Genomic DNA, 242,576 nt, shown 5'->3' with positions numbered 1-242,576 from the left:
AGGCAACAGGCACAAACTGAAACACAGACAATTCCATCTGAACATGAGGAAATACTTTTTCACTGTGAGGGTGACAGAGCACTGGAACAGGTTGCCCAGGAGATTGTGGAGTCTCCTTCTCTGGAGATATTCAGAACACGCCTGGATGCAGTTCTGTGCAATGTGCTCTATGTGACCCTGCTTGAGCAGGGGGGTTGGACTGGATGATCTCCAGAGGTCCCTTCCAACCTCAGCAATTCTGTGATTCTGCGAAGCATAAGATGGGGCATCAGAGCCTTGTGAAATGGGGTTTTGTTGTGTGTAAATCTGTTGTAGAATGTAATACTTGAGGGACCTTGGCCTTTGTCTTGTCTCGCTCAGGTTTTGAGGGGACCAAGATGCTCTAGCTATTCATCTGAGTTTGTTTCAGAACTCCCAAGTTTCATCCTCACAAGCCTTTGGATTTGATGAGCCAAAGCAATTAGTCACCTTTTCAGCTTTGTACAGATCCCCTCCTGTCATGAAAGGAGTAATGCACTTCACTCGTAAGAGGGAAGCAGCACTGCATTTATTTCAGTAAGACAGCAACTTAACAAAGTTCAGTCATAAATAAGAACGATTTAACAAGGTTCGATTGGCAAGGTTCACTCAGTTATTTACTGCATGAAGGACAGGGTCAGATGCATGTGCAACGGGGACCCTCCCGTTGAGTCACGAGGTTCAGACTGGACCCCCTTGATTTCTAAACTCCTTCGGACAGGAGCCTTGGTGCGTCTGGATCCGATCCTAGTCTCAGGCTTGGTCAATGGTTTGTGTCTAAGGGATTATGTGCGCAGTTAGTCAGAGATATAACTCAGCAAAGTTTTGTGAAGTTCGCAAAAGTTCAGCATGCTATTAATCACTTACCGAGGATCTGTCGCGGGTAAGGAATCTCTCAACCTCGAGGAGTAACCTTGAGAGGCGTCCCTGCTCAAGGGGAGGTTCTGCAGTGCAGCCTGCTGCCGTGCAGGAGAGCTCMRTGGGCTCTGGGCTGCCCCCTGTTTATGGGGGGGAGATGATTGACTCATAGTCATATTTGCATGCTAGACGGGCCTTAGTTGGTGCATGCTCAACCAGCCCCTACATACGTGCTGTTTACAGGGAGGTCGGGTTGAGGGGGAGAGAGCACATCAGTGCGGGGGAAGGAGCACACCATCACGCCTCCCCACACAGTATTTGGGGAAACTGCATCGAGTAAGAAAGGTGTGGCATAGTGCAGACCAGGCCAGGGGAGGACCCACTGCAGTGGGAGATACATACACATCATTATTCTTTTCTGCACTGAAGAAATTCCATTTCTCTCAGGAGTGTTGTAATACAGGTGGTACATATGGTGAAGCAGAGGTCTGGATCTTTGAGTGGGGCTTGCTTAAGGAAAATTTTTGGCACTGTCACCTTAATGGGGCTGTACATCCAAACAGTTGGAGGTGAGCCATAAAGTAAGCTAGCATTGCTATGTATGTTTTCATACATATCTGCCTAGCTACTTTTGGTGTGTTTGTCAAAATATTTTGGGTCTGATTGTAGTAATGAGGACAAGGGAATGATATGTATGGGAACCATAGTAAAGTTTTTTTTTTAGGCCTTCTGCTTTTAAATCTCCTTACTAGAGTAATTCTTTGGTTGGAAGGAGATAGGTGTTGCAAAAATGCATGCTTTGAATATTCTAATAAAGCATGTGGAAGGGGATTCCTTTTAGCCAGATTATTTCTGAGATGGCTTGCAAATCTTTTTACTTTTGCTTCATCTAGAGGGGACAGGTAGCTTGAACCAAAGTGGAGTATTTGCTACAGTGCTCCTCTGGCAGGCAGTGGAGTTTGAAAGAAAGAGAGGCAGTCAATTGGACTGAGGCTGTTTTATTATTTTTAGATGGGAGGGAAGGAAGAATTGCATGAAAGTTGTTTTTGTTTGTCTTTCTCTTTTAGAACTGCAGTCTGGGTGGTTTTTTTTGTTGTTGTTCTTTTTGTTCTTTTTGTTTGTTTGTTTTTGGGGCCTGCCAACATTTACTGTGTGGAAACACCTTGCACTGAAAGCCAGGGGATATGTGACCAAAGCAGTAAAAGAAGCTTATAATTTTGACTGGTATTTCCATATTTGAGCTTAAGGTATGTGTTCTACCAGCCAAAACCATTGTCTATTTTTAAAAGTGTTTACTCATGAATGTTTTGTGGGAGCTTTACTGACCAGCAGAACAGGAGGACGTTGTTTTGTTATTGACTGTCTGCCTGACAGTGCTGTGGGTTGTGAATGCAGGTGTATTATGGGTGGATGGCTGATACTGAAAAGCGTATGTGGTTGTTGAGCAGTTCCTGAAAGCCACACTGTTGGCATTAGCTTATTTTCACAGGGCTGTCTAGGAAGTGGTAGTCAGGAGAGAGGTGTTTAATTTGATGGGCTCCAAAGCTATTGCTGATGAAGAGATCCACAAATAGAGGTAAGAAAAGAACATAAAATGTTCCTTTAAAACCAGGTAAGACACATGCAGAACCTTGGTGTGTTCCAATAAGCTCTTCAGGTAGGGAAGGAAAAAGTCTGCATCTGCAGCCACCTTTCCCTGTGTGTTTGGCATTAGTATCCTCTCCAGTGTGAGTGCTGCTTGCCTACTGCTGTATTGTAAAACACTGAAAATCTATGGGTGAAGGAGAACAGTAAGCAAACTACATCTAGCTCTTTTCCAGGGATGCAGGATGGAAAGAGGTGAAGGTTGTTGCAGTGCAGTCTGTGATATACAACTCTGTGCTCTGGCACTGGATGTTCAGATGGTGACTGGCAAAAGTGCAGAAGTTCTCCTCATGGTTCAGAGAGAAGGGGAGGCTTTGACCCTGTGTGCAGCTTGAGAGCAACCTCTGCTGAATGGTGTCGAAGCAACAATGACTCTCTGGGCTCTTTTTCTGATTTAAGGCAAATTTGTTGAGTTCCTACAAGCAGCATGGAGAGTATCCTTGGACAAGGATGGTTTAAGGAGAAGGGTCTAAGGACAGCTGAAATATATAATTAACACCCAGGTATGGCATATTTTGCTTTTCTAACTTTGGTAGTCAGGGACTAAACATTTTTTGAGTACATCCAGCCTGGCAAGAGGTCTGTGCAGCCCTCACCAAGCACATGTACACCTCCTTGTTCCAGTGTGAGGGACTATCTCCAATTTGGATTTGGGTTTCTCCTTCACTACATTCTGGACTCTCTTGAAGTGAAGTCAGGAAAAATTCTACAACCCAAATTATAAGGTGATTTTTCTTCAGTCTAACCAATTCTTTTAAATGTCAGCTATTGAAGGAAGATCCTTTATCAACTCTACTCTTAGCACCATCAGATTTCCTTTTCCTCTTTAAATGTGGAAACAATGCGAGTGAATGCAGTTAAAAAGAAGCTGTTATACCAGCTCATACTGAAATTTGTGGATGCCTGGGAAGGTATTCCCCAGCAGTCAGTAAATGATGGTTTGAGTCCTCTACTTTGACTGTCCCAAAGTCAGCTCAAAAATACTGGAGAGGCCTCTGCAGAAAATGAAATATTTTGTGGGATTAAAAAATTTATCTCAGATGCCCACCTGGCACAATTCTATAGAGGGGAAATTTCATGAGAATGAACTATGTAGAAGTTCTTGTTTGGAAGAGTAAATGTCTTGTTCTACCACATGTGTGTTTCCACCAGAATTAATAGGAGTCTTATACCCATGGAGAGGAAACTACATAGGAAATGTATTTTGTTTACTCATCTGAGGAATGAAAGGCTTTTTCAGAGTCTCTGTAACCTAATTCCGTTAGTGTGTTCATGCTGAAATTACTGCCTTGATAAGGGGAACAGATTTTTGAGCATCACCTCCAGTATCTTTCTGAAAAGAAGGATAAAATGGTATTCTCTAGCCAAGGCCTGAAATCATTCCTTTTGCATCCTATAAGACACTTAGTTTCTGATAAGAAAGACAGACATTTCCACTGGAGTCCTCAGCCTAAATATTTGAAGAACTGAATACAAGGGCATGAGCTCATTTTCTTGACTGAACTGGTTGACCCACCGGCATTACGTCCGCACCAGGGTCCTTCCACAGCACAAGACTTGCTACAATACTTCCACAGCCAGAATACTCCCTTCCGGCCAGAAAACTGATCTTTCCTCTTGCCCTTTGTTCCATTTCTTGTGATAAATGGTTTCCCTCTATTCAGTTATTTAGTAACTCAAGCTCAAACTTTGGTCCTTAGAGACACTCCTTCCAACTTAGAGAAATGCTTTCTTTGGTCAGGAGTGATTGGTTAGGAGAGGCAGAGAGATCTCATTTCTAAGATATTGTCAGTATTGGTTTCTCTGCTATTAAATGAAAGTGTCAAAACTACTTCTTAAGGTGGATCCAGTCCCAGTACTAGAGCTTATTATTTTTGTTTCACCTGGGCAATGTTATGTTTCACCCTCTGTTACACAGAGGTTTCTGGGCTGCTGTGAAAATACCTTCCTTCACGCTTTTACTATGAGCAGCTTTTTGGGAAGCAGGTGACCTTGTGGTAATCATGCTGGGATTTGATGATTGAGATCTGTTGGTCATGTAGTTGTACTGTTACAGTTCAAACAGGGAGAAACTGTTACTGTAGGAGTATTCTAGTACATGCTGAAAATGTATCCTGTGATGTTGATATGGTTATGAAATATGCCCTGGGGATTAAGGAGAGTTAGTGCTGTTATTCGTAGGCCCTACAGGAGATGAATTGTTTCCTTATCATGCATGACCTCTTAAAAATGTAGAAAATCTTTGCCTATATGTGGAATCCCAACATGAAGAGAATATTCTAAGAGCCAACAGACTCGTTCCTGTCTAAAGAACCTTTTCCTCTTGGAAACAAAAGAACATTCCTTAAAACTACTTCCCTGCATTGACTCCCCTCTCTAGACTTGTATTGCTTGATCTGAACTGTTTAATTCTGTGGAGGTTATTCCATTGGAGCTTTGTGTTATTAATAGCCAATAGCAGCGTAAACCTAGCACTCAACATTTCCTGGGCAGTAGCCACACTTCTTACAGACTGCATTTGACTGATGATGGGGTATGGAAAGAACAAGCACTAGGGAAGAGGTTGCTCTCAAGAGCATCTCAGTGGTGTGAGCTCAGTGTTTGCATTATCCATCTGCTGTTTTATCTTCTTTTCAGGGATATGGAGATAGAGCCACTTCTCCATACTGTTTTTGTTGTTGTAAGTATTGCCAGGCACTCCTGTGATGTAGTGGACCCTTTGCTTGTAGTATACATGACTATGAGAAAAGTGAAACATGAGGATTTGGTACGGTCTTTCCATCTCATTTATTGGTCCTGCAACCAAAAGTTATGATTTAGTGGTAGACTGGCAGCTTGCATGCAATTTATTGGGTTGCATATAATGTATTTCTGTTCGGATTTGCCATCCAGTCTAAATACATAGTAAGTTTTGATTTTTTCAGTGCTCCTGACATCTTGCAGTTTCCACTGATTTTGCTGGGAGATAGGTGCAAAGTGCCATGTGAAAAATCAAGACTGCTTTGTTCTTCAGAAGGGTTTCTAGGCAGAGGGGGAATCAAATGATGCTGCAACTTTTTGTCAGTGGAAAGACTGTGATACAGATTGGTTGTGTCTTCCCTACAGCAAATAGAAATTGGAAATAACAGCAATTTCAGTCTTCCTTACGGTACCTACCTGGCCATGTCAGCAGAGAAGCCAAGACCTGAACATATTGTAATGTGTTGTCTTTGCTTGTATGTATTCCATCCATAAATGTAATATTTAAGATGCAAGAAAAGCTACTGAATGAGGTAAGTACTTAAAAAAAAAAAAATCCTAAAGGGTGAGATGGAACAAACTGAAGCAGGTGATGAGTTGGATAAATATGAAATAATACAGTGCTGTACAGAACTAGAGGCAACAAGCAGTGATACTGGTACGTGCACTGCAAAGTCATGTGTTACTGGATATAGTAAAATGTTTGCAGCCCTAAAGAGGATAAAGAAGATGCTCCTTCTCTAAGTGAGGTAGAGTTCTCTTCTAGTTGTATACAATGGGCCTTCTTTTCAAATAACATCTAAGGACTGTGTACCCAAGTCAAGTTGGCTGTTTAGAAGCTGTGGTTTTTCTTCTAGTGTGCAGCTGTGGTGCTATGGGAATTTTTTCCTGCAATCTGGTTTTCTTTGGACTGTACTTTCTTTGTCAAAAAGATGCAAGTAGCTTGGGCTCAGAAGCTGAAAGAACTTGCCATGTATTTGGGCAGGCTACTGACTTGTTGTAGGTACTTAGGAGCCCAGAGATGACTGTACAAATATCCACTGTGTGCAGCTTCTCTGCAGTTTTCTTTGGATATCAGATCATGCATGTAAGCAAATGGCCCATCCTTCGGGAAGAAGAGGGTGTTGATCAGTTAGAGCTCTAGGAAATCTTCCCTAAATATATTTCAGTACTTAAAATTTTCTTAATCATGAACAGTAAAGAGTCTTGATGCAGACATGGCCTCTTGCTGTGAAAATAGGGAAGAACTTACAATTGGCAAGCTGGATAAAGCAGTACAATAAAGTTGGTAGCAATTGGCATGACATGCACAGGCACCACACACTCATGTACTGTATGCTGTAGACCACACAGTCTGAGGATATGCATCACTTTTTAGGGAAAACCATCAATTTGGGTATTCTAGGGCTTTCCCGCCGTCCCCCCAGTCCTTTTACAGTACTCTGTGCAACATACTGCTGTTGGCAAAAAGCATACGCTGACCATACAGGCACAGTGGCTGTTTCTAGGTAACAGTTTCTCTTCAGACCCTCATAGTCAGTACCTGTCTCACTCAGAGCATCGGCTCTTTGGAACTTGATCTAGACATAGATGAGGCATTGTTCACCATAATGTCATAAAACACTTAGCAGCCCCAAAACCCAGAGCAGCGAATCATGGCTCTGTAATCAGCTTTCAGTGTTGGTGTGTAATCTCCTCCTGTAAATACTAGAGCAGCCAGAAGATATATTTTATCTGGATACCACTTAAAAATACACACAGAAAACAACCCAAAATCCTCAGGCAGAACTCTTTCCAACTATCCATTCTTCATGAAGACACGTTAGGTTAAAAGTTCAACATTTTCACCAAGTTGCTGGCTTGGAGTCCAAACCTACTTGCGTAATGTTGAGGTTTCAGGGCATTGAACCTAGATTATCCCTTGTCAGAATGTTGAAGAAAAATAAAAAAGCTGGAATAAAATACTGTATGTGACCTCTTCTTAATTTTGTTTTCTAAAGTTAATTTATTGTTGGTGCCAAATTGCCAACCCTAGAATCTGAGTAACTTAAAAAATAGGTATATAAAATTAGTGACATTTTGAACCTGTCTGTGCCATGACCTAGAGGAAACCCTCTCTAAGATGGAAGGAGGATCAAAATCCCAGGACCTGTTCCTTCTGTGATGCTTCTACTGCTTGTCTTCCATTTACTTAATTACTAACGGGGTCTTTTAATTATCATCTCTATCAATGGCTTTTCAGTGTATGGAACTGAACAGAGAACCACCATCCTTATTATTTCCAGGCCTGCAATGACCTATAGAAATATGTTCTACTCTGGCTGGGGCACTAAATAGGAAAGCAGTGGAGTTGCAAGCTTGAACCTGGCTTTCCCAGGTGGCATTGCTTAAGACCAGTTTTGAAGAGATTCTGTATGGTCTAGGAAAAACATATAAAAGTCCAAGTGTTGTCTGTGTTGGGTTTTTCCCCGGTTCTACCCATTTGTTATAAAGACAGAGTTGTTCTTTCTGACAGGAGAACTTGAGGAAAATTTTACCCATGTGAGTAAATGATTTGTCTGCCAATAGTGAAGAATGCACTGATACACCTATATCTGTGATTAGTTACCGGTGACTATAATCAAGGCAAATTCTCAGTCAACTCAACCTTTCCTGTCTAGTACTGACCCTGAACCCCATTTTAGAATGGAAGTCAGTTTTTGTATGCTGTCATGACATTGTACCAGGGATGAAACATTCTTCTGCTAATTGTCTGAAAAAGAAAACAGCAATTCACACGGAAATGAGCTGGAGTTTGAGAAGATGTAATTGGAGCATTACCATTTGTTTGTTTTTCTTGGAGCATGCTGACAGTTCTTACAGATTATTTCTCTCTCAGCAGAGGCACTCTAATGCCCTCAGCTGCTTATTTTGTCTGGAAAATTCATGCACCCAGGATAATGATGACAACAACAGCGACTTTTTGACTCCCAAATCCCCCTGGCAAAATAGTTACATCATGTCTGGAAATAATTGGGCAATGACAGAATGGAAAAATTGCAATGACTCAAACAAGACAGGGATGCTCTTAGTAATGGGGCTTTGTGCGTTCATTCTTCTGAAGGTGGTGGTTATTAGCGCTACTGGGAAGCTCTGAATTGACAGCCCTTGTAACTAAATCTCACTCTTCTCAATAGAAATACTACAGAGATTTCAACCCCCTAGCCCAAGCTTTTATGGTAGTCTGCCCTTCCAGTATTCCCTGTCTTTGGTGTAGAGGAAAGAGTGGGCTAGTTAGTTCTCCAGACCATTTTGTCCTTGGCTTCTTTCTTGAGGTGATCAAAAAGATTCGGTTCTGCAGTGTGGTTGTCTTCTGTTCCTTGGGAGCTAGTCTTATGGTTAGGATGGACATTACTGATTAGGGACAGTTTCAAACCAGTGACATTTAAAGGTATTTTATGTCCTGCAATTCAGGGCCTTAAAATTACAGTATTGTCTCAGGACAGTCCTAAAACCAACATTCTGAGCACCTGATCGTTTTCAAGAGTCAAATCGCCTGGGGATTGTGGAGAGTGTTGCAAAAGACTGCCAGCTTGAGGGTATTCTCAGTTATGGTTGGGCCATGGGGTGGCATCTGTGGGGCCTGTGGCTTTCTTTTCCCATGTTTGTTTTTGTGTAGCAGATTCCCCATAGGCTCTCACAGTCACAGTGATTTGGAGAAAAACAGTGACATAACAACCCAACCCATCTAGCAAAGTTAATGCTGTGGTTGGGAAAACCATCATTTCATAAAGCATAGGCTTATCCACCTCAAACTATTATATTAACTATCTTTAGACTGAACTTGCAGACATTGCTAAATGCTGCCCCTACAAGCAGCATCATTACTGGGGTGTGAATCGTGGTGTCCTGGCCAGATTCCAGTTGGTTGATTACATTCTGCTGACCTACTGTTTTTGTTATTATTTGTGCAATATCATAAATCTACATGGTACTGTACAATAATTTATTTGCGTTAAATATATAACTAAGGCCCTACCCTGGAGAACTTAAAACCTCAGTGCTGCAGCTGGGACAATAGACTATAATACAACAAAAACAAAACATACACAGAGCGTGGTGCAGTCTTTACAGATTGCGTCGTGCAGTAGGTCCCTTTTCAGAAGTTCTTTTTTTTTTAACATTTCTTTAAAAAAGAGGAGTTTTGGAGTTTGCGATGCTTGAAGTGGGTACTGGAAGCCATTCCAAGCCTAAGAATTATCATGAAAAAAGGCAAGAAAAACAAAGGAAGGATGAAAAAAATGGAGAACAAAAACAAAGCTGATGGAAAAGAAAGAGCGAGAGAACTAAGGGTCGAACTGAAAAGTGTTGCTCTTCTGTGTCTGAAGGAGCTATCTTTTTTTTCTTTGTAGAAGGGAATATGGCAATTTTCAGTGAGATATAGAAATTGAACAAATTTGGTCCATGATAAGAGAGACAGGAAAATTAATCTTGGTAATAAGACCTTTTGATATGAGTAGAAAGTGAAGGGTATTTGTAGATGTTACTGAAACTGCAGGGCTGTGATGCTAGAAGACTGAGCAGTGGTGATGACGGGAGGAGGGCAAGGAAGGGAGGATTGTGAACTCCATACTACTGTACTCAAACCTAAAAGGTTGCTTATATTTGGAGGTATGCAATCCCATTGAATCCACAACCTGTAAGTAACAGGATGGTTTGACCCATTGAGTGTAAGGTGTTGGCAAGCTTGCATAAGTGTGTAGTTGATCATTTGGAATGGGAACCTGTGTTATAATAAGCACAAAACAAAAGGTACTTCTGCCTCCAAAGCTGCTGTTTAGTCTGACATCTGTGCCTCGTATCCAAATGTGCTGTATGCTTAGATGCTGAGGTGATGAAGGACATGTTAAAAATGCTGTGAATTTTACTTATTTTATCTGTAGTTTAAGATGCAGTGGTCACATCACCATTCACAAATATTACGGATGTGTAGATTTACTTGTATCTAAATGAGAGCAGGATAGAGCCTATTAAGCTTAGGACTCAGCTTTTTATATCTAAGAGGACAGACTAGTTGTGACCCTGCAAATTGTTGTGTGGAGTCAGAGTTACAATACATTAATAAATTTGTGAAAATAGAATAACTTCTCAGCAGGTAAAAGAATGAATAAATTGCTCAGTCAGCTCAGGCGCAGGACTTATTAATCTGTGCTTGACTGAAAGGAGAAAAAAAGATGTAAAGAAAAAAATGATCGCTAGCTGGGTTTCTGGCTTTAACTACTGGCTTTAACTACTTCACTGTTCTTTCCTTTTTGTGTTTTGATTCTAGATTTGACTGTGTTCTTTTTGAATTGTTTTTCTATGATCACAGTTTGTGTAGATGTATGGTTCAGGAGGAACATGAAGAACCTGCTTGTGTCTTTTTTCCCATCTGCTGATGAAGACAGAGAAAGAGCTCCAAAATAATCTTTCAGAAGGGAAAAGGCCTCTTATAAATCTTTGTAGCTCTTTTGTGTGGGTGAATTAGTTTCAAGCAAGAGGTAAAACACTATTGGATTTCTGGGCATTAACAGACTGACATTAGTGATCATTAATCATCCAGCACATCCTGAGCATCCTTAAATAATTAAAAATAAATCGATTTTTGACAGACACATTGCACTAGGTAGGTTCAAGGATATAGTTAAAGACAGTTTTCAAATAGTGCTTGCCTCTTCCCCAGTCCCAGGCCATATTTCCTATGCAAAAAAAAAAAAAAAAGTACTATAAATATATGATTGTAGCAGGAGGCAAGCTGCAGGTGTGCGGGGTGCTTTGAAATTCTCAATTAAGTTTTATTGGGATACTGTGGCAGAAAAATGGTGAAAAACAACATGGGGACTTGTGCCATGAAGCAACCTGACAGGTGTGCAGAGCAGAATGGAGCTGAGGGCCTGGGCTGCTTTGTGGTGTTCTTATTCTACCTTGAAATTCCTATCTCTGTTCTGATGTGTTGTGGGAGAGAAAAACAATGAATCAGCTTTAAAATGTGCAGCATGTTGAGTGCCAAACTCTCCTCTCTGATGGAACCATTAACTGTAGGCTGTGACTCCCAGAACTAAAGGGCTGTTGCTACATGAGGCCCCATTTGCTTTCTAGGGTTTTCTTTCCTGTGATCCATTGCTCCATACTGTTTGGGTCTGRTGCTTTCTGTTCAACACAGTGGCAGGTGTGCTTTTCAGGAAGTACTGCTGGCCTTCCTGAAAGAATGGCTTTAACTCAATGGATTTTAAAGTGTTGGTTATTTTGTTATTATTTCATGCTGTGGAAACAAGGAAGCTCCTTAGCATAGTGAAAAATCCACATCAAAAGGGTTGGGTTACTACTCCAGATGTGACAAAGGGATTGCTTGCCTGCCCTTCCCCCCTATGCTGCAATTGTGTAATATTGCATCTGACATCTGTCACATTACGTATGGCATATATGAAAAGCTCCCATGGTAACTGGAACGTGCCGTGATGCTCACAGTTTCACCATCTGTGCACTGGAGAAGCAACATGGTCTGATGCAACAGGGGACTGATCGAAGGATTAGGAGAACAGAGCTGTTCAGCTTTACCCAGTGTGTTTATTTCCATTATTTCAAGCATGGTGCTTATTCTCTCCACCATTTCACCATCCTGCAAGTGAAGGTGAAGGTAGCTATTCTAATCCCATGAAATTCTGATGGTTTATTGGTTAACAGTTGAATAAATAGAGATTCCATTTGAATTTGGAGAGAGAGGGGTGGCTTCTGTTCCAAGATAGTCTGAATTCAGGTATCTTTCAAGTTTTGCATTGCCTCAGATTTATATGTGTTCCATCCTGCCATAGAGAAGGATGAAGATTTACCAGGAAAACTGAAGTAATTTTATTTTACTTATTTATTTATTTTTGTCTGCTCTTCTGCTATAATCAACCAGTGTGGATGGTGATTCTGCATCAGATGTATGGTCCCATACTTCTCATCTAGATCAGAGCATTGGCTGCACCCACTGAAGTTTTATGCCTCTTGAGGATTAGTGGAGGTTCAATTCTGGAAGTGAATGCAGTGTTTTCCATGAGTGCTTTCTCATGCTGAAAACTGGTATTGCAGGACTGCACATGTTTAGTTAGCCCGTAGAGTCCTCTTTCTTCAATTTTCCCAAAGGTGATGGATTCAAAAGTAATTTTCTCTATTTTACTTATAGTTGTGCCCTGACTGTTCACTGCACTGAGGGACAGGACAGTGAGATAAAAACTGTGATAACTGGCCACTTATGCAGGAGAGCTTCTGACACAGTTGTTTCACATGTCTTACTCTTTGTGGAATGCTGCCCATTTTTGTATGGAAAAATATAATTTCTGAGAAGAGAATGAAGAGAGAGAGAGCCTGAAGAAAGGATTTAGAACTTGCAATTGAAAGAGGATCCTTGTGTGCAGTTAAACTGGATCCTATCACATGTGACTAAACTTTCTGATAAGACTTGAAGAAATTGCCTTAGGTTAATTATGTTTGGTCACTGGGCCAAGTGGTTTAGAAATGAACACGTACTCACTGTCAGAGGAAGAGGACATTGTTATAATTAGATCTTGGGCAAAGTTCCAGACTCAGACTCCTGACCTGAGCTGAACCATAGATGGGGCTGGGAAGCAGGAGAGGGTTAGCTATGAGGAGAGGGTGTGCAGTTAGCTGTTGAATTGACAGCAAGTTGTTTGTGCTGTGCAAGAGGGTAAGACGGTGCAGCCAAGAAGAGCTGTGGGAGGGAGTTATGTGTAATGGTAGGATTCCTCTGGAGAGATTTCCCATTGATCCTCACTGGAGCTGTTTAGAAGTGGATAACTGTTTTGTGGGGTTTTTTTGTTTTGTTTTGTTTTGTTTGTTTTTTTTGTTTTTTTTTTACAATTGCCTTACCTGTAAGAAGTTGAAAGGCAACAGTTCTTTCATTAGAAAAAAAAAATTACTTTTGTTGTTACTTTCATAAGTTTTTAAAACAATTTTTTACGATATCTATATTATCAGTTTCCACTTCAGAAAAATGAAAGATGTTCATTTCAGCATTTTATCTCTGTTGCATTTTTCCCCCCTTTAGAAGCACTTTCCCAAATTTGATTCTTGAGAGAGAAACTTTTTTTTAACCATTTCCACCACCAAAGATCAAGGAGATGTAATTATTTCTTAAATAACATTAACAGTGTAACTTAAATAAAAAGGCAGTGCTCCCACTCAGAAATATCACTCATTCATTCACTGATTCAATTCTAAAATACCTGTGCCGGATTCTTCTCTGTCAGTCCTCAATTGTTTGTATTTTAAATCCATCTAGACACCTCTCCTATCTACAATTATAGTGTTGCAACATTACAGAAATGCCATTTTACCCCTCTGTGTCAGTATAGATTTGCTGCGTGTCACTTAGAGGTGGACCTGGAAAATGACAGTGTTAGAGTATGGGTTGTGCAATGGAACAATGCATTGTAAAAGGTCTTACAGTGTAAGGTTTCTGCTCATTTGAGCTCTGCATGCTTTTTCAGAATAATAAAAACTCAGTAACTTTGTTGAGTGGCTTAAGTATGGATCCTCAGCAGATGGTGCCTGTATCGTAAAAACACCAGGGGAATAAGCACTAGCTGATCCTTTTTTTCATCATTATGGGTAAAGAAGGCCTGGAGACTGACTGACTTCTCATGTCTTGGGTGAATCTGCTTAAGATGAAAGTTGAATGATGAAATGTCAGTACMTGGCAGCCTGTGCTGCCCTGACCAGGGCAGTGCCTGCTCTGTAGAAAATGTTGGCCTTCATATCCAGCCATGTGGTACTTCTCATTTCCTGGTAGGATGCCTTTTTTTGACAAAATGCTAACTGAAGTCTTGTCCCAAGCTCATAATGGAAGATGTTATGGTCCTATCACTTTGGTATCTCAACCAATTTTTCCACGTATGATTCAATCTCTGTGCCCCGGACATTCCTGTCCTTTGATGGTTAGTGAGGAAGTCTCTAGATAGCAGGCCAGAATCTGGTTGCAACTGAATTGATGCAAATGTAGTTTATACTGGATTTAAATCAAATTTGGTTCATTGATTTGGGTTCCTTCCAAGATGATGTTATGTCAGAATAATGAGTTCTAACCTTATCCGTGGCCAACTTGTCATAACGGACGTTGCACTTGGAGTAGTCCCTGAGAAGATGGTCTCCAGCAGACAAGGTCAACTTCTTCTGAGGTTCTCTTGTGAAATCTTTTAAGAACTCACACCCTTAAATCTGCTCCAGGGAGAAGAAACAGAAGTTTGCATGTACATTATTGTGCTTTATCTGAGGGCATTTTGGTTTTTCTAGCTAGACCAGTGTCAGAGACTAGGTTCCAGGGTTAAGTTGGCCTTTGGTATCTCCTAGTTAGAATCCAATGTTCTTACAAATGTCCTTCTGAAGCCAGCATCAACCTGCCCTACTGAGTCCTGCTGAGATATACCGCCCTTGCAGAGCTGGCACGGAGAGCAAAGGAAAGTAGGCATGCCAGAAGAGCAGTGCATGGTACCAGCTCACCTGGGTTTGTTCTTTTCCTTCCAGCTGCATGAGTTGCCCCTGATGACTTCCAATGCAAAAGGAGAGGTGCTAGGTACATTAACCCCAGCCGCAAAGTAGGGCAGGTGATTCCTGCCAAACACATAGTGCAACAAGGAGATTGGATGTTGTTGGGTTTTTGTTTGTTTGTTTGTCTTTGTTTGTTTTGTTGTTGGTGGTTTTGTGTTTTTTTTTTTTTTAAGCAAGCATGCTCAGATTCCTACACAAAATGTCCCTGGAGAGCTTCTGGCTGGATGCAGTACAATGAGTCCCACTATGCAACTGCTGTCACAAAGGTGCTTTTCTCACTTAGGCTCTATGACAGCTTAAAGCAGCCTTGTTCTGGCAAGCAAACAGGTCAAAACTTTGTGGGGCAGGTTAGGGCGAAGTTGCAGCAGGCAGTCTGATGACAAAGCTCAGCTGTGTTGCTGCTGATACAGCATCCAGCATCCTGTGACTACCTTCACCTGCTGTCTCCCTCACTGCTCCCCTGCCTTGTGGCCAGGGAGCTTGGCTTCACAACAGGCTTTAATTATTTAGTCTCTAAGGATATGGCTTATTCTGCAGATTAAGTGAAAAAATGAAGCCCTTAAAAAATATAACACAAATAAGCCCCTGAGCTGTCAAACAATAAGTCCCTTAAAAGGGCAAAATATGCAGCTCTCTGTGGACTGCACAGATCCCTCCTTTCAAACTGCTGGCAGGAGACTTCCTGTTTGGATGGGCTGTTCACAAACGGTGTTGTGTGGTGAAATCAGTCACTTTCCAGCTCCTCCTTTGGGCCTTCTCTTGCCTGCCTTTACACTCCTCATACCAAGCCCTTCAAGCCTGGGTCCTGTCAAGACTGGATCTGGCAGCTTAAGTGTAAATCTGAAAGCATGCGTTAGCACAGTGCAGTTTCTCCCCTGGATTCATAAAACAGCCCAAACTAGTTATGTGTGTTTGAAAATGTGATAGCCTACTGAGCTAGTCTGGCCATTAAGGGGTAAGTTGGTGCTGGAGGTCTGACTCCAGAGTGGTGAAAATTTGATTTCCACTTAGTTGTTTCATCATTGGTTTTATTGTGATCAAATGGGATGTCTTTGGGGAATTCTTCCTTTTTTTTCTGGGTAAGTTCTCCAGTATATGCTTTTTGCTTCTGATACTTTGTTTCTTGTTGTAGTGAGAGAAGAGGAAATATTAGTGTTCAGTGGTAGCATTTGATCCTGACTACTGAGTGTTACCGATAAATCTAGCTGCTGAGAAATCCCACACTGCATTTGTAAAGCCTTTCAAGAAACTCTGGGAGGAGTGATGCTATATTAGCATGTTCTTATATGGCAATATTATGTTAAAGCTCAGCTACCTTGTTCAGCTTGAGTGTTTATTTTGCTCCTTCGTATCTCAAATCTTTCTGTCCTCCTCTTGTCTTTATATGAGTGATAACCATTGTAACTGCAAAGAGCTGTACAGATCCAGTGGAGTCTTGTTTATCTTTTATTTTCTTTCTTTCTTTTTTTTTTTTCTGCAGAACATGATCAGAAGATAACATCGTACACCATGACCATGGCTCCGCGAAAGAGGAATCGTCATGTGTTGGGGTTCCTTTGTTGTTTTGGAGGTACTGACCTCCCCGAAATCAATCTTAAAGACAATAACCCCCTCCAATTCCTTGAGTTCTCTGTCCCAATCCCACCAGCAGAGGAGCTCAATGCCAGATTCTCTGAACTTGTGGTAAGTTTCTCCTGGCATGTTGATATGTTTTAGGGGTTGAATGAACTCCTCCATTCAAAGAAGGAGGTCAATTTCTGGTTAGCAACTTTAGGATAAAATCTGCTATGTAATGTTGTACAGTGGAAAATCTTGGGGTTTGCCTGTATGTAAAATAAGGACTATACTGTTCTGTTGATCAGTAATGTTCTGCTGGTGAGATATAAGAATCAAGTGATCATGCTAATTATATTTCATCTGTCAATTGCCTTTGAACCATGAAATGGTGCTGTTGCAGTAACGAGTGTAAGCAGGAAAAGGAGGAGTTATTTCAGATGAACTTTGTTGCTTGTTTTTTCAGTAAATGTTGTGGATTAGCAGTAACAGGCAGTTACTATTCATGTTTGGCATTAAATGGCTTCACTGTCTTTGCCCTCATGTTTTGGCATGTATGCAAAACACTGAGAGAGGTTTCAAGACTGTACTGGTTTTGGAGTCTGCACCATAAAGGTGATGCCCATGTGGTGCAGTTCATTAGGTATCTCATTGTCTCTCTGTGGTTGGGGTTTATGTAAAATGAGGTGTCTGTGAGTGTACATATGCCTGAGATTGTGCTACTGAGATGAGGAATAGCAAAGAGAATATTGGATGTTTTAATTTGGGGTTTGCCAGCAATCTTCCAGTCGGTCCTTGTCCACTGATAAGGCTTTGCAGTGCTGTAGTGATAAAAATAACTATATAACTTGGGTTTACAGGTGGAGGTGAGCATAGGGACAGCTACAGTATGCCAGATCAATGGTCTGGCCATCTAGCCCAGGCTCCTATTTCAAACAGTGATTAAAAGAGCAGATTCCTGAGGATGAATATAAGAGACGAGCTTAGATGAGATAAGCTTTGGGTCCTTCCCCAAATATTCTCGCTCCTTCTAAAAGTTTTCAGCTCAAGGATTTCCTCAGCCAAAGTTGCTCTCTGAGTACTCAGTAGCTAGTATGGATTTATCTTCCATTAACTCCTTTCATCTGCCCTAGAACCTGTGAAAAGTTTTAGGGTTTGCAGTATCCTGTGGCGGGGATGTGAGAAGAATTCAGTAGGACTTGCAGCTGTTTCAGGAAGAATAGGGGGTGCAGAAGAAGAAAGAGATCTTACTCTCTTCTGACTGACTAGCGGATGGCAAATCTCTTCTTAGGGATGTGGCTTACAAAATCCTGGTCTGTATTTAAGTTCATTTGCCTCCTATATGAAACCAATTTGATTCCTTTTGGAAAGTGCAGCTGACTGACTCCAGGGAATTCTGCTTGGTGACAGGTATTACTCTTGGGTATGAATGTAATCTGTAATCTGCTCCACTATCAGTTTATTTCTGGATGCTGCATAAGTATTGTTTTTTACATGTGAAGTAGTAATGGCTGTATAAAAGTTCAGCTTTCTCCAATACCAAGATCTGCTGAAACATTAAATCCGGCTTTCTTGAGAATGTCACCAACATGCTTTGCTGCTGAACTTGGCTTGCTAAAACTTGAACCTGCTCACCCTTGGGTCATATGGAAAGAACTGTTTTTATTTGCCATTGGGCTTTGCTTACTGAGAAGAGGATCAGTTTCTGTGAGGAGTTTGAGAGTTTGTGATGGTATTTAGGGTGCTTTTAACTTTTTGGTTTATGCCTGGCAAATGTCGCTGTTCCATGTGCTTGTGGCAAAATAGTTCACAGCTGCCCTGTGGAAGTCTATTAAACAGTATGATTTATAAAGTTTTCAGCGCAAAATTTAATGACAAGTGTACATGATGATCTGCAGAAATTTTTGGCCCCAAAAGTTTCTGAGTTGTTGGTCTATGCTATAACTTATTAAATGTGCTGACAGCCTGTAACTGGCATATATATTTCAAACAAATGAAGCCATTGAAATAAAAATAGATCAAATTCATGTTCATATATTTAATGATAGTACCCTAGCCATCATTACATAAGAAGTGTGCTGGAAGAGAAACTTGCTATTTTTCAGAAGGTTAATGATGTATATCACACATAAAGCACTCAGATAGAATGGTGATACATGTCCATAGGAGTTCCTGTATAAGTAAGTAACATGACAATAGTAAAGTCTTTGAGTGGGAGAACCTGGGATAGAAACTAGGCTGGCAGAATGCAGAATTTGCCCAGAAGGGCTGGTTTGTCCACAGTTCCAGATTAATGCATGTTCTATGAGACACTAAAATAAAACAGGCTACATTTGTATTGACAGCTCAGATGAGATTTTTAATTGGATTAGAAAGATTCAGTCTGTAAATGCATGAATGTAAATCAGTGACCTGGAAGTGCCTGAGAGGGCTCTGTACTGTGTACTAGCTTCCCCGCTGATTATCCGTTAGGGTCTAGTCGGGATGCATTTGTACTATATAAAAAACAGATTTGAGTGTAAAGCCTTTCGACCCAAATCTCCAAGTGAAATGATGACACCAACATCATCTGAGATCTGTGATGAGAAAAGCATTTGCATTAGCTCCCTGGAGCAGGCCCAGAGGGTATAGCCTCATCTTGCCATCTGCTCTGCAAAGGGTATAATGAAACATAGTGCTGTGTATGAATGCATTTTTAAAAGCCCTACTTTCCCCTTGTTGCAGTTAAAATCTGGGGCATTGTCCCACATAGGAGTTAATAACAAGAAAAGCTAAGCCTAGCTGTTCTGGAAAAGCCTCCCTTGTGATGAGTTTTCCAGTCTGGTAAATATCTAGGATGTTTCCACCTGCCTTTCTGAGGAAAATGGACATTTTGAGGGTCAGCAGAACATCTCTTGTTCTTGTGGTCTTTAAATTAGTAGCATGAAAAGTGATTTTGGAGGTGTCCATTTTGCAAAAGCAGGAGATTGAGGAACTAAGAATGTGTTGGGATCCTTTATTTGTGTTGGAGTTGTAAGACCCTTCCCAGCTTGTAAAGCTGCAGGTGCAGACTCCAGACTGAGGCACGTATATTTGTATAGGGTGCTTTGTGTGGGAGATGGACCCAGATGAACCAACCAAGAACGGTAGTTGCCTGACTGGACTCTGACCAAGGCAGTGTTTGTCAAAGGACAAGTTGATGCTGATCTCAGCTGAAATGTCTGCTCTGAAGACAACCCAACCAGACAACCTTTTCTAGTATGGATTCCAAGCATTTCTGTTCCTTGAAGCTGGATGTTACGGTTGAGGCCTTGTCTCCTCAATTAGAAAATGGAAACAGAAAGGCTTACTCCTGGTATGGGCTAATTCAATCTTGTTTTATTTTGGTGGGAACACATGCAGAGAGCAGGTTTGAGTAAAGACTATGCCTCAGGGTGTTTGGCTCTGATTTTATTTGGGCTAAGGCAGGAGGCGAGGCCATATTAGCTCTCAAGCTATCCACTGGTAGTGATTGACTTGGAGCTAATGCAGTAACAATGTGGCTAAGTCTTTGTCATAAGTGTAGATGTACAAAAAACAAAGCAAACAAATGCTTGCGAGTCCAAGGTTTGCCCCTTTCAAGTGAAAGAGGGAAGGAATACCTGGCTTCTGAGTCTCTCTTTCAGTAGACAGGCAAGGAAAGAAGCCCTACACAGTAGGAAGACTGTGTGGAGTGGCCCTCTGCCTCATAAATGGTAAAACTGGCCCTACATGACCATCATGGCCATTCTAGCCAGCTACCCTTCTTCTTTTCCTCAGTCTCTCTTCCCAGCTGGCACTGTGTATACTACCATGCAGTAAAGTGCTGCTGCAGTCGGTGGTCTAGTCAGTGGGTGCCAACCTGGTTTTGTGCCAAAAATGACTGTGCTAAGCACATGTGTTTTTCTTTGCACAGATTTATTGACTGAACAGGAACTGCAGAAGACTCTGGAAGAACTATTGCAAGGCCAGGGGAAATAATTTTTTTCATGAAAGAGCTTCTCCAAGTCCTTATTCAAATTTGTTAGAAGTGGTGTGTTCTTGCCACAGTGGATTCAGATTCTTTTGTTCAATATCTGAAGTTTTGAGATCTTCTTGCTCATGAACATGGTGGGCAGCTTGACACTAAATATGTCACCATCTAGATCTCTCTTACACCAGCAACCTGATCTCAAATGGGAACTCAGACCATGCTAAGAAGGGTAACTGTAAATGCTGAAAATTCAGAGAAAACAGAAAAATGTAAGGAATGCTAGTACAGACCAAAAAGAAGCGTGAAGAGCATGTGCTGCTTCTGTTTCTCTTTGTTTCTTTTGTTAGTGGCTCTGTCAGGATGGATATGGTATTTGAGAAGATAGAATTCAACATCATCTATTTTAGGATGGAAAGTCCGTGAGAAGAAGTGAATTTGTCTATTGAGTTGCCTTTTTCAGAGTTGATTATATTATTACAGTCTGTAAGCTTGACTCATAATATCCTTATCTGAGTTACCTACACCACATTAGATTCTTACACTGAGAAAGACTTGAGAAATGCTTACCCTTATCCCCTCTTAGTCTTGGCTAGCTTTGAAGCATTCCTGTATTTAGCTCAGCTAGGACATTGACTGAATTCTCCTGTCTTGGTTTGTTTCTCTTGCACTGCATTTGAATCTGGTGGGGCTTGGTTTATGTGTTTGTTTGTTTTCTCTGGGTCCCAAAATAATTGGGTTTGTTGACTTTATAAATTCACGAGAGCTCTTTATCCATATTACTATTTACAAGTCTTCCAGGCTTTTCAGAACTAAAATTTAGACCTTGTATCACCAACAGTACCCCTTAAGTTACATTAATAACAATAAAGGAAAAACATAAATAATTTTGAACTCCCTATATTTAAAAACTTCACAATTACCCAATATTTCTTGTGGCCTGCCTTTCTGCTGCTTCTCATCCATTGAAATGGCAACATCATATGAGATCCCATCATTCTTTACTTGTTGAAAGAGGTAGGTTGTTGCTTGGGTGAGGCAACATTCTCTTTCTGCATGCATGTGTGCATGCGTGTCTGTGAAGAGATCTAGTTTTCTGACCGTGTTGAGAAACTCCAGCTTTTGTTGTCTCTGCATTAGAGAAGATGCTCACTGATCCTACTACTATGTGGTCCTGAACAGTGAGACCACTGGAAATGAATTGTCCTGTGTAGCATTGCTTGTGTGCAATGAAATGAAGATGAAACCAAGTGCTGAATCAAGGTCTCTGTCCTTCCTTTGGGATCAAGCACCTTCAGTGCTTCCAGCCTATGCTGGGAACCATGATTGAAACCTTAACTTTGGTTTCTGTCTGCAGCTCTCTGTGACAATAACCACAAGAACGTGGAACTATGTCCCTTTCTGTCATCACCCTAAATTCAACTAATCCCTTGTCTTGTTACCTCTCATCCCAAAACACTTAGTAATGGTTTCTGTGGCATCGGAACTGGCCTAGTTTCTGAATTAAAGATGAGCTACCCGGAGATCTAGCTGAAAGGAGCAGCTATGCATTCAGCCAAAGCAGTGGCTATGGCAATAAAAAGAAGAGGAAAAAATGAGTATCATGTTGATTCCTTCTCCTCCAGGCTCCTTGGAACAAGAGCAGTGTGGAGGAGCTCCTATGCAGACACACGGTGGGGATTTTCAACAGTTTGTGATTCATGAAGGGGAAAAACACAAGGAGGAGACATGGTATGAAAGTCCAAGTACCAGAGACAGCAACTTGGGGACCTCTCAATGTCCAGAGAATTTCTGTAATTCTGACTAAACCTTTTAAGCCATGTGCCACTTGAGGAAGGGGAAGACCTAGAGCAAGATCCCTGTTACTTTACCTCACCTGAGGCTCTTGACTTTTTTTAAACTGTCCCCTCCCACCACATGCCTCCCACTTCATTTTTGCCACTCTTTAGCTAATCCCCTCCTAAGAAATCAATGTCTTCATCTTGTCCCGAAAGAAAACTTTGGAATTAGTCTTATGTTTGCTGCCATCACACTGTTTGCTGCACTGTCTTGATATCTTAACCCACCAGACTGCTAGTTGCCAGCACTTTAGTGGCAGAATGCTAAAGAATGTGAAATGAGTTGATCGGTCTCCTCTCAGTGCATGAGAGGCCATCAGCACAATTGGCATCCTCGCTAGTTGTCTCAGGACAGAGACAAAGAAACAGTGGAGCTACAGGGGCCAAATATCCATTAGCATTGGATGAAGCATTCAGTAACAGGAGGTTTGGAAGAAAAACTCCATTCTGTGCTTACTCTGGGACATTTGTCCACATCTGTTCCTTTTGTACCTTCATAGAGAGTAAAATTCACTAAGTATAATCTCTCTTCCCAGAGGAGAGAAAGAGTACAGGGGAGAAGAAAAAATAAGTAAATCTGTGTTGAAAGAGATTATGGTACAGCACAGAATGATCTGAATTCTTTTATTTATTTTGTCAGAAAGCAAAACAATTTCTGAGCAAGGCACCAATATGACACATACTGGATAAAACACCTTCATCAGGAGCCAGAGGGAGATGAGATCCAAACCTAAATAACTGTAGTAGCAGTTCCCACTGCAAACAGCTGGCTTGGAAGTAGCAAGTTTCCTTCATGCTTAGCTCTCCCGTGCAGGCCATTTAATGTAATAGATACAACATAAACCTCAGATGAAAACTAGGCTTCACCACATTGCATAAGTACTCCCATATATCACTAGTCCTGCTCAAGCTTGCCAAGTCTGGCTGTGGCAGTGTTCATGAGGCCTTTCTTTGGCTCTGCAACCTGAAAGAGTATTTATTAGGTAAAAGGAAAGAGAGTTGCCACCATTATGGACTTTCTTGTGACTATCAACTGCCTTAGACAGTAGTCTATGTACATAGGTGTGAGAGGACATCAGCTCTGTTTCTCTGTTTGGTGACAGGCCTGGAGGCCAAAGACCTCAGTTGTTCCCCAGAAGTGTTACAAGGGGGCTGGGGAAAGATATGCAGAGATCTCGGTTCTGCCTCTCAGGTGCTTCATTTCAATAGCTTGTTTAGTCCTTAGTTTCTCTCTGAAAATTCGTGACTTTGAAATACAAGCCGTCACCTTAAGCCCCCAAACTCATCTCTTGTGTACTGATAACAGTATTTAATCACATTTAGATTCAGATATGTTGCCAAGATTTAAGTATTTCAGTTTCAAATTATCAGTCTTTTGAGTCATTCTATCCTCTTCCTGGATTCTTTTCAATACAGGGATTTAATTTCTGTGTCACTTCCCTGGCATGGATATATAAAAATCAGAGTTTCAGACTGCACCTCTGGCAGGCCTGTGGCTTTGAATTGTTGATCTGTACAAATTTCTCTGCAATCTTATTTTGAAAGTGCCTCTCTGTGCTGTTTTGCGCCTAAAATGTGGTTCTTCCATTCCGTGTCCCTCCTCTCTGTAGTTTTCTATACTGAATGATTGTTCCTAATCAGTCAGGAAGATTGTGTGGTGCCAAATGCAGGCAAGATCTGTCCCTCATTTTGATTTGCGTGCGATGAGCTCTCATTCCAGCAAACCAAGAGACTTTGCTGGCCTCAGCCCAGTGGAGACTCCCTATCCCAGTTATTGCTTTCTTTCTTGCACTTAATGAGAATGTGCCAGTGGAAACTGTAAGAAAATACTAATGATGAGACTAAGTTGGATTTTTCAGACACTAGACAGGACCAGTGGCTCATATCTGGGAAGCAGGCTTAACGTCACCATCTGACTAGAAGGCACTGTGTTCAAAGGCAGAAATCAGCAAACCTTTGAGAGAGCAGATTGCTTTTGTAGCTGAGAGGAGCCAGGCCACAGAAACTTTCCTTTCTCTTGGGTTATTTTGTAGTTGCCTGATTAATGTTTTTCATGCATCCACATGCACTTGTCTTGTATTATAATCATGGCAAAAGCACTGAGTGGTTTAAGATTTCTGAAGCAATTAGAAGAGTAAAGCTAGAGAGGCAAAAGCTATTCATGATATCACAGTTTCTCTGGTTATGCACAAATGTTCCTTCATGTCCCACACAATTCTTTAGTCCAAGATTGTACATATCTAGGATAACTTTTTAGACACTCTGCTCTTCAAAGAAAGATTTTTTTGTAATGTCAGGTGTTAGGCTTTACTCATGCCCCATGCGCAGGACACATGTGCAGGTCCCAAGTTCTAATGCACACAGCACTACAAGCAGCTTTCTAGAGCTACTCAAGTCCTGATGTGTGAGATATATTGCATTTGTGGCAGAAACAAGTCTAGCCTTATGTGACAGACACACACCTACATACAGAGTCATGTGGTAGGGACAGGCTTATGGCACTGCAAGCAGCACCTGTTTCTCTCTCTAAGCTCCCTTCCAGTAGGTGCAGCTGGTTGGCAGCTTACAACTCGCTGACCAACTATGTGGGAGAAGTAGCAGTTGCCCTGCTGCAGGTGTGTGAGACCCAGATGCTGTGAGGGAAGCATGAGATGGGAGCCATAAGAACAGTTCTTACACTCTATGCCTGAGAATCAATAGGGTTGTAGAAACAAATGCAAATACAGACCTGGGCTTTTGTGCTAGATTGTGATGTGAGGAAGCTGGAGGTGTTACCAAAGTACCTGTGTAGTTACAAGGTTTTTGTTCACAGATATCAGATTGTGCAGGGATACGTTGCTTTGCAGAGTTTTTTGCTTTACTGTGAGACTTGCGGAGAGATCCTTAAGTGGTATAAAGTTGTTCAATTCCCTTGAAGACAGTGGTAGAATTATATCATTTTACATTACCTGAAATTTGGCCTGCCTGATATTTTATAGTCTGTGGTGATTGTCAGCTGCTGATTATCCCAACTAGAGTGTACCAGCTGCTTTGCTGGAAAGTTGGGGAGGCCGTGGTGGTGGTGAAAATGTTTTAAGGAAATGTTTGAATGGGTTCTGGGTATGATTTGCTTGCAATAGACAGAAAATACCTGAGACTCACTTACTTGACTACCTGTTTGTAATGGGATATCCCTGATGTATTGCAGAAACGCATGTAGTCAATCTATGCTGTAAGGAGAGCAGTACTGGATATTGGAAGACAGCAGCTATGTAGCTGAGAATGCAAAAAGAGGGTAAAGAACAGGCCTTTGGCATGAGAGAACGGATGTGCTAAGCAGTCAGTATAATGTCCTCTCTACTGAATGTGTGGAAGCTGTTGTGAGATTCTATCTTCTAAGCTATTGTTAGGGTGGACATGTTTATTGTTCAGAAATCTTGTGTTCACGTGTTTCTAATACCTTATTAGTTAATTTGATAACACTATCATGTTTTGGCACAGCTGCAAGTGCAAGTTAGGCAGTGTTACGTGAACAGAAAAAAAATAATGTAAAGCTTTGTTGTGACCTTTTACTTGGTAAGGAGACATTTGTATATGAATAACTTTGTGTTTCATTAGGGCTGTAACAACAAGCAGGAGCTTTCTGGATTGAATATGAAGGCTGATGAAGTGATAACACACCTGAGATGATATTGACAATGGGAGTCATACTTGCTAGCTGGAAAGATCTAACTAATTTATCTTTATTTCTACTTTCTTCATCTCTTTCAGCTCCACTTGTGTGGGTACAAAGTAGACAATTTCCCAGCTTCTTTCTAGGTATGAATGGGTATTCTCATTCAGTTCTTACCACTTTGATGCCTGCTGACTAACAGTAGCTAGCTTTGCCCACTCTAGTGGAAATACAGGGATATCCTTTCAGTCTGCCCCTTCGAAATAGCTTCTCTGAGCATGATTCCTGACCTTCTGTTTCTCTCTATCTTTTCTTTAGTTCTCTTTTATTATTTAGTGTCATAGGTTGCTCAAAACAGTATTAGACATCTTACAAATCCAGTAAGATGTTATCCCTCATACTCTGTAGAGGATATTTGAATTCTAACTTTGATCTGCTGAGGAGGGGTGGGAGAACTTCTGTGGACCATGTCAGAAAGGTCATTTGGCATAAGAAGGGGACACTTGGTGATGCATCTGGGAGAAATGGCAGAGGAAGGTACTAGGTCATGGATGGAGCATGATGGCTGGATTATAACCAGGCAGGAGATTGTGATAAGGAGGGACAAAGTTTTTCAAAGCAGTGAAGGAGAAGATGAAACGAATGGAACAGCTGTGGTGCTGAAGAGACAGCAGGAAGTGGTGCAAGGAGGCAGCTGGCATGGGACAAACCACAGGCCAAGAAGGTGATCTTAGGGCTGCACTTTTGGGGCGTGAGGTTGCATGTTGATGAGGGGAGACTGAATGGCAGGTGTATGTTTCTGAGATGTCATAGGAGATATGATTTGATGTTTGGCCTGATTTGGGCAAGAAAGGGGGAGAGGATCCCTGTGGTGATGAAGCCCTATAGAATTTATTACAAAACTGGTGTAGAATGTTTGTAAATGACTATGGGAAGAAATTTAAAGGACAAAATGGAGCACTGGATGAATTTAAGCAGGTTAGTCATTATTGTAAAAGTAACAGCTTAAGCTGGGACAGCAGTGAAATTTTCCACTGACAGGGAGAAATTGCAAGAGGAAAGGCTGCAAGCATGTTGGAGGGGAAGGAATTAACCCTACTGAGATGACGTATAGCTGGGGTTTAGGAGAAACTCTTAACAAAATAAGATAATTGAATCAATAAGTGGATGACAATTGGGAAGGATCATCTGTGTAATGTATTAACTTCAGTTAGTTTCTGTATCTGCTCATCTAACAACGATTTATATCAGATATAATCATTGTTCAGGCGGTATATAGTATAGCCTGAAGGAGGGCAGGGGGAAAGGGTGTATAGTTGTGTCATGCCTCTGTGTCTTTCTGTAGATGAAATGCGTCTTCAAACATGCTTAAGGTTGCTTACTGCTCAGGGGACCTGTTAAGGTAACCTGGGATGGCTCTTTTGTTGTTGGAGGGAAATGGCCACCTTTGCTTGTCATGTGCCTGATCAGCAGGACTTGGAAATCTGGGAACACAGGGTGCCACAGATGGGGCTGAGTGGATGGAGTAGCACCTTTTTAGAGTACTGCGTTTTTAGGTCTACGGTTGTCTGACACCTTCCTCTGCACTGGTGAGGGGGGACTTTTCGTGTCACCAGATGCAGGAAATGAGTGGCCCTTCTGCTCAGCCCTTCAGAACCGGAGGGAGAATGTGTGGAAGGCAGGTGTTGGAAGGGGCTTCTTCTGTCACTTGTTGCACTGGGCTGCCTCCCTAGCTGCTCTGCCTTTGACATGTTTTGTTTGGAGGAAGTACAGACAGATGCTTTCCACCTGGCACTGAAACACCACTCACCCAGAGCTTTGAATGCTAGGTACTTCTTTTTCTTTAAACAGACAAGTCTTTAAACTTGGTGGGAGGAAAACATATTTTAAGAGCACTGCTTTTTTTCCACAGTCCTTTTCCTAGCTCCCTCTGCAAGCTTTTACAGCTTATTTCATGCATTTGTGAGTTTATTTCCCCAATATGAAACAGGCAATAATAATATTTATTCTACCAGCTTTGGTACAGAATTGCAGTCAGATTGAAAAGGTGCTGAAAGAATGCAGTATGTGTGGGTCATAGGCAGCACAGGAGTCTTCCAGTGGCAAAATTTACTGTATCTTATCTACAGTCGTGGGAGCAAATCCCCCCTACTCTCTCCTGTCATAGACATTGTCTTGTCCTTAGCTACTTCATTTTTAAGAAGAATCCCCTACAGAGACTCTGCAGTCTTCCTGGACAGAATTCTTTCTTTTTTTATGTGGATACGGTGTATGTGGATACAGTATGCAAAAGTGCCCTAGTCAGCATCTGTATATTCTATATGCTTCTGTATTAAGAACACTTAAGGACATCTCTTCATTTTGCAGTTTCCCATCATTTGTTGACCACATACAAGGGGATGCTGCCCAGACTAATAACACAAGCACCTTTTGGAAAGAGTTTAGCAGTGTGCACATCAATGTTATACAGTGGTTTACTAGGTGGAGGTTTGACGAATAACTTCTCCAAAGGAAATTGCAAGGGGAAAGCAGATTGCAGTTACCCAATTTGCATGCTGGCCAGGGAGATCCCTGAGTCATGGAAAATCCATTGGGATTGCTTTAGCGGCTGTGCTTCAGCATTACATCTTGCACACAGAGCAACAGCTGGATGAGTTTGTTCATTAAAGTTGTTGGCTCCTACATTAATGAGCGAGAGAACTTTTGGATTACAAATACTTAACTAGTTAATAACAACAAATTGTAATTGCATTTAGGAGATGTATTGAATATGCAAGGCAAATACTCATCCTTCTTTTATTCCTTTTCCTATATTTTGTGAATGTTTCTGATAATTGCTTTCTTAGGAGTATTTAGAAAAAGCATCTTTGGCTGGTGTTTTCTTAACACCAGTGATGTCAGTGCAGTAGTTGAGATTCTGATTATGAGAATACTTGAGCAATGAGACATGATAGGGTGTGAGTAAATAACCACATATACTGTAATGCCTTCACTTTAGTGTTTGACTGTGGAAATACTCAGTTTGTGTGAGTGAAGAATATTGTGAAATTGCCCTCCACTTCATCCCAGAGGAGATAAAAGAAGCCTCATAGGTGGATGTTCTTATAGCCAGTCTGGATCAATTAGTAGTAAATACAGTTCTTCAACATTTGTTGAAGTAGAAGTTAACAATTAGCAGAAAGGGACCAATAGACTGATAAGTCTATTCTATTTCTGGAGTCTGTGCTATAGACTGTAGAATGAGTCTGTGTTATAGACTATCTAGTCAAGAAGTTTAGTCTCTGTTATGTCAATAACAATTTAAAGCAGGGAAATTGAGTTAGGGATTGATATTTTGCACTGGTATAAATTCAGAGTAACTCCACCCAGTTTAATTGGGTTAGTGAGACATTCTGATCTCTAGTTTACACTACTAAATCTGGAGTAATTATTCTGAGAGCAAGAGAACTAAAGCCATCCTCTGATTTCATTTTTAGCTATATAAATCTGAGCTAATGCCACAAATTGTGTTGATTTATTGGAGTTCCTTTGGGTTTACCCATGCATATAAGAGCTGAGTTTGGGCCTGTGTGTCTGAGTTCCACGAGCAAAGCTTGATAAGACATTAGTTTCACTCATGAAATTCTTAATTGACCTCTCAGCTCCTCCTGCCCTTTTACATAATATTTTATCAGAGAATTAAAGGTCAGCCAAGCTCTGGCTTACGCATGTTTTTCTCCATAGGGGCATATGGTAAATAGGAGGCACACAAGAGAATAAAGTTGGGAGGAGAGGAGTAGGTGGCACCAACGCCCCTGGAAATTCAGCCTGCCTTTGGCATAGGGCCATAGCAGCAGTGATTCTTTCCCTGTGCCTTTCCCAGCCTGTGTTTTGTGGGTTGAGCCAGCAGGACTGTGTTTGGGCAGGAAGCGATCAGAGAGGTGTGTGCCTGTGTGCTTTGGCACAGTGCGAGCTGTGAATTGCTCCAGCGTAGGAACCTCCTCTGAACTCATCAGTATTAAAACAGAAGAGAAGAGACTTTGTAGGGAGGGAGGGAGAGGGTGGGGAAGCTGGAAAGGTAGCAGTTTAGACGGCAGTTTCCTAATAACCTTTCCCACACCTACCTTCCTGTATGGGATCTCATCTAAAGGACTTTGGCATGAAAAACAAACCCTGGCCCAGGGAGGGGAAAAGGGGAGGGCAGAGGGAAATGGGGGGAGGAGAAGGACGGGAAATGAGGGGTGGAGAACGGGCACTGTGCTGAGACAGCAGATCTTATTGTTATTTAGTGTTATATATGGTGATGCTAGAAGCTCTGTTTGAGATGTCTGATACACTGTGTATAACCAAAATGTGGAGATAAATGTGGAACTTGCCCCAGAGGACTTGCAACCTGTCAGAGTGAAAAGATGCAACAAACAGAGGTTTAATGGCTTTAGTTCTGTTTAGTGTTTTCATTTAATGACTGGATGGTGGAATACTGAGTACACTTATTAACTTTGCAGATGGCACTAAGCTGTAAAGACTGTGAATACGTTAAGACAAGCTTAGAAGAAAATGGAGAAATTGTGTGAGAAAAACAGAATGAGATTCAATGGGGACAGACAAAATGCGCTCCTTTTAGGAGCGAGTCTGAAAATACAAGATGAAAGCAGCCAGGTAGGTATACTTCTATAGAAAAGGAACTGGGGTTTATAGTGGATCACGAGCAAACATGAGTCATGCTGCTTAAAAAAAATAATAAAAAAAAGAATTAAAAAAGAAAAAAGCATGGGATTTTTAACCAGGAATGCAGTCTGGAAGATGCATGAAGTAGTTTTTGCATTCAGCATTGGTAAAGTCTCAGCTGGAACAGTGTGTCCACTTTTGAACAGCACACTTCCGGATTCTCTCCAGTCAAAGTACATCTTTCTTGAAGTCAGTTACAAGAAGAATGAGAGGTCCAGAGGACGTGACCTCTAAGAAAGACTGAAAGAGCTCGGCTTGTTTAGCCTCAAGAAAGAAGACTGAGGAGGAACATTACAACAGTCTTTAATAGGCTTGAAAACTGTTATCAAGAGGAAGGAAAAATCTGCTCTCCGTGTCTGTGGTTGATCGGGCTGGAAGTAATAGGCTTAAATTGCAGCAGCAGGGATTTGGATTAGACATGAGCCTGACTATTCCGTTTTCATCCCCATCCCTCTCGTTGAGCTCATTCCTGCAGCCCATCTTCATAACAGAAAAAGCAGTGATGGCAGTCAGCTTTTCACATTACTGCCCTCATATGTTGTCCACCTAAGAGGAATACCCACAAAGCCTCCCTCTTGTTTTACCTATATTATAGCCCTGTATATATGAAAATGTATATCTGAATCGTGATCTCTCTCTCTAAACACCTGTGTGTATATTGTTGCATAAATAGATACTGGTTTTCCTCATTCTTTCTCTCTCTGTTTGCCCTAGCAGGTTGTTGTGTTAGGCATGCAGTTTCCCTGTGAAGGGCAAAAGAAGGAACAGCAGACAGCTGATTCTAGTGACCTGTTGAAAGGGGACTCCCAGGTTAGGCCTTGTTGATTGTATGTGCTTGGATGCCATCAAGCCACACAGACCTTTGAGAATCAGGAGTGAGACAGGATTTAGCTCTTCTCCAGGAAGCAAACAAGAAATTACCAACGATTAAGGAGAAAGTAAGAAAACAGTACAGTGCAGTATTGGGGGGGGGGGGAAGTTGGTTAATTGGCTTTTGGTAAGAGAATTTTCTTTGCAAAAATTCAGTGTCCTTGATAGATTAAATTCTTACTCTGATGCTGAGCCTTAAGAGTGAATAACTGCTATGACAACAGGGTAGAAGAGAAACACCTCAACCCATTTGCCTTCCAGTACATTGACTTCAGATGTTTTCTGCCTTGTACTATCATGACTGAGAATCAAGAGATTCAGACCTCTAATATTGCTGGTGTTCTAAAGCCACACTTGCTGAAAAAGCAGGAAGGAAAAAGAGTGCAATGGGAATCACAACCTTTTGTTTGTCTGTTTTTCTGCTTTACAGTGAAATCAATGGCTGTAGCTGAAGTGTAGACACTGCTTCCTATGCGAGCGGGGTGTGTGAGCAACTCATGTGAGCACAGTGGTTTCATCATGCACAATTGTACTGATAGGACGTTGCTGGTGTGGGCAGATGTTATATGTGTTGTGTGTGTTATGTACATGGAACTAACACGTGCTTGTGTGTGTAATGTGCAAGTGGCATACGTAGCTGCACTGTATGTGCATACTATTATGTGCATACAAAGGCATGGAAACCCAGCTATGTTTTCCAGTGATCTGCCTAATTCTTATCAATTAGGATATTAATCGAAATGTTACTGTCCACCTCACATGGTCTGTTATTTCCTTGTACTTTACAAAAACTGCTTTTAATTGCAAAGGTTAAGATGGGGTGGAAGAGTTTGTGGGGGAGGAGTTTGTTTTTTCTTTTTCTTCATGGGTTATCAGAGGATTAGGGACATGTAACAGGTGCCCAGGTGGGAACTTTTAACTAATCTGCTGTTTTTGCAGATGTGGTGTCTGTATGGGTGGTAGTGCTGTTGCCTGTTGAGAGAGCACCTGCCTTCAGTGATTGCTGAGGCTACCGCCATGCTCTTGTGCCAGGCACTGCCCTGAGGAGGTGGGGATGGGAACAGGTGGTTGGCTAGAGAAGTGGGCTCCACTTCACTTGGTGCCTGCATCAGTTACACTCCAATGTTTCTAGTTGCATTTTAGGCAAAGCCTTTGTAATGTTTCTCTTGCTGGGGAGCTTCCCCGAGTAGTGTTCCTTTTGCACTGCTGTTTGCTCCAGTTTGTGCATGGGTATAGGCAATTTGTGTAGTCAAAATAACCTCATTCACTGAGAGCTCAGACAGACAGGCTTTTGGAAAGCCTTATCAACCTCCTCAGTATTTGAAACGTGGTATCTTCCAGCTGGCTGCTCCTTGTGTATCAGCCTGGAGAGCTGGACTGAACAAAGCAATAGAGGGAAGACTCTAGGGGATCAATCCTAAACATGCCCTATTTAATCACTGTGTCCACCTCCAGGGGACAGTATATCTCCTCTACTTCAAGGACTAATATGCTGTTTGCAAAGAGATTGCAATGTGAAGAAGACTGATTTTTTTTTAATTATTATTTTTTTATTCACCTGCTGTGGTTGTCTCTGAAATGGCTTTTAGGACAGCTGCCTTTGGACCCTGTGATGAGACTCTTCTGTCTTTGTCCATCCCTTCCTGCCTCCCTCCCTGGTGGGCAGAGGCATAGCTAGGACGTGAGCCATCAGCGTAACCTATTTGTTATTTGCCAAGAGGGCCTGGCACAGGCAACATGAACTGAAAAATTAAGGTTACTGGGTCTGTTGTTAATGCAAAAGGGTAGCTTTCAAGCAACAGAAATCATATGTTAGCAATGCGGCTCACTCAGTTCACTTGTTAACACTATAACAGTTATGCTGGATTGGATCCTGTATTGCAAAGGCTTGTAGCATGCTGCTGACAACCTACTCCCTGATCTCTTTCCACTGCTTCCCCTTCTTCTACAGTCCCAGAGATGTCAGAGCTGAGCTGTTTATCTCAGGTCAGCTTGAGCTGCACTTCAGCATTGATTAATCCACCATCAACTATTCCCTCAAAGTGACTGCACAGAGAACATGAACCTTCTCTGGGGCCTGCCGGAGGATGCTGGATGGGATCCCGTTATGTGTCACAATCACTGTTTACCTTGTACAAAATCAAATAAATTCATCCAGAACACAAGGCTACTTTATGGGATCACAGCCCTACTGTGCCACTTGGGATCATCAGTGGAACTGGAATATTTATTGGCCCTTCTTTTAGGGACGTGGTGACATACATTTATATAAATGACCTTGTGGATCTTGGGGCAACAGGACATGTATTATACTTCATTTTGGAACCTGGGTGAATTTGGTGCTGTTAACAGACTGAGAGACGATGATTGAGGTGGGTAAGGGAGAGTGTATTTGTGCATGACATGAAGAAGAGGTGAAGGGCAGTGAGGAAGAAGATGGGGGGGAGGAGAAGGTATGTGTGTGCAAGAGAGGAAGAAAGGTTGGGAGTGTGAACAGGAAGCAGGGTATGGGTGGTGCATTTAACTGAAATTCATATAGTGCAAGGTCATAACATAAAAACAAACAATCTTCTGGAACCTGAATTCTTGAGGTGAGTATGCAAGAAAGTTATTCAGATAGGAAGCCTCCAAATCATGGAGGTTCTAGGGTGTCTAAAAGCATCTTAATATTATTCCTGCTCTCTGAGCTGTCTTCCTTATTTGATGAATAGTGAAGAACCATTAAGGATAATGCTGGTGTGATTGAGCAAAAGAAAATTTTTGAAGCTGAGCAAAAAATATTTGTAAATACTAACGCTCTCTGCATCTTGAAGGGGACATGAATTCACCTGCTTCACAGAATCAGCCAGTCTTTTGACGCAGAGAGTTGGGAGTTGATTGACTCTCTAGACAGTTTGTTCTGTAGCTTTGTACTGGCAGGGTTTGTGCACTGCCCTCTGAAGCTTTTGATACTGGTCATAGGTCAGATGAACTGCTGGTCTCATCTAGTCTGATGGTTCTTAAGTTTCTATTTTGAGTTTAACAATACAGAGTAAAGTTTAACTTTTCTATGGAGCTTTGCCAGTTTATGCCATCTGAGAATTTAGTTCCCATGGTGCTTGTTGATGTTGAGGCCTGGCTGTCCTTTTGCCTGAGTACCAATCTGCTTCTAAAGAACCAGGAAGTGCAGCAGAACTGTAGTCAGACTGGCAAAATAGGCAGTTCTGTGAACAGCAGAACTAATGAAGCCTCTCTTCCTGTGGATTGTGTCTCATGGTTGGATTCTCTGATGTAAAATTGATTTCACACCATAGCTATTCCCTCTGGGGACAGTAGAAGTATCTCATTCTTTTATGTTCCTTAGGAAACAAAGATAAGGAAATGCTGACAATTGTTTTTGGTAGAGAATAATTCTATGCATGTGTTTGCAGGCAGAAATAAACTTTTGCAAAAAAATGAGAATATGCTTTTAGATATCATGAACTTCTCCCAGTCATAAAAGGACCTGTTAAATGTGAAACACAGGCCTGGGATGGAGGCTCGTAGGAAGGATGTGCTTTCAAGAGCACTGTAAGTGAGAGAGACTATGACTTACAGATCAAAAAAAAAAAGGGGGGGGGAGAAAAGCAAGTATAACTTCATCATCCATAGCTGCAATTGTAAGAACTTGATGAAACAAGACAGGTACCCAGCTAAACATAAGAAAATAAACAAAATCTCATCTCCCTCCTGCCAAAATATGTATTAAGCCCATACTAATGAAATTATTGCCTGTGATGAACAAAGCATACCATGTCAGAATTCTGTGCCACATCAGGCTGGAAATGCCACACATGATTCATTAAACTTTTATGATTTTAATAAGTTTGAATGCAGATTTTGAGATTGGAGCAAATTAGAGCTCAGCATTTCAGTCTCACAGGAAGTTCTTTTAGTCTGAAAAAAGTTTTCATTCCAAATCAGATGAGTGCTAGGAATTTCTAAATTCCTCCTAGAAAGGAAATTCCAAATATGTTTCCATTTGGATAATTTAAAAAAAATTTTTTTTCTGAAGGTTGGGTTTTTTTGTTGTTGTTTTGGGGKTTTTTTTTGTTTTTTACAGAAGGACTTTTACAGGAGTGGCTTTCTGCCCTTAAGTCACTAGAAGACTCCCTGGGCTGACCAGGCTGTCAGCCTATGGAATTGGGAATGAGAAAGTCCTGAAATTGAGGGAGCTTCCCAGGAAGGTCCAGATGGACCTGGAAAACCTTGTTTGAGCTGTGAATCTCAGGTGTCCTGGTCTCCAGGTGAAGGAGCAGCTATCCGGTGACCCTTTGCTGCCTTTCCACAGGTGTCTTAATGGCAGAGATGCGATGCAAGTCTCAGCACAGTTGTTAGGAGGCATTAAAGATTCTCCRGTAGAACCAGTCTCCTCTACGTATTGCTTATTCTCTATATTAATTTCATTTCACATCATTAAGAAAAGTGCTGCCCAGTCTAAGTGAGAAATGTCATTCTGTTGAGCTCATTCTGGACTCTGAGTGATATCATCATCAAACCAATGGCTACCACCCATCAAATCCAGCTTTCACACTTTGATGAATGTTCCCAAAAACAAGGGATATAATGTGGTTTTAAATCCCTCAAAATACTGTTTTATGTTTCCTGCCTATTCCTCCTTCTCATTCCCTTTCTTTCTCTCTGTCTATCCTTTCCTTGAGTTGTAGCCGTTTTGAATGGAGGCCATCTTCCCCTTTGGCCTGAGAAGTGGACTGGAAATATTTGAGCCTCAAATCCAGCTCCAGTACATTTTAAATGTTTTATCATCGAAATTCAATCTGTGTCAGTAAAAAATGCCCACATGAAAGTGAAATTAACTGAATGTATCCCTCTCTCAGTAAATAAAATAAAAAAGGAAATAGATAATGGGAAGAAATATAAGGAGTATTAACTGGATGTACTTTACATCTCCCTGAAGCCAGCCTGGCAAATGTATTTTCAATCTATGTTTCATGAGAACACTTGCAACTTGAAGTACTTTTAAGAGCCAGGAAGCTTAGCTCCATTGTGCAGGATCATGCTGGCATGAATTGCTGGAACCAAGCCGTCCACCCAAGGCATATAAGAGGAACTGCTACATTTCTGTTGGGAAATTGGCTCAGGTGATGGAGGAGGGCTTTTTCCCCCCTTTGTTCTGACAAAACCTCTTTTCTTGCCTTTTATGCTTGCTCCCTCGGCTTTCAGTCACGTGGGCTTCCTTAACCTGGCTCTAACCCGAGTCTTGATGATTCCATCCGAGGTTGTAGTTCTTCCCCTTTCCTGCCAATCTTTGCATTCCTTCCTCCTTCAATAGGTGGTGGCTGTCCCTGAGCTCACTCTACGGCCTGAAAATCTACATTTGGACAGATCTGTCTCTGTTGTCAGGTCAGAATGACCTATTCATGGAGCAAATCACCCTTCTGAATTTTTTTCAGCACTTTGCTGTGGTTGTTCCTGCTACTCTCCAAAGCATCAAGTTTTCTTTTGTGCCTTCTGTTCAGATTCCAAGTCAGAAAAGGGAAATGGTCCACCTGATCCAGGATCTTATTTCTGAGCTAGATCCAGTCATTTCCTCTGCAGTCATGGAGGTCCATTGTTTTTCCACTTTGGAAGGGGGTTGGGAATTGGAAAGGTAAGAGAATTTGGAGAACTCCTAGAAGAAGGATTCATGTCTTGTGTGTTTTGTAGCAATTTCTGGTTCTTCATAGAGCAGGATATGTGTAAATGGTGTAAGTAGAGGGGGGGGGCAGGTAAGCCTCTTCAGTTCCTCTCACTCCTTTCTTCCTCTCAGTGAAGGAGCACACCTGCTGAAGAGTACCTACATAGTTTGGGGAAGGCTGTCAAAGAGCTTGAATACGGCTTTGCATTCTGGAAAAGGTGTCTCGTTCCCTGTGCCATATTCCTGCTCACAACCTTACCATCTGACCTGGGGGCTGGAGCCCAGCATTTTGCCCCCTAATGAAGAAAAACACTAGCTGCTTCAAAAGGAAGGGTAATGAATCCTCCCAGTCCTTATGTGCTGTTTTTCAGTTGGGTTTGTTTGGGTCTGCTTTCATGTTACACCTGGAAGCCTGAGCAGTGTTCCTGTTAATGTGTTACTTGAGCTATATGTAATGACTTATAATACTCTTCTGGCTTAGTCCTCCTGAGTCATGGCAAAGTGAGGTTCGGATGCACTTTGTTCCCACTAGATCTTCCATCCCTGCAAGCTGCCTTTCCAGGCATCTGTTCTGAAAAGAACGTCATGCTATCAGCATGCAAAATTATGTGCTCGGGAGTTGCATGTTCTTATTGTCCCATTGAAGGCAGAGTGCGCTTTATGTCCCTGATATCAACAGTGTGTACAGAAGGATTCAGCAATGTCTAGAAGTTGCTAAGCAGCAGCACCCTGCCCTCCAGGTGCCTTTAGTCAATGGGAGTGGTTTCTTGATAAAATGATTATCTTGTGCTGTATCGGTTGAGATTTTCATCATTCAGTGTTGTACACAGAAATCTGGAGAGCTGGTCTGGTGGGCAAAGCTGCTGTGAAAACTAAGCAGAAATAATTACCTTTCAGCTTGCTGCTGTAGTTAAATTCAGCTTCCAAGAAGAGCTCTTGCTGCTTATCTGATCTGACACCAGGCTTCAGAAAGAGCAGTACACATTAGAAGAGCAAGTTATTTGCTCTGTATAAAAATGAAAGCTAAAATCATTTGGCAATTCAATAAAACAACAATAATTTTTTTTTCCTAAGGCCTTAGCTGAGCCTGGCCAGCTCATTTCAGATGTGTATTCTGGCCCCTGTGGCTCTTCTTCCAAACCTGGCATTTTTGATTCCCTGTCCGCCCCTCCTTTCCCTCCCACATGCTTGACCTCCAACAGCATTCCTTCGCTTGTCTGAAAACCTTACATGTCGTTTCTCTCTCCCTCACCCCCCAAGAATGTGATCCTGGCCTGAGCTTTCTAATTGTGTGTAGCAAGGATAAAACTCCTTGCCTCACTTGGCTGCCCCCTTGTTTGGAAACTCACCCTAAACGTTTCCACATGGTTTGCACTCTTTTTGCAAAGCTAAAGGGTTTTTTTTTTTCCTTTAAACTTTTTCTTGTTTTAAAAAAAAATCCTCCGGCTTTTTCTACCTTGGGCTGCTGGCACTGACCTTGCCTTGTTACTGTTTGCATTTCTTTTGTACCTTTCTACAGCTGAAACCTCTGTGGGCTTTTAAATCTGTCAGCAGCTGCTACCAGGCTCAGTGTGCAATTTAGCTCACTGTTTTCACAAGTTTCCCAGCCCTGAAAGCTTTCCAAATGAGGCATTGTTGGGCTGAGTTAAAGAGGTATTGTCTCTGCTTGGGTTAGGTTAGTGTGGGTGCCAGAATCTGCCTGTGCAGCTTTGTTAGTGCTACAATGTCATCTTGATATTGGACTCCTGGACACTTCCCTCTACAAACACTTTTAAATATATTGTGGGGGTCAAAAGTGCCAAAACTGATTAATTGAAACATCATTTGAAGCTTGTCTTTATATTGCACAGACTCATTTAGACATCTTCATCTGTCCCTGGTCATGCAGGCCTGAATGATCTGAAGATCATTCTTATTTGTTTAAATCCCATTAGCACCTGAAATTGCTAGCTGTGATTGAGCCTCATTGTGTTGTGTTGCATAAACGCACAGGGAGTAGCAGTCCCTGCCTTGATGATTTTATAGACACATTGTAAAGGAGAGGGTGTATTGTTACCAGCCTTTAAAGAGAAGAGAAACTAAGGCTGGGGGAATTCAGTAGTGTATGCAGAGGGAGCTTGTGACAGATTTGGGATTCGGTTCCAGATTCCAGCATTAACCTTCATTTTACTGATGGAAGATTGGCAAGCCACTGGGAGAGTATCTTGTGCTGAACCTACTTTTCTTAGCAGAGCCTGAATTTGTTGGTCTGTTCAAGCTGATGGGGAACTGGTTGTATGGAGAGTGGTCCTTTACTTCTGAAAAGCCAGTTGTCTTTTGCTGGGGACTATGTGGTTCAGAGGGCAAGTGTCAGGGGAACAGAAACTTTTCAACCTGTAGGTTGTGTTTGGCATTACTGCCACTAGAAAACTGTCTCATGCCCTTGTTTAAAAGATTTGGTGATTTCACTGTTCTCTTTCTAGAAGATCATCAGCCCTGGGAAGAAACAAATCATTATTGTGTCCATTAGTCTCTGCTCAGAACTAGAAGAAAGTGTCATGCATTTTAAATGTATTGATAATGTTAGCTGGGAGATTGGGCTGGTGCTGCAGGCCAGAAAAAAAGGTGTATTGACTTTTTAGACTTTCCCTAAGAAACACAAGGAGCATCTGTGTTATGTAAGCTAGTACTTTAAGTCTTTTCACTTCACTCCTTTCACAACATGTAATTGTTGCCCAAACTGTGATCTTTCCCATCCCTGTGAGGATACTAATCCATAGTAAGGAAAGTTTGGCACTGCAGTTGTTCAGGCTTTCCCTCTTTATAGGTTCTGCTCTGATAGGGAGTACTTGCAGCAACAAGACAAAAGTTATGAAACCAAATTCATGGTCGAAGAGGTGGGGGAAAATGCGGAACTTTGGAAGGGGCAGTCTTTGGGAGGCACTAAGTCTTTTGATTGAAGGCTAGTCAACATGCCTCATCCAGATTCCTCCCAATGTATGAGAAGTTATCAGTGCAGCTGTTGACTGTTTTGTTTTTTCTTTTTCACAATCTCCAGGATGAATTGGATCTCACAGATAAGAACAGAGAAGCTATGTTTGCACTCCCTCCAGAGAAGAAATGGCAGATTTACTGCAGCAAAAAGAAGGTACTACCATTGTCCTGATTAAAGTAGCTAATCAATAAATTCTGTGTGCATGTAAGTAATTACTGACATCTAGGTTTGAACTATGTGTTTATCCACTGTTTTTTCAAGAACATGATAGAGTGATGTGAGGATTTATATTGGCATGGATATGGCACAAATTTCTCACAAGTAGTGTATGCACGAATGATTTGTGAGGAGCATGTTAACAAGTGAAAGTCATATGTTGTCCCATTTTGAATCTTCCACTTGTTTTTTTCTTTGAGCTAGAAGAAAAGCTATCATTGAAATATTTTAAAGAATATTTTAAAAATTTTATTGCCTCTCTTGCATGAAGCTGTCTGTTGATCACTTAGAAAATCCGTTGCTGAAATTTTTCAGGTTGTCTTCAAATATCTGTAGTGTGCATAATAATAATGATGTTTTAAAACCTGGTTGTTCAAGACCTTCCAGAGCTAATAGGAAATGTTTTGTATTGCACTGGAAAGTGAGGAATACCTGCTCATATCAATTTCTATGTGATCCTTCTTCATTCAAAGTCCTCAAATTTCTGACAAACCAGTGAGATGGTCAGTACATTAGAGGCTGATATTTCACTCTGGGTATCTTGTCCCTAGAAGAATGATGGCCAAGAGAATTGACAAGCTGTGTCACTGTTGTGAAACATGAAGAAGAGGTATTCCTGCAGGAGTGCTGTGGCAGAAAATTTTGCTGCTGTAGGAAGGAAACAGTAGGAAATAAAGATAGCCCTGACAGCATGTATTCATTAACAATAAATGTTAGAGGAAAAAGAGGTGTGGCAAAGAGAAGGTTTAGACTTCCATACTAAAGATGGCAGATTGAAACCTAGTTGTTGATCCTTCTGGGGTCATTGTATTTGCTGCTGTTCACATACTTGCTCTGCGAGTAAGTCAAGATCTTTGATGTCTGAGACTGCCAACCTGGCTTAGCTTTTTTGCAGTGCAATTAAAGAGAGCCTCAGTCAAACCAATCAGGATGGTGTTTTGTGTGTAGGTTGCTTGTGGTTGATATGCATCACACAGAGAAGTTAATAGCAACAAATAAGTTACAATACCTCAGAGCTAGCGGTAATCCAGGAAGTGCATAAGACTATTCTAGGCTCAGTTATGTTCAGTGCTTTCTTCTTCCTGCTGGTACATAGAGCTTGCACATGAAGGGAAGGTGCAGGCTGCTGTGATTAATGTCTGCTTTACATATTTGCTGGCAGGCTCAGCTGGCTTTTTCAGCTCTAGTGGGAGAGGATCTATTTGTAGCCGTCTTAGAGAACCACACATTCCATCTCCTGGACCAGTCAGCTTTGGCAGGAGGCTTCAGACTTTAATGTATTTAATATGTTGGTTGGATTCACTACATTACACTTTTTTTAAGGCAGTGGATTTGATATAAGAATCCTGAAGACCTCCAGAGTTAAAGGAGCTATACACTGGAAAATCTTTTTAATGCATGTATAGTGCAACCTCGGTTAGCTGAACTCCAGCTATCCAAAATGATGTGCTAACTGGATCAGGATACTGTTGCCAGATGTCTATTCATTACATTGCAGATACTTTCAATTACTTGAAACCTTAACTGTCTGATATTATTCATTGTTTCCCTTCACAGGCAGTCAGATGATTGGTGCTGACACATCTCTCTCTCCCTAGCTGACTGCCTAATCCACCTATTGTCATTGTTTTACAGTGACAGAAAAGTGTGTTGCAGGCTGCCTTGTAGAGAAAAACTCTCTCTTCCCTGAAAAGTTTGTATTCTAATTTTAGCCACAGAGGGCCCGATTCTTTGCTTAAAAGAACTCTGTCAGCTATCCAGGATAAGCGCTTCAAGACCTCTGTCTTGCTAGGTGCTAATTTCTCCAAGTTTTCTGGAACGTGAGGGCTCTACATACCCCCCTGAGGAAAAGCCTTGTTAGGCTCCAGGTAAAAACACTATCAACTAGAAGGTCAAGAAGTACGGGTTGAGGGAACTGTTTACGTCCATTAATCTAAGATGCTTTTTCTAGTCTAAAACTAGTGGAAGGTCACAGCTCTCAGATTTGCTCTAAAGGTGGCAAGACTAGTGAATTGTCTTAACTAAACAAATGTGACTTGCAAGAATGAAGATCGTATGTTGCTGTTGGCAGACTGTTCATTTATTATTTTGACAGTTAGGCTTCAGACATAATCTTTTATGGCACTTATTCCTAACATCCTAGAAGAAGGTTGCTGTTGTATCATAAAATTCATTCCACCTGTTTCTGATATCAAACCATTCTAAAGAAATGGGGAAAGACATGTGAGTGCATGTATTTGAAGTTGCATGCCAGGAACATAGCTCACCAAATCAAAGTTCCGTGGGGCTCAAAGAAAATTGGATTGAAATTAGTGATTGTGCATGATATCTACAGAGGCATGTTGCTATTGTATCGTATAGCCAAGCTTGCTTTGGTAACTTTTGGCCATTCTAGTTTTGCATCTGAAACCACTAGTACTAAAAACAAATTCTCCACAATTTGGTCTAAAGGTGTAGCTGCTTCAGCTAGTAGCTGTAGTGAACTCTTCACTCTCATTTGTGGAGTAGCTGTTTGTGAGGAATAAAGGCTGCTCTATTGGAAAATGTTAATATGTTCTCTCTGTCTCAGCTATTCCTTTACCTTGCCATTAAAAATCCATGCAGATTGTATTATAAGAGGTGCAGGTGTCTTCATTTGCATCAGAAGGATCATTAATCAGTCCCTACTGCTGGCACCCTGACCCTCTATCTAAAATACCAGTCCTATGTGTTCTAGATTGCCTCTTTCTCTTTAGTATGAACTTCCCTTGATACCATACTGGAACATCAAGGTTAGAAGTAAAGCCTTATATAGACAGAATGCAAGTGATGACATCCTCACCCAGCTCATGTACCTGAATTTGGTTTTGTTTAGGATAATCTTCATGTTTCACTATCAGTTGAAACTCAGATTTATATAAAACGTATACTCCGCTTCTATAATTCCTGTAAAATTCCCTCTCAATTTCCTGAGAGTTACATGTTTTGCAGGAATTAAATCAAACACTAGACCGTGCATTCAGATGTATTTATTTTTAAATAAAAACTTATTTTTAAATAAAAGCTTTCTGATGCTGAGGTTTAGAAAAATACTGTTACTGAATACTATTTTAACAGGAGCCAGTACTAAGGTGCATAATCTTTTTACATATTGGTGAAATAATTCCATAGAAAGAAAAAGTTGTCAGCTTAATTATTTGGCCTGTTAAATGAGCTCATATTAGGAATCCAAAACAGGTGGAAAATGCAGGTATTGCACTGCCTCAGCACATGTTGCTTTGGATGCAGTCTGCATTTCAAATAATGAGGCCTCATTGTGCAGGCAATAGCTTATTACCTTCTGGACAATCTGACTAGCTCTTAGAATTATTACTATTGGAAAGCAAGTCAAGTTGTTTTCTTTTTATGGCCTTTGCCTGCCTCCTGAGACTAATTTGTAAGCCTTCAGTTGAGCGGATTTCGTTAGAAAGCAAGCATATTTTGCAAAGTTAGACAAGTTAGGTTTTTTGGACTTCTGTGTTTCTTTGAGAAAGAATTGGTAGCAAATCTCTTTCCAAAGTACAATCAAACTGGACTAGCTGTATCATGCAGCTCCTCTCCAAACACAGAAGAACAAACAGTGAAAAGCTCAATCCTAATAACTGAGTATGTTGAAATCTCCTAAATATTCTGGGGTTATTTTATACTGTTCTGATCATAGTTGTACTCTAGAATAGCTGTTTTGAGTCATTTGTGCTTTTCCTACTTAAGAGAGATAATACAAAATCGAGTAGTGAAGCAATAATCAGCACCCTACAACTTTACAGAAAGGGACATTTATGGTACTTGAAAGAAGACTGTGTGCTTATAGTTCTCAAACGGGTAACGTTTGTTGTTGTTATTGTTGTTGTTGTTGTTACGGGGAAGAGATCTAGAGAAAGACTACTCTCCAGCAGCAAAGCAGACTTAAAAAAAATTCTGAGGAGAATTTCTCTGAAACATATGCTGTACCAGCTAATGTACAGAAAAAGGAATTTCTGTATGATTCCATCACCTGCAATTATTTTTTAATATCTATCAATTACATTTTTCATCTACCTAATGGATAAAAATCTAGTAAACTGAATTTGGGTTTAAAAGTCAGGAAACTCCTTGGTTCTAAAATTCTTTGATCTAAATTGCTTTATAAATTCAAAGACCTTCTGATTATTATGTTTGTATGTAAACACATTTCTCTGTATCTGAAAGAAACTTTATAAATAGTAGGAAAGCTAGGAAACCTCATGGCAATGTCCTGGGCATGCCATCCTCTCTCACCCTTTTCCTGCATGATATACACATGCCTTGGCCTCATGCCACATACTTTTTTTTTTTGGTGGGGGGGGAGGATCAAATCTCAGATATTTTCAGTTTAAGAACCATTTGTTCTTTTGCATTGCTGCACCTGTCTTTCTTCTAAGGTTTTCTTGTAGAAATGGATTTGCAGTGAGGTCACCATACCTGGGAGGGCTCACTGCAAGGAGCAGGAGTAATCGAGTGGAAGGCACTTCCATGCCTTATGCAAACACTGAGGAGTCTAAGTCCTGTAGGACTGAGGCTGGGGTTGCTGCTGACACCAGGGAGGCTGTAGTCTGGGTGCAGTGTGTCCCAGGTGCAGTCCTGAAGAAGCTTTACCCCTCTCCCACCAACTGCTGCATCATCTGATGCACGGTTCCTGTTTTCTCATGTAAGGGCTGTATCTAGTCCTATGTTAGGCTTCCAGATGCCTTTAGGAATTCTAGCCTTAGTTAGGCTTTAACTTTTAACAGTTTTACTGCAGGCTTTTTATAATATTTGCAGCTCAGTTTCACAAACTCCCACTTTGGTCCCATGCTGGCTGTCTAACGTTAATGAAGATAATGTCTATGTGTCAGGTTTTTTTTCTTTCTTTGAGAGTTTCTCTTTGAACTTTGCCCTTGTGGTTTGCATTGTCAGCAAAATGTCACTATAAAAAAGTATAGCTTGATATTGTGCAGCTGTATATAGAGCAAGATACTTCTGTCTTCCACCCCCATGCCCAGGCCTGCCTTCATATTCCTGCAGAGCTGTAAGCAAAATCTCCAATCTAACACCAGCCCAGACTATGTTACTGCTATAAGCCCTGTTTGAAACCCAGCCACAGTTCCAGCTTCCAGAGAGAGCATTTCACCCTAGACTGTGGATGAATCCTCCCATTAAATCTGTAAATATATATAAATACAAAAATTAATCCATATGTATGTATGTATGTATATACATACACACACACACACACGTATATACATATACACACACATATATATCTCCTGAAGGAATCTGAGCTGCTTTTGCAGCTTCGATATAATTACTTTAGCCTCCTGAGGACATAGCAGAAGAGGGATGCAAGTATCAGACCTGGAGTCCTCCTGGCCGCTGGAGGAAACTTTTCAAAGTGAGTGAAAGTTCCTGCACACAGTGTTTGTTTTTGGGTTGCTCTATGCAGTGTTTGCCCTGTAAAGTGTAGTTGCAGCTTGGGTATGATATAGAGAGACATTTATTAGCTAAATGTGAATTGGCAGGGTTTTTTTTTTCCAATCCTGAGGTCACTTCTCTGTTTTTAAGGCTCCATATGGAAGCTGTAAGTCAGAGCAGGAGGATGAATTGCATCTATTGTTTTTAGGTATGAGCTCTGCCATTCTTGTTGTAGGAGAAAGTGTTCATTTCCTCAGGTTCCTACTTTAAATTATGTCTCTGCCATGGAGATATTCAGCAGAAGATAGATACTCCCTAAAGAAGAGAGAAACTGGATCTTCATCTGGTCTCATTTAACGATATAATATGCCAGATGAAGATCACACCATTGTGTTGTCTGAGTGTGGGTTTTTGGTTTTGTATTGTCTGATCTGAGCTGTGAAAGCCCTTTGGAGTTCATCCTTTCTGTATGAAGAGTGCCAAGCAGTGGTTGGCTCATAATAAATGAAGTGGGTGGTTTGAAGTTGTATTGTTTTCAATTTTATCTTCTTGCAAGATGTTTTTCCCTTTGAAATACTCTTAGAATCTGTTATTGATATGGAATCTTACACTGTTCTGGTTATGGATTTATCATTGTAAGGAGCTTTTAACCTGTCCCTTATAAGTTCCCTTCTTCAGAGTTGTTATTCCACACTCTGTATGGTAGCAGCAGACATGAACACACAAGATAATTTGCTGCAGTATTTGAGAATCCATTTATAAGGAATCCCAGTTTCAGGAGGCTTGGATGTGACTTCATGAGGGTTTTTCTCCCAGCTTGGAATGAGGTGCTTAGGGGGAGTGCTCCTACTCTCTCTTCCTCTGAGAAGACTGAAAGAACACAAAAGAGCCCTCACAGCACACATGGTAGCCTAAAAACGGGAGCAGTTGGTAGATAGCAGGAGACTAGAGAAGCTGTGTAGGGCTGGGAGAGCTTAGAGGAAGTGTTTTGGTGGCTAAGTGATATCTGATGTGCACAGGGCAAAGCTTGCCTAGTACATCTAAGCTAGAGAATTAGACTTTATCTGAAGTCTTTAGTGCTTCGGATGACTGTTTCTGTTCCTGCTGATGCTTTAAAGTTTGCGGTGGTCAACATGTTCAGTCAGCATTTTGATTTAACTCAGTATTCAAAATTTGCCTGGACAAGGCCCTCAACAGTCTGTTCTAACTTTCTATTTAGCCCTGCAGGTCCCTTCCACCCTGAATTGTGATTCTATGAATGGACTGTAAACCAAACTAGGAGAGCAGCTATATGGCCCTATAAAGAAAGGGGGCAACAGTAAGGCTCTGTGCAACCCACTGTCTCCTGTGTTGTTGCTTTGAGACCAGCTCCTTGAAATAAGTCATAGCAGAAGCTGTTATTTGGTCCCCTCCCGGTGCCTGGGATTCATGTTCACTCGTGGTCTGAGTGACTGCATCACTTCCTTAGCTCAGGAGACTGGCTGGTGAGACAGTCTGAAATGTGGCATTTCTCAGATGAATTCTCTGAAAATAGATTTGCCTTCAGTTGAAAATAGACTTGCTTTCAGTTAGCCTATTGCTCAGTGGAAATCTCAAGATACTGGTAACTCACAGTGGGAGGATGTTGCCCTTTGCAAACCGCTGCATTCTTTCAGCTGGATGTTTGGAAAATGCCAGCAATTGTGGAGTTAACTTGCTTTTTTCCCACCAACGTCTGTTCCTTTTTTTTTCTTTTTTTTTTTTTTTAACAGAATGACATCATGCTCAGATGTTTGGGATGATTTGTTAGCTTGATCCTGTCATTGGGTCATTCCAGTATCTCTAGCCTAGGTATTGAAGACAGGCACATGGCTTCAGATGTTACTCTGTTATAAATAAAAGTAGCTTTTAGACCAGTAAATTCAGAGACTCTGGCCTATGACAAACACAAGATATAATGGGAACCAACAAAATGCAGCAAGAGTGTCACTAATGCAGCAAATGCACACATTTCCTGATGAGTGGTGTACTTGGGTCTTTTCAATCTGAAAGAGCTGTTTGAATGGTGGCACCTGTTAATGTGTGCTGAAGTCTGAAAGAGTAGCCCCCAAATTTGGGCAACATGGTTAGCACAGTGTAAAATAAAGCATAAAACAGTATCTGTTTCCCTCTGTATCTTTTAGTGTAGGGAAGGTGTTATGGCTGCAAGACTAACCTTTGAGATTCACATAAGAAACCATCTTATTCCCTTATACAACCACATAATGGATTTGGGCTTTTTTTCTCATCTCACATCAGTATTAAATTTGTTGAAGTTGACCCTGTTGTTCCGCACATAGATCAGCACGTGAGAAGAAAATTTGGCCATTTTGTATGGTTTATCATTAAGTTCCTGCAATTGAACCTTGATTCTTTTCCTTGGTATTTTTCCTTCTATAACAAGTACTCCAAAGTAGTTACTTTGACATATGACATAAAAGGCTTGATGATGTGAGAGACTTTTCTTAAAAATACTTTTTTTTTCTCAGAAGTACTCTTGCAGCAGTTTAAAGGATGAACTTGGTGTCAAGGAGAAAAGGAAGAACCAATTAAAACTGTGTGCAGAATTTAGCTGATATACCATTATTCCAGCATGGAATGGTGATGCCTAAAAAACCATGTTGTAGCAGATGTTAGAAGAGATAAGGAGTTATTCCAAATCATTCTTTTTGCTGTTTTTTTTTTTTCCCATGCTGCCATGCTAACAGTTATAGACTCATTTATTTATCATGGGAAAAGAGGTTATTTTGGGTCAGGGCCTTGAAATTATATATTTATTTATTTATAATCAGGAAAAGTGTTTCCCCTCCCCCCCATGGGAACAGCATGGAATATTTTTAGTTTCTTCCTCCTTTCCCTCTTTCTCTTTGAAATTGCCAACAAGAAAGGTTAGCTGTTGCCTAGAAAATGCCTCCCCAACTCTTTGGTTCCAACTGCTGAAGTAATAAATTCCATAAACTTGCCATGATGTTTGTTATAGTGATTCTGAGTATGTAGGTTTTGGGTGTCCAGCTTGAAGTTTCTGCCTTTTTCAGGTGTGCTGCTACTGCTCCATTTGAAGTTAGTACTTAACAATTCTCAAAAATCAAGCCCAGAATGCTCTGGAGTTTATGCAGTGATATTTGGAAAATTCTCATCATAATGCCTATACTGTGTTTCTCATTTGGCTTGCATTCTGTGGGAGTCCAGGAGAGTTCAGTGGGAGCAGATTTGTCCCTCCAGGAGAGAAAAAAAAAAACAACAAAAAAACATTTATCCAGCTGTCACCCTACGAAGATGGTGTATTTTACTGTACTTAAAAACAAAAATGAGGGTGAGCAATCTGATTCTGCTGTATGGGAAGTACATGTAAATGCTGATTGTGTGGTTTAGTTGCTGCCACTAGATTATGTTCTGTCCTTGTCTGTCCTCTTGTAAAACTTCTGGGTCTCCGCAATCCAAGTATGAGTCAGTCCTCTTGATGATATGCAGTAATAATATACTGCATGCTTTGTACAATGCAGTTCTTACCATTCAGATTAGTCTCAGGTGGACAAGCAAGAGCAAAGAATATGTAAGTAACTAGCATGTTTCTCTGGTATGTGAGAAGCAGATTTGGTACAGACGAGGGCTCACTCTCCTCTGCATTCTGACTTTCACTGAGTGTTCAAATTAGCAACTTAAAAGCCATCTGCCTCTCCATCTGAATGTGTTCCCCTATCCAACATCTCTCAACTTGCCCAGGGCTTCAGACAGTTTGGCTGAGGTTTATAGGAGGGAGATAAATAAAAAATATGTAGCAACTCTCACCATCCAGCCATCATCTCTCTTAGTAGGGGGCCCAGAGCAGAAGAATAGAACTAGAGAAAGAAGGAGTATCAGTGGAAAAACAGATAGTGGACATGTCCGCCACGTCCACAGTGTGTGGACAGTGAAGAGAAACCTCTTAGACTTTGGCATTAACAAATCGTGTGTGCTTCCAGAGGATGTGTCCTAGGTAGCTGTGCTAGCTCTAGGTAGGTGTATCCTAGGCAGTTCCAGATGTCTTTGAGCAGAGTTAGTGAAGTTTCGTTCCCGTCATCAAGCGAGAGGTAGACTAATCTCCTTGAACATTAGGTGACTTTTCATTTCATTTTAGGAAAGATTGTAAGTGGTTGCTTGCTGGAGGAAAGCCGGATAGAAAGATAAACTTCCAATGCAGACATGTGGCAGATGGGAGGTCCACTTATGCAGTCTGGCCTCCTTCTGTGGCTTTTCACTAAGCTGCCAAAAGAATGCCAAGAGAATGAGAAAGGGAACTGAAGGAGATTTCTTTCTCACAGTCCAAGTGACATAAATACCAGCAGGGTAGGTGTATAGTTGAAAACAGGGCTGTTGGAATGCGAACAAGGTAAGCTGAAAGCAGTAAGCTGGAGGGGAGAGGAAAAAATCCAGATCTGTATCCACAGCATGTTGGCTGTAAGACAGTGTAGTCATCTAAACAGGGGCATTGCTAGAATAGAAACAACAATAGTTTGACATAGCACAGAGTCAAAGTGGTGGGGCAAAACAGATCTTGGATGTTAATGAAACAATAAAATGTTTCTCATTGTTGCCATTACTTAGGGTTTGTTGGGATGGTGGCAGGTTGTTGTCTTCATCTGCTGCAGAATACTGATACCAGCCGTCAACTTTGCTGCAGGTTTGGGTGGACTGGGCTGTGGTCCAGGAGGACAATGTCAGTCCCTAGCCTAGCTCTTCCTGTCCCTGGAGAGCAGGCTGTGTACAGGAAAAATTTCATGTCTTCTCCTGAAGACCCTGTGTGAAGAATGAACGTAAATTGATTTCCTGACTATTAGGGTCCTCCACAATGGACACTTCCCTTCACTTCCAAAATAAGTAGATGGAATGGGGTGAGGGAAGCTAGGCTCCTAAGAATTCCTTCATTGGATTTCCAGGGAACTCATGAATTACTTTATTTGGCAGTTATTATGCAGTCAAGTGTATAATTTAAATATCAGTTGACTTATTTGGGACTTGTGAAAAGTAGAGCATATAAGAGGTTTTAAACATGAATACAAAGTTCAGCTAATAGGAAAGAAAGATCTTTAGGCAGCAATATAGTCGGGAGACTGTATCCAACAAGAGGCCAAGTTCCATGACAAAGGTGAAACTTTCAGTGGGGGAACGATGTGAAATACTGGTAGACTTCAACTTGGCAAGCAAGCTTTGTCCTGAGGGCTGAAGGAGCTGGATAACTCAGTGTGGCCTCAGCTGTATATTTAAGCAGACCAGTAAACACAGGGAGAAGTCCGCTTGTTCACTACACTATACCTGTAGATCAATGCCTTGTGATGGTGGGGTCCCCATCCTATAGCACAACTAAATATGTTTGCACAGGGACAAGCACACTTGCACGCTCTGTAAATAATGAGAGGAGGTTGATGCAGTCAGTCCTGCCAGCAAGTTTACATCTGTCTGCATTGATGAGGATGATAAAGAGCCAACAGAAGAGGAAGGAGAATGGAACATAAGGGAGTTCTTAAAACTAAAAATGTACTGTGCAGCCTTGCTATAATTTAAAGTTCCTTAGAACAGGATTCTCTCCAGTAATCTATAGAAAACCTCGTGCCAGACACAGTTATTGTAAAACTTAATCTTGTTTTAAACACTGCAATTATACAGTTTATTTAAATCAGTGTTTGAGATTTCTGAACTTGCTGGGTTTCAAAAAAAAAAAAAATTAACCCTTACCTTCGGCTCATAAGAATGCACCAACAAGCTTTTTGCCTGCCAGGTGTGGCATTCCTGTCCATTTTCAGCGTGGAAGTCTGTCTGTGTGTGTGTCTGTGTGTGCACGCATGCATGAGTGTGCAGAGGAGCTGGCATGTTTTCTGGAAGAAGAGAAGAATCATGATCTTCCTCTCCATTAGACTGATACCAATTAGAACTAACGAATTTCATGTTATTTTGAGTGTTATGTCAGTGCTAGATGAGGTCAGAAATGGCACATCGTATATTTAACTTTAAGACCTCTAGAGTGTCTGCATCTCTGGGTACTTGTGAAGGGGAAAACATGATGGATATAATAAACAGTTCAAAATAAAGCATGGTTTTAACTTTATTGGAAAGTTTCCGGCATATGGTAGGATAAACCATCTTTTAAAAATGGCTGGTAATCCATTTTAATTTCTGAAGACCAGTGAATTTAGCATCATTGAAGGTTATTTCAGTATTATGAAGAGGGAATCTTTATCCTTCATAAATGAATCCTGTTTTCACTTTTATGCTTTTAGAATCTATCATACCTTGTGGCAGTGAGTTCCACAATTGATATGACATTCTGTAGTATGAATAATAATATGAGAGCTTTGATTCTTCCTTTGAGAGACTGGTTAGTAACCAGCATCAGAGGTCATTACTAGGCCAGTCGTGTTACTGGCAGCAGGGGAGAGATCAGGCTAAATGAAAAAAGAAAAAGAAAAACAAACAAACAAACAAACAAAACCCCATAGTCTATTAGGTAAAATATGCCTGCGTCATAATCCAGTGAACTGGAAACATGTATGGTGGTAACTGACCTTTATGAGAGGGAATTAGGCCTACTCAGTTGCATGCTCCATCTGGTAATAAATGAATATTCCCTTCTAATAAGTTATACAGTCGACTGCTTTTGTGGCAGAAGGATTATTATCTGCACGTCAATAGTTTAATTCCAGGGAGGGAAGTAATGTTTATTTTTCTCACTCTGGATAAATTGTGCTTAAAAGGCTTGGATATAACTCCCTTTCCAAAACCCTGAGAGTATTTGCGTAAATGCTAGTCATAGAGTCTGAGAAACAGAGCAGTGACTGCATCTTTCTAATGAACGGCTCAGTCCTGTGGTCTGTCCTGTTTCAAAATCAGCATCTCTTGGGACCTGGTTGGCTTTCTGGAGGTGTAAGCTGTCTGAAAAGTTTGGATGTATTGTAGCTCTGCTTCTGAATTAGTATTTCATCCCACAGCAGATCAAACAAGTTTGGGGCCTTTAATGAAAGTCCTTTTCATTTATGCAACTTCATCTGCTCTGAGCTGAGATATAGCCAATAGGATGAAGAGTGTTTTAATGGAAAAGGTAAATGTTTCTTTGAAAACTGGACTTCTCCTTAAAGTGAACTTCAGGAGAATTCAGAAAGTCAGTCATGGAAAAACGAGGGAATGGTGATTTGGATGAGAGTGCAGGTTGTACGATTTCAGTGTGGGTTGATTCTTGACTGTGTTGCAGACTTCCTGTGTGACAGGGAGCTGTGTAATTGTCTGCATCCCCTTTTGCCTGTCTCTGCTGATCTCACTGAAAGAGGAGCCGAAAAAACTAATTCATGGATTTGTTTAAGGACTTTTGTCACTTTAGAGTGCAAGGTATTACTGAATTGTAGCATATTCAGCATTAGTAACAGATGTTGCATCAAGCTGAGTCTTTTTAAAAAGCATCTGAAGGGAGCAGAGTCGATGTGGTAAATAAAAAAAATAAGTCATAGCCTTCTTCTGCCCCCAAAGCAAACAAAAACCCCACCTTGTTTATAGTGGCTGGAATGCTCATGTGGAGAGCAAGGTTCATGTCTCTGTCTTTGAACCAGATGGAATGTGGACTTGAGTCTCAATCCTGCACATTTCAGATGAAAGGTTTACCAGCTAAACTGTTGTTCTGAAGAGTGTGGGAGGTCTTCATCCAGAAACAGAGACTCTTTTTCCAGCAAAGCTTTCACCTTAACTGATGTAAGTCATGTTAAAAGTTAAAGTTTCAGTGAACTGGCATTTTCCAAAAAACATTGCTTCACTGGAAAATCACCCCTTATTTATAATAAGGATCCCAATTCCCATTCCATTTTAATAGGAGTTATGAACAGCTAGCTACAGGGACTTACCCATTATGCCAAATAACACATTCCACCTTTTTCTTAAAATGTGTTAGTTTCTTGTAATGACTTGAGCCACATGATTTATATTTTCCATACTGTATGTGATAATGTTGACCCTTTACACTATGTAAAATAACCCATCTTTCAACCCTGTGAGATACTAGAATGATGCATGCAGATTGATAGAGGAGGCACCATGTGAACTTTAAGGTGAGTTTTGCAGACAAAATCAGTTCTTTGTGACCCAAGTATAAATTTGAACATGCAGTCTCCTGACATGATATAGCGATCAAGCTGGAATAGGAATTTATATTTCAGTAGCCTTATTTCATATTCTTCATCTGTCTTTGCATGCTGTTTTCACTAATGTACAGAGCAACTCAAGACTTAGAATGGTTTTCCTTGCCCACAAAAGATTTTAACCCCACATTTTGTGGCATCAAATATGTGACTCATCCGCCTTCCATTCTGAACAGTGCAAAATAGTAAGGTCAGCTGTCTGTAGTTCTGAAGAGATGACTTTGAAAAGGAAACATGTTTCCAGTGAATAGATGTCATCCTTATAGTACCCACCATTGTCATACAGCGTCCATAACATACAGTGTATTTTTAATGCATCTGTTCAAGAGGGAAATGTTATTTTAGTTTGCATGTTAGAAGGCTCCATGAGTCATCAGCCCTGATCCTTTATCACAACAGTGTGTGCAGGTAGTGGCAAAGTCCATGTAATGGTTGGACACCCAGGGATGCCAAGCACCTGCTGGTCCCGAGGAGATGGGTTTTGTTAACACCCCATAAAAACAGCCCAAAAGAAATGATGGTGGAAATATGAGAGCTCTGGATTTGGTGTCAGATTAGTGTCTGTTCCTAACCTGTTTCTAACTCTGCCAGTGATTTCCTGGATCGGTTTTATTTGTCATGTTGCCACATCTCTCCCTTTTACCAAATGCAAGAGGCCTTGTAAAGTTATAAATTTCATGGATACATTTGTTAATGTTTTATCATGCTCAGATTTTAAGGACATGTTCTAGAAGACTGCTTGACATTGTTTGGGTTCCATTTGGTGTACTGTAAGATACCAATGTGTCATCACTGGAAATTGAAACACGGTGCTTTACCACAAAAGAGCTTCAGTGCAGGCAGTTACTTTTCAGGCTTCCCCTGTGCTCAACCTGTCTTGAAAGAAACAGCCATCAGATACACAGGGTCTTTCATTTTCATGGTCCACTCAGCTGTGAATATCTAGCATTTCTGAATGGCTTCCTTAACTCCAGTGCTTAGTGGTACTTTGTAGAAAGTTTCTTGACAAAGAGAATGATCTGTAATTTCTGATTCTGTCTGTGAAGATGGCARTCTTCGTACCGCAAATGTTCGTCCCACTGGAATAGCAGCCACTGAGGGTCTCCGTTCTTTAGACAACAGCTTGCGCAGTGGGTCAAGTCTCCCAGCATTCTGTAAAAGATTTTCAGGATCAGCTAAGCAGTGCACACAATACTTTGTTTTATTTCATTTCTTTTTGATTGTTTCAAATGGTCCAAATATATGCTGTACTCCATCAAGTCCTATTTTAGGTGAAGTCATAAGTCCCACTTTCCACCAAGGGATGGAGCATGTCCAAATTAGTGTCAAAGCCTATATAATACCTTGGCTATATTGCAGGCTTGTATGATATCAGGATCCTGTTTTCACAGCAGTTATATAGTTCTTACTCCAGTGAAGAATGATATGGCTCCTTATAAAATCCGCAAGCTGACGTCTGTTTTTTAATGTAATATTTACACTATTCAAGGAGCTAAAAGAAGGATTTGCTTTAATACACTCCTTCAGCTGATGTTTTGCTTCATACAGATGGGTAATTGTTTCCAGCTCTTGCTGCCTTTGTGGCTTTGGATATTAGGACCTCTCTCTCTCTCTCTCTCTTTTTTTTTTTTTTTTTTCCTTCCCTTCTCTGTCTCCTGGGGCAAGAAAATGTTTTGGTCATCATCATCAAGTTGCCTTGCAGTGTTCTCTGGGGGTTTTCTTTGAGAATCAAATCCTGAAGACCTTAAAAAAAAAAAAAAAAAACCTACCCAGTCACCACCCCACAAAAACCAAAACGAGAATTGCATTGCATTTTTGGCTGATCTTCCCCACTCTGAGAGGAAACATGGTACAACAATTTCTTGCCGTGGGGAACACTCACATAATTTGGGCAACGAAATGTTTTCTCCAATGGCTCTGATGCTACTGCTCCACAGAGTGAAAGAAATTCTAGTGCAAGTTTGTGTCTTCTGTAAAAATGTTGACCAGGTGACTGGCTATAAATAACATTATGTCACCTAGTGTTTAGAGGGGTTTCAATAAAAATCTATGTTTTCATCCAGAGTAAAAGTAGCTTTTGCAAGAATTGTTTTTCTGGGACTTCATAATCAAAATAAAGTGTAATGTTTTAAGTACATAATCATATTTGGTCCAGTGAAGCATAGCAAGCCCTGAGCGCCATAAAATTCTAGTCTGAACAGGGAGTGTGGAGAGACATTGAAATTAGATGGACTTTCTTGCTTATATGTTGGATCATTTGCATCTGGGGCAAAAGAGCTTCAGAAAGTGAGGTTGCATAGAGGAACATCAGATAAAACTTTTTTAACTTCACCAGTATCCAGATTCAGTCTGGCTTTTATTCAGAAAATAAGTTTACACTTGCTCTTTTTCACTGAAACCAATTTTCTCCCAATCCTAGTTAAAAACAAAAACAAAACACAACCTTTGTGAGCTCAGAGTTCAGACCAATTTATAGTAGATGGAGAATGGTAAAAAGCAAGGTATACCATGGGCCTAGTCTCATTTGCCAAGCTAACCCAATATATGGATATACTCTAGGGGTTCAGAGTCATCTCGGCCTTGGTTCTGACTGTGAAATTTCTAATGGTTTGGGTTCAGTGGAGGTCCTGATGCTTAACATATCTATCCTGATGCTCTTTGGCTTGCATGTCTAAACTAGACATCTAGAAAAATTAATTATGGTATTCCAGCATTTATGCTTTTTTTCCTGAAGAATTTTAGAGAGAAGGAATATTGTAGTTTATTTTGGGATATGAAGAATGGATACAGGCAGTCCTTGATTTGTCTGTATTTGTTTCTTTACTTGGAGTTCAGAATGCCAGCAAAAGAGGTGTAGGGAACATATGTATTCCATGTTCTGACAATCTTCCAGTCCCTTGTACTCTGCAAACAATTATACCTATTACTTGCACTTTTATAATTCTGTGCAGGGAAAACTTTCAGAGGGCATATTGGCACACTTTGTACTTCAGATTGGTGGCTTAACCTGGTTCACCTTTAAAATCAGGTTTCTATGTTCTCTGCAGAATGACTTTTATTTTACTATCTCTGGATTAGCTCCCCCTCTCTGTTGTCCTCTTTGGGGTTGATAAGATTATCTTCTAAATATAATGCTGCATTTCTTGATTAATTTTTCCCTCAGCAAGGTCATATTTTGACTTTTGCATAAGAGGTTAAGGTCTGCTGAATGCAATGCAGTAGTCAGTGTTGTCATTGCTGCTATGTATTCTACAGGGAAGACAGGCATTGAAAGGTAGTGTATCAATAACATGTGATGTGGCAGTTCTGACTGGCTRTTGGTAGGGAGTTGTGTATTTCTGGCATATGCTGATTGGCGTGTATTTGGGTCCAGCAGATTGCTGCAGATTGCGGCCAGGAAAGGGGAAAAAAGGAAAAGCAGCAGAACTTCTCACTTTGTTTGAGAAAGGTCACCTTGTTTTTAATTGTACCATTTATTGCCATGAGGTGGTGGGTGCATAGCAACTCTGGATAAAATTGGTATCTCTTACCACTTTGACAGCCTCCTAAGACTACAGCAGTAGTCTTAAAAAAGAGAGTTGTGAACTGCCTAGGATGTGTCTGTACTGCAGTCCTTTGCTGGGCAGGGACAGAGCTGTTCTATTTGGTTGTTATCATGGATGGAGATACTCCTTTAGTTCACATGTTAAAAGTCCAGGTGAATGAGGAGAGAGAAAGGAAATATCTAAATCCTAGTCCTGCTTTTGTGTTTAATTCTAAATATGAAGATTTCAATTTGTATGGAATTGTTGCTATGTGAGTTGGGATGTAGCCTGAAAAGAATTTGACACATAGCAACATGTTTTCTGAATGTGGTTCAGCAGGGACCATGTAGAGCTATTTCTCATATACCAAACAGTTTTGGAGTGACTGAGGCACTCTTACAGAATAACATGTTCAATATTGTTCTGTGTAGCTTCCACAGAATAGCTTTTCTAGTGTGAGTAAACATTCATACACAGACAGCATTGGTTAGATCCATACAGTATTCATCCATCTTTGGACACCCTTGGGATGTCAGGTGATTCAGTCTCTTATCATATACTAAGAGTAACTTCAACTGAGTCTTAGTATGAGTTACTTTTACCTTATAATAGGAGATTAGGATCCTAGAAACTGATCTTTATTTTGTCAGTGACTGTTATGTCTATCTATAAATAAATAGACCAGCTGAGGAACCAGAAAGAATTGGTTCCTGAGTAGGTAGGTCTTTTGTTGAAAGTTGAGCTTGGTTGAGCTTAGTCTAGTGATGAAGCTTTCAGATGAACAATTTGGGAGGTAGGGATGGAAGGATTAATACAGCTCTTTCTGTAATTGATGGGATGCTGTTCTGTTCCTTTGGATGTTTTGAGGTTGTGCTTAAGTTTTGTGGTTTATTACGTCACAAAAGAGGCAGCCTTTTCACTTCTTTTCAGATTCCTTGAATCAGTGCTTTTCTCCATTGCGGATGTTGAGCCCTTTGTTGGTGAATCCCACCATCTCTTGAGCACTAGTGAGGCAAGATAATTTCTAAGATCAATCAGTATAAAACTATAAAATGTAAACCTGTTATCTGTAAATGGGCTCTCCTTCTGCTTGGGAATGTAGTCATGTAGTCACTGTGTTGAAGGGGCTGAGGTTTGCCACTCAAAACACCAAAGGTAACTCTGTCTCCATCTAATTTTATAATGCTGAAGGGGGTTCTTTTTCTCTCTGACACACTGTGGTGACAGCGCTAGCATTACACTTTTAGAAATATTTGTAATAAATGCCACAAGTCTATGTGTATTATACAAAAATATGTGGAGGAGATAATGCAATAAAGAATAATGCAGTGAAGAATCCCAGATGGTTCCACAGAGGCACTTCATCCTGTAAGGCTTCCTGTGTAACCTTGTTTAACTTTTTGTTTCAGGAACAAGAGGATCCTAATAAGCTTGCTACCAGCTGGCCAGATTACTACATTGACCGTATCAACTCCATGGCAGCAGTAAGTTACCTCTCCTGCACAGCAGGGAAGATTTTCTACCATAGAGAACTGTTTTTTTAGGAAGAAGTCCCTGAAGGAGAGGAATGTTAGGCCAAGTGTTTGACTCATTTAAAATTCGCCTTGCGAAAGAGGAGGTATATGTGTATTAAGAAAGCCCTATTCTAGTAGAATAATGGATTAGATAACACCATAGGCATTTTCCATTTTTTATTTCTGTGATTCAGAACATTGAAGGCAATCAAATTAGGTTCTGGAGTGAAAACTCAGAGCTGGAGTAATGAGATTTGATGCCGTCGCTATGTTTTGGATTTTAAAAGTCATCAATTGTTCTGTACTATGATCGTGTATACTCACTTGCTGTCCCTCCCTCCTTCCCGCTGTTCTCTTTTTGAATCGTATTTAAAGAGAATTCTGAAAAACTTCTAAAATGATTTACGTGCTGACTGCAAAGCCTATCACAGAATGTGGACCTGATCCTTAGATCTCTGTTCTTGGCACAGAACCTGAAAAGAAGGGACAAAAATGGCTTTGTGCCCTTTTTGAACTCCACTAATTTTAGAACTAAATTGACTCCTGTATGATTCAAAGCAACTTTCAGCTGGCTTTAAACTGTGGCAGACCATAATGGTCTTGAAGAGACTGTCATGCTGTTGGGTGTTGGTGGAGCACAGAGGTACTTAAAATGTTACCCCTATTTTAAAAATTCTGAGAAGTGGTAATGGAAAGCTAGCTTTCAGCAAATGCACACAGTTGTGCACGTGTTATGGTAGGGCTAGCCAGTCTGATGTAGTGAGGCTTTAATGTATCTTTTTCCAGAACTGTATTTTGACTGCAGTGAGCTTCTTTGTAGACCAGTGTGCCATTTGGGCTGAGCAAAGGTGAAATAATTTGTTTCTTCAAGAGGAGTTTGTGTAGTCTGTAAGTGAGGATATATATTGTTATATGAAATTAGTGGGGGGAGGAGGGTGGGCAGGTGGACGGGCAAGTCCCCTGTTTATCCTTCAGAATAGAAGAACAAAGGGATATTTGATGAAACAGAAAAGCAGCCAGTGGAAAAGGAGGGAAGGTTTGTTTTATTGGGTGTTTTAAAATTGATTTCTATATAATCTGCATAATAACACTGATGTTAGTTTAGGAGAATAATTAAAGAAAAGGTAGGTGTTTACATAAGATAAAGATAAGATATCCACTTATATAAGAGCAGATAAACAGAGAAGCATAAGGCTTCAACACCTTAGACATCAGGCAAAAGCCAAGCAGAATTTTTAGGAAAGCTTCCTTTAATTGTCCTTGTTCAATGGCTGTGTAATGTGTATCTTCCTTTGAAACATCCAGTAGAGCTGGCCACCAGCAGAAGCCTATAGGGTCCACTAGTCTGCTTTGATATGGTAGATCTTAGGTTTTGAATTTTTGATTTTATAGACAAGTTTTGCCTCCAGTTATTTATATGCAATATCTACTAAGGATTTTTTTGGCGGTTGTGCAGGAGTAATGACAGAATTCAGTTCCTAGCATTTTAGGTAATACACCTTGCTTGTTTACTTATACTTTTATGTTTTGTTTCTGAAAACTTCTCTGCTCCTTTTATATCGTGGTTATGAGCTGAAAAATAATTTTGTAAATTATATATAATATATTATAATTATATGATTATTAATGCCTCAATGGATGCTTAATGTATCAATATTTATGTATTTCTTTTGGTGAAATATGTCTTGTTTAAAAAGAAAAACAAGATTTTGCAAGCCCTTATAACTCATTGTAAGAGGATAAAAGAAGAGCTGCTATCTGTTGTGAGTCATGAATGAGCAAAATGACCACCTTCCTTCATGCCAGATTTTCTTGGGGCAGAGTGAAGGGATAGAAAAAATATGGGCTGATTTTGAGAAAAGAGGTTGAGCTTTTGTGACTGGCATGGCACTGTACTTTGATTTACTGACTGAATACATTTGCTTTAGCAGAACCTCTAACAAAAAATAAGTAAATGAAACCTTCCAATTTCAACCACCCAAATACTGCTGGAAGGGTTTGATCCAAGGCCCCTTGAACCTACCAAAAGTTTTTCCATTGTTTTCAGTGGCTTTTGGATTAGTTTTTAAATGATTCTGATGTAAATCTGGAGTAAATATGTAAATGCCACTGTTGTAAACCTGGAGCAGTTCCGTGGAATGAGACCATATTTTAGTCTATGTTTCTAATTTTAAACACATTTTAAGAGCACCAATAAACACCAGCCCTGGTAATGTTGTTTGCATGCCTCAACACTGAATGATTAATAACCTTTTCTGTGGCTTCAAGCCTCATGATTTACTCTCATGCTTGAGGTATTAAAAAGATACTCGGTGGTTAAAATCTCTGCTTCTTATTTACCACTTAGTTGCTCTGGTTTTAGGCAGGTGAAATGTAATTGACTTGATTTCACAGGAATTGTATCAGCGGAAAACTGGAGTAACCCAGCTCCAGCACACTTTAAAAGTAATGTTCTCTTCATCATTTTTTAGACTGTTGAGATTCTTAACTTGCAAATGGTTATTTTAGATCCCCTTATAATTTCTCTCCTAAATATAGTGGTGTGGGGTTTATTTATTTATTTATTTATACTTATTCCAAGTAGACCTGGCTCATAAATGGTGAAAGAAAAACATATTTCATGTTGCTTCCTGACATTGTCTAGTCTATTTCAGTTTGCATCTCTCGGGCACTATCAGGAATTACAGTATTTTAATTAGAATTACTGCAAGAAGTATTAGAGTTGAAATGGTAGCAGTAATTACAGAAGTGTTAGTTTAAAATGCTTTAAGTCCTGTTTTTTAATAAAGCTTAATCATTGCCTCTCCTGTGAATTAACTGCATAAGAGTCTTTCTATATAGAGCTTTCACAGCTTCTTCTATATCCTTTTGCATAATTATGATATTCTGTTTTATATATGAGCTGGGCAAAAAACTTCTCCCTACCCACTTCGTAAATGAAAATGGCACCTTTATCCCACCGATATCATTAAGTATCTTCTGCGGATTTCAGCATGCCAAGGCCACTGTGCTCAAGGATCATTTTCTGAGATGTTCTGCCGTGTTACCCATCATATCTGTCTTGCATATATGCTTGAGAGCAGTGTGGTGATTTCTGACATGTTTGACATTCCCTACTTGTAACCTTAGACCACTATCTTAGGAAGCACTCTCACAGTAAACTTGAGGTCACAGATTCCTACTCCAGGTCAAAAAGCTATGCATTTTAGGCACAGTTCTGTTCCCACAATTGTTTCTGTCACTGTGACTTTATAGATTTTAATAATTTTTAGTCCCAATTCTCACAAGAGTGTATGACAGCAAAATTCAATCTTTACTAATCTGTAGTGCGCAGTTCCTTTGGAGGGAACGTCCCATCCTTCAGGTTGCCTAACTGAAAGGAAGATCAGTTGTTAGAGTGTCTTCTAGATCAGTCCCCTAAAAATAGAGATGGCTGCTAATGCTGTCTAAATTAGAAATAGGAGCCTCCAAATTTTCTTTGGATATGCAGTGCTCATAAACCCAGTCATCTGGTATCTGAATGCTATGAATAATGCTAGTGAGTTGCCTGCCAGCAGAGACCCTTCCCCTATTGAGGTCATTGTCATCTTCTGCTGATTCATCAACACACAGAACTTCTCTTCATAAAGATGCAGCAGTGGCCCTGTTGATATCACATGTAAAGAAACCTCCCTGTGCTTCTCCTCCCCTCACCACCCCATGATACTGTCTGCTTGGCAGCACAAATACACACGGCCCTCACTTTATAGGGGAGAAGGAGGAAAACTTCTGACACCACTACATTGCTTTTATGAGCTTGACTGTATTTGCACTTCCACAGAGAGACTTTCAGGTGTACAGTAGCTGCAGATCTGGCTTTTTTGGAGAGATGGCTCAGCTGAGAGCATGAGATGGGGGTCAAGAGTAATAAATACAGCATAACCAGGCCTTGTTCCTTGAGTCAGAAAGCACTTGCTCTTTGCAAAACAGCTTCCTGAAAATATATTTTTCAGCAGAATCTAGCAGGTAGAAAGCTCTGTCCCCCATCTGCATTAGGTGACATTTATGTTACTTCAAACTGTCATTTGCTGAAAAAGTTCAAATTTTTTTAATTACATTTACAATTCATAATTTATTCTTTTAGTTCAGTCTTAATATAGTTAGAGATATTGTGCACCTGAATTTAAACTGCTCTTTTCTTTGAAGAAATGTTTTAAAGGAGTATTATCCAGATAAGTCACAAGAGGTGCAAAAGAAAATAGTTCTTTGTCAAATCCCAGTTTTAATTTCACTTTATTTATTTATGGACTGGAAGTAATTTCAATAACAATAACACTTTGGTAGTTATGATTATAGATGAGATCTAAAGACAGAGCTTGGGCTATAAAGATAAATCAGAATGCCCAGGTTACCTTTTCACTATTTATTTTGTTTGTTTCTTTTTTCTTTTCATTTGTGAGAGATTGGCAAGTAAAACTAAACTGATCATATAGTCTCTTTCTGCTGCTAGTCATTTCCCTTTTTTCTGCTCACATGCAGTGTCTTTATGGTATTACATTTAGCTTCCCAGCATTTTAGGAGAATGGTTAGCCATTAAGATAAGGTGTGGGAGTTTACTGTGTGCTTTTAATTAAACTAAGATATTGCTGTTTAAACTGAGCCAAGTTTTCAAAAATCATCTCTTGGACTACCTGAAGTTTTACACATACGGTTCCACGTGAATGATTTTTGCACACATTTGTAAGCGTTTTAGAATGACAAGTCAAGTAACTAGATGTCATGCTCATGGGTGATAAACTTAGTTTGGAAAACTTTAAATATGCAAAATGTGCTTGTGTAAAAGAACCTGTAGGTCATCATGTATACTGCTTTTTAGGGACTGGGTAAGGAACTTGTGGTATTCTGCTGCTGCTTCTTAGGAGGTTTGGTTAACAGATATTAGCTAGCTGCATCCTCAGTGCAGCAGACTTTTGTCCTAGAGTGCAAGTGGTAGTTCAGGAAAGCAATTCATCAGTCAACCACATTAATGAAATCCAGCCTCAGATAATGACAGTTCCCTCCCCTCTGTCTCCCAGGGACAGTTATGTTTTCTATAACTCTTGCAGTGAAAGCTATTTCATATAATGCAAATGCATGACCAATCTGTCTTTAGAGAGAGGGCATGCTGATTTGAGTTCCTGGCCACGCACAGGAGTGAGAAATGAAGGGCTCTTGGCTGCCTGCAGCTTCAGAAAAGGAGTTTTCTATAATCACCCCCTGTTGTAAAGGCAGGATTATTTGTATTTGTTTCATTTGGAAAAGGGCCTTTTTCACTCTCAACGAAATACTGTTGAGCACCTTCCTGCCATCCATTTGCTTTCCCCCCACAATGGCTCCAAGGAGAAATTAAGCCTTTGTAGGAATGGGAGTCTTTCAAAGGAGCATTTATGGGCCAAAGGAAAGATGACCAGATGGGCTGTCACCCAAGAAAATACAAATCAAGCCCCAAATCACACCCCAGGACTCTGCCATTGAGATTCCATAATGCCTGTTCAGGATTTCTGTTTATTTTTCAAAGAGGGGGATCATATATGGCTTGGCTTAAGCATTTCAATTTATGTTTCTGGCTGTCGGGGGATGCTGGCAAAAGATAAAACATCATCAGCTCATTTTCCGTCAGTAGCACTCTGTCATTCCATTAGGGCAGGAAATAGCTAGCTCCGTTACTGAGTGAATTTGACTTTAGCATGGATCAGAGAGAGGACCCCTAGAGTTAAACACGTCTCCTTATGCCAGCTGTTCAGCATAAGACAGCAACGGCAGGTAGCCAAATGACCACCCTCAGGATCTGACATGTATTGGCACCACATGGTTTGCAAAAGCAAGCAACATGGGAACACTTCCAAGGGAAGTGAGGTATTGGTGGGGGGGTTGGGGATGGTTAAAGGAAGTTCCAGTGAGAGTAAGGTTTTCTTTGGTGCTTGCTGAATAGTAAAATAAAGACTTGAATATTTTGCTGTAGTGGGCCATAATTGTGGGTACTCAGATTCCACCACAGAGAGGTGTAGCATAGGAACCTTGACTGATATTGGTTTAATCAGAGTATTCATTTGAGAAGGAGTTCAAGTCAAGAGCCACTTTCCAAACATCACTTAGTGATATTCCCCAGAAGTCCTGCCAGTGAGAGAGGTATTTATCCTCTCTCTTCTACAATTAAAGAGGCTAAGAAGACATGGCTACAACATTCCAGTGTTGAGACTTGACTTTTTAAAATGCTGAGCATTGAAGTGACGTGCAAAGGGCATTGAAGAGTCTTGCTTTACAGCACAAGGTTGCGATAGAGCTGAGTGTAGATCTGCAGTCCTGATTTCCTGATATTTCACCTTTTTTTAATGGCATTGTCTGATTTTGAGAACATCATTTTTCTGTGTAGCCCACTCACCAAGTCTCACCCTCATGCACAGTGATTCTCAGCATCTTCAGTTCCAGCTGATTTCAAGGTCTAGTTATCTCAGGCTGCATACCAGGGAGGGAAAAAGGAGGAGGTGGATCCCAACAAGAAAAATATGTGAAAATGTAAGCCCTAGTCTCTGTGTTCCTCAGTTTACTTGTTGATAGACAGCAACAGGGATTTTATGATGCTCAAACTTTTTGTAGTAAAACGTCCCTAATTAGCAAGGGCAAAGTGTATAGGGAGAATCTGTATCTTAGACCAGGTGATATAAGTGGAGTGGGAAAGATCAGTCAAACTTCCAGGTACGTGCACTGTTTTTCAGGGTACTTGAAGGCTGTCCCTTGAAGAAAAAACTTACATGCTTTGAAACCTGACACACAAGTCTGTTTGCTTTCTTTCTTTTTTTTCTTTTTTAAACTTCCAGCAATATCAGTCAGTCTAATAAAAGATACTACCTCTCTCTACAAACTGCCTCACATATCTGTAGATCCTCACAACAGATCGCTGTTCTAAATTAGGCACTGTTTTCTGAGGGCATCCTGGCAAGTGTGATTTTTGGGGAGGTAATCTGAGAATCTTAGTTTATCCAGTGTGGCAAGGCAATATGCTGCTGCCAATGCACATTAGTAGCCTCGTCTGGATTCAGTTTTGTAGCTTAGGCACTGGTTTTGTAGCTTAGGCACTGCTTTCCTGGTGAGAGATCATCAGGCATGTCTGCATGGATAGATGGGATAGTTAGTTGTTTATGATTTCTGGCCTGTCTATTAACTTCCAAGGAGACTGAGCTTTTGTAACTGTCTCTGTTTTTCTGAACAGATGCAGACTCTGTATGCTTTTGATGAAGAAGAAACAGAAATGAAAAATAAAATAGTTGAAGACTTAAAGACAGCTCTGCGGACTCAGCCCATGAGGTAATGATGTCCATCTTTCATCACGATTCACTTCCTCCCCATGCTCAGGTGTGACATGGCAAAGAGTGGCAATGACAGAAACCTCATTGTCTCACCATACACAACACATGCCTTCTCTGATAGTTAGACAATCCACAGATAGTCTTACAATTCCTGTTCTGAACCTGTCCACCTGGGGGACACACACAAATGCTGAAGCATACAGCTTCAGGAAAATAAAGACAAAGTCTGTCGTGAGAAGCCTTTGGAAGGTTTGTGCAAACACAGGTAATGACTCTGGAGATCAGACTTTTAGACCTCATAGCCCCTTGAACCTCTCACATAATTTGATTAATTATGGGCAAAATATCAGCCTCAGCGCTGAACTTTGAATGCAGGCCTTCCCTTATCTTCAGTAATGTGAACTGTTTGATACAAAGCAGCTAATCCATCTGACATCACCTAGTTTGGCATTCTTCCTGCTTTATGTGTAACTGTGATATAGAGAAATATTAAGAAAACATTTGTTTTCTTAACAAATGTTAAGAAACACTTTATTGTCTATTGTGTCTTTGAAGGTAAGGTCATCTTTGTTTTTCTGGGAACAATGCTCTGAACAATGCAAACTAACTAGCATAGAAACCTTTTGCATTTAACACTTAAAAGAGCACCTTGCAGAAACCATAACCATAGTTTATATGATCTCAGGCAACACCTGGTCAAAAAGATTCTGGATGTCTTTATATTAAGCCCGAAGTAGGCAAATGTGTTCGCATCCACACCATGCTGAAGTCATAGCTTCAGAGGACTTCAGTAATGCCCAATCATGCATGTTTTCTGAAAGGAAGTAAAAATAAAGCATAAAATTACCTCAAATGAATTTGGGTTGCAGTTAGGTGGAGTTGAGGTGAAGGTATTTCTGGGAGTTCTTGCAGAGCTAAGTGCTGATTTTGCTCAGCTCTACCCTTCATGGTGTTTTATTAAGTTTCTTGTTGGCAGGAACATAAAATATGGGCTTGATTTAAAATCAAAGTTTGTGTTCAGTGGACTCGCACCTAGATCAATCTTAATTGTAAGGACTAGAGCACCAGACAGAAACCACTGGGGCCAGTGCTTTAAATGGATATACTTCTGTGGACGGATGTTTTTTGAAAAACTAGCAAGCGTGTGTGTGCATGCATGCATGTGTGCATGTGTATGTGTGTGTCTAGTTTCCTCAGAAGCATCAAGTATTAGTCTCCATGAAAGGTGACATGCAGTCCTTGGTTTTATTAATTGTATTTACTGCAGGGACTTGAATCTTTGTAATTCCAGCAGAATGCTACTGCTTGTCTCTCTGCACTGAGAAACTTTCACTCAAAGCTACTGAAAAGAAATGGAGCACTATAAGAAAGCACTTGGAGAAGGAGTCCTGCTTTGCAAGTGTCCTCACTTCCCTCAGTCAAGCCTCCTGTACTGTTCAAAGACAGATGTGAAGGAGAGCGAGGGTGCTCTAGGAAGCTAAAGTGCTGAAACATCTCCTTTCTGCAACCAGCAAGCAAATATAGAGAGGCCATCATCACGGTCCCTTCCTTCATGTGGGGTGGCTTAGTGAATGTTGAGGTACTGAGTGAGCACTAAGTGATAAGTGAATAAGAAAGACAAAAGGTGATTGCTGTGGTAGAAGTAAGTCTGCAGCTTGCTGATGAACCTCTGCTGAGATTTAGTTGCAATCAGACCTCATTTGTTGTAACCCAGTATCCTCTGTGGTAGGAAATTTGTAGCTGGAGCTTTATTGTAGGGGGCAGCATCTTCTCTTTGGACTTGCACATGTAAGTGTAGTTCCTCAGCTTAGTAAAATACTCTACTTCAGCAGAGCCTTCAGTATTGACTGCATGCAGCTTCTTAGTTCATGGCGAGCATGAGGTGAAGCACATCAGCTTAAACTTCAGTGTTTTGCCTTCCATTGTAAAGGTCTGTAAGAGAGCACACAGCCAGTTTCTGAAGTTGAGCTGAACCATAATGATTCACCAGGCTGTGGTAACTTTAGCATGTGGGTTGGGTGGTGCTTTTAACATGGAATTGAAGAAACAGTGACCTATATTGAGAAGAAGCCTGAGGGAAAAAATGACAGTTTGAGCCTGTCTGTCACTGTCCTAAAGCAGAGAACACAATAAAATGCAACTAGTCTTTATATTAGAATGGAAGCTAAGACAACTGCCAAACTCCCAACTCTTGCACGGGTTTTAGGCCAAAGGCCTGTACTGTTGACATATAATGTAGCAACTCACTTACATTAATGTGGAGTTGGCTTGATGCTTTTTCTGTGAAAGCAATAGCTTTCTCATATCATTGAGTATAGCCACAGCAGCAAGGCACCGCTGCTGTGTCCAGCTGAAGGATATCTTTGTGGCCACCACTGGTTGTTCTACTCTCTCATTTTCAATAGGACAGCCTGGCCCCCTTCTTGAGAGCAAGGCAAAAGAGGGAAAGAGGAGAGAGCAATGTCTTTAGCCAAAGCTTTGCAGGATTTTCCAGATTAGACCTACGTTACTTCTGCTGGGTCCCCTTGACAACAGGCTGTTGTTTCATCTGTATATAATAACCCTAACAAGCTTCAGTACAAGCATCTATGAGCTACCCCATAAAGTGTTCTCTTCTAAATCGCTGGCGATAGTTTAGGGGCTTTTTTTTTTTTAAATAGTTAAGCCAAGCCAAATTTTGAGTTAAGTCTTGTGTCTCAACTAATTTCCAGCGACTCAATTCGTTAGCTGCCAAATGGGCTGCATGCCAATGCCTGATCAGCAAGCCAATTTCTTCTTGATGGAAAGGTTGCAGTAGAGGGGCCCTCAGCTCCATCAAATTCCTCTCATAAGCAGTGCTATACCCAGGCCTTCAAAATACTAGTCTTCCTAGTATTGAATTTGGACATCAAATCCTATTTTCCTTGCTGCTTCTGTTCATCAGCCATCTGATGAAAAAAGAGAGTGAAAATCTAAATTCACATAGTGTGGACTGACTGGAATCTTGTTGTGATGACAGGGCACACGGGGATGCTGACAGCTTCCTAATAGGCACCTCTGCTTGAATGCTCTTATCCAGAGGAGTCAAAAGGAGAAGAATGCACATGTCTGGCTCTGCATTTTATTATGCTGAAGAACTGGGTCTCTTTTACTAGAAAATGGAGAGTAATGATACCAATCTGTGCCTCTATTCCAACCCACAAGTTCTAACAGCAACACAAGCTGAAGCAGACCTTCCCAAAATCATGCTCTTTTCTCCTCTGGAGAAAAGGTGATGGAAAACATGGAAGCTTCTCTGGGCAACTAGCTGGCCCACTCTGAACAAGTGCATTTTGTTCTGGTATTTAGGAGCTGCCCTGAAATAATAAAGCTAGGTTATGTCCCAGCATGCAGGCGCAAACTCAGCCTTAGAGAACAGAAAACACACATCTGCATCTAGTAAGGAAACAGATTTTCTTTCAGGTTTGTAAAAACTTACGACTATAAACAAGTGTGATGACAAACTGTTGGACAGAAGCAGTGAGAGGAGAGCTTTTCTTTTGGTATTTCAGTGCCCAAAAAATGGAGGTTCAGAAGTGCAGTGAAAGTAAAAACTAACAAGGACAGGAAAAATTAACTTTCTGGAACCACAGAAAATTCTTTCTGCTTTAATTCTTGAAGGGTAGACAAAAGGATCTTCTTCAGTCTGAATCAATTAAACTATCAGCACTAATTCCCTTTACTGTCTGCTTTTCTCCTTCTGTTTTATCCAGATTTACCTTCCATTGCTTTTGTTTGGTTTAGCCTTCTTGCATTCCAGTGCATGCTGGAGATGATCATTTATGTACCCAGCAAGCAAAACTCACTATGCTGAAATTTTCAGCAGTGTAGTAGTTGTCAGGATTATGTGTGTCCTAATTCAAAAGCTGATGTTGCAAAGTGCAACCTTAGCTGTTATTAGGGTGGGAATATCCTGCCCTCTGCACACTTCCAGCATATGATCTTTCTGTCTTTCCTGAGCCATATTATTTCTCACAGGGAGACTGTCCCCTACTATCCTTGGAATCCATCAACAGGCCATTACTTCTTAGGCTTCATCTATATTTGAATGAAAGGTTTGTTATTAAAGCTAACTAACTAACACATTTTGACTAGCACTCACTAAAACTTGAAAGGAGAAAAGGTGTCCTGCCTTTTAATGTGTGCTAAACTGATCAAGTGAGAGTCTGAGGGGAGGTTAGGCTTTAATTTGCTGTTTAGCACCTATTAAAGCATGCCCTATTTTATTTATGCTTGGGTTTTTGAATGTATTAGCCAGAATACTTTGGCAAATATGCCTAACTTTACACCTTTCAATCTAGAACAAAACCTTACTTTGCAGTATATAGGGCATATAGGATGGCAGTTGCACATGGATATACTGTGAGGAAAAAGGTAGTTAATAATGTATGAGTTGGGCTTTTCTTTGCACATATACATGTGTGTGTGTGCATGTGTGCACACAAACACACACACAGAGATATGTCCATGTTTACAGTCATAAAGATGCATAAACACCAAACACTGAGAGGATTATGACTCAGCTAAACTCCCACTTCTGTCTCTCTTCTTTACAGACATTTACACAGATGTAACCTACCCATGATCACACCAAACAGATCCTCATATTGAGAGTGTCTGTTGGCCCAGAAATTGCAGTTGCCATTTCTCCCTTTATCTCCCTTTTGCATGATTTCTGGCTTTTCCGGACAATAAGGAACTAAGTGTTTTGGAAAAGGAAGGTGAAAATCATCATTTGATTCCTGCTTGTGATGTCAGCTTAAATGGGAGGGTTCTCAGTTTTGCTTCCTATTGAGTAATGCAGCTTACTGTTTGCTCTTTGGACCAGGAAGAGTACAGGAAAATCCCAACATTGTTTTAAATTATGTCATTAATCAAGGTCTATAACACACACCACTTTCCTGTGCCTGCCTTCTTTTTGGAATGATCTCATCCAAATGGTCCTAGAGAAATTGTTCTGCCAGTGAATTTATTAAGGAATTGTACTTAATTGAGACAATGTGACTTTGGTGCCTTTCACATTTTTTCATGTGGTCATCACAGCAGGCCAAAATATATGAAAGTTATAGTGCCATGTATGTCTTGTCATAAAAGCAGGTGTTCCATCTGGAAGTAGGTTTTAGAAACCCTTTGTTCAGCTGTTTCTTTGGGGAGTTTTCTTTTGTTGCTAGAGAGCTCCATGTCTTCAGAAAGGTATCCRTCTTAAGCCTTGTCTCAGCCCTGGAACTGAGAGGAACAGCAAAATATCTGCCTTTTCTTTTTTAAAAAGATGGGTAAGGCTTGACTCTTACAAGGGATCTGGAAGAGACAGTTAGGACATAGGATGGATACATACCATTAAGCTTTGGAGGTGAGGAGGAGTAAGGAGAATTTAAACTAGTCCTTCCAGGGTAGAGCTAAATGGCAACTCAGCTCTTCAGGACCAGGCTTAGAGAAATGCTAAGAAGTCATTGGCATCACAGTGTTTGGTAACAAACTGAGTTTGTGCTTATTTTGGTTCCCAATGAATCCTTAGCGCTAGCATGCACAGCAGCAACTCTTTCCGCCATGAATGCACTTGTTTCGGTCTCCTTTGGCAGACTAGCAGCCACATACATTACAGAAACTGGACTAACTTTTAATCTTTATATAACCAGTTAAAATAACAAACTGCTTTGAGTGACTTACTAAATTCCTGGTTCATGATGTGTGATTCTGCTCTCTAGCCTGGAAGCAGAGGGGCTTTCGCTCCTATGGTTTGTTAAGGTAGACAAGATGATGTGTCCAAAGAATGTGCAGTCAAACCTGTGTGAAACTTGGCAGGTTGTCTTAGCAGAGTTTGAGTAAACCTTGTTTTCATTTTTGGTGTGCACGTGTTCCTGTGTGTGCTTGCTCTTACTCTGATATTCACTTTGAAATTCAGTTTTGAACAAAACCCAAACCTCAAAGGGAAACATAGTTGAAAGCACTGGGCTTTGCCATGTTTCTGGTCAAACTGCTGGCCCAAATAATCTGAAAGTTGGCAAATCTGTCAGTGTAGCGAGCCTAACTTTCAGGTAGGCCCTGAGCTTTCCTGTGTGGTGTAAGGTATAAACAACCAGACCACCATACATCTGACAAGACCGTATTATCCAAAAGACCTGTAAGTATGGCTCAGGTTTGTTTTGCTGGTACAGAGACATGAACAGAGAACACTGAGATGCTGGGAGTCTTTCAGTATGATGCTTCCTTTAATGATGCGTATTAGGGACATCATCTCACTTTATTATGAGCAGATAATAGAGAGACAGCACATTGGAAAGTATTCAACAGAAAGAAAGTATCCAGCAGGCTGGGTAAAAACTCAAAGATACAGACTTTTGGTAGTCTTAATTTGTTTTGGAGGTAACAGTTGTTAACAATGTTTTCATTTGTTTGCGGTTTCTTTCTACATTATGGTGCTTAGAGCACAGCCGCGGCCATATTATCGTTGCTGTGAGTTTTGGTAGACTGAAAATTTGAATAGCATTCATGTGGTCTTGCGTTCAGGCATTCTAAAGAAATGTGCCTAGCTGAACGACCTCTGTTACAGGAAGCGGGAGGTAAACAAAGTGGTCTAGAGAAATGATTTGCAGCCCTTATCATCTCTTTGAATCCCCTGGGAAACCTGAATGGAACTTTGCTGGAACCACTGGTTTGAACTGTCTTATATAACTCCAGCAACTCCTATTGACTTGTCTGGTATCACCCATCATTTCTTTTAAATCTTGGTTTTGAAGAAAACTTTAAAGTGTTCCAATAGACTTTCTCCTTTATTATTTCCATCCTCAGTTAATCTTAATCTGAAGCAAAGTAAACTTTATGTGGTTCTGTCATTAGGGTAGAATAGGATAGAAACAGAAAAGTAATGTTCCCAATACTGAAAAGAAACTTGTCCCAGTGCAGGTTTAGTCTTTGTTGTGTCATTTGGTAATTGATTAATTCTATATTTCCTTGATTTACCTCTTCCAACTAAAAAAAACCCAAACAAACGAACAAAAAAAAAAGGCAGCCAAGGCCATTCTAGAAGCTTTGTCTAAATATGTACTGAAGAAGGACATGTGCATCTTAAATGTAATATGTTTCTGTACGTGTATCATGGAATCAGAGTATGAAATCTGGACAGTGGAACTGAGGGAATACGCAAGAATCAGTTCAGTCTTGAAAATGCATTAACCACTGGGGTGGACCACAGCAGGTGTTTGGTGGTGCCTGCAACATGGAATGCAGGGACCAGATAGTAGGGTCATAAGGCGATAGAATGTAATCCTGAAACTGTGTGATACACCAGTATTAGCTAGTCTTTTTTTTTTTTTTTTTTCCCCCTTTCCAAATACTCAGGAATTATCCTGTGACCCTTCAGCTAAAAACTACTCAGTTCTTATAGCTGCAGGGTTGAACAATATGATATCTTTGAAATAATTTGCCCTTGATCTGTTTTCTTCACTTGTCTTTCAGGTTTGTGACCAGGTTTATTGAGCTGGATGGCCTGAGCTGTTTGCTGAATTTCCTGAAGAGTATGGACTATGAGACCTCAGAGAGCCGTATACACACATCCGTTATAGGGTGTATCAAGGCACTGATGAACAACTCCCAAGGACGGGCTCATGTCCTTGCTCATCCAGAGAGTATCAACATCATCTCCCAGAGCTTACGAACTGAGAACATCAAGACCAAGATTGCTGTGCTGGAGATCCTAGGGGCCGTCTGCTTGGTACCAGACGGACACAAGAAAGTCTTGCAAGCAATGCTTCACTACCAAGTCTATGCTGCAGAAAGGACAAGATTCCAGGTATAGGCAGCATACTTTGCCAAAAATATTCAGCATGATGCATCTCTTCAGAGAGTAATTTTTATAATGTGTTTATTGCAACATTGCTAGGCAGGAAAAGGGCATTTTTTTTCATTTAGGTCTGGAATGGACCACTTCCTCAGATAGGTTATCATCAAGACCTGATCACTTGCGATTAATGCTAATTTAAAATCTCATATGTTTTGCATTAAAATTGGATTTTGCTATGTTAAATGGAAGCTGCTAATCTATTCATACTTTAACTTGATGAGATTTCTGGAGTGATATTATTAGTTTTGCCCTGGAAGCTGAAGCCACAGAGTTTCAGGAGCCTCTGTCCTGATTTTGTAGTCCATTATTTGCAAGAGGTATAGATTAAATAATTGACAGTGGAGGCACTTAAATTACCACTTATTAATCACTTGTGGATCATCACCACTTATCAATTGTTGGCTCATGTATCACCCATTCAGAGCACAGAGGGGAAACTCACTTAATCGCAGAGACCTTGAGGTAGGTCAGTAGATCATTGACAGGTTTTTATTGTGGATACTGCTGGCTGCTGTTACAATATTCCTCCTCTTACTGAACTGAGCACCTTCACAAAAAGATAAAAAAGAATTTGTTGCTGTGTATAAAGCTGTAGCTTCTAAACATTGGGGTCATCTCACCAATATACCGTTCTTTCTCAGGTGAAATGATAAGGATGGTGGTTGGCTAAGAGGCCCTGAATCTGGGTTTCTGTCAGCTGTTATCTCCTGCTACCTCCACAGCTAATGCATCGGTGGATCTTGGGCTACAATGAGCTTAAGAATGTAAAAGTGAATGGGAAACAGACTGTGCTCATAAACAGTAGCTGCCAATGTTTGCCATTAGGAGCAAATGTACTGTGGGATTCAGTGACTGTGACTCTGACCTGAGACTGGGATGAAGGAAATCTTGGCTTGGTACTAACCTCTATGTGGCATTGGCAGACCCACCCCTCTGTGTGGACTTGGCCATTTGCCTCGATTGTCTGCTTAAACTCTATGTATGTCTTTGATGTGCAAGTATGACATCTTAAAATGTATGAGTCCAGAATTGTGGGCCCTTGATCTCGGTTGAAGATGCTTGAGACTATTTCAATATAGAGAATAGTAATTATTGTAAAAGTTGGAAGGTGAAGGGATTACAATGGCAGTCATAAGAATATGTCCCTGTTCTTTAGTACAGCAGTAGGACAGAAATCACTGATGCAGAAGACAGAAGCAGAAAAATCATGTACATACATGTACAGACATATGATGTGCTGTTTCATGTAGAGTGCATATTGAAGAGAGAAGGAAAACGTTTAAACACAGCTTGCTCTCTAGTAAAGAGGTGAACTGAGGAATCCTTTCTGAATCAATCTGCTATTCTTGTTTACACTGGAGGCAGGTGGAGGGTAACCTCACATGCGTGGCAAAAAGCAGTGGTAACTCACGGCCCTGGCAACACTCATGCTGCCATGTTAATTTGTTGTTCTTGTCTGACCAAGTGATTCTGCTTAATAAATCTATATGGGAGATGGATTATGATTTTACCCAAGTGTCTCCTTAGTTATGTCATCTCTCTCTGTCTCTCTCTCTCTTTTTTTTTTATTGGCTTAAAATTTACTAGATAACTGAGATAAGTCATTGCTGGGCCAGAGTGTGGTAACATGGGTCTTGCTGTATAGCTGAGCCTTTGAAGAGTCTCATATAATGATTTACAGATGCTTTTGTAAGTCTGGAGAAACTTACTAACTCTCACATTCACAAAAGAGTAGTTTACATAAATGCTTGCTTTTGTCAAAATGCTTTTCCATAGAGGAAAATATAAAAGATGAATGGATACTTCCTCTTTTTTCTTCTTAAACAGCCCCCCCCCCAAAAAAAAAAAAAACCAAAATGATTTAACAGAAGGGATGTGTTCTTGTTTGTTAGTTTTTGAAACGTGTCTAGAAGCTAGAATGGGATTTTCCACTGCACTCTTATCAGCAGCTTGAGTTTAAAGTTTTTCTCATAATTTTAAAGCAGTGGGGGTTCATTCAGAGACTCCCCCCTCATCCATCTTCACTCATCTTCTAACAGAGACACAGAGGGGTATTTTAAATGCTGATGAAATAAATATGGTCATGGTCTCCCTTACCTTTTAGTGGAAAGTTCTCTGATACTCTAGATCTTGTCAGTTAAAACAGTGTTATAAATCTTCTGTCTCTCGCCTTTCAGGTGTGAAGCTCTGTTGTCCAACACCTGTGTCTTAAAATGGTCTTGTAGCTCATTGTCAAGGAAGAAGCATCCACTGTAACTCCACCATGGGAGGCCCTTCCAAGAAAGGGATGAGCTGACAGTGCTTATTCTATGCCTTTACTGTGAACGTCAAAGATGTAGTGTACAGTGCGGTGCAGTCAAGCTAATAAAAGCCTTTTTTCTTTGTCCTGATCCTGAGATGTAATCTTTGTAACCCAGACTTTGAAAATATCTCAAGAGATCCTTTAGGTTTCAGATCTAGTTCTTCTGGGAGATGTTTCCTGTATCCTGAACAATTAGCAGCATCACTCACTATATGAACACGTCTGAACAGTTTACAGCTTGTAGCCTTAGGCTGACTCTAACTGGCCACACCTAATCACTGTTAGTTGAAAATGATCTCCCACAACTGGGAATCTGGCTGAACCACGAAACTAGAATTCTTCTTGGGCTATGAAGAATAATAAAAAAAATGAACAGAACAGCAGGAATGGGAGAAACATACTTTGAATGTGCAGAGTAGGAATGAATTCCTCTGCCTGTATGGTTCTTTATTGCAGAGTGATTGTAATGGGAAAAAAGAAAGAAAATGTGGAAACTGTAAAGGCTCTGCTCAGTGTTTCTCTAGATCTAGCTCCATAAGACAATGGCCTAACTAGCGAGACAGCACCCAAGAGGAGAATAATTTTAGATTCTCAGTTTTGGAAGCCAAACTCAGTTCTTCTGAAGTAGAAAAGGGTAGGGCTTTCTGGAAGCTGTCCTGAGCTCTGTTTTACTGGAAAGTCTGATAAAATAACTTACAGGTAAAGCTGACCTGTGACATCACCAGCACAATTGGTGGTCTTCCTTTTAGTTGCCTTCCGGACAACAGCGGTGGATAATGGTCTTCATTCATCTTATGTCTCCTTCTGTCAGTTGATTCTTCCTCAACTGTGAATGCTGGTACTTCATTTGGATTCTGTGGGTTTGGATTTATTTTCCCTTTTTGCAGATTGCAGATCTTATTCTCCCCACATCATCTACAGTGACCAGCAGTGTGTTCTTTGAGGAGTTGGGAGGTAAATGTAAAAACACTGTTCAGGAACTATTTTTTCCCCAAGACAAATTGTTTTCTTCCCCCTGCCCTTCTTGTGGAGGAATATCATGGTGGTGAAGAAAGTTTGGGTTGGGGTTGGGGGTTGAGGGGCTGTCTGTTTCCACTCCTCTTTGTTAGAACAAGGAAGCAAGGTTCAGAATTATTTACTGGCAACCATCTAAAACTTAAGCTCCTGCATAACTTGCTGCTGACAGTTTTGGACTGGAACAAGGATTATTTTCTATTTGCATGTGCTGAGATGTAGTGGAGTACTGTAGAAATCATATATTTAACATGGTACCATAATGCACTGCATGTTTTAGTTGCATGTCATAAATTACAGCTGCTCAGTGTAAGTGCAACTCTTGTTACCTGCAACAGCTAGCCTAGCTTAGTCAGAGGCACCAAGTAAATTAGTAAAGAAAGAATGCTGGGATTTTAGATACAGTTCTTACTTTGCTTGCAGTGGCTCTGTGTTGGTATAACTCCTCTGATTTGAATAGGAGACATCAAGTTTTATACTAGTTTATCTAAAATACAAATCCAAATTACAGCGAGATTCCTGAGTGATATAAACAGTTGTAACAGTTGTCCCAATTAAATTAACTAATCGCACTAGGTCGTACCAACTGAAGATTGGCTTACACTATTTCTAGTTGTGCTAAAATGCTTTGGAAAGGATGTACTTCCTTTTTACTGTGTTTTTTTTTTAATGTGAGTTAATGGAAAGTATAGGCAGAAATTTTATGAATATGAAGGACTATCTCCTTTAACTTAAAGAAATTTCACGTTTGGCTCTGAGTAGGAACCCCAATGTAAAATGTTGCTGTTTTCTAAATTGCCAACATTTCACCTACAGTGACCTTGACCTCAATTATCAGTCYAGTCCTTAACTTCAGAGAAGAGTCCCTTTACAGTTATGGAAGTTCCTCTAGAACTTGCTGCTCTTCTTTGTTGAGTCCTCAGACTTCACTCAGATGAACATCTTTGAGTACTACAGCCTCACCCTATATCTCCACTGTTCAGTTCATTCACAGGCGTATCATCTCTCTCTTGGCATTGCAACTTTTATACTGCTTCCTTTCAAGGTTCCATACTTTGTGTCCAAGTTTGTTGTGTTTACTTGTATTCCCGTTTTCCCATGTGTCTTAGCTTTTTGCCTAAGCTGATCTCTTTACCTGCTTTTATCTTTGACCCTTCTTTCATGCTGCCCTTCTGCCCTGAGTAACTTTCCCATTAATGTCCAACAGAGAGTCTGTAGTTCCTCTTTTAAGATACTCCTGAAAACCAGCCTTTTCAGAAAAGTACTCCATCTTTACTCAATATATTATTATATTATCAGTATATTATTATTATTATATATTTACTCAATATATTATTATTATATTATTATACCACAATAATATGAAGACATGCCTTAAATCTCCTTCCCGAGGCAATCTGAAAAAGCTCTGCCTTTGCTTCATCCAGTTTCTGTTTGAAATGTGCTTCTTTGCCTGAAAATTCTACTCTGCTCCTTAAAGAAGCAAGACAAAAGAAAAGTTTGGAAAATAAACCCTTAAAGCGGAAGTGGCAGAATTAATAAGATGAGGTGTCTCCTTGTTGTCCTTGCTTGTATTGTTTATTTCTTTGTATTCTTTTCTATTTGGTGTATCCATACTAGAGTCAGAATCTGTCACTGGCTTACTGTGTGGCCATGGGAGAGTCGCTTCATCTTGAGTTTCTCAGGCGCCTTTCTTGTGAAAATGGAAGTCTCTTAAGTGCTCTGAAAATCAGGAATGAAGAGCCTCCTATTTCAGCATTGTTCGTGTCTGCATTGCCGTATTTGTGATTGACATTCTTTGTGACAGGGTCATGATCTCTCTCTTCCCAATTTGTTGCCCTCCTGATTATTGTTATGCTTGCTGCTTCCCCTCCTTTCTCCTGTAGAGCAAATGCATTGTTTTGACATTGTAAAATTTTGTACTTTTTAACATGCCCTGTTTTGAGTCAAACCAATATTGCAAAGTTATGATGCTGCACTGGCCCAGAAAGGTATTTTAGGACATTCCAGTGTCCTTCCAGCCTAGCTTGCTGTCTGAGACACCTACCCAACTGGGGACCCCAATGGTAAGGAAGAATTTTCCTTTCAGTATTGAGTGAAGCCAGGTGTTAGATACTGACTGAAGGGAGCTGGTTTCACTTGCTGGCCAAAATACTAGCTGGGCTACTTTGGGCAGAGCTCTCTGGTTTTCCTCTATAACACACTAAAAGTTTTGAAGGTTGAGGGGAAGAAGTAAAGGAAGCTTGATATTGTCAGTTGAAAAGACGGAGATTAGGAGCATTCCTTCCAGAGGCCCATTGCCTGGTTTGTATTAAACGCCATCAGTACAGAGCATGATCTGTAGAGACAGATCTGATCAATTTGGAATTGTAGGAGAAGAGTTAAAAAGGAACAAATTAAAATCCTATATTCCCACTTGATTTGCTTCTCCCTCTCAAGGCTCATCCAAAGCCTTTTGAGGTTTGTTGCATATTGAATGAAACCTTACTGGATGTCAGTGATGAGGAATAATGGGATTAAGTGAGGAAAGCTTTGCTTAAATAGTAGGAAAAACCTTTATAACCATAAGATCAATTAGGCCACAAATTGATCTTGCTGCCAAGAGGTGTGGCGAAATCTCTTTCACAGGAAATGTTCAAGTGAAGACTTGAACCTCAGCCATTTGCAAAGCATTAGAGATACTGGAATTTGGCCATAGTGTGTGGGTGTAGACTCTGATCTTTAGGAATTGTGTGACCTTATAGTGTTTATTTCTAGAGCTGAACGATAGCATGAGGATGCACTGCTCTTCAATTAGCTTAGTGCAACCAAGGGGTTTTTGTTGCTCTCACCCTGAATTTTGCTTGGCCCCTCTGCATTCTGCTCCTATTACAGCCTTCTGAAATAGGGGATAGAAAACTAGTTGACATCCTTCAACCTGCCTGGATGCTGTGTCTGGAATGATGTTGCATAGGTTCCACTGTGTTCTCAAAAATCTTTGAGAATGTATGATAGAAAGGAGGCCTGTGAAGAAAAAGAAGCCAGACATTAACTAAAAGAAGAAAAACAATTCAGGCTTGGTTTTGATGTTTCTGTAGTAATGGCTACTTAAGTCATTCCAAGAAGACACAAGTGCTTTGGATTTCAGTGTCAAATATGAAGTAATAGAAAGAAATTCTCTCACTTGTTTCACTTTTGCTTATTTATCAAGTTGAACAGTTTATTTTTACTGATGAATTTAAAGAGAGTCTGTTCCTTAAATAGAGAGACTCCTTAAACCAAGTGTCATATCGTCACTGTCAGGATGCTGGACTGGATGGACCATCAGTCTTACTAAGCAGGGAATTTATTGTGTTTTTATGTAAGACTCATTCCTACTTCTAGCAAAATGGGTGAAGGGTAAGTGTTTGGCTGTAACATGGCTACTGGGAAATCATGGATTTGGTCAAAGTTCAAACGCCAGGACTAGAGGCATTCACAGGTGCCAGCTGGGCAATTTAGAAGATGCAAGAAAAAGTTTGTGGAATAAAGCTTGCAGTGGTAGGGAAGGTAAACATTATGCTCAGGTATAAGAACAGTTGTCAGTAGCGGTGTTTGGCTCAGAAGTTTTTTGTATAAAAACAAGCAAAGGATCACATGGAGCAAGGAGGATACTCTCCCTGCTTCTAGAGACATATTGCCTGCATGGTGATGTCCATTTTCTGCAGGAAACAAGATAGACCTATGAAACTGATGCCTGGTGTGGGAAAGATTTAGCTATGAATGAATGCTTTCAGTAGCCAGGGACAGAAGGCTGACTGAAGGAAAATGAACTTCCTTACTCAGCATCATAGCTTCAGAATGTTATTTAGGTGGATCTACTGGGTTGAACACTAACAAGCTATTTTTGTCTTCATTCTCCCTTTATGGCCAAGTCTTCTTTGGAAGAGTAAAAAGAATTCTGACATTTCTAGTGCATCAACAACACATATATCTGAGTGTGAGACGCATAGAATTGAACTGGCAGATCCCGAGTGGAATTTCTTACTCTTCCAGTGAGGAAAATTGTCCTTGGACTTATGAACTGATCAGAGAAGATTCACAGTCATCAACACAAAGCTAGAAGTAGAGAGTTGCTTCCATGGCTAATCAGTTTTTACATATAAACTCTTCTGTAAATATTCAGAAGGAATTGATCCTCACTGGACTGTATAAGGCACATGCTACTGACATTAATTGTCTAGTCTCTTTCTTTTTTCTCTTCTCTTCTGTCTCCCAATTTTCACAAGACTATGGTAGCATCTCGATATGTGTCATTCTGTGTAGTGTTTACACGCACTCGCACGCACGATATGCCTTGAATATATTTCTGGAGATCCAGGAGAATATAGAGATTAGACCAACAGCATGTCTGTGCTAAATATCCCCTGCCGTTTGTTTAATAGGGAGACGTAACATGGAAATTTGGACTTAACTGCACTTCCGCTTCAGCTTTGTAACTCAACTTTTTAGCTCTAAGAAGTTTGGAGCTGTATGGACAGGGGATATTCTTGTTAATTGCACATCCCTAAAAGGAGCTTGCCAAGATTAGGTAATTGCTTTATGTGGAATGGTTACAAGTGAAGGAAGGAGGAGAAACTGTACGTCCTCCAAGGCCCAGCTACAAGTTCTGTTTCCCAGACAACAGCGCAGGATTCTCTCCCCACTGTATATACAAGTGCAGTCTATCCTGCTGACATTCAAAAAATTTATGAAAATTAAATGGCACGAGTAGAAGGGTATATGTATCTGATGATGTTTTTCTGCATGTATAAATTCCCTGTCATATTCTCTGTACAGAGTTAGCTGACTGGAAAGGGCTTCATTTTGCTGCTTTCTTAGATTATGTTGGCAGAGATTTTAAAGGGCATTTGCTTTTTCTCAAATAATAGCTTACTTTTGAAAAAAGTGGTTTTTTTTTTCATTAGGATCATGTGGGCATTTTATTCACATCACTATTCTTCATTTGTTTATTGTGGCATGCCCCAGATTGCCAAGACCCTTGCTTGAAAAAAGTTACTTCTTTAAGCAACTATTTAGCAAACTGTTTGCAGATTCCATGAACAGTGTGCAAAATGGTGCAAGGAATTAAATATCCTTTAACCCAGCCTGTTGTTCTGTTTCAGACATTGTTGAACGAGCTAGACCGAAGCATGGGGCGTTATCGAGATGAAGTAAATCTCAAAACAGCCATCATGTCCTTTATCAATGCTGTTCTGAATGCTGGTGCTGGTGAGGTGAGTTGTTGCCCTGGAAATTCCATCTGAAATGTTGTTCTTCAAGTAATTTATCTGAGAAATGGCTAGCAGATTAAGTCACAAATCTTGTGTTATTGAGTGGATTATAGTTTGTAGAAAAAGGGTGAGTTGTCAGTATCAGTCCATCAGTGTCTTCCCTGTTATTGCATTCCCAGCCTCTTCCAATATAGCATAGACTATTGTATTAAGAAGCCCCTCCATATTTTTCTGTTCTACTTGCTCTCTTTCATACATATGAATATGCCTTATAATTCAGCACATTTCTCCTTTTTTACTCTCATTAACCCTATGCCACTCTGCCAGTAGGGCTGGTCAAAAAACAACTCAGGAACATGTTAAAAATATTATTGTTGGTAGTGTGGGAAGAAAGGGGACAAAGTCCCACTCCAGATTGAGGACAGAAAATCAAAAGCATGACCAGATCCCTGAACATAAAATTTGGGGTGCAGTAGTTGGAGGAAGGGAAAGAAGAAATAGTTTGCTTTGTTTTTTAATAACTGCAAAGCATTTTCCTCTTGATTTTGGCCTTTTAAAACATATTTTGGTTTACTTTCAGAAATGTTTTGACTCAAAAAACCCAAAACATTTTGATTTTAAAATGTCAAAGTGGGACACTTCAGAAATTTCAGTTTGCTTGTTGTTTTTATTCATTAATAACACTCCCTTTTGAGTCTGAACAATAGTTTAAACTGATTTAATTCATTGAAAATGTTACTTTTGGTACACTGGTATCTTTTTTTGGTTAAACCACAAAAGGCAACAAGCTCATAACAGCTCTGTCTGGCAGTGTCTGTTTGCAGCAGTCCTGTAAAGCCCTACTGAATAGGTGTCAAGTTTGCCAGAGTATATGGTAATTTTATGCCATGTATGCATAAAAACTAGGGGGAAGTCTGCAATACTGTTCATTTATAATCACGTGGAAGATCTCTAATTGCCTAGCAGGATAAACACTAACAACTTTTAGTCTTTGTGGAACAACATGGAGTGTGCTGTCCTTCTTACTGTATGCGTGGAACTTATTCTAGGCACATGAGGATTGCATTTTTAAAGCAAGCAGAGGCAAAGGCCTTAATTTTTAGTTACTTTAGCTTGGGAGGGTAGGATTATTTAGAGACATTTGGAAAAAGGGATCATGGAATGTGAATCATCCTGTGAATTGAGTGTCAGGATAGAGGATATTAAAAAGGGAAGAATCGAAGTTTTAAGCAAATCTTTTTAATTGCATTAAAAGTTTTTATAGCATTAAAAAAAAAAAAAACCTTTTGGAAGCTGTTAAGTTGTTTTTCCCCACTCCTTAAGGACAACTTGGAGTTCCGATTACACCTACGATATGAGTTTCTAATGCTGGGAATTCAACCTGTCATTGACAAGCTAAGGGGACATGAGAATGCCACATTGGACAGGTAAGACACACTTTCTGAGAATAGTCATTGATCAACAGAAAGTTCTAGGGAAACATTTGAGTTTCAGATTTAAGCACAATGCTGCCTTTCTCCCTAAGACTGACATCCTTTAAAAAACAAAAAGGAGATTTTCCTTCAAACTAAAATCAGCAGATGAAGTAGGAAACGTACATACTAGATTGGCAGTGGCTTTGACAAGGAGTTCCTGAAATGTTTTTTTTCTATCATGGAAATGGCAACCAGAGTGAGAAAGAAATGTTCTAATTATTTGTCCCTTGCAGCAAAACTGGAAAAAAAGCCTGACCTGGTAGGAGAAAGGGAAGCCAGTATTTCATTGACTACATTGAGCCTGAGTGCATGTGGTCAAAGTGCAGGTTCTGAGTTTCCAAGACTTTTTTTTGCATCAATCTTTTTTGTGATCCAGCTTGTACCACAACCTCTCAAACAGTGGCACTGGCACTGGCACAGCTATAAGAGGAGAGGGACCTGTGGTGGGCAAAGTGGTAGGAATGAGTGAACAAGAGAGGAGAATGAGGAACATCTTCAAATGGCATTGCTGCTGCACAAAATGGCAATTCAAATTGCTGTGTTAAAAGTTATTCACAAAATAAATGCTTTCTCCACTGCAGCATGTCTTCACTAGGGAACCAGGTTAATCTCACTAGCAATTCCGTATTTTGCCACGTTAACTGAAGCTGATGATGAGCTTAAATTAAACCTTTCACAAAGCTACAAGCCAAAATAAACTTGGAACAAATGACCTGAGCTATTTGACTGAGACACCTCAAGAAGCTAAACAAGCTGACGACTCATCAGGGAGCCTAGGAAAACCCATTTGCTTAACAAAATGAAGCCTTTTAAGGTGTGGGAATGCCTGTTCCTAAGCCTGCCATGGGAGCATATCTTCTGTAACTGCACTAAACTCTGTGGAGAGGGATTGACCTGCTATCGTGCTGCTCCCCTAACTACTCTATCTTCACCTTTTTCTGTAGAGCAGGGCTGATCTGCAGGGACTTGATAGATAGAAGTGTGAAGTTTGCCAAAGTATATGGTGAAAAACTGAGGATCAGGCCTATGTCTGCAGCTTTCAAGACATCAACCTTCGGGATTTTTTTTCAAATATCCAGTGTCAGGAGCTGTTGTAGGGTGACAAATTTTGCATAAACACCAGGCTAGTACCAGCTGTCTGTCATAAATAGATGCCTTACATCTTTGAGCAGGTGGAGGCATATACCTACATAGTAATGCCACAGGAAAAGACTGTGTGTAGATGTCAGACAGTTATATATGTCTACAACTTGCCACAGAGATGCAGTTGGTAGTGTCACTTTTGATCTACACCATTGTAGCCAAGAAGAGAATCTAGCTCATGGGCCATCCCTGTTCCTTTGGCCAGTAACAAGGAGCATTCAGGAGGCGCTTAAGGGCACTTGTGGATCTCACAAATCATAATGATAAGGATGATATGGAGGTTTGAGAGGATCCCAGATGCCTGGATTACATAGACTATATGCCAGGTCAAGACAGGGAAATGTGCCACGCCTTCCACCACACCATCTGCTATGCTCTGGTCTCCATGCAAGGGAAGTCCAGGTGCCATGGTCAAATGTGTCTCTCACCAGATGCCCCAGATCCCGCCAGAGGCACGCGGCTGTGCTCATCAGTAGGCAAATGTAAAGACAGCTATGAACCCTGTTGTTTAACTAAATGCATCTCTGGTCCACATTGTGAAAGAAACAAATTATTTAACATATCTGGTTAACAAGCGTGGCATGAACTTTTTAGAAATGTATTATCACTGCAGACATTGCATCCCTTTCTTATTTTATATTCATTTTTAGCAGCCATTACCTCAACACAGTGCCTTAGCATGGGGATTAAAGAGCACTTGTACCTCAGCCAGCCATTCCTTTCGGCCTGTCATTGACCCCCATGAGTTGCCTTACAGACATATTCCAACACTTCATGTGAAAAAGACTTGCCAGTTTCCAGGTCCTCTAGCTGGAAATGAGGTGTTACTTCTTCTGCTGTGGCAGGTTTACTTAAAGTCTGAATTATGCTGTGAACATTGGCGGTTTTGTTTTTGTTTTTTTTTTTTCCATTTTCTTTTAGGCACTTAGATTTTTTTGAAATGGTCAGAAATGAAGATGACCTGGAGCTTGCCAAGCGGTTTGACCTGGTAAGTTTTCTCTGGAGTGCCTGAACTTGCCAAAGATGAACCATCTGCTTTGGATCCTTTGTGCAACTTCCCCTTGTGTTCCCTGAAAGCAGTGATCGGCTTTGGCTGCTGAGAGTGGTTGGTGCTCTTGTTTTCACTGTTTCTCATTTAGCAAGTAGGGATCTGTGATGTGTGAACAATGAAAACAATGATTACAGAAACAGCTTCTGCCAAGTATCTTTGACAAAGACTCACTTCTTTTGCTTGGCTGAAAGTTCAGGAGCGGAGGAGGTTCTCAACACTGCTCTCATGTTCTCAATCCTGATGATCCAGATGCATTCTAGATTCATACATCCCCTTTACAGGACTATAGATGAAGCTTGAGCTCTTTTCTGATACTTTACCCAATAGATCCCAGGAAACTCTCCTGAAGGTTGTCACCTCAGAGGTTGTGGAGAGGATTAGTACTTTGAAAGGGGTGGAGTTTGAAGATGAGCATACAGCAAGTGCAGTTTCCACAATCTCTAGGAAGGGACTATAGGGCCCAGAAAAATTGTAATTTCCTCTTTGTCCATGATTGGCCTCTGCCACATACCAATATAGAACTTCCAGCCCTCCTCTGCTTACCTTCTGCTATTTGTGCCACCACTTCTTAGGACCCGAATGTTTTGTTTGCTCCAGAAAGCTCTTGGTGGCTTTGCATGCTTCCCGCCTGTTCATCCTTTTGGGGATCTTCTTACTGGAGTGGGGATGGCAGTGCTCATCTCAAAATCCCATGTGCCTTTTCCTCACTGGAGCTTATAATTGGACATTGCAAGAAACTCTGCAACAGTCCAGTTGCTGGAAGTCTGCCTGTCTCTGTTGATCAGACCTTTCACAGTTAGCCAGGCTTTCACTGTGCCTGGTTTTTGTCTCACTTGTTCTTTCACTGCTTCCCTCACTTCAGATCCACATTGATACAAAAAGCACCTCTCAGATGTTTGAGCTGATCAAGAAGAGACTGAAGCATACGGACGCCTATCCCTATTTGTTATCCATCCTCCAGCACTGCTTGCAGATGCCTTGTGAGTACTTCGCTGTTTTTCAGAGCCAAGGATTGGTGAAGAAATGGGGAGCTTTGGTGTATAAGAAGGGGAGACAGATACCAGGATACACATTTTCTTTGTCTTCCATTCAGATCTTGACAGTGGCTTAAGAGACTTGGTATCTGGCACTGATCTTAGCCGGCTGATTTTGTTGCAATATATAAAGCAGAAGTTTGACCTCTCTGCATTTGCAAATAAAATTAAGTAGCTGGAGGCATTCCAATTAGTCACTGACGGAGCTTTTAATAGCTTTAAATTAGAAGGTTTAAAAAAGAAAGAGCCCTTGTGCTCTAGATCAGGGAATTCCCAGAAATAGCCACCATTTTGAATGTTAACAAAATTCAGTGAGGAATCATTTCTGAGAAACAATACAGTAATGAAAGCTGTTCTGACACTGGGAAATTCCACAAGAAGTCTTTGGGCTGCTATCTCATGGCAATGCATCAGTGGAAGGCTCCCGGACACAAAATGAAAAATAACACTGGCATTTGTTTTCAAGAGAGGTGATAGGAATCTACTTGGTAACTGTCAGATAAAATAATTCTGTCATGCTTCCAGAGTGTAGCAGCCAAACAAAGGCAGAGCAAGATCACCACAGAACAATCTGCCTTAATCCTGTTAGGCATCAGGGGCTGATTTTGGTTACTTTCAGCCATACTTCAGCAGTCAAACTGAGGAACTGAGAAGGGGACATGAGGGAGATATATACTGTAGTCTGCTTTTTCAAGAGGTAGTGTGATTATGTCATCAGGCACTTGTTAGATTCAAGTACTGCCATGCACAAATTCATGCAGTTGTTTTTCTAATTGATCTCCTTGATACTGTTATTTAAGACAATACTTAGGCTTTGAGCTTTTGATATGGACCTGGAATGTATGGTGGCAGAAGGGTCAAATCCTGCTAGGCTAGGACAGAATTATACTGAAGCAATTTTAAAGAAATTGAAGGTCCAGATGATCAAACTCAGGGAGCTAAAGTGAACTTTACATTTTTCTGGCTCTTCTGTTTGCTATCTATGGGATCAGTCCCTTTTGTTCCATTTCTGTCCTTCTCTCCACACTTTTTGGTCATGTTTTTTGAATTTCCATGCCAGATGAGTTTCATTGACCCTCAGGTAACTGAGTATGCAGACAGCAAATCTGAGTCTTTTTGCAGAGCCTGGTCACAATGTTACCCAGGTACCAAAAATAAATATCAAGCCCCAGAAAATACCAAGTAACAGGCAGCACAATGAAATCACTGCAGTAGCTGGTTTAAAGTGCAAGTTAAAGCTGAACTGCCAAAAGGGTCACAGAGCCTGAATGTGCAAATTAGGCACAGATTTGCATATGCCTGTCTTGTGCTGTTTTGATATGCCAGGTGTTTGTAAATAATCTGCTAGCACAATGCGGAATTAGGTCCTGTGTTCTGTGATTTGCTACTTATGGGATTTAAGATGGGAAAAAGAAAGGAAGGAATGCCAGTCTGTTGGTAGGTGTGTGCACTTTGCCATGAAAATGGAAGATCTTATGAGTTGATCTTTTTCCATACAGATAAGAGAAATGGAGGAAACTTTCAGCAGTGGCAGCTGTTGGACAGAATACTCCAACAAATTGTTCTTCAGGATGAGCGAGGGGATGATCCAGATATAGCTCCACTGGAAAATTTCAATGTCAAAAATATCATTAAAATGTAAGCTGTATTATTGTTTGTTTCTGTTATACAAGTGTTAAAATATAATAAGTATGCAGATATTTAGCAAATAAAATATTGTGGCTGAGGAGTTTCCTGTTTTAATTACAACCCCTTGTTGTTTGTTAGTCTTCTAAAAGTTTTGTTCCAAATTACATCTTAACCAGCCTGTATTTTTCAGCAAAATCCTTGCCTCTGCCTGTTAAGTTCCATTTAGATATTAAGCTGGTTGAGGAGCAGAAAAAATATCCCTCATAATATAACCAGGCTTCCGCATGTGCCTTTCTTCTGTCAAAATGTTGATGAAAGATTTCACTGATATTTTCAAAAAATGTGGTCATCTCTACTTAGATCTCATTTCTCACTAATGAGCACATACTTTAGAAAGATTTCAAATAGTGGATAGCAGCCCCCATGTAAGGGACACAGCCTTTTACCTCTCTATAAAATGTCTACATGCTGTCACCCACAGACTTGGCCAAGGGTTCTACCATTATTTTTTCCCATAGGATGCATCATTTGAGAAGTCTAGCTACATGAGCTGGCTCTCATCTCAACTCCCCTGTTCTCAGTCCTTTTTTAGCCAAACTTTTGGATTCTGCATCCCATCCATCTGCCTCTGCAGGTAATTCATGGCCCATTACCCTTTTGAATTATCCACTGAAAAGAGCATTCTCACAGAACATAAACTTCATATAAAACCAAATTCTCTTGTATTAAAAAATCTTAGTCCCTCCTTTTATAGGCATGAGCCAAAATCAAAACTGATTTCTCATCATGGAAAAATATATTGGTGTTTATCTTTATCTCTGTCTTGATATCAAGATCTTCCTGATCTTCCATTTCTACTTTCATAGCTACTCCTCATTTTGCATATCTAATCAATCCCCAGCGTGCCCTGCATATTTTCTGTCAGCAATGGGAAATAGCTGCGCCAGTATGAGATATGAGCATTGCCTGGTAACTGATATATTACCCAATAGATAACCATCCTCTCTCCTTGTAAGAAAGAAAAATAGAACCACTAAAGTAGAATAAAGGATGGCAATCCAGCCTTCTTACAAGGGTGGGATAATTTGTAACCCGTAACAATGGTGGTTTTAGCTATGACTTCTGTCTTTAAAAATAAGTAGACTTGGCACTTTGAGGGTATTACTTGACCACAGGAAAGTGTCAGGATTTTTCCCCATGCATTTCTTTAACCCCTTTTTAGGGCTTTGAGCACAAGATATCACCTTTGGAATATTAGCTGTTGGCTACAATAGGGATCAGGGTCTGGAACCAGACTGACCACTGGTGTGATTCTGTATAAACCTGTGAAAATCCATCAGGTTGCCTTTTATTGATTGCTGTACATAGTGGCTGCTTGCCCTCTGGGCTGGATGGCTCAAAACAAGTTTAAACAATCTGATTTCATCTTTCAGGCTGGTGAACGAAAATGAAGTCAAGCAGTGGAGGGATCAGGCAGAGAAGTTCCGGAAAGGTGAGTATGCCCGCTGTGTTTGGGGAAGCAAGAGAGGAAGATCTTGATTCAGTCACAGAGAGGCAGGCAGCAGAGCTGGGCAGAACTCCCTGTCCAGTGTTTTCTTTCATGGACTAACCCTGCTTTCTTTCTTCCTGTGCGTTTTCTCGTGTCTCATGCTGATCAATTTATGTGGTTCATAGGACAGAGCTTCCCTCAATGCTCACACAAAGTGATTTCACAATCCAAGTAAACCTTAGGCACCACTGTCTCAATGTCTTGATCACTGAAGATCACTGTCAAGACAGTTAGGCTCCATTTTCATTTCCCTGTTCTCATTATATGCCCTCAGTTGAACCAACAGATTTATGTCAGTTTTACTCCAGTGTAACTTATGTCTCTTTGGGCACTGTTCATGAGCTTTGTTTCATCAACCCTATTTCCCTGTTCCTCCTAGATCATGCAGAGCTGATGAGCAGGCTAGAGAAGAAGGAACGGGAATGTGAGACAAAGACCCAGGAGAAAGATGAAATGATGAAGACACTAAACAAAATGAAGGACAAGCTGCAGAAGGAATCCTTGGAGCTGCGCCAGACCCGGGACCAGATGAATGACCTGGTAGCTCAACTTAATGAGTTCTCGGTATGAGACTGGGATTCTTCCTATCCTTGTTTAAAACCTGCTAACTAGCAAATGATGAAGAAAAACATGAGTGAAAATCTTTCTATGGCCTGTACAGAAGAGAGCCTGATGAGACAGCCACAAATGCAAATGCTTAGAAGCTTCTTAAACTTTCGGTAGAGACCATATTACTTGAGCGAGTGGTATAGAATGGATAATGCAGGAATGGGCTATCCCGTTCCTTCTCCTCAGCCCCTGCTTTGTGATATTTGAGAATTGCTGAGATACATGTGTCCTCCTCTAGCCATAATTTTTACTGCTGAGTGGGTGTGATAGGTGGCCCTGATTGTTATTCTAGTAGAATAGAGAGAAGTCTCACAGATATGAAAGTAAATTTTACTGGAGAAACAGGACCCATGTCCTGCTTCAGGAGGGTCTGCACTGCCTTGAAGCTCTGCAGAAGTGACATTTGCAGCTGCGCTGTCCTGCGTGGTGCTGCTTCTGTCCTCGTGGTGTGCCCCAGCCTTGACTCACCAGGACACAGCCCTGAGTAGCTAGACACTTCAGAAAGCAGGATTCATTCCCTCCTCCCTTCTCCCACTTTGTGTTACTGGGGCCTTAATCACAGGTATTCAATATTTCAAACCCTAAGTTTCAAAACCCAGGAGTTCAAAAGTTTACAAGATTGAATTTTTCTCTTTTTTTTTTGTACATAAGGAGAAAATAATACATTTTGGCTTCTTTTACTAGCTTTCTGTTTTTCTGAGCCATTTATGGTTCCTTTTTTCAAGCTCTTCTCCACAACTTCAAGGGCTTGAAACTTTCTCTTAAATGAAAGCTGAGATTCCTCCCTTTATTGCATGGCTTTCAGTGCAGGAGGTTTTAAAGAAAACACCAAATATTTTGAGACTTGTAATAAAATCACATCAGCTGGCAACATGGAGTTATTGTACCTTTTAAACTGTTTGCTTTCTTTTTCTATGTGCTTTTTATTTTCCAGCAAGGTGGCAGCATTTCTTTCCCACCGCCACCGCCACCCCCTCCTGGTGGCCCATTAGCTTTGTCCTCTTCTCTCATGTCAGAAAATTTGCCCCCGCTGCCACCCCCTCTGCCTTTCTCCAGCTGTCCCCCTCCTCCTGCTCCACCACCTCCTCCAGGAGGGCCTCCTCCCCCACCAGGAGCACCACCTTTCTTCAACATGGGAATGTCACCCCCTCCAACAACCACCTTCAGCAGCAGTGGCACCAGCCTGAAGAAGAAATCTATCCCACAGCCTTCACACCCACTGAAATCCTTCAACTGGGCTAAACTGAGTGAGGTAAGAAGTTGTGGTGCTCTCAGCAATTAATTTACTTGCCAAGTGTAGCCCAGTGATGACTGACACTGTGAAGTGCAAGGTGACAGAAGCCAGTGATTTAGTGGCTTTTAGTGGTCGGTAGGAGTCAGTAACTGTTTTGAGGGAGTTTCTCCAGTTCTGTAGCAGTGCAGCACATCTCCTATGTTGACCAAGGTGCAGATTAGATTGATCTGCAGTAGGTCTGGGTGTACTGTTGGTTCAGCACAGCTGCAGTGGGACTAAATGCTGTAAGCCAGAGGCAGACATCGCCAGGGCTGGTGTGCCAGAGCTGCCCTCATTTGTGCATCAAGGAAAAGGAAGGCTGGAGCCAATGTGGGCAGAACACAGTGAGAAACAGCTCCCGAACCAGTCTCCTCTACCCTGGCAGGAGCAATTGTTGAGGAGGGGATGGCGGCCTGTTTCTCCTCACCATTCATTCGTGGCCATAAGGGAAATTGCCCTCTTGCAAGGTTACTGCTCTGCCTCTTGCGAATAAAACTCCAAATTGGCAATAAAAATGGAGGATTTGAATTCTTCCTGTTGCATGCATTTTCTGTTACCTTAGTCGCCTCTCCTGCCCCTCCACTTCTCTCTCGTTCTTTTTTTTTTTTTTTTTTCTTCCATTTCTCTTTTGGTCTTAATTTTTTTAACTGATTTAGAAAGAAAAAAAGTGTCTGTGTTGAGTTTGGATGGCTGCCTAGAAACCCAGATTCTCTTTTAGACTGAAACTCACCCAGGGCCCAAGTCAGGCATTTGGAATGAGTGTCCAGGGACCTCTGGAATGCCACAAGAATTCTCTCTCCCCCTCTCTCCTTTTCTTTAAAATAAAGTGAAGTGAAATATTTGCTGCACTGTCTGTGCTTGTCTGTCAAGACCACGTGGGGGGTGTGGGAGAGAATGTAAGAACGGGGATTTATTTTCCTTTTCAGAACATGGGACTTAGTGCTCTGAAGAAAAGAAATAATAACTAATATATGTATGTATATGAATGTATATGAAAAAGATAGAGTCACAGGTGTTTCTGTTTAGTGTACAGTAACTGTAGGCTTATCCTGCCCTCTGGTTAGGAGTGAACGCAGCTGTGCTAATAAAATTGAAGGCCTGGGTGGTGAAGGGGGTAAAAGATGTTGTTTTGAGGAAGGCAAAATAGTTGAAAAAGGGGCATAAGAGGGAGGGATTTTCCTTTTTGGAGTGTTGTCAGTGACAGTGTTTTGACCTAGTAAGGTCTCTGCAAAACTGCAAAGGCTGTGGTGCAGACACTGCAAAGGTGGCTTGTCCTGTTCTTTGGGGTGCACTTTGTTATGGAATTATTTAATTTCTCTGGCTGCTGGAGGAGGCGATGTGTTTTGGCCATCTTCATCAGTGCTCCAGATTCCCTGCTTCATTCCTGGGTACATTCTTTCTGTATACATGAGTTTGAATTCTCTGAATGCAGAGTCATGGGTAGGTTGAATGGCCTTATCTTACGCTTTGTTTACATTGCAGCATTTCTGTGATGTTTATCCTGAAGCAGTCAAAGTAGCCATACACAAATTAATAAAGACTCACAATGAGCATACCAGCTGGGAAGGAGTGCGTGTGTGTGGAGTAGTCATCATACCTCTAGTTTTCAAGCGTGTGACACTGAGGCCTGGAAGTATGGTTTAGTATTGTTGCACTGTTTTGGCAGTGCTTAACTTCCAATTTACATGAATACAAGTTTTTCCCTCAAAAAATTTTTTGATTAAAAAAAAATGTATTTGACACCATGTATGTGTATTATTATTATTTTTTTTTTTAAGGACTGCACCAGTTAGCAGAGAGTTCAGGAGCATGTCTGCACCATGCACCATAGTGAGGTGCAGTGATCCAGCTCTGGGCTGCAACCAGGTCAAATAGCCCTTTTATTCATCTCTTAGATATCTCTGCATATTGTTTGGCCCATCCTTCTTAAAGCAGTTAGTGCTGGATCTCTCTTCTAAGCTTCATTAAATAAGTGTAAAGATGTTGTAAGAACTGAGCTAGCCCAAATGGGCGCAAACCACTTTCTGTCCGTGTAGCCAGCCCCAGTCAAATCAGAGAATGTTAAGAGAACCTGAGAGAAGTGTGGACGGGGTTGGGCAAGAGGGATTTGTCTGTGTTGTATTTTCTCAATAGAGAAACTAAGGCTGTTCTGCAGGACAACTCATATGACACCTTTATCCCAGTATTGGTATTGTCTTTGGAAAGAAAGGATTGATCTGTTGGGTGTTATGAGAATGATCAAATATATTCTAACTCTTAGCAGTTGACAATAACAGATTGCCCACAGTTCCCATGGGCACCACCGAGAAAGGGAAGTCGGAAAGGGCTTGACTGGAAAGTATTCGTCCTTCTAACAAGGAAACAACCAACAACCAGCTAATTTCCTCAGGGAATTACAGACTTTGTATTAGCTTTGATCTGAGCTGATGGTGAGCGGCAAAGCCATTTAGATGCATAGATTGACTTGAGTTCTGGCTAATGCCTTCCACACCACAGATCCATTCATAGGGCACTGCAGCATTGTCTGTGAATTCCATTCATACAGTACTATAGTAGCGCTGCTGCCAAGGATCTCTGTTTTTTAAGAAAAAGACATTGCAGTGTAACCACTGTAATGTCCTGGAAAGATTCCTTTCTTTGTTTCTAGACAGAAAGTGGAGTCACTCTCCCACCCTGGATTTTTCACAACACCTAAAGTCAAACAGGGACCAGATATTTATGATTAGTCCAAATGATGGTTTCAAGCACTCTGGAAGTATGGAGCCATATAATTAGCTCTTTATTAACTTCAAATGAATATATTTATATTTATCAGAGTAAATCAAGTCAATCTTCAACTGTGGTTTTTGTTATCTCATGGCTGGAGGAGATGGATCCCACTAAGAGTCAGGCAGATACTAGTAATGACTCCAGTAAATGATCTAAAAGGGTCTTGCTTTAGCCAGCCCTAAATAGACCTGTGTGAGGTAGTCTCAGAAGAAACATGTTTGTTCTACATACCCTATAGGAATAAGAAAAAAAAAAAGGCATGTGAACAGAAAATGTTCATCTTGAGACTGCATTTTTTCAGTTTCTGTTGGTGAGGATTCTGATTTCCTTTAGAAAATGATATAGAGAATTCTGGAACTTTTTTCCTAAAAGTAGCCCAAGGATCACTGCAGACAATGATGCAGGGCTGCTGCCAGAGATTTAAAATTAGTGGAATGATTTCTACAAAATCTCAGTGTGAAGCTACTCATAATAGCCTTGGTGGTGCCTAATCCTACAGTGAGATAAAACAGCTGTCTCAATTAACAAACGTGCCAGAAATGCAATTTTTGCTCAAAGTGAAGTTTTCTTAAACTAGGAAAAAGGATCTGATATCAAGAGAGAAATTTGAGAAATCCACCCTGCTCATGTATCTTTTTCAGATTGATAATGGAATGAGAGATAAATCAAATTTTAATCTGTTTCACTTTTTGATGGTTAATATTTTAAAAATATTTGGGAATAGCCTGCACCAGTATTCATATGAACCAGTATTCATAAGACACTCGTAGTTTCTATAGTTTCTCTGGACTTGCAGGACGGTGAAAGGACTTCCCAAAGTACTGTAATTTTTCACTCATACTGTGAGGTTATTATGGCATGATGGAGTTTGGTGACTTGAAGAGTATCCTTATTTATCTTGCAGGGCAAATAAATCACCTGATAGATGTAGCAGAGAACAAACTGGTGTGATTTCTAGCTCCATGAAGCGCTGCCATTCTTTAATCTTGATAGGCCTCCCAGCAAATTTAGCTTCTTTACAAAGGTGGAATGACATAATTGCAGCAGCTGCAGCGAGCAAAATGTTATATGCAACATACCAAAAACTTAGTTGGATGGAGCAAAAGCCAGGTAAACACTTAATCTGGCTAATGAGGTGTTTCCTCAAGCAGTATATACTACCATTTTGCTGGAGGACTCTGGGAAATGTAGTTCATGGGATTTATTTCTCAAAAGGGGCCAAAACTTTGCACAGCAGAGAAACCACAGAGCTTGGCAGACTTGTAGTATAAATAAATAAATAAATAGGGGGTGAAAAGTATGCTACAGATGAAATGACCTCCTTTTTTTTTAAGGGGGAAGAAAAAAGGAAAGAAGTAAAGAATTTACTTTATTTTAAAATTGTTAGTTAGGGACCATAAATATTTTCTATGGTGCTGAGGGAATCATTTATCATAGCAACCACATTATGCAAGTCTGTTTCTCTTAAAATGCTTGGTCTCTCTGGCTGATGACAAGGAACTATCAGCCAGTTAATCCTTAACTGAGTAGCAAGAGCTCAGTGTAGGAAATTGTCTGGCAGTAACACGAAAGTTTTCAAGGGCAGAGCTTAAGATAGGAATAGAAAGGACAGCCTCTTTGCAAGTGTTCTGTGTAACAAAAGTTGCTTATACCTGTGCCTGCCTTGGTTTTTCTTTGACTGAATTACCTGGTTTGTTTTTTCAGCACTAAAATTGGGCAGCTTGGGTGAAAGTTTTCTTTGTGCTGTTGCAGTGAGTGCTGGTTTGGAATTTGTCTTCTTGCTTCATGTAGCATACAAACCAGCTTATACAGAACCAGATTCTACCAGGGTCTTAAAGTGAATCCAGTTGAAACAAGAATCACTTTAACTTCTTTGGGTTGTTTTTCTGGGAAGATACTGAGGAGAGCTACTTGTTGTGCTCCCTTTACAAGTCTCAGAATTGCCTGTTCTGCCACCTCTGCAACCCAATGAGATGAGCCTGTTCAGTAACACATTCTCACTGTTCCTAACCTTCATGTGGAAATTTTGCTGACATGAGAGATTTACAGCCCAATAGGTACATCCGCAAGATTCACAGAATCACAGAATTGTTGAGGTTGGAAGTGACCTCTGGAGATCAGCTAGTCCAACTCCCCTGCTCAAGCAGGGTCACCTAGAGCACCTAGCACCTAGACCTAGAGGATCTTGTCCAGGTGGGTTTTGAACATCACCAGAGAAGAAGACTCCACAACCTCTCTGGGCAGCCTGTTCCAGTGCTCTGTCACCCTCACAATGAAGAAGTTTTTCCTCATATTCAGATGGAACTTCCAGTGTTCCAGTTTGTGCCCATTGCCTCTTGTCCTGTCGCTGGGCACCACTGAAAAGAGTCTGGCTCCATCCTCTTGACACCCTCCCTTTAGATATTTGTATACATTGATAAGATCCCCTCTCAGTCTTCTCTTCTCCAGGCYRAACAGGCCCAGCTCTCTCAGTCTTTCCTCATAGGAGAGATGCTCCAGTCCCCTAATCATCTTTGTAGCCCTCCGCTGGACTTGCTCCAGTAGTGCCATTCATATGAGTAGCTGTCACTTGAGTCACATTCAGCCTTTTTCCAAACACAGCATATAGCTTCTTGGCAGCCTCAGGGCTTTTTCCCACTAATGACACTAAAGACTCTTCCTGAAGTCATGTCCACTAGCTTTCCCCAAAATATATTCTTTATCCCAATGTTTGATGGGACAATCTGAAACAGTGAGGAACTCTGAGAAACACTCCGAAGTTTGAATACAGCCCTCAAGATTTATAACTTGAAGTTTATAAAGTCGGCCTGGAAATCGAATGAGAATGAACACGTTGCCTGGATACTTCTGGCTGAGATTGGCAGTAGAGTCCAGGGATAGAATAAAATGAAAATTAACTTTCCTGTTCCTCCTATTCCTTTGGCTGAAGTGAGCCTCCCAAACTCATTTGTTGTGTTATAGTCACAAGGTCATAATGTTTTCCTATTATGGAAAGCAGGGCCACACTGATTGTAAGGCATGTTACAATTATACTGGTGAGCCTGTTTGAGGATGGGTGCTGTTCCCATTCAGTATATGCTTTCATTGTAAACAGCACTGCAGCAATTTTAGTCAGACACCCCTCCCTCCCTGTCCTTGGGCATTCACAGGCTGCACCTGGAGGGAGGGTGTTGGTTTTCCTTCACAGTGTCTGCCCTGCCAGGAATTTCCTCCAGAACACTTCACACCTTTATTTCCCCCTCATTTCATCCTCCCATCAAGTGTTTTTCCTTGCTCCTTGAGCCTTGTGGCTTAGCACATTTCTCTCATTCCTTTGATGACTGTGTATGGGAAGTGGAGCCTGTTCCTAATTAGTTCCAATAATGAAGTGTTAACACGCTTTGCTTCATAGGTGCAAGTCAGGTACTTCAGAGGCTGGAGCCAGTTTGAGGGTTTCTTTGCCATCACTTGCTGTTCCTGGCTTTTTCTGCATCTGTGCTCTGCTGGCTCTTGATCTCCAGGGTTTGCTCAGGTCTCTTTACAATTTCTTCTGTCCATTCCTTTTCCTTTTAGTCAACACCTTTATTATTTTTCCCATTAATAAAGTACACTAAATGTACTTCATTAACTAAATGTACTGGAAGGTAGTGGTGTCAGCTCTGAAGAGCAACTTTTCCATTTCTGAATGGGTAGATTGCCCAAAGCTTGTCCCATACCACACGCACCTTAACAGTCAGTGGGAAGAAGGTATTTCTGTCATTGTGTCCTCTTTGCTGACAAGGGCAACTGTGTTGAGCAAGAGCAGGAGATCCCAAATCCTTTTCCTAGTTGAGGATGCCTGCTGATTAGCTAGTTGATGTACTGTGAGAACATAATTGGTCCAGGGTTGGTGGAGAGCAAGGTTGAAGGATAGGTCTGTATCTTCCAAGTGTGATGTTTCTTCCGGCCCTACTAGTCATCTATCTGCCAGACAGCTAGGATTTCCCAACATTCACATACTGTGTCACAAAGGTTGTGAATTTTTGCTGTTAGTGTTGATGGTGCTCTTTAATAGATCTGGGTATATTTTGTATCTGTTTGAGTTGAAAAAGGACTCGTGGACAATGGAGATCACATATTAGGAAACAATTAGACTCAGAGCCTTGGAAATTAAAAAAAAAAAAAAATCTTAAACTGCTTTCATAGGCAGGCAGAATAGAAACAACATACCCTTTGGGTTTACACCAGAACCTGGCAAAATTTGCAGGTGGTAAGACTTGTGTCTGGAGTTTGTCATGCATCAGTGCCCTTCCTAAGTTTTTTCCTCGGGATGGTAACCCTTCTTTCAGCATGACCACAATCATTGTGTTAGACAGATGGCCACTCTTGAAAGGAAACATACTGTGGGATCATGGTTATTGAGATGAGGTCTGCTAATCTTGGAATGTGACCTTTCATCAGAGGCTTGCTGTGATGAAAAATACAAAATACTCAGTATGTTTTAAAAAAAAGACCCTATTTTTTCTCCTTTGACCTTAGAAATAAAATGTACCTTCTAAAATGACAGCAGCAATGTATAGGAATGTATCAAGTGGATAGCAGAGTGTGATCTGTCCAAATGGGTTTGGATGTGCTTAGCTAGAAGTTTTTGCTATGCTGTATCTCATTAAAATATGACCTTTTCTTTCAGGAGAGGATCCATGGCACAATCTGGAATGAGATTGATGATTTAAAGGCATTCAAGGTGCTGGATCTAGAAGATTTTGAAAAGATGTTCTCAGCATATCAGAGACACCAGGTAGGGGTGGACTCTTTTCCATACCTTGTTTTCCTTGAATTTCTGAAGGAGGATGGCACACATCACAGTGACCTGGGTCCTTGCCACCCGCAGTCAGGCTGCATTGTTTGCTGCTCTGTCACTGTTCAAAAAATCACAAGACTGAAAGAGGTGGGAAGGACTTACTGGGCAGAATGTAACCTTCTGTTATCAACATACTTAATACTAATGGACAGCTGTCAGAGACAACAGCCCTCAACAGGTGATGCTCAGTTTGACCTCAGCAGCCACTGGCTTCCAAAAGCTCCTGAACTTTATGTTCATGCTTGATAACTGTCTTTCTATTTCTCCCATTCAACTAAGGACAAAGTCTATAGTTGCCTGAGTACTGAGCAAGGTGACTTAATCAGCTATCTTTTGCTTTGTCTCTTTTTTCCTAAACAGCCTCTTGACCCAAGTAGCTAGGTGACAGAAACTGTCCGAATTACAGATTATAACACAAACAACATACTTTAAAAGCAGTCATTTATTAGAATGTCTCTTTCTCCTCCTCTTTTTCTTGGAAAGCAAGTCACCTTCAATCTGTCTGTCTCCACTGAATGAGATTTAGCAGGAGAGGGACTGTACTTACACTCTCTGAACTCCCCCAGCTTTCCTTTGCATTTGAAATATGTTTGGAGAAATTCAATCTTTACCACTCTGCAGAATCAGATTATTGCTCTGGTGTTTTAGGAAAAGACTTGGATATGATTGCCATAAACAGCCATTATGATTAAACCTTATAATGATGATTACTTCATTGTTGTTATGATTAACCTACTCAGTACCTTAGAATTAATAAATGAAACCCTTGTCTTTGGACTTTTCCATCTGCTCCCTTCTTTCGCTCTCTCTCTTTCTCTCTGTCATTTTTTCCATCTAATGATTAATTTAATAAACATAATGAATAACTCTTCTGATTTACTAGCTCGGAGCTATCTAGATAAGCATCCCAACTTGAACTGTGAAGAATGTGATGTTACCCACTGCATGATGGGATTTTACTTCTCATTCTGCTCTTGCAAAGAGCTGTTGCTGTTTCAGTGCGTCCCTCTCTTTCTCTTCCTGTTGAATCTCATTCACTGAAACAAGAATTTAGTTCATAATGAGGAAGAAAGGCACATGAAACTTCACTGCTGTACAAGATTGGATTTAGGCATTGTGCCACCAGCATAGATGTAGTAGTGAGCTCTCAGTTATCATGCAAGTAGCTAGGCTCTGTCATCTGCACGCAAGAGCAGCCTTAGCAGCATCAAGGTACCATTCCAGTGCAGTGTTTTTGTGTCAACACATAGCATTTTGGGTGCAAACATTGCAGGCTTTCACACTAGAAATGACCTTCTAAAGCCTTGCCTCCTTTTGGCCTCAAAATCCAAAACCTAAGCTATCCTGATCTGCCAGGTCTCAGTTAGAAACATAATATTTATGGCTGCATTACCAACCACTGAAAAGCAGTTTGGCCTATTCAACTGTAAACTAACCTGACCCTAACCCCTTCCCATTGGAATGGAGCCATCATCTCAGAGTGACCTCTGCGGGTATCAGAACAGCCCTTTTACATCCTTATTAAAAATACTTTATGACAGTGGCTCCAGACACTAGATTATCACTTATGTAAGCTACTCTTATTTTTTTTATACTTAGGTGTATTGATGCCATTCCAGCTTTCATTTCACTTTTACACCCCTATTCTTTTTTCCTCAGATATTCCATTCTTATTATTTTAAGTGATATTTTCTTTTTCATCCATACTCACCCCAATGCAAACTGGATTCCAATCAACAAATCCTCATCAATTTTCACTTTTTCAAAGGCGAGGCAAATAAAATTGCTTTTGAATCAAAATCCTATCAGGACTTTTCCAGTTGGTTCACACTTAGTCTTTTCTTCTCTTTTATTTTTTGAAAATACTCCACTCTGGCCAAGAATGTGTTTACTCTGGGTTTGTGACTTTTAAACTTCATCCAAATGTCTTGTAAAGAAAAATGTCAAAGAAAAGCCCTGCTCTTTTGCATCTGAAATGTAGAAAGAGTGCAGATGAAGAGATTTCTTTCTTTGCTGCTATTAACATGTTCTTCATATTTTTTCCAGTTTCATTTATATTAAACAACTTCTTTTCTTTCTTCTTCTTCATTTTTTTAATGACAAAGGGTCTGTTCTCCTCTCTCAAGCCCCATGTATCTTTTTTTCGTGGTTATGAGGGGAAGCAGAATTGTTTAGTGTACAGAATGCTGGACTAAAAGTTCTCACACTTGTCTTTTGACTTTGCTACCATCTGACTGTATAATATTGACCTCTTGATGCAGTATATCTGGTGTTTTCCTGTAGTATGGAATATGTTATGAAATAGTTGATGTCTGTCACCCAGTCATGCTGTGAGGCTTGTTTAGTGGTTACTGAGTGCTTTTGAGATACTTGGCTAAAAGTTGTTCAACAGCATAATGTGCTATTGAAACAAATTGTTAGTATTAATGGTAAACTGTGCCTGTGCATCAGGAGAGGAGAACTGACCCTCAATTTTTAACCTTGGCAATTCTTTCAATAAGGCTCTGGACTAGATTTGTAAAAGTATTTAAGCATCATCCTAGTCAATGTTTCAAGACGGAGGAGATGTATGATTTGGAGACTGAGTTGTTTTCATTTCAGAAAGAAAGAGATCTAAAACTCTAATTTCCCAACACCTGCTGGCTTAAAATATGCAAAGAAATGCTGAAATACCTTTAAACCATCTGGTCCAGTATTACCTGCTAAGCATTTTATTCTCTTAGAATACAGTGTGTTTCTAAATTCAACTGCCTTGTTGAACTTGGTATCTTTTTCTCTGTGACTGATTTTGGCATGTTTCCTTCTTTGTTATTTGCGGCTGCTGCCTGCATAGGACCTGCTAACTAACCCTTCCTCCTGCAAGCAGGTGAGTATCATTGTCTGCCTCCTGATCTTCTCGCAGTGCGTGGAAGATGAATCACTTACCATGCCATTGCGGTGCCATGGGCTCCTCTCATGCCAGTCTTTCATATGCCCCTGCACCTCTGCTTTCTGGGTGGGGAAGGTGACAGAAAATGATTCCTTTAGTTGTATTAGCTCTGTGATAGGAAGGAGCAGTTCCCATTCTTTCACTTAGCTGTTTGTCTCATTCTAGTTTCTGCTGGTGTCTCTGTAGTCCCCTTTTGATGATCCTGAGCAAAAAGACCAGGAACGGAGCAGAATGCAAATGTGAACTCTTCCTTAACTATAGTAATRCTCTCTCTAGTTGAGAACAAATGGAGCTGTAAGGCAGCCTTCATTCCCACTGTTCCCATCTGTGGTGCCTCTGCTTTGCACAGGATTGAAGTCTCCAGATATGTTCACTAGCCACAAACCTCCTGATAAAGAAAAACTTTCTTCCTGTAGAAGGTTGGGAGGAAGGGTTTGTGTCAGCTAAGAAGTAGAAGGGTTAGGCTGGAGGGAAGTCTACTTCATTTAGAACTGCCAAAACCCTTAGAAAGTTCAGTGAAAGACTGAGGTGGTGGTTAAATGAAGTAGAGACATCAGACTGCCTAAACGTCTTCAAACTGGCTGCCTCTCACCTTATTCACTGTGGGAGACGCTTCTGGGAGGAGTAAGGCTCTTGAAAGGAGATTGTTCAGGTGTCAACACAAGTGTCTCTGGTGAGTCTGGAAGATAGTAGTCCTCACCATGACTGCTCAGGTAACTGCAGTTGGAAAGTCTGGTCAGAACCTCTACCACTGGGGAAAGCTAATAGATGGCTCTGGGCCATTTATTGGTTTTCATCATGATAGGACACACCATGAATCAAGTCTGTGTAGTAGAAATAGTTCCCTAAAGTATTGATAATTACTGGAACCTAGTGTGCTACAGCAGTACCAGATCATATGTTCTGCAGTTCACCAAAACTAAACTATATTTGAAACAGAGCTGCAGTATAAGGAACATGTTCCACATCTTTAGTCATCAACAGAGAATTTTTTTGATGATTTTTGAATTTGTAATTAATATATTAAATCTTCTCTTCAAAAAACAAAACAAAATGTTGTCCCACATGAAAAGTTAATAGAAATTATGGGATAGGACTTAGGGACTTTGTCTGCTAGGTTGAAAACAGCTCCAACTATTCTTGTGTGCTTGGCCTAGCTGACAAAAACTGATCACTGCTGCCCCCTCACTCCTTTTCTTCTATGTCTAAGAAAATGCAGATAGTCCATGTGCAATCTGTTTTCCTTCAACTAAACTTGCAATCTGGCTTTGGTAAAACCTGAGGCTTCATCTGCTTTTGCTTACACACGACCCAAAGTATCTATAAATATCTCTCTCCTCAGTATGAATAGAAGAGAATATATTTTTAGATTGGACTGGCCCAGTTATGACCAAGGAGTGGGCTGTGTCTGAATAGTTCAGGTATTCATCTGTATTGAAGTTTGGGGGTTGGGACTGCTGTATGGCTTTAGGGGAGGCCATCTGAACACGCATACAGAGCACAGCCAATCCCTGAAGCAATTTGTTTTTTTCCTTGGGATGGGTGCTGGGTAATGCTTACCAGGTGTGTTTGTCTGCAAGCGTTAGCTAGTGAGGTACAGTAAAGCTTCTAACCCAGAAGCAAAGCACAGACCAACCAAAAGCTTTTTGCCTCTCATTTCTCAACAGCTGTCTGTCTTCCTGTTCTTCTTCCCTCCTCCCCACAAACTGAGGAAACTCAGGAAAACTTTGACATCTCTGCATGTCAGATAATATGTTCTGGGGGTGCACTGCTCTCCATTTTTGTTAGTTACTATCTCAGAACTCGTAAACTTGCCAAATGCCCCATTTTTCCTTCCATGACCCTCCACCTTGGAAGCACTATTTGATGTATCCAGTAGCGTTACAATCTTTTTCTGCCAATCTTTTTCTGCCAATCTTTTTCTGACAGAAAAAAGATGTACTTTGGGTACATCCAGCATTACTGTAGTGTGTGTGTGTGTGTGTATGTGTCTTCAGCTGGTGCACTGTACTTGTTTATAAATGACACTTAGTTTTGGTGGTGGCTCACTGCAGCACATTTATGCATGGCTGTATAAATCCTTTGTATATCCAGGAACAACATAGGCTCATCGTAGGTAAAGGTACCAAGAAATTAAATGAGAAGTAACAGTGTGAATCTCTGGGATTTACATTTAACTGTCAAATATACGAGTGTCAAAATCTCTTGAAGTGAATGAATCAGGAGAGTAGTAAACCCTTCAAAAACTTCATATTAGCAATTAGTAACTTAAATCAGAAGCTGATGTATGTAAGTCCTGAGCTGCGGAACCTTGGGTCCTGGGAGTAAACTCTGGAAGCACCACTGGGTGCTTGCTATGGTCTTACCCCATTCCCATTGGCTGCTCTTAGAGACAGGATACTGGGGTAGATGGACCTCTTGGTCTGACCCGGTATGCTTGCTCTTAGGTCCCAAGAAAGAAGTCACATTGTTAATTTGATGGATGCATTCAAAGCTAGAGTATACTGATTCTGCCAAAATCTCTAGATATGACAATATGGATGTCATGGAAAGGCATTCTGAAGTGGTTACAGCTACAGCTAGCTGGGAAAAAACTGTCCTGTTACCAACAGAGAAAAGGGAACTGGAAACTAGAGATCTGTTATCCAGGATTATCACCTTGTGTCATCACCTCTGCTTCCCTTGAAAGAAATGTTAAAAGACACTTGAAGTAAGTACAGAAAGCCAATCTCTGGAAGTGCAGCAAGACCTGTGACTTTGGTGTGTAGGCAGGACAAGGAGACAGAGACTCCTGGATGATCTGAGTGGATCTGCAGTTATTTTCTCTCCATGTGCTGTGCCGAATTCTTCTTTCTAGAGTTTTTCCAGGTGATGAGTTTGGCAGTGGGAACTTACCGATCCCTTTGAAAAAGAGTTACTTCTCTATGATTAATGATAATAATTTGGCTTTAAAAGGGGAGCCTAGTTCAGATATAGGTGTTGACCATTTAGTAAGCTACATGTGATAAGATGAATGCCATCTTGCCCTACTATTTACGCCTTTCATATGATGTGGATTTGACATTTGACTGGTCCATGCTCCAGTGACAGCCTTAAGAGATGATAGAAGGGTTTTTCCTGAGTGGGCTGCAACCTTTCAAGAATGCCGTGTAACCGCCATAGGAAGCATCTGCTAAGCGATGTCCTGTGACATCAGTGGGCTCTACCATAATGTGCCCAGTTTTTCTGTCATGCCAGTTTTACACTCACATAACTGTTAGTGAAGTGAGTTCAACAGATCGGGATCAAGTCCAGTATTTGCAAACCAAGATGATCTTACAGGTGGTAATGAATGGCTTCTATTTGTCTAGTAATACAGGATCTGCCTATGTGTTTTCTGTCTTCCTTGTCTCCTTTTCTTGCCATGTGGGTGGATTTTCCTATCAAGTCGGGATGGCTTTTTTGTCCATTACACTCAGTGTATCGGTGTTGGGTGAGTAGATAAGGAAAAACATGATACTGATTGTTTTCCCCCCGCTTTTGAATTATATGCAGAAAGAGATGGGTTCAACAGAAGACCTTTACCTCTCCACACGAAAGGTGAAAGAGCTTTCTGTGATTGATGGCCGGAGGGCCCAGAATTGTGTCATTCTCCTTTCCAAGTAAGTGTGCAAAGCCTTAGCTCACAGTGTATGCTGTGGTTAATGTAGAGGCAAGACTTAAAAAGGTGAACATGTTCATTTTCTCGCTTAGATCTGCTGGCTAATACCTGTGCAGAGATTCAGAGATACCTCTCTTGCAGTGTCATAAAAGCACCTACCTCTGTGAAGGTTAGCTCAGTCAGTACACACATACACATATTTTGTACATTGAACAGGCAGACATGAAAACCAGGAATATCTAAAGACACTCATGATCAAAAACCTGTCAGTACTCCTAGGCAGATGAAAGCAGCTAGTTGGCAGTGCTGCCACTTCCCTCTAAGTGATGTGTTCCCCCATGCTCTGTGTATGTCATTTGGCTCTGTTCTGTCTGTTTTTCTAAATGTTCCTCTGAGCATCTCCCTGGGATAGAGCAGAGCTGAGAGTGGAGTTAATCTTTGGCATTTTCGACTATTAATGAGAAAGGTGGTAAATGTAAGAGATTCTCAAGAATTATGTCTTGTATTTATAAGTTAGGTTTTGGAAGCCAGAAGATACCTTTGCATGCTCCTGCAATCACCCTTATGTCTTCAAATGCTGTGACATCAGTGCCCTCTGCATGCTTTTCATGCCTTTCTACCAACATGAGGGCGTGGCTGGATATATGTCACTGTACAGCAGATCTGCCCAGGCACTGATCTGCCAGAGAAGGTTGCCTTTCCTGCCAGAGGAATGACAACAGCAGGGCTGGAGAGAGATACTGGGAAAGCTGTTGTGATACTGAGCAAGAAAACTGTTTCATTGATCAGCAGAAAATGCAGGTTCATATGGATATGATTGCTTGTCTGCCTTAGCAAACTAATGGTTAAAAGCAAAGCTGCAGCCAGACCACCAGGACTGGAATGAGTTCTTTCCATTGCTTAGTGAAACCCATGGAGGCTCTCATTATGCTACTTATGCGGCATTAGCCTGCATGTCAGCAGGACCCCCCGCCCCATCTAAACCAGCTATAGGGGAAGGTTTACATTTCTGTCTCTGCAGTAGTTGCCTATTGTGTGTCTTTGCTGGTGTTGGCAGCTGACTGCAGGCTGGGGCACAGGGAGGGGGGAGGTATAGGAGCAACAGGATTTTCATGCTGTTTGACAGACCTGCTAAAGTGTGTCTGAGGTTCAGATTAACTCATGTAAGCACATGGAACATTTCCTAGAGTGACAATGTAATGTGTGTGGGTGGCTGCACTGAGGAGGATCCAGGGAGGTGACCCATGTTTTGGTATGATACTACATTTTTATTTTTAAGCACCTTCTATCCCCGAAACGAGCAGTGTGGGCAGCAGCAGTACATGTCTTTCCACTGTTCACCTCTTCTGCCTTGCAAGTCTGGCTTATTCTTACCTGAGAGGAATCCTCTCTAAAAGGTGAGAGGGAGAGGACAGTCTCTGGGGTTTGTATTCCATTCTGCTGTCTTTAGCAAAATGGCCTTGAAGCATAAATTTAGCACTCCAAGGTGTACAGGATGTGCTCACTCCAGGTCTGCCACCAAGCCAGCCCACCTCAACTTGCTAGTCTGGACTCAAACCAGATATGAAAAATTGTTTCATGACTGTCAGCTTCTCCAGCGAGAAATGTCCTGATCTTATTGTTAGCACGTCTAGCATGAATGATGAATGGTCTTGGAGACTGAACTCACTGTCCCTAAGGAGCCCACAAGTTTGTATTGTGCCCTGTTAACTTTACTGTGCTATGCTATGGGAAATGCCTGTCACCAAGGCTGTCACTGGCTTAGATCATTTAATGTTTGGAATGGACAGTGTTAAGGCCCAGGATGTCAGAAACATCTTACAGCTTCACCTAGGATTGCTACTCCTCCCCAAACCTCCATCTACAGGCAACTAGAAGAGCAAAAATCTTTGGAAACTAAAATGGCACCTCTAAATTCATGCCTTGTTCTGCTCATTGTGTTTTTATAGATCTGTCATTAAAGCTAGCAATTGGGGGGATTGGCTGCAGATGATAATTGAAAGGATATTATGACCCCTTTGCAGTTTCTTTCATAACCCTGCTTCTTCCTTCTTAGCATTTGTTTTCCTTTCCTGAGGGGGAGAGACTCCCAGCCAAGTGATTCCTGGCTGCTGCCATGCCCCTGCTGCTCCTACAGTGCACCTTACACATGTATGCATGAGGGTGTGCACATACATGCAGTGAGAAGAGATTTAAAAGTGGTGACAAACAAAGAGAATTTGTGCAATTCTGAGCTGCAGCCCATCTTTCAGGTTGCCACGATATCTGCCAACAGCTGTTTCCAATTGACTCTTACTGTGCTTATATCCCTGTAGTTTATTCCCCCTTTGTTTACACTAAACTGTCGTGTCCTTTAAAGTAAAATAGCTGCATGGGTTGGGTTTTCTTTCCCTCCACTACTCGAATGTTTTTGTTTTACTAACACTGTGTTAGAAGGGGTCAGGCAGAGCTCATATTTCATATGGTCCAACAAGCCAAAACCTAACTAGAGTGAGAAATAGATGTCTTTTGCTTTCTTTCACAGAGAGACTGGAGAATGGTGGACTGAAAAGAGATGAAAATTGAATTGTTAGCTGATTTTTGCTGACAGTTAACAGATTTGTAAGCCTTCCTCCGTATTCTCATCTCTATTTTTGTAAAAGCTCTCTTTCAGCTACTTGATAGCCATATCTCTTAGTTTTCCTGCAGTGGGAGGATGTAATTGTCCTTGTTTTATGGAGTCTGATGGATCCAGAACCCAGCTCTGTCCCATAGCCCAACTGTAAAACGTTCAAACGGGCTTGAGATCAGTTAATCTCACAGTATTTCCAGCAGGCCATAATTCAACTAGGACATGGAACCATCTCTCTGTGGTGAGTCCAGGCTTCCACCAGTCTCAAGTTTGGCTTTCTTAATGGTGTTTCCAACATGTACTTATTTTTGTCACATCGGAAAATTGCTATCCCTCATGACTTTCCTGATGTCTTCAGTTTCCAGCAGGCTGAAGATTTACTGTCAGACTTATATGGTCTGGAAGAGCTTTTCCAGATCCCTGTGCTTCCCTGCTTTCACCTCTCAGCTGGAAATTTCTCTGATCTCTCTCACCAGTATGGCTTCTCTCTTGGTCCATTACTTAAGTAATGGGTAGTATTTTTGCTGCTCTAGTATTTTTGTTGTACCATATCTTTACACTATCTCGAGCCCAAGATATGTACCTCTTGTCTTGCTCTGTGAATTGCTCTGGAGAGGTAGTGTTATTCAGAAGGCTGAACACATACTTGTGGCACTTTCTTGAGCAAGTCACTTTGCTAAGATCCTGGCAAAATCATTATGTCAGAGTTGTTCTGAGATGTGTTTGTTACTGCTGTGGCCCAGCTGGTCAGCAGTAACCCTCTCAAGAACTGGAAAGTGAGTGCTGGCAAAATGTTATAAAAACAGTACTAGCAGAAGGCAGAATTTGACTACACAAAAAGAGTTTTAAATGTGAATATGACAGTGGTTAGATACTGAGAATCAGGCTTAGCAGGCGTCTTTATCAGTGTTTGTGACTTCAGGCATCTATCAATAAGGGAGAAGGGAGTAGTGCAGCATTTTCAACTAAGATGCAAAAGGGCATTTTCTCACATAACTCTGCCACCTCGGTGCTGCTAAACCGTTTCAGTCCAGACCTTTAGGGTACAAGCTATTCAGCCAATACCAATCTCTCTGTGCTGCTTCTGCCTGACCCCAAATCCCTGTGTGCCTTTCTGTCACATGGTGATACAGTGTTCACCTTTATTTGAAGGTAGATTCCAAGTAGTATGCTAACTAGGGATACAGATCATATCTTGATACAGAAACAATTCACTGGGGTTGGCAGTTCAGTTCTTCAGTGTGCTGTCTTGAAAAACACCAGGCAATAAGCGCTGCCTCCTGGTTTCCTGGAGGGATTTTCTTTTTTTCCCCCCTGTAAGTTAAGGCCAATGATAGTTGTCTTTACCTGCTATTTAGAGTATGATAAACCCCAGGTTTAAACTGAACATATTAGCCAGTGCTGTCCTGTCTTAGATCACAATAAGCAACTTGTAAATGGGACTGAGCCCTATATGCAATAAAGGACAAAGCATTGCCTCATCAGCTTGGAACTGTAATTTGGGGGTTCCCAAATTTGGTCCTGCTTTGCTCTGCTTGGCTTGGGAAGTTGGCCATTCTCAGATCCTCCTTGATGGGACAGTGTGAGCATTTGGATGCAGAGTAGCTTGGTCACTTGTAAGCTTTCTCTGAAGGAGTAAAAGAAAAGCCTGTTTCTTTATGCATTTGGCAGAATACTTTCATAATGAAGTGGTGGGGTTTTGCCCAGCATGTTGATATAGTGGGGCAAGACATACCTGGTAAAATGTTCCAGCTATTTTCATCAAAGGTTAGGGCATTGTCTCTCTTCTCCACTGACAAGATAAGCAGCTGAGATAAGAGAATGTGAAGAGAGTGACTGTATTTTTGTCTTGTGGGTGAATTTGCAGTTAGACCAGCTTGACATTCTTGAACACTTCTAAGAGTTTAGAGAGATCTCCTTTTCCTGCCTTTATGGGGTAGCAACAGTGAGTATTCCTAAAATGTAGTTATTTAATGTCTGCCTGCAGCTTGGCAGTTGTTGTACAGAACTTTAGGAGAGTTCAGGAATTAGAGAAGGTTTATGTCCAGTCGCTGAGTTTGGGAGTGAATTGGCTGGGAGCCTGTGAAGATGGAGAAATCTGCAGTCAATAAAAGCTAAGATTTGAATGAGCCATGGAAACTAGCCTTATGATGCAGCTAAGTGTGGATGAGAAGTGTGTGTGTGCGCGTGCGCGCACACGTGTGTGTGTGGGGGGGGGGCATGCGCACATGTGAGGGAAGGGTGAAGGCTATTTCCCTGCTTCTCTTTCTCCAAACAGTCAATGTCTCACTGTCACAGCTACTACCTCTAGCATCTTTTGGAAGTGGTTCAGTTCACTTTGAAAAGGAAAATGGTCTTGATAGATGATAATCAGTTCCCTTCTCCAAGGTAAAAGGAAGAAGGGGAATCTGATCCCTTTCGTAAGAGAGATTAATGTAGCTATGTTTGAATTCAGGGTTCTCTGGTAGCATGCAACCACACTTTCTCAAAAGCTAAGCAAGATCCAGGGAACAAGTCCATGAAGTGACTCACTTTTTCTGTTACAAAAGGAGATGGTTAATGAGTGATGAGTTTTCTGTGTTGATCCATGAGAGGGGGGTTGAAGGGGGAAGGTGCTGTGACTTAAATCAATGGCTATCTTTAAGGAGGAAAAATGAGTGAGCACTGGATGTCTGTAAAGGAAGTTGATGCAAAACTGCAACATGTCTCCCAGGCATTTTCAGAGTCAGGCTACTGGCTTCCTCCAAGAGGACGAAACAATAAAGCACTTGATGTCTGCAAGTGAAGCTGGTGTTAAATCAGCCGAGGTGTCCTGGGGAGATTAGTGAAGAATTACTCTGCAGAGTCAATAGAGATTATTTATGAAGCCAGAGGGGATAGAGGGAGGCAGGGTAAGTACCCCATCAGAAGTTATTTGATAGTTGTTGAGCTTCAGCATTGCTTGAAGATGACTCAAGCAGTTGGGCTTCCGTAGACTGCCAACAGATGTATGGGTAAGGGGAGAAGGAGGGAGTATTTTCAGTAAAGGTCCTTTTTCCCCCACATCTGACCAGTGTCAAGCTGCTGCAAAAAAAAACCACTGTCAATATCTGTGCTATGAATGAATGTGCTGCAGTTGAGGAAAGGGCACTGTGTTTTCTTCTGGTCACGTTTACTTCCTGAGTTCTGATGCCAGGATCCGTAATTTGGGGAAGTGTGAAGCAGAGTACAGCTTGAATTGTATGCTGTCCTGAACTGGATTGTCTCTGGCAGCGGGAGAAAGAGTGCGTAGATCTGCATAACTTGTAAGAAAGTCAATGCAATCTTTCTAGTAGATACTGAGATGAAATTTCTGTAGTGTCAGTTTTGAGGCCATAATTCCACTTTAATTTGCTGTCTGTCTCATACCAGCTTTAGGCTCTGGGAGATGCCTCTATTCAGTTCTAAATGGAAAGATTTTACCCATCTGCTTTAGTTTCGTCTTTAATCAGTTCACTGGTTTCTGTTTAAAAATAGCACATCTGTTTCACATTACCACTGGCCATCTTTAAGATCTACTGCATGCTGGGCATGAGTTTTGAAAACACAGTAAGAATCACTTGATTAACAAGTCTTTGGCCATTCATTCAGCCAGCTTTTAACTGAGAAGATCCCTGTTTTGTACTGTTGATGCTTACAACTTGTGAAACACATCCTGCCCCAGTAGAGGAACAAATTCACTTTAGAGGAATAAGCTTGACTTGCTGTAAATCGTTCTGTACTCATAATTGAATTGGTAATAGTCTAGGATGCACACCTGCAGGCACCATGACCCCATTACAGGCATGTAAGTGACTAAGTCAAACTGCCTATCTGCAGGGGGCTGGTAAGCTTTGTGCTTCTCTTTTCTGTGGGCTAAGCCATTCCAGCCAGATGTTTTTCTGCTGATGGCAGGGCACAGACTCATCCAAGAAATCAAAGCGTTTGTGTAACTATCTGTCCTCTGGACTCTTAATTATTTTTGAACAGAAGATGTTTTCAAGTGTGTTTAGTGCTGATGAATTGCACCAAACAGGAGGACCTTGGCAATCTGAAGTCCTCAGGCTCCTGGACAGAATAACAAGATTAGCAATAATGTGAGCTACCCCTTCTGTCCTGTTGACATACCTCAAATGTGTATATATGGTCCTGTTCACTGCCCCCTCCCCCTGCATCCCCAAACACACACAGAGTAACTTGCACCATCTGAAGGGATGGTCAGTGTAATAGTTGCTTGAGTTGTATGCATGGAAAAACATGAAACTCACCCTAATATTTTTATCTTCAATGAAAGTAGCAACAACAAAAAAATCATGTTCATGGGTTGGCTCATTCTGTCTCCTCTGACAGACTATAGCACCTGTGTCACAAGACATATCCCTTATGTGGAGGCTGGATTCTGGAAAATGTAAAGGTGCAGTCTAAAGGGAAAGAAAAAGACCTAACAGTTGCAAAACTGCAGGCACCAAATTGTCTGGGCATCTGTATGTGTGTCTGCTAGAAGCCAGGCCCACACCCACCAAAATGTTCTTCAGTCATCATGTAGTAACAGGGTTTGATCAGCTCAAGGTCACGCAACCATGGACTTTACAATTCATGCTTCTTAAAGGCAGAAGAAACTCTTAGTTTTTCTGACTGAGGCTGTAGAGCTCTATGCAGAAACCCATGAATTGAGTTTTGTTGTACTGAGCTTGAGTCAAACTGATGACCTAAAGTAAAAAGTTTCCAGCTTTTCATTGCAAAACTTCTAATCTTTCCATCCTGTCCAAACATGGCTCAATTATGTAGCTTTTCTGGAAATTCAGTAGCCTTATCTTAGCTGGTATCAGTTAGCCCTCCTTGTCAAAAGCAGACAAGATGACAAGCTAGCAACAGTGACTGCAATTAGTTAAAAGGTGTCATATTTAAAAGCTTTTGAATGTCTGCTGATTCATATTTTAGTTTCCAGCTGTTGGTTATATTGGGCAATATTAGAATGTTTTAAGTTTCTCAAATTTAGTAATATTTCCTGTCTGTAAAAATAAAGCTCTTACTTTTGCTTTTACGTAGTTCCAAAAATGTGATTCTATCCAAATGGCAATAGCAATGTGAAATTTCAACATGGAATTTCTTAGCACTGAAGACAAAAACTTTCTGGCTCATGCATCTGCCTGTCTCTCATTTGTATTTGCATTTTCCCTTTCTGCTGTTAATTAATTATATTGATTGTAGAAAGTCCATGGAGACTGAAGACTTCACTCTGCAAATATTTCTTTTGACACTTCCCTGCTTCAGTCCCCAAATTAAGATTTTCTTATGGATGGCCCTTTCCTTATGGTTCATTCAGTTCTCCCCTTCTCTGCTAGAATGATTAATGAGGGTGTCATGGGTTGAGGAGGGCGAGAGTGGAATTTGTCACTTGCAGGTTTATTCACTGACACCTGCACTGAGAACCAGCAAGTTCATTTCAGCTAATCTATCAAACAATCTCTTGATGATAAGAAATTTTGATTGCTTCTGGTCTGTGTTGGGTTTCCAGTGGTGACCTCGAGGTTTTTTTCATTGTTTTCCTGTTTTGTAGTAACTGATTACCCCCACTCATTGCACATTGCCATGTAACACACACAGAGAGAAGCAAGAATAGGTGGGAAGGAATGGATAATTTTAATACCTCCGATAATACTAACAAGCACTTGTTTTCAGTGGCTGGCAGGGCTAAGAGGTAATATGAAGCAAGCCATTTGCTACTTGGATATGTCTATGGTGTCAGTTCCTTTTTCAGCTGTGAGTGCTGGCAGAATGAACTTACCAAGCACAACCAGTCTTCTCAAAAAACCTCTTTTCTCAGATCCGAAATGGAAGGATCAGTGCCATTACTTGTTATCCTTGGAGATCCTGTAATATTCACAAGCAGAGGTGTAACTTGGGCCCACAGTCACTAAAAAGCCATATAGATTTGAGGGGTTTTAGCAGTAGTAAAAGAACTTCATGAAGAAGGTATGTGATATGAGGGAAGTTGAGCTATCTATCATTTTTGATCTGTGAGGAGCTGATCATTGTTAATCACTATCTATTTTTAGATGTGTGTTTGATTAATTGAGGAAAATAAAAGTCATGATCTACAAAATCTCTGCCTTGGAACTGATTAGATCATCTTGCTGAGTACTCTAGAATAGCAGCATCATATTGGAGCTTCCTGTGGCTCTTTCATGATGTTTTTAGTGCAGCTTTTCAGGCCTTCTATTGTCTGAATTGTCAGGGTCACTTAAGTTTTGCACTAATGGACCAATATTGATACTGTTGAAAGGCTGAAGCTGTCTAATGAAGAAATCAGACAGGCAATCTTGAAGATGGATGAACAAGAAGACCTGGCCAAAGATATGCTTGAGCAGGTGAGAAAGATTACAGTCAGCTATACTTTATAAATAATTTTTTTTTCCACCAAAAGCAGGTGGATGTCTGTACTCACTGTGCTAGTATGTCTGCAGATCTGAACATGGCCCTGTCATGTCAGTGGAGCTGTGCAGTGGAGCATGAGAAAAGTATTTTTCCCAGTGTGTCAAATACCTCCCTCATATAACTCTGTTTGTATCAGGTTGAATTTGATCCCTTGGGCTTTTGGATTTCGTAATAGTGTGCTTTTCCTGATGCAAAATACGCATGATTGTAATTGGTGTGGGTTTTTCTTTCATGTCCTTTCTTTTTGTGACTTTCCCATAACTTTCCCACCTCTTCTTTATACTGCTGTTTTTTTAAAATCTCCCTTGCTGTCCCCACCCAGGTTTTCCTTTGGGAAATGTCATGAACCAGGCAATGTAGGTCAATGGTTACGGTTAGAGCAGGACCTAGATTAGGACTCCTATTCTAACTAGATTGGTTAGAATGGGAGTTGGGGAATTGTTTGCTGCAGTTAGTTCACTGTGTAGCTTGTGGGGGGAAAAAGCAATTAAACCACCACTGCCCAATTTCCTCCATTTACAGAGGGTAAAAGATGATACTTTAACCAAAGATGCATATGCTAAAATTCCTTAAAAGTGGGCAAAACATTATAATTCTAAACTCCCTGACAAATGTGATTCTTTTTTTTTGTGTGCAGTCATAGTATTAATCATGTACAAAAAACTTTTTCATTTTGGAAATTTTTGGCCCACTTGTCACATTAGCTGAATGCCCATGACTGCTCTAGAAGTCGCTGCAAGCTTCTGATATTCCACACCTTTGAATATCACATTTTTGGGGGGTAGGTTAAAATACTAAAGTAGTGGTGAAAAGCAGGCAAAGTGTTTGGTATGCCTTGCAGGCAGTTTTCTTCTTGTGGTGTGGGCTGAGGCTCTATGCATGGCAATATTTATAACCAGACTGAAGGACAACTACCACCAGATATGTCAAAAATCTGTCAAAGTACGAGCTTTTAAGGTCAGCACATGAATAGCAGCCAGTGTCAGACACACATCCAGTAGTTTGGTTATTGTTTATTGTTTCTGCAGAGCAGGGCAGACCCAAGAGAGAGATAGATGAGGCTTTGTGTGTACTCTAGGATAGGCACGATGGGTACTCTCCACTGACTGGGACACATCCTGCTCTTATTTGCACCAGTCTAAACTCCAAATAATGCTGTGGGAATCGAAGTTCTTTCTGTATTTCCCCTTGGGTTAAGTTGGAGTAGCATTTAGCATTTAGAATTTAAAAATTGGAAATTCCCCCTTGGAATTAAAAATGCATCTAATGGGGTCATTGAGGGAGAATAAAGACAGAACAGCAAGGAAAGGTTTAAACAAGGTCACTTTTGTAGCCACAGCTGCATTTCTTTGAAGTTGCAGTCATGTGGCTGAATCAAAGTAATGCTTCTCTGTGGTAGCATAGAAATTTGACGTCTCTCTCTCTCTGGTGCACGCGTGCGCTCACTCGCTCTCTCTCCCCACCACACTTTGTCCCTTTCTTTCCCTCTCTTCCTTTCCCTCAATCTCTCATGGTGGTATTTGGTTTGTGTCTGCCATTCTAGCTGCTGAAGTTCGTTCCTGAAAAGAGTGATACTGACCTCTTGGAGGAGCATAAACATGAAATTGAGCGCATGGCCCGGGCAGATCGTTTCCTCTTTGAAATGAGCAGGTCTGTTTGAAACATTATGGGAAATTGCACTGGGGGCTTCTTGGAAGCATCTGCAATTGTTATTGAAAATGGATCATCTGACCCTAAGGGGAAATGTGTAAGGGATTGTGGGCCAGTGTTATATCCTTCATTTGCCAGAAGCCCACAGTGTTACAAATGTTTCAGTTCATTACACAAACTTTTTCTTGGTGATAAGCACTCTCCCTGCTGTCATTTAGGGACAGTCCCTTGTTGACAAGCAGACATCTGCCTCCTCTGTTTAACCTTGTTCACACAAAAAGGATTTCAGATCCAACTATCAGGTGTAGAATAGCCGGGGCCTGGGATTTTGTATAGATCCCTTTTTCCATCCAGCTGTCCCATCTCTTCATCATCTGCTCCTTTTCCTTGTTCCACCCTTGTTACAGCTCCTGACTGATCATGACTTAACACCTTGTTCTACAAACTGAGATGCATTTTCCTCAGCTGACATCTCCCATGAATATCATATTTTGAGAGTAACAGGAATTCTTCCAGCCACTCTTCAGTTGTGTTCAAAACATATTTGAGGTCTCCATTTTCATAACAATGTTGATTAAGAAGCATTAGATGTTGGAACTATGTCTGTAACGTCATGCATTGGTCTTGCAGGACTCAGCATCCAACAGTTAGATTGTGTAGACAACACGCTGGCCCTGTGCTTCAAAAGATGGTTCAAGTTCAGTGTTGGCTTTCCTTTCCCTTTTGTGTAGGATCGACCATTATCAGCAGCGGCTGCAAGCATTATTCTTTAAGAAGAAGTTTCCAGAGAGGCTAGCAGAGGCAAAGCCAAAAGTAGAAGGTATGGTTAAAGCCTGTGCTAGGATTTGGTTAAAGGGACAAGACATGTCAAAAGAGCCTTATCTTCAAAGAAAGTGCTGTTACAGCAGCATGCTCTGTTTGCAGAGCCAGTGAGTCCAAGACATGTCATATGCTGCAAAACAAATTCTGTCTGACACTGTTGTTACACCTGTTGGCTTAATAAAGTGAATGTCATGGTTGTTACACTGTAAATGTGACCTGACAGATGTGACAGTGTGCTATCCAATAGTGCTGAGCTGCCAAAAACATTTATGGTCTTTCTGTGCAGATCGGACATCCCTTCTCACCCTCAGTCCTTGTACCTTCCTTTCCCTTGGGGCAGATATGACAGATGCTTGAGGACAGTGGTATTCTGTAAATGTGTTACTTACAAGGAAAGAAGCATGATTTTTGTGCAGCATCCTTGGTTATTGCAGAAAGGAAGTGAGTGTGTTCTACTCTGCATTTTCAGATGAGCTTAAGCCTTCCCCCTGTTCACACTGGCTATGTTTCTAGAGTGGAGATCTAGGAGAACAGCCCAGCTTCTGGGTTCAGGAGGACATCCTACATGTTAAATGCAGTGTGCCTTCCTCCCTTCTTTCCATCTGGTCTGGGCATGTGGATAGTGGGAGGACAGTGCTTGGACAGTCTGAATTGGAACATGTGCTGGTCAGCAGCAGCATTTTAGAGTATTTCAAATCTTGGGCCCAAGTACATTCAGAAAGGCCACTGCGCAATTACCTATCCGTTTTTAATCTTTTCAAGCCATTCTTCTGGCATCCAAAGAACTTATCCGCAGCAAGCGTTTGAAGCAACTCCTGGAGGTGGTTCTGGCCTTTGGCAATTATATGAACAAGGGCCAAAGGGGAAGTGCATATGGCTTCAAAGTCTCCAGCCTGAACAAAATTGCAGACACCAAATCCAGCATAGACAGGTAGGTTGGAAGGCCCTAAATGAGTAAGTTACTGTGCTGCATCTCTTATCATGGTGATGAAAGTGAGGGTTTTTTTGTTGTTTTTTTTTTAATAACTCTGGAGAACATTTAAAATAATGTCTCACTTGGCATTTAAGTAGTGCTTTTCACTCTAAAAGATCCTGGAGCACTTAAGACCAGCTATTAACACAGCACACACATTCTGCCATTTCTTTGGATAATGCACATCTGTTGTTGGATTGTGTTTCTGCAACACTGTACAAAGATGACATAATGTAGTATTTCACAAATAAATGAATTGAAGTTGGAGGGGAAGAGGAGGCTTTCTATGGAATTTGCCCTTTATACCAATGTTTTATGGCCATGGTTTTGCAAAAAGCAGAGTACAGAAAACTCAAACCACAGTTATACATCTCCTGTAAAAAACATGGCATATATTTCTCAGACGGGAGGGTTGTAAACTAGCTCTACGTACACTGACATTGGACCACAAGGGCCAGGGCATAGCTCAGAGAAGCTGGGCTTGGTTGTTTCTAGGGCAGTTAAGGAAAATAGCTGTTGTTGGGTTGTGGTGCTTACTACTTATGGACATGGGCTGTAGGCATTCATAGTGTTACACTGCATGTTTTGCCCTGTATCCCCATGCTGGTTCTGAAAATTGATCTAGCTGTGACTAGGGAGAGAATGCCACCTTAGGGGTCCAGCAGCACTACAGATTTTTCCCTGGATATCTCCTATGCTGGTTCTTACTAACTCACACCTTCCTTGCCTTGTGAGACCTGCAGAGACCACAGTTGTGGTGAAATGACTTCAGACTGTAACAGAATAATGGCAGTAAAAAGCTATAGGAAATTCATCTCTACCTAATAGAGTTTGAACTAACAGAGCTCTGTTTTAACAAGTGATGTCCTTTCCATATTCTGAAGCTAATCCTTGTGTAGCTACTGTTGAACAGTTTTTTGCCTTAATGTTGTTTGGCTTGACTCTCCATATATTAAATGTCCTCTGCGAACTCTGTGCTCTCTCCAGGTCTCAACTCCCAGTGCCTGGTCTGTATGAAGCAGTGGCTATCTGCTGTCTTGCATGTCAGTTAGCCACGTAATACCTATCTGAAGTAGCCATTCTGGCTGGCTGTTCTCTCCACATGCGAAATTCACCATTTACCTTTAAAAATCTTCTCAAGCCTAATCCTGCATCTCTCCTGAATCTCATTTCTTTCCAGTCCTACATGAGCTGCCATTTCTTTTGTAGTAGTGGGCTTGAGTCTTTAAGTATGGCTGTGTCACTCTTAATATAGGAATCTTTCTTTGCAGTTTCTTCAGTCTTCAAAAACCTTTTCCTCTTTTTCATTAACTCTTCATTTTATTCCACATCATCTCTGACAGCACCTCACTTCTTCCTAATGACACTTTACTACTATTAATTGTTTATTCTCTAAAATGTTTGGGGACAAATTAGTATACTGTGATATGCAGTTTTCTTTTCTGTTACACCATCTATGCAAACGGAAGGAAGCATGCTGGTGCTTCCCGAATAAAGCAAGGCAGTGTGAAATATCCCTTGAGGTTTTAGGAAGGATGGCTCATAAAGGGCTAATTCATTTTAGTCTGTAATACTTTTCTTTCCGTGACAGAGCTACTAACTGCTGATCTATTGTTTGTTTTGTTCACTCAAGCACATTTCCTACCCAAATATTTTTCACTCCTCCCACCTTCCTTTTCCTTCTCACCACCATCTTCCTTCTCTCATTTCTTCCTTCTTTGTTTTAGGAACATTACACTGTTACACTACTTAATTATGATCTTTGAGAAGAATTACCCAGATATCTTAGATATTCAGTCTGAGTTGCAGCATCTTCCAGAAGCAGCAAAAGTCAAGTAAGTGCAGTGCTATTGCTTGTTCCCAATGATTTATGTTAACTTATTTGGTTGTTAGTTTTAAATTTCTGTGTCCCAAACTCATGGCCAGCCCTTCAGCTGGGGCACCTGGAATGCCTTTGCTGACATCCTTGACATTATTCTGATGTACATCAGCAGAAAATTTTAGTCCAAAATCATTTAGGTAACTAAATTGACTGCTTTACTTAGATATATCCGTATGTACTTTATTTCTGAATCAGATATTGTAACTAGGCTGGTCATTATTTGCAACTCACTCACCATACTCTGTGGTTGGTCATCTAAGTTGTGTGCTATTTTTTCTGGATAATTGAAAGTTTGTTTCTAAGCCAGAGTCAGTTAGGCACAGAGGCTATAGTAGGCCATTTTCAAGAAGATCATTCAAACTTTTGCACAAATGAGTTGTGCACAGAAATTTGGAAAGCATCATACTTTCTGCACAAATTTCAGTGATAATTTTTTCCATTTCCATAAATGTGTGTGGAAAACGAATACACAAGCTGTCCCCCCAAATACTAGCATTTTTCTTTACAAACCACTGCTCAAAAATATCTTTGCTTATTATTTGCCCAGACTTTGTTCTTTGTATGGGGCACTACTCCAGCTAATGAAAGACAAGTAAAAAATAAATACAGGTTCATACCTAAAGGCATTTATTAAGGCTCTTGTGGTGTTTTTTGAGACGTAAACTACTCCTAACCAAATACTTGGGGGAGATGCCTGCTGGCTTACAAGTAAGTACTAACTGGCTACCTAGAAGTGAAAAGTTTCATTTCATGCAAATCCTATAAAAAAGTCTTGTTTGTATATGACAAGGAGAAATCCAATACAACACTTGGGTCTAGGGAAGCATTCGTTAACATGCACAGTAGGGTTAAATGCTTAGTTATGATGTTAGCTTGCAAGGACTGCCATAAGATAGAAATGCAGTTGGAAAAAATCAGCAGTGTTTGGACTGTGAGGAAGACAAAATCACATGTAAATGTATTGCTAATGGGATTCAATAGTTAACTAATGGTTCAAGAATCACATGCAGGGCTAATCTGAGACTATCACAATGTGCGTGCTGAAGGTGTGGTCCCTGCTTATGAGTCAGTCAATTATTGTAAGCCAGCCATGTGGCATACACTCCTTGCTGGAGGGTTGGGCTCAGTTCACAGGCCTGGTATCTTAGTACTCTTGGATAGATGTTCTGAGGGTAACCCCCTGCTTCTTCCCAGGAAAATCCCAATCTTTTCTGTGACCACAGGCAGACAGGGTCTGCCTGATCTTCCATCTCATACAAAAAGCAGCACAGAGTATTAACAGACCTTCTTCCCCTCATTTCTCATCGTCTGGTGTGGCTGATGCCAGAGGCCGGAAACCAGACTTGATGGGCCAATGGTCTGTTCTGCTACAGAGTTCCTGTATTCCCCTGTAACACTGCCCCTTTTGTTTTAACTTCTACATATCTGTCTTTCATGCAGCCTGGTAGAGCTGGAGAAGGAAGTTAACAATATAAAGACCGGATTGAAAGCTGTTGAGGCTGTAAGTATCTGAAGGTTTCCAAAGCTCCATACTAAAATATCTCGCTCAGAATCAGGGGCACTATATATTCTATCTTAAGAGAAAGTGGGCTTTCCTTTCTCCTTTCCATTCTGTTCTACAATGTATTAGCCAAGAAAAAACAAATACAAGCTTCTCATGGGGCGCTCCTGCTGATGATCTTAGCAGACTTCAGCCTAACAAAAATCTTGTTTGATCTCAGCCTGGAGAGTTAAAGGACAAATGGCACGCACTGCAAAAAAAAATAAAATTCATTTTCTTTCTTACTGAGGGCTGGCTGGCTGCTGAGCAAGTGTTTCACATGGCTCTTAGAGTAGTTGTAAACAGATAATATACTATTACACACAACCCTAACCTATCCCAAGCATGCCTTGGGAAGATGAAGGAAAAGCTAGACTAGCTAAAAGTGAGGCAGCTGAGCTGTCAAACAAAGCTGCAATGGCCTTTGTTCCTGCTATTAATTAAAATGTTTTAAGCTGGGCTTGGGCTACCTTGCTCAATCTGTGTTTTGTTAGTGCAGAGCCTTCCATCTAAATAGAGAACGGTACAAATGGTTTATTGATGCAGTCTTGTGTATTGTGTATTTAACTCACAGGAGTTAAAACTGAAGTATTGGTCTAAGTGTTCCCCGGAGACATAACTTTCTATGTCAGCCATGATTCCCCTACCTGGAAGCTTCCTTTAGTCATTACCACCAACTGTACAATGGACAACTACAAAATGGGCAAAATTCAGTGGGCAGCTTGCTTCTCTAGATAACAAGAGCTAGAGCAAATGGTCTGTTTATTAGGGAAGGCCAGAGGAGAGAACAGAACTTTAGATTTAAAGCTTCCTTCAGGTGTATGGCAGAGACAATGAAATGATACATGAACTAACCTGAGTTACATACTTTTAGATAGTTCTCCCTTGCCTAGGGTCATTTTGTTTCTTTTTAAAAGAAAAAAAAAAGACATTGAACATGAGCTGCTTTGAATTCCTCAGTGAGAAGTCCCAGAGAAAATTGTCCCTTTTCATTTAAAGCCTGGGGTTTTTTTGAATTTTGCATGGACTTCTATCTCAGCAATGCTGTAGGTTGGTTAGAAAACTCATAGGAAGGATCCTGTTTTCTAAACTTCTTCTATTGGCTTTAGTGTAACTGCCATATAATTCAGTAGATATGCTGTTGGTTTAGTTTCTGGGAAAAGATTCTGGGCTTTCTGAGGCAGGACAGCACAGTGTGAGACAGTGTGTTCAGTGGCAGGAGCCAGGAATTTGGTTATGCCGTTGACTTACATGTGTGGCTTTGAAAAACTCAACCTGTTTACCTCCTCTCTGTGAAACGGTAACTATAAATACTTCCTCCCACACAAGGGCTAATGTGGGGAACAACAAAATAGTGTTTGCACAGCACTAAAGATAGTAAAGATTAAAGGCTAACGTTACTCTGTCATCTCTGTCTCTTTATGTCTCCCATCATCTGCACAGTTAAACATTTTCTGTGCTTAAGAGCTGCAAGTACAGGAACAAAATCATAAGTTCAGTTTGGTTGTGGCACATCTTGTCTATTGGATATACTGAGGTAAGGATGGTGCTGAAGAAAATCGAGAAAGGCCTTTGGAATTCAAGAGGATCATTGCTGTGTTTAGATGTTCCTTGCCTTTTCAACCAGGGTTTTATTTTTTTCAGTGTCCCTCTGTCTTCAGGGTGGAAGCTTTGTTTCGCTTGTTTTTTTTCCAATCGTATTACTTTAATGCTAGTGGAGAGATCCAGACTGGTGACACTGAATGTCTCAATGTGAGCAATACCAAGCAAAGACAACCAATAACAGCAGCTTTAATGCATACCTTCCTCCCCTATGACCCCTGCCTTAGTGCCTTGGTGCTAACCTAGAGAAGCATCTTGTATCCTAGCAGATGTTCTCTGCTGCCTTTGCTGTTCATTTTGTGGCCTCTGCACTAGGACTGCTGGCAAAGGGACTAGTTGGTAGGAATCATGGTGAGTGGTTTCTGTGAAATAATTGCCTGTCTTTCAAGGAACTAAAATAGGACCCTCCTGTCCTTCATATATAAAACAGAGAGTGATTACTTCATTTTCCTTTCACCTGGCCTGAGTTTGGTTTGGCTGTGAAGGTAGAGGAAAGGCTCTGTGTCCTATTTCTGGCCCCTGGGTCATCTGGCTGTCTCCAACAGTTCATCTATTTAGCCAGTCATCCTCCTGAGTGAAAAGAGATCTTCCAAGCCTTATTTCTGGATTGTTGGGGTAAAGGAGAAGGCAGCAATAGGAAGAGGTATTGCTGCATGGCAACACATGCATGGCAAGTGGTATTTGGGAATTAAAAGCACCTGTAAAGGGAAGGCTGACATGAAGCTCATGACTTGGAGAGGCCCAGTTTCAGTGGGGGCAGACAATTCCCCCTCTTGAAATGTGAGTACCTGCTTCTGTTTTGTTTTTTTGTGATTGGGTTGTTTGCCCTTTCGCCTTTGCAGCCAATTTTCCTTCTCTTTCCCATCCATGGCTTCCATGGGTAAGCTCTCCTGCCCATTCAATCACCATCTTCCCTCCCCACTCTTCTCCCTGCCATGGTATTTATCAGCTGGGGCTGCCAATGCCTCCCAGTCTGCTTGCTCAATTCGTGGTTTTCTGGCATGTAAAAAGTAGCACTATAGCAACAATAGAAGATCATTGTCAGGTGGAAGGGGGAGGAGGGGAAGGTGCGATTCCTGATTCCAGGCCAGTGTGTTCTCACCACAGCCTTGGCTCCACTGACTGAGAAGTTTCTTCAAGGCCCCTTAAGAATAGAAAGCTAAAAATAGTTTCACAGTCAGATGCTTTTAAAGGTACGGCTAACCCTTTGCTTTCCTGGACTCACAGCTCCTTTTTAAAAACAAGACATAGCCCTTTGTCATAACATGCATGCAGCTATTGTCTTTGTGTAGGATGCTCCCAGGACATCTAAGTAGTTCTTGGTCTTTTATGAATCAGAAAATAAACTCTGGCAGTGGAGCCCTCTCACAGAACAAGGAGACCATGACTGCCACTTGAGAAACCACTGCCACAGTCGAATCCTTTCATCTCGCTAGTGAACCAGTAGACCAGCCCACCAAGGACAGTGTTAGCTTCTGCTGTTATGCTTTTATGACTAGTATAGACCATTTCAAGAAGATGTAGAGGACTTATTCTCTGGCTTCTTTCTTGGACTGGCTAACAGTCATAGCAGTTACTTGTGTGGGATTTTTTTTAATTTGGAAGAACTATTCTTCAGGGAAGGACTGAATTTGAAATTGAAAAGCAGATAACCAAATCCTAATTTTGCTTTGAAGAACATTGCTCTCCAGTAACAATCCCAAATGCCATAGCTTTCAACAGTGCAAGTAGGATGACAGAACTATTATACTCATCTGCTTTGGGGGTGAGGATAGAGGAGCAGAGCAACTTTCAGCTAAAATTAGCTTATAAACAAGAATGGGAAGAGAGTGGCTAAAAAAATACCCATTATTCTCAGCAGCATGTGAAGTGACTTTTCCTGTACTTGCAAGGTCCAATTCAGGATTGTAACATGGAGACAATTCACTGCAAAGCAGTGTAACTGAGTAGTGCTCCCAAGATAGTAGATGATGATGTATTAGGAAAACCAGGGAAGAGGAGGATGTAACATAAAGCAGGGGGAAGCAACACTTCTTTAATTTCTACATTTCTCCAGCCACTTGCTCATTTCTTTTCCTGACACTTTTCTGCCTTGTGCTCTTTCCTTGTAATGACTACATCCTCTTTCCAATGCATGTCAGACCAGAAGATACATCAAGTCTGATTTTTGGATTGCTGATAGCCAAAGTCATTCTTTGCCTATCAGCAGTGTGGAGCACAGCCCAAGTAGTTTCTCAGCGCAGATGATTGTAAACCTACCCATTTGACTCTGTGACCTGGTATTTTGATGACCAGTAACAAAGAGCACCAAACATGCTTGTAACTGGAATTGCAGCCAGCAGAGATGCAGAAGAACAAAAACACGCACAAATATTTTTTTCCAAAGGGAACACAGGGTCAGATTGTAACTTGACCTGCTGCTGCTGTTTCATGCTGGTTTTCCTACAGAGAAAGCATGGCTTTATCGTTCCCACTGATTATGCAGCTGAGGATAAAGATGAGTCCCAGATTACCATTTCATTGTCCCCGTGAGACTGTCAACAGCACACAAGCCAAGCACAGACATGGGAGACAGCCTGTCTTACTACAACTTAATCATTTTGAGAAGCTCAGTAGTTTTTTCAGTGCCACAAGCATAGTGAAGAAAGAGAAGGGATAGCATAGGTAATTCTGGCTTTGAAGTAAAAGACTTGAGCCAGAAAGAAAGAATTTTACAGTCAGTTTTTCTTTAAGTAGCGAGCTTGATTTCTTATGGTTTTATGGATCCCATAAATTCTCTTATCACAATAGCCCCAGTTTCTAATTCTGTGACTTTTATGACACCAAAGCAAATGCTTATTGACTAGCAGGGTGATAGCAAATGCTGTATAATACCTGACTTCTTTCTGCCAGTTCTTCAGCAGGGGAAAAATTTTGACATCTCTTTGTTGCTCAGCTAGTGCTTTTCAGAGAACCTGTGGGAATTTAATTATCTCTGACATTTCAGCTTCTGTCAGACTGGAATTGGTAAGAGACATAAAAAGTCACTAGGTGAAGGGAAGGTGGAAAGACAGACAGAGAGTGAGATCACACAAGCCTTGCTTCTTAAAAATAGGACCAAAATGAATCTTGTCTAGTCATATACTCCATCATCTTCTCCCAGAGGGGACCATGCAAAATTTTTTCTCAGCTTTCCTGAACCTTGTTGCAAAGAATCTAAATACATTGGGGAGATTCAGAGCTAGGACCTAAAAAGATTATGCACATATGTACACATTTCCCCAAGAATGCAGCCCTTTGAGCCACAAAGGGAAGAGAAGATGGAGGGAAACTCACTATTAAAAATTCCAAATTCAATTGCTGCACAGTCTGAGTTGTCTATTCTTTGCCATTCTGTATAGAAAGAGAACTGCTGCATTTCACATACCTGATGCTTGGATTCTAAAGTTGCTTTAGAAATTAAATGTATTGATGGCTTTCTTGGAAGTGGTTGTTGTTCTGGGATCTAAGAAACTGTAACTAAGACCTTCCTCCGTCCCATCTTAGGCCTCCATCTCATGCGGCAAAGGCAGAACTTTTGGCTTAGTGAGAAACAGTTGTTTTCTGAATTATAATTCTGGACGAGTGCATGAGGAGTGGGAGCAGAGCACACTCTGTACTGAATTAAATAGATGGGCTTCCCCATTCCCTTTTTTTCTCAGTGAGGAATCCTTGGTACTTGCCAGTCTATATTTCTTATTTCTCTTTCAGGAACTGGATTATCAGAAGAGACGYATGCGGGAATCAGGAGACAGGTTTGTTCCTGTCATGAGCGATTTCATCACTGTGGCAAGTTTCAGCTTCTCGGAGTTAGAAGACCTTCTGAATGAGGCTAGAGACAAGGTATGGATACCTTTTGAAGTGTCTGGGGTTTCACTGACCAAATCAAAAGCGTGAATCAAAATGGAAACAGCAATTTCAGATGCTGGGACCATAGTGAAAACTACAGTAGACACTGAAAATATTTTAAGCTGAAGTTTCTGACTTTTCCTTATCTGGCTTGTCTATGAACTTAGCAGTTTAGACTATGTCTTAAGGTTAAAAGAAGATTCAGTGCTCTTGCCCACTTCTGGCTAATCTTCCTTAACAATATCAGTGTGTGGGATAGAACTGTGATGGTGATTTCTGGGCAAGGGTATCACACTGTGCTGTGGTATTGCAGGAACTGCCTTTTAAACAAGTTCTCAAAAAGAATTCCCGTGGTTATTAGCGATAGTGACCTGGTACCTTTTACCTTCCTCTGCTGACTTAATCCCACCTGTATATTCAACTGGGGACATTTGTGCTTCATTGTTCCCTTTAAAAATGAGCCTTTGGATAGTTTGGTGACCCTGAATACCTGATCTTTTCCTGTTACTCTTGTCTGTTACTCTTGTCTGTTACTGCTAGTATTTCATTGCATGGGYGGATCCCAAACATGCATGGTTTGTCAGATGTTTTAGGATCCTTCTCACACAGCAAGCACCATGTGTGTGTTACTCTTCAAGTGCTGTTGTGATTATTTTGCTTTTTTTGTACAAGTCTGGTAAGGGAGGTGCAGACAGCTAAGGAGGTGCTTTTTCTTTGCTGATGATTTGGAAGCTGGCATTAATCCCTCTGTCTCTCAACTGGATGAGGAAGAGTTTATATGAAAAGATCATAAGCATATGAAAATGTTTACAGGAGAACAAGTTCTAAAATAAACGAAATGTAATGGCAAATCTACCCTTGTTGGCTGGCATGTTGAAAGTAGTTGGCTTTATGTAGCAAATGGGTTATTTCTTTTGGATTGTATTGTTTCCACTGCTGGTGTCAGTCCCTGCAGGGAAACATAAGCAGTGTTAAGGGACCTGTTGCTTTATTAATGAAACCTCTGCCCTTGGGTTGGTAGGCCATAGATTTTGAAGGATAGGCAAAATACTGCCCGAGGATCTGGATAGTAAGACTCCTCACTCATTCAGTGACTCTGGTGTAACGTCATTCTGTGACTTGATAGCATCTTCTTGCTGTGGAGATAATGTTGGTAACATTGACTTGCTACCCCAAACACCAGAAGCCACTGGGTCTCAGTTAAAGCTAGCTAGCTTGGCAAATGCCAGCAGGGGAGTAATTTTTACTGCACTTGGAAGATAAAGCAGGGCAGTCCAACACTCATAAATGTTCCAAGGGAACGTTGTGGAGAATAATGTGCCTGTTTTTTTTCATTGTTGACATGTTGCTTGAGAATATTCAAACCACTTCCAAGATAATAATGTGTGCACCATATTGGCTTTATAATCATAAGAACAGTATTTTACATTCCGTGCCTCCGCTTCTAAGGCTATCTGAATTTACTGAGAAAAACTCTGTTTTCTATGATTTGGGGGCCTCTGTTTTATGACTGGGTAAATTTTTCAACTTAATCATAGTTAGATTTGTGTTTCTGGAAGAGGATTCACTGTGTCCTTGGCTTAGACTCCCCTGTTTTGTTTTGATATTACAGATAATGGTGGACCTTTCTTTTGGCACACTAGGACTAAATCTCAATGTGGTTTATTTACAAGGTCAGTCATGGGTTAAAATGATAAAATGATACATGTCCAGCACAGAATTGCAACTTTCCTTGACCAGGCAAAGGCAAGAAAAATGTAGATCTTTTGCTTTAAGAATAACCAGAGAATCTCCCTACAGACAGACCAATATGTCTGGAAGTTGTTGCACACTTTTTTAGACATTAGCCAACATAAAGCACTTGACAAAAAGAGATGTTTTATTTTAATGACTATAACATGCTTGGGAAACGTTTCTCTACCTTCTCCTCACACACCCCTTCTATGTTTGAACACATGCCTTTCCAGCTTCTGCTCAACCTATGGCTTTGGTTCTTCCACTGGCAATGAGCTGCTTTTGGACTCCTAAAAGGGAACTGTCTGTCCTTACCAATGCTGAGCTATTTCTCATGTTTGCCTTATATTATTTTTCCCCTTCTCTTCTTCCTCTTTTTCTTAAAAAAAAAAAAAAAAAAAAAGGAAATTTTTAACAAACCAGATGTGCTTCTCAAAACCCATAACATCTTCCATTCTCAGTGAGCTCTCTGTGTTTGTTGAATCACAAGCTTTTTTTCTTACCATGGAAACCTACTATAACTGGCCAGTTAAAGGAAGAGAGGGACACAGACATCTGATTATCGTGTTCTTTTTTGATTTCTCAAAGCAAACCAAACCAAAAAAAAAAGGTAGTGGGAGAGGGAGGGCTTTTAAAAATATCCTATTGAGCCCAGGAAGAATTGGTCTGGTTCACAGATTTATTAATAATAATGAAGCTCTAGTTTTAACAGCTGGAGCTGAATATCTTTCTAAATATAGATGTGGCTAATTGATTGCTATGAGTTAGTCAGAGCCATGTTTCCACAGCTGGGATTTAAAACAATACAAATTATCTTTTCAAACCTGGGAAGTTTTTTCTTTCTTTCTTTCTTTTTTTTTTAAGTATCTTTAGTGCTGGAAAAAAGTCATTTCAGTATTTAAGTTTTGAAAACAATCCATTACCAAACTGAAGTACTGACCCTCTCTGTAGCGGGTATATTTTACAGTTCTGTTCAGCATTTACTGTCAGGTAGACCACTCAGTCCCTGTTAATCAGCACAGTAGTGACCACTGCCAACCCACCAGTAAAAGCTTTTCTCCTGTCATTTATGCATATGGAATACAAATATCCTCTTCAGTCTTGGAAGGCAACAAACTCCTCCTTCTTGGAGATATGGCCATGGAGGAATCTCAAACTTCCTGTGCATGGTACTAATCAAAGTCCTGAGACCCACTGGGCCAAACTGGGGACAGAGGCAATTTCTGCAAGTCTGTTGGTGATGTTGTTATTTAAAGCTGGGACCTTTAATTTTACACAAAACCTAATGGGGAGCCACTCTAGGCTGATGGAGCAGGTATAAAGTACAGATTTCCCAATCAATAAACCTTAACCCAGGCTTCAACTTATCATATCTAGTAGGAAAGTAAGGGATTTGATTTTTTTGGCTTTTCTGCTTAAACAGAACCGTTTACTGTTGGTGGCCATGGGGAGGAAATGATATTTTAAATTTAAAAGGCCAGATTGCTGGATGCAAGCATCCATGTTTGCAGAGAAAACCTTGTAACTATAGTTATCTTCATGCAATAAACAGATGCTTGATTAAGAACTGATTGAAAACTTAGACTGACTCTTTAAATAGGAACCCTAGCACAGCTGGTTCCTGTTCTTTTTCTGGATTTCTCACTTTCAACACAATTTTTTAAAGGAATACATAGATTAGGTCAAGGGCAATGTTTTCTGCCATTTCCCATCAACTGGAAGAAGTGGGGGGTGGGGAAGATTGTGAAATTCTGCCCTGGAATCCTTCACCAGTTTTTACGTGACAGACGAAAAATAGACTTTTTCACAACAAAAACAGAATGAGGTTGAATTTTGTTTGTGAAAAGTCTTCCCCTGGATTTCTGTGGAGAAACAATGAAAACACTCAGGCCAAGGCAAAGTGTCCTCCCTTGGTGTGAATTTTATTTTCTCACTTGAATAAGGTGATGGTTACCTCATAGGAAGCTTTACAATATACTTAAGTGTTGACGAGTATGAACTTACATCACTATACTGCTGTATAACTGCTCTGCTTTATGTGTGTGTGGTTTATAACAAACCCGTTTGTAAAACATTTTGGATCCTCCTGAAAGAACAGCATCTACTTAGTCAGGTATTATTGACATTGCCATAATTATTGGTGTTCACACCGTTGCTCCATGAAACCAAAGATGGATTAGATTTGAAAATCGAACTTAAGCCTCCGTATAGAGAGACATGTGGTAGCACAACAGAGGTGGACAGTTTGAACAAGACTAATGAGGAGGGTAGGAAAGGTATTATTCATTCCCAGTCTTTCCCCTGACAGCTCCTCTCAAGCAGAGAATTTATATTTATCATGGGGACTGGAGATTAAAATCTGTGCATGCACTCAGTAAGCTTAGCACATACAATAACCATGTTTTGAGGAACAGCAAGGCAGTGAAGGCCAAAATCTGCTTTAAGAAAATAGTCATTGATGGTAGAATGCTATGAAGCATGCAGAAATACTGTAGTCCAAGTGCCAGTTAGAGGCTGTGCATTTCAAGCATTCATTTTTGGAGACTGGCATGTTCTGCCAGCCTCTGGGGCTAATGTAGAAGGAAAAGATCAGGAAGTCAAGATGGGGTGCATTCCAGTGGCATGACCAGACACTGCAGCCTGCCACCACAAGCAGCCACTCAGTTTATAAATTACATACCTATTGTACACTGATTTAGAAGTGCAGGTTGGTATCTAGCATATCAGAAATATTTATAGTACCTGTAACCTGGTTTTGGCTGCCAGAGTTACTGTGGAATTCATGGGAGAATCCTTTAAGAGCAATTGGTTGCAAGGAGAACTGGACCCAGCCCTGCCTGAAATCAGTAGGGCTCTTTCCATTATCTGATTTGAATCTGTCCTATGAAGAGGACAGACATTTATTTGAGCTGCCTTAGTACAGGATTGGAGTCTTTGTAACAGCAATCTCAGGATTACTTATCTGGGGAAGACTGTGCATGGCCGCATGTTGTAATTCATTTTTTCATTGGCTCCTCCCTCAATAGCAGGCAGCACAGACGGCCGGGAATTTTTATCAGGGCTATTTTTCCTCCTGCTCATACAAGCCCTCTCCCTGCTGTCTCCAGAGCCCTTCTGCCACTGTTTAACATTTCATTGGCAAGCGCAGCAGAGAGTGTGTGCGCTGCTATCCCGCTTTCCCTCTCCTTGCTGAAATGCCTTTTCAAAATAAACAACTGTCTAAACGATTTGCTTTGGCAAGAGGATGAATTCAGTGGAAAGTTTGGCAGAGGAAGGAGAGCTGGCACTGAGCTCATGGACCTGTTATATCTTGGAGCTTGGGGGCCCTTATGGTGTGGAAATGAATTTTTTAATGAAAAAAAGAGATACCATCCTGTATTACAGTGGAAAACCAGCTGAAATGCAATTTTCCATTTTGCTTTGCCTGTGTCATTTGTCCCCAAATGACTTAAGGAATAGGCAAGCTTCAGCCCTTGTTCCATGGTATTACAGCATGTCACACAATTCCTGAAAACTTTGTGCTTGTATAAAGGTTTAGCTATAGATCTCACAACAGTGCACAAAAGCAGGTATTGTTGGACAGGGAATCCGCACTGGGAGCAGTTAAGTGATTTGTACAGGGTCACACAAAACCCGTGGCAGAGACCAGAAGAGAGTGTTGGGGTTCAGATCTGCTGGGTCTGTGCCATGCTGCTCTGCCTCTTGTGTGCCGACTGAGGTAGGCAGCATGGTTAGCTCCAGGGAAACTGCCTCCAGCAGCACRGCATCCTTCATCCTAGCACCAGTACTTTGAAAAAGCACATATAAAAAAGAGAAGAAGTAATAGAAAGAGAAGTAGTAATAAAAACAGAAGAGAAAGAGAAGAAGTAATAAAAACAAAGGGGTCTGTTGGAGTTTAGATTGTGAAAGGACAACATGGCTGTCTTTACAATAGTGCATTGAATTGATGTAGTGCCTTACAGATGTGAATGACTGAATTCTTGCCATTTTCTTTATCAGATAAGTGGAGTAACATTTTCTGTTTTTTAACAAATGGAGAAAGTGAGGCTCAGGGAACATGAGTTCCCAAGCCACATCATGGGCAGAGCTGGCAGCTAAAGTTGGATCTCCTGACTTGCCTTCCTCTGCTCGGTCAGCTTTTTCTGGAGGGATTAGACAAAGAATTAAAATGCTTTCTTCAGTGAACTGAAGATTTTTCTTTTGTACTTATTTTGGTACTTTTAGCTCACTTTTAGCTTTTAGATTTTTGCTTTGCATCTTCCAGTGCTTTACAGTGAGTGATTGTGATCTGCTAAGCCAGGTACAGGGCACCAAAGTCCACTGTTCTCAGCATGGATCCTCCTTGCTGCTGCACAGAGTCCACAACACATTATATTCACGAATGCCTCTGGAAGGTTCTCGGGGTGCTGGGCCTTTCCAGCACAGCAATGCTGTTACTGCTCTTAGTGGAAGTGGGGACGCAATGGCAAAAGCACTTCTGCCTGTGTGAAAAGAGTAGCTGTTTTCAGAGGTTTCAGAGAAAAGGAGTTAACACAGAGAAGTCATCTATTGCTGTTTTCATACTCTGAACTCCCTCCATGACTTATCACTGCTGTATTGCTTCCTTCAACTCCTGCCATGTTTGGTAGCTCAAAGCAACTTGCACTTCTTCCAACACTTTTTTTTTTTTTCCAGATACTTTGGGTTTCTTTGTTTGTTTCTGGCTGAGAACACGGCCTTTTTAGAGAAAAAAGAAGCTATTGCTTCAAACTGCTTTGTGGGCCTGGCAAGGAAAGCAAAGGAGGGGAGATGCTGAATCTCTCAGGCTGTGCCAGAAGGAAGCTGCTTTCCTTGGAGGTTTCTTCCCCCTGCAGTTTACTGGGAGACATTGTTTATGCTTTACCTGGTACAGGGCCAAAGGGGTTTATAAGACCTGCTTCCAAACTCATTTTCTCCTTGGGAGCTGAGCCTGAATTGTTCTCAGTATCATTTCCATTCTGCAAGAGCACCCACCCAAGGAAAGGGAAGCTGGGTTGTGTTAGTATGAGTTGAGTCCACACAATTTGAAGACAATCCATACCTTGGATTTGTTTTAGTGAATGCGGATGTTTTTAGGGATGTTCTGCTTGTCAGTGGTGGTGCATTAAAGTGCTGGCAGAGTGTGCTAGGGCAGTTGTGCATCAGGGCACCAATGCCATCAGGAGTGTATTGCCAGTGCTGCCTGTTGTGATAGAGGTGTGTGAGTGAAGGTGTTTGGACAGTTTGTTGGATGCATACAGTTATATAGGAGTTATGGACATGTGCATATATGGTGCTGAAAGACTATATACACATGCATTTGAGTGCATTTCAGTGAGTACAGAGGGATGTTTGTGAGTGTGTGAGAGCAAAGGAGAGAGTACAAGTTCTGCAGGACTGATGTCCAAGAGCCAGGTTTTGCTGTGATTTCACCATATTCAGATCAGGACTGCCCTGTGACTGAAGTCCCGCCAGTTGGCAGTCTCCACATGCATCCTGCAGCCTCAACATTTGCCTTTTAAAATAAGAGCTATTTGTGATGTATTCACTCTCTTTTAAGTCTGCCCGGGAGCCCTGGCTGCTTTCCTTGCCCCTCTCTCATGTCATGTCTGTCCATAGTTTCCTCTCTCCCAGGCAACACCCTGACTCAGAGGACTCCAGAGAGATGGATGACATAGCAAAAGGCTCCTGAGAGGACAGACTGTAGCATTATTTCAAAAGCTCTCTACCTCCAATCCTTCTAGCAGTGGATTTGAGGAGAAAAGGAAAGAGGAAGGTGGAAGGGGAAATGATGAGCTAAAATTACCTGTTTAGTAGTTTTTTCCCCAGCTAGCTCACTGGATATACTGTCTTTCCTGCCCCTGCTGTCCCACAGTTGCAGCTGAGGTGTGATCAGACAGTTGTCCTCTGAAATCACTCCATCATCCTCAGGCACTGGACAAGTTTTTTTTGGCATCAGTAGATACTAGTGTTTTCCAGCACTGTGTTGCCCAAAGGATACCCAGGAGAGCAGATTATTTAGGGAGAGAGGCACCTGCCTTAAGGGAAAGGTGCTTGGGTTGCCAGGGAGAAGTTTTTACTCGCCACATGAATGCTCACAGAGGTTTAAATTACATGTGTGGCTACTCGTAGGCTTTCCTTGCTGCCTTACTAGACTGCCTGCCTAATTCTTGTTATGTTTTCTGCCCCCTTGACAGTATGCGAAGGCATTGAAGCACTTTGGAGAGAACGAGGGCAAGATGCAGCCAGATGAATTTTTTGGTATCTTCGACACTTTCTTACAGTCATTTGCAGAGGCCAAGCAAGATCTGGAGAATATGAGGAAGAAAAAGGAAGAGGAGGAGCGCAGGGCACGCATGGAGGCCATGGTGAGAACCCACGCACAGGAAGGGATTTCATTTCATCACCTTTGTGTGTCTCAAGAGAGAAAGATTGACAGAGCCAGTTCCAGTGCTCATGTCCTATCCTGTCTGTCTCATACCCTTCTCCCTGCCACCTCCCTTGGTCCTACTACTCACAAAAAATGATGTTTTCCTGTCAGCTGTCTTGTCAGACCTCAAGGGCATGCTGTTTGGCTCCCAAATTACCTCCTTTGGGTCTAGGTACCCAACTCTGGCCTTGCCTTTTCTGCCCTGGCACTTTGCAACATGGTGTTACCCCTGCCCAGGGTCAGACTGTCCTCCTTTCAGGCTGCAGGCTCTGCACAAAGCTCTTGGAGCCAGATTTCCCTCGGTCCTGCCAGCTGGTCAGCTTCCACTCAGCCTCTATCATCATCTGCTCTGTGCCTGTCATCTGACAGCATATAGTAACACACTGAATGCCCTGGTGCCTACTTCAACCTACACTAGCAATATTTCTCTCTGACTGGCCTTAATGCCTTGATTACTGAGGCTGCTTTTGTCCTTGACGTGGCAAGAGAGCTTGTGCGCATCATTGATTTTGCTGCTGGGAGACTGATGTGTGTATCCCCAGGGATTCATGTGAACCAGCCTCCCCCTCTAACCTCAGACTTTCCTGAAGCCTGAGAACAGCTCGGCATTCCTCTGCATCCTTCCACTCTGCCAGCACTTTAATTCCAGCAGCCACCACAGCCCCAGGCTACGCTTAAGAGAACTGCTGCTTTTAATGTTTGTTATTCCAAATGCACCCTGTTCTGCTCTAGTCAGAAGAGGAGACAGGTAAAACTCTTGGATGTCAGCAGGGTTCTTGGAACTGTTGGACAAAGAGATAAAATGCCAGGACTTAGACTCAAGTTTCATATCAGCTAGCCTAGAAAGTACAGGAGCCCACTGTTAAAGCACTGAGATGATTTGACAAACCTGATGCATCAGGGCAGGGGTTGTAGTTTGCTTATGGAAAAAGTCTTCCTGCAGCTTGGGACTAAGGCACAGAATGAGCAACCTGCCTTTCAAAAGTCTTATCTGTGCCTTGGTGTCTCCACTAATCATGTAGCTGACCAGTGTGGAAGATAACCGAATTCCCTGGTGCCACTTTAGTGAGACCAAGGGCCTCACATTGACAGATGGACCTATTTGATGATTTGTAAAATCAGTGGTTCTATTCCCTGCCCAGGCTGAGTACTTGCTGTCCACGTGACACTAACAGTGCATTTGGACTGTTTCATTACTCTTTCTGTTTATAACCAGTTTCTTTTTCCGGATTCAAGGCAATGTTCCTTCCTGTTCCCATCACTGCAAGATGCTGCCTTCATACAAACTGCAAGATGCTGCCTTCATCCAAACATGAGCTGTTTGGTGGACAGAGTTTCTGTTGATATTTTGATTTCTCATGCACTTTTCATTCTCCAATGTGTTCAGCTTGCAGCCTATGTTACGGCTGTCAGAATTTTTTTCCTTCTTCTTTTCCTCCTTTTGCCGCATTGTGACCTTTCTGCCTGTCTGAATGTAGCTACTCCTGGCCTAAGTGCAAAACTGTTTGTGTCTATAGTAGTGACTGTGGTTTGTGTAGATGCATTCAAGCTGACTTTAAACTCACTAGGTTAGGTACTGTTAGCACAGTAGCTGCTGCTGCACAGAGGTCGCTGCAAGCCTGGCCCTAGAAGCTGGATAATCACTTATGCCAGCATCATTTGCAGAGTATCACTTTGGCACAGTTACTTTGCTGACGCTAGCCTACTGCAAAATTTGTGCAAAATAGCTGCAGCATAGACATATCCCATGCTTCCTCCCTGCTCCAGGGTGGTAGTGCTTTGTGACGCAAACACAAGATACTACTCATTTCTCATTTCTCCTGCTCTCTGCTTGCCTGTGCAGAAGAGGGGAAAGCCAGCATGGCTGTCAAGTGCCATTGGCACTGGTGATGGCCTTGTATGTAAGCTCCTGATTTCTTTTTTCCTAAACCATACTGACACACCTATCTGCTCCTTGACAGTATTTCTAGTAATCTAGTGTCTCAGTTAGCTAATACTAAAGCTCTGTGTCTTTCTCCACAGCTAAAAGAGCAGAGGGAAAAAGAGAGGCGACAAAAGAAAGCAAAAGCAGGAAGTATCTCCGAGGAGAGTGGGGAGTTTGATGACCTGGTATCAGCATTAAGGTCAGGTGAAGTCTTTGACAAAGACTTATCCAAGCTCAAGCGTAACCGCAAGCGTTCGGGGAACCAGGGCTTAGAGACAAGCCGGGAGCGGGTGGTGACAAAGCTAAATTATTAATTAGAAGAGGAAGAAAAATAATCAACCAAAAGAAGATGATGAAAAAGTGCAAAACAAGGAAGATGAATGTGTGCAATGGTGCCTGGCTGACAGCTGCTCCAAAGGATTTCTTTGGCCTGTGGCTAGAGACATTACCTTTCTATGATCAGCTTTCTTCTCATCCCTTCTCTGTGCTCCTAATTTGAACCATTGTAGAAGTGCCTCTATGGAGCCAGCAGGGTTTGTGACTTGGCCATTCAGAGCTAACAGACTTGCTTCTGGGAGTTTMTTGTGTCATCAAAGGCCTTGTGGTGATGACAGAAAGTACTTGGGCCTTGTGGACTGCCTCGCAGCTGGAGAAGGATAATTTTCTATGTGCCAAAGTAAAAACTAGCTATGTTCTCCATCTTGCTGATAATAAGGAAGACATTAATTTCAAAGCAGCTCTGTAAACACACCTGTTGCTTCTTCAAGATCTAGATTGGCCTCGGGGGGGCTTGTCAAGAAGTGGTTCTTGGTGTTTCCAGTCCCCTTCCAGGATTGGATTTTACAGCAAGCCGTCAATTAGAACGTGAAAAATGCTTTTGATCTTCTGTGCTGTATAATAGTCTTGTGTGGCCTACACTGTCCAAAGTGTTAGTCAGAAGGAAGAAATCAGGTTCAGGAACAAATTGGAATTCAAGAATCATAATCAACATGACATACTTCGCTGAAGTCTTTTGGATTCTGCTTTTATAAAAGCCATTTTCTGGAATTTGTTGATGGTTGAGCCTCAAAGATAAGAAATACATCTCCTAGGAAAGGAGCTCTGGCTTGCAGTTCAGAAAAGTAAGCCACTGCCTGTTTGAGGTTAGAAATAGATGCCTGTGGAGCCTGTTGTCATTGCTGGAGGGTGGGAGGGAAGCAGCTGAACATTTCTTACCTGTTTGTGCAACATTTCTTAGTACAACCCAGTGGAAACTGGGAGTTCTCTAGCATCATCCACAGGTCACAAGTAGCGAAAAACAAATGGGGTCACTGGCTGCAAGAAATGAGATTTCTCCTCCACCTGATGCTCACTGCAATTGCTGTTGGGATGAACTGGAGTTTCCATCTAATGGGCTTCACTGCACACACCCCACTCCTATCTAGGTGAATCACATAACTCAGTAAGATATGAATGGTGTCAAAGGAGAGCCTTGGAACCCACAGCCTTTCCCATTTTGAAGGGATTTCTCAGGATGAACAAATGGAGGATCCCATATACAAAACTGAGAATTTTTGAGGAGGACACAGAACTGTATAAACTGAGCAGGCTTTGGAGATGAGTTAACTCATAGGAAAAAAAGAAATTTGTATTTAAACTACACATGTGAAGCACAGCCAAAAAAGCAAAGAACCGCAAGAAGACACCTCTTACTCCTGAACTCTGTGTACCTTCATGGCTCTAGGAAAGGGTGGGGATTATGTGGGTAGTCATGGGCTTTTTTTTAATCTTGTCTTCCTTTTTGATCATCCTCCTCAGAGAGGGAAAAGAGGAAAAGAAAGAAATGGTGATGGATTCTTCCTCCTAAGCAAGAAGAAGAGAGAACAATTGAGAGAGGGACTCACCTCTCTCACTAGAGGTGCAAACTGTGCATCAATAGTCAACAGCACAAAATGTCAGGGAATCCTAGGGAAGTGAAAAAAGCTTCATTTGTCACTTTAATCTTTTGGTTTGATTTTTCTTTGAATGTCATTCAACCTGAGGTTCTGCACTGAGTCTGCAGAACAGAACTTCCAGAACAGAACAGCATCAGTATTACACACTACCAATACTGGGGGAGCAAACTGTGGTGGTTTTCTGAACACTTTGAGAGTAAAATAATTTTGTAAACTATGGGAAAAAGCAAAATAAGTCATAATTGTTAAACTCTAATGTTTTATTGTTTACTGAGTCTCCCACCCCAGAATTTCCCTATTTACGACATTCCAGACTGCCGCGCCTCTGTATAATACTCATCGTAAAGAGCTGGTATCTTACAAGAGCTGGGTGCATTCTCCTCCCTTATTATCCCACTCCCCTTCTGGGATTAGCAATTAACAGCAATGCACACTGCAGCGGACACAAGCACCTTTTAGAAGAAAGACTATTTCATAAAGGTTTTTGAAAATTTAAGAAAAAACTCTCACTTTTTTAAGCATTTTTATTTTAAATTACAAAATGGATTTTTAAAAATGTCTCTTATAAATTATATTAACGAGCTCCTTGCTGCTCCCTGAAGTAGACATGCTATATCCCAGCCCTTTTTGTTTGTCTTGTTTTAAAGCATGCCATATAACCTATGCCATGTAAGCCGTATGAGAGGTGGTAATATGTGCCAAATTGGTATACAGTCAAATTTAGATTTAGATAATCTCTGAATTCCAAAGATGATGTTTTTAAGGATTAGAACATTGTAGTGTTTTCCCTCTGTGTTCTCCCTGGTTTTAAGACTTGCTCAGAAATTCAAGCATAGTGTCAAGGTCAGCCCTGGTGCAAGAAGATGTGACTCATGGCTCTGTCCAGCTTACGGCTGCTTGCTCCCCAGGTACTTATTTGATAAAGCAGACTGTCAGCATGGCAGTGCTGTCAGAGAAGGAACAGCTCAGGGCAAAACCCTTGAATATAAATACAGCATTCTCCCCACCTGGTCAAACCAGGTTCATGCTGTGCTTTTTGAAACTGAAGTCACTTTGCCAGGCCACAAATGTAGCAAAAGCAGAGAGAGGATATGATGTGATAAGACATCTGTTCATTTGTGTACGCAGCTCAGTGCTGATTTAGAGATCCTGTATGGTAGTACATGGTACTCCAGCCATGCTGAGAGAGTCAAAAAAAGCTGCTTTAGTTTTGCCACCTCCCTGACTCAGACACAAAGAATCGTACAACTCCTATAAATCAGCTGTGGGATACATTACTGGGACTGACAGAAAGCCTGGAGTCACGCCCCGATTCATTGCAGCTCAACTGTCTTAGCATCATAGAGCACCAGACTTCTGTTTTAGAGTGTCTGCTGGTGGCTGAAGGCTTCCTTCAGCATGCTGAACAGTCTCCCCTGACTGTTGACTACATGGTAAACATTCACTGAGAAGGTTTGGGAAAAGCTTGGTTGAACGCTGAGGCAAGTAGTGATTTCTTATAAGTGGTGACAAGTGGAGAGGCCTGTTAATATGTCTACCATATGAAGATGAGACTGGCCACACAGAAGATAAGGAAAAAGATGGCTCTGCTCTAGGGCCTGGCTTCAGATTGTTGCTGAAGCTGCATTTGTCCTTGCATCTAGTCACTTAGGTGCTGTGAGTGCAGCTGTGCTCTGTTCTTCATATGCAGTTGCAGTAGAGTCGCTAACTGCTGAAGGAGATGGGAAAATCATATTCAGCATCCTCTAGTGCTAGCAGAGCCCCAGCAGGTACAGCAGGCTGTCATGAGGCATAACACTGAGTGACCCTCTCCATCAGGCTCTGAGATCCGGAGAAGGGCAAAGGTCTGTTGTTGTCCTTACAGCTGTGTCAAGCACCAGCATTTTAAATAAAATTGCTCTCACTTTGGAAATAAGTACAGGGGGAAATGTGAGAGAGAGGTGTATAATCCAGGACTTATTCTGCTTTACTCTTCCTACAGAAATGCAGGCAATGCTAGCTTTATGACAGAGTTCCTCACACCAAGAGGGGGAAGTATTTTTTCGCTCTCCAAACCTTGTCCCCAGAGGTCTAGTCCTCCCTCACTTACCTCTGGATTTCTGCATTGTTCTTAAGAAGGTTGCATTAGGTTGACCCTAGAAAAGACTGAAAAACTTACTTCACTCCCTCACCGTCTCGCTCCCTTTGGCCTGGGTCACTCTTCTCAGTCAGTCACAACTCTCTGGAAATGCTACAAGGTGAAGTAACTTCAGGGCAGCAAGGTCATTCCCTGCCCWGTAGCACATCTGTAGTCCAGGCACCAGTTCCCTACAAGGGCAGAAGCAGGACTAGTGTTTAGAGGTGAGAGACTTCCCAATAGAGAGACAATTTGCGTGTCCTTCAGAAGCATTTCTGTAATGTGGTCACAATGTCCGAGGAAGGGAAAGGAAGTGTGAGGGGCCCTGTCGGAAGGCTGTGGGGCAGGTGTTTCTGTAACGACCAGCCCCACTGGCTGAATCTTTCCTTTTTTTTTTTTTTTTTTTTTTTTTTTTTTTTTTTTTAAGGAAAGCTCATACTTTGAGCATGGGAGAAGCTTGTGTCAGGAGTTTCCGTGAGGGGAATGGAGATCAGTTGTACAGTTGATGATGTACATGATGTATGCAGTTTTGTTTCTGGGTTGGTTGTTTTTGTTTTCTTTTTTGTTTGGGGGTTATATGTTTTTTTAAAAAAAGGTTTTAGGAATCTCTAAGGGGAACCTGTAAATCTGACACCTCTATTTATTTTGCCTTATTTTAGTTTGCTATGTTTGTATGTATACACTGCATAACAGCAAAGACTATTGAGACCATGCCAGGGCATTACACCAGCTAGACATCTGGCTTGGTTATTCTGCAGCAAGCTGAGCTAGGTGAGGGCTGCGTGTGAGCAGTGTTGGTGTGGTAAAGGAGGAAGAAAAACCTTTCCTTTGGCTTTCTTCTTATCACTCTGCCCCTAGTGATATTGGACCTGGGAAAGCAAGTGTTTTAAAGCATATGGTGAACTTACACAGATCAGTTATTTTAGAGCTTTTTTTTAAAAAAAAAAAACTTTTTATTTTCTCATCATGAATCACAGTGGGAAGATTGAAAAGTGTTAAACTGCACAGTTGTTCACTCAGGCTTCACCCTTCAACCCAAATTCTTGCCATGATCCAAAGGAGCTTGGATAGATGTACAAAAGTAATTCATGCCCTGTAACTTCTCACCAGAGTTAACATGTTGTGTGAGACAAACTGGGACAGTTCTCTCTTCTCAGAGCTATTATTCCTTCCTATTTCCAAAACCAAGAAACCAGGATTTCTTCCCCTTCCCTTTTTTCCTTCTTTCCCCCTCCCCAAGCTTCTCTTTGCACCCGGAAGTGCTGGACTGTTTTTCTTACTGAAAGTTTAGGTTCTTTAGGGTGTGCTCAGTGCTGCTGCTTGTTAGCTTTAACCAATGACTGATGCCAAAAGGACACTGAATTTACATTCACTTTCTATCCATTAACATCAACAGGATCAACAAAATCTTTCTACTGATTGGCTTTCTACTCATGGAGTTCCTAGCAGTCCCCAGGTGTTGGGCCATTGCTCCTCAGCTTCTGTCCTGAACGTGGGAGATCTCTGGTCGTCTGTCATCCAGGTAGTTAGCCCCCATTGGCCACCTTAGTTTCTGTTATCAAAGGAAGGGAGGCTGAAGAGGCCAACGTGGTTAACACAAGTTGGTCAACTGAAAACGTAGAATTTATGTGTGTGTGTGTGTGTGTATATATATATATATATTTTTTTTTTAAAGCTATCTGCTACTCTGAGTAGTAGTTTTGATAACCAGAATCCCCTGAAATTGGCTAGATTTTGCTCACTGTACTTGCTGAGAAGGATGCCATTAGTCTAGAAAGGGGTTATGGCATCACTTTTCAAGAGAGAGTCTGGACACTCAAAAGATCTTTTAAAACAAGTCCTCTCTGTTACTGGTGTTAATGTGGAATAGTTCCCGTATAGCCAGCACAGGTTGCCCTGGGTTTACACCAGCATAATTCATAGCAGCATCTGGATCAAAACTCCCCTTTGGACTGTTTTGGCTGTTTATAAGATGTTCCACAAGGCTCCTGAAGGGCATGGTGAAGGGCTGTCCACCAGTAGGAGCTCTCACCCAACTGATCTGGAAAAGCCTCCATAACAAGTCATTCAGCTCTCCTTCACACTTACCTTTAAAAAGGCTCCTTAAAAACCTTTACAGTTTTGAGAATTGTAAGGAGATGTCAGGTACCTCTACGCTTGCACTTCTCCCAAACCACCTCCATCTCCAGCCGTTCTCCTCCCTGCAAGCCTGCTCAGCTTGAAACTCACAGGTCACTTTGGGACGTGCTCCTGCCTGCCAAGCTAGAAAGTACAATGCTGCTTACCAAAGTGGGAGGTTGTGTGCTGCTGTAATGCCTTGGCGTATCCTCATTTCTTAGTCAGTTTAAGACTATAAGTGAATTAAATGTACAAATCCTGTAGTGTCCTTTTTATCCATATCTTTTTATAAGAATATACTCTAATACTAAAAAAAAAAGCAAAAAAAAAAATTAAAGATATATTGTCCCCACTGTGTCTCAGTAAATTTCTTTGTAGTTGAGTTTTCTGTGCGTTTTGCTGGAAAGTCTGAAAGGTGAGTTGGGGTCTGGGTGCATTCTTTTGCTAGGCTCTGGGTCTTTCTCTTTGATCACGAGCATCTAGCTCTTTAGATGACACAGTCACTGCAGGTTGGGTGAGAAGGTTCACAGGTTGTTCTGGGGGAGCAAGCAACAAAGTGAACACAAGCACGTCCCCACTTTGCAATGGTAGGGAACTAGCCACAGAGCCACCACATCATTACCACATCCAAGGTCATCTTTTAAAAAGACTGTGAATAAAGCAAAGAACAGCAAAGGGAACATGTGAGTTCACTTAAAAAAAAAAAAAAAAGACAAGACAGATAGTCCTGCTAGCGAAGATCTTGTTATCCACATTGAGACATACCAGTACAATAGGAGGCCAATGAAGGAAGCTCAGGTTTTAAGACGCTGGCTATACGCTTGCTTACTTACCTAAGCGGTATGCTGACAGCAAGGGAGTGACTGAAAGGGGGAGGAGAGGCCTGCTTCAAAGGAAGGAGTTAAATAAAGCCAGCTGAAAAGAAGCCAGGAAAGCCAACATCAGGGCTGAAGCCTTCAGGGACATGGGTGGAGGAGACACTGGATAGAGGACAGCAGGGCAAGTAGGAGGCGGAGAGAGGCTGGAGCTCATTGAGATGCGCTTTCAGAGTGGGTAAACCAGGGGCCAGGCCGAGGACTTCCTTGGAGCTCAAAGACATAACCTTGTTTTCATCTTAGGTGCAGCGTATGCAGTGGTTGCATTTGCACGTATATCTCCGTCTCTGCAAACAGCAACAGCTTGCTGACCAAATTCATCCTTCAACCGCAAGCCCACACGTTCATCTTCAGCTCACCCAGGGGGGCCATTTTAACCACGAGCTCCTGAGCAGCGCACGCCTAGCTTTTTGGATCGGGAGTCCTGCTAGCAGCGCCATAGGTTCGTGCAGCAGATGGCTTCCCGGGGACCCCAGCGCMGCCTCGGCTGCTGGCTCTGGCAGTGACCAGAAGCAGCCCGGGGCTCACTGCCTGCACGGGCTCAGGGCAGGCCGGCAGGCAGGCGGCGAGCCCAGCGGCGCTTGAGCCCTGACCACTTCGAATAGGCGGAGGGTGCCCTGCCTAAATTGCAGGGGCAAGATTCACCTTTCTCTTAACGCAGCGAAGGGGTTGGAGCCGCAGCAGGGAGGTAAGGGCCGCCCAGCTTGTCCGAGCAAAACTGCTGCTGGGGCTCAGCTGCCCCCGTGATGGGGGGCTGGTGGTTTTCTCTTTCTTTCCTTTCCTTTCTTCCCGTTCTTTAACCTTTGGCTTTTGTCTAAATGAAGGTGGCGCTTTTGTCTGTGCCAAGGCGGCCATGGAACCTTCCGGAAGGGAGAAGCCGTGCGGCCCTTCAGGACCTGGCTTTCGCTGCTGGGAAACAAAACCATTAAAGATTTCTGCCCCCCCCCCATCCAAAACTCTGGTTTTCGAGGCTGTTGTGCTAGATACTATTCTTTTTCTTCATTTTTCTGCAGCTAATGAACTTCCTGCTGTTGTAATCTGAGACATGGTCACTGTTTATCCCTGTTTTGGTCAGACTTTTTTGGGGAGGTGGAGTTTCTTGTCTTTTTTTTTTTTTTTTTTTTTTTTTTTTGGGGGTGTGGGTTTTTTTTTTTTTTTTTTTTTTTTTTTTTTTTTACCCCTGGTTTTAGTGTGGATTTATTAGGGGAGATGAGGGTGACAGTGCTTGTGGGGTCACATAACTCTGGTAAAATGTCATTTTGCTACATTTTTGGGGGGCCTGCTGTTCTGTCTGAGCACCAGCCTGGCAGAATGATTTGTCATCTAAGAGAGCGATGGACAGATGCATTAAGAAAGCAAAAATACCCTGTTTGCCTGTGCCTTGATGAGGGGACAAACTGGGGTAGGATGTCAGTCTGGAGCGTCTGGTTTCCATGTGTTGGTTTGTTTCTTGGCAAGGTGTCTAGCTGTTGCTTTAAAAAAAAAAAAAAAAAGTGCATTATCAAGTTGGATTAAAATAGCAGGGAGACTAACTAGAATTTAACTTGGATTTAACTTGATTTCAAACACCAAACTTCACATCAAGCCTGTGAAAGGGAACTGCTAGTCTGAATCTTTACTGATATTTGAAACTACGGTGATGACGTATGTAATGCCAGAAATTCATTCTTCATTTTCTGTGCCCTGTCCCCTAYGCGTGAGGGTGGGATGACTGTGGTGATCTGAGGCCTCTGTCCCTGCGCTCATCCAGCGGGAGCCCCAGGTCGGTGCGATTGCCCAGGAGCCAAAGTCCTCTCTGTTATGTAGAGGTTCATCAGCTTCCCAAGGCATCCACAGAGCTGCAGCAACAGCTCTTAAATGTATTTTAAACCCATTTGTGAAGGGACCTGTTTTTGTCTTAAATAGAAGGGGAAGCATCTAACCCCCTTTTTTTTTGGCTTACTTGCGTAATAGGACCCCTAGAAAGCTCTAGTCTTTAATGCCTGTTATGCTTGGGTGAAGATCCATGGGGATCTTCCACCCATGCGGTTGGGGTGCACGATGTTGTCTGTGAAGCCAGAAATGTGCTTGGCAGCCAGCCTTCCTAGAGCTGGTGTCACCTTGCTGGTCTGTGTCTCAAAGCAAATGTTTAACAATGAGATTTGAGCTTAAGCATTTGCATTTTCTTTCTTTTTTTTTTTGCTAGGCTTTTTCTGTCTGTTCCAGAAAGCTTTTTTTTTTTTCTTTTTAATCTAGAGGGTCCTGATCCTATATCAAAGTACAGTCCAAGCCTCAAAATAATCCAATAACAGAAATAGCAGTCTCCAGAGGCTGTTTTTAAGCCTCTTTGAAAGGAAACAATTAGGGTTCTTCAAAAGGGTTAACTTTTGCTTTTTAAAACAAATATTCGTCCCTGTCTCCCAGAGCTGAGCTCCCTTCTTCCTTCCTATGCTTAATTAATGAGGAGGAGCCTCCTGGCTGGAAAAAAAAAAATCCCCTTTCCAGCCAAGATCAAAGCATGAAACACAACACAAATGTAATGAGGAGTTCCAGCTCACTTGCTGCATCTCCTGCCTGCCAGGGAGCTGGATGCTGGCTGGAGCAAGACAGGGACCTCCAGCACGCTGGTGGGAGTGGGAGGTGCAGGCAGGGACACAACTTCTGCACTGATCTCTTGATGCATGGCCTAAGGAAACTGCTTGCAGGAAGGGAAGGCTCCTGAGGTCTCCCATTGCATGGGGTCACCGGGGGTGAGGGAAGGGGTGCCAGCCATCACCCAGCAGCCGGTCTGCCCAAGGGAGCTGAGTGCCTCCATTTCTGTGCTCACCCCAAGCCTTAGTGAGCTATTTCCAGCTCTGTTGCACCAGGGCTACCACAAATCCCAGCCTTTTGCAGGGCTGGCAGCCTAAAAGGTGCTTGTCCAAATATGAGTTGGCCTGGAGTCATCTGCTGGCATACGTCATCATTTGTATGTCCCACATACCAGTTTCTCCCTAGAGATACCATGTCAGGTAGTTACTAGTATCTGTAGACTCCCTTCTCTTGTTAAATGGTTGATTTTAGGCAGCAGCACAATTAAATGCTCATTTCCCTCCGAGCCAACCTTTCTTCCTGCTTGGTCTTCGACAATTTTCACTGAGTTGGAGTGAGCAAGACAGTCCCCTAACAGCTGCTGCTAATGTAAATCAAAATAGAGGTCCTGAAATGATTAGATTGTAACTGCAGGCCCAGTCTTGCTGGGGTACCTGTGGCACCTGCTCTGAAGGTATGTCTCTGGATTATAAAGCTGGGGWTATAGCATGGCATATTGGCATGGCCATGCCACCCAGGCTAGCTTGTCCTCCTGTGAGGCAGAGATAGAAATCCCTGGCAGATCACACTCCTGATAGCGGTGTGCCCTGTCGCATGACACTCGAGCTCTTGGATTTGGAGCTAGCTCAGGTATTTGCTGACAGTGCAAAGGAGAGGGAGGTGAAAGAGCGCTCCCCCTCCCCTCACCATTTCTGCTGAAAGCACAGGMGAGGATGAATGGGTTTCATACTGATCCTGATTTTTTCTTTCCTCTCCTCACCAGCTGTTTCCTCAGGTTATACCAGCCAAAGGGTCGAAGAGGGTTTGTGGGGGACTAGAGGCTCCTCTTGGGAGAGCTGCTGCATCTTTCCTACAGTGGCAGCTGTGAACCCTGCGGGTCCAGAGGAGGCTGAAATGCTGTGATTAATTCAGTGTGGGAATCAAGGAAACACTCCTCACCCACCTTGTTTTAGATGTGGGCACAATGGTGTTCAGGCAATTCCTAGCAATGCTTGTGAAAGGACAAAGGCCCGGCTAGCTAGAAGAATAACAGCCAGTAAACAATGAATAAAAAACATTGGGAAAAGGACTTGGTAATTTATCGCACCATGCAAGATGCAGAAAAAGGCTTTTGTACAGCTGCAATGTCTGTCACTGGTATCAACAGAGGTTTGGTCTGTCTTATTACAGCAAGACCTTTGCCAGTTTTCTCCCTTCACAGAGGTACAATAAAAATAGCTATTCTGAGCAGTTCCACAAAGTACTGAGGAGGTTGCTAACTGGGGGAAGCACAAGAACTCATGCACATGCTGCAGGGATCTGGGGAGCTGGGTGAAGAATAGCCCTGAATTCCCCTCCCCATGGAGCATATAGGGATATGAGCGAGTTGTGAACTACATGGTGTTGCTGCTGGTCACTGCAGAGAAAGACAGATCTGTTCTCTCCATGACACTCAGTGTAGGTTTTAGAAGATGAGGTGGAGGAAAAAAAACTGGCTATGTCAGATTTCTTGAAATGATAGGAGCTATTCTTGTGCCTGAGGGCCCTGGGAAAAAGGGGTACTTGGTATTTGTCTATTTGTAAGTAAAGCATCTGCCTTGTCAGAGTTCTGCAGGGGCAAAGCTTGTACTTTATCTTCCACTAACATATAAAGAGTGCTGTCATAGGAAGTAGCTTGGATGCCCCAAGAGAGGCTACCTTAATACTTCTTTGTGGTGTGCTAAACCTACAGCTTACACTGTCATGCTCATACTCTGCTACTGTTTTGCAATTTGTGGTTCCTGGAAAGCTAATTGTCTTTAAAGGTATCCGAGGATTGTCCATTGCCAGTGGCAGAGGAAGGAAAAAAAGAATGAAAACTTCTGTACTCGTCATCTCCACACAAGGAAGCAAATAAAATGGGAGGAAAATAAATGTGCATCTACTTAAAGCTTAAGGTATTTTTTATTTTCTTGTAGCACTGTGGTAATGCTGTTAAAAAAAAAAAAGGGGGGGGTTCCCCCCAAGAATGTTAAGCGGTCAGTAGATTCAAGAAATGAGAAACAGTGCTTTAAATCATGTCTTTGCCACTGAACATTATTGTGACTGTCAGCAGGCCTGATGTGGCCTTGGCCCTGCCTTGCAGCCTGCCTTCTGGCTGGCCTTTGGGTGTGATGAGTGCCCTCAAAATAGCCCATGCAGAATGACGGGTTGTGTCCYGGTGGAGAGGCAGGAATCAGCGTAGTGTTTGCCCACCCTTGGACTCACAGTAATGGGTTATAATGGGACCTCAGTATTATAACTGAGCCAGGGTTTCCTGAGGTAACACTGTGCACTGAGTAGGCTATTTCTATGTCCCCAGGCAAGTCAGTGGAGAGATCTACTCTTACTTTGTAGAAGGAGCTGGTTTACCCRTCCTTTCTGTTGCTATTACCCTTTGCTGCCTGCCTTGGGAGGACCTGCTGCCCTTTCTGTGGCAGTAACGGCTGCCGGAGTTTGGGCTCCTTGGGCTCCAGGTAAAGCCCCTTGCAGGGAATCAATGCCTGGTACTAACTTTCTTGCTCTGCTCTTAGCACGGCTCTGTGTGCAGGTGTTGCTCTAATGGGGTGCTGGCGTCAGCAGGCAGATCAAACAGCATGTCCTACCTTTCTCCTTGTGTAATCTGGCCCCACTTCTGCTAGTGGCTGAGCTGTTTGTCTAGGAAGCAGATGTTACACACATAATATAACATTGCTCTTCTAAAATAGTGGTAACATCTTCCCCTTTTCTGGTCCTTGGAGTGAAAGCTTCTTATTAAACAGAAAGGAGGCTATTTCCCCAGCTCGAGAGCTGTAGCTGCTTCTGGGGATATGTGGCCTTTCAGCGCAGAAGCAGCTCCATAGCTGAGGCAATATGATGTTGGGACCAGAGCTAGCTGTGGCCTCGAGGATGCTGATTTCTTGCCAGCTCCTGCAGTGTTAGTGCTGGGATGCATCAGCAATCCTGTCTTGGACTTGCACCAGGGTCAAAGGGAGTGACTCCAAATTGCAGTTTATCCCATAGCTGAGATCTTGTCCTTGTGAGGCAGCTGCCAGTTCCCTATCTGTTCCTGATTAATCCTCTCCCAGGGGGATGCTGGCCAGCGCATCCCGAGCCCAAAGTGAGATTGGAGGAGGAAGGGACTAAATCAGATACTGAAGCAGTCTTACTCTGTAATTTTTAACCCATGCTGGGACCCTAATCCAAACAGGAAGGCAGCAGGAGTTTGGACAAGGATCAGTAGTCCTAACTTAGTGCTGTGCAGAGCAATAATTATGAGCAAATGGACATAATCATAGAAATAGCCGAGCTCTGATGAGGGGCAGGCTCTTTCCTGAGAACTTCTCGCAGGAGCAGTAGCCAGCTCTCTTCCCCCTTACTCTTGCCAGCACTTTCCATCAGCTTTACAATGGGCTTTACCAGCACTGGACATCTTTTTTGCAGTCATTATAATAGGACCTGGACTCTCCCCAGTGTGTCAGCAAGCCTGTCTCCTTGTGAGGCAGGGAAGTGAGATCCTCGTCTAATAGATAGGAGAAACTGAGGAATAAAAGTCGCGGCTGCCAAAAGCAGCCTTGTTTCTTTGATAACAAATATAATCTTCTCCAGCTGCAAATCAGAAGTGAAGCGCCAACTAAGGCCTGCAAACCTGTCTCCAGGTCTCCACTGCTGAGTACTTAACATCAGGGCGGTTTGATTAGTTTCCCCCTCTGAAAATGATAATTTGGGTGAGTTACCAAGCATGACACATCAGTCTGGCCAGAACGCCCATGTCTGTGTCCTCCCAGATCACAGTCCAGGCCAGAGGTGCTGGGATCATCCTTTCCTTCTTCTCTTGGTTGCTACAAGCTCTGTGGGCTGCCAGGGACCCGTCCCTCTGCTTGTACAGCAGCTCTTGCCCGTGCACAGGAGAGCCCTCTGGGGCTGTGGGAGAGCTGGCGTGTGTGTGTGTGTGTGTGTGTATGCGTGGGGAGCTGCAGCTGCACAGGCACCCCCGACATCGCCAGAGTTTTGACCGTTTTCCCTGTTACTTTTCTGTCTGTGTCAACTGTCCCCGTCTCCTCCTTTGCTGGCTTCAGGTGTGTTTCAGACTTCTCTGCTTACTTGCTGCCCTCTGTCCTTGCCCAGCATCCCCACAAGCCTCCTGGCACAGAGCAGCAGCGAGGTTTGGGGCCGAACCCTCTGATCCTCCCCACTGCCCCTTGCACTGGTTGGCTTCTCTGAGCCACTTCAGTGGTTCCTGACCTTCATTTCTRAAGTGCATCAAATGCGCTCCCAGCCCTCATGGACACAGGGGGGTCCCAACCAGCGACAGGTCCTTTGGAGAGCTTCAAACCACATGTGCATGGAGACATTTTGTCTGAGGGATCAGGCTAAATCTAGGCCACTGTAAACCCCCTGAATAGCAGCTCCGGCACCAGCTGCTTCGATTAGCTGAGGTACTCTTTTYGAGCTGAATTACTTGCTGATGTCGATGTGGCCTCTGTGCATGTGTGTTGGGGGGAAACAGGTGTCAAAAGTGTATGATGTGGGGAAAATTCTTGCTGGTGCCATGCAACTGTGGAAGAGCACTTGTTTTTGCCCTTCCATTCTATAAACGGTTTTTGTGAAAACAGGTTTCTTAACTTAGGTTACAACAGCGAGTGCTAGATGAGTTTTGCTACTAGTGACACACGAACTGGAAGAAACTCTTGGCTAGATTAGACAGGAGATGAGGATCAGGAATGTAGCCTGTTCCTATGAATTGTGTTATAGGACTTGACTGTCCACACTAAAGCAAGCCTGTGTCAGATGTTTAGTAGGGATGTAATCCACAGCAGAGCGAGGGCTTTCCCTGTACTGCTGGAGAAGGAAGCGATTATATTTAAGCCTCATCCCACACTGTAGAAAACTGTGACATTTCTGCTTTTGGGTAAGGTACTTAGGGTCTAAGTCTGGCTTCCCTGACAGCTGCCTCTCTCCTGCCCCTCAGCTGAGGGCGTGGAAGACTTTTTTCCAAGCTCTCCTGTGAATTTGGTGAGGGTGGGGGAATATTGGGGGGCAGGGGAAGGCAGGGACACTGGGAGCCCTATTCCTGCTTCTGGKGGAAGCACAGACATGCTTGCTTGCTCCCCACTCCAGCCAGCTGGGTTTAATTTTAGAAACGCAGTGCTATCTTGGGGCATCTTTTTCCACGGAATGCAAGTCTTTAAGTAAATAAATAACAGCTTTGTCGAGGTGGAATGACGGCCCGTAACCACACTGCAAAACATGCACTGAGCGAGTCAAGCCCTGTTTCACTTGCATGTGGAACTACTTTGTACAGATACAGTGGCTGCACTGCCTCCCTTCAACCCCCTCCTGATCTGGCTGTGTGCATTGATTAAAAAGAAATAAAAACACCTTGAAATACCAGCCTTGGAGAAGAGAAGTGGAAATGAAAACACCTCCAGCTGCTGGGGTTCAGCTAAAGTTCTCTGGCGTAGGTTTGCAAAAGCTATGGTTTACCCGTGATCAGCCAAGTGTTACTGTTGATGCCTTTGCTGCATCTGGGACATCCCAGAAGGATGTACTCTCAGGCATCTTTGGGGAGGCCTGAGGGAAATAGCAGGCTATAAGGACGAATGCAAGAAACTTGTGTTTAAATACTCCTCCCAGTCTGTCTGGCCAAGAACCTCGTGCATGCAGTTGTGTTGCTTATGGCTGAATGTCCTGGGTGTGTCTTCCAAAGCTTGTTTGCTGGTTGGAAAATCCTGTTAAGATCCATCTTGCCAGGGCAAGAGCCCATCCTCACTGCTTCAGTCCAGCAGCTCCAAGATGCCTGCGTGGCATCTGCTGCAAAACCTGTTGGTAACTGTCTCCGCTGAATCAGTAAGGCAAGCTCCTCTAAAGCTCCCAGTCTGGTGAGGTCTGGGGCTGGGCAAGACTGATGGGTAACAAGCTGAAGGTACAATGGCCGTCAGCCTGATTTGAAAGGGAGAACTCTTGACTACCTCTGGTGTCAGCTGCTGATGCTCCACTGATGTTGCTGGAGCTGTGGCAGGGCTGCACCTGGTTTGCAATCATCTCTGCAACTAAGCACCACAGGCTTTGTAGATCCTGCAGTCCTCCAGCTTCTAGGCCCAGACAGCTGTATTATCCCCTTCCTCACCTGTGATCCCTGAGAGAGTTSCTGACCCCTTTCTTATTGCCAGAGGGGCATGTCCAATCTGCAGAAAAGGTAAATCGGATTCCTCTTGTTACCAGCTCCTGTGTTGGAGGTTCAGGAGCCGATCTGGGGTTCTGGCTATGTCATTGAGGATAAAGGACAACAGCTCATTTGCAGGGCCAGATGCTCACCCCATATGTGGTCTTACTGTGATGGCCTTCCTCTGATGTAGGGACTTCAGAGATGGACCTAAAATCTACAAGGTGGAACAAATGATATCAAAATTACCCAGGTGGCTGGCTACTCCCTGAGTGCATCAGGCAAACTTCCTCCCTGTGCACATTTCTGCTGCCGCTGGGACAATAGAGTGGCTGTGATGACAGGACACTGCTTGTAAGGAAATTGTCAGGAACACCCATCTTGGGTGCATTAGCAGCTGACAGCCCCACTTCTGGGTGCTTCCTCAAAGCCAAAGAGGTGGCTAGACTGTGCTTAATCACAGAGGTTTGAGTGAGCTCTGGAAATAGGCTTTGTAGAGAGCCGGCTGGAAATCAGTGTGTGGGGCTTGGGAAAAGCATCGTGTAGCATCCTCATGTCACATGCACACAGGATGTGTGAAGAGCTTTTGTTCTGACCTTTCTCTCACAAGAAGACAAGTGTGTCTTGTCCTCTTTCCTGTAGCCCTCAGCAGGAGCCTTTCTGGGCAAAAGCCATGGCAGGTTTTGTGTGTTTGTTCAGGGCTGGTTGTAGTATTTGAGTTCACTGCAGGGCTTTGGGATTGTCTAGCTGCCCCCTGGCCTTGCTAGTGGCTTCTCTTCCCTGAGGGCAGGAAGGACCTTCCACTTGACATGGCTCCACCTGCTCCTTGGCGCAGGCACTCTGCGCATGACCTGGTCGCATCGGCCCCTCTCTGTCTTAATCTCAGCCACAATCCAGTCTGCTCCTGTGCTGGTATCAAGGGTTTGGAGTTTTTTTGTTTGCTTGTTTGTGGTTGTTTTTTTTTGATAAACCCTAGTGAAGGCTCTTTCCTGAGGGGCCAGGCAAGCTCTGCCCATGTTCTCTGCAAGCCCGGGATCACGGCGGCCCTGGCAGCAGCTTCTTTTCCACCAAACCCAGTTAAGATCCAGTCGTGGCAGAACAGAGCCTTTCGAACTGCCAGCTGCAAAAGGCGAGATCTGCCTTCAAGGGCAGCAGAAATTATTCCTTTCCCTCAGCTGTACTTATTTCTTGGATTTGGGCTGAGGATGGCCCCAGGAGTTGTTCTGCAGAAGCCAAAAGAGTCACACAGAGCTAAAATATTTCCATTCAGCGTCAGACCCAGGGTGGGGAAGCACAGCTCTGCGTAGCATGGAGACTGTGGGTGGCAGCTGRGGAGGCGGGTGGAGGGAGGGAGGACGCAGTCCCACTCACTGCCTCCAGACAACAGTAATTCCAGCTTAGCTGGAACTTTGCACATGGGGAACGAGTGCTGAAATGACCCTGCTAATTAAATGGATGTTCCTTAAGGACCCAGAAAGCAGCAGTAATGGAAGGTCAGAGCTGCACAGCTGAAATCCCACTCTCCCAGGCCCACAGAAGCAGATGCTACCTACCAGGTCTTTGCCTGGTGTAAAGCTGCACAGCTCTGCTGATGTTGACGGAACTATGCCACAGCTTGCACCAGCTGGTAACAGGCCCAGGGCACTATTAATGGAACTGCTGCATATCTGATGGCATGTGCTTTTTTTCCAAGGATAATGCTAACACAGCTTTAGAGTTGCCCAGTCTTTTTGCTGTCTCCTCCTCTTCCTCTCCCCACCTCCTGTCACTTGTACATGTATTGCAGCCATGCTCCCCTTGGCACTGGAACCAGAAACTTTGCTTTTGCTGGCCTTGYGTCCTTTCAGCTGTGCATCCTGGAAGTATCATGGGTATGGAGGGGAGTGTTTGTGTTGCAATTATTTTTTAAGACTAAATCTACACAGGAATAGCTTAGTAGTACGGAGAGTTGCTTCTGGTTTTGAGTAGGCTGTCCAGAATTTGAAGATAAGCTATTGCTCTGTGTCTGCTTCTCTAACTTTTTGCCACCTGGTTCAGGAAAAGCTATTGCTGAGGCAAAGGCCTCTAATACTGCTGTTAATTGGTGTTACACTTGGAGTAATGCTTAAGCAGTAAAGAAAGCTTTGTATCAGCTCTACAGAGCTGTTGTGTTGGTGGCACCTAGGAGAGCCACAGACATTAGGCAACTTGCCTGATGGCCATGCCACTCTTGCTGGCAGATTGTGCCTGGGAAGCCAAGCAATGTTCGGTCTGTCCTGCAGCTCTTTTCAGAGCAAGGCTCAGCAGTGTCTCAGGGCATCAGGCCCTGCAGGGAATTTGTATTCTAACTGTGCTTCACCACTGTTATTTTGGGTACTCTCTGTTCCTCAAAGGAGCAAATAGGATGAGTACAAAAATAGAGATGCTAAGCTGAAAGCTTTCTAAACATGGCCCTGGCAGCACAGAGAGACAGAGGAAGGTAGAGCTAGCTGGATTTGTTCTCAGCTACTGTTGTATAAGCTTGTTGTGACCAAAATGAAAATCCGCTCTTATTATGACAGGGTGCATTCAGCCCTTCAGGCCCAACTTGTGAAAAAGGATTCAACTGCTCCACCCTGTGCCTTTCCAGAGAGTGTGCCAAACATGTCAGGGGTTTGTCTGCCATGGTCATCGCTTCACAGTGCTCCTCCGATCCACTTGCAGTTGAGACCTAAGTCAAGGCTTTAACCTGAAGTCTCGAAAAAAATGAAAACTTAGTCCATCAGCCCACCGCAAACAGCAACTCCTCCAACCATTTTTATGTTCACTGAAATGCTAAGCTTCTCTTGGAACAAGCCTCTAGTAAGTGGAGGGAAGTAAACTGTGTTTCCATTTAACTAATTAGCAGTCCTCTGTCCTGGCCAAAGCACACACAATGTTACAGCCATTTTTAAGCTGTTACACGCCTGCATAAGTGTTACTGAGCCAGCCAGCAGGAGCTGCAAACTAGCTAATTGCCAAGGAGGGGGTGGGAAGAAGGGCCAGATCCTGTTCAGTCAAATCCCATGTAAAGCTGAGTAACCTCAGCGACTTAAGTAGAATTACTGCAGGTCGTCAGTGGTTTAGAATAGCTGAAAATTTCTTTCCCTATTCTAATGTTCTGCTGGTGTTGCTTTTAGAGTCTGATTTTGAGTGATTTCTATTCTGAAGAAGGTCTCTTTTTAAGGTATTTCAAGTCATGTCTATCCCTCTATTCCCCACTTCCCTTCCCCCTGCACTTTCTGAAAGCATTAGTTTCTTTGATACAGATTTAATATCCTAAGAATATTAGTGACTAGCTCCTGCTGGCTTCACCTTTAATAGTCTGCATCCAAGTTTTTTTTTCCAGGGCAGCCTAAGGGAGTGGTAACTGGCTGCAGGATGTGGTCATGAAGGCCTGCCACAAAAGACACAGACTGAATTAGCAGTGAACAGACAATAAAACACAAAGGGAATTAGTTGGGACAAGTAAGAGTTTCCAGCAGGCAAAAGAAAAATTGTGCATATATTGTGAGGGCCACCATGCTCTGCAACACTGACTTTGCATGCCAGTTGTGTACAGTGCTGGTGGTGTCACTCATGCCCTTATGGCATCCTTCAAGGGAAGGATGTGGTAGGCTCCATGCTGTAGGCCATTTCTTTTGGTTAAATCTTCAAAATCCTAGTTCCAAGTTAGGAAGCAGCTCCTACAAAGAGGATGTACAGCTTTGCACTGTGGTCCCAGGATCAGCAGCAGTTCATGTCTGTCTGTAGGAAGAGAGACCCTGGGACAGCGCGGCCACTGTCTCAGCCCTACGGCAGAGCACTTGCTGCTTTGCCCCTGCCCTGGGGCCACTGGCTTCCTGCAGGGCTGCAGCTAGTTACAGCAAACACGTCAACCAGCTAAACTCCCTTGGATAAGAACAGGGCTTCCTAATACTAAAAGAGGTGAGATCTTTTGTAGAAGCTGAGATAGACTAAAAAGGGAATTTCCCTTGCACCTATTCGCTCTTCTGAAGGGATGGACTTGGTAGGGAAGCTTCCCTGGACACTGGTTTCAATGTATGGTCATACTGAGTAAGAGGAACTCAGCTCTCAAGGCACCAGTTCATTACATTTCTTGGCAGGACAAAGTAGTGGCAAGTTACGTGCATCCACCGATGCAGACTTGTTAACAGACAAGTGGGAGAAGCAGGGCTAAAAAGGAGAGATGACAAATTATGATGCTAAGCCTATGGGATTATTCAATTTAAGAACATCCAGGTAGAGCTGAGCTTCTCTCAGCAAAGAGGAATGTTGGGTTCCTTACAGTAAGGAGTTATCTTGACTGATATCTTGCTAATTGCTGACTAACAATTGCAACTTTTAAGATTTGTCTTGCTGCTCTTGAGTTAGAGAAACTAAAATGGTATCAAACTCTTCACAGAAACACATTGATTAAAATGTAAATGTGCCTTTGAATGAATAAAAAGGGTATTCAGAATAATGCAAAACATGCTTACTGCAATTACAACTAGTATTTATTAAAAATGTAGTGGATAAAAGCATGCCTCCAAAAATATTCAGTTCTTCAACATGTAATATTACCATTGCCCACCCAGCAACATTGAAACATATAGTGCTATCAATTCATTTCTCTTGCAATATATTCTCTTAAATTACACTTGCTTCAATATCTATAAATGTGCATAGTTTCAAGACTTGATAATGTAACATTAGCATAAAATGGCACCAAAATCTGTTTGCCCTAAGCTTCCAGATTGACAGTCTCAACCCCAGAAAGGAAGTAGTGAGTTGTAAAAATGTGCGTCAGTCATGCATGTGTGCTATAGTCCCTTGTATGATCTGAAGTCTTCTGTACAAGCTCTACACCATGACAACAAACTTCTCGAAGAATCACATGCCCCAAAGCATCATTTGATTACTACTATGTCTAGTTTCTTCTTAGTTTTGAAAACTACCTAGTGACCAGATGAAGGCAGGGAGGACAGGGTATCTGTGCGTGGTTGCAGAGGGGAGCTAAGTGCTTGTGTAAGTCAGGTAACTTAGCAGGTAGCAGGTGCTACACAGATGCTTCCTTTCCCAGGCCATTTGTTCCCATTCTGAGCTGGGGAAGCTTTCGTAGCTAACAGCGCAGCAGCTCCACAGATGGACACAGTGTCTGGTATTTGCACGGTCCAGCTGGGATTCCTGAGGCTCAAAAAAGCTGTGCTAGGTACAGTGGTAGGGAAGGCATGAGAGCACATAATGTAGCCAGAAAGAGTTTGCTGTGGCTGACTTCAGCTGAAGATGGCACCACCTCATCCTTATGTGGCATTACAGTCACTATTCAGAAGCCTCTCGCAGGAAGGMCCCTCCTGCAAAGGCCAACCTGGGAGTCATGTGTTTTTTCCATGGCAGTGATAGGAGAGCTCAAGGGTCTAGTCTTTTCTCTAGTTACTGTTTTATTGTCTCTCTCATTCATTAGGCTGAAGCCAGGTCAGGCTTCCTCCCTCTGCATAAACGAGAGGACAACTGCACCTCTGCTGCAGTAGAAATAGAGTGCTCTGTATTGTTCTCTTTTTCCACTTCAGGCAGCACAGAAGTTAAGCAGCCTCCTAGGCTGCATGGGTTAGGAAAGGAACATGGGTTAGGACTCCCAGGAGAGAGGCTCTGCAGCTGTTTGCCAGCCTTGGTGCCACCAAACCTTGGCTAATTCACTAGTAATCTCTGGTTTATGTGACACAAAGGGAATTAGGACTATAACTCTGAATATAGACATAAAAATCTTTATGGAGCTGAGCATCGCTCTAGTATCAAGCTTTTCAGACTCCTTCCCCTGATCTGCTGCCAAGCAGGCTCAGAAGTAACAGTTAGTGTGTATGCCTTATCTCACAGTAACAATAAAGAACCAAATTAATTTACCTGCAACGGGGAAAGTGCCATTTTTAGTGCCTTTTGTGGTAACAAGTGTGTAAGAATTGTAAAGCATAAGTAAATATATTTTCAGAAAAATCTATTACCTCCTCAACGTAGAGCTGTGCTTGCTTTAAATGATCAGGATGCGTGATAGTGTTGGTATGTGCTTTACTGGTGCTCAGAGTAACTTCAGCTTATTTCATGCGAAGTGACTACATGCAAAGTTTAGGACTTTTTCAATAGCCCATTTAAAGTTGTTAGAGCTGTGTCTTCAACTCTGAGTATCGAAAGGGAGCACCTTGAAATATGTGAAACTTCACAGTAGCCATAAGCAGTGGAAAACAAGTAAACCAAAGTTGAAAACTGTTTAGTCAGAATTTAAATTAATATTTCAAAGGCTCCATCATTATTAAAACAATGCTGAGTAATTAACTAATCTAGGGTAGTCAATTACCAAAGTTATTAAAAACCATAGGAACATTGCTCCTGGCACCTTAAATGTGGCTGGTTATGAGAAGCTGGCCTGTAGGATTAAAAAAGTGGAGTCTTTTGGGGCTTCGTGCGATGTATACTCTGAACTCAGGGAGAGCTGATACTAGCTTCATTGCCTGGCATAATTAAACCCTTCCGCATGCAGACACAGGGCCTCAAGTATTTGAGCACTAAAGGCAAAATCTTGGAACATACTTCTAACATTGTAAAATGTATCTTTCTGATCAGCGAAATAATTCTTCCAACACCAGAAACTTTGTTCTACATCATGCTTCACAGAGCTCTCAAGGCAGAGGGCTGGGCAGCTGCCTTTTTTTTGTTTTTGAAACCAATATGTGAATATCAGTCTTGTCCAACTTATGGACAAGAGAAGCAGTAACAATGCAAAGGGAGAGGAGCTGACCCTGACTGTTCCAAAATTATGACCTCTGGTGTATGGTAAGGTCCCTGAGCTGTTTTCTTCTCTGTCACCATCTAAATTCAACCTTCAGGAGGGGGAGGGGGAAAAGACAATTCTGAGGTCTTAATCCTTTACTTAAAAATAGTTGCCAAATAACTGTGCTTTCAGCAGTAGCTTCATTTCCAGAGCTCACAGGTGCATGGTGTGATGACAGCAGCTGTGAATACTTCACAGCAAGAAGGAAAAAAAAAAAAATCTGTGGTATAACTGAGAGTCTCTGCTCAAGCTCATGGYGAGGACACTGAATGAAACTATTGGCTGAGTGGAGAAGTCTGTTCTCTAAAAAACAGATGTAGTTAGCAGGTGGCTCCACTGTTCACCCAGTAGTAAGGTGATAGGATAAGGTAGAAGTGGAGTTACATGGTTGTTGTAGGGTACATTTGCTAAGGTCTCCAACCCCAATGCAGCTGACCAAAAACTTTTCCATAAAGAGGCTGCATGTTAGCAGTGGCCACCTGAGGAGGACTAGACGTGTCTGGGTATGAGCTAGACCCTTAAAAAGTCTCCCCTCTGCCCACCTGTCTTACTAAGCAACTTCACCTCTTCAATCACAATGTCATGAGTGACTGCTTTGCACATGTCATACACAGTCAGAGCAGCCAGGCTGGCACCTGTTAGAGCTTCCATCTCCACACCTGTCCTCCCCCAGGTCTGACAAGAGCTGCGAATCACCACTGCGTGTCTGGCCTCATCCAGGCTCAGAGACACCTCAACATGGTTGAGGGGGATGTTGTGACACAGTGGGATCAACTGGCTGGTTAGCTTTGCTCCTTGAATTCCTGCAATCTGGGCTACTGCCAGCACATCCCCTTTCTTCATCTGGTTCTGCCTCACCATCCCAAATGCTTCCTCACCCAGGYGGACCACGGCACCAGCGACAGCAGTTCTTCTGGAATCTGGTTTCCCTCCAACATCTACCATTGTGGCCCGTCCTTCCTCATCTGTGTGAGTCAAGCTATCAGAGGCACAAGGTACCTTGGTGCAAGACCCAGAATCCCTGCTGCAGAATTCAGATCCTGGACTTGTCTCTTTGGAGTGAGAGTCCACAGAAACTTGGCCAACAGGAAGAGTCTCTATCTTAAGGCACTTTGTGTCAAACCTGGAGCTCAAGTCCTTTTGGAAGACACAGCTGCCTCTGAGCTGAATTTGCAGAATTCCTGTCATCATGTGCCACTGTTGCTCTGGGTGAGATACTGGCAGGATGAGCTGTCCTGTAAGCTTATTTTTCTTAAATGTTTTTCCTGTCTGTTTGGATAAACTTCCTCTCAAATTCAGCCAATGATTAAGTGTGTGGCCCCACTGTTTTGAAGTTGGGGGATTCTGCAGGGTGTCTTGGCATTGTGGGGATGACATCAGTGTAGCCTCTGAAAAAGAAGAGAAGAGAAGATGATGATACACCTCATTAACTGGAAGAGTAAGCTACATCTGTAACGGATGAGAACCCTACCAGAGCACTGCTTGGGATGTTTTGTATTACAAGAACCTCAAGAAGCCTGCAAACATCCACTTTTCTCCTCAAGTTCTCTTCTCTCTCATTCTAACTCTCCACATTTGCTGGTTTGTTAGTACAAACCCCAGAACTTGAAACACTCATGGGAAAGTCACAGACAAGAGGCAACAACTTTCTTTCAAAAAGTATCAATACTTATTGAGAAACAACATCCAAGTAAGCTTACAGGAACACTAGTTCTGAAGAATCTCAGCATCCCATTGACATTGTCCCAGTATTAGTGTGCTTCAGAGAGCCTGGCAGGGTTAAAAGGAAGGTCTTCTCTCAACTACTCTGAACTACTCCTTTCCAAACACCTTCCTTCCAGCATATGCAGTTGCACTTTGTGCTTTCTTCTCCTTCTGCAGGGAAAGGTCATGCCAGCACTTGAGGAGAGCAGGGACAAAAGGCACCATCTGTAACTGCACTGTCCACAAGTTCACAGGGTTGCTCTGTGATGGAAGCCTCACTTATTACTGCCAGCTCTTACCATGTTAATGACAGCTGAAGTTTAATCACTGGAAAAAAAAAAAAAAAAAATCACACTCCCCTCATTGACAGATAGATTTTTAAATCCACTCAGAAGTAAGTTCCAAGCTGAGCTGACAGAGCTCCCAGCTGGCACAGAGGTAGCAAACCCTCCTGCCCTTCACCATTTAATCCCTTGGTTTTGGCATTTCCACAGGGCTTAATGCCCAGTATCAAGACAGAAGGAGCCTTTTTCACATAAAAGTKATTTGTTTTGTAAGTAAAGAGGAAGCCATATAGAGGTAAGTGTCTAAGCCCTACTTTAAGAGCCTCATTGATAAGCATTCTTCTCTTCTTCTAGAGCTCTGTTCTCATTGCTCTACTTTGAGAAACTTGGTAGTTAGTTAGGTTTTGCTCAGTAATCTCCTTTGGTAGCTTTGGTATTGGGGGTGAACTCCCTTACTCACAAATTTTCAGACTGCTCACCAGTGAATCAAAGCAGCTTCCAGGCCATTCTGCACCTTGCTGTGTCACCCCCGCTGCCCAGACCTGCAGGTGTTACCTTGGACTGTCCACATCATAACAGACAGACACACTGTGGACAGTGCATTGGTGGTGGTGGTTGTTGTTGTTGTTGTTGTTTTTAAACAAAAACAAACAAAACCCCTCTTCCCTCTTGAGTCCCAGCCTCTGCTATAACAAGAGGCTGATGTGCTTAGTATCTTTCTCAGTTATGCAGCACCCTCTGACCATCTGTTTGACAAAAGTGTGGGTTACTGAAGCTTAATCACTATAGGTTTTTATCACTGCAATAATTTACGTTCAGGCAAAGGCCCTTTCAGATCTACAGCTGATGGCCTATGCACTAAAATGAAGATTCTTGCAAGTTTAGCAGTAATGTGGTTACTCTCAGCTCTGATCCAGCACTGTCTAGAAAAAACAAGAAATGGGACTAAGTAGACATAAATGTTTGAGTGCAACATTACTCTGCTTTAGAAGAGCAAAGAAACTTGTGCTTATTCCTTCTTTCTTTCCCTCCTCCTTTATATAGCAAGGGCTAATGTGAATCTTCTTTTAAAAAGCTAAGAACTCAAAGTACTCTGTTCTTTTGCTTCCTTGATTAGCTTTGAAGTTGAAGTTAAAACCTTGCAGAGTGTTTAGCCTCTCCTGGAGACAAAGGCAGACAAGTACTTGGTTCACAGGACAGACACAAACGGGTGGGAGCTTGGAAGAGAACTACTGTTTAATTCAGTGAGCTTAAGAAATATGGGAAGTAAAAATAAAACAACAGACAGGAATGTACACAAAATAGCTCTTAAAGTATTCACCTGTCCTAACAACCTGTTTTCTTCAAGTCTCACCTAGTCATCTTTATCTTCACCCATATTGCTCATGCGTACAAAACAAATGGATAATGGTTTTCTACAGCAGTACCTATAAGGAAACAAACTATCCAAAAAATGGTATCTCGTACCCTATTACTGAGCCTGAAAGTTAATCGTGTTAGATTCCCACTAGCACAATTTCAGGCAAAAGAAGGAGGCAGGAGATGGTTAAATTAAGGAGAGACCTCCCATACTTGAACTGAACCTGTGAAGAGAACGATCTGCCAAAAATAATATTTTGATTAAAAGCAATAGGAGACATACCATATTACAATAAAGGATCGGACAACAGCAGTGCAGGGAAGAAGCTAGGTTAGGCTTATGGGACAGCAGAACAGATTAATAATTTCCATTGCAGTTTGGCTTACTGGGACTAGCAGAACAGATTAATGATTTCCATTGCATTCATTAAGTTTCATTACATGAATTCCCCCCTCCCCCTTCCCCAACTATTTGCATGCCAGCATTATTTGAATTGTGTAAGTAATTAAAAAGACTATTAGGAAATTCCCTAGTGATTCCCCACATGTCACAGTGGGCTATTCTCCCTTCATCTCCAGCTGTGGTGTCTGTACCCTTGATGCAGAGACTGCCAGCAGTTAGTGTCCAAGGAACATAGAACAGCTGGGGAAACCTGGACAGGCTGCCTCTCTTACTGTGCATCAAACCACGTTGGAGCACTTTTCCAAAGGAAGTTGGATGGATATAATCTGTGCACATCCAAACATTGTTATGAATGCTAACTTCAGCGTGTGAGGATTCTTTCAAAGGCATCTCAAAAGATGACAGTGAACTGGGACCTACAACAGGAGTTTAATATAGTTTATTTTTCACCTTTAAAAATCAGAAAAATCTTCCTTTCGTAGCAAGTGAGTACATATTTTAAACAATGGTTCCTCTTTTCCTGGAACGCAATGCAGCAGTGGCCAAACACAAAAAGCAAAAGCAAACTGAACTAGATGAGCTTGGGCCATTGAAGCCGTTCACTTTTAATCTCAACATGGAAAAAGACAGACCTTTAAGGAGGAATATAAAGTGAAAAATATTCCCCAGTAAAAACAGCAACTGTGTTAAAAGTCCTCTGAAGAATCTATTTTCCAGTAAAGAAAACAGAAAAGCACTGTTTGTGGTTTAAAAAATAGCAATTATCACATCACCTGCAGCAGAGACCTGCAAATTAGTGAATGTTACCTTTCCTTTGAGTACCTGCTTTAAAAGCTGTGTTTTAAGCTGCACAGTGACTAACCTACTCCTGAGTTTCAGTGGGAGGATGAGAGTTTGGGTTTGAAATATAATGTTCATCTCTTCTACCCTTGATGCATTTTTTTTTTTTGACATTAATAAGAAACAGTAGAACTACTTCCAACTAAGGATCTCACAGTGCTTTTACAAGCATTTCTTCAGTCTTTAAGAGAGAAGTATTTGGGAAGATAGCTATATTACGAAATAGGGAAATCTACAGAGGAGGTAAAAACACAGTGAGGGGTATGTGAGAAAATCAGTAACAGAACCCCAGCAGTGCCACATCACTCATGGACAGAGCTTCACGCAGAAAGTGGAGTTTGAAAAGACATCTTCGATAGGCCCAACAAGGAGAAAGGCTCTTGTCCATAGGGCTGGTCAGATACTATAGTTTTAATTGTTATGCAGCATTAAGAGGACATTTCAAAAGAATGAACCCCAAGTTCCAGATTCTAAAGCAGCAAGGAGGTGAAAAAAGCTTGAATTTCCATCAGATCACAGGTCCTATATAACATAAAGCATATGTAGGAATCAGAGCTGAATTTCTTGACCAAGGAATAAAAGGAAGTCCTGCATCCTCTCTGTTTATTTTGCAACTTGGTCAGTATTACAGCCCAGTTCTATTACATAAAACTCACCCCAAACTTCTCTGTTAATTATTCTCCTGTCTCTTCCTTTGGATTTAAGAAGAAAAGTTAGTGATTCCTTTGAAAAATTTAATGCACTTCTCAAAATTAGAAAAAACAAAAACAAAACCCAAAAAAGTGCTGTCCATGAGAAGATGGGATAAGTCTTGGCAGGGGCAATAATCCTTTCCTCCTTTTCCATTTCAGCATAATTTTAACCATAACCCATTTCGCTGCCTAACCGAAACCAGAACCATACACAAATCAGAATTAAAAGCCCAGCCCACTCTGCTTCCCCAAAGACATAAACCAAGCAAAATCATGGTATGTTTATTACGTACTGATTTGTCACCCACCAATCAGGATCATTGGCCGGTTTTTCATCTGGGAAATGTTAAACATGCCTAGAAATAAAATAAGGAACACATAAAAATCCTAGCTTTTTAGATTTTAAGTCATGCATCTGGTTTACATACTTAGTTTTCTGCTCTTCATAGTGCAACCTTCATGCTAGGAAAACCAAAGCTCAAGAAAAATCGGGGGAATGTGGTGGGGAGGGGAGAAATCTAGCGTGATAATATTATTTCAAAACATAGCTGCCATAGTCTGCAAGTATCCAGCTGCTATGGAACTATCACCCCGTAAAGTCTTTTCCCAGAAAGCTTTCCATAATTTGAATTACAGTCTACCTACTACAATATTCAAATAACTTGAGACTATCTTATTTCTTATCAATAGCATTTAACTGTATTAATTCTATGGATAAGCTGTTAACAGTGTTCCAGTTCAAAGAAGTCCAATCACAGAAGACCCCAAGGACAATGTTGGGATAACAAGTTGGAAGAAGAAAGAAAATGTCAGGTAAATGCTGTTGATGGCAAAACAGTTTTACTAGAGGGGGAAAACACTTCCCCCTCCACCCTTCCAAATCATAAAAAAACCCAAAACACCCAAAAGAAAAAAAAATGAATGAAATGGATTTTATAAGAAAAAAATAACACCACCACCACCCAGAAGCCCCACCAAACCTCCAGCTCAATTCTTAGCTTTAAAAAGCATTGTTTTATCTGGGTCAGAGCAATGCACTTCGAAAATGAGTCTACATGCAGACTGATGAGCTTCCTTAAATCTGTTTTATGCATAACCAAAAAAGGGCAAAAACAACTGTTAGTAATCTGGCAGAATCTGTAAAAGAACAAAAGAGCCAAAGCATATTTTTAACGTAAAAGGGACTATTCCCTGCTCTTGTAGCCAGTTCATGTACGAGAGGTCAGTATTCCCAGCTGCAGCCAGATTACCAAAAGGTGGTTAGGTTCAGATGTGACTGAAATATAGTTTATAGCTATACAAATTAAGATAAGACTAATCTAGCTTGAGGATGTAACTGCATCATCACGGACCTTGTGTCATTACCCTGTCACTTCTAGAAACATGATGATGCAGGAGTTGGACTGACAGCTCAATTTAGTTTGCTGTAAAATAAGAACTAAAACTAATTTCAAGAAAAATGGGACCCAGTACAACTCTATCAATTTCTGCCTAGCTTTACGGCTTGTTGTTGTGATCACAAGCAGTGGTATTTGCACCTCTTTGAAGATGAAAAATCAAAAGAAATCTGAAAGACTGCTAGACAGTCTGTATTCCAGCTCATGTGGAAGGTCAGGAGACTCAAAACTGGCATTCAAACTTTTTAGTAACTGTATGACTGGTCTGTCACCAACTTTCTGCCAGATAATATAGTCTTTCATCAGATGAGAAAATTCTTTCCTCAGTGAATGCAGCTTCATTCAAGAATCTTTTTCTTCTCTGCAGGAGAAGAACATTGTTTGTCCTAGTTACTGCCTCTCTTTCTCAGGTACAACAAACATACCAGCATGCTGTTTCTTTTTTCTGCCCACTGCTGCTCCGATAATTTGAACCAGCTCTTCCTCTGAGGCACCCGACCGTAGGTGATCTCTCAAGGACACTTCTGAATTTCCGAAAAGGCACACCTGCAGCCAACCCAGAGGAAATAAAAGAGGAGAAATGAGAAAGATAAGAGAGGAAATGATCCTTCTGTAATGCACAAGGCTTGGGTCAATGATTAGAACAGATGTTTCCGTGAAGTAGCAAGTTCCCATTCAGCTGCATGGATAACACCTTCTCATGACTGCACAGACACCAACAGCTTTGTCAGTCTCTGAAGGTGATAATATTACACTATCATAATGCTGATGTCCTGGCTGGTAAGCCAGCAAAGACAGTCAACCCAACTCTCCAAAGTCAGCTTTAAGGGAGAGCATACCCAGATGATTATTTGTGGTTAAGAACAGCATGTGCTGAACCCATAAAACAAACACATTCGCTTCAACACTAGTAACACTGAAGGTAACTGGCCATTGGAGAACAAGGGATAGGTGGTTTACTAGGCTACCATGTATGTAATTCAATTCYGACAGGATAAACACAGGGAGATTAGAAGGTTTATGCAGGCAAGTCAGCAGGATACTCTACTACAGGAGTTGAGTACTGCTGGTAAACTACCGTTCCCTTGCACAATCTGATGTTGTGGCAAGAAACCATGGATACATCAGAGACGTCCTACTATCGAAGCCAGTAACCGTACCCTTTCCTGGATTAAGTTTTCAGATGGTGAGCAGTTCCTGAACACATGCACACACTGATCCCAATGCAAAACTGTAACTTATTTCAAGGACTCATTTTTCATTTAGAGTGGTTGTTTTGAAGCAGAGCAGTAAAGATGCGTCTTCTGTAGCTTGTAGGAAACCCTTTTTGCTCAATAATGGTCTTGAACCAACAGTTTATACCCTATAAGCAGTGGAAGGCAAAAAGAAAAAAGGACAATTTAACAGGGAATTTAAAAAGGGAATTACCGCTCCCTTAACATCACTTACCTGTTGCTTAAGAGACTCTTCTGGGGGGTTGGGTAGTCTATTATTAGCTTTTTGAGCTCGTCAGAGACAACTCAATTATTTGAAGATGAAAATGGAACAGAAAAGTGTTCATTTCATACATGCAAATTATCAACTCCAAGATATCTAAACCCTTCCCTTATATTTGGTTGAAATGAGCTAGTAAGTTAAAAACAAACACAAAAAATGTGACAGGAAGCTAGAACAGTACCATACAGAACAGCATGGCTATGTTTCACAGTCATTGTGCTTGCCTGCACAAGCCTGATTCCTCAAAAGGGAAAATYTACTAACATAAACCCACCAAAATTAGGAAGTGAAGTTTCATCAGATTTTACTTAATTTTTCCTCCTCTAACTGAGCAGATTCCACTTTGGCAAATGTCCCTCTGCATGCAAATACTATGCAACAGAAGAATTCTTTGACAATCAACTCTCATAGCTTGGCTTCAGTTTATAGGGTAGCTGATCTCCTTTTCCTGTTCTCTTTGCAGACTTCATCATTCCCTTCCTCCTGATCAACCTTCATCATCCTTCTAACTGTACTTTTAGGGCTCCGTTGTTCAGTGTTGTACATTCAGGTCCAGTTCTGTTATTACTGTATGTCATCTTTTAAAAATGTAAATAGTTTTGAAGAGGCCTAGCCTATTGGAAAAACAATGTTTATGGAAGATTTTTTTCTTTATCTCTTTCTCCATATACATACACACACAGCTTGGGAAGTTTATGTAACCTAAGCTCATTGGGCCTTCAGGCTGCCTGGGTCATCTGACATTAGACAGCAGCACAGCTGTTGTCAATATCAGGTGACAACATATAAGCGCCAATTTTTAATTGAAAACTTTAATTTTGCCTCCAGAAACTGCCAGTTTCAACATGGCAGGAAACAGTACCCCCTCCCCCTTCTACAGCCGTTGAGCAAATGTACAGGCTGCCCTTGAAGACGACTGCAGGAAGATGTTTGGTGAAACAGGACAGTATCCTTGTAGAACACAAAAGCCAAGCCCTCACAGCTGCTTGGATCTCTTTTATGGGAAATCATCTGCTTGTCACATGTTTAAGATGATTTTGAATCAAAGATTAAAATAAATGTTTATATGTACTGGTCTTGCAACCAACATTTTACAATTCAAGTTAACTATGGTAACAAAACAGAGAAACCAAAAAAAGGTGATGTTACATCTCCCTAGCAGCCCAACAAGCTTGAACAAGAATTTGTACAGCAAGAACAGCAAGAAAACAAAAGAAAAATATGCTGGAGTGAGCTGGTAATAATTATGTGTCTTTCCATCCTACCTTACATCACAGCTACTTTTAAGGGAAGAATTTCAAAACTACTTTAGCAGTGTGAAAGCAAAAAGATTCATGTTTCACTACTAACCTTAAGGTTTCCATCTGCTGTTATCCTCAGCCGGTTGCAGGATCCACAGAAGTGCTCCGACATTGAGGTGATAAAACTGATTTGTCCTTGAAAATGTGGCACCTTATAACTCTATAGAAACACAGCGGAGAAAAAAAGGAGACACTAGAATAGCCTCTTTGTTTTAAAAGCTCAGCCTATTTCAGGCTTTTATCAAATCTGGTCTGAAAAAGATAGCTTGGGCTTCCTCTTCCCAAGGGTCTGTCACAAAATCCAAGGCCTGCCTTCTCTAGACCTGGGGTGGATCAAAAGAATGATGCGAGTAGGGTGAAAGTTTAAGTTTTGATGCATCTGCTGCTCAGTGCCTAAATGAAACGTAGCTACTCAGTTCCATTCAATTTACAATGGGTTGCTGTACCTATATTACACAAAACCCACAACGCTCCCTCTCAATTTGCCAATTTCTCAAAAGAAAACAAATTATTTGCTTTTGCTTTAGCTAATCTTTAACCACACTACTACTGAGAAGAAAATGTGTTCTGATACACTTTTATATTGTTAGTTCAYTGAATAACTGTTTCATCAGGCTTGTTCATCTGCATCAGTCATAGATGCATACACACAGACTGTCAAAAAGTTTCAAAAGCTGCAAATAAAGGATATAAACTTTCTATTCTTTATATTTGACAGATGCATCCAGTAAACACATAGTGTTTCTAGAGGTAAAGATTACAACCAGGGTTTAATAAGAGTCAAACCACATGAAGGCAGCTTGACCAAAATCACAGAATTATTATACTGAGCATTTTTCACTTTGCTTGTCAAATATAAAATGCTGAACTTGGCATACTTGGGGGATTTTGGGCAGCAGGAGGGGGAAGAATGGGAGCACATTTCACATGCTCTTTGTCTACCCTCACCTTGGCTGTGCTGGAGGCTTCACAGGGCAATTCTTCCAATTCAGGCCATCGTTGTTTAATTGTATCAAGCATTTCTTTGTAGCTCACCATCTTCTTGAAATTCCATTTATTGCCTGGAATTAACAAAATTAGCATAACTTTAGACTGTGGATTTTATTTTATTGATGAGGGAAGAACCACCTTTCCATTCTCCACAAATTTCAGTTGTCCCTATAGGTATCCCAAACCCAACTAATCCTATAACTAATCCTTCTCCAACATATCCAGGGAAGACAGATGAACTGCAAAAACCAAACCAAACCAAAMCATTTAACATAAAACCTGAGGCAATTCTACAGGAGCTCACCAAAGCTTCAAGAAACAAGCCCAAAGAGTGAAAAACACAACCACCAGATAATTTACTTATGTCCAAGGCACCCCAAACTCCATGAAGAATTTCAAACAGGACTGCTTACCATCAAAAGGCATGTACTCTATGAACCTCACATCAAGGGGCAGATCCTTTGTGAAATCCACAAAGCCCAGCAGTTCATCCTCATTGAAGCCTCGCATCACCACACAGTTTACCTGAAGGAAAAGCAGTCACCTGAAATTAGTGAGCAGAGCGTGACTTTCTTATCTCCTGCACAGGGTTTCATAGTCCTCAGGCAAGGCAAGGTAGATAGAAAAGATGATTARAGAAGTTGGCAGGTCTGATATGGTGCAGAGGATCATTTCTGTCACACTCACCTTTCAGTTTTTGCATCCAACCTAACTGAACTTTAGCCTTGCTAAACAGAGGACTAATAAAAGCAAGGTAACAAATGCATCATCTTACCCATTTAAAGTATGGCAGTTTTACTGCCTAAAATGACAACTCCACTCCCCAGTGCTACATTTTCCTGCTTCCTTGAAAGTACAGGCAGGACACCTTCTGCAACGTGATCTACTTCAGCAGATCACAGGCAAATGCCCTAAACCAGGAAGTGTTGACATAGCACTCCAGAGTCACAGGCTGAAGGATGACTAGTTAAGTCTGCCTCCAAAAAGAAGTTAAAACTGAGCTTTCTGCACTTTCCTCATAAGCTGTATTTACATTGGAGCCTTGGGTCCTCTCTGCTTTATCGAAAGAAAAAGACAGCCGTGAATTTGTTAAAGCACTGTTAGGAAGGCAGAGCTGTATATCCTAAGCATAGTGCATCATGATTCTTAAGATTTTTCAGAAAAAAATAAAATCTAGTTTTATTTCAAATGTTTCCCATAATTCTACAGTCTAAACCACTTAGACATAATTGATCTTCCAAAAACACTGGAGAAACTGCAAGGAATCACAGTTGTAGCTCAGAACTACAAACAGCTGAGTTAGGGTGAAGTTTCAATTTTACAGCTAAGCTGATCTACCTGCACTCCCAAAGGAGAACTCCCTTTGCCTCTTCCTTGCACTGACACTCATCAGATTCTGCTTTAAGTGTTTCAAGGAGATAAACCAGGAGAAAATTATTAACGTCTTTCTGCAGGGTAGTCTTCTGGCTGTTAACTCCCTTGGCCAAGTTCACAGACAGGTCAGACAAGTGGTGGCTCAATAGAGGGGGTGGGAACAGGCAAGCAGAAAGCAGGATCACGCCTGTAGCTAGGCAATCAACAGGCTTTGCTACAGTGTGAACCCATACCCTCAGCTGCACATGGAGATTATCTGAGTTTTCCCCTATTACCTACTGATGTGACCTTCAATTGACTAAAATTTTTCTTAAGTCTTACCAAGAATTATTGACAGAGGAAAAAAAAAATCCTCATGGGGTGAGTTGTACCTTTCATCACAAGTTATGGCAAAACACAACAGTTCCAGAGTAAACAAACGCTGGCTTTACCTTAACAGGATGATATCCTAGTTCTGTGGCTTTGTGGATTCCTTCCATTACCTTGTGAAAGCCTAAAATATAAGGGGAATAAAATTGTATTTTTCTTGTTTAAAAACAGAATGCAAAAGGAGGTCATTAAATACTAGACAAGAAAAAAAAGAAATAAAAACAATCTGATTCAGTAGACAGGCCATAGAGCTGCAAGTAATGAAACTTCAGTTCTATCCCTCTCCTAAAGGCTGCCAATGTGACTGAGGTCAAGTTACTAAGATCTGGCTTTTTAACTGGCATTTGCGTAGTCAAAAACATTAGGATGCTTTTCTGCAGCTTTAGGCATCCATGTATCATTAATATATGACTCTCCACTTCCCTTACTTCAGCTTTGCCTTGTGTTATGTCCTTCTTAAAGGGAGTGGCAAACATTTGTGAATTGCCTCCAGATGCAATGAAAAAAGAATACTAAATTAATGTTTATTTGATAATAATAGCATGTGTCTGTTAAAACTGCAGAATCTCACTGTTGTAAATCGAACACTTAAAATGCTGCTAAGTTAATTTAAAATGGAAAGTCGGGGGGAGGGTTTCGGAAAAAAAAAAATCCTCAGTTCTGTGCTCATCCCTAGCTACAGCTTTAGTTGGCTTCCCAAAGCCCCTTTGGTTTGAAGATCAGAGGCAGCATTTTACAGGATCTTCATCACTACTTTAAACATGTGGATTTGGCAAGCACGGGGGGGGGGGGGTGGTGGTGGTGAGAGGAAGAGCATTTAGGAAAGCAATTCAGTTGACCTTTCACCCTTGAAAAGAAATGAAATATATCAGAAACTGCAATGACTTCAAGGAATGAACTGTTCATCCTCACCCTACTTAAGTGTGGACTATACTTGTCAACTGCTTCCAGACACAGAGATATAGTTAAATTAGGGCAAATGCCTTCACCCATACATGTACCTCCTAGATTTGGAAAATTAAAAAAAGCAGCAATGCAACTTTATGATTCCAAAGGCCTTAAAAAACAAACCAAAAAAAACCCCAAAACCCCACACTCAACTCCTTTCTCATTCAAACCACGCCTTCTGTCAACTTTCAACAAAGTCAAGACCTTTCATCAAGATATTATTCCTTCCCTGCCACACTCACTGGTTGGAGAAGAAACAAGGTGATAGTAGGAAGATTGAGACAGAAAGCTACTGATCACTGGGTACAAATTTCTGGTAAGTGGATGTGCACAGCTGTTAGTCTAGTACCTGATGGGGTAGAAGAGCCATTCACAAACACAGCACTAAGTGCCCTTCCTCTTCTGCACTGTAAACTCAGGTGTGAGAGACCCAACAATACATGAAACCGAGCTCCTACTCCCACAGCTATAGCCCCAGAGTATAAGTACTTTATACATATACTAGCAAGAGGGCAACATCTTCTAGAAGTTTGTGCTGACTTTCCCTGTGTTGGTCCTATTTATATGTTTTTCTGTGTAGGTCTGTCACCCTCCTTTCCCTGTCTTTTCTCTACTGAAAACTCAAATTCTCTGGTGAAGAGATCATGCCTTTGTTAATCTGTAGGTGTATACTGCAAGCAAACTATAGCTTGCTCACTCAATATTAAGATGCACAGAATATTGTTATGCTCAAAATCAGAAAAAAGGAGAGACACAAAGCTTTCACATAACTGCTTTCTGGCTGGTAAAGAGCAGGTATTATCATGGAGGGACAGAGGGTAAGCAGAAGATGCTGTTTTACAAACAGGTCCTAATGCTAGTCTGGCTATAAAAAAAAAAAAAAAAAAAAAAAAAAAAAAAGGGGGAGGTGAAAAGCAAGGAGGGAACAGTAACTAACTATTGCAAATAACTGCCTGAGGTTGTAACTTGTCACCCTGCTCTTTCATCACCTACTTGCTTTGCAGGCACCAGGAAGATTGTAGCATCAGTGGTAGCTTTCATTTCAATTAAGCAAATTTGCAGACTGAATGTGGGAAGAGAGATAATACACTGCTGCAAGCACATCCCAGAGCCACAAAAGGGATCAGAAAGCTCAGCAACAACTCAGAAAACCTTGTGTGCAACTTCAGAAATATGACACTGACTCAAAAGGCCAGGAAACAAAAACAAACAAGCAGTAGATGGAAAACTAGGCATGTCTGAATATTCGCATGCTTGGGCTCAGCTGGCTAGAGTGGTATGAAGAAGATTACAGTTTGCAATGGATCTAAATCAATGTCCTTCCCAGTTCTGCGCCTTATTTCCTGCCACACTAGCATGAAAGTGCTGATTAGAATGACTATTCAAAAATCTCTACAAACAACAACAACAAAGCAAGCTATTTTGATAATAACAACTGTGAGCTTGTTTCCACTTAAAAGACTTTGAGGGCAGGGTAATTTTTTAAAATAAAAATTTGTTACAGAATAAATGAAAATCCATAACTGCATTTCATATTTTGAGGTTAACTTTGTTTCTGTGAAATATCTGATTATCTCACAGTCTTTATCTTATCCCCAAACATTTGGGAAGAAAAGTAGGCCTTCTGTAATCTCCATTAAAGACACACAATTCCCGGCTTTTCCTAAAATCCTAGAACTAGTCCCCAGAAGAGCAGAAAAACTGATTCCAAGCTTCTTGAGTTCTTGGTTAGCTCCATAATCAGATGCCACCTTTGCCCTCCATAGAAGTTATCAGCCTGTAGGAGTCTAGAGCTGGAATCCCTCTCACCTTAATAGAGCTATATGATGTCACCTCTGGAACTGCCACACGAGACAGGGTAGCACAGTAGGGCAGGCACTTTATTCTCTGCTCACTCCATACTTGGAAATCTTCTATTAAATAAAAAACCCTCAAAAACAATAAAAAGTATTTTTACATTATTTCAGCCCTTAAGAAGAAAAACCACACTGAATATTATTGTTTTCACCTGATCTCTATTTAAAAAAATGATTTGGAGACTTTATTCTCCTCTTTAAAAAATATCAGGAGTCACAGGAACTTTCCTCTTCATTCTCTATGCTATTTGGTCGAACAGTTTCCCTCTTTGTGGTTAAAGGCCTTTTTTGCTTTAAGAGAAACACACACAAAAAAAGAAAAACAAAAACAAAAACATTCATATAAATTCTCCAACAACTTTTAGTGAGATGTAGTATATAAGCAGCACATTCCTAACAGCTTCCAATCAGATATGCAGAGCTGTGGCCATATAAATCAGGAAGCTACAGGATCAAGTTTTTCCCTTCAGTAGCAAAGGAGTAACTTGTTTCCAGTGAATGTCACAAACTAGCAAATCTTCAGATGCAGAGAGCAGAAGGAGAGAGCATAGTCAACACCTACTTGTGATTTGATACTCCCAGATACTTCTCTGCAAGCCAGTTGTGCCATAACACAATCCATTAATGCAATAGCCTAAGCTAGAAGGGTAATGCTTGAGTCAGATTTATTTCTGACAGGGACAGATTTCTGCACCATGACTTAGAAACCCGAAGAAGTACTCCCAGAGACAAAGACGACAAGAACATCTTTCTGCACCTGTCAGCAGAACTTCGATTTGACAGTGGAGTGATTCAAACRTTGAAATTACTTCTCATCGCATCCCAGACTTCTAAATCCCTTGTTAAAGATTTAGCTGACATTGTTGCACCATCTAGTGGCTACCTGGAGGTTTTGTCTAAATCAGAAGTTCACAGACTGCCAAAGCTGCATTACTGGACAGAAATAGAACGATGCAAGATCAAATCAGTTTTAGGTTGGAAGAAAACACAAACATTTGTGTTGAACTTCATGCTGAGCTTTAGGATTCATTTAAATAAGAATCCGTAACACCAGGCACCTCCAAAGCATTTTTGAAGCTTTGAAATCACTAGCTCAATCAGAGAAGTTACAAGATTAGCACCCTTCCTCAAATGAGCTCAGGCATAGCTTCTGTTTCTTCCTTTGAAAAAAATAATGGAGATAGAGACAGGTGAGACCATTGCTGGTGTCCCACTATGACTTCCAAAAACTGCTGCTGTTGGTGACAAGAAGTTCAGTTTCTGTGGCATGTAAGTCCTCATCTGCTTTAGTGGGAATAGTGTTTAACAGTGTTAAAGAAGAGCAGCACGAGACCTGCACAAGATTTGGAAGGTCCTCTTGATTTCCATGACTAACCAGTACTCAGTCAGTCACTGGCAAATGTAAGTCACAGYGCCACAGACAGTGGTGAGCTTAGCATCCTCTGCTCCACCAGTTCTGAATAAAGGGTTTCTACATGCCTAAGGATTATAGACAGAAGGAAAGAGTCCCCTATCAAACATGCTAGTATAGATTGCTTTTCCCAGCCTCAAAAGGATAGCTATTCATTTCTCCCCCATACTGAGCATGAAAATGAAAGATACCAAACAACTCACAGCATTACTATAAGTATTAACAAAGTTGCCTTGGAACACAAGCCTATACCTTTCCTCCGGACAATGAACTCAAATTTAGCTGGGACCAAAGTATCCAGGCTAATGTTGATGGCATTCAGTCCTGCCTCCTTCAGCCTGGGCAGCAGCCTGGCTAAGTTGATCCCATTGGTTGTGACAGCAATGTTTTTCAGCCCTTCTAGCTTGTACAGTTGACCTAGGAAATGAAAAGAAAAAAAGAATACTTTAGAGGAAGGAATTCCACTGTAAGCTACACAGAAAACCCAAAAGAATGTTTGCAAAACAAAAAAAGTCATTAAAGATGTGAGGAAAACATGGCCACTTCAGAGTTTCATCCTCTTTCCAGCCGTACTGCTTTAAGAGCCATGTTTTAGCATGAATCCATTTCAAGAGATATAGAAGACAGTAGTTTGTTGCAAGCAAAAGTGGTTATGAACAACACTGAAAATACACGCTAATTTTGGTCTCCACTTATTAGAGTAAATAGCTACTTTGCTTTTGGAAGAAGGCCTCTGATTCTATGTAGCTTCTATTTCCCTTCTTTTTTCAATCTAGCTTGGCAAACTGAATTCTTTGTTCTGTAATAATAATAAGCAGCTAGCCATCACTTCTGCACCTGACACCTGAACCACCTGCATTTATATAGCAACATTAATCCTGCTGTGCTTTAGAAAAATCAGTTTTAACCCAGCAGTAGCTGCCAGCAGGACTGATTTTAACTACTGAAAGAACCACCACATATACTCCTAGTTAGACAGAGAAAGATCAACATTTCAGAGCCATACAGAGAATCTGAGGTAACAGCTTGCAGGAGACAAAAGTACTTCCACTTGTCAATGGAAATCTTTCCACCATCGACATTAGTACCCCAGCCAACTGAGGAGGGCTAATGCAGGACACTCAAAAATGGCTAACAAAAGAAAACCACGTAAGAAATCATTACTATCATGAGGTTAAAATTTAGAAAACAGCTGCCTCCTCATAAGCCAAATGCAGAAATCCTCACTATACCACCATACTAGATTTCCAGAGGGCAGGCTTCAAACCTCTGGTTATCACTACAAACAGAAAAAAGAAAACACCATAAACCACTTGCAGAAGCAGAACCACAGTAAAGTCATTCTCTCTTATTTTCCCTTCTCTATTTTTTCATAGCCTGCACCCTAATTAGTTGAGAAATATCTTAAGAACCCTTATTCTTGAGACGGCTTGAGTTACAGTACAAGTGTCTCATAGTCCCATCTTTCCTCCCTATTTTACTCCTATTCCTTCATGCTGATAATGGATTCGCTTCTGCTTTATCTCCCTTCCCAGCTGTTCTGAAGATATTCACCCCAAGCTCAGCCAAGGACTCAGGAATGGAAGAAACAGGATCACACCAGAGATGCTGAAGCTTACAAAAGCAGCAATTTGTAACATGACTTAAGAGCCCTGTAAAGATATGTGAAACCTGAGACTATAACAAAAGAAAAAGTTTTTACTAAGAGCTGAATTTTTCTAGCATTCTTCTACTCACTTCTCAAAACCCTCCCCGCAAACCAACAATAACCTTTTCGTAGAGGCTAAGCACTACTGGGCTCAAGTTTGCCAAAAACTGTTTTAACACTAGCTACCACTAGCAGCCTAGCCTTTTTGAGAGCAGGGGATACACACTGCAACCAGCAGCTGGGGGAAAGCATAGGAACACCACTGTTTTTATTGTTAAAAAAAAAAAAAGCACCAGCTGATTAGGTCAATTAGTGCAGACAGCTGCTCTGATCAATGTTTTTTCTTCCTCAGATAACAGGACAAGATACACGACAAAGCACTGGGAATCCACTAATATGGGGAACCATCTGTAACAACAGCTGGACAGAACCCAAGTATGAGAAATTGGAGATGGAGACTTAATACTAAACACCAGCAAGTTAAGGAGGACTAGTTAGTACACTCTGCATTACTTGCACAAACTAAGAAGTAGAACATTTGTAGTCCCCTGATTTTTGGCTCATTGACCTCTAAATTCAATAGAGGTTAAAAGGATTTCATAATTTTGTAACACACCTTGTCCTGTATAGAGTCCGTTTGCTTATCTTTGGTCATTGCTTTAGCAACAATCAGCACAAGTGAAGGCAACTGATAAAAACTATTAAGTAAAATAGGAAACAGAACGCATGCTGTAATTCAATAGCATGAAGGAAGAGACTAACAATCAGGCTCAAACAAGTAAACACTTTTACATTTACTTTTCCTTTAGGATCACAAGCATCCCCCTAAAGTTGCTGAGTTTCCTGCAAATACTCTTTCAACAGTTTCCTCACTTGTATTTCCCCTGCTTGAGGCTAGAAAGGAAACTTTACCTCCTCATATATGAATTAACAAGTCTACCCTGCACCACTTTGCTCCTGAAACTTGTATGTTCCTATGAAAAGGCTCCCTCCCCCCAAAAAAAGAAAAATGATTTTGTCAGTCCATTCCTGTACAAGCCTCTATCTCTCAGAAGACAATAAACAGCTATCACACAGTTAAAGTCCAGTGCTAATTTAAACTTGGAATATCCCAAAGGAGATAGATTCTATATTCCATTATCCATTATCAACTGCTTCAGAAAAGTCTCAAACATATGTTTTCAGCAGTCACCAGGACATGATTTAGCTTTCAGCAAGTGTTAGCTGCTGAGTCACAGTTTAYGTCACAGAATCACAGAATCGCTGAGGTTGGAAGGGACCTCTGGAGATCATCTAGTCCAACCCCCCTGCTCAAGCATGGTTACGTAGAACACATTGCACAGGATTGCATCCAGGCGCGTTTTGAATATCYCCAGAGAAGGAGACTCCACAACCTCTCTGGGCAACCTGTTCCAGTGCTCTGTCACCCTCACAGTGAAAAAGTTTTTCCTCATGTTCAGATGGAACTTGCTGTGTTTCAGTTTGTGCCCGTTGCCTCGCGTCCTGTCGCTGGGCACCACTGAAAAGAGTCTGGTCCCATCCTCTCGACACCCTCGAGCGCAGGCAGTGCAGGCCCTCTGCAGCAGGCCTCTGAATAAATAGACATTAATTAACCTGGTCTCTTCTACAGTACCTTCAGATTACATATGTTCATTGAGAGAAAAAAAAATGTTTGACTCAAAGTAGTAGGAAAATGTCATAGTAATAATCTCTCTATGATTAATATTCATGAACTTTATTGGTATTTCATAGACAATTTATGGGTAAGAGAAAAGTTTGCTGAAAACCAACCTGACTTAAACCTCAACCCTATTCAGCAAGTGAGGTATTGCAGCCAGCTTCTATAAACCTTCTAGAAGGAGAGATATTGCTGAGATTTGAGTCTTCCATCAGTAAGAAACATTAGAAACAAGACAATAACACAACTATGAAACCTTTAACTTTTACAGTTTAAGGTATGCTTATGGACAAGAATCATATAAATATCAGAAAGGCCATTTTAACTCAATCATTTCATGCTTATATATGTATGGACTATTGTAGTGCAGAGTTAAAAGTAAATAAATTGACATTTAAATGCCCATTTTTATGAAAACTTAAATAGCATAGTCACTGAACACTTGGCTCTACTACATCTGTACCATTACTGGATTTTCTTATTTGGTCTGGAATTATAGAGCTGATGCTGTGCTAATTAGAGAAACATTCTCCTGTATAATATTAAATAAATGAAGACCACAGTAAGCATTTACTAACCTTTTTTTTTTTTCTTCCAAATATAGTGTGCCTTCAGTCTTTCAAAAATGTTATCTCCTAACACTATTTGCTAGCTAAACTATTTTCAAACAACATCAGAGTTCACCATGCTCCTTAAAATAGCCATGAGATTGGAGTTAGGATGGAGGCACTCATTTTGGGCAAATACTAACAGTTTCCAATGAATCTCCAGAAGAAACAATTCATGCATTGCAATGTATAATTAATAGTATAGAATATTTTGCAACTCTTGCACCCCACAAAAAAAAGAAATCTAGATCACAGAGTCATGAAAACATGCGTGTGAAAACACTCTATAATGACCTGATCAGCAGGCTTGTTGAAGTCACTAAGACCTGACCAGGGTAATGACATCTTAACAATGGAAACATATTTCAAAGAGGATGCAGATATTAAACTAAACAAAGTAATCCCACAAGTGCAAGTTGGCACTAAATAAGGAATTAATAGACCAAACACTGGTAGTTATGAAATATGAGCATGTAAACCAGGTGCTATTAACTTTTCTATCCCAGATTGTTTCAGAAATCCTGAAGAACTCAAAACTTCTATTGTAAAGAATCCAAAATCCAAGCAGAGCAACTTCTTCCAGCTATGCGATCACAAATAGGCTTTTCAGAGTACAGTAAAACAGTATCCCTTTAATCCACTGCAGCTCATATTTCAGTGCAAATACTGAATACAAATATATTAATGGAATCACATTAAGAGAGAAATCAAGCAGAACTTCTGAATGTATCTTGGCTTCTTCCTACTCTAGCGAAGTTTTTTGTTTTTTTGTTTTTTTTTTAAACACCAGCTTACTGAAGGAGTCACAATTCCCATAATTCTCCTGCTCCTGAATCAACACCATTTTTGCTTCTTCAATTCTTGCCCAAGAAGCAGAAAGTACCCAATATAAAAACAGTTTTTGGCCTAAGGTTGCAGCTCATGTAAGGAATTTATTGCCAGGAAAGGTCCTCCTAGACAAGCACAGCTCTCATCTTTGGGGTACAGGATGGAATAAACATTTTTGTTGGTTGCTGTCAGTACATTGCAATGACCTCAGTCTACAAGATAAGCATTTTCTTTCCAGAAGTACTATTACAAAGTAGAAATTTTCAGAGTTTGAGATATCCAGTTCTGGAATAGTTTCTTAATGACCTTGTGCTAAGAAGATCATATATAATGATATATAGATATAAAAAAATATATACATACATACGTACGTATATTACAGCCAGGCTAATACAACTTTGGGACACAATGAGCTAATGCAACAGGACAATCATCTTAACATCCCTTGTCTTGATCCCAAGATGACTACTTTCTTGACCTCCACTAAAATAACCATTCTGAAGCTGCCAAAGTTCAGCTGCGAGCAAGAATACAAGCAGAATAATGAAAGTCCGGTGGTTCAAAAAGATCCATCTCCCTCCTTTAGCTACAAAAAACAAGCCTTTGAGAATTATATCACTACAATAAAACATACAAAACAAGCTTCTATCCTTCGCAATTACTTCAGAATCGCAGCAATGTAAGACTATTTCGCAGTGAACTGGCTACTTCGACCTATACCCTAAACATCACAGCGGACAGCATTTGGGTATAAAAAGCAATCAGCTACCACTGATAAATCAAAAAGGTACATAAACTAGGAAAGAAAATTCTGCACTGAACTGGTGATGTTATTGATTTCAATTCATTTTTATTCACTATATGCCAAGCTTAAAAAGCTTTACTAGTTTTTAAAAACACAACCTATTACTCCCCTTCTGTCTGGCAAAAGCCAGCTAAAAATAATTACATCTTTTATTACTGGAGATAGGGAATGCCTTCTTGAGAGAAACATAAGCACCAGGTTTCTTGAAAGGCACATAGTTCTCTCAATCATAAATACAAATAGCTACCATGCATGGGCAAAATGCCCTTGAGAATGGTATTCCACAGAGTTCCAAACATATGAAATTAGTACAGTTTCAGGACTCCTCATAACAAAGGTTCAAGCAGAATCCAAGACAGCTCACTCCAGCCATTCTTCTTCCAGCTCTAAGCAGGTCAGCTCTATATACTAGACTGTTCTGCTGCTTCCATTAGAAAAGACCAAAAACTCTTCTAATTCCTGAACAAAATAGACCTGGAGCAAAGAGACCAACTGTTTTCCACAGCAAAGCTCACTATATCAATAGGTAGCTACTAAATTCCTGCCTACATAGAGTTAATACATCTAAAACACCAAGTTGTTGTAACATCCATAACATACCAGACTTTGGATGGGGGGAAGAAAAGCAGCTGGCTCAAGACAAAACTGGCACAATCAATCAACACATGCCAATTAAAAGGAGATAGGGTTCAAAGAATTTGCCAGTAATTTACCTCCCATTGAAGTTATAGTTTTCAGCAATAATTGTATAAGCATGGGCATTCATGATTCTGGATTCATGACTAACCACAGATGAGCAGACGACATCTGTTATCAAAAAAATACCTCTTTTGTCCTCTAGCTTGTGAGTATCACCTGTTCCTTCCCAGTGAGGACTTGGTCACATCGATCCCTGATTTTTCACTTCAATGCTGTGTTACTGCAAGCTATTCTAGTAGATGCTGAATATAAAGACAACGTTAAGTTTAACTCTTGCAGTATGAAGCAACAGAAGTTCCATCCAAGCAGGAGAGCAGAACTGAGAGTTTTCTGGAGGGAACTATGTTACATTTCACAATACTGGGAGAAAGTACTGTCATGTTACATATAATAATTCTTCAGGTTGTTGGACTATATCAGTAGATAGTTATAAGCATTGTTCTTGGATCCATATATAGCCACTTTGAAACAGTTTGTTTGTTTGCAACTCACCCACAATATCAACCACATCGGGCCGGATGAGCGGCTCTCCTCCTGTCAGTCGGATCTTCTCTACACCCTCTTTCACAAACAGCCTGGCTAGGGTGATTATCTCCTGAGTAGTTAGTAGCTCTGATTTAGGGGTCAGCTGAACACCTTCCTCTGGCATACAGTACTGACCTGAAACAAAGAATCCAGAAATACATGCCAAGAAAGAATCAGCAACAGTCAATCTAAGACTGACAGGCAAAATGCACCAAGTGCAACTGCCTTCAATGAGAGTCAATGAGTCTGCCTTGCCGAAATGCAGATAGATCATACACCAAATTAACAAGCAATCTACCAACAATTTGCTGGCTTCCTTCATAAGAAAAACAATACTAATTTGATGAATCTCAAAATTACAATGGATCCACACTTGGGAGGAAAGGCTAATCTTCCTGCTATCTAACTTGAACTCAAAACATAGACAAACTGACCTGGCAAGCATGAGAACGTTGCCAGTCCTAAACTTTGCAGGCATAATTGTGCAAATGCACAGAACTTGCCTGGGTGTGAGCTCTCGTGCTTATCACACGTTTCAGGCAGTGGCATACAAACATTCACAAGCACCGTCACCCAAACCCCACCAATTCTGGCATGGGAACTGTCATCTCATCAGTCTCTGGCAGACCCCTCCTCTTGCTCCTGCTTCCCCACCCCACTGGCAGTTCAGCTGAAAATCAGTCTCTAAGTATTTTTATCATTACTTCCACAACACAAGAAACATAGCACAGGGCCAACACAAGAAGGACCTTAACTCAGTTCTTTGCACAACATGGTTCTATCTGCTTCTGCATAAGAGTTTAGGGCAAGAAAGAAAACAGACACTTACACCTGAGGTTGCATTTCTCGGTCAAAGAAATTCGCAAGTAGTTGTGCTGACGCCCAAAGCTGTCTGTCAAGAAAGCAGAGAAGGGAACAGCATGTTCCAGGAGGAAATGTCCTTTTCCTGAGCTTGGCAATTCCTGAGAGGAAAAAAAAAGGTGCAAAATATTTGAATAGTTATCTTCACTATCAGCTTGCTGTATAAATATTAACTTTGAACTCAACAGATAATTACTATCCCATTTTTCCACAGGAACAGTGGAACAACAACAAAAAAATCCCATGGCTTCTCTTTATGGCCCAAACTGACCACTTAATGCTTAATTTTCACACCTTACTTAATTCCACAGAACTGTACTACATATTTGCCCTTTGTATTTTAAGATATAGCCGCTTTGCCACATTTGCTTCAGACTTCTTGTGCAGAGTATGAGGCACACTTTTGTTTCAAATATGCCTCTCAGCTTCCTAGGTTCGATGATCCAAGAACCCCCATGGTCTCACTACAGCCTTCAGATAACTGAAGCTATACACGACAGTCCCTGAAGTTCAGGGCAAGAGAACTGAAAGTTGATGAAACTCTACATCTCTGCTCGTCTCCATCCCAAGTTTCATGTTCAAGATATAACATCCTGTCAATACAAGAACAGATTTCTGCCATGGACAGTATGTTTCATAATATCTGTTTCAAGACAATTTCCAGCAAGGTTTTCTTGTTCAAATCTGTACAACCAAATACTACTAGAAATCTTGTCTCAGAAAAAAACATGGCAGATATATAGGGTGCAGTGGGACTGGAACAGAAATTTACAATCCAAAACATTCCAGCTGTTCAAGCCCATATAAAAAGACTTGGAATTTTAACAGTCTCTCTATTAACTGTTATTAATCGTTTCTTAAACATGATTTCTATTTAGAATTTTTGTTTTCTTAAAACCCAGGGTAACATCTTTTTAGAGGGGCACCATTTTCAGGAAGCTCTGAATATCTGCCCTCCAGAACTTCTTAAACCACCTAAAGAACCAATTTAGGTATCAAATTAAATATCCCAAATTACTAGTTGCTATTGGAAAAGAACACAGTTAAAGTTTATACCAAGCATCTTTAAAACATCACTGAAGACAACACCGGAACACTGCTGGTTACAGCAAGGTCTAAGTGCAGGGACTTTCACTTCTGCCATTAGGTCATGGCTTTGAAGTTACCATGCTAACTCTATTTTCTGTATCTGTACGGCACAGCTGGAACCACTCAGCTACTTTTGGAAAATGTTTCAATACTTGAAGCAAAACATGCAGTAAACTGAACCAACTCTTATCACAACATCGCAGAAAAGCAAAAATTCACCAACATATAACCAGCTGGCTGATGCTTGATTTAGGCACCACATACAAACACCCACAAGCACCATCATCCAAACCCCACCAAGTCTGGTCTGTTTTCCTCTATTAAATAACAGTTAAATTAACATTTTATAGGAGACCAATTTAATAATTCTGACAGGCATCAGCTGCATCACAAAATGAAACAGAAAACAGGAGCAAAATAAATTAACTACCCCCACTGTATCCTTGTTATTTAACCATATGCAGACACTTATCAGACAGCTAAGAAAGCTGGAAGAAAGCTAAAGGATTTCTGCAAGTACAGTGAACTTCATATCCAGTGAAACAGTACATACAAAACCATTTCTGGATACAGTGGTGTTTACCAAGTTAAAAAAGTGAGGGGGGGGGGAATAAATCAGCTTCAAAATTGCACCTCCAGTCAAAATCATTCTGGCTAGTCATGATAGACTGCAGTAGATAAAGGATTAAATAAAGTTTTGACATAAATTTAAGATGTAGAATGAGGAGATGGACAAAATTACACATTAACTGATATTTACACTTACTGAGCAAAACTCACAATTTCCATCTGGAGTAAGATAGACCTGAGAGAGCTCCAGAAATACTAAAATTAGCACATACGGGATGATGCCAAGGGACTGGGCAGAAACACACACAGCTGTGACCATCATCTCCCTGGCTCTGGGTCAACACCAACAGTAGGAGTTCATCCAGCACAGTATTTAGAAATAGCTCTAGCAAGGTGTTTAGAAATAGTCAGCTACAATGTTAAATAATCCAAATATCTCTCCTCAAAACATTTTTTTATGAAAGCATTTTAAAGACAGACACATGAGGTGCAGAAAACAGAGGGAAGAAAACCTCAGCAAACAGATCAGCCAAGACAGCAAAGGGTATCTGGGGAGAGGCCCAACTTCAGCCATTAGCAGCAAAAACAATTTTGATTCCAGCTGTGCTAACACCACAGCTGCTAAGCAGGAGCAGCCTTCCTTGGCAGCATGATTTCTCCACCAGTCTCTGAACTATCTACTTCACTTCTGGATCTGAATGGCTTTGTGGTTAGATAAGTAGCTCTCTCAAAACAATCCAGGCAATGTAGGGGTTACAGAATATAAAGGAGTTAGAGTGGCCGACTTCAGCGCTCAGAAAGCATCTGTTTAACCCTGATAAAACAGCAGTACTAGTTTCAAAGTAGTCGCTTCTCTGCAGGAAGGAAGAAATCTCTTTCAGTTTGTTTTTCAACCACCACAACACTAGACTCCACAGGTCTGACCTTCCATCCTTGTACCAAAGGTGTCAATGACAACAGTTGTGAAAGCTGATCAATCCACAGCTCTGCTTGCTGCTTATACTTCCACAAATTCTTACATCTGAATCTTTTCTGACAAACGTGCACAGGCAGAACAAATCATCTATTTTTCATTCCCATCAGGAAAACACTGCCGCCTGAGTGCCTGTGGACTGTCTGTAAGCTCTGTACAGCTTTACTTTTGCTAGGGAATTAGAAGCTGGGAGCTTACTTTGTTAGAAATGCTGGTTCAGCTGGACTTATTGCAAGAATTTCTTAGACTACAAATAAGGTTTAAGTAGAAAAGCCCAGTTAAATATACAGACCTCACTTTTGCTTGTCCCCCTACTAGAAAACCCAATCCTGAACAGACTAAATCTGAAGACATTCTAAATATTGCCAACCTCAAAAATCTTAACATGAAATTATTTTTTGAAAACTACACTGCATTTTTGGCCAGTCTTGATTTCTGATCTTCTCCTTCCCATTATTTTAGACAGGTGTTCATATTTGAGAGGGAAAGCACTCTCATGTTTATTATTTTAGTCCTTCTTGTAGGAACACTCCACTTCTGTTCCAGTCCTTTTCATCCCTGTAATGCACACTTGAAAACAGGGAGGCAGGAGATTCATATCATCATTCTTAAAGCGGCATTGGTAAGGAAGCCTGGTCCTGTAGAAGGTATAAATGATTGAGAAAGAAACAGTTGTCCTTTGCTGACAGAAGGGAGGCAAGAGGGATATTTTAATGATTTTATGTAATAGATGCCAAMACTTCCTTTTCAAGGACAGTAATTTGCTTACAGTAATTTCCTATTTCCAAAATTTAGGCTCTTTTAGCTTACAATTTAAATGATTAACCCACATGCACATTGTTCTGCTTCCTTAAAAGTACAGCTGGTTGGTTAATGAAATGTTGCTTGTGCTAGAGGCACACTTATAACTAAGAAACAGAAGTACTTATGCTGCTTTTCTCTTTGATATATGCTTTGCTAGTGGATCAAAGTGTGATCTACTTATCAGTCTTAATACTCTCATTATCATCTCAAAATCTTTATGCAGTTTCAGGAAGAGAAGTTAAAAGCTTTCAAAGTCAAGAGAGAAAAAAAGTTAGAAATAGTCTCGGTATGGAAAAGGTACAATACCCAGCTACGTTAACTACTGTTTCTCTAGTAACTGAAGACAACTCCTACAGTCAACATGCTAGTCTGACCCAGACTGGACCACTTCAGACCCTGAACCCTGAAGGAGCCACCACCGATTGCAACACGGGAGACAAGAATTCTATTCCTGGCTCTGCCATCTACTTGCTGGGTGACTTTTACAGACAGGGAAGCTAAAGAGGTCTTACTTGAGGAATACTGGCCTCCATTAATTACTCTGAGGTTTACTATCAAGAAGCAGTATATAAGAACAGGCACTCAACAGGCAGCTGGTGTCAGTAAAGTTTCTTTTGGAAATAGGTTTTTCTCTCTTGCTGCAAAATTCATAGGAGTGTTTGGATTGGGGGGTGGGGGGAAGGGCAGGAATTCTCCAGAGCTTCTAGAACTTCCTTCCGTCAGCTTCTTGTATACAGAGGTGGGTTTGTCTGGAAGGAACAAGTAACTAAAGATAGAAATTCTAAGTTGTTGGTTCAGTTTCTGTCAGTTTCTGTCCAGTTTGGTGCCAGCGGGGAGGAAATAGGAGACATGCAAGAGGAGTTCAATAGTATTCAGTCTGAGCTCCAGTGGGAGTGGACCCTGTACTACCAAACCAGCCACCGCACCCAGAACTGACTCATATTTTTATCAAATTCCCCAGGGAAGGTTAAGGGTCAGAAGCGGAAACTTTCCTGGCAGCTCAGGGCAAGGATGAAGCACGCTTTCAGACGTTGTGTAGGCACGACTTTCTAAAGGAGAAGTATAGGTTGAGGTTGGACCTAAATCACTTGCCACTTGTATATGAGCTATCAGGGCAGGGAGAAAGCTGGAGTTGCCTGCTGCAGTTCCCAGACTGCAGGGAAAGGGGAGTTCAGTTGCAGTTGGAAAAGAGAGGTGGTTGTTGGTATTTTAACAGATCAATGTCCAACAGCACAACTGTTTTTCACCCAAAAGGGATGGTTTTAATCCCCAAGCCCCCACTCCCTTCTGTCCATAGTTGACAGGGGACACTTCTGCTAATAGGAGAAGTTGGCCCTGTCACTGAGTGTGCTGTATCTGATCTGTGAAAAAATAATTTCACTCTCTGGGCTGTCAATCCTGTGTTCTATACTAGTACTGAAAGAACAAGAGTTTAGGTGACTGCACCTAGCAGCTATATTTTGACAAGCCATCAGCCCTTCAGACCTGTCAATTCACCTGCAATTGCCAACAGAACTCTTCTAACAATGCAACAAAATTGGAAGCTGTCACCAGAAATATTAACAACCATCAGGAACACCACAAACTGACAGGTACTGGAAAGCCTAAGTTAAACAGAAGGGGAAGAGAATGCAGCTCTTATCTATTTATCAAGCTGAAAACAGAGTACTGCACTTGCTATAGCCCTTCTCCTTCACCTCATCCCCACTGAAACCTGTGCACTTGGAAACACTAATGTTTGCAAATAATTTTTTTGGACGGGCCTTAGGGACCCCCACAACCTACCTACTTATAACAGCATTAGAGCTGCTCCTGCTGCCAAACCCGATTGGCTCTTTCAGCTCTGGCAGCCCTGGTTGAGTCTATGCACCAGTGCTGCCCCCTCACAACAGTGTTTAATGCTGCTGTCTCAGTATCATGGAGGCAACTCAGCAAAAGCTCTCCTGCTTCATGCTGCACTTTTAATACCTTGGTCTGTAGGGAAGTGATGCCACAGTGTCCTTGTTCAGCCTGCAAATTAGTGAACCCCAGAGGCTGAAATGGGTCTAGGTAGGTTAAATGCCAGAATGAGGTCTGAGCTGAGAAGTTCAAGACAAATATTTTTCTGAGGGCTCTGTAGCTGCGGCACAATCACAGACCTTAACCAGAACGCTACAGTTCTGGTTTTCTGGCAGAGAAAGGACATGGACTTTGAGCAGCTCCCCACAAAATGGAGCTCTAGGGCAGGGAGAGCTTCCAACATGACCGGCCAAGAATAAGGTCCATATTAGACCCTTTTAGACAAATTAGGCTCTTCTCTTTATCCCTACAGCAAAGACTTAATTGATGCCGCAGAAAATTTCAGTTGATTATGTTCAAGAGTTACATGATCTACTAATGAACAGCTGGAAGAGGCTGAAATAAAACTTTATCCCAGGATGTCAAAGCCCTTTACTGGAAATGATGCATCTTGCAAGAGGGAAAAAAGGGATGCTCATTCCCTTAATGTTATTGCTCTCAAGCCTTATTACCTTAAAAGCCCTCTAATCTTCCTCCTCTGTTTCAAAATACTGTTTTTTGCCTGCAAATCTCTAGCTTACAATAAAAAGGTAAAAATGACATTTTCCTATTGTACTGGAAAATACAGTTTTGTAGTAGAAAAACTTAATCCTATATAACATTTTTTAATTCAAGAATACCATTTGGGCAGGTATCATCATGTATGCAAGATGAGAGAATGGCACCAGATTTTCCTTTGTTAACTGTGAATTAGTCAAGAAATGCTTGCACACAACCAAAAAAGCATGAAAACACTTGATGTTCTCAGAGTGCCTGTCGCTACCTGCCATTATCTATTATTTGAAAAAAGGACTCTACCCTGTGCAACATGAAAGTCATATCTCCAAGACTGACAACTGTATCTTAAATGCCAAGATCTAAAGAGATTCAAACATGTGGACCAACCAGTTCAAAAATAATCTGATCAAGTTTCATGTTTTATTTGTAAAGAATTTGTCCTTAGCTTCCCAGGTATATTTGTTTTTACCTTCAAGAGTTATCTACATTTTCACAGCCTCAGATTTGCTCAGTCCGGTTAGCTGGTCAGTAGCATTTCACATCTATAAATACATCCATTTTCACCATATATTTTGTAGAGAGAATATTATAAAGCCTTAATGGACATCAAAAACACAAACAAAAACTATTATTTTTTTCTGCTGGGGGAAGTAATTTACCGTGCATTCATAGAAAACATTATTAAGGATGAATGAAGGTGAATGAAGGATACTGAATGGGTAGTATGCATGCTGACACTCTCTCACTATCTAAAAAAAACTTTGTGAGAATATGCTAAAAAGGTCATAATGTGCTTCCCCTCACCCCACAATATCAATACAGCAGCTACATTGACCTCTTTTGATTCTAACCTAACCTAAAGACTTACAAGAGGGGCCCTGGATGCAGTCTTTTGGTTGTCTTCTGAAGCTCCTGCATTAGAGTCCTTTTATCCATAACTGCCTGAGAAATATAAGGGAGCTGCAGTCCATTTTAAAAGGGGCTGAAATACAGAACGAGAGTCTACTTCTCTCCTCTCCCCTTTCCATCCCCCACCTCAATGCAAGCTCATGAAACTAAACAGAACCCATGAACATTTTCAGATCCAATCCTGGAGACGGTCAAACAGTATTCAAAACTGTTTTGAATGTCTGGATGTTTGAATATCCACAGCCATCTGAAACAACATTTCAGTGTTCCCTGTGGCTGGAACAACACTAACTCCTCTCTACAGGTGGAGTCCCAGGCAAAATAGAGAACAGGAGCAAAGGCTACAACATTATAGTTACTAAGTTTGCACTGTCTTTGCTTTTGCATTAGTTTGCTTCTCAGACCCTGCAGGATTTCAGCAAGTGCTCCAGAGCACTCATCACAGCTACTGTGCCATACACACAAGTCACTCATCTTGTAATTTCAACCACTGTCACTCTCTCCCCTAAAGGGAGTTGGGGTGGTTCAGAGCTGGACACTGTAATCGACCTCTTTCAAATGTATTCCTGACTGCATGTTAGAACTACTCAATTTATAGGAAGTAATACAAAGTAATTCTGATCAGAATTGATTAAAAAAAATACAGTTTAGAAAAAGACAAAAGAAATTCAATAAGCTCCCTAGATAACTGTGGCAAGTAAGCATTCAATAAAGAAATGTACAAAATCTGCACATAAATAAATGGTAGTGAATGCATTCAATTTGGTGACCCAAAAACCGTCACTGGTACCTTTAGGTTATTTTCTGATTGTTAAAGCCAGCCATGCAATCACAAGTAAATCAATAAATCATGTGTCAGTTGGGATTACTCCCCATGTCATGCCCTATTTCTTTCAGGCAGTTGTAGAATCTGTGCCTTTCTGTGGAGCTTTTTCTCTTGCGTTTTGACACAAAGAGAGTGAATTCATTTGAGATACCTGAAGTTAAACTAGGAGAAGCCAGATCTGGACAACACTTGCTTATTTCATGCAAATAGATGGACAAATAGCTCACAGGGCCACTCAGAACATATCCATTAATCTCCCCAGAACTACAGTTAACTTTGACTTCAGCAGATCAAATGCCACTGTGTAATCTCTGCTTTGTCTAGCAGAGCATGCAGAACTAGTACAGTAAATGAGACTGAAATTTCACCCTTATATTTAAAACAAAATGAAGTAAGCCCATAGAATTATACATTACTCCATATTAAGTTTTGTTGCCTGCTCCCAAGATTCATACAATTAATTCATTGTTATATAAATCACTTAACCCTGTTTTCATAATCTGGGCTTGGACAAAGCAGAAGAACATTCAGTTTCAGTGGCGTCCKGCTAGATTCCAGTTAAAGTACTACTATATTACAGACAATTATTGTAGAGGAATTCTCAAATCCAAACTTCCCCCAGAAAAACCTACCAAAAGAAGCCTGGCTTGTTAAACATAGGCTGTCATGATTTCTATTTTCTTAATTTTAATTGCAAAACGCAAGTCTGGGATTTCCAATTCAGAACACTCTGATTACAGACCACTACCCACAGGGCCACCTCGAAGCCACGCCAGGCAGAGATCTGCTCTCCCACGACCTCGCACCCTAACGCTACTGAAAGGTCCCTTCGTAGGTAGGTAACTCCCGATTAAAAGACGCCTGGGTGCCCCAGTCACCACAGTGAATCGACTTTTATCCTCACTGCCACCCGCCTCGCTGCGGCCAGCCCGCTCCCGGCCCCCTGCCTGTCTCCTGGGGCAGCCAACGGACTGCGACACGCTCGGAAACCCACCAAAACCAATGTCCCCACCCCCAAAAAGCGGTGTACGGGGCAGAGCTCTCCACGATCCGGCTGAAGGCAGAGGAGGGGGGCGGTGGGCTGGGGCCCGAAGGGCAGCGGCCGCACAGCCCCGGCCCCCTCCCCGCGGGCAGCGGCTCGCAGCCGTTAACGGCCGCCCCTCCCCGCAGGCAGCGGCTCGCGGCCGTTAACGGCCGCGCCGCCCTCCCCCTGCAGCTCCGCGTTGTAACGGGACCCCTCGGCACCCCCGTCCCCGCCTCACCTGAGCCGCGGCGGAGGGAGCCCTCACCGGCGCCCCGGTGGTGCAGGCGCGGCTCGGCGGGGCCCCAAGCGCCCCCCGCAGGAGCGTGTGGGCGCCGCGCCGCCCCCACGCCGCCGCCGCCGCCGCCGCCGCCGCCATAGGGCCTCGGAGGTCCCCAGCACGCGGGGGCTGCGGGGGCGCCACTGGCCCCGCTCCGTCACACGGGCGGGGGGGCGGAGGCGGCAGCCAATGAGAGCGGCCGCAGGTGCGGCGCTGCATGCTGGGAGTTGTAGTCCGCCCCCCCGGGCGGCAGGGCGGGAACGGCAGGGCGGTGGCGCGGGGGCTGCCCGAGCGCCCGCGCGCGCCTCCCGCGGCCCTGGCGTCCCGCAGCGGCAAGGGCGCAACCTGCGCAAACGGCTTCCCGGCCGGCCCCTCGCCTCGGCCGCAGTGGGCGCCCCGGGGCCCCCGGGGAAAGGCGTCAAGGAGCGGCCGCGGCCGCTGGGTACTGCTGCAAGCCCCGGCGGGGCACCCGAAACCCGCCTTGCAGCCGCTGGAGGACGTTTCTGGTGGAAACAGTGACTCCCTCTGCGGCCTCAGTCCCGGGCCTCAAGGAAAATCTGTAAATATTGTCAAAAGACGGCACAGGAACTAAATATTCCTTTTTTGTGGGAAATACGAAAACTATTTCTGTTTCTTCTGCCTTTTGGGCTGTCCCCTGCCCTCTCAGTGCTTCCCAGGGAAGGCAGCGGCCCCTGACCTTTCCCTCTAGGCCCCTGGGACGGCGACCTCGGGACCGTCTCTCTTTGGCCAGCGTCCACGTGCTCCGGATGGTAGGTACCAGCTGCCTACTCCCTGCAGTGCTTGGACTCGCACAACCAAGTTAAACTCAGCTGATCTGAATGTGGATCTGCTGGTTCTGACAGACCCACAGGAGGGTTTGAGTGCCCAAAAGTTTGCCTTACTCCCCTTCCCCTGTCAGTTACTCCTGTAAAAGACACATGCTTCCCTAAATGACTCTTACTGCTCTTACTCTATGACCTTTTCAACTGTTGCATTGCTGTAGCTGTTAAGAGTCAAACTCACACCTTTGTATATTCATACAATTAATCCATGCTGGTTCTTTGATAACTCTTCCAGCTTAAGTCATTTTGTTACCAGATTTACCAATTACCAGACTACTGTGTCATGGGTATTCACATCTGGAACTCATGTTTGCAAAAACCAGTAATTCTCTGCTGAGATGTCGATGAGAAGTTCTGCTTTTGGTAGCGGAAGACCTAACCCTTCAGCATTTGAGCTATGAAGTACTTATTCACGTGCCAGTAGCTTGGCTTTATAATCACTTGTGTCAGCTAGTATTTCAAGACATGATTGTATGCGCGTGTATACAGATTCAGATCTGAGTCAGATTTTGCTTAAATCCTTGCTCTGCAGCAAAACATTTTCTTCTGTCCAATTCAGTCTTTAGTCTTTAGACTTTATTCAGTCTTTAGGCTGGATAGAAACTAACAGAAAGACTTCAAGGTTTAACACACCACTGCTTTCTTTCTTTTTCTTTTTCTTTTTTTTTTAAGCTGAAGCCATTTGAGAAGAAACATGATGGACTTGAAGGGCTTGTGATGTGGCTAAATAACTATTCTGAAACACTTCCCAGCAGTTTGACATCAAGGTGACAGTTATGCAGATCAAGACAATAGAGCATATAACAAAGCAAAATATTGCTTTTAATTATTATTTTCAAAGGATGCAGAAGTAAGCTGAATGGTTACATTTGTATTAGTTTTATGAAGCATCACTTTTCCCTGCAGAACATGAATAACTAGTAATTAAAGGATTTCCTGAATTTAATTGAACAGCAAGTGATGATGAAGGCTGAAATACAGAAAGGATTTTAGCTTCATATTAAACACAGTAATTGTTCAATTAAAGGAACACTTCAATTGTAAAAAAAAAGTTTAATCAAATATAAAGTATATAAAGATCAAAATTCATTACAGCCTCAGAAAGAGAAACAAATTATGACTTGCTTAAGCAGTAGTAAAAAACCCACAGACTCTCTAATATCTTTCTCCATTAAGTGTTCTTACCTTACAGTGAAGGGATTGGTTCTATAATTATTTTAGTCCCGATTTTGAAGGAATTAAAGCCTATATTAAACTCTACTTACCTCTGTAATCCTGTTGAATATGATGGGGCTGAGCATGTCAGGAAAGTTAAGAAACTGAATGCCTTTGCACAGCTGAAGCCTTATATTTCTCCAGTTTTACCAGATTATACATATGTAGGCATATTTTATTAAACCAGCATAAAATCAGCTCTTATTCCTCCAAAGGCAACTACTACTATCAGAAGTAGCTGTTGTTGGTTGACAGAAGCACTTCCCTAGGAGTAAACAAAAATGTAAAATAAATGTAATGTCATAAGAGCATCTACATAAGAGATGATGCTATTATTGGGATACAGTCATGTCATAGGTCACAAAGAGTATGTATTTTTGCACACCTGAGACAGCAGATGGAGGTTTATTTCCTTTGCTTCTCTCAGCAGCTGTCCAAAGAAGTAGTACTCGGTAAAGAATTAAAGGTTTAAGATTTGTATATTTAGGCCAAGATGCTGTGCAGTGTCATGCGCTTGCATTGTAGCCAAAGTTACATGTGATATTCTACCATGGCAAAATAATACCTATCCTCATCTACCTGCAGAGAGCACAGTCACTTTAGTGAAGCTCAAGACAATTGCCCATGGCAATTTCAGGATACACAGAATCTCTTGCCACTAGGCTTTCAGTTATCTTCCAGACATTATGCGGACTTTCACTTACCTATCTTTGGCACGGAGTAATTCTGTAGTAGCTTGAAATCTAAAGAATTCAGTTCCCCCCCCCCCCCTTCCCACTCCTGCTTTCCTTTCTGACTTACATGGAGCCTAGATTACCTGTGTCTTATTTTGCTGTTTACTTGTTTTAAGTTTTTGCTGAATTCTTACTTAACCCCTTACGGGGCTCATTCAACACTGTTGCACTTTCAAAGATTAACTGGCTTTTCAAGACCATGAACTCTGCACTGTGCCATTCATATAAATCAGTGTGCTGGCCAAAATGCATTAAATCCACATGGGAAATCAAAGGACAGAGTCCACGTACTAGTGTCCTCTGTGAACCTATTCCAGAACAATACAAAAATATAGAGTGCTGGACTATGTCTGGTGCTATGCATTATTTCAAATTAGCACTGACCAAAGTTTTGAAGATTTGTTAACGAAGAAATAATAGTAATAAAAAAGTCTCAGGCGAGAGCACAGCATGTGAGCTGTATGGGTCTGTTACAGTGAATCCTGATTGCCTCATTATCCGGACTGGGCTTCTCTTAGAGAGTTTCTCAACTCCTTTCTGAAACTTTGGGCTACATGCCTGAACAGAAACCAGGGCAAAGTGCAAGACATGATCCTGTCTTTATGTGGGGCTGGAACGTAGCCAGGGCTTCAGCTGGGAATGACTGCAGGAGTGCCTAGTCCAGGCAAAGCCTCTGTGTCCAGCTTCCTGCAAATCCAGCAGGAAATAACTGTTAGAATTTGAAAAGACACTGATTGTTCGGTCTGTTTCTTGCAAGAGCAGAACACCATCCCTCTTTGCACTTGTTACTAGTGAGCAACATAGGCAATCCTTTAAAGAAACGACTAGGATAGAGTTTCACTGTTAAACTTGAGGGCCTATATGAAATATGAATGACTGGCATAGGACGTCTCACTGTTGTTCATGAGCTTCGCAGCATTTTTCATTTCAAAGCACACCACTGCATAACCGTTCTTATCTACACTTGAGAAATCCTATGGAGCTGCCACAACAGAGACTTCTGTAGTTATAGTGTGCTTTCTTCATTAGAAAGAGGCATGACAGCCTTACTGGTGTTTCTAGCTGGCACAAAATAACATCCACAGTTCTCTAGGTCATACTGCTCCCACAGAATTAAAAAGTATGTGTCAAAAGAACACACAGAGGTGGTAGTTACAAATAGGGATTTTGTAGTGTAACCATGCCAAGTTTGCCACAGGAACAACAGCCTCTCACCCATAATGGATTTTCTAGGTAAGTGCCCTCTAATGTGTATATGTAGATTAACTCCAACAAATGCAGAGGAAGTCAGAACAAAACCAGCCACTCTAATCAAATTGGTCTGAGACTCACTGGAATGAAAGGAACCAGACTGGTTAGAAAGCAGGTGTCAACCTGTCTTCTCCTATCCCTCATCTTTTCTGTGCTGACGCAGCCCTCTCCTCCCTCATCTTATTGCGCCTCCACCTTCACTTTATTTTCTCTGATGTCTTCAGTTTTTCTGCTCACAATGATGAGAAAAGGAAAAATGTTAGTTTAGGGCTACTAAACTCATAATGATGAAAATTTTGGTATTCTCTGTTTGATTGAGAACGCAGTATCAAGAGTACAGGGACTGTAGAACACCAAGGAATCCAACTGATTCTAAATGTTACAGCTAAGTATTTTTACTTTTCAATACTTTTACATAGCTACACTACAGAAAGGGAATTAAGCAATGCATAAAAAAGAGGGTGAAATACAGTAGAAAAGGAAAATAAGGGGAAGGAGGAATAGAAAGAAAGAACAAAAAAGAAAAATGTGGAAAAAGTTTTTCTATGAGCTTGACCTTTTTGTGTAAGTGGAACCATTCCTTTCTCTGTTGGTTTCCTTCCTCTACATGAAATAACATCATCATGCCTTCAGCATGTCCCAGTCGAGGAATAGTTGCACTTTTAAGCCTCCCATTTTGTAACTAAAATCTCCATGAAGGACAACGGCTGATCTTTTGTTTACCTGAAGCAAAATTGCACAGTTCTGTTCTTTAGACAAAGTTCATGATAAACAGGGCATTTATGGCCTGACCACGACAGCTTTGCTGGTCTAACTGGATGCTTGTCATGTTTAAATCCTGAGAACTATAAACAGAATGAACATAGTGATACAGAACAACCCCACCACACAAGGGTGGCACAGACATGCCCAAAGAAAAGTTTAGACGGTCATACACTGTCTCAGCTTAACTTTGGGTAGGCTTGTAGCTTGCAGCCAGGTAGCTGCAGTTCTAGGCCTGGGGTTAATCTGTTAGCATGCTTACATTTTTTCATGTCTGACAGAATTCAAGGAGATGGCAAAAGGGAGAACCAGGTGTTAGAAAACACTTCTTTTCACCTTCCCTCAAGTGCTCTGGGCTTCCAGTGCCATTTTTCCTCTTCCCTCTCCTCCCTTGAGTAACTCCCATTCCTCCTTTCCTGTTTTAAGAAAATCCTACCTAATTTACAGAGTTGAAGTTAACTACATTTTGGAGGTACATGATGGTACATTACATATCAACACCACGGACACTTGAAGCACATGGCAATGGGTCAAGGTGATGATTCTCAGACCTGATGATACAATGATATTTTGGACATAACACAGATCATGATCTCCCTTTTTCCTGGAAGTGCAATTCCAGTTCTCAATCTTCATCTACTCTAAGAGGAAGATTTCTCCCTCCCTCACTCTAAGAAAATTACAGGACTTCAAAAGGGGAGAATTAAACTCCAAATGGCCTGATGGAGTAAAATCCAAATGGCTTTGTCCTGAAGTATTAGCAAAAAAATTCTTATGAAATATAATGGGTATCATCTCCCACATCATTTGCTTTGAAGCAAAAAAGTTCATCAGTAACAACAAAACCCCTTCTTCATATCCCATCATAACAATAATTAAGAGTGCAGTCCTTTGAGATTTTTTTTGTGCTGAAAGTGTTTGATACAGTTTGGAAATGGATTAAGTTTTGTGTGGGCTCTGAAGTATACCTATGCTGAAACTTTCACAACACTATGATAGCATTTATAGCTGGCGTCTTAATCTACCCATGAGGGGATTTCTTTTTTGCTTATTTCTTTGCTTGTTTCAGTGAAACAAGTCAACTTCCAGTCTGTTAAAGCATCCCCTCAAGGTAAGTGCAACTGTACCAAAAAGCACTCTGAGAAAGTTAATTTGTATCCAAAGAGCTTTATCAAGTTAGCAAGTTGCAAGGCAAAAAAAGGAACAAAACACAAAAATAAAAGCATTAGGGCATCTTAGTGGGCTGTTGGCATTTTTGTTTCGTAGATGTTTATATCAAAGATTGTATTTTTGCAGATACTGTAGGTCACTTCCAGATTTAGCATTTCACAGATATTTCTCTATCACTTCAGATCCCCTAGGCACTACAATTCTGTTCAGTTCTTGCAAGTCACAATAAGTAACTGTGATAAAGCAAGCTACGTCTTCACTGAATGTTTCCTTCTCTCACATTTTTGGCTATCATCTTATAAAAAAAAGACAGGAAGGAGCTGTTAACAGGTTCACTCCCTGATCTCTTCCCAGTGCTTTCCCTATTGCCAGTTTCTAAGCTATGTTTTTATACGAGAATACATGACAATGACTTGGAAAAGCTTTCTTTGAGTTTCCAGTCAGGGGATCATTACTTTATTGTGCCTTGTTTAGTCACTTAGATGAAGGAAAAATGGGCCTGAGATGCTGTGTTTATAGGAGAAGAGAATTCTGTACTCCCATTCCCTTTCAYTCCCCTTGACATCAATGATTACAAATAATCTATAAGGTTACAGAAAATCAAGCCCTTGAGAACTAGCTATCTGAACAATGACACCCACTCTAACCTCAGAGAAGCCATCAGGGCAGAGGTTTCAAAGGTTATGACAACTATGCCCACTAAATATGAGAGGTCATAGGCTTTATTTTCTGCAGTAGCTGCTCTTTTAAAGCTTTCATCCAGTGTGGTGGTAATTGCCCAGACCTTGTAACTCGCTAACCACGGAGTCTCTGAAATACTCTGTTGTGGAGATGTGAGAATGGGTTATTCATTTCACAGGAAGGGTGCATTTAGAGCCCTCTGTTGGCCTTGTATTTCCTTGTGGCTAGGGATGTGTTCATTAGGAGCCCAGCCCTGGAAATCTGATCTCTTTACCCAGTTATTTCAGGTTAAAACACTGTGGGTATAAGGTTAAAACAAATTATAAAATCAAAAGTGGAACAGGCTGGTCTAATGTAAACTCTGTGGCCTGAATGAAGATTCACTGGAGTCACTGGCCCTTGTTCACTGGAAAGCTCTTTCTATCTTGGCCAGTGGAGAGTTGCCTCRTGACAACAGCTCTGCTGTAAGCAGAAAACATGCAGCAGTTGTAAATTCTCTGACTGAGAAAAATAACTTTATCTTGATGAAATATTCCTGTTCCAAAAGACATCCAACAATGTTTGGCAGCTACGGCCTGTAAGCCTGCGTCTTGCTGTTGTGAAAGTCCTTCATCTCCATACACAGCACTCTTGTGTGCTACCCATGTGGAAGGCTGAGCCTTTTTGTTAAATGCAGCATAACAGAAAATGGAGAGAGAAAGAAGGATGAAACAAGGATATAGCAGAGAAGGGAAACTAAAATACTTATTTTAGTATTCACCTTAGATTTTGGATACAGCTGAAACTGACTCCCACAGTCAAGAAGCCTGGAGCCAAACACCCATAAAACCTTAGAGACCTGAAATTTCTATAAAGATTTTGCAACTTTTCAATTAAACTGTGTAAYTGTTCCATTAGATTCCAGAGTGCTTTAACAAGACATTGTTTTGTCCACATAATTGCAGCTGTCTCTGCAGTCCAGCATAGTAACTTGTGGAAAACAGTAATTTTACTTAAGGCAAGAAGAGAAAAGGAAAAAAAAGACTATCAGTCCAAAGGTACAGAAGGACATCTAACTGACTTACTAGATGGCATTACTGCTTTGTAGTTTCACATGTCCACTGTTGGGAGTCAACACCCAGCTGCAAAAATGCATCTTCCCCTTCCCATTATAGAGTTTTCCCCTCCACAGCCCGTCCCTGTGTTACAGTTGCAAAACCAAGTATGTAAGGAAAGAGTCCAAGTTCTGGTATCCCTCTCTGCTCAGTCTTCATTCATTACTATACACACATGCCCTTCTCCATGTTTTTTGGCCTTCTCATCTCTTCCATTCTCTTATATTCCTCTCTCAGCTTCTGCCCGCCTGTCCTACTGTCCAACTCCTTTTCTAGCCTCCTTTTTCCTAATTCCTTTCCTTTAAATTCCAACCCTCCCATCTGCCTGCTCTGCATGTGGGATGAGGGGAGTGAGAGAAGCATTTATTAGTGAGTAGAAGTAGATACTCACACCTACAGAAAAATGCTGCAGATATCACAAGGACAGCCTTTGTTAGAAAACATCAGATGTTCATATATTTTATAGGTTAGGTCCTATGATTGTCCTGAGATGTCCTGCTATTGTCATATGAACAAGTGATGTCTCTTTGAACTGTATTTTTTCCTTGTGTGTAACACTGCCTCTGGGAAAAGGTCTATCACCTCACTACCTGTAATTTCAGAAGCTGAACTTGTGACATTAATTCCAGTCTGGAAATGATTTGACTCTCCCTGTAGCTGTTTGGCTAGAATCTGACTGTACACCCATCCCAATAACAGTTCATAATTCTCTACAGCAACGAGGTCTGGTAACTAAACAAAATAACTTCCTTCCTGGTTCCTTTCTCCCCTCATTTTGTAAGGAACATTGATTTAATCAGTCTGATTAAATCCTCACATTTATTTGATTATATTAACCTAATTTATTTTGCCTTCAATCACTTATATGAACTTCATTGTATGCTTTTTTGCTTTGCTCTTTGGCAAAGCTGTGGGTGATAGGAAATAGTTCAGATCCCTTCTCCACTAATGAATTTTGAATCAGAGGTGACTTTGGGTCAAATATAAAAGCAGCGCTGTGCCTCATCTGTTGATGGTTCAGAGAAACTCCTTTTTTCTCAGTTTACAAGTCTTATCATTTAAGAAGACCTGCCTTAAAAAGCTTTTGTTACAGCAAGGTTTCCACAGAGTAACTCTGCTCTTTTCACGCTGGACACACTGTCTTTACTGCACAATGCAGTGGGGCCAGGACCCTGCTTAAGCTAATGGAGCAGATACAATCACACGGTACATTGCCTGGCTCTGCAGAGGTACCAGCTCAGATCAGGAGAAGCACAGACATAATGCCACAGTATCTGCATCCTGGCAAGGATAATTTGTGTGGGTGCAGCAAAGCACTGATGAAATTGTTGTTTCTGGAGCTACCACTTTACCGCCAGCACTGGAATCTGCACTGTGTTTGTTGTGCACTACTGTCTCAGTTTTGGAAGGAGTGATGGGATAGCTGTTACACAGACCAAATACAAGCCCTCGTTAAGGACATGAAATAAGAACCCTGCTTTATCTTTACTGCCAGTGCTTGGTTCTGCCTTCTCCCATTGTTGCAGTCTGGTAGCCGGGATCCTCCAGCCCCGGCACAGTGCAGCTGCATCATCTGCCCACTTGTTAACTGTGCCAGTGTTTCGTTTATTTAGCTCTTAGGGGTGATGAAGAAGTAATGTTACAGTGAAACTGTCACAGCACTGCGATGCAAAATCCCCTTTTCTGTCACAGAGGCAAGGTGTCCTAGTGCTTCTTTGTTCTAACAGCAAAACATGCCTGTGTCCAGAACAGGGAACAGAATGCAGGGCCAGGGAGGTGGGAAAAGAGACAGAAATGACAAAAATGAATGACACCAAATCCTGCAGGACCTAGTGAGTCCTGCGTCTCTATCTCCACCCAGCAGGAGTGACTCCACTTTCTGTAAATCATTAACTAATAGTGGGTCATGAAAAGGAAATTCTTAGCAAAGAAATGTTCTGGAAACTTCAGTGTAGTTTGTGCTGTCAAAACATTTGACTAGCACAGAAAATTATAATCTAGAACATAGCCATATTAAAGCATTCTCTTTAAGGTGATTAATATGCAAGGAAGAACAAAACCAAATTAAATCTGTTTTACTTTATTGGAACAAAACATATCGGTAATATTAAATGAAACATTATAATCTCTGTATCATTCTACTCTGTCATTTTTGGTCTGTAATCTTGAGTGCCTTTCAAGAGCGTATTTGATCTGTTCACTTCTGTATTGTCACTTTAGATGTGGTGGGTGTTTGTAGTTTCTTCCCCCCATATATTTCCTTTTTTATATTTGCAAAAAATATGCAAAATATAACAAAATAACATTAAACTTTTCCTCAGAAATTTCCCATAAAACAGTTAGACTTCAGAAAAATTTTCAGCAGAGCATGCTCCCCTTGGAAAAAGGCAATTCAGCAACCAACTCATCTGCTACTTCAGAAGGACTAAACTATTTAACAACTCATGCTATCTGTTAATACAATTGATGTTTGAGGGGGAACAGAGAGTCCTTTTTTAAAGTAGAAAATATAATCCAAGCAGTTGTTTCATCATTGGCTTCTGCCTTGCACAGTAATTCTCAATCATCTTGCACTGGTAAATGACTGTATGAGTGAACAAGGCTACAGAGTATTGAGCCCTTTGATCCAATTTTGCTCCAGCTAAAATGAAGAAAAATTTTTGTTCTTGGATTAGTAGGAAGGATATGCCCCTAGCCCTCCTAATTTATTCATGATTAGGATATTAAGTCGGTCTTGAGGAAGTTTACAAAGACTTTATTCAATTCACATGCAGACTGTGAGTCTGGAGAAGGAAAATATGCAAAAGTTAATTCTAAAACCAGATAGAATCCAACAAAGGTGAAACCAAAAAAAGAACCACCAGTATTTCAGACTTTCTTTGCTTATCTTCCCAAGAGACTCCAAGTTGCTTGTTAGAGTTTTACAATTCTATCTCACTGCCTGTTAGCACCTCTTTGTCTCCTTTTCAGATTGCTTTGACCTCCAATAATCACAAGTGTGCATATCAGTGGAGAAAGGAAAGGGGTTTGCAGGGGAAAGCTGGCTGGAAATTTTTCCTATGTAACTTAGCGGGACTGGGAAGGATTTAGAAGGTCATCAAGGTGAGTCCCTTGCTGTTGCAGATGGCCACATCACAAACTTGCACCTTTACTGTTGCTGGAAAACTGATTTAGAAGCTCAGGACTCTGATGGTCATAAACCTTCTAAGTTTTCACYTAAAAAAACCTTACTCATCAGTTTATGCGCAAGTTGGCATCTCTCTTACATACATCTTTCCCCTGCTTTGCATTCATAACTATCCCTCCTCTGACCAGATGAAAGAGAAACACCTCTTCTAGACTGCTCTTACTAGACGTGTTATTAGCCTGAATAGAGAAATAGAAAGTCTTTCTCTGCACTTGTTCTACCATAATTCATTTTGCTCTTGGGCAACTAGAGCTGTTTCTTCCTATTCTTTGGGTGCAGTGAGCCCTGTGAGTGTTGCTGCTTTTTGGCAAAGCCATTCCTGGATGCCTTCAGCTACAGAGCAATGCTACAAACTCCCAGTGCCAGTAGACATGGCACRTATGTTGATCATTTTAGCATGTGACCCAACCCTCCATTTGCACCTTTCCACTATTAAGAAAGAAGAAAATCCTTTTCTTCAACTGGCTAGCTATAGGTATATTCCAGGATACATCCTCACAGCTGCTTAAATACAAACTCTGCCTTATATAGTAAAATTAATCTTTCCTCAGTACAATCCTTCCTTGCTACTGGAAATCTCTTTCTGACATGATCCCAAGATACATTCGTCCTTTTGAAGACTGTCATATGGGTGGTAATAGAAAGCCGATGATTAACTAGTACATACAGGATCTTCTGTCATTTCATTGTTAAGGAACTAGCAATAATTTATGCTGTAAGTGCATGACTATTTGTTTTGAGCTATTTAATTTCATTGCATTTCTATTATTCTGGGCCTCATGGTAATCCAGTTCTACCTGTCTGATATTCAACACTTCCTCTGATTTGCTAATGGCTGCAAAGTGTATGCAGCAAATTTCATCAGCTTCATTAGTGAAAATAATTGATAAGAGAAATCCCAAAACATATCTTGAAGAGCTCTACTAGCCATTTCTTTCTAAACTTTCTCTTCCAGCATGATGTTCTTCATCCTTTTTAGTTTGTTACATTGTTATCGACTAATCCCCTTCTCTTCATCTTAATCATTTTTCACCTAGCACCATTTTTCATCCAGCACCATTTTTCTTAAACTAAAATTTTATATGATTTATTTTCTCTGAAAAAGTGTACATCTTACTAAAGAAGCTATTCAATTAGTCTGTACAATTTAATTTGTTAAGATCAGGATATGTTTTATTCTGTTTTCCAGGTACCTTTATACTGTTAGAGAAAATTGTGGAGGAGAGAATAAAGTCTTGCATGCAGCTGAGGTCAAACTAATAGACCTGAGGCTGCCTGAATCACGCCATCACCCATTTCTTAAATAGAAAATATAATATTCTATTCTCAGGTCACATGGAACCATTCAAGACTAGATGGCATAACTTGTTAAAGAACCCTGCCGTCAAACTTGGGTCAGTTGTTTCCATGTTGTTTCTGTTTCTATAGCTAAGCAACATTTGGCATTTATTTTAATATCCTCTGCAAACTCTGACACACACTGATGTTTTCCAACTACGTTTGTACTTATGCTTTCAGATCTCCAAAGCCTAACTTTTTTTCTGATTGAGGCTTCTCCTCTCACACCCATTTTCATTTCAGATACTCTTGTGGAAGTGAATGTTAGCTTCAGAGCTCTTTCATAAAGTTTCTTCCCCTTGAYGGGGATATAAATACCAGATGGAATTTTACCAGCCCAAATGCAACTGTGATCTAAATAAAGGCTGCCCAAACATATCGGAAACTACTATGTCATACTGCAGCAGCAGGTACAAAAAGGCAATAACAGCTATCCTTATTCCCTGAGTAAATCTATGCCTGCTTTTTTAGATTAGGAAGAAATTATATTCCTTTTCAGTATTTTACATTCCTGTGCTGCAGCAAGTTTCTCTTCTCTCTCAAAGTTCGTCCTTTTAAACTAAATAACTAAGGGACTTAATTTTAAATGAATTCACTAATGGTCAGTGAATCCAGTTATTGAATTCTTTTGCAAAACCCTCTTTAGGACTAAAACCAAATCTAAACAGCAGCAACCCTTATTCATTTAGGGATTGGTGAAAAAAATTCTCTGTTCATTGGATCAAAGAACATCTAGGACAAACTACTACTTTAGTAATTTTTTTCCTAATTTCTATATAGCTCCTCTGGGAACATGACTGCCATTTCTCACTCTAATAAATATTTAATAATTATGCTGTGCAGTAGGCAGCAAGCAGCTGCCCAATGCATGAAGCTCACACATAACAAAGTTTTATTTCATGTAGAATTTTATTAGAACCTGACTACTGGATGGGGTGGATGTGAGCCATGTAAATCTACCAGATTTTCCCTCTTCCCAGATTTTCATTTGAGGAAAGGTAGGCATCATTGGGTCAGGCTTACTGAATCAGACACTGCAAGTAAGATGGACATATAGATTACTATTCTGTGAATTCTGTTTCTGTGTTTCTTGTGAGATGACAAGTCATGTCAGAGCCACGCAGCARTCTCCAGCCATATAGCAGAAGCACATGTGTATGTGCTGGACAGTGGGGAGGAATGTGTGTGGAAATGGAGGCCTGAATACCATAAACACCTAAATACCTTTTCAGGCACCTTCATTAAACGATAAGTGTTTAAATTCCCCGTGTGATGCTAACTCCTTTCAGCATAGCTTGGCTGTAGCTCTTTGTTCAGAGAAGTATGCTAAAGTTTACTCTGAGAAGTATCATAAAGGTCCATTAAATCCAAGGACATTTCTTAATGCAAGGTTGTTTTAACTCTCCAATTCATCTCACCATGTTGTCCACAAACAACTGTGCTGGCACAAGAAGAGACTTGTATCAGAACGAACGGATACAAGACGAGCAAGAAAATTTCTTGGTGCCTTCTGAGTGTCCGTGGCTTGCTTGGTTGTAGTGCATAATGGATAGGAAGCAAAAGCGCTATGTGCAGATTCTTTGATAAGCAGCAGAAAGGAGAGTTAGGCAGAAGAACTATGAATGATGAATAATAATCCAGGAAATTATTTTGTATTTGTCCATAATCATGAAAGTTTTGCAATAGCTCTTTTTTGCCTATTAGAAGCTACTCTCACTTGTTTACTCTGGAAGTGCAAGCCAAATTACCATTAAGAAGAGTGAATTCTGTCCCAAACCTTTGCCCTGAACCTCATCCAAAACCTTCCTGAAGATCTGATAAAGTTCATGACTTACTTAAATGTTTTCTGCTCTTTTCATTTCTGGGAAACTTCAGCAGCAGGGCTGGGAGGACCAGAGCTGTCAGGATGCACTTATACGTTGGGAAGGAGAATGCAATAGCTTCATTAAGGTTTGAAAAAGACTGTGTATCTTGCAATAAATGGAACTTGGAAAGCAGGATCTAAATTTCAAAGTCAGCAGAGCTGACGAAATGCAAGGTAGAGCCACCTCTCTGTGGTTCAAACAGCTAACCTTACTATACTGCAACAGCAGCCTCTTGGTGTGCTTAATCTTTCTTAAAACTCTCTTGTTCACTGCTTGGCTAGTTGCTAATAATAGACGACCTGCTTGGGAAGAAAGGGTGTATCTTTCCTCTTGGTTGTACTAGTCTTCTTTGAGGCCTGGAGCATGAGATTTAAGGTGCTGGTATTATGATCTCTTTTCTTCCTCTTTTTTCTTCCTTCAGCTTCCAAACTAAATCTTCTGAAGCACCAAGCAGGGGATATGTGTGAAGGAGCTAGCTACATGCTGAGAAATCACAGTCCCAATTGTGCTCAAGCTTTCATTTCAAATTTTCTGCAACACCTTTGATAATGATACAGAAAGAAAAGTCCCTACTGTTTATAAGTTTCTCCAAGTATTTTTGTGCAATGGCAAAAGTGCATCCTGCATTAACAGTGCAAAGAGACAAGGAAGTTGATACGTCTAAAACACCATCTTTAAGAAAAAGAAAGCCCCTGAACAATTCTGTATGCTGTGAAGTATGTACTGTATCTTCCTTGAAGGATTTTTCTGAACTCTGCCAGAGAGGAACATTGACAAAGCAAAACATCAACTCTCTATTCTTCCACCAAATAAAATATTATTCTCTGATAAAATGATCACTCACTCCTGAAGACCTTTCCATTACCACTCAAGCATCTTCTCTGACTGTAAGTGTATCCAAGGCCACTGAGTTCATAAAAGATCCATTTTGTAAATGTCAAATTTCACTTCTTTTATGCCAGGTTTCTGGGAAATATATCAAAAGCAATTAAAGTATTAATATATCTTGGTGCATCTCCAGCCTGCTTTGTGAAATTGGCTGAATATCAGGGTATTTGATTTTTTTGATGGCTATAAAAAATGATCCAGAAAAGAAAAGGAGGGAATATTGGTTTAACTTAACAAAGAAAATAATATCTGTTTAAAGAAAATATGCAAAACACCATTTTATGTTGTTGGAATGTTTCTTTGACCCCCTATTAAAAGAACTCTTTCATTTCAGGTTTTGCTTTTTCATTTAAACTTGAAAAATACAGTTTTTTGTTTTTAAACAAACAAAATTGTCATGTTTTTGAGAAGTTGCAGAAAGAAAGAAAGCATTTGGGCAGGCTGATATTTCTTATCCCCACCTGTAAAGTTGAAACTCTTGGTCAAATTTGATCCAAAGAAACAAATGGTTTCCATCACTGCAAACCACCATGGTTTGGAATGCTTATTTGTTAACTTTTTTTTTAAATGCAGCTATAATCCCTACTCTAAACTAAATATATTTTTTCATGGTTGGCTTTAGATTTCTAATTCTTTTTTTCTATTTGGAGTGATAACACAGTTTTGTGATTTAACAAACAAATAACTTTAGCATGTTTTCCTGTTCGGAAGGAAGAAATATCAGTAAGGTGTTCGGCTCAGATGAGCAGTCTTGTAATTAGAAGTGAGCCTTAGACAGCTGAGTTCTCACGACAAAGTCAGTGGATATAACTAAGCACTCATGAGTCATCCTATAACAGATTTGTTAGATAAGCTAGTATGTGCAGAAGACCTGCAACACATTTGGGGAATCATAGGTCAGACCATAAGTAGATAAGTAGCAACTGCTTAGCCCACCTTTCTGTGCTTTGCACTAGCTAAATATATTGCAAGAGCTGAATAAAAAGATGTTTCAGAAGTGAAAAACAAGCGTTTCCAGCTAGGTGGTGCCATAGGCTTATGCAATCCCAACAAAATTTGTGATGCTTTAGGAGGACTTCCATCCTACACTTAATATGATACAAAAACAGGCTGTGATCTGAGTCAGAAACTGCTTCTGATAATCTGTTTCACTGTCTCTAATACCGCAGGAATAGTAGCCACTTCAGAATTATTTCCTGTTCTATGACACCCCTCCAAATTAAATAGAAACTACTATAAGACCCTATTATGGAGAAGCAGAATTGATGCAGTAGTGGTTATTTTCCGTGACAGAGGAAGAGACATGTTTCCTGAGAACTTTATATGAGCTCTTCATCAAATTCTTGCACACGAGTGCTACACATGAAATAAGATATGCCAAAAACACATGGCAGATCATCTTGCTCAAACTGGAGTTGAACAACATAAAATCCTGGAAAAGATTACATACACTGATGATTTTTGTTAACATTGTAGACTTTAGCTTTCYGTGTGCATGAAAGTACATGCTCTCATGACTCCTTCCTGAATACTAGGTTCAAATCTTATTCTCTACCCTTAATAGTTATCTGGTTCTACCAGTTACTTTTCCTCAACACCCTTGATTCCTCCAAAATAGGAGAAAAGGACCTAACTAGCAAGAATTTTGTCATGAAACTCCCACAGAAATTGTATGTAGCTGGGGAAAACATCATGCTATGTACATTTATAAGGTTTCTTATTCAGAGTGCTTTGGTGCTGCTCCTAGGTTCATGGGACTGTTTTAGTTGGGTCTTTTCTGTACTCCCTAACAATTTAAATTCTGAGGTCTATTTATAATTCTTACATTACCACGTAGCACAGTTTAAATGACACTGAGCACAAATGGATCATCATTACATGAATGCATTTGGTAGAGCATTGGAACTGTATGGCTCACCAGCTTGAACTTAATAACAAAATCTGAACAGAGGCAACCCTATTATTAGAAGGCAAGAGGTCAGTTGAATTAGGTGATGCAGTTCATCTCATCTAATTTTAGTCAACCAGAAGCTGGAAGGCCAGTTTTGGATGGACACCTAATTTCTCTCTGTATTTAATGAGGAAAGATTCAAGAGGGTGCCCCCAGAGGAACACTCAGTCTCTCCTCTTACAACTGTTCAATAACTCTCTCCCTTTCTACCCTGGATGAAATGTCTCTGTTCATGGTTCTTTCATTCAAAGCAATGCAGATTTTGGATTTAGATTAAATATGGCTGTGATGAGGTGCATCTCTGTCCTCCCCTGTTCCCTTGGAAACATAATGTTGGTGTAGTAGGTGGGCCCTTGCCTGTCTCTGAGTTTGTATTTCTGTTGTGTGATTTAATTAATCACATTGTTTTCAGATTAGCCAGCTTTCTGGTGACCACACCATTATTAAGACAAGCACAGCATTTTATAGATCATAGATAACAGAACAGCACTGGCTGTATGTACATTTTATACAACTCAAATTTGATTTTCTTGGCTCTTTTTTCAGATACCACATGTACCTCTCTAGAAGTCCTTTTCATTTTCTCTGTTGTTCTAGAGCTTACTATTTAGCTCATGTAGTCACATTTCCTTTGCAAGTTATGCATTAACAGACTAGGAGTGGACTTCCATCTAAATGGAAACTTCCCAGAAATTAAGTGCCAAAAGTCTTAAGGAGCTATTGAGATCAGCTGCCTTCAACTGCTGCCTGAAAATGCCACCTGTGTTTTGGGTCACAAGAAGGATCCTTAGTGTCTAAGCTTAAATCCCTGTGCATACTTCCTGGCAGAGCAGGTGGGTAACTAGACTGTGCTGAAACTCCACAACAACTCAGATGTGAGCAGGAGAGGTGCTGAAACTCATTGAGGCATGCTCTGACCACACCAGACACAATCAGAATTGAATTAAGCAGAGAACAAAATAATCAGTTTTAGGGGAGGTGGAAAGACAAGTTTTAGCCACAGTAGTTTAAACACAATAACAGAGTATTCATAAGGGCAGTGGGAGCCCTCAGTTCAAAACATTCCTCAAGGGGCCTGAAATCATTGAAGGGATTAAAATCTGGGACTTTTCCCTCATTAGAAATGTCTCATGACTGAACGTCTCAGCTAGGTTGCCCTTCCTCTGGTTTGTGTGTTTCGTTCTCCCCTTGTAACTGAGAGCTGTGTTCCTTCCTTCTTCCTCCACTTTTTCCCTTCCTCCCTACTCTTGAGTCACCACATCCCATAGAACCATATCATCAGAGGAAACATAATTTATCTTACCACAGGTAATCCATCCCTTAGTGTTCAGTGCAGTCTTTACACTTCAGTAAGTACAAGTTGTAAATCTTACAGTAAGAGGGCTGTTGTGTTTATGCCGTGCTCTTTCCTTATTTGTGCCTTGATTATATAGTTCTTTCTTATAGTGACATTTGCAGTGAAAATGTGTACAGAGCAATTGTATGGAAAATTGTTACCTACTGCTTATCTGTACTGTGCCTTGTTTATTTTTATGCCTTTACCAGTCAAAACTCCTTGAACATAAAAGAATGACTAATGCCATTAGAAACTCCATTATCCTTTTCACAAGGAACCTGAGGCAGACAGGCTGAAGACAGGAAAGAGAAAGATTTCTGTTAGTGCTTCTCCTAATCACACTTGCATGGTATGTGTAATAATCTGGTACCTTGCTGCCTCTCCTTGCTGCTATTCAGTGAAGGCCAAATCCAGTGGTTTTTACTCAGTCTTTGTAGAAGAGAGACCTGAGAACAGAGCCCTTCACATGTCACAATACCATTGGATGTAGTATCAGTGTAGCCACTGTTACTCATCAGAGGATGATGTCCTCGTGTTCAGTAGAACTGTTTCTTTTTTTTGCTATCATCATACAGCCAGCTGTTGGGTCAGATGGCTGGGTCATTGGTTATGCCTGGTCTTTTATAATGCAGTGCTTTGCACAGTCATTTGTTTGGAAGAGTAGAGCTGTCAGTACAAAGTAGGTCAGTTGAAGGTGCTCAAGAATGAATGGACTATGAGGGTTATTATGTTTTTATATATATATATTATATATACACACATGCACACACATGCACATATACATCTATAGACACACATTATAGTTGTATTTTAAGGATCAGGGGAGTTTGCTGGCTATGTGCCAAGTTAATGACTTCCTTGCTGCTCTTAGCTTGTTATTAGATGGGAGAATTTTTACTCATTTGTAGTGGAGCTGGCCAAATGCATTGAGACATTTTAACATAAGAGTAGGCAATACTCAATTCCCTGCTGCAGGGCAAATGGGTGGTATATCTGCAAGTATTAGAAAGGCTTCAGAGCTAACAGATGGATGTATAACAAGGAAGTGGGATACCCCATTGTTATAGTTAATAATCCAAACATTAATTGACAAATAGTTCCCTTAAATAAAACAAGAGCAGACCATATCACTGAATGCCAGAGATTTGTTTTCCCCACTGTAAAAGCTTCACCGTATGACATATGTAGCTAGCCTTGGTCCATCCATCATGTGGGAATACTGTACAATTTGCAACATAAACAGAATCACACCTTATCTGCTGGCAACACAGAGGCAGCTGTCAAGATGACCAAGAAACTGTTACAGAAAGGTAAACTAAGGAAAGGAAAGGAAAAAAACCCACAGGCTGCATTACTGGACTGCAGGAATACAGTAAAAATAGGCAGCATCTGGGTATGGCACGTGATGTCATGCCTGACATGTCCTCCTTTGTCTACAGCAACAAATATTTGAAGCCAGCAGTAATGGAGGGAGGGTGGAAGCAATAGGACAAGTTTAGTGGTGATGCCTGCAAGCTAATGCTGCTATGACAGAAGAACCACGTTTTTTCCGTGAAGTCCAGGACAGACAGTTGTTGGAGCAAAGATATACTGATTAACAGTATCATATAAAACACCTGAATTTGGTTCTAGATTCCATTTAATTCCTTATACATAGAGTGTTTTCCTCATCTACTGGTTGTGGGGTTGGCTAAAGCAGTGCTATAAGGGCCTGAAAAGAATGCAGTCTGTTTGTTGCTAGTTTGYAACTGAAATAATGAATAACTTTAGAGAATGGCTGGTAAGGAGTTAGACCTAGATGAATCAGTAGTGTGTTGATAGTCCTTCAAAGGACCAATAGAAGTCTACAAAAGGCAGTTCCTGTCTGAAGGAGGATGCGCAAACCAACCAAACAAATCAAATATAGCATTTAAAGCTATGTAGCCTCAACTAAAACATGCTGCTACCAATGACTGAAAGTTGCTTGCATGATAGGGTGGATAAGAAGTGATAATCATTTATAATCTGCATGGCAGTCAGTTTTCCTGCCTCCTCTAGAGTTTTTCAGGAGCAGCAGCAATTGTTCTCCTTTCTCTCTGGCACCTTCGAAAAGGCTACAAAGTTATTTCGCTTAAACAGATCTTCTGTATTTGCCCTTTCACTACAACCCTGGGTTTCTGGTGAACTGTGTGAAACCTTTTGGGAACTTCACGCACACATTTTTTGTAAATGCACACCCATATACATATATGCACATGTATATATACATATATGTGTGTGTGTGCACATACATATATATATAAATATACATGGAGGGAAATTCTGAATATATGTATATTATTCATTTCAGCTTTCTCTCCACTATCTCAGTGCAAGACCTTTCTCTACTATTGTGTGAGAGCTGACAACTTGTCCATATCTTTCCTTCTCATCAGCTAAAAAAAGTTCATCATTTCCTTGCCTGGCTTTTAATTTCCCCATCTTTCCACCCAGTTTAAATTCATAAAGCCCTTTGAGATCCCATTTACATCAAAGACACTCCACAGGATAACTCTGTATTATATTCTGTGCATTCATCAAATACTCGCCCACTCCATTTGGAACATACACTATTGAGTTTCTCTTTCCTTTCAAAACACCAGGAGTTAAAGAAAGAGAACCTGCTTTTATAGCCCAAACTTTTATGGATTTTAAACAAGACACTTCACATTATTTGGATGGTTTCTTCTGTTTATCGGGAAACTTTGCGTCATCTCGAAATGAAAACAACATCAAGCTCCAATGAATGGAGTTGGTGATAAAAATTGAAAAAGACGTAGAAATATTTCAAAAACAGTAATAAATGAAATGATGCTTTTATCCACTATCATCTGAATGACTGTGCTATAAGTCCAACATATTTTATGTGCCCAAGTCCTGATTAGAATTTGTTTTAAAGAGAAAAACATTAGTCTGTTTTTGAATACTCCTTGGTTTTGTTTTTTTCCCCTTAAGACCACATGAAAGCCATTTCCAGCATCACATTTCTGTATATGACCTTCCTTTCTGCCCCCACATGTGTATCATGTTGTGTTAAATTCCCTGGGATCTGCACACCATGGAAATGCAATAATAAGTCAATATTTAATTTATAAGTGTGGCAAATGCATATACCGTTATATTATCTCAGCTGGGCTAGTTCATTTCATTTCATCTCATTTCCTATGGAACTCTGAAGTTTTGTTTCCTGCTACCCTCCAATTTTAGCAGCTGCCTCTAATCACAGTCTCTTCTGCTGTAATTCTCCTGTGGGTACATAGGATCCCGTAATAAGCTTATCAGAAGCAGTTGTTTGTGTTCCTACTATCATTCATTTACTGATGGCATTTTGCTCTTAAACAAGGGGACTGATCAGTGTGGCTTTAGCCTCATACAGCAGTGGGAGGTTTGCAAGTTACCCTATACCACATCTTCCATCTTTGTCTTGCAGCACTTAATATTATCTGAGTCCTGGAATCTCTACTATGGTTGTCCACCATAGTAGACAGTTATGATTTGTGTTCTTCTGTTCTGTGCTAAATTTTGTAACTCTTGTTATCTGACTGAAGCAATTCATAGGCTGTTTTACCTTCCCCTCATGTAGAATAGAAAAGTTACCATATTATAGTTCTTTGCAGAAATTTGTAAGTTTGGAATATTTCCTTATTTCTTTTGTAGCCCACCTAATTTCTGTATTGTTTGCCTTCAGATAAATGTCTGACACTTAGAAAGGTACACAGTAGAGAATATTTTTCACTTCTGAGTTTTTCTAGGAATTACTATCAGCCAATTGAAAATTTCCCTGCCAGAAGGCATTCTTACCTACTGACACAACTCTAAATGGATATCTGTAGAGTCACTCACTGCATACTTAATGTAGCTGTTGTCCATCACCACACTATTCAGGCTGGCACTGACTGTATGAAGAAATTTGTCAGCCTGGTGTCCCTAATCCATGTAATTAAAAAGAAAAAATAAATTGAAGRAATGAAATAGAGAAAGTATTTTTATCTAAGTATTATTCTGGTCTGTACTAATCACTCTGTGTCTCTGTTAATTAAGTGACTCATTTTTAACACTGTGTTGTTAAACTCATGCTGCTTTATGCCCTGTGTGACCAGGATCTAGCTTGTGTTAGTCATTGAATCCTGCTGTTTAAAAGTGACTGAAATTTAACGACGTTTTCTCTTTACAATAAACACTTATTATCTTATCCAAATATGCAATAAGAAAGAACAAACTTGATTCTGATTTCGCATACCATAGAACTGTTGTCAATCAGGTGCAAATTCAAAGAAGTCAGTGCAATGACTCCTGTGCAAAACCAGCATGCAACCAGAACAAGACCCAGGATACTGACTATTAACATTTCCTCATCGGATCAGAGTCCCAGAGTATATTGCACTACTGTTTGTTGACCTCCTGGGCCAGATTCCTCTCCATTGTAACACCAGTGATGTCAGTAGGATTTAGCACAAATTGTAATGGTAGGGTAGACATGCTTATTAAGTAATATGCAGCTATTTGCAAAACTGTAAGTTAGAGACCATTGTGCAAAGTTCAAAGACAAGTTTGCAAAGGTTTCAATGTGCACATACATTTGAATCATAAAAATTCACAGAACTCATTTGCAAAAAGGAAAGAAAAAATCTCTTAGACTTGCCATTATAGGCACTGATTCAGAAAGACATTTAATGGACTTTAAGATGCAAGTTGCTTTGCTGAAACCAATGGGTTTTCCAGAGCACTTAAAATTATACACATGCTTAAGGATATTTCCATATCAGGTCTATTTCACCCACAATAAAATACAGTTTTTTTGCTTTTTGCACTGTACTCTTGAGTCTGCTTATATATAATAAATTAACAATAGCACCTTATTCAGTAAAACACTTGAAAGCATGTTCTTTCCCTGTCAATAGTGGAGTCAAGATCACAGCTAAATATTTCATGGCATATCATTCCAAAAATAAAATACAACCCTCTCCTCCCCTGAAAAAAAACCCAAACTACCATTGACAGTGCTCATCTATCCCAAAGCAAACCCAAAGACAATCTCAAAGACCACTGTCCTTTATTTGTATGCTATTTCAATGATTTAAATAAGAATTTAAGTATGTCTTGAAGTTTCTTGCATCTCTGTTGACATCTTGAGCTACATGTGTCCTTGTCTCACCTTCTACATAAGGTTGTGTAACTCATTGTAGTAGAAAAGAACCCATATGATTCATTTTAGAATGCTACATGGTGAGGGGAAGCTATAGTGGAAAGCGTCTTCCCACTTCTAGATGATTTGCTCTTTCTGAAAAGCGAACAAAACAAAAATATGACACTTACTGACCTTTCTGAAGCCACCATCAAAATAAGCTAGATTCTGCCCCTGGGGGCAACATTCCTCTGGTGAATGGGATACTTGCTGCCTGCATTTTTGTGAACATCATTCTATTGATGACTGAAATCAAGCTAGTGAACTGAGAAAACAACCACCAACTTTGACATGGTGGTGAAGTATCTTCCAAAAATAACACGGAATAAGGCAAACTGAAGCAATATTCCAAAAGAATAGAAGGCTTTTAAAATAAAGTCACATGCAAATGCACATGAATATTCAAATAAGTAAAGAAAATGCAAGCTACTATTTAAAGCAAGGAAAAAGTTAATCAAGCAAGAAAATAGTGTAATAGAGGTAAGGGAGGACTTGAGGAGAATGGTTTAGTTCCACATATGCACATCTCAAAATGGACTGTTGACTGACCTCAGGAAAGTCTGTTTGTTTCCTGCCTGCACTTGTAACAATATTGATTCTCATCTGCTTTGTAAAACAAACTCTTTGGTGAAAACTGCTGCATAAATATTCGGCAAAAAACAAGCTGAGAGTCAGATATGCACTACAACTGGAAATTCTGTGCATGTACATTAAATAATAGAATTATGAGGTTGGAAAGGAGGTTAAGAGAGAGTACACTCCAACCTCCAACTCTCAAGCAAGACCAGCAAGCTTGAAGCCATCCTCAGGTTGTTTAGCCTCTCCTTTAAGTTACTGATGAAGTGGATTCCTCACTTCTAGACAGCCTGGTCCAGTGTCTCTCTGTTTTACCTGCTAGAACACACCTCTTTATATTCAACGTAAATCTCTGCTAAAAATGAAGTCAGTATTTCTCAATTTCCCTCAGTATATATGGAGAATCTTTTATTCATTAGAAAGCTAATATCTCTGCTTACACTTTTTTATGATGAAAACAAATCCAAATCTTTGAAGATTTCTTCATAGTTGTTGTTTTCTCAGACCCAGGTTGTTCTGTTTTGCCTCCTTTAGGCCCTTCAGCACAACTACCTTATTTGTCTTAAGATCATCAGTACTTTTGTGATTACTTGTAACATTTTAGCTGAATCTCATGTTTGTTTTAAACAACAAAAGGATATGTCTCACTTCATCTGTCTGTATTAGGCAGGATTAGGAGCAGAAATGCATTGGTTTTGTAAGGAGGGAAGAAGGTAGCAGAAGAATTAGAACAAAGATGAAAAAATTTCCTATACTTAAAAGCTGCATTCCAAAATTGTGCTCTTGCCAAGAGCTGCAAGGCACATATATAGGACAACCAGATTTTAGTTTGGGTAGTTTTCCCACCCACCATCACCAAAGTAGTGGAAATGCATAAGTTGGTGCACAGTCTGACAGTGGGGTATCTACCTCTTTTTGGAGTTGTGTGATCTGATGTATGTTTAAGACTTTGGCTGTGCTATTTGCATATTTGACCTCTTAAGAGGTTTCAGTTATGTACTTGAGGAGAGAYAGTGTAAGGGTACCCCTATTTGCAGTACAGCAGATAAAACTGTTACATAAACTATATATTTATAGAAAAACAGGATTAGAACTGTCATCTCTTATCTCTAAAGTCTACAAGCCCTTACTGGCAGAACTAAAGGACAGCTCTTAACAGCAAAAGTTAAAAATGAATCTGTATGTATTCTTGGTCAGGGGCTCGCAGGTGACATCACTTGTGTTCAGAAAGATAGCATCATTCAGTAGTCATGGGGAGAAGGTCTGCTGAAGTCTGTCCATTGCATGAAGGAAAAAGGCATATTTGTTCTGGATTCTAATTGGAGTATGCCTTTTCTCCAACACCTGTCATGGAGTTTCAAAATAAACGCATTTGTGTCGTTAGGTCCTAGGTTACATTACGCTTATATGCACTGGGACTTTTACTCTCAGGCTAAGAAATAAGCAGAAGATGTTGAAAATAAGATGATATTATTAGAAGTACAATCAAGTAAGCAGACTTCCTTTTGTTGTCTGAATTATATTGATGTATCAATCCCCATATTTTATCATCTTTCATATATCAAGAGTAAGGAAGGATTGGTCTTGAGAAATGCCTGTTTATCCTGCAAGATAACAGTAATTCAAATTTCTATAGAGACTCGCATCTAGGGCTTTCAAAGAGCTTTCCAAATGTTAATCCATTAAGTATCACAGTGTAAGGCGTTCCTATGAGGTAGGTGTTTTTAATTACCTCCATTTTACAGAGCAGAAGTAAGCAAGGCGTAGAGAGATTATTGCTTTATTTGTAAGGTAACACAGCCAATCAGTGCACTACCAGGGAAGGAAACAGAGGAGTTCTGATGCTCAGCCCTGCTGCAAAGGCCTCTTCTTTTCAGTGTTTTCAATAATTTTTGTGTCTTAAAAAAAGAAAGGAAAGGAGGGAAAATTTATCGAGAGGATGAACTGGTTAGATTTTGGCATGACAGGTTATACAGTACAAGAACTGGACAGAATCTTTGCCCTGTGCATCGATGGTCTCCTGAATGTCATTAAGCCTGCAGCAAAAAGGACAGATGGAGAAGCAGCATCCATCTGATTTCCCTAGAGGATAATGTAGGAGTGCCTCACTTCTGCTGGAGCAAGGAGCAAGTAAGTTTGGAGCCAGTCCATTCACCTTTCATTGAGTACTGTTATCCTGCCAACAAGAAATGCTGGCATCCATCTAGGTTCTGCTGTGGGGGACTTATTAACGATCTTTTCTGGTACAGTTGTAAAATAACCTTATGATCTCACTCTTACAATCCCACTCTCTACATGCTGTTATGAGCAGTTCCATATATTGTAGAGGAAGCAGAAAGTATCAGAAGGCCACACATAATGCAGTTTATGCTTTTACAAGAAAACAGTTTTGATGGAGAAATGAGTGTTGATTATCCTCTCCTAAAGGATCCATTTTAGGGTTTCTTTTGTCAGATATTTGTTTTCATAACAGAAAGCTACATGCACACATGTACACAAACAAAACCCCCAGCAGAGAGCAAGAAATGACTCTAAAGAGAATCCATCTGAACATTTGTGGAGACTTTTTTTTCCTACAGTCTTTGCCCAACTTTGTTTGATGGATAAAAAGAAGCTGCTTCTTGTTTGAACTTACTGGAAATTGACTGGCAGAGTCCTCAAGCTGGAGTTACAAGGAGAGGGCAATATTGCTATATTAAGTATATGCACAAGTCTCCATTAGAGAACCCCTGAACAGAAATGGACAGTTATGTGTGGGACATATCCCTGTTTAATAATATGAGCAGCACCTTTTTTCGCTAGCTATCCTGGAGCAGGAACCCAAACCCTCTTGTCAGTTTTCATTCTAACAGGAGCATCCACCATTAAAATGCACCTCTTAATACTGTTATTCTTTATAATAACTCTGAATAATCTTACTTCTTTATAATATCTAACATTATCTTAAGTCTCTTTTTCTTCCTCAAGTAGGATTCCAGTGATCAAATCAGTATAGGCTGCATAGTTACAATCATTTTTCCTTTAGGCGTATGTCGTGATGTACCTCTCTCAAGTCTTTTAACTATTCCTACTAACCAGAATACTTTCACTCTGAAATTAATTCAAGCACTCTGGTTTCCTCTGTGCTGCAGTCTCTCTGAGGTATTTGCTATCAATAGTATCATCATTTGCCATCAACCTGGACTCTGTTGTCTCAATAAAATAGGTATATTCCATCACTCACATCTCATGCTGCTTTTTTAACATGGTGAAGAACAATCTACTGATAGTGACATTTAAATGGAATAACATTTAATAAAATTACTTGCTGAAAATGCAAATCCATGATGACTTGGGAATTCATGGACACCTTGCTGTGTATTACCCCAGATCAGAAACACATCTCTAATCTATCTGCTCCAAGAACAAATGGCCTTTGAAGAGAAGAAGTTCTACTGATTGCTAGTAATAAAGCAGCTTGGGTAATTCCGCCTATCACTACTCACTTGTACTTCAAGTTCTGCCTGCCTTTTTCAGCCCATTCATCTTTGATTTTCCTTGCCAAAGATGTGACTTAGTAGCAGAATCACCATTTAGGTTTCTTTGCTTTAGCAGTGGCAAACACCAAACAGCACAGCGTTAGTAAATGCCTGTGCAAATCATCCAGTGGCTGGCATCCAAAGTATACTAGCCTTGACTTCCTTTATACAGGAACATATGTTCTGTCATTGCATGATGCATTTGCTAAGGGGCTGCAAAAAAGTTTATGTATTAGACTATCTGCTGTCCAATGAGCATGCTGATCAGGTATTTAGCATATGCCCTCCCTGTTATGTTCAGAGTAACTCTGGCACACAAGTGCTCTTTTGGAAAATGGTACATATACACTGATCTGTAAGTCTAACTTTGGTCAGGTGAACTGCAGGCCCCTCGTTTTTGCTAGCATTACTGAATTCAAAGTAGATCTTGGCAGTAGCTGACAGCTTCCCTGCTAGTTGCCATGCATAATTTTGATGATCAGTTCAGCCCAGGTCTGCAATATATGTCAGGGGGCTGCTGAGAAAAATGGCATGCAATCATGGAACTGAAGCGTGCCATAATAGAGACACAAGAGGATTGAACTGAAATTCTGTGTACTACCATCATTCTGCCACTTTTTAACTTTGCTGCATTGCAAAGTTGCAAGCTTAATAAAATGCTTTCACTTCTTATAGTGTGTATAGATCTAATTTATAATCAAGAGGGAAGTGTACTTGTTGCTTTCCCAGCCACAGCATTTAAATCAGAGCACCTGCACTTTATCTTGTACAACAAGAGACAATGGGTAACAGTTCAAGCATGGGGAGCTCTAGACAGGCATTTGGGGGAAATGGTGGACATAGAAGTGATAATTAGTCTCCATTTATTTATTTGCCCTCCCTGCTCATCTCTATCCTGTGTTATTTCCTTGTACTAAAATGTCTTTTTCTACACATGGATTGCTATTCCTTTCATCTCAGTTTCTTTCAGACTGTTAATTTGGACCCGGGGCTCTCTTTTAGGATATATTTGTTCAGTGCTTGGCACAACAAAGCCCTGGCCTCAGCTGGGGCCTCTGGATGCTCAGATTACAACAATTGCACACAAGATGCAGGGTTTAGAAAGAAGCCCCTAGCAGCCTAGACGCCTCTAGCTTTAGGCCACACAGACAATATCTTCAAAGAAGTTCTTAATAGTCTGCAAAACCAGCACTGTCAGCCAAGCTATTTGCACGTATATGAACATGAATAAAGGCTTGAATGGTACCTGTGTGACTATGGCGGTTATACTGATCTCCTGTACTTTCATCCTCAGAAGGACAGTCCTTGTGGGAGTAAGCAGAATTTCCCTGTCAAGTACACTTCATTTAATGTGTGCCATTAATCATACAGGTAAAACTGAGGCATAATTCCATGTTTTGATTTGTACCACATTAATTGCAAGGCCAGTTCACACCTTTTACAGCCCAATTAGGCTTGGGCTGTTCTATCACAGCCTGTGAATGGATGCAGAGGGCAAATAATCAGACTTCTATGTTCTTCAAACCTATCTGGTGCCTGTCGCTGTCATTTGGTGGGGATGATGAAGGTTTGGCAGTGACACATGCAGAGCCTTTAAGAGGCTGAACTTTTGTGACTGAAGCCAGAGACTTGCTGCTGACCAGGGTTGGAACAGGTGACGCTCTTCTCTAGCACTTGGGATCATCTCCCCACTTGTTAATGCAGTCAGTTCATCCACAAATTGCTGGCATGAAGATGTAGTTTTCCCTGTGAACCACTAGATGCCCTGAGATCTCTTTGGTTCAACGTTTCTTTCAACAACCAAAACTGTTACTAGGGAAAAGCAAGCAACGTCATCTCAGCTAAGCCATGAAAACAATAGCGTCTTGGCTGGTGGGGTATATTTTCCAGATTAAAATAATATCTGCTCTATAAATGTATTCTGTTCAAATGCTGAAAGGAAAGCAGTATACATAGTAGTGAATCTATCAATATCTCTGTTGCAAGGATGAAAGATGGTTCCTCAGGGCAATGCTGATAAAAGCAGAGAAATTAATATTACAGAGATGGAAATCTCTCAGTTGTCCCAAATAATAGACAGTTCTGCAGAAATTTAGCAATTCTGGCAAAGCTATCCTCAGAAGTGCAGAGCACAATAAGAGACAGTTAATACAGTCTGAGTCAAGTTCTGGTGTTATTGCACACTGGTATAAGCTAAAGTAATGCCACTAATTTCAGTGGAGTTATTCTAGGTTTACATCAGCATAAGTGAGAGCAGAATATGACCATATGAGTACTAGACTTGTGCATGTGATCACACCTCCAGCACTCAAGGCATGGCGTCTGTTCACCCTGATACAGCAAAGCTCTTAAGTATGTGATAGCCTTTAATCCTCTGCATGGAGGCCCTTGCTGACTACAGCAGGAGTATCCTAGCACTTAAGCATATGCATAAGTGCTTTGCTTTGGCATGGCCAGAGTTTTCAGCACACAGTAGCACCAATGTGTGAAAGGGCCCTGCCTTGCAAAAGTGTGAGCTGCCTTGGTGGTTCCCATGGCTGTGCAGAGCCCAGGAGCACCCCCAGCTCCCCATCAAGGCCCAGATTCTAGTCATGTGCAGATGCACCTAAGCCTTGCTCCAAAGTGTACATCAACCTCCTGAGGCCCTGCTCATGCCTTTCTTGCCACTGCAGGAAGCAGTGTGCATGGACAGAAAGGACAGAGCTTGCCTTAACTCCCATATTCCTGATCTAGATGATCAGTGCTTAGCATGGAACATGATTGTCCTGCAGCTGTAACATCACTGAGTTATATATCTGCTACTTTGAAGCATGAATTCACCCTAGATCTACTCAATGGGCACCTTTATAAAGATTTTAGTGAGGTAAAGCTTAAACCTCAGCTACTTCTTAAGACACTTAAAAATGTTTGATATTTATTTGTTGTATGTATCTGCATCTCAGGTTACAGGGCTCTGTCTGAACTAGTGTAAAGTGACAGAACTTCTCCAACTTCCCTTGACCTGGGCACTCTGTTTAATGAGGGAAGATGCTCTTTCATAATGTGGGCACTTCTCTCCAAGCATTTCAACATTCTTCACATAGTAAGGAAGTACTGGGAGCTCTGTTTCTTAGAAAGTGGGCCTTGCAGAGATCAATTCCACTGCTCAGAGCTACTCAGGAAATTAGTAGTAGAGGTGGAAAAATAGCAGAGCTATCTGGACTCCTAGTTTTCTGCTTTGAGTGCTGCACGACCCTGCTATATTAGTGTGCTTGTGAAGGATCACCTCACTTTATTCTCTGGGTTCTCTGAAGAGCTCTCTGAAACACCTTGAGGGATCCCCACGACAGCAAAAACCCTTCTGATAAAAAAGGTAAAACTGCTCTCAACTGAACAGTTGTTCCTCTACAAATGTAATCATGTAACAGGAAGCACCTTTGTCTCTTGTTGCACAAAGGATGTGGAGACAGGCTTACACGTGCAAAACTTTAAAGCATCACCTCTCCACCTCTCTGCTTTGTTGTGGTATTTGAATGTATTTACTCTCACCTGCAGCTTCAGGGGTTTCCCTTTTCTAGGGAACGCCACAAGTAAAGCACCAGCAAGGGGTTCTCAGAATTACCTAACACAGAGAAGAAACTTAAAGAATCAGGCACAGTGTAGTTGTGTAGTCCCTATAATTAGGCTTATGTTTGTGAGTTTATACATTATACATCCATCCACCTGCATTCTTCTCAAAGTCTGACCTTTCTGAGCATAAGGGGTGAAAGCAGCACGGTGATCTGAAGACTGTTTTCTTCAGCATGACTCAGAATGTACCGTCTCTTTGAGATGTGATATATTGAAATTGGACTTGACAGAATGATTAGCTGATTTAGAAGTTGCTTTGGATGCACAGATGTTGCCTGTTTCATAAAGAGTTCTTCAGTCCTGAATTTGAATGCACTAAAAGGCTTGCTAAGTTGAGGCCTTACACTTGTCACATATAGAGACTGGATAAGCTCCATTTCCTCATACTCACTCAGAGGCTCAGACCAAGCTGTTTTCAGCCCTTCTCCCACCCCCATTTTCCTCCAGTTTGCTGTTGTGCTCCCTTCAATTTCTTTTCTTCCAAATTACTCACTCACCTCCATAGGATCTCAAGGGATCTCACATTTTCAATACTTAATCTGTTTCCTGCCCACAAGGCAGCAGCTTCATGCTTGAGTAGCAGCACCAAACAGTAGACGTCTATCTGTAAGTAGTATCATCAACAAGAACCACAAGTAGGGCCTTTGGCCCTATAAGCCTACTACCTTTTAGCTAAAGGTGCACCTCCTTTCACAACTGCTGTAGTAACATCTTAGCTCAAGCCAAGAAAAGCAAATCAAGACTCACCTATTCCTAGAACCTCTCACCCATGTAGTATTGTGGAAAAATACACTGTTCTCCACCTAAAAGCTACTTTGTAAAGACCGTTACTACTCCCAGAGGGGCATGAAGAGCAGCTAGTAGCTCTGATGAGCAGAAACCCTGTTAACTCAGGTGTTCCCTATTTGGGATTTCATTTGACCCTGAACACCTGATCCCATAGGAGCAAAAGCAAAGGGTAGCTATATCAGAGCTGGAGAGTGCTTTCTGAACTGAAATTATAGAGAAGTTAGAAACAAAAGGGAGACTTTTGCTTGATACCCTTTACTGCTAAGGAGGGAGAGTGCTGGGTTTTTGCTGCAGCTCTGTCCTTGTGAAATGAGTGGTCAGTGTTTATTGATTTTTACCTGCAGAGAAAGAGACAGAACCTCAGACCTTACAGTTTCATAGATTTTTTTAAGGCTAGAATGGATGATAATAGTTACTCAGTGTGGCTTTTTGCATTCTCAAGGCCTTAGTTTTTGCAAGATGATTCTTGCCTCATAGCACAATGACTTGTGAATGAGCAGGTAAGGGGAGACTGTCAGATTACTTTACTGAAGCTGATGTGGACAAATTGTGCAGTAAATACAGGAGAAATGATTCAGTCCATTAACCTATCTACCAGATAACCAAACTCTTCCTTTGAATCCTGCTTATGTTTTCTTGTAGTGGATTTGCCCATGTATCTCTTCTCAAAGACTGTAATGATCATCTTCAGTATCCAATTTGAATAATAGTATCAGTTCTGCTCTGGAGAGTTTTATTTAAACAGAAAGCGTCCAATAAGAAGTGTTCCCCCCCTTTGTGCAGAGTCTAGTCATAGCTGAAACCTGCACTAAGGGTTTCTCAGGAGGACCCAGCAGGAACTCACCTCTGTTTCCATATCACCAAAAAATAAAGCTATCTATGCTCTGCACTAGAGATTGCTCCTTGCAGCAGCCAGTGCTGAGTTTTGCTAGTCCAAAAAATAGTGGTGTCTGTCAGAGCTTTCTGGGGCAGAGCCTTGTCTTCAGACTGCACGTAATATAGCTGTGGAGAAATGTAGCTTTCTGAGGGCCTTGGATGATCATGACCAGTACTGAAAGCAGACTGCCTCTCTCATTTTATCAGGTATGTTGTAGTCCTCTTATCAGACTGGCCCTAGAAGCATTCGCTTCCCAGGCCCATTCAGCTATTGCTCTCCTTATTGATACTGTCACTTAATACTTGCAAKGAAGCATGCAAAATCTGTCAGTTAAAGTGCTGTATCTGTGGAAAGGGGCTGCATAACTTCTTTGGCTTAGTAGTAACAGGACTTGATAACCAGCCTTGGCCACTGAACAGCTCCGGTAACTTTTGATGGTAACATTTAATTTAACTGGTGCAAGTGTGTTTGGAAGCAGCATGATGGGGGCAGTAGTGATCTCTGTTCAGTTCCTCAGAGTTATTCAGTCTTTCCCAGCATATTTGTAAGATCAGTTGACTTTTCTCTTCCTGATTGTAGGAGCCATTGGGATAGTAGTTACTTAAAAACATTTCCTATTACTTCTTCTAGGTAAGGTAATATTTCTTTGGTGACCTAAAGATCTTGAAGATTTTCCCAGACATGATATTTAGTGCTTTAGGGTGCCTTTGGCTAGGCAAGAGAAGGTTTTTTCTCTGCCGCATCCAGCTTTTTCTCTTCTGACTAGGGTAGCATTCATCAGGCATTTGACATATACCAGGGCTGTGGCTGTCCCCTCTGTTCTTGGGAGGTGAGATAGAGAGACTGACTGAAACATGTTCAAAAGTATCTGGTGCCTTCTTTTCCAGGGCTTCTGACTAACTAAGATGAAGGGAAGCTCAGCTCTCCCCACAAGGTGCCCTGCAGGCTACAGCCCAATTTTGATCTCATGGCTCAGCATTTTCRCACCAGAGGGTATGGGATTTTGCTCCAGAGTGAAACAGTGACAAATCAGAGTAAACTATGTCATCTGCGCTCTGATTTTCTTCTCAAAGACTTCACTCAGGCTTCAGGAGAAGCATTGGTATTTAACCCATCTTAGTGTGCTCTGTTGTTTTGCCTTTCCTGATTGAGGGATCGCAATTGATCTGCACAGGCAGAAGCTTTTCTCAGCTGCAAATAGCTGCACTTATTACATGTATCCATTTTTCACTTTAGGATGCATTGGTAAGTCCACTATAAATGAATAAGAGGACAGAGCCCAAACTTTAATGTTAGCTGGGGGTCAGAGGGGAGTACCCCTTACCTGGAGGAAGTCTGGAGTAGGCAATGTTCTGATGCAGCTGTAACTTCCACAATAACATATGTTGAATAAATCATCCTGTCTGTTTTCTTTGCCTGTTCCTTAGCCAGGCATAGCAAAGTCCTCATCCCTTTTGGATGACAAAAGCACAGAGGAGAGCACAATGCCATCTTTCTGTTGTTGGGAAAGAGGGAAACAATTAAGCTCTAAACAAGTGTGGGCAAAATAATCTTGGTGTATCTGGAGGTGAGGGTCCTGAAGAGTCTCACAAAGGAGAGATTTTAAAGTGAGTACAAGAAGATAAATACGTCAAGGAGGGAACACTTTAGCAGAATAGTAAGAAAAGAGAGCTGTTAGATTATGGGATAGTTACCAACGGGCGTGATGGAGGCTCTATTATGCAGTCCCTTTGAAAAAAAAAAAAAAAAAAACAGACTAGACAGAGTAGTATTGAATATACTCCAAGGAACCATCCTGTCTCTGCAGGTAACCTGCCTATTACCTGGTTAGTGGCCTGATTTTCTAAATGTACCATGTGGCTGTTTCTAACACTGACTTTAGCAGGACTTCTGGGTGTTTAATCTTTCAAGAAAATACAGGCTATTGATCATCAATGACCTCTTTCCCATTTATGCTGCTACGAAAGGTGTCTTGGATTTTTTTGTCCTGCAAAGTGCAGGAGATTTATGGCTGGTCCTGGCTGCAGTAGGCCAGGGTACTCTCTTTGAAGGGCTAGTGTCCCACTGGCTTTTGCTTATATCTGAAGTAATATAATGGGCATCAGCAGAAGTACCTGGTACCACCTGCCTCATCCATATGGCTTCTTATCCACCATCTGCATCTGCCTGGGGCTGGTRGAGCTGCCATGAGCAGAAGAGGTGGGCAAATTGTGTAGCCAAGCAGCCCTGCAGAGCAGAGAGCAGCAGGGCTATTTCAGCTCTGAAAGATTTGCTCTGCCTCTGTGGGCAGGGGATGGCTCAGGTTGCAGCCGTCATGGTGCCAGCACGGTGGTTAAATATTTAAATTTCATTTACCAGAGCAACAGGGGAAGCTGCACTTGTTTTACAGGGAAAAATATTTTCCAGCATGAAGTTAATTTTTAATTTGTTGGGGGGGGGTTGTCCTGCTTTCTCTTCCCTTAGCCGTGGTCCCTTGCCAACATCCATTTTTTGTTCCTTTTTAATTAGATTGAGTGACGGCTCTCAAAGAGGAGGGCTGGAGGGAAAGGCACTTGGTTGAATGCTTCTGGCTTCTGTGTTGAAGGTAGTCTTGGTTCAACATAAGCCCTCTGCTCCAGACCCCAGGGCCTTAAAGACCCCTGCCCTTCACATACACCCACTCTGCTACACATTCTTAGCAAGTATGGTTTCAGGGTTTTGTGGACCGAGTAACATGTACTTCCCACCGACATGCTAACAAAAAATAAATAAATCTGCAATACAGCCAATAAATTAAAAACATTACAAGATAGACCAATTTCTGAGCTATTTAAAATACGTGCTGCTGATGCCCTGGATGGCACTATATAAACACAGAGAGCGGGATTTATGGGGGTTTGCTACGTGCTTTAAATATCATGAAAACCAGTCAATTTCATTTTGCTACAGTCTAAATCTGTCTTGGCAGCTCCTGCTACAGCCTAGTTCCCATTGCAACATGTGGCACTGATGATGGTGCAGACTGCTTTCTAATTGGATTTAATAAGAGATTCTGGTTGGGAGGATAGTTCTTTGTTATTTAAAGAAATGTGAGCAGGCAATATAGAGCTTTAGAATTCAGTCAGTGTGAATTAAGGGACGATCTTAACTGATCTAAATGAGTGTTTTCATCTCTCTGTGTACACCTCCTAAAGTATTTGATCTGGTTTCTTATGCTAGTCCATCAAAATGGTATCTGAGCAGTACCACAGAGGAATGAGTGTGCTATACGATGTGGAATCCTACATGTTGCTCCTGTTAAGTTAAATTTRCCATTCCTTTCTTGCATTTTATATCCTCTCTGAGATAATTCCATAAAGCAGATCTGCAAACTACAATACGGGGTAGGCAAGAGGGAAAGGCACTGTTTGGGTGGTACCTAGGAAACATCTAGATAGGAAAATTTAGGTCGAACACCAGAAATGTCTTGCTTCTGGTGAAGTGTGTATTCAGCAGAGTCTCTGGGGGCATCCTGGGGCCTAAACTGGCAAACATCTGAATGTCTCAAATCAGTGCAGCAGAGGCTGCTCAGCCCCTCACATGATCAGCCCTAATGGAAGAGCACGACGGATGAACACTGGTTCTTTTTGAGAACTTCACAAAAGTGTAGTGGCTTCATCCGCAAAAAGTGGAATTCACAAAAATGTGACTTCTATGCCCAAGTGAAGAATACAAGGAAACTGCATAATGGTGTTTGCAGGACTGCACTCACAGCATCTTTTTCAAAGGTGATGATTATGTATCTGTATTTCACAACTGCAGTAATCCTTCCAGTCACTGTCAGACAGGTGCAGGACTCTGCACGGTAAAGCTCTGGGGAGCAGCTTCCCGTGGGCTACACTAATCCTCCAAGAAGCTTGAAATCTCTTGTTGAATAGACCTGAATAGACCGTTCTTCATTAACCAGGAGTGTCAGCCAGGAGAAAGCTTGCAAGTCCACTGCTCTGCAGTGGGGTGGATCCATACTGCACTGCAGCAAGGCATAGCAAGAGTCATAGGGCCTGGTTTGCCTTCATCATAATATGGTTTCTCAATCTCTTCTCTTTAATGTCCCCGTCAGTGCCAGAAAAGGGAGGAAGAGTGCACCAGTGGATGTGAAAGCATGTCAATGTTTATAGCCATTCTGTGCTACCTGATAGTACAGATGGTGGAGTCTCGTCTTTGTTAACAGTGCTTTACAGTCAGCTATTAGGTAAATCTACAGGGGGAGCAAAGCTAACTGTTAAGAAAGTCCTCATGTACTCATCCAGAGGTACTCCAGCCAGATGATCTCTCAGAATGGGGGAAGATCGTTGACTGATCATTTGGCAGTCCGTTTAGTCCTGTGTGTTATCTCTGAGACAGGATGCTGCAATAAGTGTAAGTATCCTAATGATGGAGCCTGCCTTTCAGGTGAGTATTCTCCCATATTCAGAGCTGTTAATAACACCATAAAGGTTTCCATGTCTCTTAATTTGTGTAGACTTCCAAATCAGCATGTGGATGTCCTTATTATCACGTAAATATCCAGTTCTCTCTTCAGTACTGCTAAAATCTTGGGTTTCATGAGCTTTCATTATGCAGCAGGCTTCACAGATTAACTTAACAGATTAATTTCCTTAGGGTGCTGCACTGATGAAGATATTTGCTACAGTGGGAAGAGAATGTATGTCTTGCAAATCTATTTGTCCTCATGGGTGAGACGCTGCAATTTTTCAGATGCTGCTTTTTTGTCCCAAATCATTTTGATTGAAAATTATTTCCTAGATCTTCTAGACTCTTTTTTTTTCATGCAAGAGGCCACTGTAATTCACACTAATTGTCACCCCTGTTGTCAGCTTCAGCAGTGAAGCTGGTGATTAAGTGGTCATGAATGATTAACTCTCTCAGCCTTTGAGATGATCACGGTGGGTCTGGGCTCAGGCGTATTGGCAGGACAGCAAAAGACAAAAATATTTCTGAGTGGTCAAACTGAATAGCTTATAGGGACCCAAAGATTTAGTTGGCCTATCGAAGAGGAAGGAAGTGCAGCAAGAAGGGAAAGATTGCAGAGCTGTAATTTGATGACAGAATGATTCACTTTTGGGGGCTATTTCATGTGGCAATAAGTAAACCACTAGTGTGATAGAAAAATACAAAGAAAGGCACAAAGATGATTCACAAATTGAAGGATGAGAGACAGGGAGCTACATTTATGTAGTCTAGAAAAGAAAAAGTACACCTAGAGAGGCATCAGTTTATAGGTGTCTTCATCAGAGCCCTATATAAATGTTTGCAGCATCAAATAATTAAAGAGAGTTTAATGGAAAATATTTATGTCAGATACTGAAAAATACTATAGATGAGTAAGATGAGCTTGATCATGCAAGTACAAGATCTATTATCCTCTGAAATCTTTGCTTATTTTTGTTTTCTCCTGCAATTCAGTGGAAGTGTGAGATGCCGGTACAGCCACATTACAATGCTGCTCTTCTCTTTGGAGCAATCCAATTTTATCTGTTAAATGCACAAGCTTGGTCTATATTTTGCTAGATCACATGCAAGCGGATGATAACAAGAGAGGCAATTTTGTCCTTTAAAGCCCTTTCCTACTGCTTTACCTTAGGACCAGGGATGTATTGTAGAATAATTTGTCCCAYGCGAACTAAGTTTGAAGGTACTTTTTCCTCTGGCAATTTGTATTTACCATTAGAAATATCTATGATTTGAGTTTCCCTGCATTTATAGATTACCTAAACAAATCAAAATTCAATTTTTAAGCCATTAATAGCATCAAAATGAGGGAACTGGTAGAATGGATAGCCCTGACCCTAAAGGCTTTAGTAGGCAAAAACCCTTTAACCAGTGAACTCCTCCTCCTCTCCCTCTCCCCCAGTATAAAGGCAAATTAAGATGGGAAAGCAAAGCACTCAATGTGTCAAGGGTAAAATCTGAAACTGCAGGTGCACTGCATATCAGTTCTTTTAAGATTCAACGGTCAGCGCAACAAATGGATATTTTTTCCCAATCCTGTCAGACTGAATATCCTGGAGTCCTGTGGAATCAGTACCTCAGGAGACTGGACCTGGATCTCAGCCATCATTTAGTGTAAAATCAACCTCACTCTCTTGTTTTAAGGGAAGGCTGTTGGAGAAACTGATCTATACAGACTTGTGGATATTAAAACTGAAAGAGATTATTGCTAGGTCCGTCTTGCTTGCCTTCTTGCACAGTGCTGGCCATATGTTTCGCTAGTTAAATTCTGTATTGATGCTGTGACTCCTGCTTGAGCTATAAAGTATTTTGATGGCACAAGACAATTTTAGAAATATCTTTGGTGGTGGAGGAGGAATCATCCCTAACYTGGAAGTCATGTCTGTCATCAAAAGGAAGGGGCAGATGGATTTCCTGGTAAAGCAATGATGTGCTGTATTGTTGTCAGCCCTGTCACATCTCTCAGTTCACAGGGGGTCTTTTCTCCCTCYTAAAAGTTTCTCCCTTCTTCCAGTCATCTTCCCTGTTATGACTAATAGAAAATGTGCTCTGTTTTGTTTTCCCTATATACACTGTTACTCCACTGGCCACATTCTCTGTGGTTTGGAATAACTCCATTGCGTAGTTTTGGGACAAAGATGATGCTCTTGAAGGGTTGCTTCTAGGGAAGGGCTTCTCTAGCTCCTTCTTTTCTTTCTGTTCCTCTTATTTCCAGTTTCCGCAAGCCTCCTGTATTTTGTGTCTGGATAATTTGGTAATGACTCACAAATTACAAATCAGGCTTTATGACAAAATGGATCAGACTATTTACTGGGGTTAAACTTCAGCCAAAAGCCAGCATAAACCTGGTCAGCTGTGTATCCAGATAGTAGGTGCATTGTTTTTCAGCAATGTGAGAGTCCTTAGCCTGTAACTAGAAGTGGGAAATGGGAATATCTTGCTTTTTCTGACCTGGCTTTTATGAATACAAACTTTTCAGACCTGTGGCAACTATTCTCAAATTTACTGTCTATATCTTTGTCATGGTTTTCAATGTACAGTTTGTGCTTAGCTGTTAGTCCAGTCTTATAACAGCCTCCATAATCTTATAGTGAGGCTTCTTCAGAAATAATTTTCTTTAATTTGGTGAGCAGTTACATCTGGCTTTTTCTCTTAGTACACACTTAAAAAAATTACTTTCAGGCTTCCTCCAGTGTTACTGCTGCACCTAGAGACTACCAACACAGGCATCGTAGATGTTAAAGATACCACCCTTCAACAACTTCTCTGGCTTTACAGAATATTGCTTTCAAGAGTGAAATGCAACTTTTTATGTTTTAAGAATCTCTGATGGAATAACATTTCCCTGGCTTTTGATTTTGTCCGAAGATTCAACACCGAGGTTTAGAGCATTCAACATACAGGAGTTGGATGCCAATTGCAAAAGATTTTACATGATTTCACAGGCAGCAGGAGAAATGCCCAAGCTGCCTAGAATAGAGAGATATTCTGTGCTAATTTTAAATTAAAATGAAAAAAAAAAACCCACCACACTTTGGTTGGTGTCAGTTTTCCTGTTGTCTTCCTACCTGATAGAACTTTCTCTGGCAATGCTCTTGAGCCCAAAGTTTGCCTTTTCTCTACTGGATTGCTGCAATCCACTAAGCTTCCAAGTTTTGAAGTACCTGCTTATCTTCTGACTTCAATCTGTTAATTTTGCACAATTTGAATCTAGGAAAAGTTGCATCTTCAGCCCTCGTGTCAAAGCCTCACATGACATAAATACATATTATGTTTTCCCAAATACAGAATAAAGTGTTTACTACATGCTAAACGTTTCTGCATTACTATTGACAATTTTGTCATGGATTGATGCAATGTTAGAGTTTTTTTTCCTAATACACTTAATTTAACTCTGCTGACCAAACATGGTATTTTATACACTTTGGCTTACCTTATTAATTTACTACAGCTGAATAGCCAAAAGTGATAGAATTCAATAGGTGGAAACAATTTCCAGTAATACAGGAAAACATAAATATGTTCAAATATTCATTTGGTGTTTGGAGGGAGGAGTCAAATGGTATGATCATATATGATGCTACTGAAATAATTTCCTCCTCAGTACTAACTTAGAAGGTACTAACTTAGAAGGATATTAAATGCCTTAAATTACCTAATGGAGGTATCAGCAGGGGCTAACTAGATAAATGCATTCCCTCTAAAATTGACTGCAGTGGAGTCACTCCTGGAATGTGGTGTCCTGGTTTGACATTTGAAGGTCACAAAAGTGTTTATTTACATCACAGGTACATCAGTTGTGGCTCTGCAACATGGTAGAAGAGAACTGATTACAAGGGAGCTTTTCTTCYGGTCCTTTTTGCTTATGCTATAATGGAATTTCTTGCTCCAATCTTGAGAATCCCATTCCATGCTAACTTTGAACAAGAAATTTCTACATTAAAAGAAGGGTCTTTGCTACTTGATCTCAAAGAGCAAAGTCTGGAACTGCTGGCAGAGGAATTTTTCTTTTCTGTGCAGACCAACTGTTGCAGTGGGACATGACGTACTTAGCCAGGATATTATAAACCTCCCATGCCATATGAAGTCCTGATGTAAGAAAAAGTCAGCTGAGTTATACCCAAAAAGAATCTGGAATAATATGGTGATTAGAGGTATATAAAGGCTTCTGCGTGAAGGGAGGTTAAACAGAGTAGGTTTTTCAGCTTGCAAAAGAGGAAGCCAAGCAGGAATTTGACAGAGCTCAATACATTCTCAAATAGTGCAGAGGACGTGACTAGAGAATAACTGTTTCACTTAACACATGAACTAGAGGACACATGAAAAAATCAGGCAGATGTTTTTAAATTAAGAAACAATCAGGATATTTTTTTCATACAGTTAAGCTGTGGACTTTGTTGCTTCAGATTGTTGCAGGGCCCTAAAGTATAGATAGGTTCAGAGAACAACAGGCATATTCATGGAAGACAAGTCCTCTGAGGGCTCTGAAGTATGAAGATGCAGGTACTGTCTCTGGCTCATGAAGTCTGTAAACCAGAGAATACTGAAATGTGGGATGTTATAATAGGGAAATATCACTGGAGATTTACCCTAATCTTATATTTTTGCCTAAGTATCTGCTGTTGGTTAGTGATAGATTCTGGCCAGTATGGCTATTCTAGTATTTTTATTTTCCGAATGAATACAATTACTGCATTTTTTTTATGGGCTAATTAAGTTTAACTGGGGTAATGCTCTGCTATGGTTTAATAATGGAGAAATATTATATTCTTTCCTGAGTAGTCAGAAAGACTAACATGGTAGACTGCAAGATAGAACAAGTGAAAGGTTTTTTTTTTTTTTTAAAAGAAAGAAAAAAGAAAAAAACCATGAATGTGAAGTCCAGCTTGATGCAGGGAAAGCTTCATAATATGAATAATAATACAGCACATGAGATRAGACAGATACAGGGATAATGCTGTATTGAACAGTCTGACTTCTGGTGCTTGGAAAAACATAAAGTCAGCTCAGCAATGGTTTTACTGGTCTATTGTCAAAATTCAGAATCAGAACAAGGAAATGCATGCATTTGGCACAAGAAGATTTGAACCCTGTTCTGCTTGTCCCTAAAAGATGGGCTTCTCTAATGCTTAAGAAAATCTTTCTTATGGCTTAGATACACAGACATGTTGCACTGAGGTAACAAGCTACAGCATGCCAGTCGAGCCATGCAAAACACTTGTGTTTGAGAATTACCTCAGATTATCTTACTTCCTATTAAACTTGTCTAATGGTTTAGACACATGAACAGAGTACCATGGGTAACAGGTTACTGTGCATCAACTAATCTGCAGTAGGTGTCTCTATGCATTTTAGCCTGAAGCAGATGCAGAATAAATTAGCCTAGGTCGCAGGGAAAATATAGCTAAAATAATTTGAAGTAACTGTCTAGCCAACACCAGAAGATAATGTCATGCACAAAGCCTATTCCATATTCCACCCAGAGCATCCACATATTCCACCCACAGCTTGGAATTAGGCAATATGGCTCACAAGAACAGACACAGCTAGTGGGTGCTCTAACATTCCCATCAATTTGATGGCCAGGGAATTGGATTCAGTTATCCAGATTGTGTGGCTTCTGCTCATGTAAAATATTAGCATCAGTAGGTCCAGGATGAAGGCTCTGGGATCTGATGACAGGGCGCTCTGGAAAAGAGGCCTGTCTCTACAAACAACTTCTATCAGAAATGCTTTGAAGTATTTGTCTGGATGTGCTTGACAAGGATTGCAATTGTGCCTCGATGTGTGGGCTGATCTGAAGCAATGAGCTTCTGCTTTTTTAGCTGACTGGCCAAAAACACCTCCTTTGCCTTACAGCTATGGGATACAGCAGAGCAGGATGGTGGGTTTTTTTCTTTCTTTCTTTTTAGCTATTAATGACCTAATATAAGCTCTAAAAAGTGCATCCAGATATCATGGTGATAAGTGCCTTAAAAATGTCTGTAATAATAAATAATTCAACTGGTGATGTTCTTCATGAAGCTTTTAAAGTATACTAACCAGAAACTTACATAAGCCATGAAACCTACATTACGCACACACGCCTATGCAAAAAATAACAAGTAGATGCAGAAATATCTGCAAGAACTGAACAAATTTTTTTAACTACAAAGTTCTTTTGTGTTCAGTTAGTTGTCCGCCCCCTTCCATCCCCTTCTCCCCAACCAAAGCAAGTCAAAAGTCAAAGCTGCAGCTCAGTTTAGAAAATGGGTGTTCATGTATAGTAGTAGTAAATAACAGCAGTGTTTGGTGAGATATACTACCTGTGGTAGAGGAGGATCTGTTTAGGGACTGTTTAAATAAACTGGACCTATACAAGTGTTGCACAGAAACTCATGGACAGAGTTCTTATTAAAAAAACCCACAAAACTAATTTATTGAGTTCTTTGCATGTACTAGTGTTCATATGGGGATCAAATCTCTTGAATGGGGTAGCTCAGATAGTGAAAAGAGTCTCCTTTGGAAGTGCCCATGTAATGGCATGTTCAGTTGAATCAGGAGAGACTTTAACTCTTGTTCTGCTGAAGTCTTACACTCAACTGGCCCGTGGTCCTATGGGATCACTCCAGTGCATGTGTGACCCATTATTATTGATTATCTTTGAGTATAAAACATCTTCTAATTATCTTAACTGTGAAAAGTTTGTCCTACGCAACCACTCCTGCATCTGCAGGAACAATTTCTACTGGTTACAAGTGTCTTATCTATGTACAGTTTCATCAAGTGCGTAGCAGGAACCACCTATGGCCAGATTCTCCATCCAGGATGTTAATCAGCACATTTAAGCATACACTCAGTTCCTATCAATTGGTCTAGATGCAGCAAGAGTTGCCTGGGGGAATCGCTGGGACTGTCCAAAATTTCCACTTGGACTACTCCTGTAAAATTCCTCAAATATTTTGTTGTGAAGATGGCTAGAAGTCCAGGCAATCGCCTTGTCTCACATCAGTCTGTTGTCTTGTCTGTGCAGATGACTCTTGGAGGTGATTCTGTGATGATTCTATGACTTATTTTAAGCATCCCTGCTTGTGTCATCCATGTACGTGGCTTCCTTTGAGAGGAAGCATGAGCTTGTTGCTGGGCACATAACAAGAAGTCAGAAGATGTGTTTGAAGTCTTAGTGATGCAGTGGATTATTCCTTGTGCCACAAAGCTTAGTGCCTGCTTGTGAAGCGTTTAAATTTCAAAACTGCTTGATTCAAAGCAGGATCTTGAACTCACATCCTGGCTATTGGTAATGGGTTGCTGATTATGTGCTCATCTCTCTCCATACCCTATTGGAGAAGCTGCACTTTGTATAAATCATTAAATGTTCACTGGGTCAGGGAGTAAGACCACCTAATTCTACAGACTATTAAGTGAGTGATTTCTGCAGTATGGAGGTTCAGGTCCTGACTCTAGTGACTGTTCTTGTATGCTGTATTGGGGCACTCACCTTAGGGCTGAGAGTTTGATTATATGGTTATAGTGCCTCATCATTAGGTGTTACCCAAAGGATATAAAACATTCTTTGAGACTGATTTTCCTTTCTTTATGCTCTGTTCACCATCTATGAATCAGGTTTATGCCTATTTTGCCCATTGTGTCTCTAAAATACATCTTTCTGACTGGCAACTACAAAATGTTGTGTATTTACAGCAGCTTGAAAAAATGCCCCCCTTCAGTGTTAATGCAATTAATTCTGAATGAAAAGATTTTATCATGGAGGATGGACCCATCACCACAACTTTTTTAGTTACTGGCTTTCCTCAGAAAATAGGTTTTCAATCCCACATTTTTGGGTGAATCTGTGATGCATCTTCAAACTATGAAGAACCAAAAGTGAAACCATTTCCTRTGACAGCTTTTGGAATATCAGCAACTCCCTTTGGCATTATGACATGTTCCAGTACAGACTACAAGTAGGAATGAACTAGAACTTCAGCCAGTCATTATGTTACTCCAGGCATCCTTAACTATCACCTTGCAGGTTTATGGACATGCTGTATTTTTTGAAAGATGATTGGCGTGATCTTACTTATGCTAATTTCTTTTTACACTGTCTGGAAAGTGGAAAGAGCCCTCGAAGTCTCTTGGTAGCTGTTCAGCACAAAGGTTGGGTTGCAACCTCTCACTCAGGAAATCTGGCTCACTTCAAATCTCCCTCGCACATCCAGAGCAGTGAAACAGACAGTTCCTGTAAACAAGAATAAGTAAGAGTTGCCTGCTGCATTTTCTCAGTCACCAGGAACTAACTGATAAAAAGGGACCAGAACAAAATGTGTTGTAAACAGGTGCAGTTTATTCTGCCCTCAAGAACTGACACAGTTCCAGGATTTCCCAGCTGTATTGGCAGAGCATTTGGTATAAAGCCCGTGCATTTAAGTTACCTGTTCCTCTGTCATTGCCTTTAGGCTCCCAGACAAAAACCCATTAGGAATCAAGTGTAAGATTGCTTTGGACAAACTCAGTAAGCTTCAGTGGAAGATATCAGCAAACTATAATTTAAGGAGTCAAATTTACATTTTTTGTCCATTTGTAAGATTCATCTTTTCCCAACAACGTGGTCCAGAGACACATCCATTCCAAAGCCATCAGAACAAGGATATGACTTACGCTTTACATGCAGATGTATAACAGGGAGGGAGCCAGCTCAGAGAACTGAGAGAAAATGCCACATTCGGTGGAATGTGAATATTTCACAAACACTGCGTGCAGTCATACCATCCAGTTCCTATTGGATTCCTCCCTGCACCTTTCTCAAGATTCACTAATCTTCCGGAAGAAAAAAAGAAAGATGTTTAATAGATTATTCAGTTGTCCTCCTACAACTTGTTTCTACCCTTATGTTAAGAAATGAATTAGACCCAGGATCCATTCCCACTATTCCAGGCGCATTTTCTCTCTCAGCTGGGGAACAATTGTGAGATCAAGTCACACAAAAGCATCAACATGACAATTCCCACTCTTCAACAAGACATGCACTAAACTCTTTGTGCCTCAGTTTATCTGTTTGCAAATGGCAATAACCTTGCTGAACATGATTTGCAGAAAGCTTTGTGCTCAGTACATTGCTCAGTAAAGTTAAAGAGGGGAGTACAATGCATTATATGTATCTAGCACTGCTTTAGTGAAAATTTGAGGAAATCATATTTTGGGAGGTTTGAAAGTCTCCTGTAGGGTCACATGACACCAAGTCAACCCCTCAAATTTAAGGACAGGGATTTGGAGATCAGGTGTCTTTAGGCAAATATGTCTACGAATGTAGAACTGCAGATGGTGCAATTCTTCACCTATAAAACTGGAATAGTAATAGCCTTATAGTGAGGTTAAGTTAATGGATGTGTATGAAGCACTTAGGTACTACAGAAAAGCACCAGATGAAACAATATAATGCTGCCTGCTGGTCAGGTATGGGGAAAAAGAAAATAATGAGGAAAAAAACGAATACAGACTAGATAGATAGCTGCTTGTTAGTCATGAGATTCAGCTCATCTAATTTAAATCCACTAAAAGTTCTGTGTTTAGGCTAGTCATCCAGGGCAGGACTCAGTTAACCAGCTGTTAACTCCTACACTGTACTATAAAAGGAGCGTGGGCTGACTAGCTCACAAGTGAACACCTACACTGTAGACATCTAAAGGCAGGCAAGGTGAATCTCAGTGCTAGTCTTCCTGTGCAATCAACGAAAAGAGAGAAAGACATTTTCAGGTGGCTCCATGGCAACTTCCAACCAGTTTCCACTGTTTGTTGCTGAGAAGAGGTTTATAAAGGTTTATGATTTGGGTGGGTTTTGATGGAACACCAAAAGGAACACCCCTAGCACAAAGGTCACTTCAAATGAAAATATGAAAGAAGTGCCCATTCTAGAGCTGGAGCACTGAAGTTTCCAAAACAATAYTCTATAAGATGTATTCTAATGTGTGTAAAAAATGTGTTTTCCTCACTTTATTCCTGGACATTGCTAAAATCTTCTGGCTGAAACTTTAAAAAATGAGCTTAGGATCACAGAATCATAGAATATTTCAGGTCAGAAGGGACTTCAGGAGGTCTCTAATCTAACCTCCTGCTCAAAGCAGTCGGCCATGAGGTCTGTCCAGGCTGTTCAGGGCTTTATTCAGTGTGGTCTTGAAAAACTCTAAGGACAGAAACTGCACAATCTGTCTGGGCAACATGCTCCTCTGGCTGATTGTTGTCATGAGGAAAAAATTTTTCCTTATATCCAGTCTGAATCTCTCTTGTTTCAATTCACACCTGTTGTCTCGCATCCTTCCACCATGCACCACTGTGAAAGACCTGACTCCCTTCTTGATAACCTCCCTGTGGGTACTGGGAGGCTGCTGTTGGGTCACCTGAAGCCATCTCTTTTTCAGGCTGAACAAGCCCTGTCCCTCTGCCTCTCCTCACAGAGCAAGTGCTCCAGGCCCCAGGTGTTTTGCTAGCCTCGACTGAACTCACTCCAGTTTGCTGATGTCTTTCTTGGGGGTTGGGTCTGGAAGCCCAGGTCATCTTCTCCTCAATCCTGCCAGTGAGGGGGGTGGATGAGAGGAGGAGGAGRCGGACTTTCCAAGTTAACGACTGGCTGCGCCGCTGGTGTTGGCAACAGGGTTTTGGTTTCTACGACCATGGGACCCTGTTTGAAGATCGACAACTGATGGCGAGAGATGGGATCCACCTCACGAGGCGGGGCACGYGGGTCTTTGCCAACAGGTTGGCCAACCTGGTAAGGAGGGCTTTAAACTAGGAAAGATGGGGGAAGGGGAGAGTTATAGTGCCGGGGTAGCTGGCAAAAGACTGCTCAAGTCAGGAGGCCTCCAACAGGTGAATGCAGCTGGGGAAGCACGCATGGGATGTGGCTATGGAGGATCCTCTTGTACCCCTCCTGGGAAACCTGCATGCTTGATCACCTCTCTGAAATGCCTATACACCAATGCACGCAGCATGGGGAACAAACAGGAAGAACTAGAGATCTGTGTGCGGTCGCAGGGCCATGATCTCATTGCCATTACAGAGACATGGTGGGATAGCTTGCATGACTGGAGTGCTGTCATGGATGGCTACGTGCTTTTTAGGAAAGACAGGCCAGGCAAGCGAGGTGGTGGAGTTGCTCTTTATGTGAGAGAGCAACTGGAATGTATGGAGCTGTGCCTAGGGGTGGATGAAGAGCAAGTCGAGAGCTTATGGGTAAGGATCAAAGAGCAGGCTAACAGAGGTGACACTGTTGTGGGTGTTTACTACAGGCCACCTGATCAGGATGAGGAAGTCGATGAGGCCTTCTACAGACAGCTGGAAGTAGCCTCA

At 41.3% G+C, this 242,576-nt stretch overlaps 2 protein-coding genes across 7 annotated transcripts; one reads left to right on the top strand and one right to left on the bottom strand.

Moving 5' to 3' along the window:
- Positions 1 to 16,312: 16,312 nt before the first annotated feature.
- Positions 16,313 to 138,330, top strand: DAAM2 (dishevelled associated activator of morphogenesis 2). Of its 3 annotated transcripts, XM_026059845.1 has the most exons (25): positions 16,313 to 16,509; positions 40,108 to 40,197; positions 58,795 to 58,869; positions 66,128 to 66,222; positions 73,698 to 74,031; positions 82,522 to 82,632; positions 83,953 to 84,056; positions 86,169 to 86,235; positions 87,161 to 87,278; positions 88,832 to 88,970; positions 90,395 to 90,453; positions 90,890 to 91,074; positions 92,054 to 92,371; positions 99,810 to 99,917; positions 102,814 to 102,846; positions 106,444 to 106,550; positions 115,444 to 115,528; positions 117,139 to 117,245; positions 117,977 to 118,065; positions 118,830 to 118,998; positions 120,768 to 120,875; positions 122,363 to 122,423; positions 127,794 to 127,925; positions 135,860 to 136,030; positions 138,115 to 138,330. In XM_026059845.1, the coding sequence occupies exons 1-25, from the start codon at positions 16,336 to 16,338 to the stop codon at positions 138,328 to 138,330; spliced, it is 3,255 nt and encodes a 1,084-aa protein (XP_025915630.1). In that variant the 5' UTR covers positions 16,313 to 16,335. The 3 variants fall into 3 exon arrangements, with proteins under 3 accessions (XP_025915630.1, XP_025915632.1, XP_025915631.1); XM_026059847.1 differs by lacking the exon at positions 102,814 to 102,846 and having other exon boundaries at positions 122,363 to 122,420; XM_026059846.1 differs by lacking the exon at positions 102,814 to 102,846.
- A 21,881-nt stretch (positions 138,331 to 160,211) lies between these two features.
- MOCS1 (molybdenum cofactor synthesis 1) lies at positions 160,212 to 193,944 on the bottom strand. Of its 4 annotated transcripts, XM_026059852.1 has the most exons (11): positions 193,860 to 193,944; positions 184,839 to 184,971; positions 183,977 to 184,144; positions 177,471 to 177,635; positions 173,066 to 173,127; positions 171,674 to 171,785; positions 171,219 to 171,331; positions 170,320 to 170,430; positions 167,898 to 168,018; positions 166,384 to 166,431; positions 160,212 to 162,181 (listed from the first exon to the last, which is right to left on the bottom strand). In XM_026059852.1, exons 3-11 carry the CDS (start codon positions 184,131 to 184,133, stop codon positions 161,304 to 161,306), a joined length of 1,767 nt encoding a protein of 588 aa, XP_025915637.1. In that variant the 5' UTR covers positions 184,134 to 184,144; positions 184,839 to 184,971; positions 193,860 to 193,944; the 3' UTR covers positions 160,212 to 161,303. The 4 variants fall into 4 exon arrangements, with proteins under 4 accessions (XP_025915637.1, XP_025915636.1, XP_025915635.1 ...); XM_026059853.1 differs by lacking the exons at positions 160,212 to 162,181; positions 193,860 to 193,944 and adding an exon at positions 162,500 to 162,824 and having other exon boundaries at positions 166,369 to 166,431; positions 184,839 to 184,945; XM_026059851.1 differs by lacking the exons at positions 183,977 to 184,144; positions 184,839 to 184,971; positions 193,860 to 193,944 and adding an exon at positions 175,761 to 175,881 and having other exon boundaries at positions 177,471 to 177,556.
- Positions 193,945 to 242,576: the final 48,632 nt, after the last annotated feature.

The sequence above is a fragment of the Apteryx rowi genome, unplaced genomic scaffold (assembly GCF_003343035.1).
Source record: "Apteryx rowi isolate R43461 unplaced genomic scaffold, aptRow1 scaffold_160, whole genome shotgun sequence".
Taxonomy (NCBI): Eukaryota; Metazoa; Chordata; class Aves; order Apterygiformes; family Apterygidae; genus Apteryx; species Apteryx rowi.
This window is presented reverse-complemented; position numbering and strand designations above follow the sequence as displayed.